Raw genomic sequence first — 288,358 nt, forward strand, 5'->3', positions numbered from 1 at the left:
TTTTACCAAGGCCCATAGATATTTAATTGTTTTTGTCTCTTGTACTCAGGGATCACTCTTGGCCATGCTTGGGTGCCATATATATTGCTGGGGATGGAAATCAGGACTGCCACATTCAGGGCAAGTATCTTTGTTGTTTGTTTTTGTTTTGGGAGTCACACCCAGCGGCTCTCAGGAGCTATTCCTGGGTCTGTGCTCAGGAATTGCTCCTTGCAGGTTCAGGGCATCATATGGGATGCTGGGGATGGAACCTGGGTCTGCCATGTGTAAGACAAATGCCTTAGCTGCTGTGCTACCCACTCCAGCTCCCCAGGGCAAGTGTCTTAATCCTTGTAATATCTCTTTAGTTGTGCCATAAATTTCTTTCACTGTCTGAAAACCTTTTTGTTGATTAAGAACTGTTGCTTTTCTGCCATATGCCAGGACATAGGTGTGGTGTCAAAGAGAAAGTTCTCTATCCTGTGAGCTCCTCTTTAAATGTTTTTATTTTGAATCCTTACCCATTTTCATTATTTACTTGACTGGTTCTCCTTCATATTGTGAGATTTAAAATGACCAGTTGGAATGATAAATTTTAACCTGACATCATTTCTCACTCCACTCTATATAGTTAATTACATAGACATAGAATTGACATTGACATTGCCCTCGCAAAATGTTAGGGAAGATAATTTTTCTTATTGTACCTGTTCTCAAGATATATTACCACTTCAGTCACAAGAGCATTGGTTTCTTTTTATTTTATTCATATATAAATACATATGCTAATTTAGTTTTTAAAATTGGTTTGTACATATGACCTTTTCTTTATGCTCAGGCATTATTTATTTTGCGGCTGATTTTTATTTTTATCTTCACTCAGACTGTTTACTCTCAGTTGTGTAGCATTCCCAATTTTGCTGTGATTAGTTGCACTATTGAAATTAAGCTTGTTTTCTTTCGCTCATCAGAAATTAATCTAAACTTGTTTGAGAAAATTTTGGTTTGTTTGTTTGACAGAAGTGGGGATTGAACTCAGGTCTCATTCATGCAAAGCATTCACTTAACCATTGAGTAACATCACTTACATTATTTGAATTTAGTTTTTTGTTTGTTTGTTTTTGGGCTATAATGGCTATGTTCAGGGGTTATTCCTGGCTGCACTCAGGAATTACTTCTGGAACTCAGAGGACTTTGTGGGATGTTGGGGATCAAATCCAGGTTGATCGCATGCAAGGCTAGCACCCTACTCCCTGAGTATAATTTCTGTAGAATTGAATTGTTTGAGAATTATACCTGTTTTAGGTGAAGATTCTAGATTTTATAATATATCAAATTGTGATATGCAGTATTTGAGAATATAACTTTATAAATGTACAAATCTCAAAAATAAAAAGTATTTTTTACTGATAAAAAAGAAATCCTTAAGTAGTGTGTTTCTTTCTATTTGACAGCAAACTTTTGAGAAATACCTTTAGATACAAAGCAAATATGAAAGGTGGTTTACACGATGCATGGGATGATTATACATTTGTAGTTTGGGTAGCTTTGAACAGTTTTGATGGGATAGAATACATGGCCACACGTAAGTATTTTCCATTATTAATCCCAGTGCATTTGACACTGCAGATAACAAAATTTTGACCTATAGAACATATCTCGCAGAATCCAACAAGTGTATTATGACTCCTGACTTATTCTTTTTTTTTTTTTTTTGGTTTTTGGGCCACACCCATTTGACACTCAGGGGTTGCTCCTGGCTATGCACTCAGAAATTGCTCCTGGCTTGGGGGGACCATATGGGATGCAGGGGGATCGAACCATGGTCTGTCCTACGCTAACACTAGCAAGGCTGAGACACCTTACCTCTAGCGCCACCTCACCGGCCCCCTGACTTATTCTTGATTCTAGTTCAGGAATCACTCTAACAGCCTCCATGGATTATTTGGTATGCTAGGGAACAAACTCTGAACCATCCATATGCAAGGCAGACATCGTAGATATCTACTGTACTATTACTATATTCCTGCTTGTACTATATTTCTTTATTGACTGAGATAATTGGAAAAAGCTCTTCAAATAAACCTTCAAATTATAATGAATTTCTGAAAATGTTGGAAAATGAATTATATAATGTATTATGGCAGAAAAAGTGAAAGTGTCCCATTAGGTGATACTCTTACTTGAGATTTGTTCCATAAGCCTGGGGTGTTTTTAAGCTGTAGGAATGAAAGATGTATACAGAGTAAAATATTAATGCAGAGAGGAGAGAGAAAAGGAGAGGAGAAAAAGAAGAGAGAGAGGAGAGAAGAAAGGAGAGGGGGGGGGAAAGAGAGCTGCTCACTGGAAGAATAGCTTTTATTAAGCACCAAGACCACTCCCAGGTAGGGAAGGGAAACCAGGTATGCTTTTGACATGTAGAACAAGAGATTACATAGGGAAAAGCTCTGTTTCGAGTAAAAACAAATTGTAAGCCAGCAACTACAAAGAAGCAAGGGAAGATCTTTGTTTTGGGTGAAACAAGTTGTAAACCAACAAATTATCCATTTTCTGTTTACTGAAAAGCAGAAATATGAAAAGAAAAACCCACAAACAAACCAATACATTGAATTCTAAAGTTCTCCTTTAGAGGTAGGAAATCCCAAGTAGGAGCATATAAAAGTGTTATTTTGGGGCCGGAGAGATAGCATGGAGGTAAGGCGTTTGCCTTTCATGCAGGAGGTCATCGGTTCGAATCCCGGTGCCCCATATGGTCCCCTGTGCCTGCCAGAAGCAATTTCTGAGCCTGGAGCCAGAAATAACCCCTGAGCACTGCCGGGTGTGACCCAAAAACCACACACACAAAAAAAAGTGTTATTTTGCGAAGGTACAGTAAAAGCTGAGGAAATGGAACAACCTTTATTCTAAATAGGAGCAGGGTGGCCTTTCCCAGGAATTACTTGGTCATACATGCCAACTACAGACTTCAGATCAGTCTATAGATCAGCCTGACCCTTGAGAGTCTCTTCTACATGTTTCCCCAAAAATAAGACATCCTTCGAAAATAAGAACTTCTTACAGGTTTCCTTCCTGGTAAAATAATAAGGCATCCCCCCAAATAAGGCCCCAAGTCCCCTTAAGCTCTGTCTCAGAATGAAAATTAATTTACCGCAAACTGATTGCTAGGGCTTCCCTGACTGGTGTCTATAGGATTCACAGTTTGCCTGGTTTGTGTTAACAACTACCATACTACTGTACCATATAAGGTAATAAATTTTCCTTATTTTATTTAACAATAAATGTGTACCATATTATTCTTCATGGAAAAATAAGATCCCTTGAAAATAAGACTCAGCACATCATTGGGAGCAAAAGTTAATATAAGACACTTTCTTATTTTTGAGAAAACAAAGTAGGTCCTGGGAAAAGTAAAAGGTTTCCTTCCATCATCTTCTCTTTGGTGGCTGTCATTATAAGACATTGCACTAGAGTCCTTGGGCTCACATAAGCCTTATGTCATTTTCCACATGTCATGAAGTCTGCCCCAGTTTGCACGTCATTACCTGGCATCATGAAACTTGCCCCTGGCTCCCTCATTATTAGGGTGGCTCAAAACCTGTCCCTGGTTCCATCGATGGGACTCAAAGTTTGGGTGTATACAGTAGAACTCAGCAACTGAAGCTTAAGTCAGTATGACAAATATTCAGGGTCAGGGCCCACCTGCAATATAGACATTTTGGAGTTTCTATCCCTAATAAAAACTACTCTCTTTATAAGATTTTCCCCCAAATTACTGGGTCTGTGCAAAAAAAGGATTGTGCCACAAGGTAATATTGGGGCATCAAGGGGATATGGTTAAGTAGTAGTATTTACCCCTTAGAAAATGTCATACTCCCATGGTTCGATCCCCCGGCGTCCCATATGGTCCCCCCAAGCCAGGGGCGATTTCTGAGCGCATAGCCAGGAGTAACCCCTGAGCATCAAATGGGTGTGGCCCAAAAACCAAAAAAAAAAAAAAAGAAAATGTCATACTCTATAATCCCTGATACATAGGCATATAGGCATATTAATAACACTCCCCTAGGAAATACATATAAAGAAATACACATATCTCCTTTTTTCTTTTCTTTTTTTTTTTTTTTTGGTTTTTGGGCCATACCCGGCGGTGCTCAGGAGTTACTCCTGGCTGTCTGCTTAGAAACAGCTCCTGGCAGACACGGGGGACCATATGGGACACCGGTATTCGAACCAACCACCTTTGGTCCTGGATCGGCTGCTTGCAAGGCAAACGCCACTGTGCTATCTCTCCGGGCCCATATCTCCTTTTTTCTGCCAAACAAGTCAAAAGCAACAACAGTGTTCTCCAATAAAAACACACAGATTCTGTTATGATTAAGTCTAAGGTGGGTATAGTGTTTCAGCTAATGATGTGATCTGCTGGTTAAGACCAGTCAAGGAGGCAGTGAATGTGTCCTGAAGTTGCTGGGTGGGGTGATAGGCTAAGATCAGTCCCTGAGCCATGCCCACTTGAAAATTTGATTCTGGGGGCCGGGTAGGTGGCGCTGGAGGTAAGGTGTCTGCCTTGCAAGCGCTAGCCAAGGAAGGACCGCGGTTCGATCCCCCGGCGTCCCATATGGTCCCCCCAAGCCAGGGGCGATTTCTGAGCACATAGCCAGGAGTAACCCCTGAGCATCAAACGGGTGTGGCCCAAAAACCAAAAAAAAAAAAAAAAAAAAGAAAATTTTTTTTTTTTTTTTTTTTTTTTTGGTTTTTGGGCCACACCCTGTGACGCTCAGGGGTTACTCCTGGCTATGCGCTCAGAAGTTGCTCCTGGCTTCTTGGGGGACCATATGGGACACCGGGGGATCGAACCGCGGTCCGTCCTAGGCTAGCGCAGGCAAGGCAGGCACCTTACCTCCAGCGCCACCGCCCGGCCCAAAAAAAGAAAATTTGATTCTGGTCACAAGCAACAGTCCACAATAATGAGAGGTTGAAAGGATGTGGTGGTGGTGGTAATGAGCAGGCATGTGGGAGTAGGATGGTGTTTTAGAGTAGGAGGAGTATTGAGCTGTAAGGATAATGGGGTTTAATAGGGAAAGCAATAAATCTGGGATAGGCGAGCATAGGGAAACAAAGAAAAAGGTTTTGCTGAGTGCAGGTAGGGAGGGGGAAGGTAAATGGGCTATGTACTACACAGACATTATGTACAACATAGATTGACATTAGACTAATTAGATAAAGGTGGCCAGCACACAAACATAGTTGATCAATATGTTGCAGCTCTAAAACTGAACCATCTAGGGTGATAAATGGGAATGGCTCAAACTGCTTTATAAGTATAAAGCTGGTAAGTTAGGTGGTGAGGAGATTTTATTTTATTTTATTTTATTTTTTTTTTGGTTTTTGGGCCACACCCAGTGTTGCTCAGGGGTTACACCTGGCTGTCTGCTCAGAAATAGCTCCTGGCAGGCACGGGGGACCATGTGGGACACCAGGATTCGAACCAACCACCTTTGGTCTAGGATCGGCTGCTTGCAAGGCAAACGCCGCTGTGCTATCTGTCCAGGCCCGGTGAGGAGATTTTAAGTTGTTGTAGTAGCTAATACTTTGGAATCATTACTTTTAAGGGTAGATTTGGTTGTAAAAGCATTAGAGGTTAGATTGTACATACATTACTCTCAAATGGCTTTTCCATATCCTGTCTTTTTGCTTTCCAATCCCCATCCTGCTAGCCCCATCTCTCAGACACCTTCTATTAACACACAGGGAAGTGCAAAGTTTATGACAAGCTGACTGTAGCAGGGCAACAATCCTGGTGAAGGCGCCTTTCTTGCAGGGGGCTGAGGACATGGAACTTTGACAGAGCCAGCACCAGGACCAACGGTGCATTTTTGCAGCCCTCTATGTTGAAAATAAACTTGCTTCACTCAGGGTGATATGAAACTGAATGAAAACTTGCCACACCCATGCCACGTCTAGGGCTTTCAAACTCTCCTGGGCAAGTGCTGAGCAAGTGTCAAAGGGTTTCCCCAGTTCTGAACATATGTGGTGTATCACACCAGAATTCTCCCATGACTTCTAAAGTTTGCTGAGCAAAGGCTTCTCTACATTCCTTACCTGCTTATTAAGGTTTATGTCCCATATGCATTTTGAAATTTATTTTAGAAACAAAACCTGTCAATGCTCAGGAGTTACACGTGGCTCTGCACTCAGGAATCACTCCTGGCACTGTATGAGATATTGAGGATCAAAACAGGGTGTATTAGGTCAAGTGTGCTGCTTCCTGGAGTATGTATTATAAAGCACTGAGGATTAAATTCAAGTTTTCTTTTCTCTTTTGGTTTTTGGGGCACACCCGGCGCTGCGTTCAGGGGTTACTCCTGACTCTACGCTCAGAATTCTCTCCTGGCAGGCTCAGGGGCCCATATGGAATGCCAGGATTCAAATCACCGTCCTTCTGCATACAAGGCAAATACCCTACCTCCATGCTATCTCTCCGGCCCTGAATTCAAGTTTTTTTTTTAAATCCCTTACATTTAGAAGGGTTTTCTACAGTATGAACCATCCTAATTAAAGCAAGGTTTGAAGGTCAACAAAGACGTTCCCACATATATTTTACATAAAGATTTCTCTCCAGCATACAGATTCTTCTGCTGAGAAAACACTCACAATTAAATAAAAGCTTGCAACTATTCCCTAAATATGTAAAGATTATCTCCAGTTTAAATTCTTTTCTTTTTTGAGCCACCCCTTTTGGTACTACAGGTTCAGTACTCAGGAATTTCTCTTGGCAAGCTTGAGGGAAACCTAAAATTGCCAGTGATTTAAATGGTGCAGGGCTGTGTAAGGCAAACATCCCTATTTTATTTTGCTCTGACCCACCGATATAATTTTTATATATGTGAAAATATCTGAGGAGGAATTAACAATATTTTCACCTCAGGTATCTTTTCAGAATAAATTCTGCTGTCATTCCTAAGGTATGAGGGAGGTGCAAAGACCTTTCCACACGCCTTACATGCACAAGATAATTCTTTAGTATGAACAATTCAATGCTCAGTGTTAGGGTCTAGAGATTAATCCTCCATCCTTCAGCGTCCCTGGGAGTCCCAAGAAGAAGACACACATGACCATGCAAGAACAAAGGTGAGGATTTTATTCTGATGCATCAGGTTCAACGCTCCTGGTACTCCTCAGAGCTAGCCAGTGAACAAAGACCCTGAGCAAGGATCAAGCAGGGTTTTTATAGGGTACATTTTAGGGAGGCATAAAGAACAAGCATTATTTCACAAAGAACAAGCATTATTTCAAAAAGGCAACATCATTTCATCTTATCTTGCAGTCGCAGCTGCACATTCTGTAAGTTTTACAGGGTTTGAAAAACATCATGACCTAGAAAATATTGTCCCCCACAAGGAGGAGAAAGAAAGAAGATCCTTCAAACTCATGGTTATGGCAGGATGTGGGTGGTTACTGGCACTTTGCAGACAGCAGTATGGGGGCTATGTACAGTGCTGCACGTACGCACGCCGGGGGAAGGGCAGAGGCCTACTGAAACCTGGAATGGCAGAGGCCTGCTGAAACCTGGAATGGCAAAGGCCTGCTGAAACCTTGTTTTCTTTTCTATTTATCCAGTACGTCTTGAAGATCAAGTGAAGCCCTTCTGACATACCTTACATGCATAAGTTTTCTCACCAGGATGGATATAAAAATGGCTAGTAAATCTTGATGAAGGCTTTCACATAATCCATACATATAGAGAGAGGGTTTCTGTCCAGTATGAGTTTTCCTATTTGATAAGGTTTGTGGAATAAGTGAAGGCCTTCCGACACACATAACGTATAAAATTTTACTGTTTGAATATTCCAGTGCCTAATGTCTTGAAGATAGTGAAGGCCTTACCACATTTTTTATATGCAAAAGGTTACTGTATTTTTTTGGGGGGGCACACCCGTTGACGCTCAGGGGTTACTCCTGGCTATGCACTCAGAAATCACTTCTGGTTTGGGGGGGCCATATAGGATGCCGGGGGATTGAACCATGGTCTATCCTAGGCTAGCGCTTGCAAAGCAGACACCTTACTTCTAGCACCACTACTCTGGCCCCAGGTTACTGTCTTATATGAAGTCTCATGTGCTCAATAAGGTTCAAGAATTGAGTGAAGGTCTTCCCACAATTGACATCTATAAGTCTTTGCTCCAGTATAAATTCTTTTATGCTTGGAGAAATCTGAGGATGAACAGAAGGCCTTCCCACACTGACATGTTCAAGGTGTCTCTCCAGTATGAATTTTCATGTGGGAAGAAAGGATTGAGGACCAAGAAAAGGCCTTCCTGCACTCCTGACATGTATAAGGCTTCTCTCCGGTATGAATCCTTTTGTGTCTAGAGAGGTGTGAGGACTGAGAGAAGGCTTTCCCACACTGACATGTACAAGGCTTCTCTCCAGTATGAATTCTCTTATGAATATAAAGATCTGAGGATTGATCGAAGGATTTCCCACACTCCTGACATATATAAGCCTTCTCCCCAGTATGAATTTTCTTGTCAGAATAAAGAATTGATGATTGAGTGAAGGCCTTCCCACATTCCTGACAGGTATAAGGTTTTTCTCCGGTAGGAATTCTTTTGTGCTTGGAGTGAGCTGAAGATACACTGAAGGCCATCCCACTCTGACATGTAAAAGGCTTCACTCCAGTATGAATTTTCTATGAGAATAAAGGCTTGAGAATTAAGCAAAGACCTGACCACACTCCTGACATGTATAGGGCTTCTCTCCTGTCTGACATTTGCTGTGATCAGAAAGGCTTGAATATCAAGTGAAGGCCTTCCCACACTGCAGATATGTATAAGGTTTGTCTCCAGTATGAATTGCTTTGTGCCTATTAAGGTATGAAGAGTAAGTAAAGAGCATCCCACACTCCTCACATATATATTGTTTCTTTTCTTTCTGAACTTTAGGGTTACTTGGGTGTGATGGTTGGTTCAGAGCATGTTTACCTCATAGACAGCCAGAAAAATCCTGTGCAATGAATGCATTGAAGGGTCCATCATGGTGCCAAACACATAGGAAGGCTCTCCAACATTACTTAGACAAAGGTGACTCTACTCTATGGGGCATGTGCTTCAGAGCCTGTGTCTGTGAAAGGCTCAGGAAAAACAAATTCTTGTAACTTGGTCCAAACTGATCCCACCATAGGGTTTGTGTCCTAGTACTTGGTGGAGCAGATTCAAGGTGTGTGTGTGTGTGTGTGTGTGTGTGTGTGTGTGTGTGTGTGTGTGTGTGTGTGTGTGTGTGTGGCACTCCATCCCCTGAAACCTAGATGCACACTCTTTTCAATGCATATAGGTCATTCTCCAGGATAGACCACATGCTGGCCCATAAAATATATCTCCATAAAATCAAAAGGATAGAAATTGTACAAACTACTTTCTCATATCACAAGGCACTAAATTTCAAAGTGAACTACAAAGGGTCACAGAAGAAAAACTTTAACACTTGGAAATTAAACAGCACACTGCTGAATAACCAGTAGGTCAGAGATGAAATCAAAGAGGAAATCAAAACATTCCTGGAAACAAATGACAATGAAGACACAAACTATCAGAATTTATGGGATACAGCAAAAGCAGTACTAAGAGGAAAAGTCATAGCTTTACAAGTTCAGGAGTTACTCCTGGCTATGTGCTCAAAAATCGCTCTGGGTTTGGGGGGCCATATGGGACGTTGGGGGATCAAATCACAGTCTAGCCTAGGTTAGTGCAAGCAAGGCAAATGCCCAACTGCTTGTGCCACCGCTCTGGCCCCACTCATTGTATTTTAAATTGGGTTTTGCTACTCCTCAGCTTTTTGTCACTGACCAGCAGGGGAGAACAGCTGGAAGCCCATCCAGAGATAGAGATCATATTGTTACCACCCATTCAGCTTAACAAATTTCCCTCTCTCCTTTTTACCTTTCCTCCTTTCATGCTTTCCTCCCTTCTGCATCCATAGGCTTTTCTACTGTGTGAATTTTCTGATGTACAGTCAGAGTTGACTTTTTGGGAAAAGTTTTCCCACATTCTTTATACTCATAGAACTTCTCAATATTAATTTTCTCATGTATTCTGAGGCTTGTCTAATGAAAGTAACTTTTCCTACATGCTTTATATTCATAGAGATTCTTCTTCTTCTTCTTCTTCTTCTTCTTCTTCTTCTTCTTCTTCTTCTTCTTCTTCTTCTTCTTCTTCTTCTTCTTCTTCTTTTTGTTTTTGGGTCACATCCAGGAGCATCCAGGGGTTATTCCTGGCTCTATGCTCAGAAATCGCTCCTGGCAGGCCCGGGGGACCATATGATATGCCAGGATTCAAACCACTGTCCTTCTGCATGCAAGGCAAATGCCTTACCTCCATGCTATCGCTCTGGCCCCATTTTTTTTTTGGTTTTTTGAGAGTTTCAATACTGTGTGAATTCTCTAATGCTCAGTGAGGCTTGACTTTCGTGAGAATGTTTTCTACATAATTCACATTCATAGCGTTTTAATCCTGTATGAATTCTCCTATGCTTGGTGAATTTTGAGGGTTTTTTTGGGTTTTTGGATGGTGCCCAGGGGTTACTTCTGGCTCTGGCTCAGAAATCGTCCCTAGCAGGCACAGGGGACCATATGGGATGCCGGTATTTGAATCACCATCCATCCTGGAACAACTGCTTGCAAGACAAGCACCTACTTGCACCCTACTTCTGTTCTATCTCTTCGGCCTGAATTTTGACTTTTGTAAGAATGTTTTCCTACATACTTTGCATTCAAAACATTTTTCTCCTGTGAGAATTTTTTGGTTTTTAATGAGTCTTTGTTTTAGGAATAAAGTTTTTCGTATTCCTTCAATTCATATATTTTATTTATACAGTGTGTCTTCCGATGCATATTGAGGACTGAAAACTTGCTTGGGTTTCTGAGATTCATGAGGTTTTTTTTCACCAACATCTATATCTAGATGTTTAGTGACATTACATATTTTCTAGAATGTTTTGTGGTCAAGTTCCTATAGGGTAGATTTCATCAGCCAAAAGTTAGGAAACTGTTCTTATATGTATATTATACTTCTCAAGCATCATGACAGGATAGTTTCCATTATTTGTAATGGAAACATGGGAGGAGCTCAAATTAATAATAGTGTTGAAATAATTTCTCTCATTTCTTTCTTTCCTCTTGATAATTTTATCATGAAAAAGATAGACATACCCTGATTTCTCTGGTTATGTTCAATAATGTCATGCTTCAACTTAATTTCTAAAATGAGACAGATATCCAAGTATTAGGAAACATATCTGTATATTGTAGGATACAGTACAAATATAGTTTATTTTAATTAGAGGAACAAATATTTTATGATTGGTGTATTTATTTTAAAATTATCTTATCCTAAAATTAAAATTTAAAAAATTATCTTATCTTACAGGACCAGAGAGATAGCATGGAGGTAAGAAGCTTGCCTTGCATGCAAGGTGGTCGAATCCTGGCATTCCATATGGTCCCCTGAGCTTTCCAGGAGCGATTTCTGAGCATAGAGCCGGGAGTAACCCCTGAGCGCTGCCAGGTGTGACCCCCCCCCAAAAATTTAAAAAAATGAAAATTATCTTACCACTTACAAATTAGAATATTAAGAGTATACTGAGAAACTGTTTGTATTGCTTTTCAATCAATATACATGGTCATATTATCCATATAATTTCTTGTGATTTTAGCAGAGAGGTTTTAACTTACATTTGGTTCCCTATGGTCAGTATTTTATTCGATAATAAATAAGGTATACTGGGGCTGGAGCGATAACACAGCGGTAGGACGTTTGCCTAGCATGCGGTTGATCCAGGACAGACCGTGGTATGATCCCTTGGCATTCCATGTAGTCCCCCAAGCCAGGAGCAATTTTTGAGTGCATAGCCAGGAGTAACCCCTGAGCATCACTGGGTGTGGCCCAAAAACCAAGAACACAAAGACAAACAAAAAATAAAAGAATTAAGGAGAGTTAGAGAAGTGGGGCATAAGCGAAAAAGAACAGCGAGATTCAACAGAGAAATTCAGCATTAGATTCAGTATCAGCAATTCAACATCAAATTCAGCAGCAGCAAAGAAGCATCAGCAAGGTAAGTCAGTCAGCAACTAAATCTGAAGAGCAGTTGAAGCAGAGAAAGCCAGAAGGAATAGAGAAGTGGCTGCTTGAAAGAGGCAGGCATAGAAGCCATGTGAGGAAATGTAGATGGTGATTAGGACAGGACTGTGAAATAAAGCTGGCTGACTCCTGGAACTTCATCTGACTGCTTTGTGAATCTCTCTGCTGTTTGCAACCTTCAGACCTACTAGGCCATAGGGGCTGTGGGAGCCAGGCTGAGCCGAAAAAGGCCTTACCATTCCCCTACCAACTCTAGGACTTTAATTTGTATAATAAAACAACACCTATACATCTCTTAAAAAGTTCTGTCCTCTGGGGGCTAGAGTGATAGCACAGAGGTAGGCTGTTTGCCTTGCACACAGCTCACCCAGGATGGACCTGAGTTCTATCCCTGGCATCCCAAATGGTCCTTCAAGCCAGGACTGATTTCTGATTGCTTAGCCAGGAGTATGAGTATAACCCCTGAGCATCAACGGTGTGCCCCCTACCCCCAAAAAAAGTCTGTCCTCTATAGACATGGAGCCAAGCTACCTTAGTTTTTCTGATGAGGTCCCGTGAGCCAGGAGAAACCCCTGAGTATTGCTGGGTGTGCTTCCCCCCAAAAACCAAAATAACAGAGAGCGAGAGTATAACGGAGTCATTAACAAATCAATGACAATTTGTAACACTAACATAATCAGAAAACAAAGGAACAGAATACAAAATTCTGTATAACTTTCTCTCAGAGAGCCAAAGTAGATTTTACTATTAGATTCTGTCTGATTAGATGCTTAGATGTTGGCATATGAATGAGATCATTCCTCTGACTGACCACACTTAGCAGGGGTGGCAAACAAGTTCGACACAAAGAGCCAAAATTTTAAACTGTGAGAGTCAGAGAGCCACACCACGCAGTGACCTGCCAAAACAGACAAACACTCACACAAAAGCATATAATTTTAACAATAATATATTAAACACATATTGCATTTTGCCATTTTGAGTGAGGATAAAAATCCTGTTTCCACCCTGACACTTAGTAGATCTTCCAGTTTCGTCCATGTCAAGGCAAATTGCGTGGTTTTGTTCTTTCTTACAGCTACATGGTATTTTGTTATGTATATGTACCATAACTTCTTGACCCATTCCTCTGTAGGTAGGAATTTGGATTGCTTCCATAGATCGGCTATTGTGCTAAGTGCCTCGATGAACACAGGTTATGCATATGTTTTTTTGAATTGATATTTTTGTGTTTTGGGGATAGATGCCAAGAAGTGGTATATATTGCTGGATTATTGAGGAGTTCTATTCCTATTTTTGGGAGAGTTTATCATAATGCTTTCCACAGAGGTCAACCAGATAACATTTTCACCCAATGTGGATGAGGATTTCTTTATACCATAATCCTGCCAATACTGGCTATTTCATATGTGCCACTCACATTGGCATGAGATGAAATCTCAATGTTGTTTTAATTTTCACTGTCCTAAACATGAAAGAAGATGAGTACTTTTTTATACATCTATTGGCCATTCTATGTCTTCCTCCTCCTCTCCTCCACTCCTCCTCCTCCTCCTCCCTTATCTTCTGTTTTAGGGTCACATCCAGTGTGCTGGCTCTACACTCAGAAATCACTCCTGGCAGGTACAGTGGGATGCCGGGATTCGAACTACCATCCATTCTGGATCAGCTGCTTGCAAGGCAAACGCCTTACCGCTGTGCTATGTCTCCTTTGTCTTCTTTGGAAAGTATTTCTTTTATCTCCATGCCCCATTTATGAATGGGCTTGTTAGGACTTTCTGTTGAATTCTAAGTATTTTATACACCTTGGGTAGTAGCTTTTAATCTGATGCAGTATGTTCATTTTTCCCTCTCATTTAGTAGGTATATGTCTTGAGCTGTGCCTTTTAATTAGATGTAGTTTATTTTTACTGTCTTTATATCTGTGGTCCTGTCATTGAAGATAACTTTACTCAGTTTACTGGAGAGTTCCATTGATTCTTTTTTTTTTTTTTTTTTTTTGGTTTTTGGGCCACACCCAGCAGTGCTCAGGGGTCACTCCTGGCTGTCTGCTCAGAAATAGCTCCTGGCAGGCATGGGGGACCATATGGGACACCGGGATTTGAACCAACCACCTTTGGTCCTGGATTGGCTGCTTGCAAGGCAAACGCCGCTGTGCTATCTCTCCGGGCCCCATTGATTCTTTTCAACATATAAAAGAATTCTGATATAATCTCAGTCTTTAATCAACTTTCAATTTACTTTTGTGAATAATGTGAAGTATGGTTTTAATTTCTTTTTTACATGTGACTATCCAATTAAGGAAAGATTAATATACTATTCTATATGCAATTAAAAAAGCAAAGATAAAGACATTTGATATGCTAAGAGATACTCTTCAGACTGAAAGAAAATGACACCAGATGCTAACTTAGATTCTCAGGAAATAATGCAGATCACTAGTAAAAGTAAGTATAGGTAAGAATATGCAACTTAGGGGCCAGAGAAGTAGCACAGCGGTAGGGTGTTTGCCTTGCACACAACCAACCCAGGACAGACGGTGGTTTGAATTTGATAATGAAAGCAAAAAACAAAAAACAGATATTAAGGGAACAGGTCTGAAAAAGGAGTACAGTGAGGATTAAGAAAATACTGGGGGGGGGGAGATAGCATGGAGGTAAAGCGTTTGCTTTGCATGCAGAAGGACGGTGGTTCGAATCCCGGCATCCTATATGGTTCCCTGAGCCTGCCAGGAGTGATTTCTGAGCGTAGAGCCAGGAGTAACCCCTGAGCGCCACTGGGTGTGACCTAAAAACCAGAAAAAGAAAAAAAAACAGAAGAAGCTGGAGAGATATCCCATGCTTGCCAGGGGCAATTTCTGAGCACAAATGCAGGAGTAAATTGATTGCCGCCTGGTGTGACCCAAAAGCCACCCCCCAAAAAAAAGAATATGCAACTTAAACTTTATCATATATATTTTCAAAAAATATGAGTAAAGAGAAAACAGTAATATTTTGAGAATTTTTAATATATTGACTCAATATTTAAACACAAATGCATAAAAGTACAAATGATTGGGTTATATATGGAAGTTATACCTTTAAAATGTGAAAATATAAATATATATAATATATATTATATATAAATATAAATATACTTCCAAGTAAGTGGAAGCAAAGATAACAAATGGAACTACATCAATCTAAGAAGCTTATATGACTAGGATACACACAAAGACTGCCCATAGATTGGATAAATGATTCACCCAAAACCCATCTGATAAAGGGATAGTATCTAAGTTAGCACTGGTTTGAGCTTAACAGGAAAAAAAAACAACTAATCCCTCAAACAACGGGGAGAAAAGAGAGAAATTTCCTCAAAGAATAAATACAGATGACCAGAAGCACATGAAAAAATACTATGCATTGGGACCGAAGAGATAGCATGGAGATAGGGCATTTGCCTTGCATGCAGAAGAACAGTGGTTTGAACCCCGGCATCACATATGGTCCCCTGAGCCTACCAGGAGCGATTTCTGAGCGTTGAATCAGGAGTAACCCCTGAAAGCGGCGCCGGGTGTGACCCAAAAACCAAAAAAAAAAAAAAAAAAAGCACTCTGCATAATTAATCATCAGGGAGATGCAATAAAAATAACAATGAGATATTAACTCACACCATACAGACTGGCACACATCAACAGAAACAAGCATAACCAGTGCTGACACAGATGTGGGGGGAAAGTGACTCTCACTGACTGCTAATAGGAACGAATGTCAAGTGGCCCAGCCTTTTTGGAAAACAATATGGACATTCCTTAAAAAACTAGAAATTAAGCTTCCATATGACCCAGCAATACCACTCTCGAAAATATGCCTTAGGAGCCCCAAAACATCAGGTAGAAAATAAATCAGAAGTCCTATGTTTACTGAATCCAGGTCAACTGCCTGCAAGGTAAAAGTGCTATTGCTCTGGCTCCAGATTAATGGTGTTTTTTGTTATTGTTGTTACTTTTACAAACAATCTACTTTGCTTTATTTCCACTCTGAGAAATTTGCCAGGTGACATCATGGTACTATAGGAAATCTAATTTTCCTATCTTATGAGCCACCTTCAAGAAAACAAGTTTCTATTAAGAGGAAACTATTCAAGAAAAAACAAGTTTCTATTAAGAGGAAACTATTCAAGGGGCTGAAGTTATAGCACAGCATATACAGCATTTGCTTTGCAATGGCTGACCCACATTTAATCCCCAGTACTCCTTATGGACTCTGAGCCTGCCAGGAATGATTTCTGAGCACAGAGTAAAGAGTAACAGCAGAGCACCACAGGTATGGCCCAAAACCAAAGAGGAAAACACTTGCTCTCTTCATTAACTACTGAACACTCATGATTTATAGAAAACAAGAAAAACCATGGGCATGCTGCAGGTACAACATCCTAGAAATGTCTGTTCTAACCTGTATGCATTTTATGAAATGTGGTCAAGAACAAGTGTGGTTTGTTTAACTGTGGCAAAAGGCATATTGCTCTTCCAAATTTAGAATGTCCGATATACATACAAATCATGACCCTAGCAAATGATCTCGGTTCTGAAATACTTTTTTTCACCTTTTTTGTGAGGCAGAAATGCCTATGAAGTCCTTGGGAACAACTAGAAAAGACATTCAAGTGGAAAAGATCATCAGCTTATATTCACATATCAAATTTAGTGATGTATTAGTTTCTTTATACTTGTTTGGGGCCACACCCAGCTGTGCTCAGGTCTTCTCCTGGCTCTGACTAAGGAATCACTTGGGCTGCCAGAGATCAAACCCAGGTGGTTGCATGAAAGACAAAAGCCCTATGCACTGTACTGTCACTCTATGTCCCTAGACAACTTTCTTAACAGGTAGGGTTAGGTTAGGCAATGTTAGGCAGGGTTGGGTTCACTTCCAGTAATGCTCAGAGGGCAAAAGAAGACTACAATCTCAAGTGTTCTTTGGCCCAGGCAATGCCTGGGATCAGAGTGAGAGCCCTGTACACACGACTATTGAGAGACCTCCTGAGCTCAATAGAAAATAAACCAGGAAAATCTGAACGGAATCCACTCACTACTGACTTTTAGTTTCCTTCAAATATTAATGCTTCTGACCAAGGTGATAGGGTTCTTGAATAGGTAGGTATTGATTTTCACTTCTGAGATCAACTGGACCTCAATGCAATTGGATGATTACTTTGTGGGGTTCATAGCAGATTTAGACCAGTTGTTTTTTGGAGGGATGTTGCATCCTCTATCCATTGTCCTGTTCCCAGCACGTATTTTGCAGAAGGTCAGCAAAGCAGCTCAGTAATAGGATGTGGGTTGTCAGAACAGCTGTCACAGAAAGATGTGGCCTGTCAATTTCTGAAGGTAGAACACACATGTGGCCCTGGACCTGCTGTGTGTTAGCTGATTGACTGTTAGACCACAGAAAAACATGTTTGTTATTTCCATATTGGGCAATTTAACTAGTTGCCATTGTGTGTGGGAATCTTGCTTTGTGTGCCAAGCCCCTTCCCCCTCTTGTTCATTTCCTTCATAAGATTGCTTAAATAAAGTTGGACTTGATTCGACAGAACCCCCAGTGTCTGAGTGGTTGTTGACACAATGGCACATTTTCTCTCCTCCCCTCAACCCTTCCAGAACTCTCACCTGTGAAGGTAGTTTGCCGAGGAGGGACCCTAGGAAGAACCCAATTGGGGGAGGGTCATACCTGGTGTTGCTCAGGGATTATGTATGGCTCTGCACTCAAGGATCACTCTTGGCCATGTTCAGGAGACCATATGGAAAGCCACGGCTCAAACCTAGGTTAGCCATGTGCAAGTGCCCTACTGGCTGTACTACTGTTCCAACCCTGACTTTGGCCAGTTCTAAGTTATCACCCTTGTCAGTTCTCCAGGACACAATGCGAGTCAAGCAGGAGGGTGTCAGGGCTCTTTATGGCAGTTACGACCTCCCTAGCTCCCCTTTCACTCAAGCATCAGCTCTGTTCACCTGCTTTTTTGCTTTCTCCCATTCTACCCTTCATCTTCACATCTGTCCTCAAGATTAAGAACAAGAACTTGTCTTTATCTGACAGTCACACAGAATTCTGGTTCATTATGAGATTCTCATTGAATTAAGAAATGTGTGCGGGGTCCTGTAAGCCCCCCGGGGGGCCCCGGCCAGCGGGAATCGGCTGGGAGGCTCTCGGACGTCTGCACCTTTATTTGGCTGGGTTAGAAGAATAACCACACCTGTAAAAATCTGAGAGAGGTTAGTAATAATGGCCTCAGGCGATATAACCGGTCTAAGGCAATCTTTATTGGGGTCCAGCATCTCATATAGAGGAGGAGAAATGGGCAGGTAAAAAGACGGTGTCAATCATACATTTTGGCGCGAAAGCCATGAGACAAAGGCAGTAAATCGTCTTCCAGAGGGGAGGGAGAAGGAGCGACAATTTTACAATCATTCCCAAGTCAGCAACTTTCAAGGGATTGCCCTATGACCCTAAAGTAGGGTCTGCAGCTCACTATGCGGAACTATCAGCAGTTTGTGATGGGGCAAGTTTTGTTGCATAGTCATTAACTCCGGAATGAAGTTAAAGGGAGTAGCCTAAATCTGGGAATGGTATCGGGGTGTTTACTTTCTCTCCGGGGCTTCAAAGAGAATATCCTGCAGCTGCAAAATACCTTTCCTGTTAGCTCAAGGACGCACAGCAGAAACTGCACGTAGGCAGCTTTTAGATGAAAAAGGCTGCATAAAGACAGAAGACAGAAAAATTGATCTCTGACAGGACACTGTCTCCAACAAATGTGAATGACTTGAATCCAAATGTGTGAGGAAAAGTTCATCATGTTAAAAGTTAGCCACTGGGGTCACAGAGTTTACGTTTTTTCCTGGTTGCACACTAAAGTATGAAAAATGAAATATCACTGTTCTCATTTTATTAAACTACTTAACCAATATTCTGTGTGACTCTATACAACTGGAATTTTTCAGTAGACAAGTGAGAGAGCCATGGTTCAACAGGTTCAAGAGGAAGGGGAAATAGGACCTTCTTCAGCCACAATTCCAAAGGAGGCACGGGCACTGAAGGGGTTTTGGTAGGGTGCAGGGAGACCTGATGTGGAAGGAATTGTAGTGAAGCTTTTGTTAGAATCCCTCATTGGGTGAGAATCCTGATCAGAAGTTCCCAGACAGTTCAAATGGTCACATCTAAAAATGAAAAAAAATATCCAACAGGAAGTCTTATTTGTGGGAACTTGAACTTAAAGCAGAGCCAGGGAAACAGACATTCAAGAAAGTACATTTCCCTTCAAATGACTTTACCCTAGACAAAGGGCTAACTATATAATGTACATGGCAAGGAAACACATTGACCAGTGTCGTGGGAGAACCAGTCAGTCCTGCTCTCCCTGGTCATACTCACATATCTGGGTCTGTACCTACCTGTGCAGCAGCTTCCTCATCTATACATTAAATCACTTTTTTGAAAGGCTTTTTTTTTTTTTTTTGGTTTGTTTTCAGGCCACATACAGCAGTGTTCAGGGTTTTCTCCTGCCCCAGGAATCATTATTATGACTTGGTAAATCACATTAATTTTTAAAATTAATAAAATTTTTTTGGGGGGGTCACACCTGGCTGTGCTCAGGGGTTCCTCCTGGCTCTACGCTCAGAAATCGCTCCTGGAAAGCTCAGGGGACCATATGGGATGCTGGGATTCGAACCATCGACCTTCTGCATGAAAGGCAAATGCCCTACCGCCATGCTATCTCTCCGACCCCAAATTAATAAAATATTTTTAGAGTAAATAAAAATAAATGAGGCTGGAGTGATAATACAGTGAGCGGGTAGGGCGTTTGCCTTGCACACAGCAGACCCAGGTTTAAAACCAGGCATTCCATATCATTCCCCTGAGCCTTCCAGGAATGATTCTGAGGCAAGAGAAAGCCATGAACACTGTGGAGACATTTCTTTCTTTTCTTTCTTTTTTTTTTTTTTTGTTTTGTTTTGTTTTTGGGTCACACCCGGTAATGCTCAGGGGTTACTCCTGGCTATGAGCTCAGAAATCGCGCCTGGTTTGGGGGACCATATGGGACGCCGGGGGATCGAACCGCGCTCAGTCCAAGGCAGGGGTCTTCAAACTTTTTAAAGTGGGGGCCGGATTACGGTCCCTTAGAGAGCTGGAGGGCCGGACTATATGAGCTACTAATTCCTACTCACACTGCACATATCTTATATAAATAAAATGAAAACCATTTATAAATAAACAGATCACGCACCAGTATTTCAGTGGGAACTGTGGGCCTGTTTTTGGCTAATGAGATGGTCAATGTCCGGTTCCATATTTGTCACTGCCAGCCGTAACAAGTGATGCAAGTGGGCATCAGTTAATCTTGATCTGGTTGGAGATTTCAGATGTTTCATTCTTGAAAAAGTTTGTTCACAGGCATAAGTGCTACCAAAGATGGTTACCATTTTGAGTGCATGGTTCCTGATATCTGGATATACACTGAGTGTATATGCTGGCAGGTATCTTGGCAACCAAACAGTGCTCACTGCTAGTGGGCCGGATCAGACTCCTCTGCGGGCTGCATGTGGCCTGCGGGCCGTAGTTTGAAGACCCCTGGTCCAAGGCTAGCACTGGCAAGGCAGACACCTTACCTCTAGCGCCACCAGGCCGGCCCCGGGAAATTTCTTTTTAACAAGAAAACCAAAGGAACCAATTGAGAGGCATCTAATTAGAAGGTAATATCAGGACCAATCCAAAGGATTCTACCAACACCTTTCCTGAGGCCAATCCAGATCTAATTAATCCCCAGCATCCCAAATGGTTCCCAAGTCCTCTAAGACAGACTTCTGAATACAAGTCAAGAGCAAGCCCTGAAAACTGCCAGGCATAGCCCTAAGGAACAACAAGTTGGGGTGTGTGAATTTTTCTACAAAAGATGAGTCTGACCAAGCTAAATGCTGGTATTTGTCAATCATTTTTTCAAACCAAATAAAGACCACATAACAGGGTGGTCTGTTATGTGAACTCAATAGATTGAACATGCACTTTGCAGGAAGTCCATCTCATCCCCCAAATCACATAGTTCCTGAGTACTATTAGGAGTAGCACCTAAGCTCAAAGCTAGGAATAGACCCTGAATATATTCAGCTATGCTTAAAGATAATATGAAAGAGAGGGCTGAAGATATAGTACATTAGATAGAATGGTTGCCTTGCATGCATTTGACCTGAGCTCGAAATGTGGCATAATGTCCTCCTGAGCATTGCCGGAATTAATTCCTGAGTGCTGTCAGGAGTAATCCCTGAACATAGATGGATGTGGTTCTTCCTCACAAAACAAAAAGTATTAAAAAGAAATGAAAAGAGAAAGTTCAGATACCAATGTACCAAGATGATTCTAAGATGATACTACCTGCTGGCAAACTATAAATCATCATTCTTTGCTCACGCATATGTACATGAAATGGAAACTACTAGTTTCTATCTTTATAATAAAGGTAATTTATAATAAATTACAAAATATTTATAATAAATTACAAAATTTATTAATTAATAAAGCTCTTAAGTTATAATGAAAACAAATAAATAAAAACTAAAGTTACTCACTAGAAATGTATGAATTTCTTTGTACTTAGTAACACAGAGGACTCTGGAAATGAAGCTGGGAAAGGAGAATTTAGGAGCCAGGAGACTGGCCTGGCCTGCTCCTAAGCCTTTGTGTCTCATGTGCAGGACTCGATATTCATTAGTAGGAAATGAGAGATTTGTGTGACAGATGACATTTTGTATATTAAGAAGAAAATACCTGAACAAAGGACCTGAGTGTACCAATTGTTAGAATGACATACCTGTGGCCAGAGAGATAGTACAGCAGTAGGGCGTTTGCCTAGCAAGCAGCCGATTCAGGATGGACTGTGGTTTGAATCCGGCATCCCCATATGGTCCCTCCATGTCTGCCAGGAGCAATTTCTGAGCACAGAGCCAGGAGTAACCCTGAGCCCCACCAAATGTAACCCCCAGAACCAAAACCAAACCAACAAACAAAAAAAATTGACATACCTTACATTGCTAACATTGAAAGAAAATAGATAACAGATATTGTTGAAATTGATTATGCATGCCACACTCAGTGGTGCTTAGGGGCCTTATTCTTAAAAAGTTAGATGGTGTGATTAAAGGACCAGCAGTACTTGGGGCCTCCTAGGGCCACCTTCTGGTAGAGACACAGTACAAGGAAATCAGACAGTACCAAGGATGAAATTCAATGAACCACTTGTGCTTGACTTTTCTACTTGACCAATAACCCATGATCTAAAAATAAGTGTTTAAGATTCTTATATAATGTTTAATTATATCATATTAACAGGGCTATATGACATGACAATCTGTATTATGTAGATTCTTGCACTTTTTATTTCACAGAGGATGCATTTTGTAAAAATATTTTTAGCCCATGATTTCACAGAAAGAAATGCACTTATTGTATTTTTTGAGTAGCATAGTATTTCAGAAATGTTCTTGATTTCGGGACCACAGCCAGCAGTGCTCAGGAAAACTTACTTCTTCTGTGCACAGGAATCATTCCTGGTAAGGTTAAAGCATAAAATGTGATGCCTGGAATCCAATGAGGATCACTTGTGTAAGAACCATAATCCCTGTACTATCTCTCCAGTCCTCCACTATGGTTTTGAAGCCTTTCCAACAACAATATTTACTTTGCCATTTTATGGGAAATGGGAAACATACACAGATATACACCGGATAAACAGTATAGCTTCCTTATTGAAGATTGCCATCTTGTTAAAAAGAAAACTCACCTTAGTCTAATGGGAGATAGACATTTTTGCAAAACAAATCTAGTGGATTTAAATGTAGGGGAAGATCTGACCATTATACTTGGGTTCTGGTTCTATGCAAAACCCAAATCTCATATTAGCTTTCCCCAGCCATGATTCCAGAATGAGGTTTAAAAGAATTATCCACATAGTATATGTACCAAAACTTCTGTGTATGATCGTCTAAGACCTATGTTTTAGAACCTTAGTGAGTATGATCGCTGACTATGGTATGGAAGATTTTTTTTAATAATTAATATAATATAATAATACATGTAAGTCAAAGAACATTTCTGATTAAAACACAATTTTTTTATCGTAATGGCTTACATTATTAGAGGCACTTTTCATTTATTTTTTTTTTTCACAAAGAAGATTTTTTTTTAAGACTACAACTGGGAGGCCCAGAGAGATAGCACAGCGGTGTTTGCCTTGCAAGCAGCTGATCCAGGACCTAAGGTGGTTGGTTCAAATCCCGGTGTCCCATATGGTCCCCCATGCCTGCCAGGAGCTATTTCTGAGCAGATAGCCAGGAGTAACCCCTGAGCAACGCCAGGTGTGGCCCAAAAACCAAAGAATACAACTGGGGACATGGGAGGGAGTGGCGGAGCAGTGGCAGGAATAAGCCATGTAGCATAATTTCCTGCTTTACGGGGTAAGAGAAGGTTGAATATTTGGTTTAAATATTTGAAGAACTTAATTATTTGAACCTAAATATTTGAAGAACCTAATTAGAATGCCTGTCTCGAGGCCGGTGAGGTCGCGCTAGAGGTAAGGTGTCTGCCTTGCAAGTGCTAGCCAAGGAAGGACCGCAGTTCAATCCCCCGGCGTCCCATATGGTCCCCCCAAGCCAGGAGCAATTTCTGAGCGCTTAGCCAGGAGTAACCCTTGAGCATCAAATGGGTGTGGCCAAAAAAAAATAGAATGCCTGTCTCAAATACAGGCAGGGATTGGGGAAGAGGATGATGGGGGCATTGACGGTGAGAATGTTGCACTGGTGAAGGGGGTGCTCTTTTCTATAATTGAAACTCAACTACAAACATATTTGTAATCATGGTGCTTAAAGATGTTATTATGAAATAAAGAAGAACCTATTAAATATTTGAAGAATCTAACTTTTGGTCACAATTGTCATATCAGTACTTATTTCCTACATTTAGGCTTATAATTTATTTTACTTGTCAGTGATTGTTATTCTCTTTTATCTCTCCCACTATTCTCTCTTAATTATGTTTGTAATTTGAATTATCCTAACATTCAACTATGATAAACTTCATGTGTTGAAGAGAAATAATGTATCTTTTATATGGGAGAATCCTCTTTTTTATTTTTTTATTAAATTTTTTTATTTTTAATTATGAGAACAAAGATGCAAAGAAAGAGGACAAGGTAAAGTTACAGTGGAAGGACAATCACCGATAAACAAAATTCTCAGAAGTCCCCTTGCTGATATCTTAACTTTGAACTTTCAGCCAAAGAACATTAAGAAAAATAAAACAGAGCCCATGTACAATTACTTTTTCCCTCAAGTCCCCAGATTGTAATACATAATATTTCTTAGCAGCACATCAAGCAATCTAAAGACATAAAACTTATGTAACTCCTTAAACATTGAAGGCATAGTATTTTTTTTACATTTCCATATACATGCATATTAGTTTAAGTTAACCTCAAAAGTGGGTTTTTCTTTTTAAGGATAAGAGTCAAAGGAGCACAGTCAAAACAGTGTTAGAGTGGCAATAATTGTTTGCATAGGCCCACCAAAATATGGGGGACATGGAAAGGAAAAGTCTTGGCCTAAATACAAGGAGATCCTACCCCTGAAGTTTCCTGGCATAATACTAACTCTAGGCTCCAGGCAAACTAGTTTGCCCAATCCAAGTCATTGTCTATAGTGCCAACACACTTTTATTTTTCACACAGTCTCTGTTTTTGGTATCATGTTTCTGTATTAAAGATCCTGGAATCTGGGGGCGGGGGAGGGAAAAAAAAGATCCTGGAATCTGCATATCCTACATTGAAGTCAGGATGTGGAGCATCCTCTAGTTTCACCTCACAATTAAAGGGCAATCCAGAAAGCCCTGTCCAGCACGCAAGTCGTTGATGTTCTTGTCTTCTCAGTGTTAAGGGAAGTCTCTTTTGAGTAGATAGATGTCAGAGCAGCGGTAGGGTCTTCCCTGGTAGAGGATTGCTTCTAGGTGTTGTTATAAAAAACCTTGGGAGTTTCGTAGATAGCTTCCCTGTTTCAGGGGTGAATGGAGAATGCCCATTCTTCTGAAGCCTGTGCCAGGTCATTATGTCAATGTTCAGGGTGTAAGGTCCCATTGCACTACAAGATTTGTGTGTTCCAATCTCTATTAGATAAGAACTTATTTGTGTGTATAGTATTTTCCCATTTTAATGTGCCTACGCAAACAAGGAACAATGCCACATGGTGTTATAGGCCCATATAGGGGCTGCAAGAACAAGTCCAAAACTTCCCATGACATGGTTAAACATAAGCATTAAACTGAGGGACTCTTTCACCGAATATTTCTTATTGAACAGCTCACAGAGAGAAGAAAAGATAAAAAAGTGGGTAAAATCTTCACTGTATAAGAGAATATTTAGTAAGAGTTAGCTGTCAAAGAAAATAGATATAAAATATTCAAAGCCATACGTGTCCATTTTATGTCTTTTGAAATAATTGGGGGTTGTTAAATCCAGTGCACCACGTTGGTGTGTGATTAGGACTGTGCAGTACTGAAGTTAAAAAGGGTAAATGGGGGGTACTGATGGTTGGGGGTGATAGAGTTAAAAAGTGAAAATGAGCTTTACAGGGGTGTGCAGAATACCAGTTGGACATTCTACGTACACAAAACATAACTTAAGGATAGGATACATTATTAATATATATTGTGCGTGCGCGGTTTTGAACATGTAGACTGGTAAGAAATTGCCAGAGACTGCCTTAGTAAAAATGAGCAGCTCTCAGCACCCCCAAATTTGGACCCACCATTTCTGGCAGCCTGGGCTGGGTCCCAGGGAAGGCCTGGAGGCCGGGGGGGGGGTGGTGGGGTGGGTGGGTGCAGGAGAGGGGACGGCTGGAGGCCTACCAAGGCTCCAAGCATGCCCAAGCTAGGGAGAAAGCCTTCGACATTGGGGTCTCCCCAGACCCCATGCCGGCTAGAGCTAGCCTCCAGATCAAGAAAGGATTCGGTAGAGAACCGGAAGCCAGGATCTACCTGCCCTCCTCCCTGTGTCCTCCCCCCTTCACTGGGGGAAGGGCGGGGAAAGCTTGGGATCCCCTCCAGGAGGGACCACCCGACACCCACATTTTCTGGTCGCCTGGGCTCAGTCCCAGGGAAGGCCTGGAGGCCAGGGGGCAGAAGAGGGAGAATCCTCTATCTTTATAAAAATTCAAGACTGCTTTTTTCAATAGTTGTGTGATTTGTTATTTCCTTATTGACTTAAAAGTACTTTATATGGGGGCCGGAGCGGTGGTGCAGTGGTAAGGTGTCTACCTTGCCCGTGCAAGCCTAGGATGGACTGCGGTTCGATCCCTTGGCGTCTCATATGGTCCCCCCCAAGCCAGGAGCGATTTCTGAGCACATAGCCAGGAGTAACCCCTGAGCGTCACCGGGTGTGGCCCCAAAACAAACAATATAGAGTGGAAATTGTCTAAATTTCTCCACTCTAAAGGATAAGGTGCCTGTCTTGGCTGCGGTGGGGGCCAGAGGAAGCAAGAGTACAGCAGAAAGGGCACTTGCCTTGCACGCAACCACCCAGGTTTGACCTCCAGAGTGCCATGTGGCCTCCTAAGTACTGCCAAGCGTGATGCCTTAGCTCAGAGACAGAAGTAGCCCTTGGCTATTCCTGTTTGGGTACAGCCAAAACACACACACAAACACACACACACACACACACACACACACACACATAAACCAATAAATAAAAAAGTACTTTATCTGGGGCCAGAGATAGCACAATAGGTTAGGGTCTTACCTTGTACCTTGCTGACCTGGCTTGATCCCAGCATCCCATATGTTCCCTGTGCCCCACCAGAAATGATTCCTGAGTGAAGATCCCTGAGCATATCCAGATGTCACCTAAAATATACCAAAATAAAGTACTTCATATATCCTGGACCAGAGAAATAGCTCAAAGAGCTGGAGCAAATTTTTATTTGGGAGACTAATTCAATCCCTAAAACCAGAAAGTCCTTGGAGCAATGCCAGGAATCTCCTCCAAGCTCTGAGTCAGTAGTAACCCTGAGCAACAGTGGATGCAGTTTTAAAACAAACAATAATCAAGCAAAATAATAAATAAATAAACAAAAACAAAGGTCAGCAGGTAGGTAGCCTTGCATGAAGCCAACCTGGGTTCAATTCCTGGCATCCCATATGGTCCCCGGCGCCTGCCAGGAGTAATTTCCGAGCACAGTCAGGAATAACCCCTGAGCATGGCCAGGTGTGGCCTAAAAACCAAACCAAACCAAAAAAAAAAAAAAAAAACACAAAACCATTAAAATACTCGTCTGGTACTTATGAAACAGAAAAATGATATAACTCATAATTACTTCTGAGACTAATATAAGGAAGGATATTTGGTGAAGGAGATAAAGTCACAGATTATTTTAAGTGCTAAATTCTAGGTAAAACCACAAGGATTGGTAGGTTAGTCCAGAGTTTTTTCCTTTGTCTGCAATCACCTTGTGCCTGTGTTAGGCTCCATAGGGGTGGAGGAAACTGCCCCTTCTACTTGATGGAAGCAGAAGATGGAGCAGAGAACGTGTCCTTTATCTCTGAGAGTCCCAACAGTCCTGGGAACACTGGACTTCTCAGAGGAAGGTGGATCTTAATCCTTATTTATTCTTTTATTATTATTATTATTATTCTAATAATTATTCTAATATTATTATTCTAATCCTTATTTATTCTTTTTGTTTGTTTGTTTTTTGGGTGATGCTCAGAGGTTATTCCTGGTTATGAGTTCAGAAATCTCTCCTGGCTTGGGGGACCATATGGAACTCGGGGGATTGAATGAGATCCGTCCTGGGTCAGCCCTAGCAAGGCAAACACCCTACCCTACCTACCGTTCCTGCCCCCTTATTTATTCTTTCCTTCCCTTTCTTTCTTCTCTTTTCAAAATTATTTGGTTTTATTTAGGGGCAAAACAGAAGGTGTAATGGTCCCAGTTTTGTGTTCAGTTTATTCTTTGTTGCTAGGGGTTGAACTAAGAATGCACAGAGCCCCGGGAACTCTTTCAACACTCCTATTGTGCAGATAGATGCCAGGAGTGATTTCTTAGTGTAAAAGTAGTCCCTGAGCATGCCAGGTGTGTCCCGCACACTTATGGGGACTTATTTATAAAGTGGAAGGCAATTTATTTGTGTGGACAGAAAGTAGAATGGAACTCGCTGTATCTCTGCTTAATTGTGCAGAGAACCTAAAATACAGACATTGCTTCAAGATTCTTGATAGCAAAATTTGTTTTTTTGTTTTTGTTTTTGGGTCACACCCGGCAGCACTCAGGGGTTCCTCCTGGCTCTACGCTCAGAAATATCTCCTGGCAGGCTCAGTGGACCACATGGGATGCTGGGATTCGAACCAATGACCTTCTGCATGAAAGGCAAATGCCTTACCTCCATGCTATCTCTCTGGCTCCTTGATAACAAAATTTAATTTCCCCCGAGACTGTACTATGCTTGCCTCCAAGTAATTTGTTACTGTTCTAGTAACAAATCTGTCATTTTTACCATGGTTTTGTTGTTGTTTTTGTTTTGTTTTTTGGGCTACACCGGGTGACGCTCAGGGGTTACTCCTGGCTATGGCTAATTGCTCCTGGCTTGGGGGAACCATATGGGACGCTGGGGGATCGAACCACAGTCCGTCTAGGCTAACGATGGCAAGGCAGATGCCTTACCTCTCCGTGTCACTGCTCCGGCCCCTTATCATGGCTTCTTGAAAGACCACATAACTGGGTCAGAGGTATAGCTCAAAAGTATGAGCACATGATTTACATTCATGACTAGGTTCTACCCCTGCTCGTTATTGGCCATGCATATTTTTATGAAGTGGAAATTTATTCATTTCAACCTTTCCATTCTAATTTAGGAACTCTCAGAAATATCAGAGAGTGTAAAATAAATGACCAAAAAAACTAAAGTTTCTTACAAGCAATGTATATTTTCAGAAACTCAGAAGAATCTGGAAGAGAAGCTGGAAGAGGTGATGGGGATTTGGAAAGGATAGTTATAACTGACTCCTGGGTCTCAGAATCTCATATCTAGGGTTTTTACTCTAGCTGGAAAGGATGAGAAGAAGACTTCTGTGGACAGAGGCATTTTATATCTTAAGAAGGAAGGACTGGGGCCGGAGAGATAGGATAGAGGTAAGGTGTTTGCCTTTCATGCAGAAGGATGGTGGTTCAAATTCTGGCATCCCATATGGTCCCCTGTGCCTGCCAGGGGATTTCTGAGCATAGAGCCAGGAGTAACCCCTGAGCACTGCCAGGTGTGACCCAAAAACAAAAAACCAACAACAACAAAAAAAAGAAGGAAGGACTAATCAGAGGCAATAAAGTCTATTAACTGGCATAATTCAAATATAATATATATTAAGTTCATAAAACACACATCACCTACTGATTGAGCAGTTAGCACATACTGCTTATTACTGACTGAGGCTGGGTGTGACCCAAAAGCCAAAAGCCAAAAAAAAAAAGTAATTTTGGATGGTGTACTTCTCCAGCACTTGTTTGGTTATTTTGTTTTAGGCTAGACTTGCAGTGCTCAGAGCTTATTTCTGGCACTACTTGATGAAATATATGTGGTACCATGATTGAACCTGGGTCAGTCATGTGTAAGATATCCAACTACTATCTCTATGGCTGCAAGCACTGGTTTTGAAAGACTTCCTTCCTTTTCTGTACTGAAGAACCTCCAAAAAAGGAACTTGCACATATAAACACAGGACAAAAGTATTTTTCTACTGAAACTTCCTTACTAGAAGATTATCAGTTATAAATAACCTGGGGCTAGCCTGTTAGAGTGCTTGACTTAGACAACAGTCAGAAGAAATCCCCATAAATACAAGTAATGATCTTAAACCCATCAGTCTTAGACAAAGCATCAGATGACTACTACCTCCTATGTCATGCAGGCAAAGAACTTAAAAGAGTTGGAGCTAGAGAGATAGTAGAAGAGGTAAGGTAATTGCTTTGAATGCAGCTGATATTGGTTCAATCCAAGCACCCTCCATGGTCCTCAGGCCCAGCCATGAGTAATCTCTGAGCACAGAACCATGAGTGGCCCTGAGTAGAATTAGGCATGGCGCAAAAATTTTAAAATGAGAGACCAAGCAATAGCACATCAGGCAGGGCATTTGTCTTGTACACGATCAATGCAGATTCATCCCCAGCATCCCATATGATCCCCTAAGCCTGCCAGAAGTGATTTTGGAGTGCAGAACCAAGAGTGAATCCTGAACGCCACCAGGTGTGCCCACCCAATAAAACCAGTTTTTATTTGGAGGTATTGAGGAAGGGGAGCAAAGATATGAAAGAAAGAGACAGTAATGCATTCAATAGAGTCCTCATACAAAACCCAGCATGAAATTATGAAAGTCCATGTCCCAAAAGAAGAGATGTGATAGGTATGTGTTGGGACACCATGAACCTAGACAACATGTGTTCCAATATCATATATTTGTAAAGTATTTTTTATTTGACAAGCTGTGATTTACAAAGTTATTGACATAATATATTTTAATAATAATTTCTTCGTGGAGGTCTTGAATCATGTTTAATTCAACGAGAACTTCATAGATATAGTGTTCAAAAGTGTTAAAAGGGAATACATTAGAATAAGTTTGGGATTAACTGCTGCTTTGCTTCTGTAACCCTGGTTTTGATTAATATTAGAATGTTTGGACTTAATTGCTGTTTTGCATCTGTAAACCTGGCTTTGCTTAATGTTAGAAGGTTTGGACTTAACTGCTGTTTTGCTCTGTAACCCTAGTTTTGCTTAGACACCTAAACACAAGTACAGCCATGACAGGATCAAGTTTTTTTTTTTTTTTTTTTTTGGTTTTTGGGCCACACCCTGTGATGCTCAGGGGTTACTCCTGGCTATGCGCTCAGAAGTTGCTCCTGGCTTCTTGGGGGACCATATGGGACACCGGGGGATCGAACCGCGGTCCGTCCTAGGCTAGCGCAGGCAAGGCAGGCACCTTACCTCCAGCGCCACCGCCCGGCCCCCAAGAATCAAGTTTTAAGGAACAAAGACCAGGCTCACAAGAACAATCAGTTCCTGGAACCAGACCATATGGATACAGACCAGAAAATACAGCAATGGACAGATGGACAGATGACAACCACACCCTGGGTCTGAAGGCGATTATTGAAACAGGCCACTGCACCTTGAATCTGAAGGTGCATGATTTCCCCTTACTGAGCCTACAACCCACCCTAGCCATTTGTCTGATGCAATATAGAATAAGGACCTATAGTTGTAAAAAATCAACTACCCAGAGGCGGAAATTCTCTAAATTCCCTATAAAAATTCCCCACTAGAGGTCTCCATTTTCTTAAGAAGTGGTTGACCCCAGCATGGTGGAATAAAACTTCCTCGCTCTCTTTTAGTACTGATTCATGTCTCCTCTGTTCTCTGGGACAGATCTTGAATCCAGAGCTAACAAAAGCAAAATAAAAGGTCAACTGAAAGGAATTCAGTGTGGGGATCAGAGCGATAGTATACCAGATAGAGTATTTGGGGAGCAGGGGTACCCAGGCATTCCATATGGTTTTCCAGGCACTGCTAGGAAAAAACAATAAGCATTTCTGGGTGTGAGTCAAAAACAACAACAACAACAAAAGAATTCAGTGTGGTTACTGGAACTAAGAGACTGATTTATACAGAGCAATATTCCAAAAGATGGTCTGTGAGCTTTCTACATGAGACTTGTGCATTTGTAGATCTTTTACTTTGCTATATCTGTTCGCTTTATTTGCACCTTGAGAAGTTTGTCAGAAGGAGCTCTGTAATCTAATCTCACTATTTGATGTTTGATGTTTAGGGAAACAATTATTCACTGGGGTCGAGAGATAGTACTGAAGGTCGGGAGGGTGATTACCTGGCACATGGTCTAGGCCTACCTGGATTTGATCCCCAGCATCCTATATGGATCCTAGTACCACCAGGAGTAATTCTTGAGTGCAGAGGAAGGAGTATTTCTGACTCCAGTTGGATGTGGGCCAACATACAACTCCTCTATGAGTTTTCAGCACCTCCACAGCTGGAAAGCTGCAATAGCACTTCAGGCTCTTCCTTCAAAGGAGGAACAAAGCTTCCCTCAGGACTGTATCTCCACACACTGGCCTTTGTTTCCTCTTACTTGAAGTCCCTAGAGTTCTGACTCCACCTTCAACTCATACCTATACTCAGCTTCCTCAGCCACTATTTTGTTCCCTTCCTAGATGTGACCTTACTAACAGGGTTTGTCCTTCATAACTAACCCTTGTCTCAGCTCCCCTTTACCTTCTATCTGCTTCTTGAGACCCCAGGTCCACCAGTGTTGAGGATCCTCCATCAATCTCATACCCCCACCAAACTTTCTACTCATAAGACTTTGTATCCTTAGTGCTCAGGGCTAAATTGTGTGTGTGTGTGTGTGTGTGTGTGTGTGTGTGTGTGTGTGCGCGCGTGCGTGCATGTGCCATGTGTGCCACACCAGCGGTGATCAGGAGTTATTCCTGGCAGGCTCGAGGGACCATATGGGATGCCAGGGATTGAACCTGGGTTAACTGCAGGCGTTCAACTGCGTGCACAGCAAATGCCCTACCTGCTGTTCTATGGCTCCAACCCCTCAGACTAAAGTAGACAGAGGAGATGGGGACCCATGGCAATGAATTTTAGGAAAAGGCTAAGACATGATCTAAGGATATTAGACTGTCACCAATTCAGGAGTAGGTTGCAAAAGCAGACCATCCTGCAGATCATCATGCTGAACTGACCTTCTTATCTCTACATTGACCAAGCCTGGGTAACCCTGATGTGACAGGTAAAGTACTGATGCCTTTATTGGTGAAACACCTGCTCTGTCCTTGACCAATCCCCAGAAATTCTCTGTCAATAATGGGGTGTCCCAGATGAAGATATTTTCAGAATTAGAACTGCTGTATTTATGCAAAGGAACAAGCCAAGATTATTCAGCTATATGGCAAGGTTCAAGGTGAAGGTATAGAATAAAACTATTTTTCTGTAGCTGATTGAATTAGCTGTGGGCTTAACTTAAGGCCTACTTCTCTTGGATAATCTATGTGGAAGTGTGCTTAGTAGTTGTAACAGACCAGGTCAGAAAGAACTGATAGCTGTAAATGCAATCACTTGTCTGGCTAGACGTTTGCCAGGAAAACTTAACTTGAATAGGAGAAGTAATGTGTTTATTGCTGTACTGAACCGAGTGTGACTCCTGGGTCTCCTCCAGGAAACATCTGTAATACTAGGGAGCAAATGCTAAGGAAGTTTGATAGTGTGATTTCACAGTTGCAATAAATAAATAAATAAATAAATAAATAAATAAAAAGCTCAGGGAACAGGTATAATGCTATGATACTTTGGTTGTCATTGTTTAACGTCTGTGTTATTGTTACAGAAGGAGCTCTGTCCTCATAAGGAATAAAGAGGACCATTAATGATCCAGGGCCTTATTGGTTTAAGTAATCTTCTCCTGTCTAATTGATCTGATACTTTTCAGGTGTTGAAGCTTCAAATTTGAACCAGTTAATTGCTCATTTGGAGCTAAGGTAGCATGATATTTCACCCCTTCTTAGGTAGGACCACAGTCCTTTGCCAGCCTGAAGAAGTTATAGAAGATGGACCTTCGGCCACATTTCCTTTTAATGACTTCTAAGGTAGTAAAATCTCTAAGGAAAATATGGAACAGGAAGCTCATTAGGAAAGCTTCCAGGGGAATGAGGACAAAGAAGGGCCATAGAAATTCAATGAGCTAAGGTCATTGACATCAATTGGAAATTACATTATGCCTTTCTATCCTAGAGGTTGGGGCAAGTAGCAAGAATTAATCAGATACCTACATTTAAAGAGGATTGGTGGTATTAGGAAAAAAGAAGCTAAAGTTATAACTTCACCTGGTTATATTAAGGTAAAAATTAGCACCAGTTGTGGGAAGAGTAAAGGCACCTGGATGATGAGTAGAGACACTGTACACAGAACAAGATTTTAGAAACCTACAGAACTCTGGAGTCACTCTGCTCTCAATGTCTTCCTACTACTACTATTTTTTTTTTTTTTGGTTTATGAGCCACACCCAGTGACTCCTGGTTATGCATTCAGAAATCGCTCCTGGCTTGGGGGACCATATGAGACACCGGGGGATCGAACTGCAGTCTGACCTAGGTTAGCGCATGCAAGGCAGAAGCCCTACAACTTGCACCACTGCTCTGGCCTCAGCCTACTACTATCCTTATTTATTAATATGTATCTGTTTTAAAAATTAAATGCTTTTGGGCCCGGAGATATAGCACAGTGGCGTTTGCCTTGCAAGCAGCCGATCCAGGACCAAAGGTGGTTGGTTCAAATCCCTGTGTCCCATATGGTCCCCCGTGCCTGCCAGGAGCTATTGCTGAACAGACAGCCAGCAGTAACCCCTGAGCACCGCCGGGTGTGGCCCAAAAACAAACAAACACAAAATTAAATGCTTTTATTATTTATGGCAAAAAATAAAAGAATGTGTGTGCACCACATACATTTAATCAGAGTCAAACTTGTCTCACATTGTTCAAGTCTAAAAATTTGTAGTTTCTAAAATTTCTAAAACTTTCTAAAATTTGTGTTGAGTAGCTGAAGAGGTAGGACAGTGGGTAGGGCATTTGCCTTGGATTCATCTGACCTAGATTTGATCTCTGACAACTAATATGGTCTCCTGAGTATCACCAGGTGTAATCTTTAAGAATAAATCCAGGAGTTAGGCCTAAGTACTACTAGGTGTATACAAAACATCTAAAACGTGTGCTGCTTTCTTTCTACAAAGATGTTGAACCTTAGACAGTTTGGTAAAATGTCTGTATTGATTTTTTTTCAGCAGGGACTTTAATCACCATACCTGAAATGACCATTAATTTGGAGCAAAGAGTAGAAACCTGGATGTAGTAACCACCAAAGCAGAGCCTCCAGTTCAAACACTCTTTAGGGAAACCCTATTGGTGGGGGTCCTCTCCAGAAGATGTCCCAGAAACTTTTGTATTAGCTGTTCCAGGCCCCTTTGATGTGTAAAAAGTCTAATTAGGTTATATTAGCAACTGTCTGCTAAAGTTGGTTCTTCTTTCTGTGTTTACTGGTTCTAAACTATAAATACTGTACTTGAAGGACAGTCAGGGCTCAGTCTATGAGAATGTTAATCCCAGACCCCAAGCTTTTCTTTCTTATGTGTGTCTTGTTTTTTTCTTTCTTAATTTTTTTTTTTGTGCTACAATTGGTGGTGCATTACTCCTGGCTCTGTGCTCAAAAATCACTCCTGGTAGGCTTGGGGGGCATATGTGACATTGAGAATTGACACCAGGTCAATGCATGCAAAATAGCCCTATTTGCTGTGTTATTGCTCTGACCCCAATGTGTCTTTTTATTTTTTTTAATCCTCATGGTGCTCCTACTGTAACCAGGCCCAGCACAAACTATAGTTGTAGAATAACAAGGGGAAGACCAAACTGACCAAACTGCCCAGAGTCGAGGGTACAGGGTGTCATGACAGATAAACAGAATATCTGACTAATGGGAAAAACAAGTGTGTCACAATCTGGCCAAGAATGTCCTAATCGCTATATCTGCTTCTGTACTTTTGCTTTGCTTTAGATAATGACTGAAATTGAGGGTATGGGTCTGGAAAATGCCACACAAATTGTGTATAAATGAACTTCTCTCCCTTTGCTCCAAGTCTCTCTGATTTGCAGGCTCTCAGCACTGAGTTTTAATAAATCTATGTCTCTATTCTTTATTCTGTGTCTTGTTCTGTGTGGCAGATGGCCACCTAACCTACTTCAGGCCCATTCACTAGGGGGAAGTCCCCAATAATACTTGAGGAATATAATATATGTAACAATATTTTCTGAATACTGACTCTGATCAAATGCATTCTGTACAAAAATGTAACCTACTAAAAAGATTGAAAATGGTAGTCAAGCTATCCCTATTCTCAGATTATTATATATTGCATTAAAAAAAACCCCAATGACTCCAGTAAACAAATCTAAGTATTTACCATAATCAATGTACATAAATCACTTGAATTCTCTTTCTCTCTCTTTAATTTGGGTGACACCTGGTGGTGTTAGGGCTTACTCTTGGCTCTCCACTCAGGAGTCACTCATGGCTATGCTCAGGGGGCTTTAAGGGGTGCTAGGAATTGAATCTATCCAAGGCAAATGGCCTACCTGCTATACTATTATTCTTAGAAAAAATAAAATAACTCAAGAATATAGGAATTGACAAAGGTAAGATTTATTTAGTGAAAAATTTAAAACTATTTAAAAATAAAATAGTAGGGGGCCGGAGAGATAGCATGGAGGAAAGGCGTTTGCCTTGTATGCAGAAGGTTGGTGGTTCGAATACGGCATCCCATATGATCCCCTGAGCCTGCCAGGAGCGATTTCTGAGCATAGAGCCAGGAATAACCCCGAGTGCTGCCGGGTGTGACCCAAAAACCAAAATAAATAAATAAATAAATAAATAAATAAAATAAAATAGTAGGATGAGGCTGGACTGATAGCATGTTGGGTAGGGTGTTGTCTTGCATATGACTGACCCAGGTTTGATCCCTGGATGCTGCCGGGTGTCCCCCACCCAGAAAAAAAAATACAGTAGGAAATGGAACCATATCCCTTATTTTTTTAATTTGATGAATCAATATCATTATTGAATTTAATTTTTACTTTTAATCTACACTTTATGGCTCTCAGGACTTATTACTGGGCCTAAACTCATGAATCACTTCTAGCAGGGCTCAGGGAACCATAAAGGGTTCCAGGGATAAAATTTGAGTTGGGGCAGCTGGAGTGATAGCAAAAGGGAGAGTATTTGCCTTGCACACAGCTGGCCCTAGTTCTATTCCAGGCATCCCATATAGTCCCTCAAGCACAGCCAAGAATAACCCTGAATGTAGAGCCAGGAGTAACTCCTGAGCACTGCCAAGTGTGCCTCCTCCCCAAAATTAAACAAATTTGAGTTAGATTTTTGCAAGACTATTGACGTCCACTGTACTTTCTGACCCTCAGAATTATAAATTTTATCATAAGCATTCTAAGGACTGTAGAAGTGTTACAGCAGGTAAGGCACTTGCCTTGTATATGCTGACCAGGGTTTTATCCTTGGTATCCTATATGGGAATGCTCTGTGGGACAGAGTCCTAGATACAGTCTCTTATCCAAACCACCCTTCCCTGGAAGAAGTCAACTTTCAGAGATTATACTTTAACTCCCTCATTCCTCACATTCTGTTAAGAAATGTAAAGACCCCTTTAGGCTTAGTTAGCATTAATTGAGAATTCATTTGTAATCTGCCATTCTTTCTATGGCCGATTATTGCTGAATAATAAAAGTCTTATGTGAAGCATAGTTGGGGCTCCCTGTCCATGCTATATCTCTAATGCTTGTCTCTTTTTTTTTTTTTTTTTTTTTGTCAGGAGTAAATTCTGAGCGTAAAGCCAGGAGTAACCACTGAGCACCACCGGGGTAGCCCCAAACCAAACCAAACCAAACCAAACCTAAACAAAACATAAACTAGTTTCTGAGACAAAAAGAGACATCCACTGCTGACTATTGAGGGGTTCTTCTGTGATGTCAGTGGGTTTTCTCAGAATATTTTTATACTTGTAATGTATCTATATATTTTTAACCTAAGATGCCAGAGATCAAATCTGGGTTGGCAGTGCAAGTCAAATGTCCTGTCCACTGTACTATTGCTCTGGCCCCCTCAGATTATTTTTATTTTGAATTTTTTTATTTTATGAATATAAACATAAACTTAATTTTTCTGAATTACTAAAATGACTTACTTTTCTTTCATCAGGAATCACCACACATTGCATGTAGCAACTATTTACGTTTATTGGTCAAAAGATAGTTGTGTGTGAAGAGACTAGTGTTACAGGATTAATAGGAAGGAATATTCTTCAGTGTTCTGATGTCCCGTTTTAAGTTTTCTTTTTTTCTTTTTGGTTTTTGGGCCACACCTGGAGGTGCTCAGGGTTTACTTCTGGTTCTTCATTCAGAAACTGCTCTTGGTAGGGTTGGAGGATCATATGGGATGCCAGGAATTGAACCCAGGTCTGTCCTGGGTCGGTTGTGTGCAAGACAAAAGTCCTTTCACTGTGCTATTGCTCTGGCCTGTGTTTTGAGTTTTCAATAGCCACACATCAAAATTTCTTTTTTTTTGTTTTTTTTTTTTTGTTTGTTTGTTTTTGGGCCACACCTGGCAACGCTCAGGGGTTACTCCTGGCTGCATGCTCAGAAATCGCTCCTGGCAGGCTCCGGGGATCATATGGGATGCCGGGATTCAAACCACAGACCTTCTGCATGAAAGGCAAACGCCTTACCTCCATGCTATTTCTCCAGCCCCACACATCAAAATTTACCTATATGCTTGACACTCAAATTATGTGGCATTTTTCTTTTTTTATATCTCTGCCACAATTTTTCTTCATGTATTTCAATTTTATTAGATACCAGTCCTAAAATTATAATCTGGGGGACTATTATATGTGTGTGTGTATGTTTTAGGTAATGGTATTACCCCTTTACTGTGACTCTATGTTGTCTTATTTGAACAGTTAGGACTTCATAGAGACTAGGGTGACTTATGAGGCTTTGAAGAAGGTGAAAACTAACCAAGAGAGGTTCAGAGCTATAGTAGAGTGGGGAAGGCTGAGTGCATAGGCAGGTGGAAAACCTAGACTGCTGTATGTGGCCTCACAAAATAAAAAATATATATTAAAATAGAACAGGGGTCACAGTGAGAGTACAGTGGTACATAGCGATAGTATGCGCTAGCCTTGCACTGTGCAGACCTTGGTTAGATCTCTGGCATAACATTGTCCTTTGAGTGCAGAGTGAGGAGTAAGTCCTGAGCACCTCTGAGTATGACCCAAACCCACAAAAAGTAAAAACAAAACCAAAAATAAACGAATAAAATTTGAGTAAGATACTGGGAGTGACCCAATGAGGCTAGTAGGTTTTCCCACTCCCACCTTCTATTCAATCCACCTCATCTGTACCCTGTGCTTTTGATCATATTTCTCTAGATCCTTCCAAGAGAGATCAGTGGTCCTGTTCTAGGTCCTACCATAGGTTGTTTCCAGCCCTGTCCCCCACAACTAATTTTAGGCTAAGCAAAAGAAAGAGTAAGACAGAGTCACACTCCTATCTTTCTCCTCCAGGACCATCTTTATTCTCTCACTCACGGAATTTTCCTCTCAGAGATCAGCTGAACCATCCATTCAAATGACATTCTCAGTGGCAATAACAGGACCCACACAGTTGAGGTTGGATGAAGACACTTATACAAAGCATATCCAGTGAATCTTGTGAGAGTTTGCCTCCCAAGACCTGGAAGTGACCCTCTGAAATAAGGACTTGGATTTGTCATTGCATTGCATGTCATTGCATTTATCATACAACTGACAAATCTTCATTAGAAAGCAAGCTTCTCATACTGGTAAGAATAAAGGCTATGCATAGCAGAGCAGGGAATGAGTTCATTCTTAGGTTAAACATTACTTAGGTTAAAGAAAGCACCTTAAACTAAATAGCCTCAATAGAACAAAGCGTGGGGGGGGGGCATGTGGTACAATATATGTCTTGTAAATCAGATAAAGTAGAAAGCAGAAAAACAGGCTTGGAGGATTGAAGTTACACAGGCTCCAGCAGGAATATATTGAAGTAGCCTTTCATTCTGTCTCTTGGAGAACTTTCTCCTCCTTCCCACTATTGCTATTCCTCTACAGCCCCCTCTTATGGCTGTGTTCCCACAGATCTGAATGCCAAGGGAAGACCTAAAGGTCAGGCCAGGTTGTGGATTTGTATACAGTCCAAAAACCACAATCAAGTTTCTCCAGCCATGGTTCCATGCTGAGGTTTACTATGAACAATTCTTTTTTTTTTAATTTTAGTCTGTTTATTATTCAGTAAGTGTGTCTTTCAGATTTTAAAACAGCTAGACACATTCTTTGTGAATAATGCAGATAGCCATTTATACAAAACAATTTCACTGTATTTTGTGAACACTACTAGTAAATAGTTTTCCTAAACTGTAAACAATGGAGAACTGACATTAAAGAAAACACATTACAGATCTTCTAAGCAAAAACCCTTAGTTTCTTATTGCCTTTATACAACCAGTTCACACTAGTTAAACAAAAGTATTACTTGTTAAACAAACATTTTTGCATATGCTGCTTTCTCTTTATCTTTTTGTGCCTTTAACTTTTGTTTGACTTTCAGCAACTCAGCCCAGATAGCTTTATCTTCTGGTGCTATCTCCTGAGCTTTCTTAAGATCAGCCAGTGCTTGGTCATATTCTTTTAGTCCTTGCCATCCTTGAGTTCTATGGTACAGTGCTTTAGTGTTTGAAGGGTCTATTTCAAGAGCCTCCAAACAACTGTCTACTGCCCCCTGCCAATTTGCCATCTTCAGTCTACAAGCCCCAATATTCAGCACACAGCTTAAAGCAACAGAATGCATTTTGTTTCCATCTGCTTTCTCAATGACAGCCATTGAACATTCCACATATCTTAAAACCTTTGTATATTTTTTAATGGCCATCTCCCAGTTCTGAGATTTGAAAAAAGTATTTCCAATATTTTTTAAGTCTTCTGCTATAAGTAAAATTTTATCTACATCCTTTTAATCTACATCTGCATCCTCAGGGAAATCTGGATGACAGTCACCAGAACCGTCTTTCGGAATTATTCCCCAATCATTCCCTTCCTTTAATGTTGCAAGTTCCTTTATGTTGCCAAGTCAGCCCCTGAAGAGGTTGACTGATGGAGGGATGGAGGATGAGGTCTCTCCCCTCCTGCTCGGAGCACGCATCTGCCACCCCGTTCAGTTGACGGTTCTGAGGTGAAACGGCAGGTAAACAGCTTGCAGACAGTCAGGCTTGTGGAAATATTGGCTTGATTTGGTGGTTAAGACTGAAGTCCAAGGTCTCAGCCTTAGTTCCAGCAAAAAGCCTCTCGCCTTCCACAGACCCTTGTTTTTATCCCCCAGAATCAGGTACCACCCAATGGTGGGATCAGATACCAACCAATGGTGGAAGCCGAATTCTGCAATAACGCACATTTTCGCAGGCTTTTCATCTTTAAATTCTACATTTTCCAGAATCTTTGCCACACCCATTCCCTTAAGTACTTGGCCAAAAACTACGTTTTCCATCCAAATGAGGAGTTGGAACTGTTGTAATAAAGAACTGTGAGCCATTGGTATTGGCACCTGCATTTGCCATGCTCAATAAACCTTCCTGATCATGCTTGTAATGGAAATTTTCATCTTCAAATTTTTCACCATAAATACTTTCTCCACCTGTCCCATTCTGATTCGAGAAGTCTCCACCCTAAATCATAAATTTCTTAATAATTCGATGGAAAGGGCATCCTTTGAAATGGAGCGGTTTCCTAATGGTAGCACCAATGTCTTTTTCTCCAGTACACAAAGCATGAAAAATTTCCGCAGTTTGGGGTACAATGTCTGCAAATAATTCTAAAACAATTCGGCCAACTCGCTCGCCCCCAATGTCCACGTCCAGGAAGACTCGGGGATTCCTGGGGTTGGAAGGCTTCGCCTCAGGGGAAGGGTGCGACATTTCGGCCGCAAACGTAGCAGGACTTCATGGCGACTCTTCGCGGGGACTCTTAGCGGCCTCCCTCCACGGAGAGCTCAGGCTGTACACTATGAACAATTCTTATACATTCATAACTTTCTGATATCGGACTGTGCGCATCCAATTTTTATGCCTTTATCTGTTATAGACATTGGTATTGTTTTTATCTTTCAGCTCTAGTGAATAGAGTTGATATGATTTTATGGTCTACAGGTTTTTGCTAAGATAGTTTACAGTTTGGGGTGGTATGTGTCGGGAAATTTATGTTTACTTTTTTTCTTTTTGGGTTTGTTTTTTGGGTCACACTCAGTGAAACTCAGGAGTTACTCCTGCTTTGCATTCAGGAGTCAGTCTTGGAAATGCTCAGAGAACCATATGAGTTTCTGGGATCGAACCTGGGTTGGCTGCATGCAAGGCAAGTGATTTAACCACTACTATCACTCCAGTCCCTCTGATTAAATAGGGATGATTATGTATTCCTGTTTTTCTTTTCCCTTCCTTTATTTACTGAATAAACTTACTCTACTTCAAAAATATTTTAGGTAACATCAAACTTGTTTTCCATGCCTGTTACAATATTATAACCCCATATTGAGGTTTACAAACTTGCCATTTCTTTGTCAGTAGTTGCTATTCTCCCCCCTCCCCACTTTATCTCTCCTCTCTTAATTTTCTCATTATAGTTGGTATTTTAATTTTTCTAACATCTAATAATTTTGGTCATCCCTTCATATATTCTTCATTTATATATTTGTAGATTCTTTTGACTATGCATGGTGGTGCTTAGGGATTATTCCTGGCTTTGATCTCAGGAATCACTTCTGCTGATTTTGGGCACCAAATGGGATGTCAGCACTAAAATCCATGTCAACCACAATCAAAGCAAGCACTTTCCCTGCAGTGCTATTGCTCTGGCTCTATAGAAAATTTTTCAAGTGCTTTTTTTTTTTTTAAATAATTTTATGGTATGTGATTTCATAATTGACTTAAAAAGTATTTAGTTTTTTCTGAGAATATAGAAATAGCCTGAAGGGCTTTTTATATGGGAGGCCTAGTTTAATACCCAGAACAAAGTGATTCCTGGAGCAATGTAGTAGTGGCCTCCCAGCACTGAGCTGATAGTAGTCCTGAGAAACATCGGATGTGTCCTCAAATCCTCCACTTTACCTAAAAAAATAAAACCCTTCTGCTGTTTCAAGAAATAGAAACGCTGATGAAAATTATCACCAATTCTTAGACTGGCACATAGTTATTTGGGGGGAGGAGATAAGAACCAGATTACTTTGGGGTTGGGTTCTAGACTAAAAGATCAGACACTTGTGGAGTACTCCATTCTTCTGTGACTCTAATCTAGGGTGTGGGGTTTTCCCTAGTCTTCCCTTGTCTGAATTCACCCTGCACCTTTGCTAGACTTGGTTGACAGTAAAGGCACTTGCTCCTCTTCTCTCATTTTCTCTGGGGGGCGCCAAAAGGTGTTTAGAGGAGCTCTCCTCCCAACTCTGTTTTCACTCCCTGTCGCTTTCAGATGCATTGCCAAGGATTGAATTTAGGCCTCTTGCACTGCACCATAGATTTTTATAGTGGTTGATTTTTGGGGGCATGGGGGTGGGAAACACCCAGCAATGCTTAGGTATTACTCCTTGTTCTGTACTCAGAAATCAGTCTTGGTGTGCTTGGGGACCAAACCTGTGTTGGCTGTTTGCAAGGAAAATGATCTACCTGCTTTACTATCACTTTGGCCCCTACTTTATTTATGCCTGACATAGATTCTGCCAAACGTTAGCTTCCTGTTTGAAACTTTATTTAAACACTGTGATCTCTAATAATCTCTCCAAGATCTCACTGTGATAACCATGATCTCTCTAAGATCAGTTGTAAACATGGGTCATTTCTATCAACCCTTGTCAGCTTAGGAGATGCAAGTGAGGGCATACCAAGAGAGAGAGAGAGATGAGTAGTTATTTGTCATTATTTTATATTCATTGGGAGTAGCAGCATAGACAGGACTATTCAGAAGTGAACAAGCGAAAGGAGAGGGAGTAGAGAAGAATTAGTCCTGTGGATTGAACAGAAAGTGTTGAGCCAGAGTAAGTAGGCTTCAGATTGACTAATAGGAAAAATTTATGTGATCTCTATGATCTCTGGGATACACAAGCTCTCCCTGGCTGGTCAGATAACTGACTCTGGGAGTTGAAGTTGAATGTACATAAGTAAATAGGGTAAATGCAGGTCTCAGGAGTTTGAGTGGAAATCATTGTAAACACAAAAGGAATCTCACGTAAATTGGAATACAAAGTTTTGTCAAGGAGTCAACATATTTATTTAGAGTATTGGTATGGCCTCAATAATATAAGAGAACTTTTAGAGAAAGGCATAAGTTACCCTAAGTGACATTAAAAACATTTAAGAGAGAAAGAGTTTAATTTAAACAGAAACATGAAGATTTATTCTAGGCCTCTCTATAAATATTCACACACATACACACACGTATAGATAATCCTGTTATATAGAATATCAAAGAAAACTGAGCCAAAAGTTTCATTTATGTTGACGAATAATATATCACTCTATAATATCAATATAAAGACTAGGTCTCTTATGTGAAATTATTAAAAAAGATAGTTATAGAAGTTATAGAGGAAGAGTCCATGTGAGACCAGAGTACATTTAGATGTGGCCAAAAACTCGAAAGAAAAAAAGAAATCAACCCGATAACTCTCCCAGTTTTTAGTATCTTACTAGGAAAATCTTGTGTATTCCTGTCATGAAGATTTTGGTGTTTTCTCCAATTTTTTCTTTTCTTTTTTGTTTTTGGGCCACACCCAGTGAGGCTCAGGGGTTACTCCTGACTCAACACTCTGGAATTTTTCCTGGAAGGCTCAGGGGACCATATCAATTGCAAGAGATTGAACCCAGGTCAGCCACGAGCAAGGCAAGCACACTACCCACTGTGCTATTGCTCTGGCCCCTTCTCCAATATCTTCTTCAGCACAGGAATTGAGTTTGAGATAGAGTCAGGACTTTCAAATAGACCACTGTCTGACTGACAAAATTTTCTTTAGAGTGCTAATCACCTCTAAAGGTAAAACCAAACTTTACTTCTTGAGCAGTAACTTTTATAAGAATTCGCATAAAGCCTTTCTTAGTTACCCAACGAGGGATCCATACGGTGTTGTTCTCAATTCCCGGTGTAACTTAAAGGGAAATTTCACAATGTCCGGCGCCCTCAATGTCCTGCAAATGAAAGAGGAGGACGTCCTTAAATTCCTTGCCGCGGGCACCCATTTAGGTGGCACTAATCTGGACTTCCGTACAGCTACAAAAGTAAAAGTGATGGTATCTACATCATAAATTTGAAGAGAACCTGGGAGAAGCTTCTGCTGGCAACTCTTGCCATTGCTGCCATTGAAAACCCAGCTGATGGCAGTGTGATCTCTTCCAAGAATACTGGCCAGGCAGAGAGCTGTGCTGAAGTTTGCTGCTGCCATTGGAGCCACTCTGATCGCTTTCAGCTTCATGCCTGGAACTTTCACTACCCAAATCCAGGCAGCTTTCTGGGAGACGAGACTTTTGGTGGTTACTGATCCCAGGGCCGACCACCAGCCCCTCATAGAGACATCTTACATTAATTTGCCTATGATTGCTCTATGTAGCACAGACTCTCCTCTGCGATATGTGGACATTGCCATCCCTTGAAACAAGAGAGCTCACTCAGTGGGTCTCATGTGGTGGATGCTGGCCCAGGAGTTCTGTGAATGCGAGGCGCCATCTCCGGAGAACACCCATGGGAGGTCATGCCTGATCTAATCTACAGAGATCCCGAGGAGATCGACAAGAAATAGCAGGCTGCTCCTGAGAAGGCTGTGACCAAGGAGGAATTTCAGTGCGAATGGACTGCTCCAACTCCTGAATTCACTTCTACTCAGCCTGAGGTTGCAGACTGGTCTGAAGGGGGTTCAAGTGCCCTCCTTACCTATTCAGCAGTTCTCTACCGAAGATTGGAGCGCTCAGCCTGCCAATCTGCATGTCTGCAGCTGGTCTGCAGCTCCCACTGCTCAGGCCATTGAATGGGTAGGAACCACCACTGAATGGTCTTAAGCTGTTCTTTCTAGACTGAAATAGGAATGGAAATCAGTTTGATGGAAAAATAAATGAGTTTCTAAAAGTGAAAAAAATACAAATAAAAAAGTTCAACAACAACAACAACAACAACAACAACAATAAAGTCAAGTTGAACTAGTTGTGAGAAAATATACCCAGTGCTGACTCTTCAACTATTTTGACTCTTCTCATTTTAATGCTAAAAGTTAAAAACTAGGGCCCGGAGAGATAGCACAGCGGCATTTGCCTTGCAAGCAGCCGATCCAGGACCAAAGGTGGTTGGTTCAAATCCCGGTGTCCCATATGGTCCCCTGTGCCTGCCAGGAGCTATTTCTGAGCAGACAGCCAGGAGTAACCCCTGAGCACCGCCGGGTGTGACCCAAAAACCAAAAAAAAAAAAAAAAAGTTAAAAACTAGGGTGGAGATTAAGACATGCCACAAATAAAAGCATAGGGTGAGCATTATACAGATGTCTTGTGGCAGGTGCATCTTTGCATCTATACAGGCTTAGGTGTCAGATTTTTTTCTCTTTCCTCTCAAAACTTTCCCTAACCTGTGCTTGGTGAACCAGTGAAGACATATCATCCCTTGCATTTACCTTGTGCTCAGACTATAAATGTACCCATTTGTCTCCTTACACTGGTGTTAACTTTCTATTTATATTGAAAGGCAAATAACCTTGGACTCCATAATATATTTAGTGATTGAGGCAGGTACTAGTGATAGGATTCTTGAGTCTTTGAGAGACTGAAGCCTATGGAAAACACACAAGGTTCCTTCCTCTTATATTACCAAACTGCTATCTTTAATTTTAGTTTTAGTTTTTCTGGATTGGGAAATTCTCTCTCTTACTGCTACAACTATACCCATCATCTCAGATGAGCTTATTTTTTCCCATTAAATCTCTTTTTTCTATTTCCCCCTTTTCTTTAACATTGTGTGTGTGTGTGTGTGTGTGTGTGTGTGTGTGTGTGTGTGTGTGATCACATCCATGGGTATTGTGTCTTTATTTTTAGTGCTTAGGGGTTGCTCTTGGTAGTGTTCAAAGGGACAGACTCAGGAATAAAACTCAGATCTTCATATATACAACCCAGAACCATAATAATCTTCATATATACAACCCAGAACCATAATCCCAGGAATTCTATTTGTCACTCGATCTGAATTTCTTAGGGAAGGATAGAGGCCAGAGCCATAGCATAGCTGGAAGGGTGTTTGTCTTGCATGTTGTCAAAACAGGTTTGATCCACAGCATTCCATTTGGTTTCCTGATGCTGCCAGTAGTAATTTCTGAGTGCAGAGTCAAGAGTTAACCACACTGCCACTGGGTGTAGCCTAAAAACAAAACAACAAAAATTGTTCTTGCTTTTTGTGATGTGTGCTAGTCTTTGTGGTGTGAGATAGTATCTCATTGTTGTTTTGATTTGCATCTCCCTGATGTTTAGTGATATGGAGCAATTTTTTTCAAGTGCCTTTTGGACAACTGTATTTCTTCTTTGAGGAAATGTTTCTTCAGTTCTTCTCCCCATTTTTGGATGGGGTCATATTTTTTTTTCTTGTAAAGGTCCATCAGTGCCTTATATTCTTTAATAGTAAACCTTTATCTGATGGGTATTGGGTGAATAGTTTTTCCCATTCTGTAGGTAACCTTTGCACACATCTCTCTCTCTCTCTCTCTCTCTCTCTCTCTCTCTCTCTCTCTCACACACACACACACACACACCAGTGCTTGCATGAATGGAAGAAAGGGACTCATATTCACTGCTGGTGGGAATGCAGACTGGTCTAGCCTTTTTAGAAAACAATATGAACATTCAGCTAAAAGCTAGAAATTGAGCTTTCATATGGTTCAGCATTACTACTCCTAAGGATACACCCCAGAAACAAAAAACACAATATAAAAATGCCCTCTGCACTCCTATGCTCAGTGTAGTACTATTTATAATAGCCAGAATCTGAAACAATGCAGGTGTCTGACAACAGATGTGTGGCTAAAGCAACTGTGGTACATCTACACAATGGAATACTATGCAGCCATTAGGAAAATGAAGTCATGAAATTTGCTTATACATAGATGGACATAGAGATTATTATGCTGAGTGAAATGCACCAGAGGTAAAGGTATAGACATAGAATAATCTCACTCATTTGTAGGATATAAGAAAAACAAGAGATAGTTATAATATCCAGAGACAATAGAGATAAGGGTCAGGAGATCCAGCCTAGGGTAGAAAGCTCAGCGCAAAAAGCAGTTAGTGCAGATAGAGTAGAGAAGGGTCTACTAGGACTATGATCGTTGGAACTGATCACTCTGGACAAGAACTTAGTGTGGAAATAGAAGAAAGCGACAAGCAAGGCACCCCTTCATTAACAATAATGTAAACCATAGTGTCAAAAGGAGAGAGGGAGAGAGATAGATAGAGAGAGAGAGAGAGAGAGAGAGAGAGAGAGAGAGAGAGAGAGAGAGAGAGAGAGAGAGAGAGAGAGAGAGAGAGAAGAAAATCGCCTGCCCTAGAGACAGGAAAAAAGGGGAAGGGGATGTGGCATGGGAGAAAATGCGAAACATTGATGGTGGGAAGGGTGCATTGTAAAGGATAACGTAATGAAACCTAACAATGAACAAGTTTGTAATTACAGTGCTTAAAAAAGCAATAAAAAGAAAAACAACAAAAATTGGTTTTATTTTGTTTGGATATTGGGCCACACTCAGAAAGCACTCCTGGCAGTGCTCATTTGGCTATCTGTGACTCTGGGTCTGGAGCCCAGGTTAGCTGCATGCAAGGCAAGTGCCTACCCACTATACTGTCTTTTCAGCCACTGAAAGTTTTTGCTATAATGACCAAGGGAAAGATATTTAAACTCCTCTGTACTTGTATCCTGCTTGAATATTGGAAAATAGCTCCTGTGAATTAGGTTTATCACAGTGTTCTCTATCATATTTTGGGTTCTCTTTCTGGTCTTTCACTATGATTGCTCTTTTCAAAAAAACTACCATTTTCTTTCCTTTTTTTTTTTTTTTTTTTTTTTGGTTTTTGGGTCACACCCAGTAGCACTCAGGGGTTCCTCCTGGCTCTACACTCAGAAATCGCTCCTGGCAGGCTTAGGGGACCATATGGGATGCCGGGATTTGAACCTCCGTCCTTCTGCATGAAAGGCAAACGCCTTACCTCCATGCTATCTCTCCAGCCCCATAAGCGAATACCATTTTCAAATAAAATTATTTCCAAATTTATTTGCTTCGTGTTACAAATAGATATTAAATATTCTTCTGACTCTCTGATCTTAACTGTCACCCTGATTATGTGTACGACAGATGGCATAATGTTAGTCCTGACAAAGCACACACAAAAAATTCTTATTTAAAAAGGACTTCAGGGGCACAGCGGTAGGGCATTTGCCTTACATGTGACTAACACAGGCATAGGCCCAGTTCGATTCCTGGCATCCCATATGGTCCCTTAAGCCTAAGGAGCGACTTCTGAGCCCAAAGCCAAGAGTAACCTCTGAGCATCGCTGGGTGTGACCCCCCCCCAAAAAAAAACTCCCTATATACTTGATTGTCCTGTGACAACTCTAGAAGTTTGTAAACAAATAAAATGTCTCAACTAAAAAATTTTTCAGTTGAGAAAATTTCAGGTGAATTCTGTGCAAAGACACTATCCCATTTATAAGTATGAGAAAAACATGACTAAAATATTTATGGAAATCTAAGTGTTTTATTTTAAATCCATTTGTATAATTATCTCTTCCCAACTGGCATTTAATTTTACTTCCAAAGTGTATTAAGACTTGCTAAAATGTACTTAATTATCAAAGTATTCAAGTATAATTTTAATAATTTTTTTTGTTTTTTTGGGGTCACATCTGGCAGTGCTCAGGGGTTACTCTTGGCTCTGCACTCAGAAATCTCCCCTGACAGACTCAGGGGACCTATGGCATGCTGGGGATTGAACCACCGTCTCCTGGGTTGGCCATGTGCAAGGCAAAAGCCCTACCACTAGTCTCAATGTCATGGAGACTATCTCTTTGGCCCATAATTTTAATAATATTTTAATTGAATCACAATGATATACAGTTGCTCATAATTGTTGAGTTTCAGTCATACAACATATAACACCCTTCACCAGTGAACATTTCCCGCCAATAATGTTCCCAGCTTCCTAAATTAGTATCTTTATTTAAACACCATGATTACAAACATGTTTGTAGTTGGATTTCAGTTATAGAAAAAAAAACCTCCCCTTACCAGTGCAACCTTCCCACCACCAATGCTCCCCATCTCTCTCCTCCCCCACTCCTTTCCTGTATTCGAGACAAGCAATTTATTTCTCTCACTCACTACCATTGTCATGATAGTTGTTAATGTAGTTATTTTTCTAACAGCACTCACCTCTCTTTGTGGTAAGCTTCATATTATGGGCGGGCTCTTCCAGCCCTCATCTCTGTTGTCTTCTATGTATTAGTACAATGATGTCTTTTATTTTTTCTTCAATCACACAGATGAGTGAAACTGTTTGTGTCTATCTCTCTCCTTCTGACTTATTTCACTCAGAATAATAGTTTCCATGTCTATCCATGTCTAGAAAAATATCATGACTTCATTTTTCCTGATGGCTCCATTGTATTCCATTGTGTATATGTATAACAGTTTCTTTAGCTACTCTTCTGTTGTCAGACATATGGTTGTTTCCAGATTCTGCTATTGTAAATAGTGCTACAATGAATATGTGTGAAGAAGGTATTTTTGTATTGTGTTTTTGTGTTCCTAGAGTATATCCGTTGGAGTGGTATAGCTTGATCATATGGAGTTCAATTTCCAGTTTTTTGAGAAATCTCCATATTGTTTTCCATAAAAGCTGGACTAGATAACACTCCCACCAGCAGTGAAAGAGAGTTTCTTTCTCCCTGCATCTTCTCCAGCACTAATTGTACAGATTTAATGCAATCCCTCTAAGGATACCCATGACATTATTCAAAGAAGTGGATCAAACACTCCTGAAATTTATTTGGAACAATAAACATCTACTAATAGCTATAGAAACCCTTAGGAAAAAGAAAACGGGAGGCATCATTTTCCCCAACTTTAAATTGTACTACAAAGCAACAGTCATTAAAACAGCATGGTATTAGAATAAAGACAGACCCTCAGATCAATGTAATAGACTTGAGTATTCAGAGAATGTTCTCCACACATACAATCAATTAATCTTTGATAAAGGGCTAAGAAATGCAAAATGGAGCAACAAGTGGTGTTGGGACAACTGGTCAGCTCCATGCAAAACAGTGGACTCAGACCTCCATCTAACACCATGCACAAAGGTCAAATCAAAAAGAAGTAAAGACCTTGATATCAGACCTGGAACCATAATGTATATAGAACACGTAGGTAAAACACTCCATGACATTGAGACTAAAGGCATCTTCCTTTGTTTCTAGCAGTTTGATGCCTGGAGCTTGCACAGTTTCTGGAAAAACTATTCCAAGAAGAAGTGGGGAGGTAAGGGCATAGGTTCCTGCACAGTTGCAAAATGACCCCTAGTTCCTGGTAACTGAAAGGAAAATCTAGAGGTAATATGAAACTAAATGAATATGAAATGTAATATGAAAAAAAACAGATTTTTCCCTTAGGAATCTGCATGCCTACAAGATGAACTTCCAAACTTTTCTTTAACTTTATTTAAACACCACGATTTATGAAGTTATTAATAATATAGTTGTTTTTATGGCATTCAGTGTTTAGACACCATTTCCATCACCAGTGTGACCTTTCCTTCACCATTGTCACCAGTTAATCATTCCCCCAAGTCTGATTCCTTAGCAGACTCAAAATTACTTATAGTTATTTTATATTACAACAAAATAGCAAATAGAATTATTGAAAAATGCTTCAGTAAAATAAAGTTTATAAAAATTGTTATATCACAATGGGGTCATAACTCATTGTCTGAGGGTTTACTGAGCTGTCTATTGCTAGTTGATCCTTCTGTGTTATTGTTTTCACTTACTTTCCTATCTAAATTTTTTTGGCTTTTTAAAACTTTATTTCAACATAACTATGCTTACAGAAATACACTCATATTGGTTAATAGAATGCAATTTAAGTTTAACTTATCCTAAATAATTTGGACCAAAAACTTGGTACATGGTTTAAGCTTTTTAAAAACAAGAATTCACAATCTGATTTTTCATCTATTACAAATGTATATAAAAGATCCTCCATCATATGCTGCTAAAGCTGGCAGCAATAACCTTGAGAAATTAACCTTTGGTTTGTTTCTGAAAAGTAACATGTATTGCACCGTAAAAGTTTATAAAATTGGTGCAACAAAACATTGCTGTAATGTTTCAATGCCAATTTACAAAGTTCATTAGCTAATGGATGTTGAAAGGGTGAGGAGAGCCTATGTACACTTATGAAACTGTAAAAGCTATCTCATCAGTTAATATTGCATGTAGATCATAAGTCTACACAAACCAGATTAAGATAATTCCTTGAATCTGAATTAATACTATCAGCTCAGTTCATCTGCTGAGGTCTCTTAACTATCTTTTGAACCTATAGTCACATTGGTTTTCAAGATATTTTAAGTTATAGTTTTCCTCTTTCAGAGCTGCTTTTGGGGGGCTACTTTTTTTTTAATTGTGTCATTTACAAGTGGTTACATCTTTTTGATAAGGTTTCTCTATAACTTGCTGGATGTTTTGATGTAGTCTTCCAAGAAAGGACCTTTCTAGTTTTTACAATTCTTAAAAGTCATGTGGTCTTTACCTTTGGGCACTACTATGCATATGTGTGCTAATACAAATATAAACCCAAGTAGACCTCATTACATGTCACCCCATGAATGTTGACAATGGAGGACCTTGTCTGTAGTATATCAGTTCTGGACTGAAAAGCTGGAGAAGAAAATTTTTTTGTGTAAATGAGGAAATATCTAATTTTTTTTAGGTTTTTGGGCCACACCCTATGATGCTCAGGGGTTACTCCAGGCTATGCACTCAGAAATCGCTCCTGGCTTGGGAAACTATCTGGGATGCTGGGGAATCGAACCACCTTCCATCATAGGTTAACACGTGCAAGGCAAATGCCCTACCACTTGTGCCCTCTGGCCCCCATCTAATTTTCTATACTCCTACTGGACTGTCAATACTGTGGAATTTGGAGGTGTTGTGTGGCTACAAATGAGGCCTCATACTTCAGGACCTTGCCTTGCATCTCTTGCAAGATTAGTCATGAAACTGTGAAGCTATATTGTTGTTTACATGACTGAAGCTGTTGGTTGTGGGTGTATCTGCTAGGACTTCTGGCAGTACAGTGAGGGTGAGGGGAGAGGAAGGAGGCTGCCTGCTCCCACTTTGGAAAGACCAAGTTTTCAGCCCCCAAAATTGGTGTACCTGGAATTTTTGTCAGCTTGGCATCTTTGTAGAGATTAGTCATGAAGCAGTGAAGTTGGGCCTTTATTTATTTATTTGGTTTTTGGGTCACAGCCAGCAGTGCTCAGGGCTTTCTTCTGGCTCTACACTCAGAAATCGCTCCTGGCAGGCTCAGGGGACCATATGGGATGCCGGGATTCAAACCATCGTCCTTCTGCATGCAAGAAGGACATGCCTTACCTCCATGCTATCTCTCCAGCCCCAAAGTTGGACCTTTAGCATGGAGACTTCTGTGGGATGTTGGTGCAGCTGCTGGGACTTCAGCAAGGTGGAATCTTGGCCTGATCCCCTCCCAAGATTGCTCCAAGTTTTATATTTGAAGATCAGTGTACCTGTGAGTTTCAGCTGTTTGGCTTGCATCTCTCCCAAGATTAGTTGTCCCAATTTTCTTCTTTATCCTTTTGTACTACTGCTCCTCTAGGTCAGGGTTAAATACTCTTTTGGTATAGCTGATGACTTTCTCTTTTGCTTTGCTTTTGTTTTTGGTGCTCAGAGCTGACTACTGGCTTTGCACTTAGGGATTATCCCTAGTGGTGCTCAGGGGACCATATGGTTGCTGGGGATTGAAACACCCTCCTTGCTGTCTTATTGCTTCAGTTCCTGTCTGATGACTTTGTATAAACAAAACCCTGAAGTAAGAGCTGGGGACATAGTATTGAGGTCAAGGGCTCAGACCTGTGTGTACCCCAGCCTGATCCCCAACACCACCCTGTCCCAGAGCATCACAAGGCACATCCCTGGAGAGTCCTAGGCTCCACCAACTATAGATCTAGTGACCTCTGAGTGCTGCTGAAGTGATCCCATTAGTTTTTTTGTTTGTTTGTTTTTTGTTTGTTTTTGGGCCACACCCGGTGGTGCTCAGGGGTTACTCCTGGCTGTCTGCTCAGAAATAGCTCCTGGCAGGCACGGGGGACCATATGGGACACCGGGATTCGAACCAACCACCTTTTGGTCCTGGATCGGCTGCTTGCAAGGCAAACACCTCTGTGCTATCTCTCTGGGCCCCCATTAGTTCTTAACACTGTAGGACCAAGTACTACCATATTCTTGAACTCCATAATGAAAGTGGCTCAGAATTGCGAGGAGACACCTGTCATCCCATAGAAAGTTCACTTACTTATTCTTGTTTTTGTTTTTGGTGTTTTTGGGCCATACCTAGTGGTGCTCAGTACTTACTCCTGGCTCTGAACTCAAGAATTACTCCTGGTGGAGCTGGAACTGTGGTGCGAGCTGTAGGGCATCTGCCTTGCAGGCACTAACCTAGGACAGACCGCAGTTCAATTCCCCGACATCCCATATGGTCCCCCAAGCCAGGAGTGATTTCTGAGTGCATAGCCAGGAGTTACCCCTGAGCGACACCAGGTGTAGCCCAAAAAACAAACAAACAAAAAAAGAATTACTCCTGGTGGTGATCAGGGGATCATATAAGATGCTGGAATTTGATCCCGGGTTGGCCAGGTATAAGGTAAATGCCCTGCCTACTGCCTACTGTACTATCTCTCTGGTCCCTTAGTGCTTATTCTTTATTGTTTCTGCCTCCCGCTGCTGGGCCCCTAGACCAAGTAAAGAACTCTTGAACTTTTGGGTCAGCAAGGGGGCACTGCTCAGGTGCATGACCTGGACAGATCCTGACCTTTTTGCCCTGCCCCAAGAGCATTTCAAAGCCTGCATCTAAGGTGCTGGTCACTGTTCTTAGAGCTAAGGCTGCAGTCTAGAGGGAATGTGAGGGTTAGGGACAAGATCAGCTAAGCATGATACAGTGGGGTGGAGATGACCAAAAGGCCCTCCAGCCTCTGCCCCAGAGGGAAACTAGTCTGTGTGTGTGTGTGGGGGGGGTAGAGTTCCAGGAGCCTTGAAATTGTCTCAGCATGAGGGACTGGTAATGGAATTCTCCCAGTACACTCCAGGAGCAACAGAAGGAAAAAAGCCACGAAATACAGATGCTATTGATGGGAGAAAAGGGCTGGGGCCTTGTAACTGGGGCAGCACAGAACAAGGGTAAAAACACATATGGGGTGGGCAGCCTTTAAGGGAGAAGAGGGGCACTAAATGGGTGTACCCAGTAGCCTTTTACTTAATCTATTACAGTTTTTGTTTGTTGGTTTGGTTTGGTTTTGAGTTATACCTGGCAGTGCTCAGGGGTTACTCCTGACTTTGCACTCAAGATTTACCCTTGGTGGTGCTCAGGAGAATATAGAGGATGCCAGGTTGGCTGTGTTCAAGGCAAACCTCTTACCTGGTGTACTATTGTTCTAACCTTTTTGCAGTTTTTAAAAGATTTGACATAGGGGCCGGGTGGTGGCGCTGGAGGTAAGGTGCCTGCCTTGCCTGCGCTAGCCTAGGACGGACCGCGGTTCGATCCCCCGGCGTCCCATATGGTCCCCCAAGAAGCCAGGAGCAACTTCTGAGCGCATAGCCAGGAGTAACCCCTGAGCGTCACAGGGTGTGGCCCAAAAACCAAAAAAAAAAAAAAAAAAAGATTTGACATAAGAGTTGGAGAGACAGCACAGTGGGCAGGGCACTTGCCTTGCACATAACTAACCCAGGTTCAATTTCAGAACCTCCTATGATCCCCCAAGTACTGTTCAGGATACCCTGAACACAGAGCCAGGAGCAAGCCAGGAGCACAGCCAGGTATGGCCCAATCCCATCCCACCCCCACCCCCCAAAAATCTGAACTATCTTTGGGTCAAATGTGAAGATTTGATCAGGCTGGGATTAGGCTGTGGGTCTTTGTCTATGATGCTCTCTGTCTCTAGATCTCCCTTCTCTTGTTGTATTTGAAAGATTCCAATCTGCCAAATAGGGATCCTCAGAAAAGCTTCCTTCCAATTCTGATTCTTTGATCCCTGACTCACTGTGCGTTTATTTTGTAGGTAGCCCACCAGAGGGAGATATAGAACAATTCAGCCAAATCAACTCTAACAGAAGGTATCTCCGCCCACTCCTTGTCCAGATTTCAACAAGCCTGGGGTGGAGGTTGGGGGGATCTGGTGAGAATTGAAGCTTCAGACCCAACATCATAATGTCCACATGACCGAGTTCCCTGATGGCATAAACAGTGGCCTAGAGGCCTTCCAGGCCCATGACCAATGTTGGGCTTCCTAGAACATAATGAAATTCAGGGACTCCCATGTTCCAAGGGATCTCCTGCTATTCTCTCCATGAAGTAATTGCATGGTCTGATCACAACAGCCCAACTGGCAGATTGCTGTTACATGGCTTGGGACTCATGCCGAGTTATGAGAACCCCAAGAGAACCGTTCCATGTGCCAGACCCTTCCACGGGTATCGCTACAAACTGCTTAATGGTTGTTCTGTGTGAGATGGTGGCATCATGAAGATGCGACTCTTCCTGTGTGGATGTTACTTGTGAGCCAAGAAAGAATTGCTTTGGCTCAGTGACTTCCTCCTGGAGATAGCAGCTCTCTGACTGTCCCTCAAATGCTACCTGTCCCTCCTGGCCTAACTGTACCAGAGTGGTCACCAGTGTCCTATGGCACATGATGGGTGGAGCAGAGTGGCAGCTCCAAAGCAGGGATGGACAGACATGACCATGAATATTCCCCAGATACCCTCAGGCCCATCCATAGGAGCTCAGAGCTGATCTCTACCCCATCCTAAAGTCCCAGAGGGAGACTGATGGGGTTCAGAAGGGACAGAGTTCAATATGGAGAGATGGAAAGTTCTACAATAGACAGTGGGACTGTGTATGTCTTCAGTGTGACTGTGAGAGGTGCTGAACATGACTAAAAGTGGAGACTCTTGTCTACATCCATCTCTAAACAACTAGAAGCAATGATGAAACCAGTGGAGAAAATTGGTGATTTGTGCTGTGGAGTAGAAAGTTCTGGATGGTTCTGAGTCTTTGATGGGCCCTCCTGGCTGCACTGGGGAATTTCCCAATGGAGCTTGAGGGGGGCCTTAAAGTATTCTAGAGGGACCCTCCAAGCCCCTACTCATACTGGGGTCATTAACAACCAGCCTGGACTTCCCCAATATAGACCCTCAAAGATAGTCTGGGGAGTGGGCACTATGGTGTCCCCTTATAGGCCCTATAAGGGTCCCTTATAGGAGCCAGGAAGGCTTGGGCTGCCTTGGGTGTGGAGAAGATTGTGGAAAGTGCTTCACCCTACCCCCAGCTCACCTGGGCAGGCTTGAAACACTGCTTCATCTTTCAGTTCAGAGTGGGTGCTGCTACCCAATGGCTTGGGTGTATGTTAGATTATACCATGTTTTACCCAAAACAAAGATCATCCCTGGTTTCTTTGTATCTATTTGTTTTCAACTTGATTTCACCCAAAATAAAGATTGTCTAATATGTAAACCTGGGCAGGACAGGCTCAGAATAGCCTGAGCTATCTACCTTACTATGTTCTTACTACCCCACCTGGAGATGGTCTCTGTACTCAATAAAAACCATAGTTCTGGCAGGCAGCTTGCTCTCCAATATGAGATAGAAGATTGCCAGACTCTACATGTTTCATCCTCAGCCTGGTCTGGATTATTTCATGCAGCGATCTGCTTTAGACTCATTCATGTGAGGTTGGAGAAATGGCATGTGGGATGATTTTACAGGTGTGGACCTCAGGCTGAGCCTTGGGTCTGAGTGCAGGTAGAACAAGAACCTCACAGGAGACTTCACTGTGAAGAAATTGGGCCTTCTGGATTCTCAGAAATGCCCCTGGGCTCTTGCTGGCTAAGGGCCCTTCTTGCACAATGTACAACTGGCCAGGAGTCTCCTGACCTCAGGGTGATGTTGGGTCCCTTCTGCCTGCCCATATCATGAACCCATGACCCTTGACCCTTAGTCCTTGGTCCATGTTCCTTTCAGTGGGCAAGACAAAAGGGCACCCTACCACCTTGAGTAGATATTTATCCTGGCCTTTCTGCACACACACCCTGCACCCTCCAGGGTTCTGGCAGTACACTGCCTTGTCTTCTGTTCAACGAGGAGTGCTAGGAGGGTTCAATCTAGAGGAGGGCAGGGAGCTTGACTCCCTACACTGACACCAGGGCCTCTTACCAGGAAAAACTGTCCCCCAGGCCTGGGAAACCCCTGTCACTTCTTGAGTGATGGGAGCATCTTTTGGCAACTTTGCAAAGTCCAGCCCAGAGCAGGTCTCCAAAGGCTGTGGACATGCCCCACCTTGTGAGCAGCACAGGTGCCAGTATGGGTGTCATTCCTATGTGGGCATCTCCTGGGGGTCAGCATCTGAGCAGTGTATCAGCCATTCCCCATGGTCAGACACCTGAGCAGAGGTGCAGGAGAAAGAGCTTCTAGAACATTCCCAAAAAAGGAGAGCCATGGTGTCCATAGGCCTTGGGGTCTCAGAAAGTTTGAGCTGGAAAACAGCCAGAGCCCCCTCCCCAGTTAGACAAGGTAGGGACTATGAGGGCAAAAAAACAGGGCTATTGTCTCCTTCCTTTCTCCATCTCTCTTTCTCTCCTCTCTCCCCACCATTGTCCCTTCTGACCTCTCTATCTCTTTCTCTCTCCTCCTCCTCTTCTCTTTCTCTTTCCTTTTCCCTCTTTCTCTCATCTTCTCCCCTTTCTCCCTTCCTTATTTTCAGGCAGGACAGGCAATAAGGATGAATAGTCTGGTTCTACTACATATTAATGACAGAGTAGGCTCTGGAAATATTAGTTAACCTTACGAAGCTTCATATCTTTCCTTTGTAAAATTGAGATATTACTTATTTAACTGGCTGGTTGCTTTAAGAATAAAATACATCATAAAAAATAATGAAATACATCCAAACAGAATGTCTCACTCATTTGCTTTGTCTTTAAGAATTCTATCTATACAGGCCAACAATTCACTTCTTCTTCTTTTCTTTTTTTTTTTTTTTTTTTTTTAGTTTTTTGGGCCACACCCGTTTGATGCTCAGGGTTACTCCTGGCTAAGCGCTCAGAGACACCGGGGAATCGAACCGCGGTCCTTCCTTGGCTAGTACTTGCAAGGAAGACACCTTACCTCTAGCGCCACCTCACCGGCCCCAACAATTCACTTCTTAAATGGAAGAAAAATGGAATTCTACCATTATGCTCTGTTGAAGGGGTGAAAAGAGGCCTTTGTATTTATATTAATTCTAGATCATTAAAATTCGCTGGGAAAGGATATTTATATGTGTATCTGTGTCTCTACCCATCATATATCTGTGTCTACACATTTGTATTTTCACGGAATATGAGGGGTCCAACCTCATATTTCCATCCTTTTTGAGAGGGGGGAGCACACCCTGTGGTGCTCAGGGGTTACCCCTGGCTCTGCACTCAGAAATTGCCCCTGGCAGGGATCATATGGGAGGCTGGAATTTGAAGCACTGTCCATCCTGAATTTTCTGCATGCAACACAAACGCCCTACTGCTGTGCTATTTCTCTGGCATCCTTGATTTCTATCCTTTTAAGGAGAAGAAAAAAAAAGGGCAAGAGATCAGTTAAAAACCACTGTCATTTAAATACTACTGACTCAGCAGGTAAGAGCAGCAATTAAGACATTTCTGAAATGCATTTTATGATCTTGAGGCTTAAAATCTTTAAATATTTTTATAACTTCCAGAAACCTATGCTTAAGAACATATTAAAACTTAAATTGTTTTGAAGAGTTGATGACAACCTTTTTTTTTTTTTTTATAAGCACGAACTTGAGAAACTGCCCACATGCCTAACTATAAAGAGAGAAGGTGAGGAAATCCTTGGAAAGACTGTCAGAGGAAGTAAAAAATCAGGAGCAAATCGTGCTTGTGAGGGCAGGAGAGACTGAGAAACAACTATCAGAGCAAAGAGAAGATCAGCTGTGAATGCAACCATGTAGCTGAAATTGTAGGTGATGCTTTTCTTCACTAGTCTGGCATTTTAAAATTTCAGTGTTTACTTTTGTTAAAGAAAATAAAAACATAATGTCAAAGGAGCAAAAATTGCCAGAAAAGTTAAGAAAGTAGGAGCAGGTCCTCTGTGAGTACTGTTTACTCTCCTCTGGTTCCTGCAGCTCTGGGCAGAGCACAAAGGTATCAGTGATTGATTAGAAATGCCTGCTTCAGGCACAGAGAAGGGTGTAAGTATGCTTGCTCGCCCTTCTCTCCCCTGGACCTCATCACATTGCCCCCTACATTTCTGTACTAGTGTTTCAAGTCTTCACATGTCCTCCCCTTCCAGATCCAGTTTGACATTAGATATTCCCCAGTCCTTGGGGCTATCTTTGTGGGGTGCAGGTGAACTCTGCGCTTTTCATGAGCCACTGACACTTAGAAAGGAGATCCCAAGGCAGACTGTACCTTGGCAGAATCTCAAGGTCATTGCTCCTGGGGCAAACATCCAGCTTAAAGGTGACCCACTGGCGTTCCCTGGGACAGTGCAGGAAGAAAGCTGAGCTTTCTAAGAGTGTCCTATTATGGGCTGTAAGGAGGGTGTTCAAGGTTGGAGGGGTGTAGGAAAGGGGATAGGGGGTTGTGGAAAGGTTGAGGGCATCTTTCTGTTGAGAGTTTGGTTCTAGATCTTGGTCTCCGTGGAAGGAAATGGCAAATGTCTCTGGAAATGAGGTGGTGTAAGATCCGTGTGCATGCACACCAGCATGTTCACCTTGAGCATGGCACGTGTAGGCATACATATGTGTATATGTGGACACATACTCCTCAAGCATGTACAATACATGCATACACTCAAACATGCACACACAAATGCAGGCATATGCATATACACAAAGGCATAAAAGACACACAGGCACACAGAAGTATATTCAGTCATAAATATACAGGCTTACATAGGCACACAGAGACATAAAATGGCACAAAACCTCATGTCAACCTCACACACAAGATCTGAGTGTGCTCCCGGTGTGGTCAGGCACTGACACTTCCAGTGCCTATATCACACAGGATCCGGGGTGTGTGTGTGCTGAGTCCATACCCTCTGTGCTATGTTAATTCTTCCTGTGAGTCTATTATCACTTCCAGAGGAAAGTTTAGAAGGCATCTTTTCCATTTTATTCATAATTTTGAAAGTAATACATGATTGCAATAGTCAAAAGTGACTTGACTGTAGCAAGAAAAACAAACTCAAATGGACAGTAAAAGGCCTGGGAATTCAGGGACCCAGAACCATCATGGGCCAGGTCTGAGGAAGGGCTAAGAACTGGGATCTACAAGGACAAAAGCCTGGGCAGGCTCAGGCCTGACTTTCTTCGAATCCTTAGCACCTGTCTGTGGGACGGTATGGACTCTGTTAGGGCCAGTCTTGGCTTCCAGGACGGGGGACAGGCAGACAGGGCAATCTCAGGGCCCCTCTCCAGCCCCTTTGCTCCTGGGCCACCCTGGATGCTACTTACACAAGATGAAGTCAGGAGCTGACCACATGCCAACCAAAAGTCACTGCTACCAAAAAGTGGCAAAACACAAGAAGAGCAGGAAGGGGAGCTCCCAGATCCAAGAAGATCACTTGAAGTGTGATTGGCAGGTGTGGCAGTGGGTGCAACTGGCAGATGGGTTAAAAGGTCTGGTGCTGGTATGCAAGAGCCTCAGAGCTGATGGCTGCACTGGGGCCTAGTCAGGAGGCCCATCCAGGGCTGGAGAGAGCTAGCTGGGCACACCCATCTTCATTGCCCTCCCACCATCTACTTATCCACTGGTATAGGGTTGCCCGTAGCTCAGCCTTAAGCTGGGGACTCTGTTTCTGAGAATCTTATAAAACATGTCACAGTATCAGAGTGGGAGTTCAGCTCTACGCCTGCTTTTTTACTGACCATTCCCACTGAGCACTTTCCCAGACCCCTAAGATGGTTAGAAATTTTTCTGTTTGGTCACACCTTGGTGGTGCTCAGAGGCTGCTGCAAGCTCAGCTGCTTGGAGGACTCTGCAGTGCTGAGGATTAAACTGAGCAAAACATTTGCATCAGCCCTTTGGGTTTGCTCCCCGCCTATTAATTTATTTTTAATTATAACTTCCTCAGTTCACCATTGGTTTCCAAGACGACAAGCTTGGACCTTAATATGAATATTGGCCTCACCAGCCCACACCCCAGATCTTGAGTTATTCTGGGGTCAGATCATTCTCCCATATTTTTCCTCCTATTCTTGCCCTCCCTTCTGGTGACCCCCATATTTCCCACAGAGCTGTAGACTTATTTTTGTTGCTTTTCCAGTCATTTGCTTTGGTTATTTATACGCTACATATGAGGGAAACCATCTGGAAGTTGTCTTTCACTTCCTAACTTATTTCACATTGCATAATATGCCTCTCACTCGGCCCAGGGTTTGCAGCAGGCACCCATGGTTGAGGGAGCTGAGTGTGTGAGTCTCCTACTCCTCATCCTTACACTCCCTCCATCCCCATAGTGGGTGGGACATAGCTCTGGGTCTCCACTCTTGTATTCAGAGCTGCGGTATACAGAGCAATGTCTGTCTGGCTTTCTCTTTTCTTCTGAATTTGGAGCTACACCCACTGGTGTTCAGAGACTACTCCTGGCTTTGTGCTCAAGGATCACTCTTGGTCATGTTCAGACCCATGCAGTGCTGGGTCCATCCCCTGCTTGCTTTGAGCCAGCATCTCCATGACCCTAACAGATTGTTCTTTTGAGGGGTGTGGGGTGTGGGCCACATCTGGCAGTGCTCACTGATGAGGACTTACTGATGGCTCTGTGTTCAGGAGTCAGCCCTACTAGTACCCAGGAGACCCTATGCGATGCCAGAGATTGAACCCAGGTCAGCTGTGTGCTAGACAAGTACCCTTGCCTGCTGTGCTATCTCTCTGGCCCGGATATCTCTTTGGATTAGTTTTCAACTTCTTCGATTAAATGCCTCCAGTGCTGATGCAGGGCAATGTTACTTCTAGGACACTCTGTGCTATTTTCCATAGCAGCTATGCCTATGTACACCCCATGCTCTGGACTCAGATTCCTTTTCTCCTCATCCTGCCAACATTTGTTGCAGGAACAGAACTGAGAAGGGTAGTACCATAAAATGAGGTGTGACAATGAACTGTCCTCAGTCTTTGATCAGTAGCAACTTTTCACCCTGTGCTACAAAGCCTCATCTCCCAGCACAGCATTTGCTGCCAAAGTCCTCAGGATTGTTTGCTGAAGTTCCATGCTCTTTTCTTTTTTTTTTTTTTTTTTTTTGGTTTTTGGGCCACACCCGGCGATGCTCAGGGGTTACTCCTGGCTGTCTGCTCAGAAACAGCTCCTGGCAGGCACAGGGGACCATATGGGACACCGGATTCGAACCAACCACCTTTGGTCCTGGATCGGCTGCTTGCAAGGCAAACACCGCTGTGCTATCTCTCCGGGCCCCCATGCTCTTTTCTTGCTGGAGAATGTGCTACAACAGTCCTACCAAGGCAGTGACAGTCTGAGAAGGACCCAGCTTAGAGCTCTTAGGTAGCCACATCCCCCATTCAGGGCAAGTCACTCATCATGTCTAAGTTTACTCTTTCTTTTTATTTTATTTTACTATTTTTTTAAGTTTACTCTTTCAAAATGGGAACATTCAGGGCTACCCCATGGTTTCTCATCCCTTCAACTCCGTACATTTCTCCTTGCTACTTCCAAGAGCCAGGATTTGTTAGGCAATGGCATAAATGTAGAAAAAAAAAGAAAGAAATTAATAGAAATGTCCCTTACCAGACAAGTGGAGGGTCACCATGGAAGGAGTCCAAGGACAGAATCTCCTTTCCACAGGAGAAGAAACCGTGACCCTGGACTGCCCTTGGCCAAGACAAACACGTGTGTCACCCTCACCTCTGCCTTCTACAAACACTTGATTGTTCAATATTTAACAAATCCACCTCTTGAAAAAGCTTTAATTCACACAAGGAAACTTATCCAGCGAAATAGTTTTTAATGGTCAGTTTGGTGAACTTAATGGAAAAAATAAGAAGTTGCCCCCAGCTTGAGGTGAGGTGGGAGTGGGGCCAGAAGTTTCACTGGTTTGGGTGACTGTTATGGATTATTTGACCTGCCCTTTCTGCTAATCATTTTCTACCATAATTCCTCATATCCCAGATCATCCCTATTTCCAGTGGGCGTCGAGCTTGGGGTGAAGGGTCTGTTTCCATTGGTTCTACCCAAGGATCCTCCTCTTAGCAGGCACATAACCTTATGCTCAGAGCCCTAAAGCTGTGAGTGCCCTGCAAACTGGGGTGTCTGTTGGGACTGCTGTCAGCTTAGCACCTCTCAGACTAGGTCCCTCTTGAAGTCATTTGTCACCATGGGGCTGTCATCTACCTCCTAAACCATGGATTCTCTTCTATATGGTCACTACCACTCAGGCCATCACCCCTCAAGTAGAGAGCATCATCCCCCACATGGACCATCACACTCATCTGGACCATCACCCTAAAAGGAGATGTCACCCTCTACTTGGACCATCGACCTTACCTGGATCATAGTTCCTCTCTGTGACTGACACCCTTGCTGGACCATTCCTGTGTCTGAGTCCCTCGTATATAGGATACTGCCCACAGCAACAGGAGGGATTATCCATAGAGACCACCTTGTGTGGTCACTCATAATATTCCTGCTGTCAAAGGTCCCCCTGGGCAGGTTCCAGCTCTGCTGCCCAGTTCCAGATGCTCAGGGCTGGGATCTTTACCTCAAGAGTGTCTTGGCCACTGCTGGCTTCATGTCCCCTGCAGTCAGATGCCCAGAGAGCACCCCCCAATATGTCAGCCATTACATTCTCTCAGCCTGTGTTATCATCTTCATGGTCCTCTTAGGTGGGAAGCAACTTGGTGCTTGATTCTCTTGTCCTCTCCTGGATCTCTGCTCTGTGCCCCTGGCACTCTGGAGACCAGGGGTATATGAAATTTCCTGCTCACTTGTGTTTACTGATGGGCTGGATGCCTTCATTCAGGAGCATATTTCACACATGGTATGAAGAACATGAACATGGATATTTGTGAGCAGGCAGAGCGGAACATACCACCTAGAGCCTGGGCAGGGACTTCTGAGTTTGTTTGTCCCAGAACCAGGAACCGTATTTCCTGACAGCTTGGGAAATGGTTAGTGCCTGGGGCCTCATCCCATATTTCAGGGCATTGCCGCCAGCCCTGGCACCAGATCCAGGGCTGTTACAGACACCTCAGTGAGGATGACCCCCCAACCCCCAGGTCATGCCTGACTGGCTCAGGTTCTCTTCTCTCCCATGGGTTGGCAGCATGGAAAGAAGCAAACACAGTTGCTGGCTGCAGGCACTGTGGCCATTACTGGCCTCCATCCCAGGTTGGTTTTCTGTTCACAGATTTCAAGAAAGGACATTTGATTTCTCTGAGCACATAGAGGAATCTTACCCTGGGCTCCTTCCCAGTGCAGTTACATAGCCAAAGGAGATGGGGAAATGGCTCAGAAAATAACATTCAGGGCATGCTTCAACCATTACCCAGATTGCTGACAACAATTCCCAGCACCCGGCTCTGGGTTCAGCCTGTCATACCTTCTGGCCAGCGTCAGAACATTGTATTACAGGGAGTGAAGCTTATGAGACTGACTGGATGGGGAGTATACAACACTGGAGGACTTGACACTGGTTGGTTTAGGAAATGGGAAACTAGCTAGAAATTTCTAGACTCCAAGAAACTTAAAAAATGGTAAGGGGGACTGGAGTGATAGCACACCAGGGGAGGGCATTGTCTTGCCCTGACAACCCGGATTTAATCCCCAACATCCCATATGGTCCCCTGAGCCTGCCAGGAGTGACTTCTGAGGACTGCCAGATGTGGCCCAAAAACAAACAAACAAAAAAGTAAGGGGTGTAGAGATAGTACAAAGGTCAAAATTGACCTTGGTTTGATCCCTAGTACAGAGCATAGTGTCCCAAGCCCCACCAGGTGTGATCCAAGAGCACAGAGTGAGGAGTAAGCCCTGAGCATTGCCAAGTGTGACCCAAAATGCATCAGAACCTCCATGTTGTGATTTTGGGCTGGAGAGAAAGCTTAAAGGACTGGGCTGGAGAGGACCACTGCATGCAGGACACCAAGGGTTAATCCCCAGCACTGCATTGTCTCCCAAACAGTGCCAGGTGAATCCCCAAAACAAAGAAAATAAAGTTGAAATTTCTAAAATGTAGTGGGAGAAAAATCAAGGCTCAGAGGTCAGAAGTAGGTTCATGGCTGGCCACCTGCTCCCTAGCTGTGTAAAAGTGAATGAATGTATTGGTGTCTCGATCACAGGGAAGTGCTGAGACAAAATTCCTGTGGGTGAATAGAGTCTTTGGATCTTCTCAGATTCCAGATGAAAATATCAACAGTAATGCATGTTTACAAAAGAGAAAGGTGCCAAGGCATCTCCAGAAACCCTGCAACACAGGCAAAACAAACTCAAAAAACAAAAACACAACTGACATCTGCATCGTGCGGAGGCATGGGAAGTGTGTGAGGCACTGAGGGAACAGGAGAAATCAGAGAGGTGATGGGCAGATGACAGGGTGGAACTGGGAAAGGAACCTTCTCTCAGAAAATGTTATATGGTGGTGAGCCTCTCCTGGGATGCTCAGTTCAGACTCTGGACTCCTGGCCCCACAGAGCTGCCGTCCTGTAGGAGGCTCACATGGAGAAGAGGCATGGAGCAAACTCCAGGTGGAGGCAAGCTGGTCTTAAGGAGTAAAGGAAGAGAGCAATGGGGCTGGAGAGAGCACAGCGGTAGGGCATTTGCCTTGCAAGCTGCCGACCCAGGACCAATGGTGTGATTCGAATCCCCGTATCTTATATGGTTCTCCGAGCCTGGCAGGAATAATTTCTGAGCAGAGAGCCAGGACTAACCCCTGAGCGCTGTCAGGTGTTGCCCAAAAACATAACATAACATAAAGTAAAAGAGAGTAAGCCACTAACTGTCACCCAGAGAGCTGTTCCATGAAACAACAAAATTATCTGAACCTTTAAAAAGAGACTCTCAGAGATGGTGAGAATCTCTCAGAGCTTAGGTGGTGGCCTCTCACCTGGGATGGACTTGGCAGGCTCAAAGGACATAGTCCACATGTACCAGATTTATTTCCTCTTATGATAAAACAACCTACAAATTAGCACTTGGAAGTTGCTATACTTTCTTTCCATTTTTGTAGCCCAGAGTTCATTCAATAAGCCTGCCATCAGCTTAGGGCCTGAAAGCAAAATGCTAGCTCATCTGCACTCTTCTATGTGCCTCAGTCCAAGCTTGCTGACTGGAGCAAGTGTCAGTTGCTCCTGATTAAGGACCAGGCTCCATCTCCTACCCTCTCCACAGTACAACAGGGGATTTCCTCTAAGTCCAGTCGGAGAGTCTCTGATGCTCTGAATTCCTCTGACTTATTTTCTGTCACTGATTGCCAACTCTCTTTTAAACCGACTCTCCTGGTTAGGTATGGCCCACTTGCACTCTCTCCCTTCTAATTAATGTAAAGCCAATATTTTAGGAGACCATCTGAAAAATACTGTCCTCTTTGCCAGATCATGTAACCTTCCCCAGATTTTTCTCTTTTTTATAAAGCAGCGTTATAATAAAACAACCTTAAATTACCTGTGCACATGAAGATATATTATCTAACTATGTAAGTATAGTATAATCTTAACAAATTGGGGGAGAATTGGATGCTACACTTCATGTAGCCAACTTTCTTTTTTTTTTTTTTTTTGGTTTTTGGGCCACACCCGGCAGTGCTCAGGGGTTACTCCTGGCTGTCTGCTCAGAAATAGCTCCTGGCAGGCACGGGGGACCATATGGGACACTGGGATTCGAACAAACCACCTTTGGTTCTGCACCGGCTGCTTGCAAGGCAAACACCGCTGTGCTATCTCTCCGGCCCATGGTTTTCTTTTAATTCTATCATTCCTATAAAACTTAGAATCAGAATTCTTAGAACTAGCATAAAAGAAAGAATATAGATCAAGGAAGTAGATAAAAAATTTGTATAAGGGGCCAGTGCAATAGCACAGTGGTAGGGCGCTTGCCTGGCACATGGCTGACCTGGGATGAACCCAGGTTCGATTCCCAGCACACATTTGGTCCCCCAAGCCTGACAGGAGGGATTTCTAAATGCAGAGCCAGGAGTAAACCCTGAGCACTACTGGGTGTGGCCTAAAAGAAAATAAATAAATAAAAATAAGCTAGATAGAAAGATAGATATCTTCATAAAGATACATATTTATGAAAATATCTAGATAGAAAAATATCTTCATAAAGATACATATTTATGAAAATATATATGGTCCTCCAAGCCAGAAGCAATTTCTGAGCACATAGCCAAGAGTAACCCCTGAATGTCACCGGGTATGGCCCAAAAACCAAAAATAAAATAAAATAAAATTTCATATACATACATTTGTATTTATTAATAGGTAATAAATAAATTGCTTATCAATATAGCAATGCAACTACAATATAACACCTGGAATACAATAGGTATCTTCTACTTCTAGGCTGTAGGGTTCCCATTCATCATGGAAAGAACCGGAAGTAACTCCAGAAGTGCTGCTGGGTGTGACCCAAAAACCGAAAGAAAGAAAGAAAAGAAAGAAAAGAAAGAAAGAAAGAAAGAAAGAAAGAAAGAAAGAAAGAAAGAAAGAAAGAAAAAAGAAAGGAAGGAAGAAGGAAGGAAGGAAGGAAGAAGAAGAAAGAAAGAAAGAAAGAAGAAAGAAAAAAAAAGAAAGAAGAAAGAAAGAAAGAAAGAAAGAAAGAAAGAAAAAAGAAAGAAAGAAAGAAAGAAAGAAAGAAAGAAGAAAGAAAGAAAGAAAGAAAGAAAAGAAAAAAGAAAGAAAGAAAGAAAGAAAGAAAGAAAGAAGAAAGGAAAAAGTAAAGAACCAGAGGTGAGAAATGTACTAGAAGATTCCTGGAACATCTTGAGAAACCAAATAGAAGAATTACCAAGTTAATGTCAAAATGACTCAGGAGTTACCATGGGCCCAAAACAGGACATATTAAGACTCAATAAAGATGGAAATTGAGGTGACTAAAAGACATATGAAAGACATCTATGAATTCACAATGATTTTAAGTAAATACTAATTGATTATCTTCTGAGATGACAGACTAATAATCATTCATCTTAAAAACAGAGTGAATGAAAGATAGTGCATTTGCTCTGACTTTTTTTTTTTTTAAATCTGGACAGTGGCCCTGGATAGTCAAGCGAGCAGACAGAAGGGATAGTAATTACAAATGACGATGGCTGTATTATTATTACAGCTGATTAGGAGTTTGGTGGTGGCATTATCTGGCATTAGTTGGAAGCCATCAGGGCTTCTCCCAGTGGTAATATGGTGCAATGTGGTACCCAAAACCAACCTCAGTGTTTTTCCTTTGACATACATGTGCTTTACTGCCCTGGTCCCAGTTCAAACCACTTAAAAACTACAGCAGTAACTCAAAATGAATATTGGCTCTGAGCCCTGGGCAATTCAACAGTTGTGAGAGCTATTTAGAGTAGAAACTATGTCTCTCACTGAACAAAACATATATGATTGACAGATTTTTGCCAATGGAAGGGAAGCTGCGTTTCTCCAGGCTGCTCAGTAGAGCTACCACTTCTCAGGACTCATAGAAGTTGAAGAATATAGGGGAGGGAAAAAAAAAGAAGTTGAAGATATAAAACACCTGACAGCTGCATGCTCTGCCTCTCCCACCTTTCTCTCACAGCTGCATTCTTCGTTCTCCCATCTTTTCATACACCTGTATTCCTCCCTTTCTCACCTTCTCCCATATACACATGCTCCTCCCTCTCCTCATACAGTTGTGCTCTTTGGTTCATGGCCCCTTCTTCTTCCATTGCTTCCAACAGTTAATCACCTCCTCACTCACATCCTACTGCCTTATAAGTCTCATAAGATTCTCCTCATGTCACTGCCCCTAATCCCCCCAATCCAGGGCAACCTCCTAGCTGGAGAGGCAAGGACTTCCACAAAGGCAAAGCTGCATTTGCAATGCAGGCAATAAAGTGAGATTCTGGAGGTCAGGACAAGGATGTTTGGGGAGGGGCAAGACTGCATTTGAACAGAATTTGGGAGACAGATGAAGGTGGTGGTGTGTCTTGATTGTGTCAGACCCCACATGTGAGGACCAACCACAAGGAACTCAACTGTAAACTGTGATTACAGCAAGAGCAGGGCACTGGTAGGTATTCGGGAAGACTCCAGGATGTGCAAAGCAGAAGCAACTAACACCATCTCAGAAGTCCCACTTAAATTATTTTTACTTTTTACATTGGAAATATTGTTTATTTGATGTGGGGGCCACACATGGCAGTGCTCAGGGATTACTCCTGGTTCTGTGCTCAGGGATCACTCCTGGTGGGTCTCAGGAGACCATATGATCTTAAGAAAAATGTTAAAAGAAAGCACAAAAACAAAAACCAGAAACCTACTAGTCTTGAACTAACTGCCTTTATGTATGGGGCATACACTTAACTATCTCTGCTTTCACTCTAGCTTTCTGTACCTACTTTCTAAGATATAATGCAAATTTTAAAAACAGTAGCAATAGCAACAAATATTTATTCTGTTCTACTGTAACTGATACCAAAATAACAAAACAATTAAAAATGGAGCCTTAGATTGGCCTGCTTTTACTATTAAAAATGGGGTGCTAGAAATTGAACTTGCAAGCAAGACAAGTGCCTTCCCTACTTTCGCCTCTAGCCCCTGAAGTGATATCCATTTCTACTCAGAAGGACCTTTGGGTGACCCTGGGGGGGCTTCATTTCTGGGTTTTGTTTTTGTTTTTTGTTTGTTTGTTTTGTTGGTTTTTTTTTGTCACAACCAGCCAGTGCTTGAATATTACTCCTGGCTCTGTGCTCAGAAGTCGCTCCTGGCAGGTTCAGAGGGTCCATATAAGATGTTGGGGATTCGAACTGGGTTCGGTCCTGTGTTGGGCAGCATGCAAGACAAATGTCTTAACCTCTGATGCTATTGCTCTGGCTCCACTACTCTCCATTTCAACCCACTTCTTTGCTCTCAAGATTCTGAGTAGAAGGCAAGCAGAATTCATGGATTCTGGGGCTTTGTGTAAAAAGAACAGACATTTGAGCATAAGACAATTTGCACTGATCCACTAGGAAAATTCAGGCTGCACTGTGCCCTGCTGCGAACTGTCCTATGAGTGAACCTCTGGGATTATAGGAGCTGATTCTCTCCAATGTCCAAACCAGCTTTTACCCATGACCACTAAAAGATTCAACAAGTTAAAGATAAGATACAAACGTACAAGATTTCTACCATAAGATCAAGTAAGGGTCTCTGAGGGTTTATACAAGAAATATTTATGCTATGGTTAATAACTGCTGAAAGAGCTAATGTTCTCTTGAGGGTTAGAGACAGGAAAGATGAAGGAGTATTAATCAATCACCTAGAGGGCTCTTTCTTGAAGTATATCAAATCACAGCACACACTTGAAATATCTTACACCTTTATTTGCCTGGTAAATGCAGTTAAAATTTCACCTAAGAACCACATGTCCTTTGTGGAGTGTCTAACTCATGGCATAGGGGCCTCTAAGATCCTGGGCCTCTCACCAAGGAGAGTGACTTTGAAGGTAAATGAATTGACCAGTGGGGAAGGGGTCACCCAACTGTTTAGGAAACAGCAAGAAGCCAAAGGACAACCAGAGATTGATGGTTCAGCCTGTTTCTTCACAGTTGACCTCTAGATAGGACCAGGGAGGGGGTCCAATGGTCAATGTTGTCATTGATGGTGGCTGCAAATGAGACCTCCATGGAGTTCAGGAAAACAGAGTCAGAGAAAAAGCTCAGGGACTAAGGACTGCGCATGTGGTAGGGGCCAGTTCATTGTCTGGCTTCACACATGAGCCCCAATATTGCCTCTTTCACCTATTCACCTCCTCCTCCCTTCCTTCTCTCACCTCCCTCTGTCTCATTCACATCTTGTTATGACCTGGCACTAATAATCACAGCTTACATGTTGGGGTGCTTGTGCTGCCCTAGCTTTGTGGTGAGGTTTGTGATGAATGCACTCCTCTATTCCCTGCCAAGCCACACTGTAATTATCTCTGCTTCATAAATGATTTGCCAGGAACCCACCCTGGAGAAGAGGGTCAGCTAAGTGTCCAGTGAGGATTGAAACCAGGCACTGAGCTCTTAATTACTCCCTTCAGCCTGCAACCAATGTGGGACGAAGTCAAGGCTAGGCCAGGCCATGAAGTCCCTTTCAGATCACAGTCAGCCTAGAAGAAGAAAATGAAAGTTTTTTTTTCAAGCCTAGGGTGGGGACTCACCTGGGGTCATGGGTGGGTCTACCAGGTGCTGCTGGGCACGATGAGGGACCCAGGGGCCATTTTCATCTTCTCTTCCCCATCTTCCCTCACCTCATCTTTCCAGGAAGATGTCTCTGTTCCCCCAAACATTTCTGGGGCATAGAAGTGGGTAGAGGTGCCAGTGGGCACTGTGGGCAGGGCAAGCCTGAGCCTGCAGGGGACAAAGACTCAACTGTGACCTCAGTGACGGCTCAACCCTAGGATCCCATGTCTGGCCCTGGAGCTAGTCATATGCTGGGGCCCACAAGCAGTCAAGCCTGCCTTTCGGGGAATCTCATGCCCAGAGTGGGATCAATGCCCTGGTGCCCTTCATGGAGGCCTTCTATCTCTGGGTCTCCTTGATGTTGTCAGAGGCCACAGGGTTGGGTCAGTCTCAGACCCTACAGGGGATCCAGTACCCAAAGCATGCCTCCTACTCTGGGACCCCCACCTTCCTAGATCTGCCTCTTCCTGGTGGAGAGTCTGGGGATAGAGGGAGGGCCTAGATGTCAGGGAGTCATTTGATGGTAGAGGACCCCTCAGGGTTGGTGGCAGTGTCCCCTCACTTCTAGCCAGAATGTGTGGTATATGCAAGAGGGGTCCCAGCAGGTTCTTGGAGATGGTACTGGGATGGCAGTTCAAATGCTGGCAGTGGGAAATCAGATATTATATGGCAAAGTGAGAAGTCTCAGTCACACACCCCTGTCTGCAGTTCATGCAACCCTGCCTGTATGCTGGGTGCAGCTTTGGAGGCCCCCAGAGCCATAAGGTTGGCCCTAGCATAAGGACTCTAAGCAACACTGCTTCCTTGGGTTCTTGCCCTGAACAGATGGTCCAGTTGACCAAGAGACATCAGTGGGTTCCAAAGCCTCCTGAGCACCACTTAGAAACCCTCATAAAATTATTTCCAAATACATTAAACACCTCAAGATCAGATCAGTATTTGGCAGCTGCATGTATAGACAGAGCTCTCTGGGATGTGGGCCTCAGATGATCCTGATAATTGAATCTGGTGGCAAAGATAACCAAAAAAAAAAAAAAACAAACAAAAAACAAAAAACCACCAAACATAAAGAAATGGTTGGAGCCTGAGCAGTGGTGCAGTGGTAGGGCATTTGCCTTGCATGCGGCTGACTTAGGATGAACCACGGTTTGATCCCCCAGCATCCCATATGATCCCCCAAGCCAGAAGCAATTTCTGAGTGCTTAGCCAGGAGTGATCCCTGAGCATCACCAGGTGTTCCCTCCCCCCAAAAAAAGAAATAAAAATAAAGAAATGAGACTAAAGCAAATTATAAAGGGTTTGCAGACTAAAATAATAAGACACCACTGAATAAGGGAAATAGTTATACAACATATATCAGATAAAAGGCAAATATCCAAGATATTAAAAGCACTCACAAAGTTCAACAACAACCAAATAAAGAAACAATAAATCCATCAAAAATGAGGAGAAGTTGGGGCAGGAGAGATAGCATGGAGGTCTTGCCATACATGCAGAAGTTTGGTGGTTCAAATCCCCGGCATCCAATATGGTCCACTGAGCCTGCCAGGAGCGATTTCTGAGTATAGGGCCAGGAGTAACTCCTGAGCACTGCCAGATGTGACCCCCCCCCAAAAAAATGAGGAGAAGTAAACTTACAATGGCCAATTCTCATATGAAAACCTGTTGATGGCCACTTGTTATCCTGGAACAAATGATACACTGCGATATTATCTTACACCGGTGAGAATGGCAACAAGCAGAGCTGGTGGGATGCAGTGAGGAAACAACCCTCTTTCATTGCTGGTAGGAATGTCCCCTGGTTTTGTCTATATGGCATATGGCACGGTGATTTCTGATTTCAAAAAGAAAGACCAGAGCTCTCATAGGACTGAGCAATTCCACTTCTTGGCATTTACCTCCCAAATTCCAAAACATTCATTTGAAAAGATAAATGCACGTCTATAGTCAATGCAAGTTGTAAGTAAATGACCCATATATGGAAAGAAACTGTGTCCAGTAAATGGATAAAGAAATTATGGTCCATGATAATGGAATACTCTGAAAGCACAAGAAAAGATGAAACCATGATGGAGCTGGAGAATATCTGGTTAAGCAAAGTAAGTCAGTGGGGGAAAGTCCAGCCCCCCAGGTTGGGCATTCTTAAGATGGTAGAGAGAGAGAGGGATCGGATACTAAGTATGGATCAATGACTATCTCCTCTTGAAATATGAAGCCTCAGATCATGACAGTTCCAGACTCAGTCTTTCCTGTAAATCCCCTGGAGTCGATAGGAAATTGTAGGGTCCATTTCTGGGAAACAATATTTCAGATTCTTTTCGAATACATTGCACTTCTGCAGATTTCAAATATGACAGCAGGGGTGGCTGTCTCTGGCTGAGAACAATGTGAGAGCCAGTCTAGAGTGTGACTGAGCTGAGGTTAATAGCAAACAAACAGCTCATCAAGCAGGGTGTGTCCATGGCCCCCCCAAGGAATCCCACCAGACCCACTGAAATGCAAGAACTTCCCAGAGGAAGGCTATGAGTGTGGGGCAGGAATATCTCTGCATAGAGGCTCCTAATGGCAGAGATGGGCCTGAGTTCCCAGAGGGATGCTTTTTAGCTCATCTTCCCGGCTCCTTCCTTCCTGACTTCTCGCGCTTCCCCCACATGAGGGCTTAGAGAAATGGGGTCAGCCTGGAGAGCAGTTTAAGGCCTGCTGCCTTTTCCTCCGCAAATGAAATCAATTGTGTTTATAATGTCCATTAAAGTGCCTACTCTTGCTAGCTGTGGCTCATGTTCCTGCTGCCTTATGTAAAGTCCTTACCATCCTACGCTGCCCTTTTGAACAGTCTTCTGCTAAGAAAAGCCCCCACACACACATTACACAGACTTCCCCACCCTGCCCCATAGTATCCTTATTATTGCTTTTCTTCCATGTTTATTCTCAAAGGAATTTTTGGGGTCTGTTCCAACATGTTGCTGGGGGCTATTTGAATCTGAGGTGCCCTATGTAAAACACCCCATTTCTAGAAGAACCTGCATTGGATCCTTGAAAATAAATCCTGTCCCATCACACAGGGTTCTAGTGTGATCTCCTTTTCTTTTCTTTTCTTTTTTTTTTTTTTTGGTTTTTTGGGCCACACCCGGCAGTGCTCAGGGCTTACTCCTGGCTGTCTGCTCAGAAATAGCTCCTGGCAGGCACGGGGGACCATATGGGACACCGGGATTCGAACCAACCACCTTTGGTCCTAGATCGGCTGCTTGCAAGGCAAACGCCACTGTGCTATCTCTCCGGGCCCTGATCTCCTTTTCTAACACTCTTCCTTCCAACACTTTCCAGCTTGGGGTCTGCTCATTGCCCTCCATCTGCCCCCACAGGAGCTGAGGCTGTTCCCTCATGAAGAAGCTGCAGTTTGCTCACTCATAGCTCGTCATCATGGAGCACAGCTTTCTTGCCTCAAATTTTCTAGCTGGTTGTTATTAATGCATAAGGAAAAACATGTATAAGAGAGGTGGGAGTGCAGTAAGGACAGAGAAGGGACCATTATGATAATGATAGTTGGAAACAATCACTCTGGACAAGAATTGGATGTTGAAAGGAACTAAAGTGATATGCAGGACCATAGAGATAGCACAGCGATAGGGTGTTTGCCTTGCATGCAGCCAACCCAGGATGGTCCCTGGTTCGATTCCCAGCATCCCATATGGTCCCCCAGCCTGCCAGCGATGATTTCTGAGTGTAGAGCTAGGAATGACCACTGAGCGCCACTGGGTGTGGTCCAAAAAACAATATAGTTTAAAAAAAATAAAGTGATATGCATGATACTCCTTTAGTAACAATATATATATATATATTTTTTTTTTGGTTTTTGGGCCACACCCAGTAACGCTCAGGGGTTACTCCTGGCTATGCGCTCAGAAGTCGCTCCTGGCTTGGGGGACCATATGGGACGCCGGGGGATCGAACCGAGGTCCGTCCTAGGCTAGTGCAGGCAAGGCAGGCACCTTACCTCTAGCGCCACCGCCTGGCCCCATAGTAACAATATTTTAAACCATAGTTCCTAAAAGGAAAAAGAGGGGATAGAGAGAGTGAGAGAGAGGAGGAGAAGAGGAGGGAAAGGGAGAGAGGCAGGGAGGAAGGTAGGAGGGAAAATGGGAACATTGGTGGTGGTGGTGCACTGGTGAAGGGTGTGGAACATTGTATGACTGAAACTCCATCCTGAACAACTTTGTAACTGTATCACATGATTCAATTAAAATTTTATTAAAATATATTAGAAGGTTAAAAAAAAAAGAGAAAAGTCTGTGTTTGGAGGATTTACTCTTTGGAGTCTGTCTGTCTGTTTCTCTCTGGGGCATCCTGGATACCCAGAGCCCAACAACCCTCATCCTGACCCCTCCTCATGCCCTGGGGATCCTCCCAGCTGCTCAGATGCCTAGATACTGGTGTTCCAGGCACCGAATCTTGTTCTTCCATGGGTTCTGGAGACCTGTCTGTCAGCAGGGACTTTACACCACCCTGCCTGCCCTCCTGGCCCTGCTGCCCAGAGACCAGTTCCTGCTGTCCTTATGGCTCCTCTTTTTTTTTCAGCCATTGGGAAATCTCTATCAATTGCCCAGGCTGCCCCTGGGGCTTATTTGAAATGTATATTCCCAGACATCCTCCCAGCTCTCCAGATGAGGCCTCTATGTCCCTCCAACTTCCCAGGGAATGTCCTTATAGCCATCCACACTTCTCATTCTAGGGAGCTTCCTCCCAACATCTAAGGATTCTGGAGGCATTGTGCCAGCAGTCCACAGGAGAAGGGACCTACCAAGGGAGGGTCAGGCTAGGGTGCTACAGATGATCAGGGAGGAAAGGAAAGGGGTGTTCTGGTCTCCCTCTGCCCCCACCCTCAGTCTCCCCCATCTGCCTTTGACATAGCTTGGGCCAACATAGTCAGGTGTAGATTTCAGATATGTGCCAGTTCTGGACATCAAGATCAAGGCAACCCTGTACCCATGAAGCCCTACCAAAGAGCACAGCTCCACAAAGCAGCTCAGCTCTTCCCAACAGGACATTTAGCACCTATGAGTCCCTCTTGGGTGCACTGTGCCCTAACATATTTCTCCTTGGTACATGTGTGGTCTCAACTTCCAGAATCTGCCAGTCTTCTGGTTTTCAGAGTCTTGACCCTGTGCTGCCCTCAGGACTGCTAGCATGAGTACTGGGGTCATTGTGTGGCTGAATCCCACTTCACACTGGAATGCCTGCATACAGCCCTCTAAAATCAATTTCTTCTTCCTTCCTTCCTTCCTTCCTTCCTTCCTTCCTTCCTTCCTTCCTTCCTTCCTTCCTTCCTTCCTTCCTTCCTTCCTTCCTTCCTTCCTTCCTTTCTTTCTTTTTTTTTGGTTTTTGGGTCACACCCAGCGGTGCTCAGAGGTTACTCCTGGCTGTCTGCTCAGAAATAGCTCCTGGCAGGCACAGGGGACCATATGGGACACCGGGATTCGAACCAACCACCTTTGGTCCTGGATTGGCTGCTTGCAAGGCAAACGCCACAGTGCTATCTCTCCGGGCCCTCTTTCTTTTTCTTTCTTTCTTTCTTTCTTTCTTTCTTTCTTTCTTTCTTTCTTTCTTTCTTTCTTTCTTTCTTTCTTTCTTTCTTTCTTTCTTTCTTTCTTTCTTTCTTTCTTTCTTTCTTTCTTTCTTTCTTTCTTTCTTTCTTTCTTTCCTTTCTTTCTTTTTTTTTTTTCCAGATTGTAGCACATTATATTTCTTAACAGCACACAAGGCAATCTAAAGCCATCAAACTTACGTAACTCCTTAAACATTAGAGGCATAGTATTTTTTACATTTCCATGTACATGCATATTAGCTTAAGTTAACCTCAAATTTTAAGTGGGTGTGTTTTAAGGATTAGAGTCAAAGGAGCACAGTAAAAACGGTGTTAGAGTGGCAATTGTTGTTTGCATAGGCCCACCAAAATATGAGAGGCATGGAAAGGAATAGCCTTGGCCTAAATACAAAGAGATCCTACCCCTGAAGTTTCCTGGCATAAGACCAGCTCTAGGCCTCAGGAAAGTTATCGTTCGCTCCAAGACATTGTCCGTAGCGCCAATACACTTATCACACAGTCTCTGTTGTCAGTCTCATGTTTCTGTATTAAAGATTCTGGAATCTGCATGTCCTATATTGAAGTCATGATGTGGAGTGCCTTCTCGTTTCACCTCACCATGAAAGGGGAATGCAGGAAGCCCTGTCCTGTAAGCAGGTTGTTGTTGTTAAGTCTTCTCAGTGTTAAGGGAAGTCTCTTTTGAGCAGGACGATGTCTGAGCAGTGGTAGGGTCTTCCGTGGTAGAGGATTGCTTCCAGGTGATGTTATAGACAAACCTCACCATAAAGGGGCAATACAGCAAGCCCTGTCCAGTAAGCAGGTCATTGTTCTTGTTGTCTTCTCAGTGTTAAGGGATGTCTCTTTTGAGTAGATCAATGTCAGAGCAGCTGTAGGGTCGTCCCTGGTACAGGAATGCCTCCGGGTGATGTTATATACAACCTTGGATGTTTTGTAAATGTCTTCTGTAGATCAAGGGGTAAATGGAGAATGCCCATTCTTCTGAGGCCTGTGCCAGGTCTTTATGTCAATGTTCAGGGTGTAAGGTCTCATTGCAGTACAAGATTTGTGTGTTCCCATTTCTATTAGATAAGAACTTATTGGTATGTATAGTATTTTCCCATGTTAGTGTGCCTACGCAAACAAGTAATAAAGCCACGTGGTGCTATCAGATATATGGGGGCATAAGAACATTTCCAACAAGACCCATGACTTGGTTCAAACATAAGTATTAAACTGAGGGATTCTTTCACACCAAATTCCATATTGAGCAGTTCACAAAGAGAAGATAAAAAACATGGGGGGGGGATCATCAGTGTATAAGAAAGTATTTAGCAAATGTTATAGCCGTCAAAGAAAACACCCATAAAATATTGAAAAGATATGTGTCATTTTTATGCCTTTTAAAATAATTGGGTGGGTGTTAACTCTAGGGCACCACTTTGGTCTGTGAATTAGGACTCAACAGTACTTAAGTTAGAAAGGGTAAAAAAGGAGTAATGATGATAGGAGATAAAGAAGTTAAAGAGAAATATGAACTTATGAAGGGTATGCAAAAGGGCAGAGTACAAAATGGACATTCTGCATACATAAAAACATAATTCAATGATAGTGAGTACTATTAATGTTTCTTGTGAGAGTACTATTAATGTTTCTGATTTTGAGAATGTAGACTGGACAGAGATTACCAGTGCCAGCCAAACCTCCTACTGCTAGACTCCCGGCTTCCAGGAAGGAGAGATCCTTCAAGAAGCTGGGAGACCAGAGGTTCAGAGCCCCACCCAGACCCTCCCTAAGGAGCCGCATGGATAGTGGGGGAAGGCCTAGGGTACCTTCAAGCTCCACCAAGGGACCCAACTCACCGGCTTGCCCAGGCGTGTGGCCAGGGGAAGCCCTAAAGATCTGGAGCAAGGCGGCAGAGGGGTGCTGGGGTTACCCAAGTCCCGCACCCCCCCCCCTAGGCCTGGCCAAGCAGGCCTCCGGCATGGCATGGGCTTGCCAAACCTCCTCCTGCTAGACTCCCGGCTCCCAGGAAGGAGAGATCCTTCAAGAAGCTGGGAGACCAGAGGTTCAGAGCCCCACCCAGACCCTCCCTAAGGAGCCGCATGGATAGTGGGGGAAGGCCTAGGGTACCTTCAAGCTCCACCAAGGGACCCAACTCACCGGCTTGCCCAGGCGTGTGGCCAGGGGAAGCCCTAAAGATCTGGAGCAAGGCGGCAGAGGGGTGCTGGGGTTACCCAAGTCCCGCACCCCCACCCTAGGCCTGGCCAAGCAGGCCTCCGGCATGGCGTGGGCTTGCCAAACCTCCTCCTGCTAGACTCCCTTCTTTCTTTCTTTCTTTCTTTCTTTCTTTCTTTCTTTCTTTCTTTCTTTCTTTCTTTCTTTCTTTCTTTCTTTCTTTCTTTCTTTCTTTCTTTCTTTCTTTCTTTCTTTCTTTCTTTCTTTCCTTTCTTTCTTTCTTTCTTTCTTTCTTTTCTTTCTTTCTTTCTTTCTTCTTTCTTTCTTTCTCTTTCTTTCTTTCTTTCTTTTTCTTTCCTTCTTTCTTTCTTTCTTTCTTTCTTTCTTTCTTTCTTTCTTTCTTTCTTTCTTTCTTTCTTTCTTTTTCTTTCTCTCTTTCTTTCCTTCCTTCTTCCTCTTCCCTTTTCCTCTTTTGCCCCTCCTCCTCTTCTTCCTCCTCCTCCTCTGCTTCTTCCTCCTCCTCCTCCATTTTTTTGATGCTCAGGACTTATTCCATGCTTTTCTCAGGGATCATTTCTAGCAGGGTTTGGGAGATCCTACTGAATGCTGGGGTTGAATTCAGGTTGAACATGTGCAAAGTTCTCTACCTGCTGTCCTATCTCTTAAGACCCTAGAACTGGTATTTTGGTTTTGAGGTCCAGCAGGATTCAAGAGTTACTCCCAGCTCTGTGCTTAGAGCTCTCTCCCTGCAGTGCTGGGGACCACCATGTGGTGGAATAAACCCTGGTTCTCCCATTCCAGACACACAGACTGGGCTCAGTTCTTTGAGCTTCTCTCTAATCCCAGTTACTTTTTGTTCTTTGTTTATTTTATTTTATTTTTGTGCCAGAGGGTGCAAAATGCTGCTTTGGACACAGAGGAAAACATGCCAGCTGTGCGCAGGGTGGCCTGGTGTGGCCTGGTGTGTGGCAATGCTCCACATGACCTTGTCCATGCTGCAGAGTTTGCCTTGGAAAATCTCTCTTCCCCTTCGCTCCAATGGCCTTGTGAAGCTCAAACAGTTATATTTAGGCACATTTATACAAAATACTGTTTTGCCCCACCTGGCAGGGGGAGGCAGTTAGAACCAGGATGACCTCGCAGAACCCTCCAGTGGAATCTCAAGGGCCCTGCTGGGTCTCCTGCAGCACTGAGCAACTTGGGGACCAAGTCTAAGATGCCTGTGCATGGACTCTGGTGGGGTGTGTGTGAGCGCATGCGTGTGTGCGTGTGCAGTCGCAGAATGGGCAGCTGTGTGTGCTCATGGCTCTTGAAGGCCAAGATGGTGGACTCTATAGACCTAGCACAATCATGCTCCATTCCCCAAAGACCATCCCCAAAGACAGGGTGCACACCTCCGTATCTGCAGCCAGGACTGGTCTGCAAGGCCAGCCAGCACTGGCCATGCCAGACCCAACCAGAATTCACATCAGCGATCATATATTAGGTTAGGCTGTATATCAGACCACCAACATAAGAACCAACTTTTTTGATGTGATAAAATGTTATCATCCGGGGCCGGGCGGTGGCGCAAGAGGTAAGGTGCCTGCCTTGCCTGCACTAGCATTGGACGGACCGCGGTTCGATCCCCCGGTGTCCCATATGGTCCCCCAAGCCAGGAGCGACTTCTGAGCGCTTAGCCAGGAGTAACCCCTGAGCGTTACTGGGTGTGGCCCAAAAACCAAAAAAAAAAAAATGTTATCATCCATTGACGTTATTTAGCCCTGTACCTCATAGATGTGTCCAATGGGTCAGAGAATAACAGGATTCCAAATCTCTGCGGGTGAGGTTATGGGTTTAGATAATGCTCAAATTTTAAGTGAGAGAGCACCATTTTCCCAAGATCACACAGGGAGTCCAGAGCCTATCCTGGGGAGTTGGTCACTAGGTCAGAGGTTACAGGTCATAGGGCATCTGTTAACACCACAAGGCAGGGAAGAATCTTAATTCCCAATCCATGCTGTGTCCTCATTGCCCCTACACTTGCCAAGGAGCCCATTTTACAGTCAGTAAAGACAATTTCCATGTATGGTTGTCTCCAAAATACTGTGTGTGCACTGAGGGGGGTATGCCACCAAGGAAAGGTGACAATACTCCGCACTCCCCATGAGAAAAAACCATGGTCTACCTTTCCTGTTTTGCAGGGTTCTGGTAAGTCACAAGCTGTTTAGGAAGCAGGAAATCCACAATGCAGTTTTCATACCCCCCACAAATCAAATAGGACCAGAAGGAGAGACAAAGGGAAGGTGTTTGGAGGGTTTAGTTTCTGGACTCTATACATGTAGCTTGTCTCCAGTTGCCTTGCACACAGCCAACCCAGGTTCGATCCTCAGCATCCAATATGGTCCCCTGTGTCCCATCAGGAGTCATTCCTGAGCTCAGAGCCAGGAAGAAGTCCTGAGCACTGCAGTGGGTGTCTCCCTTCACACGACCAATTCAAAAGGGATCCAGAGACAGCCAAGAGAAGATGTGTGGGCCGGCGGTGGCGCTAAAGGTAAGGTGCCTGCCTTGCCTGCACTAGCCTCGGACGGACCTTGGTTCGATCCCCCGGCGTCCCATATGGTCCCCCAAGCCAGGAGCAACTTCTGAGCGCATAGCCAGGAGTAACCCCTGAGCGTCACCGGGTGTGGCCCAAAAAACCAAAAAAAAAAAAAAAAAAAAAAAAAAAAAGAGAAGATGTGTTCTTCCAGACTGTCTGCGTGTCACCCCTGGACACTGTTTCTGCCTTTACTTCCTTCTCTCCCTGCTGTCAGGATTAAGGGCCCCTCTGTACCAGGCAACTGAAACCATCCCAAGGTTATGCAAGCCATGCCCAGGCCGAAGGGAAATAAAAGTCTGGAATGCAACTCTTGGCCCTGGTTTCACAATATGATAACACCCCCTTAGCCAGGCAGTGATAAGAAATTCCATTGCTCAGTGCAGACGGAGGTTCATGGGGTTCCTATGGGGGTTCATTCGGTCCAGATGGAGGTTCATAGAGTCCAGGCAGGGGTTCATAGGGTCCAGAGAAGAGGTTCATGGAATCCAATAGGGATTCATGGAGTTCCTTTAGAAAGTTCATGGAATCCAGGTGGAGTTTTATGGGACCACTTTGGGAGGTTTTTGGGGATCCTGTTTGGAGGTTTCCTGTTTGGAGTCTGGAGGGGGTTCTAGGTTCCTAAAGACAGAACCAAGTTGCTGGTTTCCTGAGTTAACCTTTATTGATTTTCATTTTTAAAAATGACTTTTGCTATTGTGGATCATCTTGGGGGTCACTCTCCGTGGTGCTGGGGGCCTCTGTAGTAAAGAGAGAAGAAGGAACTCAGGGATCCCCAGGCAGCCTCTGCTGCAGCCCTGTTGGCCTTTCAGTGCCTAGTTTCTGGATCTGGAGACTGTTGCTTTATCCTCTCTTTAAATACTGGACAAGCTGACATGCGGCAGCCAGGAGACTGGGCATTTTCAGGCCTGGCCATAGATTTCCTGCCCAGCACCAGGGCCTGGTGTGACTTTGATGGAGGACTTGTTTGGCATCACAGATGAAGCTCAGTGGAAGAAATTTTCCGTGACTGACTAAGCTCAGTGTCTTCTCTCCTCTGTGGATAGAGTGACAGCTCTTTTAGGGCATGGTAGAGAAATTAGGTAAAGTCATTCAAAACACTTCCTGATGCTAGGCATGTTGCTATAGGTGATCAGAAAGTTCATTCAGTCCTTCCTGATAATAGAACACATGACCACTATTGGTGGTATTTCTCAGATATAGAGTCTATACACACGTCCTGAACTAGCACAGTCACAAACTGCCTCCCACCTCACTGTGATGGGGCTGTGATGGACACCATAATGGGATCTTTTTTTTTTTTTTTTTTTGGGCCACACCCGGCGATGCTCAGGGGTGACTACTGGCTGTCTGCTCAGAAATAGCTCCTGGCAGGCACGGGGGACCATATGGGACACCAGGATTCGAACCAACCACCTTTGGTCCTGGATCGGCTGCTTGCAAGGCAAACACCGCTGTGCTATCTCTCCGGGCCCCATAATGGGATCTTAAGTGGACAGGGCCACCCCATAGGTGGTCTAGTCCTTGGATTCCTGTCAGTGGGCTTCATAGAGATGATTCACAGTAGAAAGGTGGAGAATGGACAAAATGGGGGATATAATGGGGGGAGCGGTGCAGTACATTTAGGAACTGGCTTATAGAGGATATGTGGATCAGCATCTGGGACTCCCAAAACCTAGTGACAAGGGGTCTTTCATAGGACCCTGTACTCTGTGCAGATCCCTTCTCTAGGCCTCAAGGCAGCATACTAAATTTTCTTCTGTGGATGAAATGTGGTTGGGACTCAGTGGTACCTCCATGGCCAGTCAATGGCACCTTTGGTGACAGCTGAAATGTTTGGGTGAAGGCACTCTGGGATGTTGTGGGGATGTAGCCTGGTGACCAGCAAACATTCACACTAAGAACCCTTATACATTTTGAGGTTTAAAAACCTGAATGGGGGGGCCAGAGCAATAGCACAGTGGGGAGAGTATGTGTCTTGCACACGGCTTACCTGGGTTTAATCCCCGGCATCCAATATGGTCCCCCAAGCCTTCCAGGAGTAATTTCTGAGTGCAGAGTCATGAAAAATCCCTGAGTGTCACCACATGTGGTTCCCAAACAAACACACAAACAAACAAAACCCTGAATATAGACCCCTCCATGGGCCTGTTGTAGACCATCAGGCTGAGAGTCTTTTGCTTTCTTTATGTATTTTATTTATTTTGGTTTTTGGTTTATCATTCTGGCACTGCTTGCTTTATTTTTTAATTTAAAAAATGTGTTGGGTTTGGGGGTCATGCCTGGCAGTATTGAGTGTTACTTCTGGTGAAGGGAACTGCAGCCAACAGCAATGTGGGGGGTGGGGTGGGGGCCAGGGGTGTCAGGAGTCAAAACCAGGGTTTTGAATGATGTCTTTGGCACTGTTTGCAGTTTAACAGTGGCTACACCTGGTGGTGACAGAGAAGGTGGTGGGGGCCAATCTTGGCACTGTTCATGTGGGCCTACGTCAGTGCCCAGTATGGGTCAATTTACGTGAGGTTCTGCAGGGATCAGGGGAAATAAGCATCAGGAATCTAATAATGGGTCTGTACCCCTCCTTCTGCGTCATACCCCTAAACCCTGTTTGTTTGTTTAAATTTCCACTTTACTTGCAACCATCTTTTTGTAAAGTTCAATCAAAAAAGAGATGACTAGAGCAATAAAAGGCACAACGATATGGCTGCAATGAGGACAAAGTACAAAACCCACAAACGAGGCTTCAGCCAGCTTCCAAAGGCCGTGCTTTATGGCAGGAATGCAAATCCCACATGCAGATCCCACTTACAGGCCCCACACGCATAGGGTCTGTGATTGAGCACTGTGAGTCCTGCCCACCACAGGGGAACTGAAAATCACGACATGGTCCCCTTGGCTGCCATATTTCAATTCATTAGGAGAGGCTATGCTGAAGAGAGGAGATACTTAAGGGTTAAAAGTCCCAGGATTTTGGGGGCCCTGGAAAAAGCATTCATTGTGTAGGGTGCTTATCAGCAAGTATCTGGATGTGGCTTCAAACTCTGGTGCCTCTTGCAAACACTACTGTCATCAGGAGTGTCTTCTGTTGGCATGTGCTACCAGTGGTTCACACTTGAATGTAGGTTAGTTATCACAAATTGCTCCTTTAACACATTAAAGTTCTTGACCTGGATCTCAGGTGTCATACCTGTGAGGAGATGATCCTGAGCTCCCCCACAGTCTAGATTGTAGAGTAAGGGAAGGATATTTCCTAGATATCCAAATCTAGTACTCAGTAGATAATATTCCAATACAACTTTTTCTGCAAATAATTCTGCAAATCTCAGTGGTTTACCCCAAATCAAATATGACTTGAATTGCCACCTGGATGGAACACGTGGGGTATGTGGATGGGGTGCTGGGTGAGCTGTGAGACTGGAGAGAGGGAAACACACCAATTCCTCATTGCTTGACCCAGAAATGCATCATATGAATTTTGTGAAGCCTGCACTGGCCAGAGTTAATGACCGTTTCTACACAGCCCTGCACTGAGAGAACCAGAGTTATTAAGTCCTTAGAGCACAACTGCAGGCAGTATTTTTTTTAACTGGGGAAAAATATTTGCTTGTTTTGGTTTGAGGGCTACACTTGGGGGTGCTCGGAATCACTCCTGGTAGGGCTCTGGGGACCATGTAGAGTGCTGGTATCCATGGGGTGCTGTGGGACCATGTGAAGAGCTGGTCCCGGGATCAACTGCATGCAAGTCAGGTGCCTTACCTGCTGCACTCAGGCACTGCAAAATGCTTTAACTAAGGGCGCACAGCACAACAACAAAGTGACCCTAGGAAACAAACAGAGAACAAATACACTTTATGTGTGCCTGGAGAGCCAGGACAACGTCTATTCTAACGTGGCTAAGTGCCCTTTAGGTCCAGGACCACCACAGCCAAATGATTTTGGAGCTAGCACTTCAGCTAACTGCAAATGGGAGCTAGGGGAGGGAGTCTTTGCTCCCCCTCCTACCCCTCTACCCCCCTTCCTTTCAGCAGTGGTTCGTCCTCCCTGGCAGATGGTGAGGCTAACCGGATGCGCAGTCCTGCTCAAGAGAGGAACCAAGTGGTTGCTGAGTGGGGTGGACACGGTAGGGAAGGGTACCCCATCATCAGGACCAGTTCTGGGTAAGAGAGGACCGAGTCTGGGCATGTCCCACATGTTCTATCAAGTGAGGTCAGAGATTGAATCCCATACTTGAAGCCACTATGGTCATCTGATTTGTGGGTTTGGGGGCCACTGCGGTGATTTCAGGGGTGTCCCGGGTCGTGGTCAGGTGACAGAGGTGTGAGGGCAAAACCTAGGCCTTCTGCATATAAAGCTGGGGCTCTGTCTCCCCAGCCCCCACCCCGAGGGCTTCTGAGAACACAGGACCTTCCCTTCAGTCAAGGAAGCTGTATGATGGCCAAAATGTTCCAGTCAGGCCTCACTGTGAACTGGGGTGCTGGTGTGACACAGCACCGCATCCCCCTCCGTCAGAATTGAGAATCACGCACAGACCAGTCCGAATGATTTTTGAGGATGGAACTAGAGAGAAAGGAAGAAATCTGGTGGGGGATACAGTGCAAGGAGGAAGGGGCGACCCCTCCTCTCCAGGCATGCATGTATGCACGGGAACCTTTAGACTCATTGAGGGACTTGGCCCCCCACGCAATGCTGAAAACCACCCATCTCACACCTGGGGGAGCCCGAGTGACCTTTGGGGCTACCTCTGCCTCAGTGCCAAGTCAAGGAGGGGGACGCGCGCTGAAGCCTCGAGTTTCAGGGCGCACCAGGCTGGAGGAAAAGCAAACCGTCGCCTCTGCACCGCACCCCCCAAAAGCCTCCCGGCTGCTGCTGAGAGGAAGATGGGGTCTGCCCTTCCTTCTCCCCACTCCGCTCTCTGCAGGACACCTCCTGCCCCTCCGGCGCCCTGCGTCACCCCAGGGGGAAGCGGGGTGCTTGCTCTGGGGCGGAGCGCACGCACGCGGGAGACGCAGGCCGCGCGGCTTTCCCGGGCCCGCACCATGTGCGGGGTGGCCGCGGGGCGCGTCCCATCTCCCCGGCCCGGCGCTCCGGGCGCGCGCGCGCGCACGCTCCAAAGTGGGGTGTGCGCGGGTCCCCCCCGCGAACCCCGCTGCCGTCGCGGGAGGCACGCCCGTACTTCCTGCTCGATGCGCCGCCCCGGCCTCTCCCCCACCCGCCAGCGCTCGGAGCGGCCGCCAGAACTTGCGCCGGCAGCCGGGCAGGAGCCCAATTGCGAGGCGCACAGTCGCCTTTTGCACCTCCTCTTCCCTCCTCTCGCTCAGCCCCGCCGCGCAGAAGGAAGGCCGGACCTGCCCAGGGGCCCGCGGCCGCTGCATCTCTCCGACTGTCCCCCGAGCACCCACTGTCCTCCATCCATCCATCCATCCATCCATCCATCCACCCACCCACCGACTGACTGACTGTCCAAGGTGCGGGCCCAAGAGGGGCCGTTTTCCCAAACGCACCGCCTGTCATTGCACCTGCCCGGGCGAGCTTGCACCTCCACTGGGAACTGCGGAGGAGGAGCCGAGGGCGGAGAAGGTCGCTACTGCGCTTTTGCAAAAGGAAGAAAAACTTTGTCACCCGGCTAGACAGAGAGAGAGAGACAGACCTCGGCCCCGGGCGCGCCGCCCAGCGCAGGACACGCCACGCGGGACATCCCCGGGCTCGCCCACGGATTTCGGGGCGCGCAGAAGAGCCCCGCGACCCTCCGCTCAGCCCCGCGCGGGACACCGCGCGCTGTCGCCGGGGGGCCTAGGCGCGCCAATTCCAGCCACGAGGAGCCCGGGATCCACTTGGGGTGCGAGTTATGGGCAGCGCGGCCATGGACACCAAGAAGAAGAAGGACGGTGCCAGCCCCGGCGGGTGCGGTGCCAAGAAGACCCCGGGACCCAAGAGGCGATCGCTGCGCGTGCACATTCCGGTGAGCGCCCCCCAAGACCCCATCGCGCGGCGCGTCAGCGGTTAATGCGGAGCACCCCGCGCCTGCTGGTTCGGGGGTTGCGGGCCGAGGCGGAGAGGTCTGTGCGGGGCACCCGCTGTGCCCGGCCCTGGCCCCCTGCCTCGCCCGGTGCGGTGCGGAGCAGCTGCAGGGGGGAAGGGCGGCGCATCGTGTTGTTTTGTTGAGGGAGGTGTGGACGGCGCGGGGAGGTGGAGCCCGGACCGTGGGGCGGGGCAGGGGGGGCTGTGTTGTCTCACGCCCCCCAATCTTTCCTAGGGGTGTCTCTTGAGTCCGGGTGGGAGTCTCTGCCGCTCTCCGGGGATCCTGGTGATGTTTTTTGGGGGGGTCTCCTGGACCTGCCTAAAACTTCAGCCCGTGCGCAATGTGTCTGCACTTTGAAGACCTTGTCGGTGGGGTCGAGGTTTCCCTACCCCTCCGATGGGGTGTCAGATCTGGTCCCTGCGGGGAGGGAACGCCCCCCGGCCACACCCCCTGTGTCCACCAACCAAGTGAGTGTTTGTCCAAATGCTGGAGCCGGAGGTGAACCCTCCCCACCCCCCAACCCCTACACTCACCCGGCACCTATGACATTGTTTTCTGGGGATGTTGGTTCTGGGGTGCGAGGTGAGGCGTACCTTGGGGTGTCCTGGCATGGCTGGGATAGGGGGAGTTGGATTGGCCACAGGGACTGAGCTGGGTAGGGCTGCCCTGAGCGCTCCCTGATGGTCGGGTGGCAGGGGGACTAGCCTGTGTGGAGAGAATTGCTGCCAGGCTGGTGGCCCCCATATTCCTAAATTCCTCACTAGATTGATGACCCAGGTGTTCCCGAGGCCACCTTATGTTTGGAAAGGAAACATCCCCTGTGCTGGGTCAGCGTGAGCATGCAATACCTGTTTGTAGATTGGACAAAGGCACCGACCTCCCCATAGCAGCCAGAACTTGAGGAGTCAGGCTTCCAATGGTGGTATCAGAGCCCCTGAGCTGCCCTCCTTCTGAGAATCCTCCTGTCGGGAACACGGTAGAGCTAGAGGTACCATTAGTTAGCACTGCAGGGCAGAGCTGTGCCGAGTCTAGAAGGACAGTGGGCACTTGCCTGAACCACATATGGCTCTTTTTCCTCTGCTCAGTAGTAATCCCTGAGCACGCGGGGTACGTGCCCCAAGCTCATACACATAAATAAAAAACGGAAAGGTGTGTCACCAGGCTCATAAATATAAATAAAAACAAAAGTCAAAGGTAGGGTAGTGTATTTAAAACCGTTTGTTTTGAGGGTGATTTGGCTCTCCCTGGCATGATGAACTAGAAGTTTGTTGTGGTTTCTGCAGAAATTCAAGGTTAGCTGGGGCCTAGAAGTCAGGGCCCAGAGCTGTTTGGTTCCCCAGGGCCACGCCCCCGTCCCAAGGCAACTTGTGGCTCATTTCTGCTCCCCCTGGTCTCTGTGTGTGTGCAGGGTGGGAAGGACTCACTTACAGAGCAAGCACCCTTCCCAGCAGCCCTTGTCTCCTCACTAGAATTTTTCTCCTGCGAGAACTCCAGGGTCTAAGGAACATGCTTTTGGAGGGCTTTGTCTCTCGGTAGGGGAAAGAGAGGGGAATCAGATGCATTCTTGGGATTCTCTGGTTTTGTTGTTTGGAGCCTGTTGCTCAAGCATCACACCTGGCTATAAAGTGTTGAGGATGAAACCAGGCTCAGCTGTGTGCCTTCCACATGCCTTCCACCACTGTTTCTTCAGCCCAGTCGGTTTGGAAGAAGCGAGGTGGGTGGGGATGGAATCAAGTTGGTAGCATGAGTTGGAAGAACAAGGAAGATGCTGGAAGGCTTTGGAAGATTCTGCCAGCAGGAGGCCCAATGGGCTGCTCTTCCAGGGCAGGGACCTCACCAGGGCAAGGGTGCTGGAGTGAGCTTAGCTGTTTCCATCAAAAGGCCTGGAATATCCTCCTCAGATATGTTCATGCCATGAGCTAGCTCCAGGACCCATGAAACTCTTGAGTATCTGAGCAGGGGCCCTAGTGAGGGAGGGCTACAGAGGGGACCAGGCAGTGCCTAGGGACAATGAGGCAGCCCAGGGGAGTGTACTGGACAGCTCAGGGGCGCACATGGCCCCTTCTTGAAGAGATGATTCAGAAACCCTCCCACTCCCTGGAGAGAGCAACTAAAAATAGAGTCAAGGGCAGCAGAGGATTAAGGATGGCTATGGACAGACAGCTTGGCGTGTGTGGGCTGTCACAGTGAAGCCTTCGCTGCATATTTCCAGGGACCTTTACCACTGAGACCTAGGGCCTTGGGCCAACCCCATGCCCTTTGTCCAGTTTCTCCCAAAAGGAAGGGCATCATGTGGCGTGGAAGGAGCAGGGATGACCCCTGTCCCTGGGAATCCAGCGACCACAGCTCACTGTCCAGCACTCTCCAAGAAACCATCAGGGTTGAAGTATTGTGGCAGGGCAAAGGTCAGGGGTCAGTGTCATGGGGTGCTCTTGCCTTGTCCTTGCTCAGCTTGTACCACCCTATGCACATCTTGTTGTCTCACCTTTGGTGTTTTTTTTTTTTTTTTTTTTTTTTTTTGGTTTTTGGTTTTTGGGCCACACCCAGTAATGCTCAGGGGTTACTCCTGGCTATGTGCTCAGAAGTGGCTCCTGGCTTGGGGGACCATATGGGACGCCGGGGGATCGAACCGCGGTCCATCCAAGGCTAGCACAGGCAAGGCAGGCACCTTACCTTTAGCGCCACCGCCCGGCCCCTAGGTTTGTTTTTTAAAGTGGGCGGGGGGGGGGGGGAGGGGGATACTATATAAGCCTCAGCAGAACCACCCAATGTTAGTTTAAATATAAAATGCAGGTCCCATTTCTGTGCTGCTGGGTCAGAGCAGGTCTCATTATTTTTGAGATGCTTCTCTTCCAACTGTAGTGCAACAGTTGGTATCCTTCCTCCGTCTCTCCCTCCCTTCCTTCTTTCCTTTTCTTTCTTCCTCCCTCCCTCTCTTTCAGTTACCCATGTCCTATCATACCATCCACCAGTTCAACCAACCAGTTAACCATTTATCCAATTCTCTGTCCATCCATTTATTTGTCTGTTTGTCTCTTGTGCCCATCCACCCATTCATCCCTGAAACTATTTACTTACCTATCCACTTGTCCATCAGTTTGTCTGTTCATTTGTCTACCTGTTTGCCCATCCTTCTTCCATCTATCCACCCACCCACCCACCACCCATATATTCTCCCATCCATTTATCCATCCACCCACTTATCCATCCGCCCATTTGTCTGTGAATTTATCCATTTACCCACACACACACCCATCCATCCTTCCATCCACACATCATCCATCCATCCTTCCTTCCATCCATCACCCACCCATTCTTCTTCACTCCTCCATCCATGTATCTGTCATCTACACTTTGTCAGCTGCCACTGGGAAGAGCTGTCCATGGCTCCTGCCTGTTGAACAAACTTCTGGCTCTGCGTCTAGCCAGGGTACCCAGCATGAGTCACACTGCACTACCTTTTTTTTTTTTTGGTTTTTGGGTCATACCTGGCAGTACTCAGGGATTACTCCTGGCTCAGAAATCGCTCCTGGTAGGCTCAGGGGACCGTATGGGATGCCAGGATTCGAACCACCGACCTTCTGCATGCTAGGCAAATGCCTTACCTCCATGCTATCTCTCCGGCCCCTGCACTACCTCTTGACTCTGTCCTCCAGAGGTTCGGGTACCCTGAGCATTGGGTTTCAGGCATAGAGTTTCAGACTTTTAGGAGCCAGGCTAATGTTTGATGGCCCTAGAATTATCCTAGACTCATGGGTTTTCACTGAGGCTTAAGGGCCTGTCCCACAGGCTTTCTAGAGTAAGTGTGACAGGGACCCTGGTAGGTGGTTACTGAATGACTTCACACTGGTGGCCAAGTGACTGTCCCCAGTCCCCATGTGGACCTAGAGTGACTGGAGCTGTGGAAGCCACCACCAGACTTAGCAGAGCACACAAAAAAAGTGTGCAGTTACAGAATCAAACATTCAGCGACTTGGGGGTTATCTTTGGGGATAGATCCCTTGTCTTTTGGGGACATCCCAAGTGGTACTCAAGGAGACTTAGGGACAACCATTGTAATTCTAAACCATGACTTTTCCTGTCTTCCCATTGTGGCTCTTTTTGTTCACTACTGTGCTCTTGAATGTGACTTTCCCTTTCTCCTGTCTTCCCATTATGGTTTTCCACTCATTGTTGCCACCTTCCTTTTCTGGGGCCTTTTTCTCTGAGGGGGTGGGGGTGTCAGGCAGCAGGCCAAGCCTGTGGACACTGGGTTAGCTCCACCCTCCATTTATAGTTGGTGATCCAATAACCACTCACAGCCTGAGAATGATCACATGGGGCAGGAGGGTCCCCACCATTCTCAGAGGGACTATCCCAACTCTGTAACTCCAGGGACCCACATTTTGCCAAAATAGTAACAAAAGGTCAAAGTAACACACAGAAAATTGATTCCAGAACTGAATTTATGGGGGCTGAAAGAGAGAGATGATAGAGACCATGGGGGCAGGAAAGTGGGTATATGGGGTGATGTTTCCATACTACAGAAAAGTGCACAAAATAATTCTCATTATGTACATGAGAAACCAACATTGACAGTACTGCAAATCACAGTTTCTCAATCAATAAAGGTAAAAAATGATAAACCAAAATAACCAAACATTTTGCCAATGACTTTAGGTGACAACAGTGGACAGCTGAGGGGCCTCTTGGAGCAAGCCCTTTCTCTGCTTGGTTCATCGGTGGTGGTCTGGTTCCAAGGTGGGCATGGGACATCCCAACAGGGTGTTCCCAGACCTCAGCCACCCTCAGGGGAACCCACTGTGGAGAGTGGGGAGCAGTAGTGGCGCCTATTAATCTGATTCTCTTTCTTCACTGTCTCCCTCTACCTACTCTGAAATAATTTGATCTCCATCCTTTCTTCCTGTTGACAGGAAGCCCTTGTCTGCCAGCTCGTGGCTTGTCACAGACCAATCAGAGATCATTCAGGCTTTGGTCTCCTGCCAGGGGCTCTGCTTTGATCTGCTCTGACCTGGCAGCTAAGCGGCTGCTGGTTGGACAACAAAGGCCGATTGGTGCTGGGGAACCCCAGGGGTGTGGTCTTCTCCACAGGAGTGGGGGAGGCTTGTGGGGGGTGGTGCTTCTCTGGGGAACACTGGTGTGACCTCCCAGTATGCAGGAGGACTGGCAGGCCAGGATTGTGAGGTGCCCAGAAAGGAAGGCCTACCCAGCTCCTGGGGGCCTGACTGTGATAAAGACAGGCCAGCCCTGTCACTTATGTCTGATGTGGTGCGCTCATATGGGTAAGAAAATGGGGGTTAATTGTTTCTCCCAAAGATACCCTGAGGTTTTCACCTCTGACCCCCTGAACTGACTGGTCTGAAATAGGTGATTTGCCCACATTGCAAGCAGGGCTGAGAGGACCTACCCCAGTACTGTTTCTGAATCTTTCACCTTTCCCCCACTAATGTGATTTTCCCTGTGGCCTCCTGAAATATCCTTGGGGCAACTGATGAGAAATGCAGCCTGGATCAGCACCTGGAGGCTGCAGGGCTGGAAGCCCTGAAGAAGGAGATAGTGGAGACCCATCCAGAAGGGAGGCATGTGCCAAGGGGCAGAGATGGGCCTGCCTGTGAATGAGGGTGCACCCCTGCTGGCACTAGCCTGGTTTCTGGGCCTGAGAGGGCCCCCCCCCTCGCATAGTTCCTCCTAGCCCATTTCCAGTTCTGGAGTGGAACACACACCAGGGCCCTGCTAGAAAGCACATTGGGTTCATTTAGAAGGGCCAAATAGTCTGTGAGCCAAGATAGAGTGGAGGGGCTGGGACACCCCACAGTCTGAGGGCAGGTCAGGGACTGATCACCACTTTCCACAGTAGGATCACTATACTTCCTCAGGGTTTCAGGCCCCCACCTTTGAGTCTCCCAGGAGTTTTGGAGTGGGTGTAGAACAGCATCTGAACTTGCCCTTGAGGCTTCTGGAATGTTCCTGGGCCAGCCCATTCTGCTCATCCTTTGGGTTTTATGCCGGGTGGCCAGAGATAAGGGTGGGGAGGGGCACCACAGCCCAGCACCCTGCTTTGATTCCATGGATCCTAGCAGGAAACTTCTAGGGGCCATTCTCCAGCTGGGCTAACGGAAACACTGACCAGGTGGTCATGGCCCCAGGCATAGTCCTGGCAAACTGGGGCCAGTCTAGGTGGTGAAGCTGCCCCATAGTGTGTCCAGTGTACTGGACAGAGACGCCTCTAAAGCCTTAACCCCCTCCATGTGAATGAACACTGCCCCAGTGCGGGGATCATTGTTGTCAGCCACTGTGGGTTACACAGCAGATTTTGACAGCATCTCCACTTTCTGCCTCCCTGCCTCCTGAATCAAGGGAGTGGGCATCATGTACAGGCAGCTGGGCTAACTGGAGCCAATGCTGAGACAGTCACCAAGGACTCCTGGTCTGTGTGCTCAGCCCATTGCCCCTCATGCACATTCAGATGAGAGTCTCCGAAGGGCAGGTGCCCCTGTCTCTGTCCTGTTCTGTTTACCTTGGACTCACTAGATGACAGAAGAAGCATGAATCATGACAGAGGAATGCTGGGCCTGCCCCATGCCATCTTATAACTGTGGATTTGGGGCTTAGTTCTGCACAGCAGTGGTGTGGCCCAGTGTTGGATGGCTCAGGGAGGGCCGTGTTGCCCAGACTTGGGTTTTTGGAGCAACCCTGGCATTGAACAGCTCATCTCAGCTGCTATCATAGCACCCCAACATTTAATGACCTAATAGCAGACCCATTTTCTTTCTCCACAGCCATAACAACAAAATAACAAGTGTGTGAGCTAAGGTGCTATACAATGTTAGTACATGATTATACATGAGCCATAATTCTATGGTAATTTGGGTTTTTTTGTTTGGAGGCCCCACCCTGCAGTATTCAGGACTTATTTCTGGCTCTGCACTCAGGGATCACTCATGGTGGAGGTTAGGGGACCATATAGGGTACTTGGAATTGAACCTGGGTCAGCCAAATGCTAGAAAGCATCCTCACTACTGTACCATCACTATAGACCTTGTATTTTGGGGTTGTTTGGTGGTGCTTAGGGGATACTTCCTGCCCATTCCTCAGGGGTCATTCATTCAGTGGTGTAGGGACCACGCAGTGTTTGAACTCCAATCCTTAGAGCTGTCTCCCTAGTTCAGTTCTTCAAGTACTAAGGTATAAAGTCATTAATTTATTAAGCTCTCAAAATAGTTCAGATAGAATTATGTAATTTATAGTCATCATAATTTTATTTCCTACATCAGAATTGCTGCCCGGACAGGGGCATGGGAATCCCTCTCCCCTTCTGGGGATTGTGGAACGCACAATCCATCATTTCACACAAAGAGATGAAGATTTGGGTCCAAGTTCTGGTGATATCGTAGGTGTTTATGTAAGTCTGTGATATATAAATGAACGAGGAATGGGGTCCAAATTTTGGCTATATCCTGGGGTGTGAGTGTATATGTCTGTGATAAACAAAGGAGGAGTGGGTTCCATAAACAGCCATGCCTGCAGTCCTGGGTGCTTGTTTCAGGTGGGGGCTGCTGAAAGTGGAATCTGGAGTTGAGTCAGTCCCCATTTCCTCAGTATCAGGTGGATCTGAGCTGCTAGTTAGGTGGGTTGGCCTTGAAGCAAAGGAGAGAGAATGTTCTAGGCTCTAGAATTGAGGCCCACAGGCTGTAGGCCAGGGCTGGTCTCAGCCAGGTGGATCCTGCAGGGTTTGCTGGTGTGTGTGTGTGCTGGTGTGTGTGTGTGTGTGTGTGTGTGTGTGTGTGTGTGTGTGTATGTGTGTGTGTGTGTGTGTGTGTGTGTGTGTGTGTAGGCCAGGGCTGGTCTCAGCCAGGTGGATCCTGCAGGGTTTGCTGGTGTGTGTGTGTGTGTGTGTAGGCCAGGGCTGGTCTCAGCCAGGTGGATCCTGCAGGGTTTGCTGGTGTGTGTGTGTGTGTGTGTGTGTGTGTGTCCAGTGCCCCAGCATAGCTTCCTGGTGAGGCCATGGCCAAAGGGCAAATGATGAGCAAGTAGCACAGCAGTGGCACAGTAGGAATGTTGAGAAGATGAGTCCTTTACTGGCAGGCAGCCATCCCTGGCTGCATGTGAGGGAAGGTACTAGAGACCACAAACCCACCAGCTTGGCTCTCTGACAGAGAAAGCTGGCCTTGGGGTTAGGGGGTCAGGTACTACTACAAAGCAGCTGCTTCCTGTTGTTGATGGTCAAGGATGGTGGGCAGTGAGGAGAGTCCTGTAGCCCCAGGTTCAGGGCTTGAACTGCCCTTCTATTCTCCACCCATGTCCCTTCTCCAGATATGGCCTCATTATCTTCGGGGAGGCTTAACACTGAGGTTGTGCAGGTAGCAGAGGATCTATAAGTGCCAGCAGATTCAGCAGAAGGGCATCTGGGCTTACTTGGTCTATTTCCTGGTCAGTGATCATTCCTCACATGATCCTTGTCACCTCCACCTAACAGTGATTGTCAGCTAGTCAAATTCCTACCTTTTGCTTTGATTCTTCAGGGCAGGTGGAGGAACAAATATTGCATGAAGAAAGTTGGATTGGGAAGCAGTTACACGAAGGAAGGCTGTGGTGGCCCTCTGGAACTTTCCAGATGGGGATGACTCTTAAGAATTGTTCCAGATTTGGACAAAGTTTTTTTTTTCTTGGGGTATAAAGTGTTTCTGCCTTTTTTATGACCTGACTCCAAGAACCATCTCCCACAAGGTCAATCAGCTGAATGCTGGTATTGGTGCTGACATTTGTGTTGATGATGGTGTTATGTTGCTGCTGATGGTGTTGGTGGTAGCAATACACTTGTGGTGATATCACTGTTGATGATGAGGCTGATGATTGTGATGTTGTTGGTGTTAACATTGATGTTGATGGTGTGGTGATGTTCTTGGTGTTGATGACATTGATGAGAAATATTAATGATGGCAGAGGTGCTAAAGATGGCATTGGTTGTAACGTTGAGGTAAATGTTGGTGATCACAATTGTGTGGACAATGATGTTGGTGTCTGTGTTGACACTGGTGATGAGATGTGTAGGCAATGATGGTATAGATTATGAGGTTGGTGTTCAGTAATAACATTTGTGTTTTCTGTTTTTTTTTTTTTTTTTTTGTGGCCACTCCTTATGATACTCAGGGATTACTTCTAGTTCTGCACTCAGGAATCACTTAATCCTGGTGCGCTCAGGGGACCATATGGGATGCTAGAGATTGGACCTAGCTCTGCTGCATACAAGACAAGCGTCTTACCTGCTTCTATACTGTTGTTTTATTCCCTACATCTGTGTTGTTGATCTGGTGTTGGGATGATATTGAAGTTGTGGTTGTAGATGGCTTCTCTAATGACATGTTGGTAATAACATTGGTGCTGTTGATGTTTTGTTGAAGGTGAAGCTGTTGTTAATAACATTGTTTTTGATGATAAGGGAGGCATGACTGACCAAACTCACTAGGATGAGATTATGATGCAAACAGTCATTGGAAATCCCAATGCTTAGTTAAATTCTAGTCTAAGTTAACTTCCCCAAATCTGAGTGAATTAATTATTTACAAAATTTACAAGATCCAGATATTGCAAAGCAAGCATTTCAGGCAAAAATATCTTGTTCCATGAAAGAACCTTTTTGTTTGTTTTTTCTTTTTTTTTTGTTTTGTGGCCACACTCGACCACATTTAGGGGTTACTTTTTGCTCTGTACTCAGAAATCACTTCTGGTAGGTGGGGATGGAACCGGACTTCTTAGGTTGGCTGCCTGCAAGGCAAACGCCCTACCACTGAGCTATCACCCTAGCTTCAAAGAAGCCATTTTATAAGAACATTATAGGGCTGGTTGCTTTTTCCTTCAGGTCCCTGGGACAATTATTGGTGCCTTTTGTTAAGGTGATTGACTAGTGCTGGTATCATTAATATGCCTGGAGGTGTTTTTGGTGGCAGAGAAATCCTAGGAACAGAAGTCAGTGAGGCCTTAGACTGGCAAGAGATGGGGAGCATGAGTAAGGTGACAGCCTCTATCTCGTCACCATAGACCATAGGAGGTGGGGTGATGTACCCACGATGACATCTTTTTTTTTTTTTTTTTTTTTGGTTTTTGGGCCACACCCGATAATGCTCAGGGGTTACTCCTGGCTATGTGCTCAGAAGTTGCTCCTGGCTTGGGGGACCATATGGGACACTGGGGGATCGAACCGCGGTCCGTCCAAGGTTAGCGCAGGCAAGGCAGGCACCTTACCTTTAGCGCCACCGCCCGGCCCCCACGATGACATCTTGGGCCCAGCTACCATCTGTGTAGGCTCTGAGGAAAAAGGAAAGTTGTGGTCTTTCTCTGCTCTGTGATGGGTGACAAGGTAGGGATCCAGTTTGGGCCCAGCCTGAAAGTTGTGGGTGGCCTTTGCTTCCCTGTCTTTATGGGAATTTGACAGATATATTCGGCGGCTGCCACTTCCTGCCTGACCACTGATAACTTAGGGGTTGGTGAAGTCTGGCAGAGTCATATGGCACTGGGGTCTCTAGAAGCATGGCTGTTGGCTTGGCCACAGATACTTGTGCTGACTTATGAGTTGACCTTACAGAAGAAGGAGCTGGTGAGGACTTGGTTTCACTTCTCTGATGATGAAACTGGCAATCAGCTCTGTGTATGCCAAGGCCTCGTTTTCCACTCTGTCCTGTGCCAGCTGGCTCAGCTCTTTGATTTCACCACCCCCCCCCAAAAAAAAAAACTCCCCAAATATGTCCTGCCAGGAACATGATGAGGCTGGGGAGTTAGGCTTTAGAGTTCCCACAAAAAGGAGAGAGAGCAGGCCAGAATGGTAGCACAGTGGTAGGTCATTTGCCTTGAACGCAGTTGACCCAGGATAAATGTGGGTTTAAATCTTGGCATTTCATATGTTCCTCCAAGCCAGGAGCGATTTCTGAGAGTAACCCCTGAGCACTGCTGGTTGTGGCCTAAAAAATCAAAGGAAAAAAAAGGAAGAGAAAGCATGGAGCTCTGACAGTTGCGTTGTAAAATGTACTTGAACATTTTGTGTTTTCAACCAGATGGTTGTGTTCAAACATTTTTTGTCAGTTTAATTTGATTATTAATTTTTAATTTTTCATGATGTCCTTTGTGTTTCTCATTTATTTTTCGGGACCCTTCCTAGCCCTCTGAGGAGAGCTTCGGGGGATCAGAGAAGGGAAATACGCAAAGTCAACAGGTCCCCTCAACTTCTCCCAGTCAGCAATCACACAGCAGGGCCGACTTCTCCATAGACAAAGGAGTTCACTCTCTGCCTGTGTACCTGATCGCTGGTTTTCACTCTGTCTTTCTTGGCCTTTCGGCCTGAGTGGCTCTAGGAGACAGTTTTATTTGGGCTGTTCTAGCCCTCTGAGGAGAGCTTCAGGAGATCAGAGAAGAGAAACACACAAAGCCAACAGGTTCCCCTCAGCTTCTCCTAGTCAGCAATCACACAGCAGGGTAGACTCTCTCATTTATTTTTCATTATGCTTTCCTTTATGGCAAAAATGGCCCTAATAATTAGTTTTATGGTGAAAGGTGAAAGGTTCGTGGATTTAACTTTAAACCCTCTAGAAATGTTAGTTTCTTCTGTCCTAGGTCAGGGGAATGGCTCCAAGACCAAATTAGCTTGTTTTCTCTGTGGCCTTTTTTAGGGTTGCCCTCCATGCAAGTATGTAGGCAAGCATGCATGCAAACACACATTCAGGCATGCATATAGGAATGCAGACATGTAAGCACACATACACGGGGCATCTAGGCATACAGGTCTGAACAGATGCAGGAACACATGTACTCACACTCACCTGCAGGCATATGCACACACAAATACACACGTATGATCACATGCATGTCAGACATCAGTCTGCTCTCTGTGGTGTAGACCACTTGTAGACTTCGTGACTCACAGAACTCCTCTTGTGCCATCTCCAGCTCCCTCTAGCTCATGTTATGTGCAAACTTGCCCAAGCACATCTTTAGCCCAAATTGCTATATGTGTGTGTGGGAGGGGGTATAGATGCACCTCTGTCCCCACAGCAGGAGGATGCATGTTCCCGAGCTCAGAACATAGCTGGAGAAGGTGGTGCACCCATGAGCTGGGTGGTAGGGACATGTGTCCACTTAAGTGGACTTGTGTGGATTTTGTATCTGGATGTGAGTATCCCTTGGCAGCCTCCAAGTGCTGCCCCTTACCAGGCTCCATTTCTGAGCGAGCTTGTGGGGGTTGTAGAGTCACATTCACCTGACACAGGATCCCAGGGTCCCCAAGGTCTGCTCCTGCTGGAAGCCTTAGTGACCAAAGGTCTCCATCCATTCTGGGACATGCCCCAATTCTCCCCACATGTAAAAATGGAGAGTTTCCTGACCCTCTGCTAAGACAGGTGAGGGGAGGCTGGACCTTGTGAGGAAGGGAGCATCTGGGAGCAGGGCTGTGTCTCTCCCCAGCACTACCGATCCCTGGGCACTTGTACCCAATTGCCTCTTCATGCCCTCTTAGAGCCCTGCACACCCTTCATGAGCGGCTCTCAGAGCACAGTTCTACTCTATCGCATTTTATTGGTTTGGTTGATATAGCTTATAAACAAGACTTTGTAGTCCAAAACTGTTGGCGACAGCAAAGAATCAGAAAACAGGGGAGGGAGGGATAGCATGGAGGTAAGGTGTTTGCCTTTCGTGCAGAAGGACGGTGGTTCGAGTCCCAGCGTCCCATATGGTCCCCTGAGCCTTCCAGGAGCAATTTCTGATCATAGAGCCAGGAGTCATACCTGAGTGCTGCTGGATGTGACACCCTCCCCCCAAAAAAGAATCAGAAAACAGTCACCTGTCCATGATATTCATCAGTTAGTGGGTGTCTCAGCACAGTCTCCATGGTGGGACAGCCCCAGATGGCCTGGTAACAGGGAATAAGGCTCTGACCTTTGCAATCCTTGGCCCTGCTCTTTCTATCCTCAGATCTGAGTCTTGAGTCTGAAACTTTTATAGTGATTGTTTAAAATTAAGGTAACGGGTTTGCTAGCATAAATATTTTACTTTTAGGGGAGTGTCTATTGCCACACAATGTCCACCAGCAGAGCCACTGCCCTCCCTTGCCTTGGCCAGTCTTGGTGGTGTTTTGGTTTGGTTTTCAACCTCCCCTGCTCTGTCTGCACAAAGGGGACAGGAGCGAGTCCTCCTGCCCACCACTGGATATGTATGCGACTGTCCCCTGCCACCAAGTGTGCGTACTGTCTCTAACCATTGACTGTACATAACTGTCTCCAACCACTGAGTTTGTGTCACTAACCCCAACCAAGTGTATGTTATTTTCCCCAACCACCAAGTGTGTGTGACTGTCTCCCACCACTAAGTAACTGTTCCCAACTACTAAGTGTGGTGGCTGTCCCCAACAACCACTGAGGGTATATGTCTGTCTCCAAATATGAATGACTGTTCCCAACCACTGAATATGCATGGCTGTCCCTAACTACCGAGTGTGTGACTAGTAACTGTCCCAGTTTAGTGTGTGTGTCCATCCCCAACCAAGCACTCAGTGACTGTCCCAACCACTGCGCAATGCTCTGACTATCCACCTCCTAGAAACCTATACTACAGAGCCCTCATAGCCTGATGCCTGAACCCCACCCTGACTGGCTAAGGCTGGAAGGCATTATGCCCCCGGGACACTTGTGGTGCAGACACATACACCCACAGTTTAGGCTAGAGGTGTGGATTCCAGTTGTCCCACAGTCCTCTAGATGCCTGTCTGCATCTGTTTTGTTTCTCCAACCATAGAGGAGTTCTTGGAGGTAGGGCTGCAGGTCCCCTGCAGAGACAACCCCAGCCCTTATGCCTCTGGACTTAACAGAGGTGATGAAAGGGGAAACTCCATGGTATGGCCCAGAGGGACTATCCTCCTGGCTCGGGACCCTTTGGCCTGCAAAACTGTCCCTTCTCCCCTTGCCTGACAGGTCTGCCTAACCCCCTAACTTTCCTGCTCAGTGGCCAGTCAAGGAAAATCCTTTGATCTTGGGGTTTCTTCCCCAAATGACTCACTTTCTGAAAAGGAAATTGGTTGGTGTCCCAAGAGGATTCTGTGTGGCCTAGGATTGGACCTGGGGTCTCCCAGTGGTGCTGCCGTGCTGTACTCCTACCCCATTACATCTCCTCTTTACTCCTGTCTCCTGTCTACAATCCCTTCTTCTTGGCTGTGTAGCTTCAGAGCTAGGTGTTACTGGGCTTGTAAAACCTGCCTTCTGACCCAATTCTCAGCCCGGGAGGTTGTGCCAGTTGTGCCCAGGCCTGGCATCACCCTTCCTAGACCTGCGGGGCCTGCAGTGACACTAGATCCACTTTTCTGGGCACTGAGCTGTGCACGCTGCACCTGTCTACTCCGGGCTCTTATCAGCTCTGCCCAGCAGCTTTCTCTATTTCTGTTTTGGGGAGGGGATGGGTGACTGAGGCTCAAGGAGACCCAGCAATTTGCCCCAGGGATACAACAGCCAGGGCAAGAGCTAGGTGTAGAAGTGGTTTGTCTGGAATAGTGGTGCCTTCGATGGCAGGGTGGGCTACTCCCCATGACCAGCAGGGCCATGGAAACCCCTCCTACCTCACTGTGACGCTACCTCCTGGGTTGCTACATGAAAGGGCCTGCAGAAGCCCAGTAGCAGATTCTGGTACTTGTGAGCAACTGCTCGTCCAGTCCCGGGTTTGTTCTGAGCTGCCCCATCCTGGGGTTTGGGAACCACTTATCCCCCAGGTTGGTTGCAAAGTGGGAGAAGCCTCTGCACAGGTTGTGGCCTGGCTACTCTGTGGTCCAGCTGCCCCATGGCACAGCTGTCCAGTGGCACAACTGTCCTTTACCCAGTTCTCGTGTGGCCCAGTTGCCTTGTACCTAACTGTTCCATGACCTGGTTATCCTCCATGGTCTGGCTATCTTGTGGCCCCACTGTCCCTTCCCTGGTCGTCCTGTGCCTGACTGCCCTGTGGCCTGTCTCTCTTGTGGCCCAGCTCTCCAGAGCATGGCTCTCAACTGGAGGTGGGAGGCACAGCTAGGGAACTTGGTTTCCCAGGCACTGTTCCCCTGCCCAGGTCACCTCTTTATCTCCCTGCCTGACAGTGCCCATATGGCACAATGTGGGGCACAGATGAATCTCATCACTCCAAGGGGCTGCCTGGGAAGCTACAGGGCCTGTTGCTCCTAGAAGTGGGCAGTTGGGCTCCTTCCAGTCCTTTCCACTCCTATATCCCACATCTGCCTCCCCTTGCTCTTGCCACCCTTCTCTGCTGACACATCCTCCAGACAGCTAATGCCCCTGCCATGTCCTACCTGGGGGAATAGTGGGGTCAGGCTGGGAAATGCACAGAAGGACTAGCCCAAGGAGGCTCCTCCAGGCGTCAAGTTAATCGATTGACAATGGTTAATAGATGTTCAGAGACGAGGAACCATAGTCCTGGACATGGGTTTTTCTTTTTTGCAGAAACGTCACCCTGGCATGGATGGCTAGGGGGTGGCAGGACAGCTGACAGCTAGTGTGTGCTGGGAGTGAGTGAGTGGGTTTTTCCAGGAAAGGGGAAGCTTGCAGAAGCAGAAACAAAAGCAGAAGTGTCTTAGCTCAGCGAGTTCACCCGGTTCTGGTTCTGACTCCAACCCAGCACCCTCCCTGGCTGCACTTAGAAGAAGGTAGCACCAGGCCCTTTGTATACCAAGTGGCCATGGACCCTGGGCCTTTGCTCTGCTGTGGCAGGGTTTGGGGGACAGTCATTCCCAGGCCACTGAAGAGCCTGACCTGTACCCTCTTTTGTCTCAGATCAAGATGCCCAGTTTCTGGGATTCCCCAGGTGGGACATTTGGGGTGACCTGCTGCCCCTCATTTCTGGGGGGGTCTAGGTAACACTGGATCCATCTGGTGTTGATACTCTGGGGCTCCAGGTGACAGTGAGGAAACTGCAGCTGGCTTCTGGTTCCCCTCTGTGCTCCCTTTCCCATTCTGTAATTGTGCTTAGAAGCTCGGCAAAGGACAGGTGGGAATGGGCAGAAGAGTGAGTCACAGGCTGGGGCCTCCTTTCTGGAGACAGGCTAGGATCAAGAGGGTGAGTGGCAGAGTCTAGGAAGCAAGGGTTCTCTGGCATCTAGCTCTAGTTCAAGTTCCCCAGCAGTGTGGTGGTGTTGTGGGGTGGGGATGGATCCTTTCCTGGTAGGGGGTCCCCTTACTCCCATTTCTCTGAGCTGTTCTGGTGTCAGGAGGCAGGGACAGAGCATGCTGCTACTGCCAGGCCCCTCTCTTCCTCCCAGGGTAGATTTACGCTAGCAACCAGCCACTTTGCACCTTCCATGGCTGCTGGCAAGAGGAAGCTTCCAGAAAGCACCTTGGGAGACCTCATACCTGGGGAGCAGTGGTGCCTGGTCCTCGCCTGCTTCTCCGCTGCTGGCTCCTTTTCAGTTTCCCCGGTGCATATTCTGTAGCTGTTCCTACACCCTTCCTTATCCCTGCTGCTGACTGAGCTGTGCTCAGACACAGGACACTGAGGCTGGAAGGAAGGTGAGGCTTATTCATTCTCCCAGGGACTCATGGGGGCCAGTTTCTCAGCCTTTCTGAGAGCCCCTGCCAGCAGTAGCTTCGTCACTCCATTGTGGGCCCCTCATAGATCCTGGCTGGGCATAGGACATAGAATTCCATACACATGAATTAAGTGTGTTAAATCCCCTATCACTATGGCCTATACTAGAAACCACAGCCATAAATTAGGAGGTGGGCAGCAGGCGACAGGCAGTAGGTGGCAGGGAGTGGGCATCAGGCAGCAGGCATGGGCATCAGGCAGGTGGCAGTGGTTAATGGACAGAAGGCAACAGGTGGAGGGGCATATCTCCTGAGTTCTGGGTGATGGTTCTGCTGAGTTTCCATCCTTATTAGAATATCTGCTGAGTGTGGCTGTACCCAACAAGGCCTGACCCTCAAAGGAGAAGGGCCAAGAGCTGGACTGAATTTCCTCTTACCTCCTGCTGCCTTCTCCAAGGCCAGGATCTCACTCCAGTCCAAGGCTGACTCCATGCAGGCAGTCAGTGGGAGAGAGCTAGGCAGATACTGTCCACTCTTCAGGAGAAGAAGCTTACACCCTCCTCTCTCTGCTCTCTCTTTGCCCCTCTCCTGCGCCCTTGGGAAGAGCAGAGACTAGAAGGGAATGGATTTCTGAGCCCGTGGCTGCCCTGACCCACTCTGCCTATGTGCCACCACAGACACCAGAGCTGGACATCAGAATTGCTGGAGTCATTACATCTCCTGTGGTGCTGTCAGTGAGGGCCATAGCTTTGGGCTGACACCTGCCCAGCAGATGCTGAGACTCAATACCTCACAGCTTTCTGCTCCACAGCCCCTGAGGAAGGAACCAGGATCTGGAGGTGCTGCATCACTTGGCCCCAGTGCTCTGCACCGTTGGCCCTGAACAATGAGGTTGAGACCCTATGAGATTTGCAGATGCAATAGGCTCACACCTTTTCTAGGTGGGGAAACTGAGGTTCAGAAACATTGGGATGGGGTGTGGAGCTGCTTTCCTGTACTCAGAGTGAGAGTTTCATGCCACCTGGCCCATCAGGCTTTCTTCCTCCCCATGACTCCAGGCTTGCCCTGGCCAGTGAGCATGGCCAGGGAGACTCCAGGAGCACAGCATGTTCTGCTTCCAGATTAGGAAATGTGGATCAGGTCCATAGACTTGGAAAGGAAACCTGCTCCTTCCCCAGTAACCTTGTCTCCCAGAGAACAAGATGCATCAGGAAACCTGTTTGCCCCATTGGGGTGACATCCTTAGGCTGCTGGGGTTTAGGGCTAGTCAAGCTAAAGTAGGGTGTTGTAAGTCAGGGAACCACTAGATGCCCTAGGAAGCAGTGCCTGTTGCTTACGTAATGCTAGCCTGGGACCATGCCCTTTGTGTCCTGGCAAAGGGAGGGTCTCGGCCCGCGAACTTACACTGCGTCTTCATAGATGTTTCTAGAATTAGAGATTCCTATGGGAGTGCCAGGAGGGGCAGGAGGTCAAGGAGGTCACAGTTTTGCCTCCTCCGGCCACACCCACCTCTTCCTCTGAGGCCTGCAATTGGCTCCTTCCCTTCCTTTTCTTTCTCCATCACTTCCTCTTCCCTACTCACCCTTCTTACCCCTCTCTCTCTTCCTCCCTCTGAAACTCCCCCGCTCCCTTCCCAATGGGTAAATGAATGGATAAATAGATGTTTGGACAGATGTGAAAATATGAATGAATGGATGAGTAATTTGGATGGGTAGTTTGGTACATGGTTGGATATATGGATGTTCCCAATAGGCAGATGGATAAATGGACGAATAGATAGATGGGTGAATAGATGAGTGAATGAATAGATAGACGGGTGGATAGATGAGTGGATGAATGGATGAATGGGTGGATCACTGGATGGATAGATGAATGGATGAATGGGCAGATGGGTGGATGAGTGGATGAATAGAAAGATAGTGGATAGATGAGTGGGTGAATGGATGGGTGATGGATGAGTGATGGATGAGTGGATGAGTGGATGGATGGAATGGTAGATGGATGGATAGATGCCTATAGACCTGGGAGGCAGCAACCTGGAATTAATGAGTAAGTTTGCTTTCAAGTGGTTGTTCTTACTACTGCTAATTAGTTTCTCAATAAACATAAGTCCCTGGCATTCTTCTTACCCAGTAATCAAGGGGAATTTTTACATCAAGGGAATAGAAAGGAAGGGCAAGTAGGGATTGGTTTCCTCCATCACTAAAGGTGGAAAATGGAAAAAGGAAGTGGATGAAGTTAATGGAACAGGAGGTTGGAGGGAGTGCCAAGTGGAGGCTGTAGGGGTGGGGCACATGCCCAGAGGTGCACAGAGGTCCTGGGACAGGGAATCATGACAGATCCACTCTCTGTTAGGATGATCATTTGCAAATTCATTTGCAGGCAGGAGGCCACATTGGACATAGGACTTCCTGCTTGAAAAGTGAATAACAGGCCAGCGAGATGACTTAGAGGGCTGGAGTGCAAACCTGGAATGGATGGAGCCCAGGGTTTAAGCCCTGGCAGTGCTTGGCTTTTGAGTTTTCCTGGGTATAGTCCTGATGCCCCCCAGTACTGCTGAGTAGGAGTACTGAGCTGTCTGTCCTCATTGACCACTTATTGCTGAGAGTCACCCCAGAGCATTGTCTGGGGCAATCTTGGGGAAACTGAGACTAGTTGGTCATCTTAACTTCTGGGCAATAACCAGCTGCTTGGGTTTTTGTTTGAGGTGTTGTATGTTTCCTGGAACGGAACAAGTTGTCCAGCTTTCAAGTGATGTAAGATCGAGCCCAGTGTCCAAAACTTTGGACCTTGTTCAGTGTCTGATTCTCTGGGCTTCAGCCACATGTTCCAGTGGGGAGAGGGAGGGAGTGTGTGGGATGATGAGAAGCCCCAAGACATGGGAGAATCTTTCTGGCCTAGGGACTCAAATGAGGACTAATTGGAGTCAGAGGCTCTGCCATCCCTTGTGTCCTGGTGACCTGTAACCAACCTGACAGTATAGAGATGTGGATGCTCCGGAGGTGTCCAGGTCCCCGGGCCATCTGCATGAAGCACTGGCTTAGAGCTGACATTCTACAGAGACACACACATGGATATACATTGCAAGCAGTGACAAGTAGGGGTTCATAAACACTGTGTCTGTAGCAGAGACCCAGTGTTATGTTAGAACTAAAGTTCAGGCCTTCTCACCTGCATTTGACTCAAAGGCTGAGCTTTGGGGGAACCTTCCAGCACAGGGGTAATTTGATGGGGAGATGGTGGGATATCATTTAACAACAAGTGATGGAGCTTAGAGAGGTGGGAATAGGGTGAAGGAGGAAGAGGCAGAAACCTGAGGCCACTCAGCTGTGCTGGGATGTGTGGGGGGAGGTCAAACCCCTTGTTGATGGTCTGCAAGTCTAAGAATAACTCCCAAAAAGATAAATTGAATCCCATTCTTCCGTCCCCCCTTTTGGAGGAGACTTGATAATAATATCCGGAGTAAATAATCAACGAATGCAAAAGATTAGGGGACCAAAGGTTTAGCAAAAGGAGTCTTTTGTCAGTTGCAGCCAGCTCCAAAAAGCAAACCGAACAAGCCGCCAGTTCTGGCAAAAGAGCCTCCTATGCCTCCCCAACAAGCTATTTATTTCTTTCCTTAATCACCCCCACCTGGAAGGTCCAGGTGGGATGACAGGCAAAAACAATATTACAACAATTACTCAACAATTCCCCCTTTTTTGTAAACAAACAATAATAGTATATAATACAATAATAATAATAATATACAATACAATATAACACTACATAATTGCAAATACAAAACTTTAATGAAATATTCAATACTATAAAATTAAAAACATTAATTCCTTTAAGATGTTTTATCTGCCATTCATTACAAAAAAAATTCAAAAGTTTTACTTATATAAGAGGGTCCATTATCAGTCTTAATAGAATATGGAATACCCATAACAATTACTCAACAGGGATGGTCGTGGTGAACTCTGTCCTGGTTAACTTTCTAAGTCAGTCTGGTTTTTTGTTTTTTTGTTTTTGGACCCATCTCCAGAGATGCTCAAGGTTACTTCTGGCTCTGCACTCAGAAATCATTATTTCTGGTGGTGCTCAGGGGACTATATGGGATGCTGGGGATCAAACCCAGCAAGACAAACGCCCTCCCTATGGTACTATCACACTAACCCTCCCCAAGTCAGTTTGTGTCAATGGCAATGCCACCTCCATGCCCTGGTGGTTTGGGGACTCAGGCAGAGACCATCAACCCCATCTTGCTGTCACGCATCTGTGGGGGAGTTACAACCCCAATTGCCCCTAAGTCACCAGTGAGGTGTCCAGGCCTCTGGTTTGGTCTGGCCAGAAACATAGAGACTGATTTCCTCTCCTAAGTCTCTACCATGTCCTGTAGGTGCCATCCATAAATTTAGGAATTCTAGAATTTGGATACAAGGAGGCAACAGGGTGATGCACAGAGAGGACAGCCTAGTGGCACTCGGGATCCTGCTCTGGCCATGCAAAATGAAACTCTGGTGACTGGGCAGGTCCTTCAATTATATTTAGCCCTGTCCTGCAGGGAACTCTATGCCAGGCCTGTCTTGCAGTGGCTTCTTTGCTGGCCCCTAAAGAGGCACTTAACTGTGTATCCCTACTCTGCTCAGTGTTCCTGAGAGGAGTCCAACCATCATGACTTGCTTGTCTCCCATGTTCAGGCAGGAGCCACGCTGTAATGGTGCCTCTGGTCCAGGTGAGCCTCTGAGCTATGAAGGGCCCCCAGGATGACCCTCCTATTCCCATTCAAGTTTCTGTCCTGGCTAAGACGAACCAGAAGAGCTGGGTACTGATTGGCAACTGCCTGAGTTTGACCCCTGAACACTGCTGGGTATATCCCAGTACATGAAGAAATAAACTACAGAGACATGCTTGTGGGATGAAGGTCCCTGGAACAAGCCAGAACCACCCCCTGGGCTGGCACTGATTCCTGGAGAGACAGCTGGCAGCTTCTCCCTCCTCTGCTCTGAGCTCTGGCAAATGGAGCTGGTGTGATTGATTCCTTTGTCCGGATCAGGAGCAGCATCAGAGCCAAGGGTAAGGGCCCCAATGCACCTGTCCTGGGGTCAGCCATGAAGCTACTCAAGGGATAGCTGATGGGCAGGGGACACATGATAGCAGACGCAACTGTGCATGTGCTGGACCTGGTGGGCACTGTTGTGTGTGTTCTCAAGCTTCACGCTCCTCCCAGTGGGGTGAGGGGCCTGGGATGATTCTGATCACACTCTGAGAGTCCCCATGACCACCTGATGGGAATCTGGAGCCAGCGTAAGTGGTGAGCAGGTGTGAGTGGGGTCTTTGAGGTTCCACTTTGCATATTCCAAGTACTTGTGGTGAGGTAGCCCTTTCTCCCTACCGAGTTAGCCTCAGTTTTCCAGACTGTGTCACAGGGCAGGGCGTGTAGGTGGGACGGGGCATGGAGGTGCTTCCTTCTGGGGTGTTTGGCTCTTTGCATTTGCTAATGCTCCATAGGCACATTCTGGAACATTCTCTAGTGACTCGGGGATTCCTGCAGTCAGGAATCGTGACGTGTAGGTTGAGCCAGGTAGTCTTTCCACCCCTACCCTCTGAGCATCTGGAGAGAGCCCTGAACCCTAATTAGCACACGTGCTTCAGAGTGTGGAGCAGAGCAAAGGCAGAGTAGCAGGGCAGAGGTGAGGCCACGTGAATGATCTGGCTCCCCCAAATACAGGGCTGTGAGTGGGAGCCTCAGCCTCGCTGCACCTCAAAGTGCCCTTTGTTCCCAGGGGGTGGTCATTCAGAGGTACAGACCTTTGAGCTCTGTGAGGTGGGGTGCCCATTCCCCTGGCATTTCCAGATTCCAAGCAAAACGAATCTGCTTTCCCTGAGGCTGTTTATGTGCTTTGGGGTGCAGCCAGCCCGTGTCTGGGGAGACCCGTCCAGAAGCCGCAGGGGATGCTGTTGTGCCTGGCTGGATCTACGTGGACACCTCTGACCCATGCCTGGGAGGAGGTGGACAAGCTCTGCCACACAATGAAGGTGCATTTACTCAGTTCCCCATGCCCCCTTATTCTTGTCCGCTGCATTGCTGTCCAGACAGCAGGGAAAGAGCCAATAATCCAGGTGGGCACTTTCCAGGGGAGAACTGAAGATCAGGCTGGAGCTCAGGGCATGGAGCACCTAGGGAAACTTGTTCACTGGCAGGAAGATACCCCGGGTATGGGGCTATTACGGGGAGCAAAGACTATTGCCCAGAGACAGATGAACAGATGGATAGTGGCTGTCCAATCCTCTAGCAGGACCATGACCCACCCATCCATCCCAGACTTCCCAAAGCCCCAGCCCAGCTTAGTTGCACTTTCCTCCCACCATGACAGGGCCTTCTCCTTCTGTGGTGTGTGGCTGCCCTTGTCTGTGGCTGCTTATACCCATCAGAGACCCAGACTTAGATCTTTAGGAGTCCCCTTTGGCTCGAATGCCTGCAGCTCTGGGCTATTCATTGCCTTTCAAAGGACCATCCCACCCATTCTCACACCCCCATCACATAAATCTGAGAACATGATTAATAGCAATCCACTATTATGCCATGGTGGATATAGCAGGGGACAGAAGCAGGGACCCCCCCATTTCCTCCTAGCGCTTCAAATCTCCAAATCAGTTCTTCCCAATCTGGTCAGAATATTCAAGATTTCTGAATCAGAGGTGTGAGGCATGTACCCCACAGAGAAAGGGAAGTTTTGGGTGACTCAGCTGGCATTTTTGGGCTCAGGCCTGCAGGTGGCAGAAGGAATGCGGGTGGGGTGGGTGGTGTACTTCTATGGGTTGAGAAGACCTGCTAGGCTGGCAGGTCTTTAGCCTAGTGTTTGTATGGGGAGAAAGTGAGAGACTTATCTGGGGTGATTTGCAGATGAGAGATGAGTCCCCAGAACTTGCTTTCCCTCCTGGAGGCACAGGATGAGGACCACCAGGTCCTTACTGTCAGAGTAACAGAATCCTGGAAAATGTAGCTCTTTCTCATGGAGGCCACTGGGACCCTCTCTCTGTATTCCAGGGGCCACCACCGGCACCTTTATGAGAGGCCAAGGGACCCTTCTGTCACAAATGCCCCCTCTTCCTTAGCAGTGGCACAGACTCCCAGAACTGCACCCCAGAAGCCAGGGTGGAGCCCATGGCCCCCAATTGTCACCTACATCATGTGGGCCCTGCTCATGCTCTCTCTGTGCTGATCTGGGGACTGGCCCGCACCCAGCTCCATCTGTTATAGTGGAGCAGCCCGGGGAGCAGCAAAGCTAAAGCTTGCTTGAGCTGAGGGGCCGGGAACCTCCTTTTCCTGTGGATATCCTCAGTTGGCACAACCTTGCACTACCCCCCAGCAAGAGGAGACCCTGGGATCCTGTGGGCTGAGTAAGCAATGGGGCTCAGGTGATGTGCTTCTTTCCCTTGGGGTGCATGGCCCTGGGGGTTAGCTCGTGCTGTGCAAAAGCCTCATATTCAGCAGATGTTCCTCCCGGGATGCTCTCTTCTTACATAACTTCCCAACTCCTGAAGGTGGTGTGTGGGGACTCCTCCCATCATCCCGGTCCTCCCCCTATCAAGGGGCTGTTAAGCCCACACCGCACATTCCACCCCTAAACCTCAGTGGATCCTACAGCCTTTGCCCATCCCTCTCTCCCCAACTCTTCATCAGGTGGGTTCCAGTGTAAGGTGGGAAAGATGGGGGTTCAGGGCACAGGCTCCCCAGTGCCATGGGCCAGGCATGGAACCACTTACAGGCACTCAAGTCCTGCTGCAGGAAGGTGAGCTCTGGGGGCACTTGTGGTTGGAATAGGGATGGAATGGAAGAAGCAGGTGTCAGAGAAAGAGAAGAGAGAGTGCTTCAGTCCTGATGAGCCCCCGGGGTCTCCCTGCCTTGGGATGATTCTCGAAGGATGAGGCTTCTCAGTGGGGAGATAATGTTTGACCTGCTGTGGGAGAGATCCAGGAGGGCAAGGGCTGATGGTGAGTCATGGGTCTGCACAGTAGGGGGATCAGGGTACCCTCTCGTATCAGGGTTATCTGTGATATCAGGGTGCTCTTGATATTGGGATGTTCCGTGATAGTTGAAGGTCTCTGCAATATTTGGAATGCTTGGCAATAATTGAGGTGCCCTGGGGTACTCTGAAGAGGTTGGGTGTTCTGTGGAATCCAGTGTCAAGATGTGGTCAGGATGTCCCTTGGTATTCGGGGTTCTCTGTGGTAATTGGGATGCTCTGTGGTATCTAGGCTTCTCTATGGTATCTGGGGTTCTCCGTGGCAATCGGGGTACTCTTTGGTAGACACAATATTCTGTGGTAGTTAGAGTGTTCCATGGTAGTTGGGTGCTCTATGATAATCAGGTGATTTGTGGTAACCAGGTTGTTCTGCGGCAGTCAGCGCTCTGTGATATTTGGGATGTTCTGTGGTAGTTGGATCACTGTAGTAGGGTGCTCTATGGTACTCTAGGTATTGGGGTGCTCTATAGTGGTCAGGATGTTCTGTGCTATTTGGAGTACTTTGTGGTAATCGAAGTGTCTGTGGTAGTTGGGCAGCTCTGTGGTACTTAGGATGTCCTGTGGTAGTCAGGATTTCTGTGGTATTTGGGGTGCTCTCTAATAATCAAGGTATCTATGGTTTGGGGGTCTGTGGCAACTGGGATACTCTGTGGTATCTGGGGTGCTCTATGGCAAGCAACATGCTCTATGGTAGTTGGGTGTTCTGTAGTAGCTGGGTTTTCTGTGGTAATTAGGGTGTTCTGTAGTTAGGATGCTCTATGGTGGCTGAATGTTCTGTGGTATCTAAAGTGTTCTGTGGTAATTGGGTGTTCTATGGTACTTGGGGTGCTCTACAATATAGCTAACTGCTGAGTGCCTGGTCACAAAGGCTACTGCCATTTTGTCACCCACAGGGCAAGAACCTCATGAATTTTCTAGATGGGGTAAGAGCCTGCCCCATCATCTAGGACACACACTGCCCACTGCTGCATTGGGGGGGGCACACAGTTTTGAGGGGTCTATAGAGTCAGGAGTTCATGTTCTGTCTGGCACTGTCAGAGCCCATTTCTCAGACACATAGAATGAGAGATGGAAGTGGCAGTATCAGGAGCAAAAACTTGAGCACCAGAACACCTTTTCTCATCCCCCAGAAAATCTTTCTTTCTAGCCCTGAGTGCACACAGTCCTGGACTGCAGGCTTCGACTTATCCCATCACCATCTGCTCTAGTTTTGGTTTTGGTGTTTGGGTCATATTTGGCAGTTCAGGGACTCCCCTTAGTTCTGTGCTTGGTCCCTCCTGGCATAGTATTCCAGGGAGCACATGGTACCAGGGCTGAAACCTGGGTATCCTGCATGCAGCCAGGTTAGCCATTGGAACCACTGCCTTGGCCTGAGCCCTGGTCTTTGGAGACAGAAGTGACTTGTAATCACTTGTAATCACAGGGGTGTCTGGAGATTCCACAGTGGGATGACCAGCTAGGCCCAGGCAAAGTCTCAGGGAACCACCAAGGGTGGTATAGATACTGAGCAGATTCTTCCAGAATTGGCCTGGGCTGTCTCTCCCACACTGAAAAGCACAAGGCAGAAAGGATGGGGGGGGGGTCCTGCCTGCAGGGTGGATGGAAGCTTTAGTTCATGCCCTCCCTTGGGCATCTGTTTATCCCAATGTTAAGGTGCCATCCTGGGGGGGGCATCTAGTACCTCCTGCTCCCTCCCAAGCCAGCCCCTCTACTCCAAATGCCAACTGCCGGAGAGAGTTTGTGGCTCAAAAGTGGGGACTGTGCTGGCTGGGAACCCAGTGTGAATTGGAGGGGCATCAGCATGAGCGACCCCCAAGAAAGATATACAGGGATAGTGGTGATGGAAGGCACCTACAAGACCCAGAAGTCAGGGTATTTCTTTACACCCAGGCATCTTCCTCTTTTTCTTGAGGAGAAACTGTTTTCAGTTACCCACCTGTCCAAGGGAGAACAGGGCTCCTCTCTGTCATCTTTTATTCTTTTATTATTATTAAATATTATGATTTTACAAGACCAGTTTTGATGGAGTTTCATGCATGAGATGTTCCAGTGCCTCACACCTGTGTCTGCATACCCTCAGTCTCTCTCCCACTCCCTGAGTAAACTTCCCAGTTCTGTTGCTTGGGACCCTTGCTCCTCCCACCTATGAGAGGTTATTATGGATCATTATCTCTCCTTCTGACTTCATTCAACATGATACCCTCCAGTTCCAGTCATATGGCAGAAAAAAAACACATTTCTTTTTTTCCTTATTAATTGAGTAGTAGTCCACCTTGCACATTTACCATAGTTTCTTTATATGGTCATCTCTTTGGGACATTTTGGTTGTTTCGGGATTATGGCTATTGTGAATAATACTGCAACACATATAGGAAAACTTTTGTTGTTGTTGTTTCTGGGCCATATCTGATGGTGCATACTCCTGGCTCTACATTCAGGAATCACTCCTGGTGAGCTCAGAGGACCATATGGGATGCCAGAGATCCAACCCAGGTAAGCTGCAGGCAAAGCAAATGCTTACCTGCTGTGCTATCGCTCCAGCCCCCAAAATATCTTTTTCAAATAGAGCATTGGGGTTCTTGAGATACCATGATGTGGAATTAAGATGTCATATGGAAACTCAATTCTTAGTTTTTAAAAACATCTCTATACTGTCTTCTATAGAGGTCGACAACATTCCCATCTACAGTGGGAAAGGGTCACTTCTCACATTGGTGCTGTGCTTCAATTCTTTTCCATGTTTGCTACTCTCACTGTCATGAGGTGGTCTTTCTTTTTTTTAAAATATATTTTTATTTAAGTAACATGATCATAGTTGGGTTACAGTCATAACCAGAACATCCCCCTTCACCAGTGTAACATTACCCCCTCCCGCTCCCCATCCCCTGCCTGTATTCAAGACAGTCATTCTACTACAGTTATTTGTTTTTAAGTTCAGTAAGTTGTATTTTTTTTTCCTTAAAGGATAGGAGTAAAAAAATATATAGTAAAGGTGTGATAGTGGCAATCGCTGTTGTTTGCATAGGTCCAGAAAAATGGAGAAAATGGAAAAAAATCCTTGGCTTGATTACAAAAAGACCTCACCCCAGAAGTTTATTGGCATAAGACCGACTCTGGGTTCCAGGCATACCAGTCCATCAACCCAAGTCATTCTCCGTGGTCCCGGTGAAACTTTTTCACACTTTAGCTATTGTTGGTATCAGATTCTTATATTTAAAGACTCTGGATTCTGTGCATTTCTTTCATCGATGTCAGGCTGATGTGGAGCATCCTCTAGTTTCAGCATACCATTAAAGGAGAGATCTGCCCTGCATGCAGACTGTTGCTGAGTAGTCTGGGTGTTGGGAGCACTCTTTGGAGTAAGTCAATGCCAACGCAGTGGTAGGTCTTCTCTGGTAGAGGCTTGGATCCTGGTAATGTTGTAGACAATTGTGGTTGTTTTCATAGATGGTATCCATTGTTCAGGTGTGTGTGGGCGATGCCCATTCTTCTGAGGCCTAAGCCAAATCATTATGCCAATGTTCAGGGTAAAAGGCCTAATTACATTACCAAATTTGTGTTCCCATCTCTATTAGATAAGAACTTGTTTGCATATGTATTGTTTTCCCATTTTAATGCGCCTATGCAAAAGAGAAGCAATGCCATAAGATATTGTTGGTGCATCTGGGGGCCAACGAATAAAGGACAACATTCCCTGTAACTTGGTTCAAACTTAAAATCTATAGAGATACTCTTCTACCAATATTGCTTATATAACAGATCTCAAAGGGGGAAAAATCAAACAATCAAATAACAAGTCCAGTGGGCAAAATTGTCGCTATATGAGGATGTTCGAAAAGAGATATAGATGTTAAGGGAATACATCTGAGATATACAAAGGAGATACACGTGTCCCTTTTATATTTTAGAAATAGTCAAAAGGGAGGGGGGTGTTTCTGAGACACCACTTCGGTCTGTGATTTGGACAAGCGAAGAGCAAATGGAGCCATGTCCTTCCCTTGTTGCTTGCTGAAGCTTCCGACTCCCCTAGAGGCATTTGCTTCCTAATTGCTGGAAATTGAAAGTTCAGCAGTCCCTTCCCAACCCCTTGCAGGAACAAGGAAGCCTGGGGTCTCTTTTAAGTTGCATCTCGCCAGAACCCACTTGCTGGGACCCTGAGCAGGTGTCCAGGAATAACCCTGGGGACGGGGAGGAAGGAGAGAGAAGGCTGTGGAAGGCAGCTGAGGCTGCAACTTCACCTTATCTTGGCCAAAAAGCCTACAGCATGGAACCTTGCCATGACGTGTTGCCTGCTGAAGCTTCAGACTACACCAAAAAAATTACTGTGAAAGATATGTAATCCAATGAGGTGGTCTTTCATTGTTGTTTTTGATTTGTATTTCCTTGGTGATAAATGAAGAACAATTTTTTTTCTATATTCATTGGCCATCTGTCTTCTTTGAGGAAATGTCTGTTCAGCTCTTCTTCCCAATTTATTTTTTGGCTTTTTGGTCACATCCAGCGGTGCTCAAAGATTATGCCTTGCTCTGCTCTCAGAAATAGCTCCTGGCAGACTCAGGGAACCATATGGGATGCCAGGAATCAAACCACCATTTGTCCTGGGTTGGCCACGTACAAAGCAAACATCCTACTGCTCCACTATCTCTCTGGCCCCTCTTCTCCACATTTTGTGGATAGAGATTTTTGGAGGGGTTCATACCCAGCGATGCTCAGGGGTTGCTCCTGGCTCTGCACTTAGGAATCACTCCTGGTATTGCTTTGGGGCCCATTTGGGATGCCAAGGAATGTAACCCAGGTCAACCTTGCCTGCTGAACTATCACTCCCCTTAAGTTTTGCAAGTGCTTTCTAGATCTTGGAGAGTAATTCTTAGCAAATGAGTGATGAGAAAATATTCTTTCCCCATCAGTAGGGTGACCTTTTACTCTGATTGTTGTTTCATTTGTGGTACAGCAACTTCTTAGTTTTGCTTGGCCAATGGCAGTGAGTAGTTGACATGACTTGAGATTCAGTGTCTTGAAAGGTTGATTTCCTCTGCTTTCATTTTCCTCAAGACAAATTAGGGATTTGGGTCTAATATTGAGATCCTTGTTCATTCTGCATTGACTTTTGTGCATGGTTTGAGATGGGTTTGAGTTTATCTGTTTACATGTGACTGGCCCTTTTTGGAGGTTTTCATGTTTTGCTCCTCCGTCCAAGACGAAGTGTCGGTGCATCTGAGACTTTGCCTGGCTGCTCGATTTTCTTCCATCTGCAGGAGAGTCTCTATTCCAATACCACACAGTTTTGACTACTATACATTTATCATCTTTTAAACACTTCTTGAGCCAAGTTGAGGTTCCCGGGAAAGGACATTTCAGCTTTCCTCTAGATCTGGGACTTGGGCCCGATTCCCCTGTTGATGACGAGTGTGAAGCAGTTGCTTCTAGCCTGGGCTCTGAAGGGGTACACTAGCTTCTGAAGTCAGAAAGGGAGCTGGGATACCTGTCCAATAACTGTCATAGGTGTTGGGTTCCCAGAGGGCATTGCAACCAGACTTATGTACCTGGATCAATTGTCACCCTCACTGGATGAATTGTCACTCCCATGCTGGAGGAGAGAGATAGACTGGGGCCTCCTCTGCGTCCCCTTCACCCCAGCTGCTCTGACTGTGGTCTCCATGCACCCACACCCACTAGGTTTAATTACTCTATGAGAGGAGCTAGTCATGAGAGGAGCAGCTGTAGTCATGAAACAGCATGTTTCCCTGAGTGTCAAGCCCCCACTTATATTCCCTGTCCTCATACAGCTCTGGTAGTGGGTGGTATCTGTGACGAACCCAGAATTCTCATCCCTCCAAGATCTCAGTGGCTACTTAGTAGATGTTCTGATAAAAAAAATACATCTGTGACTCTCACAGATCCTCCAGATCCCCCAAGACGCCTCCTGGTTCCTTCCTTTCATCCTGTTTTGAAAGATTATCTAACAAGCATTTGTTAATAGCTGATGGCTGTGTGCCTCACTCTCGATCAGCTGGAGAATCAGCGGGGCCCACACTGGTGAAATTCCAGCAAAGACATGCTGTCCTGCCTGCTGGTGCCCTCCTGGGCCAGTATGCAGTGTACAGCCCCTTGTTCAAGTGCTAGAGTCATGTCACAGCATTCTTGTTTTTCCCCCAGAACCCTGATCAGAGTCTCCAGCCCACAGCATGCTGCTTTTTGTCTTTTTTTAACAAAGGATAAGTCAGCACCTGGGCAATCTTCAAATGCCTTTGGGCCCAGGGGTCTTTTCTGCTGGGACTCTTCTGTGTCACAGGATTTATTGTGTCTCTTGTCTTTCCCATTGTCCATTTGTATGTGAGCTCGGCTGGACCCATCATGCATTTATGTTTGGAGTGGACCATGGGATGGGTCTGAGACTGGCTGGATGCAGGGAGCTCTGTAGCGAAGCCCCTAAAACTTTGGGTGTGGACTTGCTCTACCTCAAAGCTACAGTAATACATGTGACTCTAGTTTCTTTGCAACTCTTGTCAGGGAAGGGTCAGGCACTGGAACCCTAGTTGGGAAGGGTCAGGGCTGCAGGACAGGTGCCATGTGAGTGGACACTGGAATGTATGTGGGGGTGGGGTGGGAGGAAGGCTTGCCTGCCTTTTGCATGTTAATTCATGCTGCTCTCTGTCAGAGTCTCAGCTCAGGAATCTCTGCTGAGCCCTGCTCCACCTCTGCCAGGCCCTGCCATCCTGCCAGGACAGACCCCACCCACCCCTACTAGGTCCTACCTATACTGCCAGGCCGTGCTTCATCTTACTAGATCCCTGCTTCGTCACACACACACACACACACACACACACACACACACACACACACACACACACACACACACACACACACACACACACACCCCACCCAGAAAGTCACCTGCAATGCAGTCTGGAGGGATTGTCCAGGCTAACCAGGACATGTTTTATTGCTGCCCCGCCCCAGGGCTGGCCATGGCTTCCATTCAGGAGAATGTCAAACCCACATCCAACAGTTCAGAGACAGACACCGTGAAATTATTGGATCATAGGCCACATTAGCATGGAGGAGATGGGCCAACTTAGTTCCAAGAGACCTTCATCCTTGTGATTCCAAGTACCTCACTACCACTTCTCTGGAGGCACACAAGACATCCACAAGGCCACATCTCATGCTGGTGCCCTCGTCCTAAAGTTTGAGAATGGATGTGATGGAGCAACCCAGGTTGACCTCAGCTCATCAGGGCACTGGATAGAAGCCACAGAGGACCCCCTCCTCTGTGTAGCAGCACAGGGACAATGTGTCCGTATGCCCATGTGCCTGTGCACCTCTGTGCCCATCTCGTGCTTGTGAGCATGGACGCTTAGCCCTGGCCCATTCTGGGGAGGCTGTGGTTGCCTAGAGGTGGCAGAAGCGGTGGGTCTTCTGAGCTGACAACATCCGGGGGTGTTCTGTCTCCCATGAGCAGTTCTTCCCGTGGCCTGATCCTGCTTGCTGTTTATGTCCATAGAGACTGTAGCCAAGAGCATATTTCAAGAATATTTTGGAGCTTTCCAGAGATCAGCCATCCATGTCCCTTAGTGGCCACCAGACTGAGCAGAGACTGCAGTCTGGCCTCTGACATCATTGTGCCTTGGTTCTCCATGCCTAAAGACTGGGGGTGGGGCACCCAGGGATGCTCCAGAGTCCATATCCTATGGCCTGGGGTGCCTGGAGCCATCTGGCCAGGTATGTGTTCAGCTGCTTGGCAGAAGTGAGTAGCCCCTGCCCCAGGAATGTTTGGCTACAATCCGACCATCCTTCTTCACCTCTGGCCCCATGCGTTCTTCTGGGGCCTCTGCCAGCTCATGTTATGGGTGTCCCAGCTGCATCAACAAGGAGCCCTGAGGACAGAGCAGAAGTGCTGGGTGTTCAGCCCTAGAGCTGCTGTCCCCAGGCCCAGGGGCTGCATCCAGGTCAGAGCCCCATGGGGAGCAGTCTCAAAAGGTTAGTGGAGACGGTTATAAAGTGCCTGATCTCATGAGGGGGCAGGTGTGATGAAGATCCGAACCCCACTCAGCCTCCAGCATAGAGAGACACATTCAACTTGGGGACCATGTTAGTGCAAGTTCCTGATTGGATGCCAAAAGTGTGTGAAGCAGACCCTGGGGAGACATGGACTTGAACTAGTGTTGGTCCCCATTCTCCTATCCCACTCCAAGTACAGGTTCCCCACATGTGGGTTCATGTGCGGACCCACAGCCTCCCACCATTGACTCTGAGGGACTGTGGTGAGCAGAGCAGAAGAGGGAGTAGAGAGCAATGTAGGCTGTGAATGGAGCAGAACCAGGAGGATTCTGAGTAGAACAAAGCTGGTTTGGGAATCTTAGCCATTTCTCAGGGCTAAGGGTAGTTTGGCCTGGCCTCAGGAGCCTTTGTGCTGCTGCCTGTGGAGTCTGGTCACTGCTTGGCCTCCCTGACCTTCAGCACCTTCCTTGGGGTCTGATAATGGCATTTGGCCTTCCACTGTGCATGCTTGGCTCTGGAGACACCAGGTAGTAACACTGAGAGATTTGAGGACATTCATGGACCCCAGAGTAGTGGCTCAAATGGTTGATGAGTGCAAGCTCTGCATAGGGCTGTTTCAGCTTCCATCTCTATCACACCTTCCCAAAAACACTGCCAGGAGCTACTTGAGCAGTGATCCAGGAGTAGCCCTGGTGGTGCCAAAAATAAGAAATAACCAGAAGAGGACAGAGGATGAAAGAACAACAGGTCTATCTACACTATATATTTGGGGTTGTGCTTAGATCTTTACGTTGGGAGAGACAGTAGGGACAGGAGTGCCTCTCAGACCTGGACCTGGTCTCCCTCTTGTCCTGTCCCAGAATATCTGCCTCTCTGATATCTGGCCTCCTAACATATGGATGAGACTAGAGATGCATGATTGGCCATTTCCTCCCACCCCCCCAGTGCCCTAAAGGCTCCTTCCAAACCCCATTCCCTCCCCCCTTGACCCTGGCTTTTCTCTAAGTATGCAGGAACTCAAGATGTTTCCATCCCAGCTAAAAGGAGAGTAGGGGGTCTTTCTTGGGACAAGCATGGTCGAATTTCCCAGTGCACTGCCCTAGCCAGGCTGCAACTGGCTACAGAGTCTGAAGTACATGGCATAGAGCTGGTTATCACTGGCCATATGAAGCACCAGGAAATACAGAGGAGATTCTGTGTTGTGTGGCCAATGTTTGAACTGGGCTTTGCACGGTGCTTCCAAGTTCACCTCATGAATCGGGACTTGGGTGGGAGGGATGGAAAGCTGGTAGAGTAAAAAGCCCACTGGCCCATAAGGTCCAGAACAGCTGGGTCTGGGACCTCATTAGGCTCTGATCCCTCAGCTCTCTACCCATGAACAGGGCAGCCAGCAACAATGGCAGAGCAGCAATGACAATCCACAGAGCAGGTCATAGACACAGCCAGGTTGGGACAGGTGCAGATATCTGCCTGGATAGTAGCTGGAAGGGCACAAGCAATGAGAGAAGAATCTGGGCTCAGCAGATCAACTGACTCCTGCCCTGGCTCATTCCAACCTTCCAACTCTCCCCGACGCATCAATCCCATGTTGGCAGACCTAACTCTTCCAGGCAGTTCTAATCTCCCAAAGCCTGGGCTTGTGAAAGAAACTAGCCCAGACGGCTGAGTCAGAGTCTGCACAGCCGGGGCCACCTGCTTATTCGGGCACCTGCCAGGGCCAGGGTCATGGCACGTTCCAGTGGCCCAGAGGGTTGGGTAAAGGAGCCAGTGTCGAGGTTGTGGAGGAAATTCTGAGACTCTGAGAACCAAAGAACAGGTCTCTCATTTTCAGGGGTCACTTTCCAAGTAGAGATTTGGAGATGTCTGGAACCAAGCCAGACCAGAAAGCTATAAAAGATTGGAGAACAAGGAGGCAGCCCAAGAGGGGGCATAGGAGACTCCCACACATTCTGTACCCAATAGCATTAGCAGCTGAGGAGAAGGAAAAGGATGGTGGAGCTGATGGGTTCAGAATCTGTGTATCATGCAGAGGGATCAAAAAACTAAGATACGGGCCCGGAGAGATAGCATAGCAGTGTTTGCCTTGCAAGCAGCCAATCCAGGACCTAAGGTGGTTGGTTCGAATCCCGGTGTCCCATATGGTCCCCCGTGCCTGCCAGGAGCTATTTCTGAGCAGACAGCCAGGAGTCACCCCTGAGCACCGCCGGGTGTGGCCCAAAAACCAAAAAAAAAAAAAAAAAAGAAACTAAGAGACAGTCATTATCCAAATGTCAGTAGTGGTTTATTGGTGTTATTTGGTGCCAAAATAGAAAATTAATTCTAAGATTTGTATGGAATCTTGAAGTGGAAGCCTCATGCCCCAAGTCCAGAACATTGGAGAAACACAGGTCTGGAAGCAAATACTGATACAGTAAATTATCTATACATAGTTAAAGGGATAATACCAGTTCAGAAACACCACATACAAGTCTTCCACTCCTATGATGCAGTGGTGGAAAACTGAAGCCACAAAAGAGGCTTTCTCCTGAGACCCGGGGTCTTTATTAGGAAACACAAGAACACACTCTCTGGTGGAGCACCGGTGTTCTAAGGCACTGATCCAAAGGATGCTTCATCCAAAGGTACTTCCGACCAATAGGTAAGGAGCTTCTATTGAATTGAATGGAACTTGGTTAATCTAACAGAATCCCGAAGATTTCCCCCTTGCTCACCAGGAGTCAGAACAATCTTCAAATAAAACAGATTAAAGGTCTCTCGGTCTCTGATTTCAAAACTCCTGACAAAGCTTCATAATCAGAAATGACTTTTATGTCAATGGAATCTTGACAAGAGTCAAATCAACAGGATGGTACTGTTTTTGACACAGGGTTTTAGGAAAGCAGGGTCTCCGTGTCTAGAGCAAAATGGCACACACACAACCACGTGCTGGAGTCAGTTCAGAATAGATCAAAGAACAAAGAGCTAATATGATTAACTTTCAGAGACAAATGAGAGGAAAAGCTTCCTGGCTTTTCAAATGAGTCCTCGAATAGGTCATGGATTGTGCAGGTGTTTGCGGAACAGAGCAGCAGTACCACATGAGCACTGGCTCAGCAGACAGGGGCCTCCAGGCATAAGGGTTTCTGCTATTCCCAGTCTGTAAAAGGCTCACCCGAAATCTATCCAAAAGACCCCTCAGCTCAGCATCACCTGCCTAGTTAAGAATTTGTCATGGTGGGCATTTTCTTCATAGTTCCAAGGCTAGCAGACTGTGAAATGGTTCTCAGACCCTCCAGTCCTGAGGGTCATGCATTCAAATCCCACCACAGTTTTAGGCCTATCAGGATGACAAAACCAGTCCAAAGCCCAAGAGACATTGCAGGGCGTTAAGTCTCATGCATGCATGAGTCCTTGCATGCAGCTGACCAAGGTTTGATTCGTAGTTGCACATGTGGTCCCCCAAGTCCTGTAGAAGTAGTGTTACTGATTGGAAAGCAGCCTCAATTGGGGGTTGGAGGGAACCTGGAGATACTAAAGTTGACTCTCTTGGTAGAACTGGCGTTGAAATATTGCGTGCCTGGAGCTCAAACTTATAAACCATGGTACCTTAATAAGCAGTTAATTGTTTTTTAATGCTAGCAATAGGATTACTAGATGGCCCAAGCCTTTTCAGGTTGGGTGTTTGCACCAAAGAATCCAGAACCAGTGTCTGAACTGCAGGCTCACAAACCATATATATTTATTAGCCACAAAATAACATTCATTGGCCAATGGCTAGGACAACAGAAATGAGCTCTTTCCCTCTCCTGGATGTTGGCAGTTCTTTCCCGTGTTTCTCTGTCGGCTGTCCACACCTGTTCATACCTGTCCTCCTCCATCTCAGGTCCTCATCTCCATCTGGGTTCAGGCAATCCCAATGACTTGTCTAATGTCCCCTCTCCAAATCCAACCATGTGTGAGCCACCAGAAGTTAGAACTTAAACCTTCCAAAATTTGTAGAGAAGACAACTCCACCCTGCTTGTAGTAGTTGAGAGAGCTGGGAGAAGCCTGAGTGCCCAGTAATGGAGGTGGACAAGCAGTGACTCTGCATTTTGTGGAATAGTACATAGTCCTAAAAAGAAGGCAATGGAGTTCTAGCTCATGAGCTCATGGTTATGATATAAGCTCATCCCCCAAACTTGAAGAAATGGAGGCATCAGACTTCAAGTTTGTAGGGGAGAGAAGTGGGAATGAGCAGAGTTCTAGCTTTGTAGGGTGGAATGTGGGAGCTGGTGCCCACACCTAGAGCATACTCAGCCCACACACTTCTGTTCAGGGTGGCTAGTTGAGTTTTGCCTGTGGATTTTTTTCTCAGTAAAATGGGAGACAGTTGGTGGCTGGTTGGATTTTGTCACAGAATGGGAGACAGTTGGGATCCACATGGTGCTCTTTTGGTAAGAGGCCATGAAAGGTGCTGATGTCCAGATGGTGATCTTGTTTTAGAGATGATGAGTCTGAGGTTCACCGTCCTTTTTCCTGGCCACTGCATTTCTGACCTTGCTGGTCACTGATACAGCACCCAGCCCAGCTCTCACCACATGACAAGCAGGTCCCTACTTCCTTGGGCTGTGCCCTGAGGTCCTATTTTTCTGCCAAAGTGAGGGTCCTGTCACCAGTCCCTCTCTCTGCCCTGAGATGTCCTCACACCCCTGCTTGCCTTTTTGGGATCTTGTCTGTCCTGGCATTGTGGGTCATTGCTTCATATCCCAGCAGGACACCTGAGAGTTTGGGCATCAGAATCTCTGAAGGAACCACTGTGGTGTTCCCTTCTCCCCTGTGTGCCCCCACCCCAAGGGGCTGGCATTTGAATAGGACTCAGAAGGGCATGGTCATGGCCAGGGTACCCCTGATGGCATAAGACTAACTAGGTGTCTCTGTCCCTCCCAGGACCTGAGTGCCTTTGCCATGCCACTCCTGGATGGAGACCTGGAGAGTTCTGAAAAGCCTCCTCGGAAGGTAAGGCTCCTGGTTACATCTGCTGGCTCAACTGAATCAAGCTGAACCTAGGCGGGACTTGCTCAGCGAGACCAAAATCAGTGTCCACCTGGGCTCCCAGATGCATGCACATATGTGCTCCACTTATGCACCTGTGCTTCTCTCACACCTGCACACATACCTGTGTTCCACCTGTACTCAATCTGTGCTCCTCTCATGTCTCTGCTCCACCTGAATATGCACCTGTACTCCTCCTGTGCTCTACCTGCATGCACGTATGTACTTCTTTCTTCAGCTTTCTTCTTTTCTTTTTTTTTCCTTTTCTTTTCTCTCTTTTTTCTTCCTTCCTTTCCTTTTCTTTCTTTCTCTTTCTTTCTTCCTTTCTCTTTCTTTCTCTCTCTCTCTTTCTTTCTTTCTTTCTCTCTCTCTCTTTCTTTCTTTCTTTCTTTCTTTCTTTCTTTCTTTCTTTCTTTCTTTCTTTCTTTCTTTCTTTCTTTCTTTCTTTCTTTCTTTCTTTCTTTTTCTCTTCAGTTTTCACCTATACTCATACCTGTGTCCCCATCATACCTTCGCTCCACCTGTTCGTGCACCTGTGCTCCTCCAAACTTATACCTGCGTTCCACCTGCATGCACATCTGTACTCCTCTACCTGAATCACACCTGTGCTCCCACTTGTACATGGACTTACGCTTCCACTGCAGTTTTCCCACTCCCACCTGTGCTCCCACCTGCACACCCACCTACACCTCCCTCTCATTCTTTCCTTTGTGCCTTGAGCCCTGCGATGAGGCTGAGCCCCCCTCAGGATGTTCCACCAGCCCTCGGTCCTGTCAAGGGTGCTAGTGGAGAACCAGCTTCTCCTTGCTCCTCTCCACCCTGCTTGGCTCCCCTGCATGGGTTGTGACACTGCAGGAAGCAGCAGCCTCAGAAGACAGGGACCCTAAGGGCAGGGAGTCCCACTTCACCCCCCTGCCTTCATAGCCCCTACATCAGGTCCTCAACCAGGCTGAGGGGAAGAAACCCTATACAGGGGGAGCCACGACAAAGGGGGGGGGGTGAGGCCTGCACCCAAGAACTGAAGCCTCTATGAGCCACATAGGATGGAGGACTGGGCCAAACCTGGACAGGATGGACATTAAACTTGGATGTGATGACATAGGGACCTGCCTTGACCTCCCCAATGCAAAGAAGATCCTTCTTTAAAGTGTCCAGCACAGACTTCTGCTTTTGCCTGTGAGACTTAGTGCACTGCACTGAAGCAGGGTCAGTTCAGTACCCAGTGTTCTGGACACAGGCAGCCTCCTGGCACCTCCCTGCTGAGGGGGAAGCCAGGACCCCACCTCTTAGCCTACATGAATGTGCCAGCACCTCCAGCCCTCCCAAGCCAAGTCCTGCCCATTTGCAGTCAGTGCTCAGATCTCAGCTTCTTAGGGAATCTGCCTCCATAGGGACCTCTTGCAGGGCTGGGGAGAAAACCCTTAGCCAAGTTGCTGCTCTCGACAGGAAATTTTGAGCCTTGCAGAGCCCATAGCGCCCTCTGGTGGAAAGCTCTCAAAGGTATGGAGGGGTCCCCACATGGGCAGATTAGAACAGTCCCTGGTGCCTGCTGACCCCGCCCTTTCCAGCTGGGCCATGATCCCAGCCCTGTGGGGGAAGTCTAGGTCTCAGCCAGCTGTATACATCTCCCTAGGCCCATTCTTGTCCCTTAACACTCAGCCCAAAAGTCCCTCTATCTCGGCCTGTAGTTCAGGGGAGATACAAGCATATGTGCCCCTGTGCAAGTAGAGAGATCATGTCCATTGGCACCGAGGACAGCCACGGTGCCCTGTGCAGAGGGGACAGCAGGGGACAACTGTCTCTCCAGGCTCTCAGGTCAGCTCCTAAAGTACCAGCAGGGGGCACCAGCGTTCCTCAGAGCCTCAGGTCTCCTGTCAACATGATGATGGTTTACAGCTCTTTCAGCTACAAGTAAAGGTGGGAGCATAGGAAACCCCTTTATCCAGCCCCTGAGCCTAGTTAGCTGGTCACAGACCTGGGCTGAGTCTCAGGTCTGGTTCAGCAGCATCAGATCACCAACATGACACAGCTTTGCTAGGGAAGAGGGTCGAGGGCTGGATAAATGGCTCACAGCTAAGTCAGGCTCTACACGCTGATGTTTTGGGTTCCTTCCCATCACCACTTGCTCCCCAGAAATCTGCCAGGACCAATTCTAGAGCACAGAGCCAAGAATAACTTTGAGTGTTGTCATGTAGCCCCATAAAGGGGGAGTGAGAGGCCAAGTGGCAGTTCAACAATTAGGGTACACACTGAGTTCACGCCCAATCCAACACCACATAGACCCCCCAAGAATCGCCAGTGCAACCCTCACACGAAACTAGGCTGAGCTTTGCTCATAAGGTCCCAGAGGTCTGAGTATTGCTTGGGATGCTTTCCAAAAGGGAGAGGCAAGAGCATTAAGGGCACCAGGAAACACCAAAATCAACCAGAGTCGAGGGCCAAATTCTGGAGCTTCCCAGAGAAAATGTTTAACCCAGTGCTTCCTGGTGGGCAAAAGCTACAGAGCTCAACACAACCCTTGGCATCCACCACTTGCACAGAGAAGGTCCTTTGTCCCTGCTGCTGGTTGGATGTGTCTCTCAGGGTCCCTAGAAGTGGCTCTAGTGTGGTGGTGCAGGGCGGTGTCAGTGTGGAACTTACTGGAAGATCCCTGATTCTCTGCTTGTCAGCTCTGAGTTCTTCCCACATTTCGTGGTGGCTAGCAAGGTATGGTGAGGTCTTGAGAAGGACAAGGCCAGAGAAGGGCTGCCCAGACAGGCTATTCCCTAAGCCCCTTCTACAAACTTCATAGGTGGGCCCCTGCTTGCAACTCCCACTGGAAGATCCCATTTCTGATATCACTAAGGCTTTATCTGTGTTGGGTACTTAGATGGGACATTGAGCAGGGGAGGATATGGCTTGGAATGACCCTCCCACACACATCTGTCTCTCGTCTCTCTCTGCAGGGGGACAGTCTCTTCAGCTCAGGCAGCCCCTCCAAAGGCTTCTTCTCCCGAGGCCCCCAGCACCGGCCCTCCAGCCCTGTGTCTGCTCCTGTGAGGCCCAAGACCAGCCCTGGTTCCCCCAAAACCATCTTCCCCTTTAGTCAAGAGTCACCGCCACGTTCCCCACGCCGCATGAGCTTCAGCGGGATCTTCCGCTCTGCGTCCAAAGAGTCTTCGCCTACCTCCAATCCATCCACCTCTCCTGGGGGTCTCCGCTTCTTCTCACGCTCCAGAAAAAGTAAGGCCTGAACCCAGCCAGGTGGGTGTTCTGGGGCAGGTGTGGGTGGGTGCCTGTTTTTCTAGGACAAAGCACTCTCCGACTGTCTTCCTGACTCGTTCTGCTTTATGTCCACCCAGCCTGAAGGGTCCTGGACAGCCCAGACCTGAGGAACAGATGAGGGCAACGTTGGTCTGAGCTGCATCCCCTAGCTTGGCTCCCCTACAGCATGTCCGGAGGCTCCACCTTGGGGGTTTGGACGCTTATTGGGGCACTGATCTTGGCTGGGTTAAGGCAGGGACCCCACATGTTTCAGCTTCCCAGTGTCCATCATCCTGAGTGTTTGGCTCAGTATCTTGGTCTCGTGGTCTCAGTCTCACCATAGGACAGATTCCCCCTCCACCATCCAGTCTGTGGGTGCTACCCCACTCTCTGCCTACCAGATCCGTTATACCTTTGAATCATAGTGGGGTGATCTGCCCCTCGCGCTAGGTGGGTGGTTAGAGCCACTTGGAGAGCTGCTGGGTCTATGTGCCCATCAGGAAGTGGGGCGTCCTCTTCCTGATGGCAGAGGTGGTATGAAGCTGACTGTAAGGGCACAGATGTTATGAAGCCATCATCACATGGACATGAAGGGGTCACACATTGGGGACACTATGGGCAGCTGGGACACTTGTATCAGAGCTGGCATTCTTGGGCTCTGGGATCCCCATTTTCCTAACAATGTCCTGCCTCTCCTCAGGGATCTCCTCTCCCCTTAGGATCTTCATCTCCTGACACCCTTCAGGGCCTTCCTCTCCCCAAGGTCTTCTTCTCTGATACCCCAGACACTGCTGCTTCAGGCTGCACTGTCTCAGATACTGGGGGTTTGCCTCCTGCTACTGCCTGAAGTCCCCCTTACTGACTTTATGGGGAGCCTGGAAGTCAGTGTTTCCACAGTTCAGGGCTTTTGCCTGAATCAGGTGTGGAGGAGGAGACTGCAGGGAGCCCAGAGACGGGTCGACCTTTGTCTCTGCTCTCTGGATCAGTTGTGCACCTCCAGATTCTGCAGATGTGGGGAGGGTTCCTTGTAGGGGACACTTGCGTCTTCAGAGTAGCCTCTGGTAGGATGTTTGCCTCCAGCAGCTCTGAGGGGTATCCTGAAAGAACTCTGCTGTGAGATGTGAGGGTCCTTTAGGTTCCACACCCCCTTCCCAGAAACCATCTCCTATGTCCAGGCACCTGGTCTAGGTGTATACTGTTGCAAGTCAGCCCCTGAAGAGGTTGACTGATGGAGGGATGGAGGATGAGGTCTTTCCCCTCCAGCTCGAGCATGCGTCTGCCACTCTGTTCAGCCAGTGGTTCTGAGGTGAAGCAGCGGGTAAACAGCTCGCAGACAGTCAGGCTTGTGGAAATATTAGCTTTATTCGGTGGACATGACTGAAGTCCAAAGCCTCAGCATCAGTTCCAGCAAAAAGCCTCTCGCCTTCCACAGACCCTTGTTTTTATCCCCCAGAATCAGGTACCACCCAATGGTGGGATCAGATACCACCCAATGGTGGAAGCAGAATCAGGTACCACCCTAGGGTGGGGGCAGAATGCCAGGTCACAACCCTAGGGTAGGGCACAATCACCGATCAGGGTAGGGTCAGTAACATAATAATCCCATAAAATGTTTACATACACAACAGTATACTGTGAAGTTCGCTTGGGGGTCCTCCCATATCTCATAGTGGATATGGGTTTCACACTCTCCCCCACATCCAACAAGACTTCTCCAGAGAATAGAGTTTGGGGAGATGCTTGCAAACCTGAGGGGTCTAGCTTTGCGTGCCCACTAGGGGGCGAGTCAGCTCTTGTGCTGGGAGTCAACTTTTGCCCTGCCCAGGAAAGGCAGAAGGAGCATCCAGCAGAGTTGGTTCATTGCTTGGGGGGGAGGGGGGTCACGACATCTCCACCTGGTGACCTGTGCAGGGCTCAGCTAGCCCTCAGTGTTGGGTGCCCGCCTGGGGCAGGGCTGTCAGGAGATCCTTGGAAGGGAAATTAGCTTGAGTGGCTGAGGGCACAGACCAGTGAGAACCCCCTTCCCAACAGCCTTCCTGGACACCCCATCTTTAGTAGCAGCCAGAGCTAAGCTCCCAGTGCTGCCTTCAGTCCTCTGTGTGCTCTGTCTCCCCCTGCTATGTTTCTGGAATTGTTGGTGTATCTGCCTCTCAGCCCCCCATTATAGGACCTTGGTGGCCATAAGAGCCCTGGACTGAATCTGGGGGCTGAGTTGGGGGGCTTTACCCTTGGCAGAACCTTCACTGTGAATGGGGACTGTGAACTTTCCCATTCTGCTCCCCCCATCGCCCTAGTGGAGGCCGTGGCTCTGCTCAGACCAATTCTTAAAGAAGGTTCTAGAAAAGATGCATCTGTGATGGGCATCACTGCCCCAAGGTGGCAAAATAGGACACAGCCAACACACAACAGTGGAGGACTTCCTGACATCCGGGTCACAGTTAACTCACCAGCCCTTTTTTTGGAAGCAGCGAAAAAGGTGGCCTGGCCAGGAAGGCACAAGAGCATCAAGGCACTACGGGAAGAATCTGACTCTGCTAGCACCAGCTCCCCTTTGTCCCATAAAAGGGGAGGCCTTGAAACTGCTGACTCCAAGGCACGTCTCTGATGACATCTGATGACACCAGGCCTCTTGGGGCTGAGCCTGCAGTGTTAGACAGACATGCAGACAGCTGGGACTCAGCGCCAGCTCAGGAAGCACACCCGCACACACACCCTTACATGCACATCCATGTACTCACATGTGCAAGCACACAGAGATATACATGCAGGCTATGCATCTAGGTTACATGCATGCAAACAGGCACTCGTGTACTCACAGCATACATACAGAGAGGCATAGAAACACATGCAGACACAGGTATACTTGTGCATACACATTTGCACACCAGGCACTTACGTGCACAATATGCCTAACTCAGATCACGTTATCAGAAAACAGTCTGGCTCTGGCCACACAGCCTCTCCCGTCCCCTTGCCCATTTGTTGTCTGGCTCTGGCCACCGTAGCTCACGTTCAGGCTGGGACAGTGAAATGCTGCTGTGGGTGGGCAGTCACGGGCTGTGTGAGATGCCTGGGCCAGAGTCCGGTGTGGCTCAGAAGGCCGGAGTGGGAGTGGGTGATGCTGCGAGTGTCTGCCCCTCCAGTGCTCACTCACCTTGCTGAGTTCGGCCATGTGTAGCCTGCACATCTCCCCTCACTGCCAAGTCTTGCTGGTCCCAATATCTCAGAGACCCCCAGGGGCCATGCTGGCCTCTCTTGCTTTCTTTTTGCTGTTTCTTTTGCATGTATGTCTGAGTATTCTTGTTTTTTGGTTTTTGGTTTGTTTGGTTTTTTTTTTTTTTTGTTGTTTGTTTGTTGGTTTGGTTTGGTTTTTGTGTCACATCCGGCAGTGCTCAGGGGTTACTCCTAGCTCTGCGCTCAGAAATTGCTCCTGGCAGGGTTGGTTGGACCATATGGGATGCCGGGATTCAAACCACTGTCCTTCTGCATGCAAGGCAAACACCCTACCTCCATGCTATCTCTCCGGCTCCATGTCTGAGTATTCTTGATGGTTAGACTCCACGTTCCTGCAAGCAGCCACCATTGCCAGCCCTCCCAAGTGGCTGGTTAGATGAAGCTGTTTGCCCAAATGCTGCTGAAGGCTTCATGCTGCATATGCAGAATGAGTTTGGGCTTTTTCCTCACAGTTCCATCTCAGCTCACTTGTAGAGAGATCCTTCCTTGGAGATCCTTGCTGTTCCCCAGAATGGGCATGCCCAGAGCTGGGCAGTCTGGTAGACTGGGTAGTCTGTTAGAACCTTACTTAGGGAGGACAGCACCCTAGCACTGGGATTGGAACCTTCATAAACACAACCCAGCTTTGTTTTCTCAAAGGAGGTCTCCACAGGAGCCTCCTGTGGGCATCAGCAAGTGAGAAGGGCAGTGCCTACCAGGATGGGGGTATGGGAGAAAAGGTGGGGTCAAGGAGGGAGAGAGGAGACAAGATGTATGGAAAGGAAGGGAGGGCGGGAGGGATGAGGAAGAAAGGAAAGAGAATGAAGGGAAGAGGAACAAAGGAAGGGCGGTAGGAGAAAGGAAGGGAAGAAAGAGTGAATGAAAAGAGAAAGGAAGGAAGGAATAAAGGAAGGAGGGAAGGAAGGGTTGGACGAAGGAAGGAAGGAAGGAAGGAAGGAAGGAAGGAAGGAAGGAAGGAAGGAAGGAAGAAAAAAAACGAGACATTCACTAGAGTAAACCTGGTATAGGTGGACATGGACCCTGGCCCAGGGGAGGGGAGAGCGCCCCCTGGAGGCAGGTGTATGACAATGTGGCTGTCCTCTGACCTTCACTGCACCATGGACCACAGGCCTATCTGTCCCTAGGTGTCAGGACCCAGAATTCCAATCCTGAGCCTGTGCCCAGATGGTGCCCAGCTTCCCAGGTGTCTGCACTCAGTGGCATGGCTGAAGCTTTTTGGATGAGAGTGGTGGTGAGCTCTGAGCCCAGTTGAGCCAGCTCCAGAAAACAGTGACTCATGGTGCCTGTCCACAGGCAGGGCAAGTATGTGCGGCATCCTAGTTTCCTGGAGAGTCCAGGCAGTGCATAGCCCAGTTATGTGGTCTGTTTCCCTGCGATGCCAGAACTGCCCTATGGTGACTATTACCACTGTTCACCTCTCCCCACTCCACCCTCCACCTCAGAGGCACCCCGACCACCAGCCATGGCAAGTTCCCCTCTGTGATTTGATGTTTGCTCTGTCAAGAAAAGAGACGATGGTACGTGCAGAATTCTTGCCCCAGCACTTTTTAAAATCTTTTCAGAAATAACATGCAATTTTGATGCTTCAAACTTAGGTGATAGAAAAGTTGCAGTTTTTCAGGGCCCAGGGAGATAGCACAGCGGCGTTTGCCTTGCAAGCAGCCGATCCAGGACCAAAGGTGGTTGGTTCGAATCCCAGTGTCCCATATGGTCCCCCATGCCTGCCAGGAGCTATTTCTGAGCAGACAGCAGGAGTAACCCCTGAGCACCGCTGGGTGTGACCCAAAAACAAAAACAAAAACAAAAAAAGAAAAGTTGCAGTTTTTCAAAGGGTTACAAAGGGGTTTCCTAGTCTTCCCATCTCCTTTGGGGACACTTGTGCTAATTTTGCTCTCTGATTGAGCTCTGATGGCATCTGAGCCATGGAGAAGTGGCAAACACATCCCAGAAATATTCCTCTGTCTAAATGCTTTGGCCTCTTATTTCCTGAGAACCAGATACTTCCCCTAACTGCAGACTTCATTGTCACTGTAGGGTTACTAGATGAGTGCTTGGTCCATATCCCTGTTGACATACCTTCCCCATAGTTCCTGATGATGTAGCTCAGGAATAAGTCTATATATCTGCCTATAACTTCACAGTGGGGACCACAACATGAATGCTGACCCTAATAGGTCATTTGCTCGAAAGGTCCCCCAATTCTTCACTAAGTAGTCTGCCAGGGTATTACCATGGGGTGGTCGTCAATGCCTGACTCCTCTGCTTCTCCACTGCCCTGCATCTCACTGTTCCTGCCTGACTGCTTTCCCTATGGGGTGAGCTCTTCCTGGCCTTCTGGTGGCACCAGTTCCAGGTGAATCATGGTCTTTCTCTGTCAGGGGGGGTTATTGCCTTTGGCCACACTTAGTTGACCCTGGAAACTGTCTTTCAGAGGAGGAGCGGCTGGGTTATGTACTTGTAATAATATGTCAAGATGTTATCTTGGGCCCAGTTTGGCAAAAGAAGCACATTGGTGTTTCTTTGGAGCTGTCTCTACTCTTGGGTGAGCAAGTCTGTCCTTACATGTCTGTCCCCACCACAGAAAGCAAAACTGCTGCCCTGTATTCTCAGCTGGCATCTATATGTAGTGCCACCTGCATGTGGCAAGGCATGCACAGCACTCGCCGTCTGGACTGTTGCGAAATGAGCAGAGTGAGACATACATTTGTTCACAGTGCCGTACGACTGTCACCTCCTTCCAGGCGAGATTTGTGGCCTGGGTCCTGTGGCAACCTGTCCCTTCCCTAGCTCTGGGCCAACATCGATATGCCCTGTCTCTGCCTCTTCTGGATCTGTCGTGTTCATACAAGAAGGTGCATGGACACCTTTTGTGTCTGGCCCCTTTCTTATTCTTTGGAAGATCCGTCTGTTCAGTCACCAGCAGGTGGTGCTGGTCACTATTCGAAGGTCAGAATGTGGTTCTTTGCTTGGAGGGGGCCCACCTGTCCTCAGTAGATGGGTTTTTGGGATGTCCATACCTTTGGCTATTGTAAATAATGTCACAGTAAGCACAAGTATTTGTTTCTTTGAGAACTATATCTAGGAGTGGAATTTGAGTCACTTGGTCAGTATATTTTCACTGATTGAAAATTCCCCCCCAATATCTATACTAATTCTACAAGGAATCTGAATATTTCAGTTTGATGCTTTTTGTTTGTTTATGGACCATACTTGGCTTTATTCTCAGGAACTACTCCTGTTTAAGCTTGAGGTCCAGAGCGGGTACTGGGGATCAACCCAGGTTGGCCAATATAAGGCAAGTGCCTTTCCTGTGGTACTTTCTCTCCAGCTCATGTGTTGACATTCCTATTAGCCCTTGTTGGTTTCTACCACCAGAATCATCATTATCATCTCTAGCAACATCATCATCCCCACCACCATCACTAGTACAACATTCCCTCAACATCACTTTCATCACCAGCATCATTACCATAACCACCATTACCAATACCATCACCACTCCCGATCATCAACTTCACTATCAGCGTTACCATCATCACACATTAATAATAATCTGACCATTCTGGTGAGTGTGCCATGGTCTCCCCTTGCAGTTTTGATTTGCTTTTTAGTGATGTTGGGCTTCCTTCCATGCCCATCCTTGTCGTTTGTATATCCTGAGACAAATGGTCTCTATCTTCTGATTGACTTCATGCTTTCTCAATACTAGACCTGAGATCAGCAGCCTGACTTACAGATATGATCTTTTCTGCTATGGGCTTAGCTTTCCCCTCTCAGTTCTATCCTTGAGTATTTTCCTCTTGGTAATTAAAACTATCAAGCTCCTTGCTTCTTAGTCCCTTGACCTGTAAGGACAATTACACTTGTTGGAATGAAGGATGGGAACTGTGGCTGTCTTTTAGCTTCTCGGTGCTTGAAAGAAATGATTGAAGTGGGTAGCTTTTGGTGTGGTGCAGAGTATCGGGGGTCCCCTGAGGAAAAAAGCAGGCCCCAGAGTCTGCAGCACTGCAGCTCCCTTGTCTGGCACACCCTGACTTCCTTGCAGACATAACTTAAGAGCAGAGGTTGAGCCACTAGAACCACTGAGGTCTGCTTTCAGTGCTTTGGCTTTAGAGCCAAAGGATATGCCCATCACTCTGCCCAGGAAGGAACCTCTGAACTTCTGGGGTGGGCCCAGCAGGCCATCACGGAACACAGGGGTCTCACTCTGTACTACACATCTCAACAGCTTCCCTGAGCCTAGGACCACAGGCTTGGGGGATAGTTGGGAAGATCACCACTGAGCCAGAAATGGCCTCATCCCTGTGTGCCTCATGAGGACCTGGTCACTTTGGCCTAATGCCCCACATTTTAGGGGTTTTGAGTTCCCTTCTGTGCCTCATTGACCCTTCTTGGGTCCTGGATTGCACTCTGAGGTTGGTGCAATCAAACTCCGGATGTTTCTGAGCTCCTCAACTCTGCCATGGCTGCCCTTCTGGGCTCCTGGGCAAACACGTTGCCCTCTGTGTACTTGATTCTCTTTATTTCTTCCTGTTTCTGTTTTGGGGCTGCACTGAGCTGGGTGCCTGGGGGTCATTCCTGGTGATGCTTGGGAGACAGTGTAGGGTTGGGTGTGGCTTGCACTTGGCCTCTTTCCTGATGTGGTTGCCCCACAACTGAGAGTGGGGAACACGGTGCGGATGAGCTTCATGTACTTCCGGTGCCTAAAGAGTCCTGGGTTAGCCCTGAGTATGGGACACAACAGAGTCATAGCCCCAGCCTGTTTTCCCTCTCTCTCTAAGAGCTCCTCATGCTCCAGCCCCAAACCTTAGCAAGTCCAAAGCACCAGCTCGGCCCTCTGGGACAGGACCCCTGTAAACAGTTGATCTGGCTGCTCTAGTAGGAGTAGGGTGAGCTGATGAAGACCCCGCCCCCAGTTCTAGCTAGACCTGTCTCCTCCCCCCCCCCCCCCTTGCTGGATCTGCAGCAGCTGGAACTCAGGCTCAGAACGGTTGATGTGACATCATAATAGAGCCAGTAGGTGCTGAGCACATCTCCAGGATATGGATCCCATATCTCTTTCACTGGAATGAGGAAGGCTTCCCCCTGACTGAGGCCTGGCTGGCCTTAGCTATGCAGATAGAATGCTGAGATTCTGTTAACTTAGTGGCCTCTGCAGAGTAGGTCAGTGGCTCTCCAGCTGCCTGGCCAGTGCTGGACCGTCGCTGGAACCCCACTGGGAGATAATTACGGACTCTCCACGTGGCCTATGACTCCAGGAGGGACTCTTCCCACCCCCGGTCAATGCTACCTTCAGCTGACACTCATCTTGCTGGGCCTGGCATGTGTGCCCGCAGCTGCCCATGAAGCGCTTTGGCACTTTCCGGGGCATTAAGAAGCACAAAGATCCAAATTGTGGCAGTGGGCGACGTCAGTCAGAACCTCGTGGCCTCTATGGTAAGAAGGACTCCCAGTTGCTCCCCACCTACTATTGGGACTCGCCAGGGAGGATATGTTTAGTGGGAACCTGCCTAGCATGTTCCTATGTGTGTTCGCTCATTGGCTCACCCATGTATGCTTGTGTGAGTGTATGCATAGGAGTGTGTGTGGACACGTAGACCCTGGGAGCCAACTGTGACTGCGTGCTCTGAATGGATGTCCCTGTGAGTACTGTCATTATAAGCGCTGTTCCTGTGGTCATAATGGTAAGAAGAGGCCTGTAGTTGTGTCCAGTGGGTAGGAACTGACTGTCAGCTCTTGAAGCTTTTCCTGGGCTCTGCTGAGCATGTCTCATTTAGAACATCTCCTTAGAAAGAAGTCAGAATGGGGTGTCTTCCTTTGTAAATTTGGTGGGGGGGGGGGGCCACACTTGGCAATGCTCAGGAGTGATTCCTAGTGGGGGCTGGTGGGCCATGTAGGATGCTGGGAGCAAGTCTGAATTCTCCATGTGCAAGGCAAGTGTCCTTCCCACTGTACCATCGCTCCAGCACCATTTGTCTTTTTTGTTGGGATGAAATGTTTGCATCCAAGAAATTCGTGTGGGTCCAGCATCCAAAGGTGTGAGGAGGAAGAGAGGCAAGGTCCCCTCTGCATAGCCAGGCTCTGTGCCCCATAGTTCTCAACTGTCCACTGCCAAAAAGTGGGGAGACAGAGGAGGGAGTGAGAGAAAGGAAAAGAGGGAGGGAGAGAGGGAAGGAGAGGAGAAGGGAGAGTGTGAGAGAAAGGGACAGAGAGAAGATGAGAGGCAGAGTGGGGAGTGGGATAGAGTAAGAGAGAGGGAGGGAAAGGAGAGAAAATTAGGGAAAGGAAGAATAAGTAAGAAAGAAGATGAGGGCCGGGCGGTGGCGCTAAAGGTAAGGTGCCTGCCTTGCCTGCGCTAGCCTTGGACGGACCGCGGTTCGATCCCCCGGTGTCCCATATGGTCCCCCAAGCCAGGAGCAACTTCTGAGCACATAGCCAGGAGTAACCCCTGAGCGTTACTGGGTGTGGCCCAAAAACCAAAAAAAAAAAGAAAGAAGATGAGGGACTGAGACAGAGTGAGAGAGGAGAGACTGAAGAGTAAGGGAGAGAGACAGGAGGCAGCAGAGCGGGACTGAGCTCTGGTTCTGCTGGTGGGGGAGAGGCCTCTCTGCTCCAGGACTGTTAGACTGGTGGGGGCAAGGTGTGTGTAACTGGGTGTGAGACAGGTAGTGGAGGCTGTGGGGTGGGTGTAGGAGGATGGAGGGGTGGCCCATTTGACAGACTGAGAAACAGCCTACCCCAAGGAACCTATTCCCCACACTCACTTAAAGGGCGAATTGGTCCTCCCTCAACTGTGAGTCATGGGGAACACTGAATCAGAGTCCCTGAGTCCCCTTGTCCTCCTCTTCACTTTCCTGAGTCATCTGGTGACTCAGCAGATTGGGAGTGGGCACGAGCACAGCTGTGGCCATGACCCTGAGCAGGTGCCAGAGGTCACCTCAGACAGCCCAGGACTGTATCCGGTGGGCCAGGCCTCCAACCAACCTCCCCTCCCTGACCCTCCCAGGCTCTGCCTCTGGGGGTCCCCTGCCCTACCAACTTACCTTCACCATTAGCTGACAAAGGATTAGGGTTCACCATCCTGCTAACCTGTGCTGGGTGCTTCTGCCTATGCCCTGCTTGCAGTTTCAGGCCCACGCCAGGCCCATTTGAATTCAAAAGGCATGGCCAGATGCTCTTGCAGACCACAACTATTTCTCCCCAGCTTCGAAGCTCCACCAAGACTTGTAGGGTTTGAACACTCCCAATTTGTGTATTGGGCAGCAGAGACCTATAGAATTTGAACACACTCATGTCAGGCAGCAGATGCTACTAGCACGCAGCAGGCACTGGGCAGGGCAGCTGTGCTGGTGGTATATGTCTGGCAGTCCCTACGGTCTACGAGGCCCACTGCTTCCACTCAGGCATTGGGAGAAGTGACGCCAATGAGGTTACAGGTCCAATTGCTGCAATAACTGAGACCCTGGAATCTTCTGTTTTGGCTGGCATGGTTGACAGCCATGTCCTTTGCATATCTGCTTGTTTCCGTGTGGACGTCTGAAAGCTTGGAGCTAGACTGTGCAGCCTTAGCTGTGTGTGCTCATCTCTATGCACATACATACATGTGTGTCAGTGGAAGCCTTATGCTTGTATGTGCCCCCTATGTACAGGTGTGCCTCAGATGCCTTTGCACATGTCTATTTGCCTGTGAATACATGTATGCTCATGTGGTACATGCATATGCTGACTCATGCCTGCTTTCAGGTGCACTGTGTTCTTAGATGTATGTGCCTTAGACATTCCTCTGTTGTATGATCTTGTATGTACATGACTTCTCTCCTGTTTATGTGTGCACACAGCTTCTCTATGCTCATGTGTATTCTGGTGTGTACACGTGTGTGCATAATGGCTCTGAGTGCATGTGTGTGCATATTTACTCTGATGTGCATACTTTTGTGTGCCTCAGTGCTGATATTTGTATATGCCCAATACATGTGTACATCTGTGTTTATATGTGTTTATGCTGTATTTTCGTGCATGCTCTGTACGTGTGTGCTTGTATGTGTGCATGTGTGAGCACACTCACTCTGTGTTCTTGCCTGTGTGCTTGTGCCCTTGTGTGTGCCTGCTCTGTTTCTTGCATGCGTGTCTTGCACACTTTTGCATTCTGCACGTGGGCGTGTTCTTTTCGGCAATGCCTGCTTTCATTGAGTTGTGGCTTCCTCTAGTCTAGCACTTAGCTTGCTGGTTCCACCTCCCCTCCAAGCCTCTAGAAGATCTACATAGATGTAGGTGCTTCCCCCATCAATGGGGTGTATTATCTCCAGCCCCACCTCTATATCTGCTCCCCACTAACCAGGACTGAGGTCCAGCCTGTGGGGGAGAAGCGCCCCCTCTCTGGCTGTGTGGATTGATTTATGGCTGGGAAAGGCAGCAGGGCCTGGCGGGAACCACCAGCTGTCGCTATAGCAATGCCTCCTCACACCAGCCTCTGCGCTAAAAATAGATCCCTGGCAGGGAGGGGAGGGCTGTGTAGCTGGGTCCCTCCGAAGCACTGCTGGTGGTGCTGCCTTAAAGCTACGGGGGGCTTGCAAGGACTCAGGGACAGCCGGGCACCCAAGTCCCTGCCCCACACTTTGCACCAAACATGTCTGTTCCTCTGGAGCCCAGACCACAGAAGTTAATGCTGAATTATGAACTGCCTGTCATTTGGGCTAGGCTTGCTTCTTCAACCCGACTAGGCTCTTCTACTCGACTGTAAATATTTTGCAAGGTCAAGAGCTTCATTAGCAGGGCTCCACCAGCCGTGGTTCCTGCAAGTGAAAAAGAGCTGAAACATGAGGGCAAGCAGATCTGGACAAGAGGAATAAGGCTGGGAAGCAGAAGGGACAGTCTCAAACACTCGGCAGTCTGCCAGCTTCAGTGCTCTGGATCACCCCGAGAAGACAGACTGAGACGCCCAGGAGTCTGGTGTCCCCACTTGGACTGATTTAGTGTGTTTTCAATGTCAGGAGAGCTAGACAACATTCCAGAAGATTTGAAAGTTCTCCCCACCCCCCATCATGGGCACCCTGAGCACCCCAGTGTCTGGTGGACACCCAAGAGGGCATTAGTAAGGGGCAGGGGTCTGCCAGCTCCTGCCCTGAAGTATCCTCTTGTCAGCAGAGTGGGGTGCTTAGCAACCACTAGTAGCCTTGTACTCAGTGAAGGGCTCCCCAGGCCGCCTTCCCACCGGTGGGGAAAAGGAAACAAGTGTTACATCCATCTCTGTGCTGTGGAAACTGAGCATCAGGCAGATGGTTAAGGCTCTCCCAGTTTTTGTTTTTTGTTTTGGTTTTTGTTTTGGTTTGGTTTTGGCATCACCCCTGGCAGTGCTCAGGGATTACTCCTGGCTCTATACTCAGAAATCGCTCCTGGCATGCTCGGGGGACCATGTGGGATGTTGGGATTCGAACCAACGTCCTTCTGCATGCAAGGCAAAGGCCATACCTTCATGATATCTTTCCAGCCCCAGGCCCTCCCAGTTTTAATTGCACTGTGTAGGGGGTCTGGTCATAAATAATACCCCTTGGCCCCCCAGAAGCTTCCCATTCTGCTGAGTGAAAACTGGTCCCTATCACCCTGTCATCCCTATCCCTTTTGGGCCCTAGTGCCCACTCTCCATGTCCTTTCTGGGACTTGGGGACTCTAGGTCACTTTCCACAGGGATCTCCAACTGGCTCCATGCCTGAGTTCAGCACCCTGTACCAGGCTTGTCCCAAGTGGTGGTAGTGCCCCTTCCTGTCTTGAGTATCTGCCCTGCTGCTGGCCTTGAGTCAGGGAGGGTCTGGGCCTCAACCAAGAGACACATGACTGTTGTCCATCCATCTGTCCACCCTCCTGGCTCCGGGAGTGGTCTCATGACAATGGGGACTCTGGGGTGTGAGTGTGCCCGCTAGCTGACTGGCTTCAGCCCCACTGACTGTGTAGTGAAAAAAACGCCAGGCCCAGATCTACCCCAGGTCTCACCATGGGGCTCCGAGTTCTGAGATAGATGCAGGGGCTGCCAATAAGGCCTCATTGGGGCCCTCCTTGTGGGGGCCTCTATGAATGACACTGATGAAGACCCTCCATTTAGGATACGGTTGCTGCTAAGTGAGCCTACCCCCTGCCTGCCTAGTACCCCAGAGGAGGGTAGAGTGTGGGGTGGCCTTTATGTGGTGGAGGCCACAGAGGGTCCACTCTGGAGCTCCCCCTATGTGGGCATCCATGCTATACATGGAGGAGTCCAGGACTCCCCAGGGCAGCTGCTGATCCCCGCCCCACTATTAGGGACAACTCTTCTGTGGCCACTAAGTGAGGGGCTTTAGGACCTGAATACAGGAAGAACTGCAGACCACATGGGAAGTCAAGAATTCGGGCCATGTGTGGAGGTATGAGCAGAGATATGACCCCCATGACTTCCTGAGGGCATCCCTGAGAATCCTGCCATCCCTTCTCAGCCCAGACACCCCTGCATGCTGGCCCAAGCTGGCCCTCACCCCACGATACCCTAAAGACCAATGTACCCCCCACCTATGTCCCGTGGAAGAAGAAAATACACAGAATCTCTCATCTTTATTTAAAAAAATTTTTATTTTTGGTTTGAAGTCACTCCCGGCCATGCTCAGGTTAATCCCGTGTCTGTACTTAGGGATCACTCCTAGAGGTGCTCAGGGACCATATGGGATGCTGAGGATCAAGTCCAGATCAGCTGCATGCAAAGTGAGGGGAGTCTTGCCCACCATATTGTCTCTCTAGCCCCAGAATCTCTCTGTCTTAGGTTTCCCTTTTGAGAGCAGAGACCCCTGAGGTCTAGAGGAAGGAGGTTTAGCTGAGCTCTGTGAAAGCAGGAACCAGATTGAAGAATGTCCTTCTGCCAGCCGCCGCTGGGCCAAGCCTGTCTATCTAATCAGTTTGGGGGCGTTGGCAGCACACCCAGAAAAAGCAAGTGCTGCTGAGGTGTTAGTGGGGCCAGAGGTGCTGAGCTGTTGGCTGAGGGTGGAGGTGGGGTGTTGGCCCCATGTGGGTGCAGACCCGGGAGCAGGAATTCAACATTCTCCCATCTCTTTCCTTCCCCTGGAAATAAAGCCCTACATGGACTTCTGGAAACCTGAGTTTTTTGGGGGGGAACCCGGGGCACTGTGTCCTTCTGTTCTGGGAAAAAATGGGATCAGTGGGAGGAGGCAGGGGGGGTCACAGCTCTGCCACCTGGCACAGTGTCCAGCTTTGGAGCTGCAGACAGGATGAACAAGAGCTTCGCTGGCGAGATAGTATAGTCAGCCTTTCTCCAAGACACGCGCCCTGGATGGTGCATCTCTGCAGGAAGGGGGTCATGAAGGTTCATACCAGCCACCTGTGCAGGGCGGGAGGGAGGAGGAACACATGATCTCTACACCTAAGTTTGGTACCCTCACTTCACCTCACCCCCCCAGAGCCACAGCTCCACCAGAGCACACCCACCACAGCACCTTCCTGAGAGCTGAGATTTGTTTAAATGCAGATGGAGCAGGAAATGTGTGAGTGAGTCCTTGATTCAGAGCAGTAGGAGGGACCGGAGGAATTCACCCTACAACAGAGTCCACAGGTCACACCCAGGGCTGGTATGAAGGGTCCTTCATGATGGGGCCTCTGATTCCCCTTGCATCCCAGGATTTAGAGATCAAGCCATTCTCAGTCTTTGGCTGCTTAAAAAAATAAATAAATAAAGGCAAGGGACCGGAAAGATAGCATGGAGGTAGTGTGTTTGCCTTGCATGCAGAAGGATGGTGGTTCAAATCCTGGCATCCCATATGGTCCCCCGAGCCTGTCAGGAGCGATTTCTGAGCGTAGAGCCGGGTATGACCCAAAAACCAAAAAATTAAATTAAGGCAAAAAAGCTGGGCCTGAGAAGATAGATAGTACAGTGGGAAGGGTGCTTTCCTTGAATGAGGCTGACCCAGTTTCAATCCCCTGCATCCCATAAGTTCCCCCAAGTCCCCCACTACAGAGCCAGGAGGAAACTCTGAGCATTGCTGAGAATAGCTCCTCCTCTCAATAAAAAAAAGTCAAAAGTATTTGCATGCACCCAGCCTCCCCATGAACCCCCGCTTAGAAGACAGCTCTCCTTAATACAGCTTCTCCAAGCTGCAGACCCTGACATTCAAGGGCAGATGAAGGAGACAACTTTCTCTCTCCCACACACCTGCACTCCACTTCTGCCTTTCAAGTTTCAGCTTCGCAGCTGTCTATGCAGCCATGGCAGCCTTGGGGACAACTGCCCTCTCAGCCATGGGCCTCACCCAGTCCTCATCTTAGAGTCTCTGAAGTTCCCCAGGCTCCTTCCTGCTCTGAGGTACCCTTCTGACCATGCACTCAAGACTCCCAGCAAGACCCTTTGGTCCTTTACACCCTGCTGGGGTGTAAAGACCAGAAGGCAGGTCCCTGCTTGAACTCAGGCACCAGGAGAGGAACTCCAGAAGGGCTTTGGGGGCTTCTGTATCAGCTCCATTCCAGGTCATAAGAAGTGACCACCTGCACCTGTGACTTTTGACCAATAGGTGGGTGGTATTTGCAATTGCAAAGAGCAAAATCAGGAGCCACCGGGGTCCTGGGTTCCAAGTTTGACCCCTGTGGCAACCTCCATTAGTGACTCACCATCTCAAGGTGATCAGTGCATGCATCATCTCGCCCCACACCTTCTCTCCAGTGCCCCCAAAGCCAACCTGGCGTAACAGGCACACTTGCTAGATTTGGGCTGGGCTACTGGTGTGCACAGCTCACATCTAGAGTTTCTGCCTCGTGGATCTCTGGTTTGATTCTAGGTGTGTGTGTGTGTGTGTGTGTGTGTGTGTGTGTGTGTGTGTGTGTGTGTGTGTACATGTGTACATGAAGTGAATGTGTTTGAGAATTGAGTACAGACCCCAACAGCCCTATGTTTTCATCTTGCTCCAAAAGCATTGGCAGTGAGGGGAGAGGGCCCTAACTATCACCATGAGTGTACGGGGTCCCCAGCCCTGGGCTCATGAATTTCTACACCAGTTCCTCTCTCTCGTAGTCCATCTGCCTTGTAATTGGAGCCTGGAGATATTCTCCCTCTGCTGCTGGCATCATAAGTGCTGTGCATTTGTCAGTTGATTCAGGGGTGCAGTTTCCAGCAGCGTGTCTGGGGCTCCAGCAAATCCTCATCCTTAAAAGTTTCCATATCTCCAAGTCACTGCTGGTTAGGGCTGTGGGCAAGCACAATGGTCACAGCATCTGTGAGACTCAAGGGGACCAGTCCAGTGTGGGTCTGCCCTGACCTGCTGCATCCAACCACTTCTCCACTTCCCTGAGTGTCCTCTCACCCTCCATCTCCAGTCTCCAGATCCCCCACTTAGATCCTCTCACGAGAATGGGGTGCAACTTGCATTAGCTGAGGTTCCTGCCCCCCTCTCCCAGCAGAGTTTTGTGCTCAATCATACACCCATGGAAGCAGGCAGCCCCCGGCATATGCATCACTCACAGTCCTCCCAGAAGACTGTGCGGTGGGCAGCAGTGATGAATGCACTGGGGTGATTCACCTCGGGGTGCGCGCCACCACACAGCGGGCAAGCAGCCCTGGGCACGCGCAGACACATCCACTCGGGAGTGGCATGAGGGATTGATGTTCCTTCGTGCTGAAGACAAAGCAAAGCTCATGTGCGTGAGGCATCCTGGGAGGTGGGATGCCAAGGATTCCTGGGCAGAGGGACATCCACATATGCTGTCAGTGCAAATGTGTGGGCTGTGAGAGGCTTGTGCACATATATTGAGCTGTGCAAATGTATACGTCCTTAATGCATGTTTCCAGCCTGATCTGAGAGTGCATTTTCAAGCCTGTGGGTAGGAGGAGGAACCCAAGGTCATTTCTTCATTTATAGAAATGAGGGGGCAGGGCTGAGAGCAGGGGTGTTGTTCAGCAGGAGAGGTGTGGAAAGAATCCTGGGTTATTTGCACCCCTCTCAAAGTGGGAATATTGGAAAATAGCCCAGGCCTTCTACAAACAGGGGGCCCTCTATAGTTGCGGAGCCTTGTTTATGATGCTATTGCTTGGGTCTGGACTTCTGCAACCACAGATACCACCAGGACCCCAGCAGGAGTAGTTGTGCCAACTCCAGGATGAAAGTAGAGCCACTTTCTGCCAGGCTTCCTCTGCTCCTGGGCTGGCATATGTTCCAGAGTGAGAGAGAAGGGGGTGCAGAGATGGATGAGAAAGGACAGAAGAAGGGGTTACAGGCTGTGTGAGAGGGGGGTAGGAGAGAGGGGATGAAAAGAGAGGATAGGAGAGGGGTATATGTGAGAGAGGACAGGAAAGGAGAGCAGAGTCTACCTGAGAGGGCCAGGAGAAGGGGCTACAGGGATGTGTGAGAGGAGCAGGAGAAGAGGGGACAGGAGTAAAAGGGGCAAGAGACAGGAGATGGGAGAGGAATGTAGGGGTATGTGAGAGGGACAGGAGGGATGCAGGGGTGAAGAAAAGGGGCAGGAGAGGGTGGTACTGAAGAGCAGAATATAAGATGTGGGGGCTGCTACAAAAATAGTCTATGGAGTTGTTCCCAGCTTTTTACAGTCCCCAAACCACTGTCACTCTGGCAGACTTCTCTAGACCTTTGCTCATGGTGCTGTTACTATCACTTATGTTCTTGGGACTGAAGTGACAGGAGCCAAGGGTAGGGAAGTGAAGACAGGCTTCACTGCAGCTCTGTGCCTTTAAAAGTCTAGCTTTTCTCTTCCCTTATGAAGATGTTCTTATAAGGATATTATTATAACCTTCTGGAAGGATAGAAGTGCATTTCCCTCTGCATCACTCTGGTCCCCATACCATCTCTTGAGCACAGGAGGTAGGACTGAGCAACTCTGAGAAATCCTAAGGGTGCTCGAGCAAGTCCCCCAGCTGGGCCTTCATGCCCCAGAAATCTTGTTTTTGGGGGTCAGTCTGAGGGTGTTAGGGTTGTTAGGAAGACTGCCCTCCCCTGTCTCCTGTTCCAACTGCTGCTGTCTGCCAACTGCTAGTGGCTTCTCTCATGTGTATGTGTGTGCGGGGGTCTCATGTGGGGTATGTGATTTATGTGTTTATGTGTGGTTTGTGGATGAGCATATGTGTGAAGTGGAGGATATGGTGCATATATGTGAGGTGTGTAGTGTCTGTCGGGATGGTATGTGTTATATCTGTGTGTGTGCGTGTGTGTGTGTGTGTGTGTGTGTGTGTGTGTGTGTGTGTGTGTGTGGCCTATGCCCAGACTCCTCCTTAGAAGGACACGCTGGTGAGAATGGGGCACCCTAGTGAGCTCATCTTCACTGGGCTTCCTCTGCCCAGAACCTCCTTCCAAATAAGGCCAAATTTTGGGGCCTGGAGTGCCTTTCCCTCCACAAAGAGCCATAAGGAGCTGGGAATCTTGTTTACCTTTATCCTGCCAGGGCATAGACAGACCTTGAACAGCAGGGACAGGTGATCTGCAAGTGTGACCCGAGATCTATGGAGCTGGTGGGGCCCACTCTGGCAGGCAATCTGGCACTGCCTGACACAGCAAAGCCGCCCAGCACTTCTTTGCCACCTCCTGGGCCAGCTCTGGCACTGGGTACTGGGGACCTGCTGAGCTGTGCACTATGTCTGGCTAGACTCTTGGAGGTACAGGCGTGGGAGTGGGCACAGCAGCCCTGTGGATGCTTCGCCTGTCTGAGAGCTGCAGGACAAGGGTCTCTGCCACATTGGGGGCTGTGAGTGTTGTCACCCTTGGGAACAGACCCACAGCAGCTTCTTTCTTCTAGACTCCACATAAGGGTGGCTGCAGAAAGAATCTATAGTCACCCCATGTCCCTCTATGGGGGACAGAGACTTCGAAGCAATATAAAGGCCCTATGTCACTGGGGAAGAGGGCCAGGGATGGGTGTCCAGAATGGTGGCTTTATCTTTGTGGGACCCCAATACTGGTGGTGGGGACCCTGTGGGGACTGAGCAGTTAGATTGGGGTACAGCCACATACTGGCCTATTGCTCCTTATCCCTTCTTCTGGCTCCAGCCCTTTCCTCTTTGTCTGTCTATTCTGGGGACCCCTTCAATTAGCCAGGAGTTCCTTCCTGTGGCTGCAGCCATATTAGGGGTGCCGTCATCTTACACCCCTAGGAAGATCAGAGATGGTGAGTCCTGGAGAGACCAAGGCCACTTCCTGGCATGTTCCCCAGCAAGGGTGCTAGAAGACTGGGTTTTGACTGTGGAACCAGCCCTAGTTGGGTGAGGACCAATTGGGAAGGTAGGCAAGTCCTCTGTGAGTCTGACAGAAATGGGTGCAAGAGGCTGCTGGTGTGAAACTGACAGTAACTGGGGTGCAGAAAGCTTCTGGTGTGAAGCTGAGATGAACTGGGGTTCAGGCAGCTGCTGACAACACTTTGATCTTTCTTTGCTGCACCCCTGCCCTCCCCCCCAACTGCCCTTGTACTCCCTACAGACCACCTCAAAGGACCCTTTTTTATTTAAACAAATTTATTACATACATGATTGTGTTTGGGTTTCAGTCATGTAAAGAACACCACCCATCACCAGTGCAACATTCCCATCACCAATGTCCCAAATCTCCCTCCTCCCCACCCAACCCCCGCCTGTACTCTAGACAAGCTTTCTATTTCCCTCCTACATTCTCATTATTAGGATAGTTCGAAACTTAGTTATTTCTCTAACTAAACTCATCCCTGTTTGTGGTGAGCTTCATGAGGTGAGCTGGAACTTCCAGCTCTTTTCTCTTTTGTGTCTGAAAATTATTATTGCAAGAATGTCTTTCATTTTTCTTAAAACCCATAGATGAGTGAGACCATTCTGCGTCTCTCTCTCTCTCTCTCTCTCTCTCTCTCTCTCTCTCTCTCACTCTCTCTCTGACTTATTTCACTCAGCATAATAGATTCCATGTACATCCATATGTAGGAAAATTTTATGATTTCATCTCTCCTGACAGCTGCATAATATTCCATTGTGTATATGTACCTCAGTTTCTTTAGCCATTCATCTGTTGAAGGGTATCTTGGCTGTTTCCAGAGTCTTGCTATTGTAAATAGTGCTGCAATGAATATAGGTGTAAGGAAGGGATTTTTGTATTGTATTTTTGTGTTCCTAGGGTATATTCCTAGGAGTGGTGTAGCTGGGTCGTATGGGAGCTCGATTTCCAGTTTTTGGAGGAATCTCCATATTGCTTTCCATAAAGGTTGAACTAGATGGCATTCCCACCAGCAGTGGATAAGAGTTCCTTTCTCTCCACATCCCCGCCAACACTGCTTGTTCTCATTCTTTGTGATGTGTGCCAATCTCTGGGGTGTGAGGTGGTACCTCATAGTTGTTTTGATTTGCATCTCCCTGATGATTAGTGATGTCGAACATTTTTTCATGTGTCTTTTGGCCATTTGTATTTCTTCTTTGTCAAAGTGTCTGTCCATTTCTTCTCCCCATTTTTTGATGGGATTAGATGTTTTTTTTTCTTGTAAATTTCTGTCAGTGCCTTGTATATTTTGGAGATTAGCCTCTTGTCTGATGGGTATTGGTTGAATAGTTTCTCCCACTCAGTGGGGGCTCTTGTATCCTGGGCGCTGTTTCTTTTGAGGTGCAGAAGCTTCTCCGTTTAATATATTCCCATATGTTAATCTCTGCTTTCACTTGCTTGGAGAGTACAGTTTCCTCTTTGAAGATGCCTTTAGTCTCAATGTCCTGGAGTGTTTTACCTACGTGTTGTTCTATATATCTTATGGTTTCGGGTCTGATATCAAGGTCTTTCATCCATTTGGATTTAACCTTCATACATGATGTTAGCTGGGGGTCTAAGTTCAATTATTTGCACGTGGCTAGCCAGTTGTGCCAACACCACTTGTTGAAGAGGCTTTCTTTGCTCCATTTAGGATTTCTTGCTCCTTTATCAAAAATTAGGTGATTGTATGTCTGGGGAACATTCTCTGAGTATTCAAGCCTATTCCATTGATCTGAGGGCCTGTCTTTATTTCAATACCATGCTGTTTTGATAACTATTGCTTTGTAGTACAGTTTAAAGTTGGGGAAAGTAATTCCTCCCATATTCTTTTTTCCCAGTGATTACTTTAGCTATTCTAGGGTGTTTATTGTTCCAAATGAATTTCAAAAGTGCCTGATCCACTTCTTTGAAGAATGTCATGGGTATCTTTAGAGGGATCGCATTAAATCTGTACAATGCTTTGGGGAGTATTGCCATTCTAATGATGTTAATCCTGCCAATCCATGAGCAGGGTATGTGTTTCCGTTTCCACATATCCTCTCTTATTTCTTGGAGCAGAGTTTTATAGTTTTCTTTGTATAGGTCCTTTACATTTTTAGTCAAGTTGATTCCAAGATATTTGAGTTTGTGTGGCACTATTGTGAATGGGGTTGTTTTCTTAATGTCCATTTCTTCCTTATTACTATTGGTGTATAGAAAAGCCATTGATTTTTGTGTGTTAATTTTGTAGCTTGCCACCTTGCTATATGAGTCTATTGTTTCTAGAAGCTTTTTCGTAGAGACTTTAGGGTTTTCTAGGTAGAGTATCATGTCATCTGCAAACAGCGAGAGCTTGACTTCTTCCTTTCCTATCTGGATTCCCTTGATATCTTTTTCTTGCCTAATTGCTATAGCAAGTACTTCCATTGAATATTGAATAGGAGTGGTGAGAGAGGACAGCCTTCTCTTGTGCCAGAATTTAGAGGAAAGGCTTTCAGTTTTTCTCCATTGAGGACAATATTTGCCTCTGGCTTGTGGTAGATGGCCTTAACTATATTGAGAAAAGTTCCTTCCATTCCCATCTTGCTGAGAGTTTTGATCAAGAATGGGTGTTGGACCTTATCAAATGCTTTGTGTCTATTGATATGATCATGTGATTTTTATTTTTCATCTTGTTGATGTTGTGTATTATGTTGATAGATTTATGGATGTTAAACCAGCCTTGCATTCCTGGGATGAAACCTACTTGATTATAGTGGATGATCTTCTTAATGAGGCATTGAATCCTATTTGCCAGTATTTTGTTGAGAATCTTTGCATCTGTATTCATCAGCGATATTGGTCTGTAATTTTCTTTTTTGGTAGCATCTCTGTCTGGTTTAGGTATCAAGGTGATGTTGGCTTCATAAAAGCTATTTGGAAGTGTTCCTGTTTTTTCTATTTCATGAAAGAGTTTTGCCAGGATTGGTAGAAGTTCCTCTTGAAAGGTTTGAAAGAGGGCCCGGAGAGATAGCACTGTGGCGTTTGCCTTGCAAGCAGCCAATCCAGGACCAAAGGTGGTTGGTTCGAATCCCGGTGTCCCATATGGTCCCCCGTGCCTGCCAGGAGCTATTTCTGAGCAGACAGCCAGGAGTAATCCCTGAGCACCGCCAGGTGTGGCCCAAAAACCAAAAAAAAAAAAAAAAAAAAAAGGTTTGAAAGAATTCATTAGTAAATCCATCTGGACCTGGACTTTTGTTTTTGGGCAGACATTTGATTACTGTCTTAATTTCCTCAATAGTGATGGGTGTGTTTAGTTATGCTACATCCTCTTCATTCAACCATGGAAGATTATAAGAGTCCAAAAATTTATCCATTTCTTCCAGGTTTTCATTTTTAGTGGCATAGAGTTTCTCAAAGTAGTTTCTGATTACCCTTTGGATCTCTACCATATCAGTAGTGATCTCTCCTTTTTCATTCCTAATACAAGTTATCAAGTTTATCTCTCTCTCTCTTTCTTTGTTAATTTTGCCAGTGGTCTATCAATCTTGTTTATTTTTTCAAAGAACCAACTTCTGCTTTTGTTGATCTTTTGGATTGTTTTTCGAGTTTCCACTTCATTGATTTCTGCTCTCAGCTTTGTTATTTCCTTCTGTCTCCCTATTTTTGGGTCCTTTTGTTGAGTACTTTCTAATTCTATGAGCTGCATCATTAAGCTATTCAGGTATGCCCCTTCTTCTTTCCTGATGTGTGCTTGCAAAGCTATAAATTTTCCTCTCAGTACCGCTTTTACTGTGTCCCATAGGTTCTGATAGTTTGTGTCTCCATTGTCATTTGTTTCTAGGAAGGTTTTGATTTCCTCTTTGATTTCATCTCGGACCCACTAGTTATTCAGTATTAGGCTGTTTAACTTCCAGGTATTAAAGTTTTTCTTCTATGTCCCTTTGTGGGTCACATATAATTTCAGGGCCTTGTTGTCAGCGAAAGTAGCCTGCAAAATTTCTATCCTCTTGATATTATGGAGGAATGTTTTATGTGCTAACATGTAGTCTATCCTGGAGAATGTCCCATGTACATTAGAGAAGAATGTGTATCCGGGCTTCTGGGGGTGGAGTGTCCTGTATATATCTACTAGGCCTCTTTCTTCCATTTCTCTTTTCAGGTCTAGTATATTCTTGTTGGGTTTCAGTCTGGTTGACATGTCAAGTGTTGACAATGCCGTGTTGAGATCTCCCACAATTATTGTGTTATTGATATTATTTTTCAGATTTGTCAACAATTTTATTAAATATTTTGCTGGCCCCTCATTCGGTACATATATGTTTAGGAGAGTGATTTCTTCCTGCTGTATGTATCCCTTGATTAATACAAAATGTCCATCTTTGTCCCTTACAACTTTCCTAAGTATAAAGTTTGCATCATCTTATATTAGTATGGCCACTCCATCTTTTTTATGGGTGTTGTTTGCTTGGATGATTTTCCTCCAGCCTTTTATTTTGAGTCTATGTTTGTTCTGACTATTCAGGTGCGTTTCTTGTAGGCAGCAGAAGGTTGGATTGAGTTTTTTGATCCATTTAGCCACTCTGTGTCTCTTAACTGGTGCATTTAGTCCATTGACATTGAGAGAAAGAATTGTCCTAGGAGTTAGTGCCATCTTTATATCGAAGTTTGGTGTGTCTGTTGGTCAGTCTTGTCTTAAAGTAGGCCGTTCAGTTTTTCTTTTAAGAATGGTTTTGAGTCTGTAAAGTTTTTGAGCTGTTGTTTGTCTGTGAAACCATGTATTTCTCCTAAAAACCTGAAAGTGAGTTTTGCTGGGTGCAGTATTCTAGGCGAAGCATTTATTTCATTGAGTTTTGTCACTATGTCCCACCACTGCCTTCTTTTTTTTTTTTTTTTTTTTTTTTTTGGTTTTTGGGCCACACCCTGTGATGCTCAGGGGTTACTCCTGGCTATGCGCTCAGAAGTTGCTCCTGGCTTCTTGGGGGACCATATGGGACGCCGGGGGATCGAACCGCGGTCCGTCCTAGGCTAGCGCAGGCAAGGCAGGCACCTTACCTCCAGCGCCACCGCCCGGCCCCTACCACCACTGCCTTCTGCCTTGAGTGTTTCCGGTGACAGGTCTGCAGTAAATCTCAAGGATGTTCCCTTGAATGTAATTTCTCTTTTTGATCTTGCTGCTTTCAGAATTCTTCTCTATCTGTGGGATTTCTCTTTTCGATCTTGCTGCTTTCAGAATTCTTCTCTTTCTGTGGGATTCGTAATTGTGACTAGGATGTGTCTTGTGTTTTTTCTGGGGTCTCTTTTAGTTGGTACTCTTCGGGCATGCAGGATTTGATCACATGTATTCATTAGCTCTGGTAGTTTCTCTTTAATGATGTTCTTGACCGTTGATTCTTCCTGGAGATTTTCTTCCTGGGTCTCTGGGACTCCAATAAGTTTTAAGTTGTTTCTGTTGAGCTTATCATAGACTTCTATTTTCATCTGTTCCCATTCTTGGAGTAATTTTTCCATTGTTTGATCGTTTGCTTTAAGGCTTTTTTCCAATTTCTTCTGCTGTATGGAATTGTTATTCATCTCATCTTCCATCTCATATATCCTCAGCTGCTGTTAACCCATGGGAAAGCTCAACCATGTTTTTCTTCAATACATCTACTGAGTTTTTCAGACCTGTTATTTGACCTGAAATTTCAGTTTGGAGTTTTCTGATTTCTATCTTCATATTCTTTTGATTCTTATTAGTGATCTCTTCTATACTTTCTTTGAGTTCTTTGAACATCTTCTATATTGCGACTCTAAACTCCTTATCTGAGAGACTGACTAGTTAGTTGGTCATGTTTCAAGTCATCAGAGTTGCCATCGTCATTCTCTATGTCTGGCGCTGGCCTGCATTGTTTCCCCATTGTCACACTTGTATTGTGGGCTTTTCTACGTGTTGTGGTTGTATTCATTGGCTAAATGATGTGCACGGCTGGGAAGCAAAGTGAAGCAGCCATGCTCCTCTGACTCTACCCTTTCTGGGCTTGTAAACTCACCTCCAGGGAAGGCTCCAGGGAAGGCGAGCCGTCCGCAGATGAACCATACACAGTATGAAATCAGGCCAAAAATGGAGCACAGCACAGAAGACAGGCAGAAAGGGGTGCTGATATCTGAGTTCCAGCAGAGTTCAGTGGTTTCCCCTTTCTGGGCATGTAAGCTCACCTTCAGGGAAGGCTCCAGGGAAGGCGAGCCGTCCGCAGATTGGCCACACAGAGGATGAAATCAGGCCGAAGATGGAGCACAGCACAGAAGACAGGCAGATAGGGGTGCTGGCATCTGAGTTCCAGCAGAGTTCAGCGGCTTCCCCTTTCTGGGCTTGTAAAGTCAGCCATTTCTTACTCACTCACTCGCTCACTGGGTAGCTTCAGAATGCAGTTTTTGGGGGGTTCGCTTCCCAGGGCTCTGAGAAGAGCTTCTAGGATTCAGAAAAGACAGAGAACACAGGTTAGGGCTCCCTTGAGGTCCTCAGTTTCCTCAGAAGAAGCACAGCAGGGCAGAGACTCTGCAGGTGAAGCAATCAGCACTTCACCTGGCAGTCCCCACAGTCAGCCATTTCTTACTCGGAGCAGGTCTTTCTAAAATGACTCCAGGGGATGCCCCAAAATGAAACATGGGAGTGGCCACATGCTTCTGTGGTCTGGCACTGGGGCAGGGCTGTAGGGGGAGAACAGGTGACCAGCACATTAATTTACAAAACACAAATCATTAGACTGTACCAGCTGTGGGCTTGGCCCAGGGGCACCCTCCCTGGGTGCCAGGGAAATGTCACACTGCCCTCTCTGGCTTCCCAGAGAGCATGTCAGAAACTGGGGAGCAGGGAGAGTCTGCATGGGACTGCTCGATCATGGCCCCATCGTCACTCATAAGGCAGACAGAGATGAGTCTAAGATGGAGAGCAAGTGTCCTCGGACATTCTTGGTTGGAGCAGAGAATTAGACCAAGGTGGGGACCTGAAATTGGGATGTGGAATTCAGAATGACTTTCCTCACTGAAAGACTACCCTCGTGCTGCACAAGTACATGGGAGACTGTGTTGTCAGACGCCTTCCCTGTCCCCACAGGGGGAAAATGGACACAGTGCAGAAGTGTATCTTGTGGCCATCAGAAACCATCCCCACTAAGTGTTCATCCTGAGGAGGCATCTCTGGAGCCAGAGTAGGGAGCTCTAGAAGATTCTCTCACTGTCTTGGGAGCTGCATGCTTCACTACACTGCCTCACCATTGGTATTCTCTTGTTCTTCCCCCAAAAGAGAAGGGCCTGCTGTGGGGATTATATTGTGGGGAAGAAGAATAGCTCCCACATGTGGAGGTCAGCAAATGGGAGAGTTCCTCTTGGGAGCTGCTGGGGTGCGGGTCCTCAGTTATTTCTCCCTTCTCAGACGTGTTGGATGAGATGCACATATGAGTCACCTCCCCATGGACAGATGTGCTTTTAGCTCACCTAGCCCTGCAGTCCCTGAGCCATGTCTCTGTGTCTCCCTTGTGCTGAGTCAGGCAGTATGACCATTGCAGTACTCAGGTGAGATGTGTTAGGACTGTCACAGTACTCAGGTGGAGTGTGTTTGGACTGTTGTAATCCTAATGCAGTGTGTTCAGACCCCTATGGGGGTAACATGGTTTGGCTAGACATCTGGAGGAACCTTCAAGATGCAGGAGCCACCTCTGTGCTCTCAAGATTTCTCTTGTTCTAACCACGTTGTCAGGAACTTCTTAACTGTTTACCCTTGAGAATAAGACAGACATTCCACCCCCAAGGAACCTGTTTGCTTTCCCTTATCACAACCCTGGAGAATGTTTAGGGGTGGTGTTGCTTCTAGGAAAGCAGCATCAGACTATCCTGCCTTGGCCATAGGGAGACAGCCAAGTACTCTGCAAACCACATCAGGAAGGCTCTGCCATGCCAGCTCGGCTGCTGTCTGGCTAGATTCAGACCTCCAGCTTGTGAGAGCAGCAGAACAGGATGCCAGAGGCAAAGAATGACTGTCGATAGATCTTATGGCTGACCAGAAGCAGGACAGTGGCCAGAGAGAGCCATTCCCTGAGTAGTTGCTGCATTTACCAGTCAAGAAACCAGAGAAAAAGGGAGAGCGCATGTCTTTCTGTGTCCTAGAGATTAGCTAGGGCTGGGGCCGGCGAGGTGGCGCTAGAGGTAAGGTGTCTGCCTTGCAAGCGCTAGCCAAGGAAAGGACCACGGTTCAATCCCCCGGCGTCCCATATGGTCCCCCAAGCCAGGGGCAATTTCTGAGCACGTAGCCAGGAGTAACCCCTGAGCATCCAACGGGTGTGGCCCGAAAAACCAAAAAAAAAAAGGAAATTGAAAAAAAAAAAAAAGAGATTAGCTAGGGCTATTGGAACCTTCTGGAGATGCCGTTGGCCTTGCAACCAGGCAGTGTGCATCAGAGTGTGTGTGTGTGTGTGTGTGTGTGTGTATGTGTGTGTGTGGTGCATGCATGCACATAAATGTGTGTGAAAGTGAGCATGCATGATTGTGCTTGTGTGTGAGGTCTTGAGTATGATTTGTGTGCATGTGTATGAACATGTAAGAATGTATGCTTTTTGTATATGAGGGCTTGAGTGTATCTACTTGTATGTGCGTATGTGTGAGGGCTTGAGTTTATGCATATATGAGTGTTAGCGAGTATGTGGGGGGGTGGTGGACACTGCTCGTCCCTTTCCCCTGTGAGACCATAAAAGGTACTGTGATTTCCACATAGCTCTGCCGTTGCTTCACTCCCCTGTCCCCACTGTCTTGCAGATGAAGAAAATGTCAGGATTTGTCACGCACGGGGGCAGTGAGACAGGGCTGTAAGATGAACTTCCCTCTCCAGTCTCTTTTACAGGGACCCTGGGAATGAGCCAGCCCAGACACTGATGCTTAGCAATTACACAAAAGAGTTTGCTCACTATGACGGGCATGGGTGGAGAAAGGAGCAGGAACTGGCAGGTAGAGCCAGGCCTGCCCAGGCTCTGAAAGTGCCCCGGAATGGGAAGGCACAGTGTAGCTGGGCTCAAGAATAGTGGGTTTCTTTTACCAGATATAAAGCTGCCAGTCCTTGGCACACCCCTACCTTCTATGGCACTGAGATCCCACCTTCCCTTGCAGAAGAATATCAGGCTTCAGGCCTTACCTGAAGCTCGCCTGAGGGTGGAAGATTGGCTTGGGAAACAAAATAAACTTTCTAGCCTTGAAAGTGCTCTTGCGGGCCCGGAGAGATAGCACAGCGGCATTTGCCTTGCAAGCAGCCAATCCAGGACCAAAGGTGGTTGGTTCGAATCCCGGTGTCCCATATGGTCCCCTGTGCCTGTCAAGAGCTATTTCTGAGCAGACAGCCAGGAGTAACCCCCGAGCACCGCCGGGTGTGGCCCAAAAATCAAAAAAAAAAAAAAAAAAAGAAAGTGCTCTTGCATTCCAAACAGCAGACCCTAGGAAAGTAGGTGTAGCCCTGTGAAAGCAGGTATACCCCTAGGAATGTAAATATACCCCAGGGAAAGCAGGTGCACCCCTGAAAAGCAGGTGCACCCCAGGAAAGCAGGCACACCCTGGGAAAGGTATACTCCAGGAAAGAAGGTGTACCCTGGAAAAACTCACAGGCCCAGAGAATGTCAGGATTCAGGGAGCACCAGGAGCCTTTAAGTGTCCCCCCTATCCCCACCCCACTTGCTGCTGAAAGGTCAGTGGGAGATGGGATGGGGGTCTGCTGGGTTGATCCCCCCCTGCAGATCTTTGAATCTTAACTTTAAACAAAGCTAGGAGAGGCTCCTAGCCCCCTGCTGTGCCAAGGTGGCCTGGACATGCCCGCTCTGGCTTTGGCTGGTGGCCTCATTCCCCGCCAGCCTGTACACATCCCCGGGCAGCCCTGGAGCCACCACGCTGGAGGCCAGCCTGAAGTAGGGGCGGGACCTGAGGATTTGCTGGCCCAGCCTCACTCTCCTGCAGCTACTGCTCCTGGCCTTAGCAAACTCATGTCCAGCGCGGGGCTCACAGGTCTGGGACTTATTCCTACTTCCCAAGCCCCAAGAGGTCGGCCTGGGATACCAACCAGTACCCTGGGACCAGACTTCCTGACAAGGACGCCCCTCAATCACTGGCTATCGAATCTCCCCCTTACCATGCAAGCATAAGCTGGGTCCACTTTCTTTATTTTTTTGTTTTTTGTTTTTGTTTTTGTTTTGGGGCCACACCCGGCAGTGCTCAGGGGTTACTCCTGGCTGTCTGCTCAGAAATATTTCCTGGCAGGCACAGGGGACCATATGGGACACCGGGATTCGAACCAAACACCTTTTTTGGATTCTGGATCGGCTGCTTGCAAGGCAAACACCGCTGTGCTATCTCTCTGGGTCCACTTTCTGGGCTCCACCGGGGAGTGCAGGTTGAGCATGATCCCAGCTTTCCTGGAGTACTGACATCTGGCACTGGATAGAAGGCCCAGAGCAGCCAAGGCTGTGAGGAAGCAGACAGCAGGCGCTGCTCCAAGGTAGATGGATATCAGGGGCCTAGAATCAGGCTTCTATAGCATGCTAGCTAGGGGTGTCTAAGCATGAAGAGAAGGACACGTGAGGATGAGGAGAAGGCCCCCATGTAGATACTGATAGTAGTAGAGGTGACATGGGTGACCTCATCTTTGCCCTGTCCATGCAGGCACCTGTGAGGGCACCAGAGTTTGCTGTGACTCTGCTGTGTGTCATCTCCTCATTAAATCTAGGAGCTGAACTCCTGGAGGGCCAAGCAAACTAGGATCTGTGCTATTGCACCCTGTCCCAGAGCCTAGAGGCCTCACAGGGTGGCCTGAGCACTCATATTTCACATTTGCACGCACACACACACACACACACACACACACACACACACACACACTGCTCCCTCCAAGCCAGGGTCCCCTGGCTCTGCTAGAGCTGGGGGGGGGGGGGCAAGCAGTACCCGTGATTCATGGGTACAGAGCTACTGTCTCCACCTGTCATCTCTCAGTCTGTTTATGTGTGTCTGTACATATAAATCTGTGTGCCTGTATCTATGTTACTTTGTGTGTGCCTTTGTATCTCTGTATCTCTCGCCTAGTCCATCCATCCAGTTGGGTGGGTCCCCTAGCTACCCTCAATTTGACTAGATGACTACAGACATCCCCTTTGTATTCTTTGGGTGGACTCCCCTGTATACTTTGGGGTCATGACCTATTCCCTTGACCTCAGGTCATGGGGGGGCTGTTCCAACTACCACCTCCTTTTCCTCTCCAAATCTTCATGGGCACCCCTCAGCAGTGGCTCCCATCAAGTTGTGTGTGTGTGTGTGTGTGTGTGTGTGTGTGTGTGTGTGTTTGGTTCCTTCCTATCTGTGCCTCCACAGTCCTTGAATTCCATGTTGCTGAGATGGTAACCAGCATCTGGTTCTTGGGGAACAGGGGAACAGTCATGACTTAGGCACTGTAGAACTCCTTGGTTGGGTCTCCTCAAAGTGAGCACAATCTTCTTGGGTCTTGGGCGCAATGCTGTGAGGAGAGGTGAGGATCAGTGGACCAACCAAATGAATGGAGAGAGGATTTGGGATGCAAGTGGGATTTTTCTGCCAGCTCCTACATGGGGATCCCCACAACCCATGGTATTTCCCGGACCCCAAGGCCATTGAGGAGGGATTGTCCCTGTGTCCATCATGCTCTTCTTCCCCATAGGCCTCTCATCCTCGCCGTCCACGCCCACACCCACACCAGTCACCAAGCAGCTCACCTTTCCCCTGGAGTCCTACAAGCATGAGCCTGAGCGGCTGGAGAACCGCATCTACGCCTCCTGCTCCCCGCCTGACTCAGCGCAGAGGTTCTGCACAGCCTTCCCGAGTCCCTCCAGGTCCCTACCCATGTCCTCGGCACCCCACTCTCCCTTCAGAACTGTAAGTGTGGGCCCCTCCTGAGGTATTTGGGGTTTGCTGAGCCGGCTGGGGTCTTCTGGTTTGTCTGAGCAGCCAGACATCACTGGGACATGAGGGAGTACCACAGACACATGGCATCCTGGAGGGTCCCACCATCCTCTGAGACTTTGTACAACTCCCTCTGGAAAAGCTCAGTCTGGTGGTATCTAAAGAAGGTTCAGACCCACATGAGCCATTCCCAGGATGCTTTTGCCTGAGGACCATGTTCACATCCCAGGAGACTACCCCTGACCTGGAAGTTATTTGTAGGGTAAAGCTGGTTTACTGTGGCATGATGGGGCAGACTCTTGCAGTGCTGTCACTGAACCCCGCACTACTGCTCAGGCTATGGCGCATGCTCACTACCACTAGAGCATATCAGACCCTGGTTCTGTTCCCCCAGGATCAAGTTCCCCATGGAGCCAATAGTTGAAACCAAAATGAGGTCAGGGTCACCCATTCTGAGGGCCAGAGCATTGGCAGCCATGTTCCCTCCAAAAGGGGCCGTGGGTGGCTCTGTCTGTACATGGATTCTCCTCTTCCTGCAGGGACCACATAACTAGTGCAGGGCCCCCAGTTCCACCCCTGCTTATTGTTCAGGTAGGGGCAGGGCTGTCTCTGGGGGGAGACAATTCCTTGCCCTATCATTGTGTTTTGTGGGCATAGAGGGGTTTTTCTGGCACCATTGTTCTTGTTTCATGATTCATTTACTGAAAGTTAGTGACCAATTAAAGAAATCTTTAATTTCTTATATATATATATTTGGTTTTTTTGGGGGGGTCACACCCGGCTACACTCAGGAGTTACTCCTGGCTCTATGCTCAGAAATTGCTCCTGACAGGCTTGGGGGATCATATGGGATGCCGGGATTCGAACCACCATCCTTCTACATGCAAGGCAAATGCATTACTTCCATGCTATCTCTCCAGCCCCTAATTTCTTATTTTATTTCGTTCATTCTTGGGTTTGGGGCCATATTCTGTGGTGCTCAGGGGATACAACCAGTACAGAAGTATAACCCCCACTAGTGCTTGGGAGACCATGAAGTGATGGAAATAAGACGAGAGGTTTCCACTTGTTAAGCACAAACCTAGCTTGAAGAGCAATTAGGGGTTGCCTGGAACTTGGGCCCATCTGGCCATGGAACAGGTTGGGCTAAGGCAGTTGGGTAGTGTGAACAGTGAGGAAAGACTACAGCATTGGTAGCAGGAGAGGGGACAGTCTGTATGTCTGTCAGATGAAATAGGTGAACCCGGCTCATCTGTGTTGAGTAACTGTAGAGTTCAAAGAAAGGGAGAGGTTAAGGAGAACCTTCTAGAAAAAGAAATTGACCATGACTTGGCAAGCAGATGAGAGTGACATGGTGTAGGGAGGCAGAGTGGGACTGGTGCTGAGCTTTCAGAGGCTGTGCAGTCTTCAGTGGGCACTGCCCAGGGCACAGCCACCTGCAACTGCAGGCCATGGGGGGGCATTCCCCATGATCTCAAGAAAAGCTCATTTCCTGTCTAGCTAATTCCGTTTTTTTGTTTTGTTTTGTTTTTTGTTTTTTTGTTTTTGGGCCACACCCGGCGGTGCTCAGAGGTTACGCCTGGCTGTCTGCTCAGAAATAGCTCCTGGCAGGCACAGGGGACCATATGGGACACCGGGATTCGAACCAACCACCTTTGGTTCTGGATCGGCTGCTTGCAAGGCAAATGCCGCTGTGCTATCTCTCCGGGCCCTAATTCCGGTTTTTAAGTTCAGGCCAAGGGTCAAAATGGTCTATAGCACTCAGATCTGCAACCCAAATAAGGAGTCAGAAAGTCTATACCCATCCAGCTCTGCAGCCTGGCTTAGAGGTCAGGATGGTCTGTCTACACCTACCCAACTCTGCATATCCCAGGTCAGGGATCAGGATGGTCTATACTCACCCATCTCTGCCGCCAGGGTCAAGGGTCAGAATGGTCTCTACCCACTCAGCTCTGCAGCCAGGGTCAAGGGTAGTCTATACCCATCCAACTATGCAGTCCTGGTCAGGGGTCAAGATAGTCTACACCCACCCAACTGCAGTCAGGGTCAGGGAACAGAATGGTCAACACTCAACCAAGTCTGCAGCAAGGGTCCGGAGTCAGATGGTCTACACCCACCCAGCTCTGCAGCCAGGGTCAAGGGTCAGGATGGTCTATACATACCCAGGTCTGGTGATGTTTCTTTTACAAGCTACATACCCAGTGGATGCCAGGCTATAAGGGTCCAGCAGTGGAGTAAGGTTCCCTTGCAAGGGAGGACAGAGTGAGTACATTATGCCAGTCCCCATATATACCACAGGAGACCTCCAAGGTCCTGAAGCCATGAGACCAGAGACAGGAAGTGGGAATAATGCAAGGTCTGGCAGGGGCCTACAGGTTCTGTGGGGGCTGGGTGTCCATGTAGAAAGAGGGAGATGCTCTGGAGATATGGGGAATGGATTCAGTGCCCCTGAGTTGTACACTGACAAATGGTGGAAAAAGGTAAACTTGATGTGGCTATTTCACAGTTTTTTAAAGGTCGAATAAAGGCTACAGCATTTAGAGTTTGAGGTTCAGAAAATCAGAATGATCACCTAGGGCTCCCAGCAGAGCAGAACACCTCAATCTCTGTGTAATGAAAAATATCTCAGTCCATCGGAGTATCACAACAGACTAGAATATTCCAGGGTCAGAGGAGAGGGTAGGGCCTTGCCTTGTATGCAGCCCACTCGGGTTCAATCTTCAGCCCATCATATGGTCTCCAGCACAATCATTCCAAAGCAGAGCCAGGAGGAGGGTCTGAGTACTGCTGAGTGTGGCCCCCAAACAAAACAAAACAAAACAAAACAAACAGCCAGCCAGAATATTCTAGCAGATCTGATATTGGATTATCCCTGAAGATCAGAATATCTCAGTGTGCTGGATTATCCCCACATATCAAATACATGCTCTGGAATTAGTATTTCAGTCCAACTCCGACTCTAACCCTTCTCACCCAGGACCATTTCAGGCACCAACGATTCATTACTTAGAAAGTGCTTTATGAGTCTTTGGTTGACACTGAATGCCTTTCAGTGAGGCCTGCGTTCCTTAAGTACATGCAGGTTTCATGAAATCGGTTGCTACCTGATCTCCATTGGGACTGTATGACTCGGATCCAATCGGCCTGTAGATACAGAGATAACTACCTGCACACCTACCTTCTGCAGACACCCCTGTGGGGTGATCTTATGAGGCTTGTTCCCTGGAGTTTATTTTTTATTCTAAAACTGAGAGAAGATGAGGCTCCTTTGTCCTTCATGGACAGCACAATTTGATGGTTTATTCAGTGAACACCTATGGGGCAGGAATGGACCAAGGGTGTCAGCGTGGGGCACAAGTCTGTCTCTTTATGGGATGCAAACAGGAAATCACCTCCGTGGGATTCATAGAACCTGTTGATGGCTCTGGAGAAGATGCTTAGTTCATTCCTGTGGGGGAAGGGGGTGGACAGGGTAGAGGATATAGAGCCCAGTGTGGTTTGCATTTTAGGGGGACCCTCTGGTGGTGTGAGGGGACAGTAATGTGGTCCTAGGACTCACACAGTGGCAGCTGAAGGTGGGATAATGTAAATCAGGGGAAAGAACCTGTAAGTGGTGAGATAGGAAGTAAGTGAGTGGGGAATGGGTTGGTTGTATGGAAAGAGAAGAAACCCATTAGTCTCTAGTCTGGGGCCTGAAGAAATGGTGGGGGCAGAGTGCCCAGCCTGGGTGCTTCAAACATCAGGATACTTTACCCTTTCCTGGGTTAGCTCCACAATGACCTCCCTCTAGGCATACACTTCTGGGCACACGGCCCTCTCTTAAAAACACAGCCCTCCTACTTCAGAACTCATATTTATAGACTATACTCAATCCTAGTGATTTCTAGTCACCAAATGCAGTCACAATGGGGTGAGAGTTTTGATATTTGAGTGGCTGGGGGGCTTCCAAACAATGATCAGGAAATTACCACTCTCAGAGATTATTTTCCTGGTTTGGGGGCTATACTCAGTCTGGCTCAGGGCTGACTCCTGGCTTTGTGCTCTGGGCTATCAGGGATTAAAACCAAGTTAACCATGTGTAAGACTTGCCTTCCCCTGTGCTTCCTTGTCACCCAGCCCCTCTCCTCGTGACTCAGCCATCCAAACCAGCAATTCTGTGCTGGGGTCTAGGATTTGATGCAGTTCAGTCCTGCATGGTTGGGAACCATGAGCCTATGGTAATTGGGGACCCCCAAGGCTATACCTTGTGGTGCAGGGTTCAAGCACAGACATGACATGAGTCCTCCCCCCTTGAAGTTTCTTTCCATGTTACTCTTGAAAGAAAGATAGAGGGGCCAGAAAACAGTACAGCAGGTATGATGCATGCAGCTGACCCAAGTTTGATTCACAGCATGCTAATAGCACCCCCATGCCCGTTAGGAGTGATCCCTGAGTGCAGAGCCAATAGTAATGCCTTAGCATCACCAGGTATAATCCCAAAACAAACAAACAAACACAAGATAGTAAAGCTCGCAAAGACTTGTTCTTAGGCCACCTGACCTACAGGAGTGGCAAAGATGCTGTCTACACAACTTTGTTATTACATCTCCAGGTTTAAGCATCAAGTTACAGCCTAATGCAGTATTGATGCGCAGAAGCACTGCCTAGGAAGAATAAGCACCAGCCTCCAGTCTGCTTCTCACAGAGATGGGCTGATTTTCAAATACCTGGAGTCAATTCTCTGGTCTGGAGGGCACTTAGAGGGCTAAGAGGGTTTCTGTAGTGTGGACAAAGGTGTTGGGCCCATATGGGTGGGCAGAGCTCATCTATAGTGGTCAGATGTGTCACCAGTCAGGCTCTGGACAGGCAGAAGGCAGAGCCCAGATAAGAGGCTCATGGAGCTGGGGGCTGGGCAGACTGGCTCTTGGCAGTGGCCTGAGTATTTGGGATTATTGATTCTTGGCCTATGGTAGCTAAATTCCAAGAAAAGGTGTTGAATCTTGGCGTATATGTATACTTACATGCACATATATGCATATCATATCTGTGTAATAGTGGGGTCTCACAAATGCAAGGTATATGCTCTAACAACAAGCTCTATGTGCAGCCCAGCATTCATTGCTCCAGCAGTTATCTCTCCTGCATTCATTATACACTGACTGTGTGCTTTTCCAGGGAACTGAGAAGCTGTAAGAAAGCCTTTGTATCTGGCCTTTCCTCAACATCACTTCTCTTGTTTGTTTATTTGTTTGTTTGCCATCCTGCCATTCACACCAACACTCTGCTCTCCTGTCTGGTTAACCAAGCTGGTGGCCTTGCCAAAGCAGCTGTGTGAACCTCTTCCCCAACCAGGCATGAGATGGGTAGAAGGGAAAGAACAGTTGTCCCATGTTAAAGAGACCTGGCAAGAGCTGGCTGAGTACTGGGGGATAGGACTGGTCCTTTAGGGTCCAGATGGAGGAATTGTTTCTGTTTTTGTTTGAGGGATTGAAATGGTGTGGCCATGAGGCAAATAGCCTCTCTGCTGTCCTATTTCTCTGGCCCTGAAAGGGTATAGAGGAATTTAAGTTGCAGAGCCCTCAAGTTGCTTCTGCCCCCTTATCCAGGAAAGGCTCCTCCAGAGCCAACACTACTAAGTAGTGCACTCCTCACTTTCACGCCCAGTTCCCCATGAGGAGAAAATGGGCTTGGGAATATGGTGACTCCTGTGTGTGCCACTGATGGCTCACACTTGGCTGTGCCCGAATGAACATGCATTGAGAGCCAAGGTCAACATATTTAATCACAGAGGTGGGTGGGGATAGGGCTCACTGGGGCCAGTGAGTCGTGGGTGGTAGGCAGTGGGCAGTAGGTTGAAGGCAGTGAACTGTGGGAAGTGGTTGATGACTGGTCAGTAGTGAGCAGTGAGTGGTGGGCAACTAGGCATCAGGGTGACAGGAGCAGAAGCAGGAAAGGGGCTTCTCTGACCTTTTCATGGGGTACAGGGGGAGTGAAACTCATGCAGATTCTGACCTGCGTGTCCTGTGTCCCCCATCTAAGCAGAGTCAGCAGCTTTTCCTGGAGCTCTGATGTGAAGCTACCCACTGAGACACAGAGCAGAACTGGGACCTCCATCTTCCCTCTTTCCCCTCTTCGGGCCCCAATATGCATTTAGATGAAAATTCCTGGAGTATGTCAACTTCCTGGTACTTGGAAAAGTACTAACTTCAGTTGTGGGAGTCCCCCAGGTCCCCAATGAGTCAAACTCTGTCCAAGATAGTGTTGGGAATTATCGGGCTGGTGGAGTTTTAAGAGGTCCCTTTGGCATCTATAAAGAGAGCACACGTTGATGAATAGGTGAGTCCTCAGAGGGCTGACTTCAGTGAGGGGAGCACCTGTTCTTTCTTTATTGGGAGGCTGCATGCAGAGCCATAGGCATTGTGGTCTAGGCCCCCAGAATGGCATCTGTCCTGAAGAAAAGTTGGTTTAGTCACAAGACGGGTTTCCCTGAGTGCAGGGCAATTAAAGATGACCATCACCTTTGCATAGCACACTGGGCATGCCTCACCCAGAGTCCATGAAAAGCCCACATTTTGACTTATTCTTCCAGCATTTGAAAAGACCATTCCATTATCCATTAACCTGCTTTAATGTGATGAGGTAATTGCACTTAATTTTTTAAATTAGATCCATCTGGAGAAGAATTTGAAGAATTAGTTCAAATTACTTGGATTAGTTCTGTTAAAAATAGCATTCCTGGGGCTTGAGATATAGTCCAACAGGTAGGGCACTTGCCTTGCATGTGGCTGATCTGGGTTTCATTCCCAGCACCACAAATGTTCCCTCAAATACTCCCAGAAGTGATTCCTGAGCACTGCTAGGACTGATCCCTGGGCACAAAGCCAGAAGTGATCCCTGAGCACTGCCACGTGTGATCCCTGAATATTTCCATGTCCATAGAGCAGGAGTGATCCCTGAGCACCACCAGGAATGATTGGAGTACTACCGGGTATGGCCCAAGAGGAAAACATCCTAGTGCTCTGCATTCCAATGCTTCCATACTCAGTGCTTCCAAACCATGTACTTGGAAAAGGGGACCCTGGTTTCATCCACTGTAAAATAAGACCCCATGGTTTGTGAGATCACCCGAGGCACAGCGTAATCTGAAGAAGCAGGGTACTGACGAAAGATTCACAAACCAAGCCAGTTCTGAGAGAGTAATTGGAGTCTGCTTTTTTCCGCTCTTTCTTTATTAAACCAATTCTCATCACCAGAAGTGGGAAGGTCAAGAGTAATCCAGGTAGGCTTTTACAAATTGAAAGAGAGATTTATGGGAAAGAGAAAGATGAGGGAACACCTTTGTTTTGGGTTAATAGCTGGGTGTCATCTTACAATCCATAGCACTGATGTCCCCCAAGGAAAATCAGGTTGTTGTTATAACAAATAAAACCAGTTAAGAAGGTGAATAGTGCATTCTGTGCCTTTTACCCAGTTATCACTAGGAGTGGCCCTGAGTACTGTTTGAAAAGCAAAAGGGAAAATTAAGGGGCTGGAGAGATATTACAGCGGCATTTGCCTTGCAAGTAGCCGACCCAGGACCTAAACTGGTTGATTCGAATCCCGGTGTCCCATATGGTCCCCTGAGCCTGCCAGGAGCTATTTCTGAACAGATAGCCAGGAGTAACCCCTGAGCGCTGCTGGGTGTGGCTCCAAAACAAACAAACAAACAAAAAATTAATGGTCTGATCTTTGGGACTTTAGAGCCAGTGTTGTGACATGATATATGTCTGCTTTGGGCACTGACTTTGCTCCTATGCCAGTTTAAGGTGAGACCAGGCAGCAGGAGATGCTGAAGAGCAGGGCTGGGTAGCCAGGGCAAGCACAAAGTATAAATTATTTTGTGAATCCAAAGTAAGTTAGAGTGAAGAGGCAGCTTGTTACTAACTCTGGGGCACCACCCTCACAGAACCCAGGGACACCTCCTAGTCATTCCTGGCCCCAGAGAGACCTCCTAATCCCAAATGGCCAAGTGGGGGCAATGCTAGTGTTACTTTGACCCGGCAATGTTGAGACCCGCAGGGCCATACTCGATGGGCCAACACTCCGGCATGGCTCTCCTCAGATTAACAGCCCAATCCTAGGAGATGTGGTTGAAGACTTAGAGGTGTCGCTGGAGTGCAGCTTGCAGCTGGTGGACTTTCTCACCGCCATCTTGTGAACTCTCAGTGGCCCAGGGCTCCTGACTGGATGAGAACCCCAGGGGTTTCCAAGGACACCAAGAGATCTCTCAGGTTTGTGAATCATGTGGACAAAGTGAGGTTTGTCCACTGCAGCCACTCCCAACATAGGAGGCCGGTGGACAGTTTAGCTTGATAAGGGCATTAAGGTTCTGACATCCTCCTGGCCACTTCCTTGTGAAAATGCCCGAGGTCTTCAGTTTGGTGTCTCTCCAAGCTGCAGGCAGGAGGTTTCATTGTCCTGTCCTTCTTAATGGAGCAGAGTAGATGTCAGGTCTGCAGCCCCCACTGAACTGATAGAAGGTATCTAAGGTAGGAGGTGGGATGAGGGCAGCGGGGAGGAGCCAAATTCTGTGGGACCAGCCTGGGGCAGATTCAGCTTCCCCTGAGTGACTAGATATGTGGCCTTAATTTTAGCTGAGGAATATTGATCACCAACTCTCAGAAACCAGGTGAGTGGTATTCTCCCAACAGGGACTCTGGGCTTGAGAGAGCCTCACATGAATGAGGTATAGGCCACGGGGTCCAGTTCCTTCAGTTTTTTTCAAATGCTCTGGCAAGTGATGTTGCCTATTCCTTCCACACCGGTGATGCCAGAACTATCCTGATAGATTGGGGAAACTAAGACATGCAGTTTCCCAGAGGCAAGATAGTCGCAAGACACTGGTCTGTGCCCAGTAAAAGCCTTTTTCATTTCCCTGATCTCTTGCAGACATCTTGAAATCCTTTTCTTCCATAAGGGACCCCTGTTCCTTCTGCTTGAACTGGTTACTAAGCAGCTAGTATGGATGTTTAATATTGCTCAGGGAGAAAGCCCAGTCCACTGCCTTAGAACCACACCCCTTAGCTGTGATCCTGACCCACAGAAAGTTCTAGAACAAGAGCCACAGCTGACCAATAGTTACCATAGGTTTCTATTTACCTAATGCAGCTTCAGACCAGGCACTTCTGGGGTACATGTCTGGGGAGCCAGGCAGCCTCTATGAAGGAATGGGAGCTATCATGGACAGCAGTGACCTGGGCTCCCCCTCACATGGCCATGGACAGAGAAACCTGTGGTGAAGTTTTCTGGAACTTGCCTCAGGAAGTAGAACAGCCAAAAAAATAACCCGGGGCCAGAGAGATAGCATGGAGGTAGGGCATTTGCCTTGCATGCAGAAGGACAGTGGTTTGAATCCTGGCATTTCATATGGTCCCCCGAGCCTGCCAGGAGCAATTTCTGAGTGTAGAGCCAGGAGTAACACCCTGAGCGATGCTGGGTGTGACCCAAAAACAAAACAAAACAAAATAAAAATAACCCAACCTAGCTGCCTCATTCTGGGGGACAGTAGTCTGTGTCCCCTTCTACAGGGTAAATTTGGGGCTGCTCTCACCAACAGCAGCACACCCAGTGCTCTCCATTGTGTCACGATACTGGCCTGTGCCCAACGACCCTGAGGAAGGGTCCAGATGGCCACTGAGTGGGGTGCCAGCCCCCAGAAAAGACAAACCTCACAGGAGACTTGCATTGTGTCAGATTCAAGTCAAGACTTGGGGGGCATTTCCACTTGGCATCTTGGGAATGTCGTCATGAGAGAGGATTTCATTCCATTCATTTTACCCCCTCCAAAAAAAAAAAAAAAGCACATAGCCACATTGCTGGGGAGGGATGGGTGTGTGGTTTGTGTACAACCCTCTTGGGTGTGAAGAATGGCATTACCATTGCATCAGGCTTTGAATACTGACATTGTCACAAGGAACAACTGCCCCATGTGAGCCTCACATTTTCAGAGGTAAACAGAAATGATCTTTGATAGATTTATGATAAAGTACAAGGTCATTTCCCAACAGGCATTAAAGAGACACTCTGCTCAAGCCTAAGTAGGTGCATCTGGGGGCAAGGACATTCCAGAAGGGATGATAGGACTGGCTCGCTGAGAGCTTATGGTGCACATGAAACACATGTGTTGTTAACAGGGAGGAAAGACCATCATCCCTGTAGAGCTGTAGCCTGAGCTGGTGCACTGTTTCTTATGATTGCTTTATTTGGCTCAAAACAGTTTAAGAAAGCCTCAATGCAGGGTCTGGAGTGATAGCATAGTAGATCATTTGCCTTACATGCTGCCGACCTGGAACAGACCCAGATTTGATCCCCAATATCCCATATGGTCCCCCGTGCCTGCCAGAGGCAATTTTTGAGCATAGAGTCAGGAGTAACTCCTGAGCGCTGCCGGGTGTGACCTAAAAATAAAAAAGTTTCATTTGGAAACACTTTGGTTTAATATATATAAATGATGCTAATAGTTATAACATAAAATGACTTTAAAATTGTTTTAATTTTGTTTTTGTTTTAGGGCCACACCTGACAGTTCTCAGGGGTTACTCCTGCCTCTTCACTCAGGAATCACTCCTGGAAGTTGTCAGGGTGGGTGGGAAGGAGCCATATGGGATGCTGGGGATCGAATGGGTCAGTCATGAGCAAGGCAATTTATGAGCAAGTACAGCCCTACTATTGCCCCAGCCTGGGCTTAAACTTGTTTCTAAAAAAATTTTGAGCCACACCTAGCAGTGCTTGGGGTCACTCCTGGGTCCATGCTAAGGGGACCATGTCATGCCAGGGATGGCACTCAGAGCCTCCTACATGAAACACACATGCTCAGTCCTTTGAACTCACTCTCTGGCCCTAGAACAAGTAAAATGTATATCCTCTATAAATTAAATTCTATATACCCCTTTAAACAAAATTCAGTCACTTTCTAAGAACAAAAATGACAGATTTCTATTATAAATATTTTGTGTATATTTACAAATATGATATAAGTAACAATATAAGTAATCTATATATTAAATACTTGTATACATGTAAGTATAGGAAATAATCGGATGGAGTTTATCTTGAGGGGTAAGTTCTCCTAAATATAAAGCACATGAGATTAAGAATTTCCAAGTTTGGTGCTGGAGAGATATTCCTGCAGAGAAGGCTCTTGCCTTGCATAGGGCCAACTTATATCTGGTTCTCAGCATCAAATAGGAATCCTCCAAGCACTACAAGGAGTGCTCATTGAGCACAGAGCCAGAAGTAAACTCTGAACACTGCCGGGTGTGGCCCAAAAACAAACAAAATAATTATTTCCAAATCTCCTCTCCTGGCCCATTGAATGCCATTTGCTAAGTACAGTGAGGACCGTGGGATTTGAGGTTGCACAGTTTGGATGGTGATGGGTGGGTTTATGTAAACCGGACTTGTTCTCTGTATCATCAGGAACACACTCACAGTTGTTACTGAAGTGATTCCAGCTAAGAGCTCAGCACTAAGATAGCATAAATACCTTAAAAACTATGCTGAGGGGTTGGAGAGCAACTCAAGAAACAGACCATATGACAAGAAGTGTGGCACCCATACAAATAAATATTAAAATGCCAGGACTGAAGAGATAGCATAGCGGTGGGGGGTTTGCCTTACACGCAACCAATTCAGGACTGATGCACAATGGCAGTTCGAATCCTGGCATCCCATATGGTCCCTAGGTGCCTGCCAGGAACCATTTCTGAGCACAGAGCCTGGAGTAATGCTGAGTGCTGCTGGGTGTGGCCCAAAAAATTTTAAATGTCTATGCTGAAAACAATTTAGAAAAAAAAAAAACTCCCATAAAAATACCAAAACTTGGGCCCGGAGAGATAGCACAGCGGTGTTTGCCTTGCAAGCAGCCGATCCAGGACCAAAGGTGGTTGGTTCAAATCCCGGTGTCCCATATGGTCCCCCGTGCCTGCCAGGAGCTATTTCTGAGCAGACAGCCAGGAGTAACCCCTGAGCACTGCCGGGTGTGGCCCAAAAACCAAAAAAAAAAAAAAAAAAATACCAAAACTTTTGTTTCAACCCACTAAATTCCTGGTTACCCTTTGACAATGAAAAGGTGGTGCATGCTCTTGGATGAGATAAAGAAAACAAGGTTTCAAAAAGATCATACACTTTCAGACCAGCCATTCTGGGCTCTGCTGTCATTCTGGGCTCTGCTGTTGTGATGGATTTTCTCTCTGGAGAAGGAAAGGAATGTTATGTGCAGGCAAGCAGCCGGAGCCTCCATTAGCTCAACTTCCTGGTCTCTGCTATGTCATTCAGACTCTAATGTGTTGCTCCTTCCTTTTGTGCTCTTAAATCCTTGAGCCCCAAGGGGACTTGTATGCATCTATTTCCACCAGGGTGGAAAGCACAACTGAGAAATTTAATAATATTTGCTTATCTAACATGATGGGACAGTAAAATAAAAATCCACAAGTTGGGTCTGGAGCAAAAATAAAAACAAAAACAAAAGAAAACAAAACATGAGTTGTGAGCTCACCCCCACATGCTGTGTTTCTTACCCCTTTGGGTAGTCGGGTCTGAAGAAGCAGGGTATTAGCAAAAAAAAAATAATAAACTAAGCCAGTCAGGAAAGAATTGCTCTAGGCCTGAGCCAAAAGCCAGAGCTCCTCTTTCTTTATTAAACTAAATCCCAATCCCAGGAGGGGGAAGATTGAGAGAGGCACAAAAGTTCCTATCCATGGGCTTTTACATATCAAAGGAAGAGGTTGAAGGAAGGAGGAAGGCCTTTCTTTGTCTTGGGCTGATAGATGGATGTTATCCTACAGAGACAGTGCGCCATTGTCTATTAGGGTAATTCTGGCTGTCCTGAGAAGAGGTATCGAGGACTCTTTGCCTTATGGTCTAAAGGTCTGGTTTCACAGCCCAAAGTTGCTGCCACCAAGACACTTAGGCCAGGTGTTGCCTGGACAGAGACCATGAAATCCAGCCAAATGTACACTTGGGAAAGGGAAGGCATTCCTGTCACAACTGCAGAAAAATCCCCAGATCCCTTTGTTGTGTTGTTGCCTGAATTGTTGCTTGGTTGCTTTGAATGAGGGATATGACATCCTGCTCATGAACATTTCATTGATTGGTTGGTTTGGGGTCCATGTCCAGCTCAGTGTTCAGGGATTGTTCCAGGTTTTGCCCTTCGAAGACTGTGCTCCAACCCTTTAGCTATCTACCAGGCCCCCAATTTGGGAACTAGTCCATTTAACAGTCAATCCTGTGGCCAGAGAGAGAGTACTGCAGCTAGGGTGTTAGCCTTGAAAAACAACAACCCAGATTCGATCTTGGAACACACACACACACACACACACACACACACACACACACACTGCAGTGCTCTGATTCTAAGTGCTTTTGATCACTCTGCATAGGGCAGAACGACACAGAAACGGCACTCAGGTATTCTGGCCATCTATATCCCTTCATGGATTATGGCCAAGGGAAAGTCATACATGAAGGAACAGGGTGTTGGGAGGGCTAAAACTGTTCATAGTGGACTGTTCTGGAAGGGGTTAATGAATAAGCCAGAAGGATGAGGTGTAGAGAACAGGGACAGAGCACTTCCTTGTGATTTTACATCATTTTTATACTGTTTTATAATAGAACTGCAAACCCAGTGAATTGGTGTATGCAGAATGAGAAGACTCACCAGGCAATGCTTATTTCTTACATGCAAAGTGTTACAGAACCAGAAGGATTGTTGATATACTAGAATATGGTTTAGCTTCCAAGTCCTGTTGAATACAGATCTTGTAAGAATATATTTGTAGAGGCCTGAGAGATATCAAGCAGTGAGAGTGCCTTGCATGTGACTGCCCTGTTTCAATCCAACATCCTATATGAAGTCCTGGGAGTGATCTCTGAGCACAGAACCAGGAGTAAACTCTTGAACACTACTGGATGTAGCCCAAAGTTGAAAACTAACAAACAAAAACATTTGATCAGCCCCAATTCACAGATTTGAACTAATTTGTGGATGGTAAGAGAAAGCATCTTTTGGGCCCTGACAATTCTTGAATTTCAGAGAAGTGGTATTTAAGAGTCTTCCTTCCCCTGAGCTCCAAGGCCACACATTTTCACCTTTATGCCTCTCATGCCCGTTTCTAATCACTGCAGATATTTCGTGGACACACCTAAATGTGTCCCTGGCATGGAGCAAATGTTAAATATTTGCTGAATGCCTGTCTTCAAAATCTTCACATTGTCTACTTTGGGGAAGCTTTAGAATTAGAAGAGAGAATCTAGGTTTAAAAAAAAGGGGGGGGGGGTGGTTAGGCTTAGTGCATTTTCTTGGTTAGGCTTAGTGCATTTTCTTCATGGCTTTTTGAATAACAATCCCTTTAAAGGAGGTTTTCTGCTGATTTGAGTTATAGAAATTGGCCGTCTATGGGGTAAATGCTCTTCAAATGAAATCCTAAATAAATGTTAGGAAGGACTAGACTTTAGAGCATCCAGATTAATTATGTGGAAAAATGTCTGTCAAATCTTTTACCTGAATATAGTGATTCAAATTAGGCTGAAGAATGAAGAGCTCTGGTTTGAAATGTTCCATTTTCAGTTTTAATCAAACTTCAAAGCCATCCAATTGTCTGCAGCCAAGCTCCTGCCCACTTGCAAACCAGAAGGACTGGCTGGAGCAGCCTCTACACAAGCCTCAGGGTCTGCTTCAACCCTAATGTTTGCAGCTCTTCTTCCTGGAGTCTTTTCTGACATTCAAGGGAATGTGGGTAAAGTCATTTCTAAGTTGAAGTAAGTCTCAGAGAAGCAAAAGCAAATGACCTGAAAGAATCTTTCAGCCCATTTAAGTTGTAAAAGGTGACTTTTTGCCCACCTCACTTTTCATTGATTCACTAATAATGAACAATACATTTTACCTCAGTATTGTTTGAATGTACTCTCTGTGCAAAGGCAGAGGCCATGCACCAATGGTCAAAGTCCTCCATTCCTTTCCAAGAGTTGATGGGATTTAGAAGAGACGTAGAGAAGTTGCGTGTGCTGAGTGCCCAATCCAAGTATGTGGGTTAACAGGAGATGACTTAGAGGGAAAAGGGGGGTGAGTGCTTGTAGTACAGGACCCTGTGGTCACCCCACACACCTTGGCCAAAGAAAGAGAAGTTTCTGGCAGAGACAAACCATGTTCTACACACCCAATTTCGAATGGATAACAGCTGCTGAGAGGAGGGGAAGGGAGAGAGATCAGAGCAGGGCCAGTGCCTGTTGCCTAGTATCGGGTGGCACCAGCTAGAGAGAAGAGCAGCTAAGCCCTGCTTGTGGCAGAGGTGGCGCATGCAGGAAATTCCTGCATTTCCTCAGAGGCCGAACAAGAATTTCTCTGTTCACCAAAGGTCGGGGCAGCTCCAGGCGGGCAAGTGGACAAGGAAAGACTGGCAGAAGAGAGTGACCATCCAGCAAGCCTGAAGAGGCCGTGGGCTCCAGACTTGGGCCTTGGGCTGGAGAAGAGGCAAGGGTTGAAGCCAGAGGACACACTCAGTGTGCCAGGAGAGTTAGCGTTGTCTTTCTTTTTTCTTTCTTTCTTTTTTTAAGTTTGACACATTTTACTTGCAACTTAAAAACTTGTTTATCAGTACAATGAGGTGCAAAAACATTCCAGGGGCCCTACCTGGGTTAGGGCAAGTTTAGACCCCCCACTTAGGTCATCTTAGCCCCCACTACTTTGCGTAGAAGCAACATCTAGGGGGTTCCATCCACCACTCAGCCTCATGCCAGATTTCTTTTTTTTCTTTTCTTTTCCTCCTTTCTTTTCTTCTTTCTTTCCTTCCTTTCTTTTTCTTTCTTTCCTTCTCTCTTTCTCTTTTTTTCTCTCCCTCCCTCCCTTCCTTCCTCCCTCCCTCCCTCCCTCCCTCCCTCCCTCCCTCCCTCCCTTCCTTCCTTCCTTCCTTCCTTCCTTCCTTCCTTCCTCCTTCCTTCCTTCCTTCCTTCCTTCCTTCCTTCCTTCCTTCCTTCCTTCCTTCCTTCCTTCCTTCCTTCCTTCCTTTTCTCTTTTGGGCCACATCTGGCATGCTTGGGGCTTTTTCCTGACTCTGAGCTCAAGGGTCAGGTCAGCCACATGCAAATTCCTTATCCACCCACTGTACTATCAGACCCTTATTTCTTTTTAAGATATTGGGCAATTTACACAGGTTATTTACCTTTTCCATTTCAGTTTGATTAAACGTCTGGTTTGCTGTTAATGATGGTTTCTCATGCACATAATTCTAACACCCACCCATAACCAGTGCGCCCCTTCCCTCCTCAAGCACCTCAGTATCCCACTTCAAACCACCAACCACCAATAACTCAGTTGTGTGGATCAGTTCTCCCATTGTGTTGCCTTTGGCCTTTCACTGCTCCTTTGCTGTGTATCTTTAAGTCCTCATATGAGAGATGATTCTGGATCTATCCCTTTCTTTCTGACTGACTTCACTCACCATGAGAGCCTCTGCTTCCATCTGTGTTGCTGCAAATTGCATGATTTTGTTCCTTCTTAGAGTTACATAATATGCTGTTGTATAGACCATGCCTTCTTGATCCATTCATCTATAGTTGGGCATTTCCATATTTTGGCTATTGTTCTAAGTGTGGTGATAAACACAGGTGTCCACACATCCTTTCAAACTAATGTCTTTGTTTAAGGTGGTGGTCCTCAAACTTTTTAAACGGGACCAGTTCACTGTCCCTCAGACCATTAGAGGGCCAGACTATAGCAAAAACAAAAACTGTGAACAAATTCCAATGCACACTGCATATATCTTATTTTGAAGTGAAGAAACAAAATGGGAACAATTACAATATGTGGCCCGTGGGCAGTAGTTTGAGGACCACTGGTTTAAGGGATAGATGGCAAACAAATAGTATTTCTGGGTTATTTGGAAGGCTCTATTCCAATTTTTTTTTTTTTTAGAGATTTCCATAGTTAATGACTAGTTTTGATGGACTGATTTAATTTTCTTTTTTTTCCCTTTGGTTTTTGGGCCACATCCGTTGACACTCAGGGGTTACTCCTGGCTATGCGCTCAGAAATCGCTCCTGGCTTGGGGACCGTATGGGATACCGGGGGATCGAACTGCTGTCCGTCCTAGGTTAGGCAAGGCAAACACCCTGTCACTTGCGCCACCGCTCCGGCCCTTTTTTTTTTTCTGTAGAAAAATTCTAATAAAAGTGTCAGGAGGCAGTCTGTTGTTGGGGAGGTGGTAATCTGATGGAGACTGCTGCTGGGGTACCAGCATGCCCGACTTTGGAAGATATAAGCAAAACACATTTGTCACTGCATTGGCCCTCCATCCTACATTCAACACATGAAAAACATGCTTTGACTGAGTACACACAGGAACTTGAGATGCTCACTCTCTCAGGAGCCACTTAACCCGGTATCTGAGGCCCATTTATTTTTCACAATATTTGTCTGTATTTTTAAGGGCCAGAAAAAGCACAGTGGGTATGTACAGTTGCCTTGTATGCTGCTGACCAGGTTCAATCCCTATATAGTTCCCCAAGCATTGCCAGGAGTGATTACTGAGCACAGAGTCAGGAGTAACCTCTGAGTGCAGAGCCAAGAGTAAGCCCTGAGCACTGCCCAGGTATGGCACATAAACAAACAAAAAAGACTTTTTATTTTTTGCGGGGGGGGGGGGTGGTGGTGGAGGTGGGTGACACCAGGCAGTGCTCAGGGGTTACCCCTGGTTCTGCTCTCAGAAATATCTCCTGGCAGGCTCCAGGGACTATATGAGGTGCCAGGATTCGAACCACCATCCGTCCTGGATCAGCTGCTTACAAGGCAAATGCCCTACCCTGTGCTATCTGTCTGACCCAAAAAATGACTGTTTTTAAAAGGCAAGGTGAACCTTTTTTCAACCTCAGTGCAAAAAGGAAACACCAATGAGATATCTCTCTTTAAAATTACACCAAAATTACTGCAAGAAATTACAATGTAGTCTTTAAAATTAGGATGGGGGCTAGAATGATAGTACTGTGGGTAAGGTGTTTGCCTTGCATGCAGCTGATCAGAGTTCTTTTTTTTTTTTTTTTTTTTTTTTTTGGTTTTTGGGCCACACCCGTTTGACGCTCAGGGGTTACTCCTGGCTATGTGCTCAGAAATCGCCCCTGGCTTGGGGGGACCATATGGGACGCCGGGGGATCGAACCGCAGTCCGTTCCTTGGCTAGCACTTGTAAGGCAGACACCTTACCTCTGGCGCCACCTTCCCGGCCCCTCTGATCAGAGTTCTATCTCCGACATCCCATATGATCCCCTGAGTACCACCAGGGGTAATTCCTGAGTGTAGATCCAGGAGTAACCCTTGAGTACCACCAGGTGTAGCACAAAAACTAAAAACTAAAAAACAATAAAATAAAATAAGGGGGATTAGCACACCTTCTAGTTACCAGCCTACTTCTGTTTTGGAGACATATCCAACAGTGCTCAAAGATTACTCTTGAGTTCTATGCTCAAGGACCACCCCTACAGTTACTTAGGGAACCCTATGTGGTGCCAAAGATGGAATTGGGGGTTCAGATGTATGCAAGACTAAATCCCTGTACTATCTCTCTAGACCAATACCTAACTTTTTTAAATTCCTCTTTGCATTTAGTGTTGACGGTAGAATCAGAGTCTCTCAGGGAATCACACAGAGCTCTCCTGTTCATCTTTCTCATTATCAGTGGTAATGACTTTGCTGGGGGGGAATGTAAAAAAGAAGCAACCAAGGTGAAAATTGGGCAGTTTTCCAGAAACTTTCAAGAGAACTACCATATGAACAGCTCTCTATCCCCAATTCTCAACTTGGGAGAATGAGACCATGTGTCTATCCGAGCCCGAATCCATGAAAGTAGTGGTCAGTGACGCTCACAAGAGCAAAAAAAGCAGATGGTCAGAATGTCTGTCTTGGGATGATCACGGCCATGATGGGACTGAACAAAGCACTGACATGTGGACAAACCTTGGGAATGGTACTCTGAGTGAAAGAAGCATCATTTCATTTTATATGATTCTATCTCTAAGAACAGGACATTTTAAGAGAGAGACCAGAGGTTGCTGAGGGCTGTAAGGGTTCTTGAAGAAGTGACAGTATATGGCTTTGAGATGATGAAAATGAAAAATCAACCCCACTAATGGTCACATCCCCAAGAAAATACTAAAAACCTTAAATGTTCTCCATGGTATGTGAGTCATGGATCGAGAAAGATTTTATGAACCCACATTCTTGTTTCTGCCACACCACATTAGTGTGGCTTGACCTGTGGGAGAAATACAGCAAGAGATAGGCCCTGAGATAGGCCCCAGTCTTGCAAATTCATCCTTGACCTGGTATTCACTTAGCTCCATTTCAAACATTACAGAGATGGAATTAGGCAGGTCACCTCTGAGGTCAGCTCTGTGACATAACCAAATTATTGGACATTTTATTCCTATGGTTTTAGGCCTCAACAGGAAGTTTATGCCTCTATATCTTGCATGAGATGAGTCCTGTTTGCCTGCCCCCCCCCAAAAAAAAAAAAACAAAAAACATTTGCTGATTCTGGTTTGGGCTCACAGATGAGGCTGTGATGGCTAATGCCTGGTTTCTATGTAAACCAGGGAAGAATGCAAGTGGATGCAGGGAAGAATAAGGTGGATGGGTATGGATGTGGTGTCAGTGTGCAGGGAAGGTTTGTTATGATTTTTCTGGGTTCATTCCCCATGGAGCTGATGGTGTTGAACACCTGCATAGTGTTTTTTTTAATTAGTGGTGGTGAGGTGGGTTTGGGGGACATCCCCAACAGTGCTTGAGTGATCACTTCCTGCTGGGATCAAGCCTGGGACTTGACTTGGGCCAGGCTCCAGTCTTGACCTGTCTATTTTGTGTTCCCATCTCTATAATATTTTTGTTTGTTTGTTTGTTTGTTTCTGTTTTTGGCTCACACCCGGCAGTGCTCAGGGGTTAGTCCTGCCTCTACGCTCAGAAATCGCTCCTGGCAGACTTGGGACCATATGGGATGCCGGATTCGAACCACAGTCCTTCTACATGCAAGGCAAACACCCAACCTCCATGCTATCTCTCCAGCCCCCCCCCCCCAATCTCTTTAATTTTTATGGTTAATGTCTCCTCGTGTCAGTTACCCTTGTTCTAACTGCACTTTTCTTTTAAATAATTTTTATAGAGGGGCTGGAAAGATTATATAGTAGTAGGATCTTGCCTTGCATGTGGATGACCTGAGTTTGATCCCTGGTAACCCATATGCCCCTCAAGAACTGCCAAGAGAAATTCTGAGCACAGAGCCAGGAGTAACCGAGTATAGTTAGGTATGACAAAACAAACCAAAAAATAATCTTTATAGATCCCAGATTTATTATTTGCTGGCTCAATGACTTGCAAGTCACAGCAGCTCATATAAGTCTGTTAAGTGATTGACTTATTAATTTTTCCTTTGGAAATCGTCTCTTTGCTTAAGAATAAATGCAGTTTTATCTCCTTTTATCTCCCCTAAGCATGTTACTGTTTTACTATTGGGGGGGGTTCAGGTAAAATAATTTAGAGAAATTTGCTTAGAGAAATAGGAGGGGAGAGAAAAGAAAGACTAGTGTTTAGAAGAAAACACGGGCTTCTCCTGAAGGAAAAGCAGAGTGTTCACATTCTCAGGGTGAAATGCAGGTCAATCTCCAAGGTAGAGAGTGAGTCATTGTTTCACGTTTTACACATTTATTGGTTTGGGGGAAATCATAGCTGGCAGTGTGCAGGGCTGACTCCCAATTTGGTGCAGGGCCCTGTGTTGTTTTCTGTCTGTATTCAGGGGATTGAATCTGTCTCCTCTATGCAAAACATGTGCTTAGCCCATTGAGCCCTCTCTCTCTCTCTCTCTCTCTCTCTCTCTCTCTCTCTCTCTCTCTCTCTCTCTCTCTCTCTCTCTCTCTCTCTCTATCTCTATCTCTATCTCTCTGTCTCTCTCTCCCCTCTCTCTCTGTCTCTATCTCTCTCTGTCTTTGTCTCTCTCTCTCTGTCTGTCTGTCTGTCTCTCTCTTTCTCTCTCTCTCTCTCTCTCTCTCTCTCTCTCTCTCTCTCTCTCTCTCTCTCTCTCTCTCTCTCTCTCTCTCTCTCTCTCATCCATGATCCTACATGAGCCCAGATTCATAGAAGGAATATCTTACATCAGGGTTTTTTTGTCCACCAAATGCCTTACTCAAACCTTTTTATCTTCGTTTTTCTATCCATCATGCCGTTATCCGCCCACTCCCACCCCTTTTGGATTTTGTTGTTGTTGTTGTTGTTTAGCTTTTGGGGCCACACCTGACCACAGAGGTCACTTCTAGTGGGCTCCCTGGATTGCCCGGATTGCAGGGGACTGAACCCTTAGGTCGGCAGCATGCAAGGCAGATTTTCTCTCTCAGCTGCACGATGGCTCAGACTCCACCCTTATTGCGTTTTGAAGGCGAAGCTTAAGACCCAAGAGATTCTTGGTTCACTGCAATGATGGAGCAAAAAAGGAAAAGCAAACAGCATGTCAGTACTTCCCCCTCCAGGCCAGCCCAGAGTGAGTGAGGGAACCAAATTCTTCTCTGCATTGGGACCCTTCTCCTCGGGTCTGGCAGGGAGCTGCTCTCCTTCCTTATCAGCGCCCCAGCACTCTGCTGTGAGCCTGGGGCCCCAGGTGATTGTCTGGGGCCTCTCCCCCACTTCCCTTCCCTGCACCCTGCGGGGTGGAGCACCTGTCCCTGGGCCTGTCCTTCTCCTTCCCTGAAACCCCGGCCCAGACAGGGGCTTCTTGCGCCCTGGTGACCATGGTGGCCAGGGCCAGCCAGACTTGGACACGATGGAGCTTTGGGCAAGACATGCCCAAAAAGAAAATGCCAAGTGCCGAGTTCCGTGGCTGGTAGATCTGTGAGCAGAACTCACGATCCACCCGTTGGGGTGGAGTGGGCGAGTGGGCGGGGAGGGGCCCCAAGCTCCCATCTTCTCCGGGAAACGCAAGGTCTCCCCGTGGGGGTCCCTCCAACCAGCCACACGGGTCCCCCCTTGCCCGGGAGCCCACACCTGCGCAGGTCCGGGGTGCTGGGCGCTGCATGCAATGGGGTTCGACGATCGGGGGCTGAGATCGGGGCAGGACAGGGGGGGGACCACGGCTCGAGGGGTGTCCCGAGCCGACCCTGCACCCAGCTCGCCGCCAGGCCCGGTTCCTGGGGAGCCCCCTTGATAGGCCCCGGCCGGCCAGGCTCCTCCTCTCGCGGTGCCGCGCCCGCCTGCTTGCGCTCTGGGCTCCCCAGTCCCGCTCAGGGGGGCCCCCACGCCGGCGCCCCGAGTCCCCGCCCCGGGCTCCCCCACTCCCGATCCTAGTCGTGGGGAGGGGGACCCCGCCGGCTCCCCAAGTCCCCGCCCCGCGCGGGCGCATGCTGACCCCTGTCCTCCTGTTCTTCAGGCGGCGCTGGCGGCCCCGGGACCCGCAGAAGCCGGCATGCTGGAGAAACTGGACCCCGAGGAAGGTGAGTGCTGCACGGACACGGGCACCCGACACCCGCCTGCAGCCCTTTTGTCCTCCCGAGCCCGACTCCACTCGACCCGACTCGGAGCAGCCCTGCCGATCTCGGTGGCCAGTGCCATCCCCAGAGGTTCCCCCTCTCCGGCTGGCCGGCCTGGAGAGCTAGAGGCCCGCAGGGGCGATGCAAAGCCGGGCAGGGTGTGTCTAGCCCCAAAGGGAAAAGTTCCCAGGAAAAGCCACCGCCCTGTGAATTCAAACAACCGGGGGGCCCCCCAACACCTTGCTGCTCCCCGCCTGCTCTGGCTGCGTCCCTTTTCTTGGGGAGCCCTCCCTCTGCGCTCACTCACCTGCGGCCTGGTCCGAGCTGTGTGCCTTGCATGCCAGGAGGAATGAAGGTGCAGCCTGATCCGAGATGCTTTCACCCAGATCCTGCTGGGCGATGTGGATCGATGTCTGAGGCTGGAGTGCTTGTCGCCTGCAGGGTGCTTGCTCGGAGAGGAATCCAGGGGGGTGAGGCCGAGGCAACTTTGAGGTGTTTGGCAGCTGGAGGCAAGGTAAAGGTACCACCGGCACTGTCGCTGCCCCTCCATGATTTAGTTAAAGATTTCTCAGACCCAGAGGATCCATGGAATAAAGCCACAGGGCATACATGTGCTAGCTCTATTCCCTTAGAGGTACGCCCACGTAAGGGTACCGGGCCAGTCTGACTGAGGATGGGCCAGAGAGTGTCTATGCGCCCACGCGCGAGTGTGTCTTGTGTGTCTGTGTGTGCTGAATGTGCAGCATTGCTGGAAGCTAATGTTTGTGTTAACTACCCCCCTAGCCTAAAAGTCTGGGTCCCTCTTTATTATTCACACGCCTTTACTTGGTAACGTTCAGGTTTTTATTTTTTGCTGGGGCTTAATTTGCAATTGATGTTGCTGAAAAAGAATCCAGTGTCTTAAATGGGATCCGTGCCACTACTCCTGGGCTTTGCGATAGAACAAGCCACGTTTTACTTACCTCTGTTCATACAGCCGTGTAGTGTGGTGTGGTGTGGTGGCCCTTTCCTTTACGATTTTGCATATCCCCACAGCAGTGTGCTGAAGCAGGGGGTGTCTCCACTGTTCCTTCATATCCCGAGCCTATTGCATTTAAACTCTGCAGAGTCACTGGGAAGAGATGCCAAAGAGATCAGGCCCAGACTTAAATCTACTCTGCTCTCAGTTAGCTGTGCAACCCTGACCAATTACTTGCTCCCTCTGTGTCTCGCTTCCCCGATATTTGAGCTGACACTCGAATCGGCATTTGAAGGATTAGACTAGATGATCCCTTTGATGGTGTTTAGTGCAGAGAATCCCACGGGAAACTGCCCATACACCCTGGGACCTGTTATTATCTGAGCCACTGACCATTGTAGTGAAATCTTGGTCCTTACAAGGCTTTGATTTGAATGTTAACATTGAGCCTGTTTTGAACGTAGCTTTGAGGAGGGTTGATTTTCTTACTGGAGGTTTATTAAGTTCATGACGTTGCATTTCTCAAAGCAGACACAAGTGGTTTGGGGGTTGTTTGGCTTTTTTTTTTTCAACTTTGGCATTGTTTCTGCCATTGGGATGAATGTCAGATATTGAATGTAGACATCTAAAAAAGGGAATTTCCTGTTTCACTCATCTATTTTTATCGGTATTGCTGCCCTGGCTTTCAAGCTTACCGATTCCACAAATAACCCTGTCAAACTCTTTTTTTTTTTTTTTTTTTTTTTTTTTTTTTTTTTTTTTTTTTTGTGGTTTTTGGGTCACACCCAGCAGTGCTCAGGGGTTTTTCCTGGCTCCGTGCTCAGAAATTGCTCCTGGCAGGCACGGGGGACCATATGGGACGCTGGGATTTGAACCGATGACCTTCTGCATGAAAGGTAAACGCCTTACCTCCATGCTATCTCTCCAGCCCCAACCCTGTCAAACTCTTGAAGGAGCAGAATGTTCATCAATTCCTGGGAAGCTGCTAACTGAGCTGGAAGGAGGAAGTGTGGGCATTTCACACAAGGGGTTGTCTGAGCGCCCCTTGTTGGTCTCGAACTTTCTATTACTTATTCATCCCAAATGGTAAGAAACTGGGTGGTCCAGGCCAGAGCGATAGCACAGCAGTAAGGCGTTGCATGTGGCCAACACAGGACAGACCCAGTTCAAGTCCCGGAATTCTATATGGTTTCCTGACCCTGCCAGGAGTGACTTCTGAGTGCAGAGCCAGGAGTAACCCCTGAGCACCGCAGGGTGTGAACCTCCCCAAAAATGAAATTGGGTAAGCCAATGTAATCCTGAATGAATGGGGGACATGAAGGGCATCACCCCTCCCAGCCTTGAGAGCCATCTCTGCTGTCTATCCAAGCCCACAGCACACTTCATTTCCTTTACTGCTCCTATGTATGTATTTGGGGGTTTCTATTCTGCTGGTGCCCAGTTTCATTGCCCAGATATCTTTAGGACACAAGGCAGCACTGGAGCACTCACAATTGCTTTGCTTGTTTTGTTTAGTTTAGTTTTCGGACTACACCTGACACTGCTCAGAAATATTCCTGCCTTGCACTCAGTAATCACTCCTGGCAGTGCTCAGGAGATCATATGGGATGTCAGAGATCAAATTTGGGTTGGCAGCATGCAAAGCAAGCACCCTTCCCTCTGTACTATATTGTTCTGAACCATGCTCACATTTCTGTTATGAAGTGGTTTCTTTTCTAATTTTTTTTTTTTTTTTGGTTTTTGGGTCACACCCGGCAGTGCTCAGGGGTTACTCCTGGCTCTATGCTCAGAAATTGCCCCTGGCAGGCACAGGGGACCATATGGGATGCCAGGATTCGAACCGATGACCTTCTGCATGAAAGACAAATGCCATACCTCCATGCTATCTCTCCGGCCCTGTTTCATTTTTTTCTTTTTTTTTTTTTTTGGTGTTTGGGCCACACTCAGTGATGCTCAGGGGTTACTCCTGGCTATGCGCTCAGAAATCGCTCCTGGCTTGGGGGACCATATGGGACGCCAGGGGTTGAACTGCGGTTCATCCTAGGTTAGCCGCGTGCAAGGCAAACGTCCTACTGCTGCACTACTGCTCCAGCCCCTGAAGTGGTTTCTTTTTTTTCTGAATATGTCTGACCCTGTCTGTGCCTATTAGAAGCACCTGGAGTGGGAACCTCAAAGCGTGCTTAGGAAATAGCTCTGCTCAAATGGGCAAAGAGCAAACAGAGGAGCAAAGGGGATTGGGGGGGGGGGGAACAGGCAGCAGCAAGCAGAATGTGTATGTAGCAAGGGGACAGAGTGAGCGGGGCAGATGTCTGCTATCATGATGCCATTGCCACTGTTCACCCCCTGCCTGTCCACAGTGGTGGCAAGTCTGTAGTCTCTGCCCCCCAAATGTCTCCCAGGATGTCTATGTGACCCCCCATGGGCTTATCTGGCAAAATCCATGTCTTCATAGTATTGTGAGATAACCCAAGTCTCCAGGTAAACCCTGAATCCCCCTCCACTTTAGGGTGTTGGAAGTCTCTCCCAGAGCCCACAGATGTCTCCATCTCAGCCTAGCCTTGTCCGGGTGCCCCCACCACTTGGTCCAGTTTTCCTGATGGATGCCGCTGCTTCATGGGGGACATGCTGGAATTTATGAGGGCCACAGGGGTGAGAACTAACTGCACGAGGTTGTTTGCTGCCTTAGGTCAGGCCAGGTCAATTCTCAAGCAGGGGCTACTGGGTCACTGCCACCAAGCACTCAGCTCCAGCACCTTACGGCCAGGGTGCTGTGTGCTAGGTAACAAAGGAGGCAACCCAGCCCTGTTGCATTGTGCACAGGGACTGGAGGGCTAGGAAGGGTACCTTGCCCATGCTGGGTCTATACCTGGCTATCTCCTCACCCCAGATATTGGTCTACACTGGGCCCCATCTCCTGACCCCAGGTACTGAGTCTCCTGACCCCAGATTCTGGGTCTACACTGGACCCTGGCACCTGATCTCGGTAGCTGGGCCTGCCTCTGCCATGTTCCCCTCTCTGAGACTGGCCCTGAGCAGGGAGATTCTTCTGAGGCCTCTGAGCTGTGGGTCCTGGTGCTATGACCCAGCTTTTAATGGCATGCCCTGTCTGCTAGCCTGTCCTCCCTAACCCTAAATCATGCTGTCTGTCCCCCACCTTTGCCATGAGACATTTTCTGAAGGGTCTTCTCAACTGTTTCTCATGGCTGTGAAGCAAGAACTAGCAGCTAGTCTATGCTGGGGCCATCCTGGGAAAATGCTTCTCCTGATCCCAAGTTCTGTAATTGGGGGTTATCTGGTCTAGGGTTTGGGTTGTTTGTTGTTGGGTGTACTGTATTTGGGGGTTCTGTGATTTGGGGTATCTGTGGTTGGGCTAGGAGTATCTGTGATTCAGCACTATAGTTTGAGGTATAGTTTGGTTGGGATGTACTTATTTTGGGGTGTCTGTGGTTGAGGGTACTATGGTTGGGGATGTATGTATGTGTGGTTGGGGGTATCTTTGGTTGGAGTCTGTGGTTTAGAGTTTAGGATAGTAGGGTATCTTTGGTTGGGGGTTTCTGTGATTAAAATGTGGTTGGGTTGTACTGTATTTTGGGATGTCTTGGTTGGGCATATCTTTGGTCAGGGGTGTGCTTGAGCATGCTGTAGTTGGGGGTAAGGGATATCAGAGGTCTGTTCGGGTATGTCTGATCAAGAGTACTGTGGTTGGGCCCGAGAGATAGCACAGCGGTGTTTGCCTTGCAAGCAGCCGATCCAGGACCAAAAGGTGGTTGGTTCGAATCCCGGTGTCCCATATGGTCCCCCGTGCCTGCCAGGAGCTATTTCTGAGCAGACAGCCAGGAGTAACCCCTGAGCACCACTGGGTGTGACCCAAAAACCAAAAAAAAAAAAAAAAAGAGTACTGTGGTTGGGGGTGTATTTTGTTTAGGGTATCTGATCAAGGTTGCTGTGGTTGGATGTTCTGTAGTTTGGGGTGTCTTTGGTCAGGGGGATAGATAGGGGTGCTGTTATTGGGGATGTCTGTGGTCAGGAGTATCTGTGGTCAGGGGTACTGTGGTAGGGATGTCTGTGATCCAGGGTGCTGTGGTCTGGGGTGCTGTGGTCGGGGGTGTTTCTGATCTGGGGTGCTGTGGTTGTGGGTGTCTGTGATCATGGGGTGCTGTGGTGGTAGGGTCTCAGTAATGGCTGCAAACTGCCCCCACCCCACTCTCTTACTAAGGACAAAAATCAAACCTGATGTCCACAACACCTCCACTCTCCCTGGGCAACTGTCCTCAGTAAGTAGCCCAGTGCTTGTAGGGGTTCATATCCAATATGTAACCTGTTGGTGGCCAGTGAGATGGGAGACTATGGGAGTGGACAGTAAATTGGGACAGGTGCATGGTCAGTAGGGGCAGGGCAGGCTGTGTTATGCATGAGGGACACTGCCCTCTGGTGGTGCCTCCCTAAATTACAGCTGAGCCCAGTAGGGGTAGGGGAGCCTAGACTAAAGTGCCCCCAAGATGGTCCAGCACCCGCCCCAACATTCCCTTGTCTTCTCAAATAGGAAATGAAGTGTGTGTTGGGGGGACTCCCTGGCAGTTCTTTGGGAACCATATAGTGCTGAGATTATGAAATGTGTGTGTGGGAACTCCCTGAGATTGAGTCTGGGGTCCTGGCCCACCTGCCTTGATGACAAAAGCATCTGGGCCCCAGATCTAGGCCGAAACTCCAGATTTGGGGTATGTTGAGAGTATTGAGGGTGTCAGGATTAGGGGATCAGCCGAGAGGGTGCTTTCCTTCCTGCCATCTTTATTTAACTTGGAGTGTCGGAGTTAGTTTGCAGGTTGTTCTGTTGCCCTGCACCATGAGAGCCCCTGATTCTGCCTTCTGCCTGCAGCCCATCCCCTTACCTGTTCCCTCAAGGTAGACTTGCCCGTTTCAGAGGGGTTGAGACCATGAGCAGAGTCCTCCCTGGAACTTTGTGCCTTTTCAAGAATGTTAACAACACATCCCCAAAACCTGCCACTGACTTCATTTTTGTTTTGTTTGGGATGGGGAAGGAGCTCCTGATTCATTTCCTTCCCATGTGTCTCTTGGAGCAAAGTTTGGCGAGTTCTGGTAATGTCAGTCATGAAGCAATGCCCCATCCTGCCCTAGTCTGAGGCACTTTGCATGAGCTGACATTAGACACCGAGCAGCTGTCTTTCCCCACCCAACACATGCACCCTTGTCACTCACCTCCTATCACACCATATCTCCTTATTACAAACCAAAATGTATGGCTCCCTTACCCTCAAGTTTCTCACCTGTACCCTAGAAACTCAAGAGGATGCTATGGGCAACCTTCCGCTTGCCCTGCTGAGCTCCCTGCATGGTAGACAGTGTTCAGGGCCAAGCTGGAGTGTAGGTTAATATTCATGCATTTGTGAGGCCCCATGTTTGATCCCTAACACTTCTCACACCTCTAAAGTCAATCCTTGGTACAACACCAGCAGCAGCCACCAGCCAAGGTGAGGTGAGGTCCAAAGCCGATCCAAGCAGTTCCCAGAGAGGGGAGCAGATACGCCCCCACCAGGGTAGTATCTGTTTGGAGGGTGATTGGAAGGAGAAATTGGAGTGATGACATGGGAGGTGCAGACGCAAGGGCTGAAACTGGGTCCCACGCTGTGGACTGGTTCTAGTTACATGCACTGAGGCTGTTTTTCTTTTCTCTAATTATGAATTTCAGTCTTTTGTGTTTTCCGTATAAGGACCTCCCTCTATTGTGTGGGGAGATAGACCTGTATGGCGCTAGGGGGCAGCTCTTTGCCTCTGCCTCCAACAAGGGCTTAGCACTGCCCCTTGAGCCTCCTACAGAGCCCCAATTTCCATCTTTCCTCACCTGCAGACCAGACTTGCCCTTGGGATCTAATATTGCTCTATGTCCAGGAAGGGCTTTGCTTGACTTGAAAGTCTTGGAAAGTAGAGGGTGTGGGAAGGGACAGGGCTGCAGTCAGCAGCCAAGACATGCCCCCTGCTTGGCAAGAGTTGAGACACACTATCCAGAGCCACCGTGTGCAGTGCCCAGAACATAGTGCCTGACTTTGTCTCTCTTCTCCAGCAGAAGACTCAGAAAGTGGCGTTTACATGCGATTCATGAAGTCCCACAGGTGCTATGACATCGTCCCCACCAGCTCCAAGCTCGTCGTTTTTGATACGACCTTACAGGTGGGTGTGCCCCGCTTTATGCTTTAGGGTGACTGACTACTGAACCTGGAGACCATGGGAAGGAAGCTGCCATCACAGACCTTGCTCTCAGGGAATTGGGGTAACATTCAGGATATCCACAGGATGGGGAGTGGCTGGGGGCGGGACAAAGGTCCTTAGAACCCTTGGTTTGTCCTGGATTCTTTGTTTCAGAGTCTCTCGTGAACAGGGTAGATTCATACTGGGGAAAAGGAGTAACATTCCTGAGGCAGAGAATCTTCAAAAGGCAAATCTTCTACTGCTCTTATTGAGCAGAAAATATGAGTGAATCATTTTGATATTTAAATTGCATTTAATGATGGAGCAGGGGCCAGATAGTGCAATGAATACAGTGCTTATCTTGCATACCGCCAACCCAGTTTGATTCCCAACATTCCATATGGTCCCCCAAGCTTGCCAAAGATAATTCTTGATTGCAGAGTCAGGAGTAACCCCTGAGCATTGCTGGGTATAACCCCCCCAAGAAAAAGTATTTACAGAAGTAGTAATAAGCCTGAAGAAATATGCTCATAGAAACACAATAGCGATTGATTTTGACATGCCTCTGTTGGAAAGCTCAAAGAAAATAGTATTTAAAACACAGAACTTGAGCCAGAGCAGCAATAGGGTGTTTACACTGATTCAGCTGATTCAGGATGGACGGTGGTTCGAATCTCGGAATCCTATATGGTCCCCCATGCCTGCCAGGAGTAACCGCTGAGCGCTGCTGGGTATGACCCAAGAAAATCAAAACCAAACAAACAAGCAAACAAAACACAACTGTAATCCAAAAAAATTAATTAGAAATAAATGATACCCCTCTGTCTCTTCTTGATCAATCTCTTTGGAAAATCATCAGCAAAGAAACACTGACCTTGGCAGGAGAAATGAAGAAATGAGCCCTGAAGATATATCTTCACGCCCAAAGAGCTGAGTCTTCATTCCTCTCCAAAGTGCCCGGACATTTTCCAAGATAGATCACAAAATGTATCCTCATAAAACCCAGAAGACAGGGCCCGGAGAGATAGCACAGCGGCGTTTGTCTTGCAAGCAGCTGATCCAGGACCAAAGGTGTTTGGTTCAAATCCCAGTGTCCCATATGGTCCCCTGTGCCTGCCAGGAGCTATTTCTGAGCAGACAGCCAGGAGTAACCCCTGAGCACTGCCGGGTGTGGCCCAAAAACCAAAAAAAAAAAAAAAACAACAACAACAAAAAAAAAACCAGAAGACAAATATTCTATCTCAGACTCTTAGGCTTTGAAAATGAGACTTAATTACAAACAGAAATGGGGGAAAATGCTTGGAAATTAAATTTAAAAATACATATTTTTCTGAGCTTTCAAAATGAGAGAGGCTGGAGTGGTAGCACAGGCAGGCATTTGCCTCAAATGCGGCTGACCAGCATCCCATACAGTCCCCTGAGCCTGCCACCAGGAGTAATCTCTGAGCATAGTAAGCCTGTGTGTGTGTGTGTGTGTGTGTGTGTGTGTGTGTGTGTGTGTGTGTGTGTGTGTGTGTGTGTGTGTGTGTAAAGAGAGAGAGGGAGGAGAGAGAAAAGAGTGAGAAAGAGGAGAAAGGGAGAGAGAAGAGGAAATAAGAAAGAAACAAGTAAAAAGGAAAGAAAAGGTCAAAGGAAACAGAACTAGAAACCTGGTCTGCAAAACTGAGCTTCTTTGAGGATCTGAGGGGGTGGACAGGGGCCCTTGAAACAGTGATAGGGGAAAGTAGGGATTCTGATGGTGGACATGATGCTGGAACACTTTGAGTAAAATTGCCATTAACAGTTTTATAACTCATGTCAGCTCAATAAATGAGGAGGCACACTACTGCCATCTGTGCACCCACAAAACAAAAGAATAGGTCTTCGTGTCACCCATTAACCAGTACCACATATGAAAAAAAATCCAAGTGTCATTTTCCACATAGCTGATGGCATAGTGGCCTGTGTCTGCTGTGGGTGCTTGCTGTCAGCCAGGCAACTCTTCGGATTGTCCTTAGTTATGTTCCCATTAGTGACCACTGGCCAAGAATTTTGGGGCAAACAAGGTTTCATTAGCACATGTTCCCCCTGAGGACCCCAGTACTCCAGAACCACATTCAAAGCCTGCTTTTCCATGTAGAAAGGTTTTTTGTTTTTTGGGGTTTTTTGTCTTTGTTCGATGCTTTTTGTCAGCTTAGAGGATTGCAGCTGCCATAATAAGAGGGATCTTGTTCACCAGCCTTTGGATACACCAGCCTTTGGGGTCTCTCAAAGAAACTCTTGGGGTGCATCTCTGATTATCTGACCCAGAGAGGACAGGGACATGTTCAGATATGCCCCTCACAGGGAAAAGTGCAGAAATCAGAGAAATTCCAGGAGCGGGAATGGAGCTCAGTAGCAGAGCACCTACCTGGCAAGGGTGGAACCTGGGTTTAATCCTAGCACTAAAAAAAAAGTTAAAATGCAGTCATGACTCATCCAATTAATCCTCAGAGGAAAAGACCTAAGAACTCTAAAATCCTGAAATAAACTGCTACTCGAGGACCTATGCACCTCCATTGCCACTCTCAGACCCTCTTTGTCCAGCAAGACAGGAAGTGGCCTGTGTTGTGTTGTGGCCTGCAGCTCCCTGGCCTGGAAATGGACTTTCTTTTGGATCTAGGGTTTAGCCAAAGTGAGCAGCCAGTGAAGCCTGATGCTTCATAGAGAATTGGGGTCACTAATTGCCGGTTTCTTGCTGGGGTGGGAGCTCTCTGCAGGTGCCATTCTAAAGGCAGGGGTCCATGTCAGCTCCACACTTGAAGTCAATTCTTCCAAAATCATGGGAGAGAAGTGTTGGTTGCAGCCTAGTCGAAGATGTATGTGGTGGGGTCCATGTCTTATTTTGCTTTTTGCTTTGTGATGGCTGAGGAGACACTTGAATGTAGGGCCTCGAAGAGGCAATGCTTATGAATCTCAGTGATCCCTGGGGCACTGGGGTTTTTCCCAGGCCATCCCAACAATGTTTTGGAGGCATCCATGGTTGCACCCCAGAGATGCTCAGGTACCATAAGCAGTGCCAGGGATCAAAGCGGGGCTGGCCACATGCAAAGCATTTGTCTTACCCTGTTCTTTCTCTCTGCCCCATATTTTCTTCTTGAAAAAAAAATTGTAATAATTATTCTAGTTTAGGTAAGTGATTTCAATAGTGTGAACATGAATGATTCTGATATATGATCACTGTATCTTCCCATCAAAGCACCCAGACCAATGTCCTTTCCTTATATCACTTTCTGTCCACTTTATCCTTCCCTCCTTTTCTCTTTCAGATTTCTAATAAAAAGCCTAGGCTTTGTTGGCTCCTGTCATTCCCATCATTTTTTCTATCACTCAAATGAGTGAGATCTTCCAGTCCTGGTCTTTTCTCCCTCTGACTGATTTCACCTAACATGATCCCTTTATCCATGTTACAACAAAGGGTAAAGGGCAAGATTCTGTCTTTCCTTGCAGATGTGTCTACCCTGGCTTCCTCATTTACAAGAATGAGTCTTTTGTTGTTGTTGTTATTTATGTTTTTGTTTTAAGGCCACACCTGGAGCTACTCAGGACTTACTCCAGGCTCTGCTCAGAGATCACACCTGGCAGGGTTTAGGGACCCATATGGAATGCCAGATTAAACTGGATAGGCCCTATGTAAGGCAAATCCCCTACCTACTGTACTATTGCTCTGTCTACAGAGCTGAGTATTTTTTAGACAGACCACTAACCATGGTCACTGCAGCAGCATCTTGTTAACACAGAAAGCCATCAAGGAAGAGGCCAGGGGAAGGGGCAGTGAAGTTTTGGACACCAGCCTGAGCACTGTACGAGATTAAGTGACCAAGCCGAATCACTGAGACACTGACAGACCTCTGACCAGGTCCCTGTATGCCAATGACTTGAGAACCACACATCCATCAAGCTGCTTGACATCATGATGATGGATGGTCTCCAGTCCTTCCCAGAGAAGCAGAATGATGTAGTGAGTGCAACGCCCACTGCTCACAAGATTGGGGACCCCACAGGCCAGAGCTACTGCACTTTCCCCATCAGAATGTCAGCCATATTCATACCTAGAATAAGTCCAGCTTCACCTGTTTTATCATCATCAAAGTCAGTGATGATAGGGCAGCTTGCAGGGAGCCCCGAGGGAAAAACTGATTCAGATTTAGATTATGATGATTCTGGGCCAGAGCTGTAGGACTGAGGGGAGGACCTTTGCTTTGCTTGCTGCCAACTTGGGTTAGATTCCTGGCACCACATTTGCTCCCTCCCAGCACTATTGGGAGTGAGCTCTGAAACTCAGAGCAGGAGTAAATCCTGAGCAGTGCTAGTAGGGAGCCTCCCCCCAGAATTTTTTTGCTGGTTCTGGGGAGCTCAGGAGCTACCTCTAGCAACATCTCACCTTGCTGTGTGGGCCTGACAGTTTGGAACTTGGGCCAAGGGCTCAAAGATGTGGTGAGGCTTGGAGAGCCTTGATGACCACACCCCTACAATGCTGCAAGTACCAGTCCTTGAGCTGTTTCCTCAACCCCTAATACTGTGATTATTTAAGAAAGTCTGGGCCCGGAGAGATAGCACAGCGGTGTTTGCCTTGCAAGCAGCCCATCCAGGACCAAAGGTGGTTGGTTCGAATCCCGGTGTCCCATATGGTCCCCCGTGCCTGCCAGGAGCTATTTCTGAGCAGACAGCCAGAAGTTACCCCTGAGCACTGCCGGGTGTAGCCCAACAACCAAAAAGAAAAAAGAAAAAAAAAAAAAAAGAAAGAAGGAAGGAAGGAAGGAAGGAAGGAAGGAAGGAAGGAAGGAAGGAAGGAAGGAAGGAAGGAAGGAAGGAAGGAAGGAAGGAAGGAAAGAAAGAAAGGCTAACTGTATCTTCTTTCATTATTATTTTTAGGCATTATCCAGTCATGCCCAGTTGTGTTCAGTAAGCCCAGAGCTTACTCTTTATTTTTTTGAGGATTTTTTAAATTATAATGCTGTGATTTATCAAATTGTTCATAATACAGTTGTTTTAGACATTCAGTGCTCCAATCCCAATCCCACCATGATTGTGACCTTCCCTTCACCAGTTTTCCTCAGTTTTCCACCCATCACCCCATCCCGCCTTCTTTCAGGTACAAATTTATCTCGTATTGTTTGGTACAATACAAAGGCAAATGGAACTATCAAAATTTTGATCAATATGTAGTGATTGTTCTATCTCTGCATACAAAAGTGTTACAAGAGGATTTACTGAGGATTTACTGGGCTATGATTTGTTTTTTGTTTTGTTTTTGGGCCACACCCGGTGATGCTCAGGGGTTACTCCTGGCTATGCGCTCAGAAGTCGCTCCTGGCTTGGGGGACCATATGGGACACCGGGGGATCGAACCAAACCGTGGTCTGTCCAAGGCTAGCGCAGGCAAGGCAGGCACCTTACCTCTAGCGCCACTGCCCGGCCCCTGGGCTATGATTTGTGCTAGTTTACACTTCTATGTATGTTACTTTTAGGCTCACTGATTCTGATGCATCTTTCCCATCAGATGTCCTGTGATCCTACTAGATTGAATATAGCAACATAGTCCAAGGTCTATAGATCTAGAACAATTTGATGGCTTGGCATTTTGATAAAGTTAAGTGTGGGAGTGAAGCCATTACTGTTGGAGGGTGTTGAGTGTGGGTGTGGGCACTGTCCCTTCAGAAACAAAGGGGAATCTGCCCCCAGCCTTTCTGAGAACGCCCCAGAATTCTCAGCCTGGATCAGTCTACCTGGGGAGATAAAGCTGCATCTTGTTCTTTTGAAATTTAGTTGAAGAGCTGGGATGTTGTCCTGCCAGAAAATGGCGGTGTAGACAGGGCTGCTAGATTTTCCAGGAGTGGGGGAATGACTCGACCCACCCCCATTCCAAGAATAAGGGTTTATTGTGCTCTGTGCTCAGGGATCAATCCTGAGGAGCTTGAGGGATCATATAGGATACTGGAGATCAAACCTAGGCCATTTGCATGCAAGGCAAAAGCCCTACCCCCTCTACTTTCTTTCCAGGCTTGGGATTCTTTTTCTTTTGCTTTTTTGGGCTCTACCCAAACCACACCTGGCCATCAGGGATCACTCCTGGCAGAGCCTGAGATTCTGGGGATGGAACTCATGTCAGCTGCATGCAAGGAAGTGTCCAGCCCATCAGTACAGAGCAGAGTGTAGCCACTGCCAGACACCTAAAGGGTGTGATGAAGCTGGTGCCCAGATGGGCAGCTTTGACTCACCAAGAGATGCCCAGGAAGCCCCTGAAAACCGTAGGGTGTGTCCCACTTCCTCTCACACTATACCCTCAATTTCCCATCATGAGAATCACCTGATTCAGCCCCTCATGCTTTGGGGAACTTGGAGAGTCTCTGCTCCCCTGGAACCATCTTCTTCCCACCCTGATTAGATCTGTTTTCCATCTGCTCCCCATTCATCTTATTTCAGCCCATTGCCCCAGAAACATATGCTCATTGGATGCCCCCTTTATGGTGGGATCCACCCTCCTTTTTCTGCAGCGTCCTATCAGGACTCTTTGGGCCCACAGGTGTGAGTCTGGGGTCCCAAAAGCTCCTTAGTGGTCACCCCCTCATTATGAGTTCACAGTGGGGGACACAGAGTCTGTCTCTTCACATAAGAACACATGCAATTTAGGGGACCCTTGATCACCTCCTACTCAAAATCAACAACATAAATATTTCAAGGGGTGCAGTAAAGCTCTAGTGCTCCCTTCTGCAGTGTCATCTCTAGGAAATTCTGCAGAAATGCCTGTTGAAAGAAAGGCTAGTGAGCACATGTTCCTTGACTAGAAGATTATGGTGTGCTTGTTGGGATGGGGTCATGGTTTAGGGTGAGGCCATGGGTGGGGTACCTTCCTGTAAAGTCAGAGATCTCCGTCTCTTCTCAGGCTGTTGGTACATGCAGCCGGGGGGTTCACCCTGGTCTGTCCATCTCACCGTACATCTGTGGGTGCTACCTGTTCACAGCTGCAACAGGTCTCTAGCCTTGTCTTCCTGCTGGCTTCTTTTCCCTTGAACTCTCAAAAATAGGAGATCCCAAATGTTCCTGTATTGTTCACTCTCTGACACTTTGCTCCATGTCTTAGCCTCTGATTCCCCTTCCAGCTCAGCAGTCTGTGCAGCTATAGCTCTTGGGACCCAGAGGCTTGCAAGAGCCAAGAAACTGGGGGACCTCATGGTGTAGAGAAAACAGCAACTTGCATGCCCTTGAAGTGTTGGGATGCCCTGGAGAGCAGCAAGGAAGCTGGTACCACGAGAACCTTTGGGGACCTTTTCACAAGCTCTAGTCATTCACTAGACCAGCACTAAACCTGAGAGTCCTTTTGTCAGCTCAGAGACTGGAAATTTCTGGGTGAAATCACCCAGAAATGTGAGCAGGCATTGGAGGACCCAGAATCCCAGTTCCAAACCCCAACTGTGCTGCAGACTTGACATTGGCACATGTTCTGCCCTTGTAGTGTACTTCTTACCTGCTGGCTATTTTGAAAATTCTATGTTTTTCTATATTGAATATTCTATATTCAAACTTTATTTTCCATTTTCATTTCACTAAATCACTGCTTTTAGAGGTTTGGAAAATCCACTCAAAGTAGAGTTTACACTTGCTCCCTGTTTGGCTAATTGCAAAAATATAACTGTTGGAAGAACTACCATGGCTGCCCTCAGCAGCTGGGGGGGGGGGATTGTGTTTGTCCATCAGCCTATATATCTCTCCTTCCATCCAGTTGTTCATCTATCTGTCAATCCATCCCTCTCTGCCTGCCCATTTGTCCATCCATTTATCTATTCATACATTCATTCATGGTCCATTCATCCATACTTCTATTCATCTGTCTATCTGTTCATCCCCCTGTCCTTCCATCCACTCATCCATCTGTCTATACATCTCTGTATCTGTCGTCCATCTATCCATCTATGTTCTTTCATCTACCTGTCCTTTCATACATTCATCCATCTGTCTTCTATCCATCAGTCCATCCATTCGTGTCTATTTTTTCATCCATTGGTTCATCTGTTCATCCATCTGTTCCTCATCCATTCATCTGTCTATATATCCAACAATTTGTCCCTCTGTCCATCTGTCTATGCATGCATCCAGCCATGACTACAGGGCCACACAGACCTCAGGGGTCCTTCCCACACTGCCTAGATGACAGTAAATGATGCCTTTTATTTCTGAGAAAACCTATCATCTATGCTTGTGAAGGGTCCTTGGACCCAACACCATGGGCACTGCCTGTGGCTCCCATGGAAAGTGCCTGTCACCCCCACCATCTCAGAGAGTTGAACAGAGCAGACACTCAGTGTGAGGCCACTGTCTGGCTGCCTCCATTTTTCACTGGGCCACATACATCGAGGACAGCAGACTGTTCACACATGCCAGAGCCGGTGCTCCTGCTGCCTTTTCTTGCTTGTTGTTAGAGAGGCCAAGGAATTTAAGAGTCACTTTCTTAGTTAAAAATGCCCCTCAAGGGCCTGGAGAGATAGCACAGCAGCGTTTGCCTTGCAAGCAGCCGATCCAGGACCAAAGGTGGTTGGTTCGAATCCCGGTGTCCCATATGGTCCCCCGTGCCTGCCAGGAGCTATTTCTGAGCAGACAGCCAGGAGTAACCCCTGAGCACTGCCGGGTGTGGCCCAAAAACCAAAAAAAGAAAAAAAATGCCCCTCAATCTGGAGCATAGTATAGCAGGGAGGGCACTTACCTTGCACACAGCCAACCCGGGTTCAGTCCCCAGCATCTCATATAGTCCCCTGAGAATCACCAGGAATGATTCCTGAGCTCAGAGCCAGGAAAAACTCAGCACTGCTGGACGTAACTCAAAAAACTAGGGGAGGGCCAAAGCACAACAGGTAGGGTGTTTGCCTTGCACATAGCTGACCTCATATTCCATATGGTCCCTCGAGCCTGCCAGGAGTGATTTCTGAGTGTAGAGCCAGGAGTAACCCCTGAGCATCACTGGGTGTGACCCCAAATAATACCCAGAGACAACAGAGATGAGGGCCACAAGGGCCAGCCCATGCTATGAAGCTTACCACAAAGAGTAGTAAGTGCAGCTAGAGAAAGAACTATACTAACAACTACAATGACAATGATAGAGAGAAAAATACAACTCCTGTCTGGAAGACAGGCAGGGAATGGGGGAGGAGGGAAATGGGGGACAATGGTGGCTGGAAAGTTGCACTGGTGAAGGGGGTGTGCATCTTATGGCTGAAGCTCAATAACGAACATATTTGGTTAGTAACCATGGTGCTTTAATAAAGAAATTACAGGAAGAAATGGTCTGTGGTCTACAGATCACAAAACAAAGCTACCAGGCTCACACTTGGTGCACGTGGTGGCACCAGAGCTCAAACTCGAGATCTCACACTTGCCAGGCAGGTGCTGTCAGCCCCAACAACGCCCCCACACACCCCCTGATTACAATGAGTTAATTACTGGATCCCTTTGTCTCCTCAATGTGCTGGGAGTTCACAAGTTTTCTTTTGTTGTGGGTGGATACTTTTCCAGTTTTAGATATTGGGAAGAATGCCAGAGTGTCGATTGAGGCAGCTGCTCCTAAAAACTTAGTGTGGGGAAATAGTTCAGCCGAGAAAAGGCTATTGCTCTAGACGGCAGGGATATTTCTGTGATTCACTGTAGGCTGTGACTGGAAAATCATGAACTGTTTTTGGTGTCCCCAATGGTTTGATGATAGTGCATGAAACGCATTGCTGAGGTCTTGCTTTGTTAAACCTACCAGGCTAAAAAGAATTTTTTTTTTTTTTGCTCCATTTTTGTTGATGGTGTTTGGCCTTTGTTTGGGGACTGCCCGGCTTAGTGTTCAGGAGAACTGTGGTTTGGGGACTTGGATCCAGTACTCTCCCATGCAGTGCCAACACTTCAGCCCCCTGAGCTTGTCTCAGTCACCATGAACATGATTTCCTTGCTTATTCTTTCATATATATTCTTTATATATATACATATATATATTCTTTATAATTTCCTCTCCCCTGTTCTGTCCTCAGATGCAGTTTGGATATTTTACTGCCCCCTGTTCTGGTGCCCTCAGAGCCTGCCAGGGGGCAGTACTTGCCACTGGCAAGTATCCCGAGCAGGCCTCCCATGCAGAACTCAGGACCGGTTTCTGCAGGTGGAAAGTTACACCTGTCCCCCTGGACAATGATAGCTGGCATGTCCCCAGATGGAGCTAAGGGAAACCAAAGTTCCACACAAGCCCAGGCCTCCAGGTTTCAGCTGAGTTCAGAGCCACACACAGTTGAAATTACTCTCCTCCTCTCACACTTTTCTGTGGAGTTACTGTCAGTCAAGCTCTTAGAGAAGCATCTTCTGAAACCATAAGAACAATCAAAAGAAAAATATTTGAAGGATTTGTGCTGAAAAGTAATACCCGGGCCCAGTACAGCTTTCCACCTGATGATACAAAAGATTCTGCCCATGTGAATGAATTTGTCCATTTTCAGTTTATCAGACTTGGAAAAGATGATCCTCAGAGGTTTGGCTGAGCATGGGGCCAGAGCAATAGCACAGCGGTAAGGTGTTTACCTTGCATGTGGCCATCCCGGGGCAGACCCGGGTTCGATTCCTGGCATCCCATATTGTCCCCTGAGCCTTTCAGGAGCAATTTCTAAGCTCAGAGCCAGGAGTAACCTCTGAGCACCTCCAGGTGTGGCCCAAAAACCAAAAATAAATAAAATATTTTTAAAAAAAATATTCGGATGAGCCTCCTTCTGTGTGCCATTCTAAGTATGCCAATCTCTCCTCTGTCCCCAGGTTAAAAAGGCCTTCTTTGCCCTGGTAGCCAATGGCGTCCGAGCTGCACCTCTCTGGGAGAGTAAAAAACAAAGCTTTGTAGGTAAGCCATGTGAGGTCTATAAAAAAATCTGCAACAGGGTCATAAAAGGAAAACATCCCAAATGTCTTAGCCAGTGCACATTTGGGGATTCAGCCTCATAAGTGCATTAAGGAACATTTTGGCTTGCACTTCCTGTACAAGGGGCCTTGGTCTCTTCCAAATACCCTCATCTTCATCTTTTGTTTTTTTGTTTGTTTGTTTGTTTTATTTTGTTTTGAGGCCACACCTGGTGGTGCTCAGGAATTCTTCCTGACTCCACTCAGGGATCACTCCAGATGGGCTTAGGATCATATGGGGTGCTGGCAATTGAACCCAGGTCAGTCACATGCAAGGCAAGCACTTTACTCATTGTACTATCCCCTCCCTGCTGTTCTGTCAGTCCAATCCCAACACCCTCAACTTTGTGCAGCCAGTATACAGAAGGATGGGCAATGCTTTGGCCAGGTCCTTCGATACTATCTCTCTTTCCAGGTCTTTACCATATTATTTTATTTTATTTTATTGGTTTTTGGATCACACCTGGCAGTGCTCAGGAGTTACTCCTGGCTCTATGCTCAGAAATCACTATCTCTCTGGCCCCTGCACCCTATTATTTTAAAATTTCCCATTTCTCTTTACACACCAACTTTGGGAGTGGGAGAGGCAGCATCTTTGCATCTTGGTTACATTGAGGGTCTGAGTGGCTAGAAGTGGGCTCAGAAATGGTGACTACTAAAAGTCTCGTTTGTAGGCCCTTTGCTGAGGAAACAGCTCTTGTGCCTAGAACTTCTGGAATTTACTAGGGAAAAAGGAGTGCCCAGAAGCTATCACAGAGGGACTTCAGTTCCATAGAGTCCCCCTTATCTCACTGGGAATACCCATGAGCAACAAGCTGGGAGTAAATCCATACATCACTATGTGTGACCTCAACTTTGTTCTCTTGAAACAAAGGAAAAATCTGGGCCAGAGCAATCGGAGCGTGCTTACCTTGCACATAGCCAACCCAAGTTCAATCCCCAGCATTCCATATGGTCCCCGATCCCACAAGGAGAAATTCCTAAATGCAGAGTAAACCCTCAGCATCACCGGATGTGACCCAAAAACAAAAAAGAAATATGACTGCAGGGGCCGAAATGAATAGCACAGCGGTAGGCCATTTGCCTTGCATGTGACTGACCTGGGATAACCCAGGTTCTACCACTGGCATCCCATATGGTCCCCCGAGTCTGCCAGGAGTGGTTTCTGAGCACAGAGCCAGGAGTAACCCAAGCACCACCGGGTATGACCCAAAAATCAAAAACCAAAAAAAAAAAAATTATGACTGGAGTGATGGAACAGCAGAGAGGGCATTTGCCTTGCCAGCAGCTGATCTGACTTCAATTCCTGGCAACCCATATGGTCCCCTGAGCCCCTTCAAGAGAGGTTCCTGATCACAAGCCAGGAGTAAGTCCTGAGCACCCCTGGGTGTGGCCAACCACATCCCCCTGAAAATAAGGAATAAAGTATTGGCAGTTGCTTATTGTTGCCTCAAGACTTCCATGGTATTTTATTATTCTCGCTGTATTCTTTCTCTTGGAGTTGCCAAATGCTATGATTTTCCATTGTACTTAGAATCAGGTTTGACTTCAGCTAAAATCATGCAGGTGCAAGGCTGGGGTGTGATTCAATGATAGAGCATTTACCTTGCACTTGTGAGGCCCAGGGTTAAGTCCCCAATAAACCCCCCCAAAGAAGAAAAAAAGTTTATAGGTGGAAATGATGAACATGCTGATATTTTAGATAATGTACTAAGCTGTGCTTGCTATCTATAAGCCTGTCATAGGTATCTTAAGCTTTTTTGTCTCAAGTAAATTATTTCTCTCAAATAAAGTATTTATCTCAAAATAAAGTATTTATATCAAGTACATAAGTTTGCTTGTCACTAAAAATTTTGCATTTATGTTCTGTAGTTTTACACTTAATGTATAAAATTCTTTGTTGCAGGAATGCTAACGATTACAGATTTCATAAATATACTTCATAGATATTATAAATCTCCCATGGTAAGTGTGGGTAGTGGTGCTGTGTGTGTCATTGATGGGGTACAGTAGGGGCATTTCTGGGTGTATTTGCCTTTTTCTCTTCTGTCTGGATAGTTTTGACAGTGAATGATATTCCCACTTAAAGAATGTGCTAGAAACCTCAGCACAGAGCAGGTCCCTGTACATCAGAACCCCATCATAGTTCTCCCAGGGAGACCTAGGGGACAAGTGTGAAGACAGTGATGCCTGAGGGTTGGCCTGTCATGGGCTCCAGAGACCCAGTCCTGATTCCATGGTGAATATTATTGGTGGAAGAAAAGTGAGCTGGATGGATAACATAATAGGTAGGATGTTTGCCTTGCACGCAGCCAACCCAGGTTCGATCCCTGGCATCCCATATAGTTTCCCAAGCCTGCCAGGAGTGATTTCTGAGCACAAACCCAGGAGTAATGCTGGAGCACTGTGAAGTATGGCCCAATAAAGGAGTGACACATTACCATCCTCCCATTATGTGGTGTGGCATATCTGTACTTGACTATGTAATGTGACACATCCATGTCCTACAGCCACATGGTGTAGCATGTTCCCATGCCTGATCACAGCGTGTTATGTCCCCACTCCTCTCAGCCATGTAACATGGCATGGGACTTGCTGCCATGGACTTAGTATGATTTGGAACCACATGGTCCTTTCTCCTGCAGATTTGATTTTATTGTTTTAGAAGTGAAGTTTTCTTTGTTTGGTTTTTCTAAGGTAAAGAAGAGGGCAGAAACAAGTAGTTTGTCTCTTTAACTCCTACTGTTTTAAAAAGTCTAAAAAGAAAAAAGGGTAGTCCTCAGTTCTTTTTTTTTTTTTTTTTTGGTTTTTGGTTTTTGGGTCACACTTGGCAGCACTCAGGGGTTACTCCTGGCTCTATGCTCAGAAATCGCTCCTGGCAGGCTCGGGGGACCATATGGGATGCCAGAATTCAAACCAATGACTACCTACATCAAAGGCAAATGCCCTACCTCCATGCTTTCTCTCCGGCCCAGTCCTCAGTTCTTAAATATAAAGATTAATGTTACTCAATAATTAAATTCCTCTACAGGGGCCTGAGAAAATACAGTGGGTAGGGCATTGCCTTGCATGCGACCAAGAATGGATTATTTCCTGGTACTGTATATGGTCCTCCATACTCTACCTGAGCACAGATCCAGAAACAAACCATGAGCACAGCCAGATGTGGCCCAAATCTTCCCTTCCCCAAAAGAAAGTCCTTGTATTAATGGGAAAAACAAGTTTTTTTTTCATAAAACATAATCTTGCAGGCAACTTTACTAAAGGCTTTATGAATGTCCCCATTGATTCAGCATGACAGACATATTTCTTTAGTTCTACCAGTGCAAGTGAATTGGTTTGCCTCATGCTTACTCTGATCATAGCTCTGCTTTTGGACAAGCAAAATTAGCACAAGAGTGGTTATTAAGTGGACAGATTATGTTAAAACCTTGCTGAATTTTATATAGTGTTAATCTTATAGTTTAAAATATTACAATTATTAAAAAGCAATTACTGTCCAAATGTATATACAAAGTCTGTCTTCATTCTTTTTTTTTTTTGGTTTGGTTTTTGGGTCACATCCGACAGCGCTCAGGGGTTACTCCTGGCTCTATGCTCAGAAATCACTCCTGGCCGGCTCGGGGGACCATATGGGATGCCGGGATTCGAACCACAGACCTTCTGCACACAAGGCAAACGCCTTACCTCCAAGCTATCTCTCCAGTCTCCTCTCTTCATTCTTTTTTTTTTTTTTTTTTTTTTTTTTTTTTGGTTTTTGGGCCACACCCGTTTGACGCTCAGGGGTTACTCCTGGCTATGTGCTCAGAAATCGCCCCTGGCTTGGGGGGACCATATGGGACGCCGGGGGATCGAACCGCGGTCCGTTCCTTGGCTAGCGCTTGTAAGGCAGACACCTTACCTCTAGCGCCACCTTCCCGGCCCCTCCTCTCTTCATTCTTAAGGATACATTTTTCTTCTCAACTTTCACCTCATTCTCTTGACTGTGAACCGGAAAATGCTATTGTGAAACTTCAGATTTATTTCCTTTTCTACATATTTATCCTTAGCTGTGAGTGTATATGCACAAGTACAAAAATTGAGCCCAGTGCCTCACATATATAGGGTGTGTTCTACCCCAAGGCACATCCTCACCTATTATTAGCATTTAAAAACTTAACTGAATGAACTGAAGTGATAGTATCACAGGTAGGGCACTTGCCTTGTATGTGCCCAACCCAGGTTCAATACCAGCATCCCAGATGGTCTCCAAACCTGCCAGAAGTGATTCCTGAGTGCAGAACCAGGAGTAATAACCCCTGATCATTGCTGGGTGTGGCCCCAAAAGAAATATAAATAAACAAAAAAGACAACTAAAGGCTGTGAGAGTCCTCATAGGTCTGAAAGTCATGCTTTGCAGGCCTGGTCCCCCAAAGCATCACCTGAGTTACCCCAAGCACTGCACCAGCTGTGATCACTCCCTAAAAGTAAAACTTGGTGGATTTTTATAGGTCAGTCTTTTTTTAAAAAAAATTAATATCTTTATTTAAACACCATGATTACAAATATGATTGTAGTTGGGTTTCTTTTTTTTGTTTGTTTTTTGTTTTTGTTTTTGTTTTTGTTTTTCAGGCCACACCCATTTGATGCTCAGGGGTTACTCCTGGCTAAGGGCTCAGAAATTGCCCCTGGCATGGGGGGACCATATGGGACACTGGGGGATCGAACCGCGGTCGCAATCTTTCCTTGGCTAGCACTTGCAAGGCAGACACCTTACCTCTAGCGCCACCTCGCTGGCCCCAGTAGTTGGGTTTCAGTCTTGTAAAGAACACCCCCCTTCACCAGTGCAACGTTCCCATCACCAATGTCCCAATTCTCCCTCCTCTGCACCCCACCCCCACCTGTACTCAAGACAGGCTTTTCACTTCTCATTCATTCACATTGTTATGATAGTTCTCAATGTAGTTATTTCTCAAACTGCACTCATCGCTCTTTGTGGTGAGCTTCATGTCGTGAGCTGGACCTTCCAGTCTTCCTCTCTTTTGTCTCTGGGAATTATTGTAAAAATGTTTTTTATTTTTCTTAAAACCCATAGATGGCCGGGAAGGTGGCGCTAGAGGTAAGGTGTCTGCCTTGCAAGCGCTAGCGTAGGACGAACCGTGGTTCGATCCCCCAGCGTCCTAAACGAGTATAGCCCAAAAACCAAAAAAAAAAAAAAACATAGATGAGTTGAGACTATTCTGCGTCTATCTCTCTCCCTCTGACTTATTTTACTCAGCATAATAGATTCCATGTACATCCATGTATAGGAAAATTTCATGACTTCATCTCTCCTGACAGCCACATAATATTCCATTGTATCTATGTACCATAGTTTCTTTAGCCATTCATCTTTTGAAGGGCATCTTGGTTGTTTCCAGAGTCTGGCTATTGTACTGTATTTTCTGGCATATAAGACAATCCCCTAATTTTAGACTTCCTCTCTGACTCTGGCCAATCTGAGCAGGCTTTTTACAGTGTAGATTCGGGTACAGAACACTGTATAATTTGCATGAATAAAAAGCCTGCTTGGATTGGCTGAGTTAGAGAGTTAGAGAGGCGGTCCGAGCAGCCTTGCAGTAATTGATGCAGGATTGAATTGGAAAATTCGTTTCCTGGCAATATACAGACGATTTTCGATTTTCAATAGACTTTTTTCATTTCAAAAGTCGTCTTTTATGCTGGAAAATACGGTAAATAATACTGCAATGAATATAGGTGTGAGGAAGGATTTTTGTATTGTATTTTTGTGTTCTTAGGGTATATCCCTAAGAGTGGTATAGCTGGATCATATGGGAGCTCAATTTCCAGTTTTTGGAGGAATCTCCATATCGCTTTCCATAAAGGTTGGACTAGACGGCATTCCCATTCCATCTCCAGTACCATATAGGGTTCCCCCAAGCCCTGCCAGAAGAAAGGCCTGAGTATGGGGGAGGAAACCAGGTGTGGCCCCAAAAATGAGAAATAAAGGCCAGAGCAATAGTAAACACAATGGGTAGGTTTCTTGCCTTGCACACAGCTGACATGGATTTAATCCCTGAGCACTGTCAGGAGTGGTTCCTGAGCACTGCTAGGTATTAGCTCAAAACAAAAGTAAAAAGGAAATGAAGGGTTCCAAGAAAAAGCTGGTCAGAGGTGCCACTCCTGCTCTTGGCACTGAAAGAGACTGACAGACAGACAGACTGACAGACAAAGACAGAGACACACACACACAGAGAAAACAACTAGTGTTTTGCTGTTCTCTCAAGACCCTTGCTCTGTCCTTGGGTGTCTTGCTTCTTTGGGTGCATCATCAGAATCTTTTCACAGGGGGTGCTGCACCCTCACTATTGAAGGGAAGCTCTGTTACATGGTTTAGTTTGGTTTGGTTTGGGATCAATGTCCCCAGCCTGAGCTCTGCTGTTTTGTTGAAATAGTATCTTCCCCCGCGCCCTTTATTATTTTTTTGTTTTTGTTTTTTGTTTTGTTTTGTTTTGGGCCACACCCGTTTGGTGCTCAGGGGTTACTCCTGGCTAAGCACTCAGAAATTGCCCCTGGCTTGGGGGAACCATATGGGACGCCGGGGGATCGAACCATGGTCCTTCCTTGGCTAGCACTTGCAAGGCAGACACCTTACCTCTAGCGCCACCTCACTGGCCTCGCCCTTTATTTTTTTAATTCAAGGATGTCACTTGTCTTTGGGCCACAGAGGCGTCTGTGGAATGATGAAAACCTAAGCTGTGACTCCTCCAGACAGGGACATTCCTGGGGTGTCTCCCTGCCTTGGGACTCTAGTGTGATGTGCAAAACCGAACCCATTTCTGGGCTCGATTGCTCCATCCTTTCCCTGTGCACCAGATTCACATACCCCCCGTCCTGTGTTCCAGGCTTGATCTCCCTCCCCCACCACTGTTTTGTGCTCCAGGCTTTGTTTGCCCCAGTCTTGCCCAGCCCTGCTCCCAACATCTCTCCGTTGGATTTTACGACACTTCAGAAGTTTTCTGCTCCCGACTACATCTGTTTACTATTAGTGTTATCACATCCCAGGGTACTCTCAGCTACAGTCCTGACAGTGTGTAGTGTACATGGGGCATCTCCATCAGGGTCATTGCCCATCCTCTACCCCCACCAACACACATGGGATGTGGAGGGACAGGGCTTGCTTTCCTTTTTCTCCTGGATATTGTCACTCATCTGCATCTGCAGCCCAGGTCCTTTACCCATATGCGTTTCATCATAACACTATTTCTGCCTGGTTCATCCCTTTCTGTCCTAGCCTAGCCCCTGAGGGTAATTTCCCTCTAGTTCTGGGGAATCAGCTTTTGGAAATATTTGGCTTTTTCTTTTTTTTTTTTTTTTTATTTTTTTTTGGTTTTTGGGCCATACCCTGTGACGCTCAGGGGTTACTCCTGGCTATGCGCTCAGAAGTTGCTCCTGGCTTCTTGGGGGACCATATGGGACGCCGGGGGATCGAACCGAGGTCCGTCCTAGGCTAGCGCAGGCAAGGCAGGCACCTTACCTCCAGCGCCACCGCCCAGCCCTGGCTTTTTCTTCCTCCTTGCAAAACCTCATGGAACCCCTAGGGGCTCTGCGCCCAGGAATCAATCCTGGTGGTTCTCTGGAGACCATAATTGGTACTAAGGATCAAACTTGGGATCTCCAACATGGAAAGCTTATACTCCAGCCTATTGATTTTTCTCTCCAGGCCCCGGCAAAAAAAGATATAAAACAAAGCTAAAATTGAAAAGGACCCCAGAGTGCCCCTTGAATCCCTTCATCTTCTTACCTCTTCTTTCTCCTCCTTTTATCATGAGCAGTTAACTTTGACTCAGAATATGTCCTTTGAAACGAGAAGTGTTCAAATCTTTGGTCTCCCAGAGGAAGGAATTCGTTTGTGTGTGTGTGTGTGTGTGTGTGTGTGTGTGTGTGTGTGTGTGTGTGTGTAAATGCATCAGAAGTTTCCTGTAAATTAATATAGACAATGCAGCTATGGTTCATTGGTTTGAGATGTATAAAACATTCATCTTTGTATTACCAATTACCTTGTTTGCTCTCTTCTCCACGCTTTGGAACTCAGCAGTTAGATTTGTTCTTTCGGCTCTGTTAAACTTGAAACGAGTCATTTCTTATTTCAGGTGCAGATTTATGAATTAGAGGAACATAAGATTGAAACGTGGAGAGGTAAGTGTTCTGGGCCTGGAGAGGTAAGGGCTCAGGTCCCTTTCTGCTTTGGAAACTCCATTCAAACATTCTGTGTCTTTCTTCTGGGGTGGGTGGAGCTATGAGCTGCTGGGAGGAAGCATCATGCTTCATAGTTGTTTCTGGGAGGTCCCAGAGCAAGTAAGACCCTGTGTTAAGGCTGGGGTGTCAAAATACAAAACTCTGTCCTGCGGCCTTCCCTGCAGCACAACAGCATCCCACACTCACCTTTAGATACAAAGCCCTTCAGAGAAGTATGTTCCTGGGCCCGGAGAGGTAGCACAGCGGTGTTTGCCTTGCAAGCAGTTGATCCAGAACCTAAGGTGGTTGGTTCGAATCCCGGTGTCCCATATGGTCCCCCGTGCCTACCAGGAGCTATTTCTGAGCAGACAGCCAGGAGTAACCCCTGAGCACCACCGGGTGTGACCCAAAAACTAAAAAAAAAAAAGAAGCATGTTCTTAGTTTCAGTTTAAAGATCAACCTGTAAGTGGTGGTGAGGCATAGAACTCCAAGACTGGACCCAAGTAATATGAAAATGACGTCAAAATTATCTGCAGCTAGAGTAGTAGTACAGGGGTGAAGGCACTTGTCTTGTACACAGCAGGTCCTGGTCGGATTAAGCCAGAAAGTTCCCTGAGCACAGAGTCCTGAGCACATAGGGTATGGCATAAAAACAAAGACAATAGACCGCTGCTACGTTTACTCAGAACATTGTAGGTGATACTATCATGAAATCATAGCACTCATTTTTGAAATAGCAAATCAAAAATGTGTCCAATGCGAATATTCAAGATTGTAAATTGTCCTGAATGTGAAAGTTTTTACATAGGGATAGAGGTAGGGAGGGGACACAAAGGGCGAGTCAGGAGGGATTATGGACAGAGGTCCTCGGTGTACTCCATAAATCTGGAGTGGCCTCTGTAGGGGTTCTGGGAGCACCTGTTTCTCTGGGAGAGAAACAGAGTCTCTGATGGAAGGAGACTTGAAAATTTCAAATAAAAATGTAGCTCTATACTGTTAGAAAAAAAACCTGCCTCTCTGCCTATGAACTGTGACCCTCTGAAGGACCAGGACACTTTCAACAGTCTCAGATTGAATGCTTCACATGGTTGGTTTGATAGAGTCCATGTTGGTCGAGTCACACCGCAAAGGACTATAATGTGGCTGAGTGTCACAATTCTGACACTTAGGAAGAAACATGGTACTTCAGTCTCGTGCCCGTCAGGTTCCATGTGTCCCCTCAGACCCTGTGTTCCCTACTTGTTATTCTCTCAACACATTCCTTCAGGCCTTGGGGAAAAAACTCAGGAAAGCAAATGAGTTTCAGTGGCTCTTTCCAAGGATGAGTCCTGTATCCCAGGAATTACCTGGTGTGCAATTCATGAAATTGAACTAGAAGACTGTCGCAGGCAAATTTGGCTCTGACTTTGGTTTTCTGACCTGTCGGGATCCTCCGAAAAGATGAGGAAACAGGCGAACTTAATATCATTCTCGTGACCTGCTGACTTTGCACTGTCTTCATATTTCTTCTGGTTTTTACAACAGCCGCTATAACAATTTTTAAATATTTCTCTTTTCCACAAAACCAACCTTTTAAAAATCATCATGGAAAGACAGAGATAAGAAATTTCTGCCACAGAGGATGACTTGGGACCAAAAGGGGACAGATATTAGTGGCAGGAAGTGAGCACTGGTAAAGTGATGTCTGTTGGGACATTGTATGCCTGAAATTCAATCATCAATAAGTTTGGTGGGTTTTTTTGGTTTGGTTTGGATTTTGGGTCACACCCAGAGGTGCTCAGGGGTTACTCCTGGCTCTGTGCTCAGAAATCGCTTCTAGCAGGCTTGGGGGACCATATAGAATTCTGGGATTTGAATCACTGTCCTTCCTGAATTGACTGCATGCAAGGCAAATGCCCTACTGCTGTGCTATCTTTCCGACCCCAAACTTTGTAATTTTACATCTCATTTTCATTCCATTTAAAAATAATTATAAAAGTTCAGAAGAGGTGCTGGAGTGATAATACAGCGTGAAGAGAATTTGCCTTGCAAATTTGCCTTGTAGCTGATCTGGATTCAACTCCCTACACTCCATATGGTCCCATATGGTCTCCTAAATCCTTCAAGAGTGATCCCTGAGATCAGAGTCAGAAGTAACACCTGAACACTACAAGGTGTGGCCCCTAAAATAAAAAACAAAACACTGTGGAAGTTATTTAAAATCACCATGATAGTTTTCTTCTTCTTTTTTTTTTTTTGTTGTTGTTGTTGTTTTGGGCCACACCCGTTTGATGCTCAGGAGTTACTCCTGGCTAAGCACTCAAAAATTGCCCCTGGCTTGGGGGGACCATATGGGACGCCGGGGGATTGAACCGCGGTCCTTCCTTGGCTAGCACTTACAAGGCAGACACCTTACCTCTAGCGCCACCTCATCTGCCCCTTACAATTTTCAATATATGTCAGTACATTGAGAATATTCAATTTGGATTTTTAATAGGTTTAAGTCTCTCCTCACTCACATGTTTCTCATTTTTGTGACAAATGCAAGCAGCCACACTGGGACTAACTGAATGTTTTCTTTTCATGAACACAGAGCTTTATTTACAAGAAACATTTAAGCCTTTAGTGAACATTTCTCCAGATGCCAGGTAAGTGGAGAAATGATTTCTCTGAAAAATGAAGATTTTCCTTGGGGTTCTTTGTCTTGGGAGATCTTTGATCTTGCAAGGTGTCAGCCTCCTCCATTCCCTGAATTAAATTAAGTAAATCTAAACTGTCCCAAGGATGGACTGTGGACTGGGCCATGTCTAGACCATTAATGACAAGAGGCATATGAGTACTGGTACTCCATAAACTCCCACCCTTGAAGCAGGACTCAGAAAGTGCATTCAGCCCTTCTCTGTGATTTGGGGATATTCATCTCATAGTCTACAAGGGTCAATCTGCAGTTTCACTCAGGCTGAAGCCTTTAGAACAGGGGTCTCAAACTCAATTTACCTGAGGGCCGCAGGAGGCAAAGTCGGGGTGATCCTGGAGTGCAAAGTCAGTAGTAAGCCTTGAACATTGGGGGGTGTGACCCAAACAACTAAAACAAAACAAAACAAAAAAAAGATTCCTCTAGGGCAGGGCCACAAAATGTTGTACGGAGGGCCACAAACGGCCCACAGGCCTCGAGTTTGAGACCCCTGCTTTAGAACATTCTAAAGCTCTTATGAGCTAAAGTGTAGGGTTGCTCTGAATTTAGTATTATCTTCTCTGATGAAGTTGTTCAGCATGCTGCTTTTTTGTTTTTTGTTTGTTTGTTTGTTTTGTCTTGTTTCATTTTGGGGTCACACCTAGTGGTATGCAGGGGTTACTCCTGGCTCTCTGCTCAGAAGTCTTTCCTGGCAGGCTCAGGAGACCAAATGGGATGCGAGAATTTGCTGTTCTATCTTTCCGGCCTCCTGTATGCTGCTTTTAATAATTGTAGCTCACTGGCATATTGGAGTTTCTTCACAGAGGGTGAAAACTCACAGAATTTGCTGAGCTCCCGGGTTAGAACTTTTCCCGCACACTGACATAAGTCTCTGAGCCTTTCACCTTGCAGTTGAAAACTCTGGGAGTGGTGGAGACAGAGGCAACAGGCAAGGTGCCTTCTTCAAGCCTCCTTCCTGATCCCTTTCCTGACTTTTTCTACAGCCTCTTCGATGCTGTATATTCGTTGATCAAAAATAAGATCCACCGATTGCCCGTTATTGACCCCACCAGTGGAAATGCACTTTATATTCTCACCCACAAAAGAATCCTCAAGTTTCTCCAGCTCTTTGTAAGTAGTTTTCAGTGTTTCTAAAGACAGGGCTGCCACATCTTTCAGTGGCTTCAAGAAATTTGGCTTCTGGGCCTGGAGAGATAGCACAGCGGCTGCATTTGCCTTGCAAGCAGCCGATCCAGGACCAAAGGTGGTTGGTTCGAATCCCGGTGTCCCATATGGTCCCCCGTGCCTGCCAGGAGCTATTTCTGAACAGACAGCCAGGAGTAACCCCTGAGCACCGCCGGGTGTGGCCCAAAAACCAAAAAAAAAAAAAGAAAGAAAGAAATTTGGCTTCTGTGAACCAACCACAGAGAAGGAATGGATTATCTTAAGGTCTCTGTTCCTAAACTTGAGTTCCTCACTGCTAATGGAATTGTACTTTTTGTTTTTGTTTTTTGTTTTTGGGTCACACCCGGCAGTGCTCAGGGGTTCCTCCTGGCTCCACGCTCAGAAATCGCTCCTGGCAGGCTCGGGGAATCATATGGGATGCCGGATTCGAACCAACGACCTTCTTGCATGAAGGGCAAATGCCTTACCTTCATGCTATCTCTCCGGTACCTGGAACTGTACATTTTTAATATCCCTGCTAGTTAAAAAGTCACAATCTTACTTTTGTTTGTTGGTTTGGTTTTGGTTTTGGTTTTTTGGGTCATACCCGGTAGCGTTTGGGGGTTCCTCCTGGCACTACGCTCAGAAATCGCTCCTGACAGGCTCAGGGAACTCTATGGGATGCTGGGATTCGAACCAATGACCTTCTGCATGCAAGGCAAATGCCCTACCTCCATGCTATCTCTCCAGCCCAAAAAAGTCGCAATCTTTCAAAACGAATATCAAAAGTTCAAAACACAGGCCAGAGAAATAGTACAGCAGGAAATGCACTGGCTTTGCACTCAGATGACCTGGTTTGATCTCTGAGCACTAAGCCAGAAGTGAACCCTAAGCACAATGACTGGAGTAATCCCTGAGCACAGTGTCAGGAGTAAGCTCAAAAGCACTGCTGGGTGTGCCCCTCCCCTCCCCCAAAACGTCAAAAAGGTAATAAAACAAAACTTAGGGAATTTTATGGAGTTTTTTGTTTTGGAGTCACACTTAGGCTATCACACAGTACTCCTTGCTCTGTGCTCAGGGTTCACTTTTGGCAGGACTCAGGCGCTGTATGGAGTCCCTGGGATCAAACCCAGGTCAACCGTGTGCAAGACAAGTGCCTTACTACTGTACTATCTTCAGCCCCAAACACTTGAAACTCTTAATACAAGTTTGAATTTTTCTTTTTGTTGTTTTTGTTTTTGGGTCACACCGGGCAGTGCTCAGGGGTTACTCCTGGCTGTATGCTCACAAATCGCTCCTGGCAGGCTCAGGGGACCATATGGGATGCCGGGATTCGAACCACCGACCTTCTGCATGAAAGGCAAACGCCTTACTTCCATGCTATCTCTCCGGCCCCAAGTTTGAAAATCTTATCACATGGGGGAATAAAGCAATTTGTGATCCATATTATTAGAAGAGAGCATAAATAAGAGAAATCAAGCCAGTATTTCCAGTAAAGTTCCTGATGATGCTTCAAATGGGTATCCTGGGTTTAGAATCATCTTTGGAAGGTCGCAGTGCCCTTAAAATAATCTTCTTACTAACTGTAGCAGTGACAGAAAGACCCCAAAGTTTTGGCAAGAGTGCCTTGTTAGTTTAGATCAGGACAATGGGACAAGTCTGGTCTCTGAGGAGGCCACAGGCTCAGCAATGTCATTGGAAATAATGAGGAGGGAAGGTTCTTGGACCCTAAGGGCTTCATGAAGAACCACTCTCTTCAATAAAACCAACACTTATTTTTGTTTTGCCTTTTTTTGTACTTTGTTTTGGCCCATACCCAGTGCTGCTCAGGGTTTGTTCCTGACTCTGCATTCAGGGCACCTAGCAGTGCTCAGGGGACTCTATGATATTGCCAGGAATTGAACCTAGGCTGGTGACATACAAGGAAAGTGGCCTATTCACTGTACTATCAGGGATCCTCAAACTTTTTAAACAGGGGGCCAGTTCACTGTCCCTTAGACCATTGGAGGGTCTGACTATAGTAAAAACAAAACTTATGAACGAATTCTTATGCACACTGCATATATCTTATTTTGCAATGAAGAAACAAAACAGATACAAATACAATATGTGGCCCGCGGGCCATAGTTTGAGGACCACTGCATCCTCGTACAATTTTTTTTGGGGGGTCACACCTGGCAGTGCTTAGGGGTTACTCCTGGCTCTATGCTCAGAAATCGCCCTTGGCAAGCACAGGGGACCATATGGGATGCAGGGATTCGAACCACCGTCCTTTTGCATGAAAGGCAAACACCTTACTTCCATGCTATCTCTCCGGGCCCCACCATACAATTTTTTTAACTTACATTTTTTTTTCACATAGGTTAAGACCCTGGAGAGATAGTATTGGAATTAAGGTGTTTGCCTTACATATTGCCAACCCTGATTTGTTCCTCAGCACCACTTAGAGTCCCTCTTATCCCAAGCACTGCCATGAGTGATTCCTTAGCACTTCTATTTATGACCCAAATAGCCCCTTGAAACAGAGAGAACACACAGGTTAAGATACAAGCCTCGGGCCCGGAGAGATAGCACAGCGGTGTTTGCCTTGCAAGCAGCCGATCCAGGACCAAAGGTGGTTGGTTCGAATCCCGGTGTCCCATATGGTCCCCCGTGCCTGCCAGGAGCTATTTCTGAGCAGACAGCCAGGAGTAACCCCTGAGCAACACCAGGTGTGGCTCAAAAACCAAAAACCAAAAAAAAAAAAAAAGATACAAGCCTCATTTCGTGGACAGCCCTAGATCAATCCCTGATGTCACATAGTCCTGGGACTCCAGAGCACTGCTTGGGAATATCTCCAAAAATATCTCTACATATGGGTGCACTCTACTTTTAGTGCAAAAAAATGACCCAAAATCTGCTATCTTTTTTTGGTTTTTGAGTTACACCCAGCGGTGTTCAGGGGTTACTCCTGGCTTTATCTCAGAAGTCGCTCCTGGCAGGCTCGGGAAACCATATGGGATGCCAAGAATCGGAGTCCAACTGGTTTTGGCTGCATGCGAGGCAAATGCCCTACCACTATGATATCGTTCTATCCCCCAAAATCTACTATCTTTTATATGGTGAAATGCGGTAGACCTGTTGACAAGTGAGCAGGGAAATGTGCAAATGTATATGTCCACTAATCATGCAGTGAAGTGTGTGTGTGTGGTGGGAAGCCTGGATGATGGGAAGTGTGTAAAAGGCAGCATGTATGGAGAGAATGGGGGGGCACTTAGGGCAGCATATGCATGTCTACTCATTGAGTTACTGTACTGGCCCCAGAGTCACAGGCTATGCACGTGACCAGCTGGACAGTTCCTGGGTACCACGGGCAATTTGGTGCAGGTCATGGGGAAAGGGTGGGCTTGGGAAGTCAGACTTGAGTCATTCACAGGTGTCTTCCTGCCACCCCTGTCCAGCAGGGGTGATGGCAGGAGGGCCTGCACCCCTAAGGAGTGCTTTTCCTTCCACAGATGTGCGACATGCCTAAGCCCGCCTTCATGAGACAGAACCTGGAGGCACTGGGAATCGGCACCTACCGCAACATTGCCTTCATCCACCCCGACACGCCCATCATCAAGGCCCTCAGCATCTTCGTGGACAGGCGGGTTTCGGCCTTGCCAGTTGTTGACGAGGCAGGTGTGTGCGTGCATGTATGCCCATTTTTCATGTCCCTGATGGTGGGGGCAGCACTAGAATGCTGAGATCCAGCCCATACCCTCAGCCCTGGGTGCTTCAAGACAAGAAGACATTTTAAGCTGGCTGGTTTTGGGGGAAGGTGGAGGGAGTGCTCAAGGATCTCTTCTGACAGTGCTCATTGGACTTTTTGTAGTGCCAGAGATTAAACCAAGGTCTGCTGAGTGCAGGGCCAGCCTTGCTGTACTCTCTCTTCTGCCTCAATTGACTTGTTTGTCTGTGTTCCGTGCTGATATTATTTCATGTGGAGCTAAGAATGGGGGTCACCTGGCTTTATCCAGGGTTTCAGGACCCCCACACAGTAAAATAAAAGAGGGAGGGAAGTTAGCTCAAGGTATTGTACTGTAGTGTTTACCTGATATGTTGAGGCTTGAGGTTGAATCTCCAGTTTCACATGATCCCCTGAGCACTTGACTGTGGCCCTATCCATCACCTGACCAAGCACTAAACTGTGGGACCCACAGAACCAACCCACATGTCACCAGGAACTATTCTGAGAGAAGCCCTGGACACTGCTTGGGAGACCTCAAAAAAAAACAAAAAAAAAAAAAAAAAAAAAAACTTCTATATCTGCGTCATGGTGTGCCAGTCAGGGCTGTGATTCAGCTCAGTGCTCAAGTTCTCTGACGCATAATACAGGATGACCCATTCATTTAACAATGACTGTACCTATGAATGATCAACTTAAGATTTAAGGGGTGGAATGAGACTGCTTCAGGGTCATGGCTCATTCCTCACATGCAGTCGACCCTGCTTTGACCCCCAACCAATACTGTAGGTAGGGCTCTGTGCCTTAACACTGCAGAGCTGAGTGTTGGACTTTGGGGGGTGTTGGGTTTTTGGGTAACACCCGGCATTGTTCAGGGGTTACTCCTGGCTTTATGCTCAGAAATTGCTCCTGGTAGGCTCCGGGGACCATATGGGATGCCAGTATTCGAACCATTGTCCTTCTGCATGTAAGCAAATGCTTTACCTCCATGGTATCTCTCCGGCCCCAGAGCTGAGTGTTGGGGCCAGAGCGGTGGTGCAACTGGTAGGGCATTTGCCTTGCACGCACTAACAAAGGACAGACCGTGGTTCAATCCCCTGATGTCCTGGAGTGATTTCTGAGCACATGGCCAGGAGTAACCCCTGAGTGTCTCCGGGTGTGGCCCCCAAAGAAAGCAAAAAAAAAAAAAAAATAGAATGTTGAACCACCATTCTAGATGGCAAGGAATCGCCAGGAGGGGCTCCAGATGCCCTGAGCACTGTTTGTGGGTAGTTCCTTTACCCCCAAAAGATTGATCTTTGATTATGTTTGTTTGTTTCTAGCATCATTTTCTAACACTTTTTTTTTCACTTTTAGGAAAAGTTGTCGATATTTATTCCAAATTCGATGTCATTGTAAGTATTGTTGCTTTGTTAAACTTATCATCTAAGGAGTCAGAAAGCTAGTGCAGGGTTTAAAGTTCCTACCTTACACACAGTCAACATTGGTTCAGTCCTCAGTACCTCACAGAGTTCCCTCGAAGCCCACCAGGCATGATCTCTGAGCTCAGGGAAAATTGGGGTGTTCCTAAGGACCAAGTTGGAGCTGGACTGTGCCCTGTCCTTCCTGACTTGGAAAGAAGCAACAGAGGTTGGCATGGGGTTGGGAGAACACACAGCCAGCATTAACAGGACTAGGCCCTCTGCCAGGGGTCCCATGACACTCAGGTGTACCCCAGGTTATGGTGGAAGTGTGCCGCAGGGCTGCAGGGAAAATGAGGTAGCTATAAACAGTGTATTGGTGGGCTCTGGGTAACCGTATCTAATTGTTGCCTGATTACAGAATCTTGCTGCTGAGAAAACATACAATAACCTCGACATCACGGTGACACAGGCACTCCGGCACCGCTCACAGTATTTTGAAGGGGTGGTGAAGTGTAGCAAGCTGGAGACATTAGAAACCATCGTGGACCGCATAGTGCGAGCTGAGGTGAGTGGCTGAGCTGGTTCCCTTTTCCGTGTGCTGCCAGCTAACCCTTGGGTACATGAAATTTCAGCTCCTGGGCTAGAATCTGGCTTGTGCTTGGATATAGCAGGTCTCTAGAAAATGTGGATTGGCTATGAGGGTCTGCAAACACAATTAAATGGGCTGCTAAGATATTCTGATGAATTTCTTACTTAGTTGAGTTTGGTTTGGGGCCACATTCGGCAGTGCTCAGTGCTGACTCCTGATGGGACCCAGGGATGCCAGGGATCGAAACTGGTTCAGCCATATGTAAGGCAAGCGCCCTGCCTACTCTCAGGCTCCCTATCAGCATTTTTTGATGCTAGATGTAACCATAGTGTTAGCTTATAATTAATAATCATGTTAATCACAATATTTTTGGGGGGCACACCTGATGGTTCTCAGGAGCTACTGATCCTAAGTGCAAAGATCAAACCCTGGCCTGCTGCTTGCAAAGACTATGCTCCAGCCCTTTGAATTCTCACCAGGTCCATCATAGGATTATTGAAGATTCTAAATACTTCTGTTTTGTTTTGTTTTGTTTTGGGGCAACGCACTCAAAAATCACTCCTGGCTTGGGGGATCATATGGGACGTCAGAGATCAAACCGAGGTCCGTCCTGGATCAGCCGCGTGCAAGGCAAACGCCCTACTGCTGCACTATCGCTCTGGCCCCAGATTCTAAATACTTTTAGAGAAATTCACACAGAAATGTATTAAGTGGCATGGAAAAGATGACTTTTTTGAGCCTAATACAAGCTATGATATCGGAACTATCCCCAAAATTGTCATTAGAGATAAAATATGGAAGTGAAGTTGCCCCTCTTTCGATCTCTTTCCTATTTCATAAGGGGGTGGCAGAGGTGGGACTAGTGGGTGTGAAAAAGAGAATCTGGTCTTTGGCTGCCTCTCACTCATTCATTATAAAAAGGCTTAGACAAGATCCAGGAGCATTGGTCCATGGTAGGATACTTGACACAAAGAGTAGCGGAGTGCAGTTAGGGCAAATAAGGGACCACTGTGACGATGGACACACTGGACCACTGGACAAGAACTGGATGCTGAAAGGAGCTAAAGTGATAATCATGATATTGCAAACCGCAGTGTCAAAAAGGAAAAAAGGGAAAGGGGATGAGGAGAAGGAAAATGTCTGCCATGGAGGCACGGGGGAGGCCAAGAAGGAAATGGAACATTGGTAGCAGGAAGTATGCACTGGTGAAGGGATGAGTGTTGGACACTGTATAACTGAAACTCAATCATGAACAACTTTGTAACTGCATCTCATAGTGATTCAATTTAAAAAATCATTTAAAAAATTCCATGTTCAAAGACCCAAAAAAGGCCTCAGGAACTTACTATAATGACCTGTGAACTGGGCACTTTCCCCAGAAACCTTTCAAGAAAACAGAGTCTAGCTGCTCCTAGAAACAGCTACAGAGTTGGGAACGATAGCATATTGGGAAGGGCTATTGCCTTGCACGGGGCCAACCAGGTTCGATCCCCAGAATCCCATGTGGTCCCCTGAGCCCCACCCAGAATGATTCATGAGTGCAAAGACAGGAGTAACCTAATAAAAAACAAAACAAAACAAAACAAAAACAGCTGGAACTTCACTTGTATTTCAGTGTCTGTAGGGAACTGGTGGCACTTCCACCTCCTCTCCCACATGGGAGATGTGGGGTGTCTACCTTTCAGACCCTAGCCCAGCCATCAAGTCCCCCTCCCCAATCAGAGCTTAGACCCTTAATACCCATAATACAGCCCCTTAGAACCTGAACCTCCTGGCTACATCTATCAAGTACAGAAGTGTGAAAATGTAAATGCTCCCAGCCTGGTGCTGGTACTCTTGTTCCAAACATTCAAATTGCATCATTCCTTAGTGGTTTTTTGTGCCTGTGTGGTCTGAACTCCATAGTCTGTGTGGTCTGAGCACTGTTGCTGTGTTTGTGGTTCTGTTGAAGTGATTTTTCTCTTCTGACTTTCCTGGGGTTTCTCATTTGCAGGTTCATAGGCTGGTGGTAGTGAATGAAACCGATAGTATCGTCGGTATGATCTCCCTGTCGGACATCCTACAGGCCCTGATCCTCACACCCACAGGTATATCCTACTTGCTGACCTTCATCCTGAGAACTAGGAGGAGCTGAATGGTGGTGGTGGGGGGGTCTCTTCCTTCATACACCTACAGGCGCTTGAGGTCAGGCTCTGTGGCCCAGATCCTTTCCTCTGTGGTTTCACCTGATTCTGTTATCCTGGGCTGAGAGAGAAAAGCATGTGTTGAGAGTGGATATGGAGCCCGGGAGGCTGGTTTCTCAGAGCCACTTCCTTACCTGAAGGAAGAACTTGTGCCTTTCCTCACAGAGGTGGTGAGTGTCCCAGAGCCCACCGGACGTAAAAGAATCATGGTAGCATCAGGCCCACAAAGTCACTCAGTATAAGAAAGTCAAGATTCTCTAGTACCAGGAGAGCAGCGGCAGGACTGGAAGCTAAGTGGTATGGGGAAGTTGGGAGAACCAGTGCTCTAGAAAAAGGTTGAAAACTGCCAAGCAAGACTGGAATGCTTGAGCCCAACTGCAGCTCAGAAGGAATGTGGCCCACAAAAAGATGCAGGAAGAGAGTAAAAAGAGAAGGAAGGGGTTCAGTGAGCCAGTTCTGAGCTTTGTCTGTCATCAAGAAGGCTATAAAATCTTGGTCATGTTCAAAGCAAGTCACAGCTGGTGTTTGGGGATGAAAATGAACTGGTATCATGAATAACTTCCCCACATGGGGAACTGTGGTAGTTTTTAAGAAAAAGAGCTCTTCAGTTCTGGAAAACACAGAAAGAAATCGTTTTTGGGGACTTAACTATTAGAGCCATCTGTGCTAAAAAAAAAAAAAAAAAAGTATTTGAGTATGTGAAACTAATATCCAACTGTAGACTTTCTTTTTTGTCTCACGTTATATGGAAATTACATTAGGCACCAAACTGCAGGTGCTGGATTGTCTACACCAGTCTAGAGTCCCAGAGAGCCACATCCATGGCCCAGCCATAGTCACATTCATGGTCACGGGGAGACCAGGAGGTGCTGTGGGGCTTAGAATAGAGAAGGTATTAGACCCATATGGACAGTGACAGTGAATTGTAGTGTCCCAGGCCTTACTTCTTTCTCCTTCTCACTTCTGCTCCTTTCTAGGTCCCATAGACATACTGGGGAACCAGTCACACATGCCTTTTGACCCTTCAGGGGTGAGACATTTGGGCAGGGGGGCAAGCAGTGTTTGTAATGTCCTACAGCAATCAAAGGAACTGAGATGTGGTTTTGGAAAACAACCTCCTGAAGGGATTCCCTGTACCACCCAAATACATGGCACTCATGGGACTCAGGACTGCTCCCCAAAAAATGGGTCCCACCAGCCATGACTAAAGCCAAATCCTAGACCAGGTGGGGGACTTCTCTGACCTTTTTTGTAGTACCGTCAACTGGACATTTCCCCTGTATCTGAGCAAAAGGCTCCATTTCTTGTGGGACATGGCATCGTTGGCCACCAACACAGTCATCCTGTGGGCAGGCAGTGCACCAAGCATGGTGGGCAGCAGAGAGCCATCCTGACCCACTCAGACAGCAACATTTCTGCACATCATTCCAGTTCCTTCCTGCACTTACCCTTTCCTGTCTCCGGTGCTTTCAAAAGGAAGTGGACACTCCCTCCCAGTTTATGGCCTATGGGGCAGAGCCTCTGTCTCTAGGCCTCGAGCACTCAGCAGAAAGGTCACTCCTGCTCTGCTCTGCGTGTTCTCATAAACCGTCAGAACAAGAGAGCAGGTCTGTGTCTGGGGGCAGCCTCATTCCAGGTTTGTTTGCTCTTTGAAAAATGTGCAGTCGGGCCCGGAGAGATAGCACAGCGGCATTTGCCTTGCAAGCAGCCTATTTAGGACCAAAGGTGGTTGGTTCGAATCCCGGTGTCCCATATGGTCCCCCGTGCCTGCCAAGAGCTATTTCTGAGCAGACAGCCAGGAGTAGTCCCTGAGCACTGCCGGGTGTGGCCAAAAAAAAAAAAATGTGCAGTCATCAGGGTCCCTCCCAACTGAGCAGAAAGGAGGTCCAGCTCCTGCCAACATGGGAAATGTCTGTCCCCTAGAAAACATGCTTCAGAGGCTTGAGCAATAGGGAAGAGCACTTGCCTTGCACACAGCCGACAGATTCAACTCCCAGTATCATATGGTCTCCCAAGACCTCTAGGAGTAATCCCTAAGTGCAGAGCTGCAAGTAAGGCCTGAGCACTGCTGGGTGTGGCCCCCAGCGCCCCCAACCCTCCCAAAATATCAGAGATGCCCACTCATTACCAATAGCTCCTCTTCCAGACTAACTGTGTATCGTTCAGATTCAACCAGACAGACCTTCCTGTGCACTTTCCAATATGCCAATGTCTCTCAGCTCCTTATCTTGGTGGATTGTGAGGCTGGTGTCTTCGCACATCTGTGAGAGAAGAGAAACTGGCTGGGAAAGTGTCATCTCCCCACCCCCTCAGGAGGATTTACATGCCCCCCTCCCCAAAACCTGTGAGGCATTGGCAGTCACATCTTCGGCTGTGTGCTTCACTAAAGTCTACAGTCTTAAAACACCATAGATATGAATCAGTGGAGCTCCTGGCCACTTCAGTCAGGAATTTTAGATTTTTTTGGTGCTGTTTTTTGGTTTGTTTTGCTTTATTTAGGAGCCACACCCAGCTGTCCTCAGGGCTGATTTCTGACTGTGCTCACAATCACTTCTGGTGGAACTTGGGGAACTATATAGGTTGCTGGGAACAGAACCTAGTTAGCTACGTGCAAGACAAGCACCCTGCCTGCTGTACTATGACTTTGTTTTATGTTTTTGTTTTTTTTGTTTTGTTTTTTTTGAGCCACACCCAGTGGCACTCAGGGATTACTCCTGACTCTGAGCTCAGAAATCACTCCTGGCAGGCTCAAGGGACCATATGTGATGCCGAGGATCTAACCAGGTCCATCCTGGGTTGGCCTCATGCAGGCAAATGTCCTACGGCGGTGGTATTGCTTTGACCCCCGTCTTTTTTTTTTTTTTTTTTAGAAGGAAATCGTAACCACAAACACCTTTTGCCAATCAGCTCTCATCTCTGGAGGCTAGTAGTGTTATGGTGTGGATCCAGGGGCCTGCTGAGGGGGTTATGGGGGACAGGGACCCCAGTGCAATGCCTGCCTCCTCCCAAGGCCTGCAGCTTCATGGCTAGGACTTTGCCCTCTCATCTCACAGGTGCCAAACAGAAGGAAACAGAAGCTGAATGACGCAGGCATGGGCGGCACCCTTGTGGGCCAAGTTGGACAAGGATTCCAGCTCCGCTTTGCCTCATTCACTCCGACCGTGGCAGGAGAGACGGCGGCTCAGGACAGATATCGGGGTTTGTGGCGGGGTTTTCCTCCAGCGATGCTGGAGATCAGCTGAGAGAAGAACAGACTGTAGGTATTGGAAGATGCGGGCTTGCCTCACAGGACTCTTCTGAGACCTTTGAGACGGTTTTTAGTACACTGTATGTCATTAAAGTGCTCTGTGTCCTCCCGCTGTCACTACTTTTCCTTTCCAAGAGCCACTGGCATGTGACAATGCCAGGGCCTGAGGTGGCGGTGGGGCGCAGACCTAGTGCCTTATGTCAGACCCCACCAGCCTGCTCGACCATGAACCGTTACCAAATCCTTGTGTTCATTCCACTTGTCCCCATTTGTCATTTGGCTCTTCTGTCCATGCTTGGACACTGTTCATGACTGTGTGATGTGACATATGTGGTTCCAAACATGACTATCTCAACAGCTTTATTGATTTTCTTATGCCATTTTCTTACATGACTCCAAGTGAATGATCACCATGGGCCCCAATAATAAACAACCTGCTGTGGGTGACAGCAGGCAGGGGTCCTTGTCGATTTCCGAATGGCACCGGGAAGCTGGGATTTGCAAGTGGCTACTGGTGGGGCTGGAGGCACGCAGGAATCGGAGCAGCAGGAAGATGCTTATTTTTCTTCCCATGTTCAACTGTAAAATTACAGTGTGTGTGCACCATGCACGTGTGTGTTTTTGTGTGTGTGTTTGCGTGAGTACCACCGTGGCTGTATTTGTAAACTTGATGGTGGCATCTCCAGAATTCACTTTGAACAGAAACTATATCCAATGTGTGGATGCAGAAGATGTTGATGCTTGTATATACAGGAACCAAGTTTTGGTTTCTTGTTTGGGGAGGGATTGGATTGGTTTGGTGGTTGTTGTGTTTTTTGTTTTCAGGGGGTTGTTTGTTGGGGGTTTTTCTGGAGAGTTAGTTTTTTGTTTTTTTTTTTTTTTGGTTTTGTTCTTTTTTGCAAGTTGAAAAATTAAAATAAATCTGCCTCTACTGTTTTGTTAAAGAAGTTCTCTAACAGACCACGTACTTAGCACATTTCATGTTCAAGATGATAGCCTAAATTCTCTTTTTAGATAACTCCTTTCCCATCTCACACAAACCACAATGGATTCTTGTGTCCTTTTCATCATCCTACCGGGACAGAAAACCTTCATGATTTAATCCCTCATATCTGAGTCGGAATCTACTCCTGGGTCTCCTCGTTTTAGTTCCTCTGCTCTGAGGGCTTCCCCTGGCAGGTACAAGAACACTTCGAAGACACCCCTCATATTTTTCACTGCTCAGAAACCCTCTCGTAGTCCCTCTGCCTCAGGATCAAAGCTGACCCCTACATGGGCACTGCCTCCTGGTACTCCCTTTGGGCCCCACCATCACCTCCTGCTCACCACTCACACACTCCCTTCTCACCAGCCTTGCTCCCGTTCTCTCTGTCCAGGGCTGGGGCCTGTGAATCAGAAGCTCTGGAGTAGTCACTGGGTCAGCTGTGGTCTGCAAGGGGCCCTGGGTGAGGTGGTTCCTGTCTTGGAAGTTCCAAGAATGCTGGTGTGGAAGGGAGGGTACCATGTGGCCACAGCCCTCATTACTGTCCATTTTCAGAGTCCAAGAAGGAGAAGGTAGTTTGTTCCCACATTGCCAGGCTACAGTATTAATTCAAGGACATTTTCTACACCCAAGGCAGATCCATAGTCATAGTCTGGGCCCTGAGGTAAGGGTAGATCTGAGGTGTTCTGTGGGGGCTGTTGGTCTCCCTGGAACTCCTTCAGAAAACTTTCAAGTCAGCAAGTTCCATCATCTCCCTTCCAGGCCGGAACTCCTGTCTCTGTGTTGAGAGCTGCCTGGTCCACAGTGTGAAGGACAACAAGACACAGGCAGAGAAGTGGGGAGCCCCAGACCCCCATGCCTACCATAATTTCCCCCATGCTCTCTCTTCAGTCTTCCCCAGTCTTCCCCTATCAGTTCTGGAAGGTTCACTTAGCCAAGTTTATTCCATAGACCTGGGCAGAAGTCTTGGACTCATTCTGGAACCTAACCTCTCCTTAGCCTGTGTCTCAGTGTCCAATGAAAGGAACTGCCTGTCCCCCCAAAAGTCCACAAAAGCACATACCACGATGCCTGTGAGTGGATCTGGCATATTTGGAGTAAGGCTCGGCTGCTCCTGGCAAGTGAAGAGGAGATGGTGATGCGGAGGGCAAGCCAGCTGTGGGATATACTTCTGCTTGATGAGGAAAGGAAAGAAGAGACAGGCACTGATAACCCCAGGGAGATGGCCAAGGTGGGTGTGCGGGATGATAGTGCTCAGGACTGTAAACAACCAAATTGTTCCAAACTGAAAAACTTCACACTTTTCAACAACTTTGTTTTGGGGCCACATCTGGCAGTGCTCAGGGTTTACTCCTGGCTCTGTGCTCAGAAATCACTCCTGACAGGCTCTGGGGACCAATGCTATGCTGGGGGTCAAACCCAGTTGTCCACATGCAAGGCAAATGCCCTACTCAATACTTCGCACATACTTTGAACCGAAGCCTGCTGCTTGTTGTCTGACCTGTTCTTACAGAATCAGATTCATACCAAGCTTTGCTGGACCCCAGGGGTGCAGAGCAAGCAGCAGTACCAGGGATCCAGCCCCAGCTCATATGAATAAGTCTGTGCACTACTTATTGAGGCATGTCTTGTCTCCCTTCTTTTCTTTGACGGTCCTTTTATCCCTGTTGCTTGGTTTTGCTTTGGGGCCACACCTGTGGTGTTCAGAGGTGTAATGCATGAATATAATCTGTCGGGACCAATGGTGCTGAGGCTCAAACCCAGGTCTCTTGTTGCTCAAGCATATGTTGGAGCTCTCTCCCCAGACAGATCAGATTGGAAATAGGGGATGGAGCTGTGGCTAGAAAATAAAAGCAGACATGCTCCAGAGCTGCAGATGGTGGACAAGGTCCATTTCCTTGTGGCTGGGAGCTGTCATTAGAAATAGGACATGCTGCTATTATTAGCGCCTCATAGGGAAATGTTCCAAGAACAGGCTTGTGTGTGATTTTGGCCTCCCCTGCCCCCCCCCCTTCACTGGCAAGGAAGTGAATTTACCTGCCTGGGGCAGCTCAGTGCTTTTTGCTGTAGTCACTTGACCTAGATGCTTTATTTTGGAGGAGTGGGGGTACAGGTTGTTTAAAGCTGTGCAAACACTTCTAAAATGAGACAGAGTGTAGGGGCCTGAGCAATAGCACAGTGTAAGGGAGTTTGCCTTGGAAGCACCCCGGCTGGATGGTTCCCTGAGACTGCCAGGAGTGATTTTTGAGCACAGAGCCAGGAGTAACCCCTGAGCGCCACTGGGTTTGGCCTAACTAACCAAAACCAACTAAACTAACTAAAAACTAACTAACTAAATCCTAACTAAAATTTTTAAAAGAGAGAACCCCTGAGCACTGCTGGTGTGACCCCCCCCAAAGAAAAGAACAGGGTATACTTTCTTCTATTCTTTCCAAATTAATGCTCCCCACCCCCACTCTGGGGGATGGAGAAGATGCTCTGAAGAGGGGGAGCTGTCCATATTGAAAGTGAGGGGAGACAGGTCTACCTGCAGCCCCCCAATCCTGCTTCTCTAGGCTCATTTCCAGCAAGGTAAGTAACCAGTAACCCTCTCTGCTAGATTCTGATCCCCACCCTTCCCTCCTGGGGCCCAGCATCCTGAATCCAGATACCCCCTACCTCAGCTGTCCTCAGTCCTGCTTCATCTGCCTTCATTTCTCCACCCACCCAGCTCCAGGCCCAGAGACTCACGTCTGTCTGTCTTATTGATGCTCCCCTCCAGCCTGGCCCTTCTGCTTCAATCTGGACACAGAGACAGTATCCAATGTCTTTTCCTAAGCCCACAATGTTCTGTGTCTGATTTCCTCGCTTTCTTTTCCTCCCTCGGCTTTCATCCTTGTCTTTCTATAGTCACTAGTTTGGCAATGTTGTCATCTCTGTAAAGCCTTTGAAATTGGCCCTTGCCAGTGTCCCATGAGCTCTGATGGGGTAGTTTATTGGGATCTTGCTCCTTTTCTTCTGTTCATTTCCCAGTTTTCTTTATGATTGCTTTCTGGCCCTGAACCAGACAGAAATGTGTTTCCCCTTTCAGTCCTTTCAGTCTGCTTTTTATGTCTGTTTATCACTTCTAAGTCACCGGTGGTGACTCTGTGATCAGAGCAACTCTTGTGGATCTATAGAGAGGTTTCCCACGCATAGCCAGTTTTCCTAAGTGGCTAAGACTTGCCTGAGTTGTGTGTATCCTTCTTGAATGCAGGGAGGTGGGAGAGGGTTGGGTCCTCTGTCCAAAGTGATGAGTGTTTCTCCTCATGTTTAAAAGTGGCACCATGGGCGGGAGAAGCAAAGCAAGAGTTATGGCTCTACCCTTGCCCTTTGCATGCAGTGATCCAGTTGGATTCATGACACCATCTAGGGTCCCCCTGAGACCCTGCCAAGGGATCATTCCTGAACACAGAGTCAAGAAGAGCTCCCAAGGCCCACCAGCTGGGAACCACCTCCCCATAATAAAATAAATAAAACAGCTTATCCCACAGATCCTGCAAAATCACAGTTCCCTGCCTGACCGTTTCTCTATGTTAAGTAAGTTATATCAAGAGAAAGTTAGAGGGACTAGAGCTATGGGCAATGGTAGGGCGTTTGCCCTGCACGTGGCTGATCACAGTTTGATCTCCTTGCGTCCCATCTGGTCCACCAAGCCAGAGCTATTTCAGAGCGCATAGCCAGGAGTAACCCCTGAGTGTCACCGGGTGTGGCCCAAAAACAAAACAAAACAAAAGATAAAGAGGCTTCAGAAAAGTTCAGAATTGTGATCTGCTCCAGGGTAACTAAACTTTTTAGATTTAAATCTATAATACTGGGCCCGGAGAGATAGCACAGCGGCTGTGTTTGCCTTGCAAGCAGCCGATCCAGGACCAAAGGTGGTTGGTTTAAATCCCGGTGTCCCATACGGTCTCCCGTGCCTGCCAGGAGCTATTTCTGAGCAGACAGCCAGGAGTAACCCCTGAGCAACGCTGGGTGTGGTCAAAACAAACAAACAAACAAACAAAAATTCTATAATACTGATTGTGTTTTTTTTTTTTTTTTTTTTTTTTTTTTTTTTTTGGGCCACACCCTGTGATGCTCAGGGGTTACTCCTGGCTATGCGCTCAGAAGTTGCTCCTGGCTTCTTGGGGGACCATATGGGATGCCGGGGGATCGAACCGCGGTCCGTCCTAGGCTAGCGCAGGCAAGGCAGGCACCTTACCTCCAGCGCCACCGCCCGGCCCCTTGATTGTGTTTTAAAATGTATTATTTTCAACTCCAAATCACCTCACAATTTTCCCTTCTGTATTTAGTATAACTATAGAATGTTGTTTTAGATGCATTTCTTGTTATAAAGGTGTTTTTACTTTTTTTTTTTTTTTTTTTTTTTTTTTTTTTGGTTTTTGGGCCACACCCTGTGATGCTCAGGGGTTACTCCTGGCTATGCGCTCAGAAGTTGCTCCTGGCTTCTTGGGGGACCATATGGGACGCCGGGGGATGGAACCGTGGTCCGTCCTAGGCTAGCGCAGGCAAAAGGTGTTTTTTCTAACTTTATGTATTTTTATTTAATTCTTTTTGTTTTATTTAATTTTTTTGTGAGCCACACCCAGCAACACTCAGGTTACTCCTGGCTCTATGCTCAGAAATCATGCCTGGCAAACTTGAGGAACCATATAGGATGCTGCAGATCAACCCTGGTCGGCCGCATGCAAGGCAAAATCCCTACTGCTGTGCTATTGCTATGGCCCCTCTAACTTTATTTAAACACTATGGTTTACAATGTTGTTCATAATAGTGTTGTTTCCTGCATTCAGTATTTCAACATCAAACCCACCACCAGTGTGACCTCCCTTCCTCCATTTTCCCCACATTTTCACACACATCCAACCAAACCACCAAGTCTTCCCCCTTAGCAGGCACAAAGTAACTTATTTTATAGTGCTTGTTACAACAATGGAATTATCAAAGTAAATAGAATTATCAAAAAATAGTTCAGTTTAGAATAGCTTCAGTTAAATGTTAGTCAAGTAAAAGTCATTACAAGTGCAATTGTTTTTTGTTTGTTTGTTTGGTTGGTTTTTGGGTCACACTCAGCAGCGCTCAGAGACCACTCTGGCTCTACGCTCAGAAATCACCCTGGCAGGCTTAGGGGACCATATGGGATGCTGGGATTCAAACCACCATCCTTCTGCATGCAAGGCAAATGACTTACCTCTATGCTATCTCTCTGGCCCCAAATGCAAATGTTTTTTTTTTTTTGGTTTTTGGGCCACACCCGTTTGATGCTCAGGGGTTACTCCTGGCTATGTGCTCAGAAATCGCCCCTGGCTTGGGGGAACCATATGGGACGCCGGGGGATGGAACCGCGGTCCTTCCTTGGCTAGCGCTTGCAAGGCAGACACCTTACCTCCAGCGCCACCTACCCGGCCCCATGCAAATGTTTTACATAAAAAAAAATATTTCAGTTAGGGCCAGAGAGATAGCATGGAAGTAGGGCATTTGCCTTGCATGCAGAAGGATGGTGGTTTGAATCCCAGCATCCCATATGGACTTCGGTGCCTGCCAGGAGCGATTTCTGAGCACAGCACCGCAGGGTGTGGCCCCAAAACCAAAAAAAAAGTTCAGTTAAAAATAATTTCTGAAGAGAAAAAAAATTCTGTAATTGTATATCTCAATTAAGTTATAGTCTGAAGATTTATTAAGCTATTTGCTGCTTATTTGAGCTTCCTTGTTATTGCTGTTGCTTATTGAGCTTATGGCCTTCTATGCTACTTTCCATCTAATTTGCTGTGCTCCTACTGGGCTGTCAATACTGTGGAATTTGGAGGTGCCACAAATCCCTATAAGTGGCCACATGCTCAAGGAGCTGTAGAACAGGGGTGATTCTAATCTAATCGCTTAAGATTAATTGAGGCAGTAAAGCTGGGCCATTTATATGTTGGAGGGTTCAAGACTTCTGGCAGTATGAGGGTTGTGTGTGTGTGATTTTTTTTAAATATCCATTCTTGGGGCCAGAGTGAGATAGCACAGCAGGTAGAGCATTTATATTGCATGTTGCCAACCTGGGTTCCATTCCCAGCATCCCATATGGTCCCCTGAACCTGCCAGGAGTGGTTTCTGAGTGCAGAGCCAGGAATAACTCCTGAGGGCTGCCAGGTGTGGCCCCAAAATATATATCCATTCTGCCGACCACTTCATCTGATAGGACTGCAAATGTGTTTGGGTTTTGCTGTAGCATGGCTTTATTTTATGAATTTTCCACACTTTTCTCCAGATATTTTCATCTCATTCCACTCCCACTTTCTGTTCTATTTTCCCCTTCAACTTTGTCGTTTTTGCCTGTTTCAGAACAATCTCAACTAGACTCAGGTTTGAAAAGATTTAGCTACTGTTATTTTCAAAACAGTTATTTATGAAAATCCCTGCCTGCTGCCAGTCCCTTCTTTTTAAGTTCTTTTTTTTATTTTATTTTATTTTTTTTGGTTTTTGGGTCACACCTGGCACTGCTCAGGGATTACTCCTGGCTCTATGCTCAGAAAATGCCCCTGGCAGGCACAAGGGACCATATGGGATGCCGAGGTTCGAACTACCGTCCTTCTGTATGAAAGTCAAACGCCTTACCTCCATGCTATCTCTCTGGCCCCTCTTTTAAGTTTTATTTTTTGAGGGGGGGGCCAGTCCCTTCTTTTACTTTTGTTATTTTTATCTTTTTGTTGTTGTTGTTGTTGTTTGTTTGTTTCAGGTGCTATTCCTGGCTCTGAGCTTAGAATTTACTCCTGGCATAAGAAGCTGGGAATTGAACCCAGGTCGGTCCTGTGCCAGGCAAACACCCAGTATCATGACATGTCATCCACTGTGCTATCGATCCAACCCCAGCCCCTTCTTTTTCAACCCCAGAGCCAGTGCACAGCTATCACCATCAATTCAGGAAAAATCAGGCTCACAGGTGGGATTTGGTTGCTTCTCTTTTCAAGACACCCCAGAGTCAGGAGCAAGTCTGAATATAACACTGAATAATGCCCCAAAAAGAAACAAAAAAAAAAAAACTTAGTTTCCCATTTGCTTATTTAGTGTTTTTTTTGGGGGGGGGGCGTTGGGGGTACATCTGGCAGTGCTCAGGACTTGCTCTTGGATAAGTATTCAAGGGTTGGGAAACGCTATGACATGCCAGCAATTGGACTCAAGTTGATTGCATAACACAAGTGCCTTTCCCACTGTATAATATTTCTAGCCCCTAGATTGCATTTTTGTTCTCAGCATCAGTCATGATTTCTTGCAAAGAAATTATATGACCAATGAGCATTCTGTGAGATTGAGGTAACTTTAGTTGCCTATAGGGAATGCACTCATTAACTTCCTAAACATATATGTATAAAGCAGTTGGACATTTTAATTTTGGGTCCATACCTACCAGTGCTCAGGGGTCACTTCTGGTAATACTGGAAGACCATCTGAGGTGCCTGGGTAGTACAAGGTCTGCTTTGTACAAAGCAATTGCCTTAACTTGCAGACTCTCTCCAGTGCCACACTGATTTGACAACTTGGGCAATATCATGACTTGTCATCCACTGTCGTCAGGCTGAAAAGGAGCACACCAGGGCCAATCCATCCACTGCCAACTAGCGGTCAGAATGTCTCTCTTGCATACACATGGAAGAAATTCTCCAACATGCTGAAGAAAAGATAACTTTGACACAGGAGCCAATGTCCTGCAAGTGCTTAGTTCAGGGACACTGACCAGATCTCACATTGGAGGCAAACTGGAACCACAGATTGGACACAATTCTCCAGCACGAACTCCTGCTCTAAGATACCCAAAAGGTTTTATGAGGCTCCTAGGAATAAGTCCCATGTGTTATATAGGCCTTTACCTGGCGGAGGGAAACCTGTATCATAGGCAACAGTGGCCTTTCCCACTAAGGCGTGTGTGACTCAGGAACTTGGCCCAGGAAGAAGGCCCAGCTAGCCCCATGAACAGCAGAAACCACATTTGAACTCTGTTCATTCTATCATTGATCATTCCTTGGGGTCAAGCTCACCATGTGCCACCCCACCTGAGCAGCTGCAAAGACAAAATATTTTCTCATAAGCCACTAGGGAAGGACCCCTCTTGTTTTTCCTGTTTCTGAGCACTCTAGGTGTTCTTGGCTTGTGGCATCACCATGCCAGATGCTGCCTCCTCTTCACATTGCTGTTTCTCTTGTCTTCTTGCCCGCCACAAACACAGCATTAGGCATCCACCACAATCTGGCTTCTACATACCTATTTCCAATTCATACCACATTTAAACTATCATTTGGGTGGATACACAGAGACCCTAACAGTGGGGAGCAAGTTATAAGTATATCTACACCTCCATGGGTCCTCCAAGCTCCCAGGATTCAAGAGATAAAGCTACAGGTTTGATTCCCCTCTTCTGGGAAGACTACACACAGCCCCCTGTCCAGGACCCAGCATAATGATCTGTGCTCCTCCCAAGGTGGTGGTTAGAGCCTTACCTTCCCAGGTCCTGCCCGAGAAGCTTCATTCCTAGCTACCATGGACAGGCTGAATCACCTTGAGAAGTGTCTTCAAATCTGCATCTCATTTTCAGTGCCCCACAGAGACATAGTAAATGGATCTGATTTGATATGTGCCACAATTAAGATGAGTCTAGTTTCTTTCCCAGTCTTCCTTCATCAAATATTTAATAAACAAAATCAGAACACAGGCTTCAGGCAGCCTTTTATTTAGGTCACACTTTCCCACATTAAAAAAAATGTTAAAAATAACTCCACAAATGCCCTGTTAAAAATAACGAGTAGTAGTTTTCACATCTGAGGCTAGCCTGATGATAGAAAAAAAAAGTGTATACGATCTCCGGAAATTAAAAATATATATGTTTATGTTGGAAATAAAAACTGAATGTTAATTGGACTTGGAAACACTCCCTGAAACAGTCCGCGGGAAAGCTTAAGGTTGATATAAATGCCATTGAGTGGTTTTATCCATCAGCAGAGGAGGTAAAGGCCAGAGGTTTACTCCACCAGTCAGCAGATTTAGCATGAGCTCCTTATCAAGGGATGCTGGTAATAATTAGGTGTTGGAATGCTTTCCTTGGGAATTTAATTGAAAGCCCAGGGAAACACCCCAGAGGATAGACAAGAGACAGAGCAGCAGAGCTACAAGGAATTAAGATGCAATCCATTCCTCCTAGTAAGGGGAATTCAGACTCAAGACATCCTTCCAGGTCACGTTCCTGTGCATCTAGCTGGTGCTTCTTGCTACCAGTGTCCATTATAGTAACCTGGGTCATTTCTGCAGGTAAACCCATTCTTCCAACTCTGGAATCTTCCACATTCCTGGGTCTACCCAGAAAGGTCTTCACAATAGCTGGAAATGCTGTTAGATGAATGTGTATTCTGTAGCTGGGCATTTCATTTTGGTCTAATACTCATAGTATTAGCAAAGTCACATGGTTCCCTGGGTACCTAAAAAAAAAAAACCCACCTGCATCTCAAGGTAACACACAATAAGAAAATATTTTATAATGGAGTCAGCCCACATGACATGAACATCTATAAATCTAAAGATATACACTCAAATGTCCTGAAACAATGCTTAGCTTTGGTCATTCAGACTTAGATAGTATTCTGACCTCTGCTGTTTAAATATATTATTTCCAAAGGGTAATAACTCCCCTAGGCTGGGGCTGGAGCGATAGCACAGCGGTAAGACATTTGCCTTCATGTGGCCAACACAGGACAGACCCTCGTTCAATTCTCAGCATCCGGTATGGTTCCCCAAGCCTGCCAGGGGCGATTTCTAAGTGCAGAGCCAGAACTAATTCCTAAGCGCTGCCTCCGGGTATGACCTAAAAACAAACAAACAAACAAACAAAATAAACAGCAAAACTTCCTTAGGCTGATTTCACACACCCCATGCCCACCCCCAATCTAGTATCAGCCCTTCAGAACAATGTGTTATCAGTTCAAAACATCTATGCCACAAATTTTAAGAGTTTATAGAATGTTTTAAATCTGTTAGGACAACTTCAGAAGCATTTTCTACTTTCAGCCAGTGCTACCAGCCTCCAGGCCCCAGTTCCTTGGAAAATAGAATGTGTCAGTATGGGATTGTCACCTTGTACTCCTCCAGAGATCAGAGGCCAGCTTCCTGGGGGGGTGGGGGGGAGTCTCTCTTTGTTTATCAGAAAAGGCAAAAGAGGGGACACCAGGACACTTCTAAACTTATAGTGCTTGCAACTGTCCTTTTTCCCCTTTGGCCAGGTTGAATATTTATTTGAAAAAAAAAAATTGAACACATGAATGCGATGTATTGTACAAAAAAATGTCTCAACACCAGAGGTGTGTGTGTGTGTGGTGTCTGCAAGTGGTAGCCCCTTTGAACTTTCACCCAGGCTTCTTGGAACCCCGCGGTTTGTCCCTGTGAAGTCTACTGCTGATGCTTTTAGGGCTGCAAACCAGAGGTAGCTGAGGAGCCACTTGAAGGAAGTGTCTGGAAATGCCCCTCCCAGGGCACCCAAAGGCAGCAGCTAGGCTGCCCTGGCATGTGCTGATGCATCTTGCAAAGTTTCCCCAAGGGGTTCACCACCGGCTTTCAGGTGTGTGCTGTGAAGGCACCAGGTGCCAGCTAGAAGGCAGCTTCTTCCGGGGGAGGCCAAAGCACACTAGTTGGGTGCAGGAGTTCGGGTCCCTGCCTCAAAGTCAGAGTCAGGAGATCAGACGCCTGGTGACTCTGAGCCAGGTTTTGGGGGAGCGTCCACAGGGGCAGGACCCTGGTTCAGGTAGGGGTTCAGAGACCATGCAGGTGGGTGGCAGAACCAGCAGACTGTCTTAAACAGGCCCATTTCTCCAATGTCCAGGTACATGTCTGGCAGCCATAGAGAACTGTGTTCGCAGAAACAAGACAGATCGCCCCAGATCCTTAGCCCTTCCTCCGCCGCCCCCAATCAGTGTGACCCCTTCCCATGGACCCACGATGCTCACTACATCTAAGAGCTTGCAAGGTTCTTGTTTAGCAGGGTTAAGCCTGGCGTTTTCCCCCAAAGGTCGGAGGGGAGACCCTGTTTGCAGGAGAACTGCAAGGAAGGGTATAGACTAGAGACACCTAACTCGGTCTGTGCTTGTGTTGAAGCCAAGTGCCAGAAAAAGTAGGACCCAGGAGACATTCTGGAAGAAGACTCTGGCTTCTTAGAGGGACTGTCACTGAGTGGACCCCCCACTCCCTTCCCCTCCCAATGAGAAGCACCACTTCATGGCATCGCTTTGGAGGGAGCAGGGCCACCCGTGGGGCACAGTGATGGCCCGAATAGATTCAGGAGGTGCTTCCTGGCATGGGGGCGAGAAAGCGCGCTAAGAGCAGCATTGAACAACAAACACTATTGGGCTCAGTAGGCTTGGGGGCCCCCACCTTGGAGAGTGTAGAGTGGATTGGGGTGTCGGCAAGCCAGACCAAGAAAGGATCACAAGGGACAGGCCTGGCAATGCTCATGTCCAACACCTCAGAGCTGCTAGGGACGAAGAAAAGTACACTCTGCATAAGGCCCGGAAATCATTTAACTGCTGGGTGGGGGGGGATCCCTCAGAAGTCGGGAGATTGCAATAGCTTTAGCAACAACAGTCTATGGAAGTCTGCTTGGATGCAGAATCCCACCATCCCCTCGGGCCTATAGCTTGCATCTTCACTGCAAGTCCCAAAGCTGACGTGCTGGCATTTGCTTTTTGCCCACACCCCTGCTTTATATTTAGGGCGCTGTGGGAGGAGTTGGGCAGCCACGCAGCCAGTTGGCAATCCCAACTGCAGACGAAACACTCCGTTTTGCGGCCTCCCCCCCCATGCAGCCGGGTCGATTCTAGAACAATCCTAGCAGTCACCCGGGGGTGGAGGGTGGAGTGGGAATTGAGAGACAAGAGAGGGGCGTGCAGAGAGGAGAGCTCTTTTGAATGAGAATGCATCCTTGCACGTAGATCCCATTCTCTCCCACACGCTCCGTCAGTCTTGGGGGTGAGAGTCAGCGCCCACATCCTCAAACCCATATTTAGGAACGACAATATGGCAAGGGCGTTTTTTAAAAACAAAAACAAGAGCGCAATTAGATTCAGTCCAGTCCAAACGGCCACGCGCCTCGCGCCTTTTAAGGCATCGGCGCTCCACCAATCGCCGTGCGTTTCCCCCGACGAGGCCACGCCCCCGCCTTCCGACTCTTCCCTCACCCCCACCCCCACCCAAACTCCCACAGCCCGCGCGGCGCGATCTCCGCTTCCCCGCTCCCCCTCCCTCTCTCCGGAGGTTTATTTTTAGCTCCTATTTCCGTTTCCTGGTGAGGCGCCCAATGAGAGACGGAGTTTCCAACGCGTCATCGCACGGGCGGAAGAACGCTCGTCCAATCGGCGCTCGGAGATCACGCGCGTCATTAAAAAGCGGCCGGAAAAAAAAAAAACAACAACGGTGGGCGGGCCATGACGCAGCGACTTTCAAGCGTCACTCTTTTCCGGGGCGGGGGGGGGGGGGAAAAGGCGGGAGCTCATTTGCATTCCCCCTCCCCTTCCCCCCTCCCTTCCTCACCCCGCCCCGCCTATTTTTTCTTTCCTTTTCAGTCAAGTCAGTCGCTCGCTTTGACGTCTCCTCGGCTTAGCCCCGCCCCCTTCCGCCGGGCCGAGGTCACGTGGGCGTGGCCGCCTTTTTTTCCTTTCCCTTTTAAGTCCACAGTCCTCGCTCGCCGGGACTTAGCCCCGCCCTCCCCGGCGCGCCGAGGTCACGTGGGCGTGTTTGTGGGCGGGGCCTGCGTTCCGGGCGGTTGGGCGCGCGCGCGCGGAAGGGCGGACGGGCGGGCGAGACGCCGAGGGAGGAAGGGAGGGAGCTGCGCCGCCGCCATAACCCCGCCCCCGGCGCGGCCGCCGCCGATCGCAGACACGAGCCGCCGCCGCTGAGGTGGCTGTGGTGCGCCGGGCCCGGGGAGGCCGCCGACGCCGCCATGCCGCAGTCCAAGTCCCGGAAGATCGCCATCCTGGGCTACCGGTCCGTGGGTGAGTGAGGGCGCGACGCGGCCTCCTGCTCGGCGGGCGGGCGGGCGCGGCCATGTGGCGGCGGCGGCGGCCGTGCGTGGCGTCGCGCCGCGCCGCGTTTCGTAACCGGCCGTCAGCTCCATCTTGAGCGGAGGCCGGCGGCCGGGCGGGCGGGCGGGCGGGCGAGGGGCCTCCAACAAAGGACTCGGCGCCGCTCTCCCGTCTCCGCCTGCGCCCCCGGACGCCCCGGGGAGACGGGAGAGCGTGGCACGGACGGACGGGAAATCAAGGAAATAAACCCCCCCCCCCCGTGTCTTTCCCCAGCGCAGCTCCTTCCTGCCAGGCAACCTGAAGACTCGGCCGGCCGGTCGACCAGGGGGACCTGGACACACACACAGACACACACACACACTCCTCCCTTCCCTACGGGGACGTAGAGACACATACACACATGTGGACACACACACACGCGACCAGGGGGACTGGAGACACACACACTGGATGACATGGGGGGACGTGGAGACATACACACATATGGACACACACCTATACGACCAGGGGGACGTGGACACACACACACACAACCACACACACGACCAGGGGGACTGGAGACACACACACTGGATGACTAGGGGGGACGTGGAGACATAGACACACATATGGACACACATATACAACCAGGGGGACGTGGACACACACACACACAGACACACACTCCTCCCTTTTCTAGGGGGACGTGGAGACACATATACACACATGTGGACACACACATACGACCAGGGGGACGTGGACACACACACACTGGATGACTAGGGGGAACGTGGAGACATAGACACACATAGGGACACACACCTATACGACCAGGGGGACGTGGAAACAAACACACACACATACACACACACAGTTTGTTTTGATTGTCGGGCTCCTGGGTTTGGGGAGACACAGGAGCAATCGCGGCCCCGGATCTCATAGACATGAGGTTCCCTGGTTTACCATGTTATTTGCCCGCCAGCCCCAACCCCCTCACCCCCATTTCCACGGAAATTTCCCTCAAAATCCCCACTTGGCTTCCTGTCCTTGGGCAGCCGGTTAGGCAACGCGGGACCCGTCCTTTGCCAAAGAAGTTTCGAAGTCCAGCTGCGAGGTTTTGGACAGTGTGATCGATCGACCGGCCGGCCGGCGGCGAGGGGATTGGGGGGTTGGTTGGGTGGGGTGGCCAGCTCTGCCGAAATTCGGGGTTTCTGGGGCTCAGGTCCCCGAAGGTGCACGGGGCGAGTCGCCCTCGCCAGCCACTTATCCTGCCTGCTCCCCCCCCCCCTCATTTCTCCACCTTGGTTTTCTTTCCAGCGCGCGCCTATGATTCAAGTCCAAGGTAGCCCCGGGAGGCATTTCAAGGAGGCGTTCGTTCAAAGGGCTCCTGCTTTGCCCTCTCGAGCAGCCAGCACAGCACAGCACAGCACAAGGGGTGGTGTGTGGGGTTTGGGGTGGTGTTGGCTGGGCCAGCAGGGGTTGGAAAAGGGGGTCGTTTGTGCTGAGCTGCGTTGCCCACCTGCGCGCGCCCAGAGAGCCAGCCATGTGTTGGTGGGTGTTTGCAGCTGGTTCTGTCATTGCTTCGTATTGTATTGTCTGGAGACGTGGTTATTTAGGAATGCTTCATCCCTTCATCCTGAACCTCACCTGCCTTAACGTATTCTCAGTGAAATACTTTGTGTCTGGTACATAGGAACTAACTTCCTGTGGCTTTCTCAAAGTTTACAGTCATGGGAAACTGAAATGCTGATTGCTTTTGCTGCTTGGCTTTCCAATGTATTAAAAGGTGATAAAGCAACCTGTGGGGGAAAATAGAATTCATCGGGGTAGCTTATAAGACCACCCCCCCCCCCGTACTTTTCCTGTTATTTACAATGTGAAGGACACGTCACCATCAGAAAGGCTGACGGACTTGCAAGGAGAGCTTTGTATTCATTGTTTCAGTAGAGACCAGCTGGAGCAACTCCCTCGCATTGTTTGGAGGACTAGCCCGTGAGAGTCCCTCGGGAGAGGACAACTAAACTTTAGGTTCTAGTTGATGTACCTGCTGGAGGGAGGCTATTCTACTATGGAGTTTTTTTCTAGTTGGTTTTGGTAATTGAGTTTACCCTTAGACAGTAGTGGAAAGGTACCTTGTAATGAGTGACTGAGGTTAGCGGGAGGGGAGGGATCACAGAGATTTGGTAAAAGGTAATTCAGCAAAAACAACTCAAACCATCACCTTATCCAGCTGTTTAGGTAGTGAGGAAGAGGCGCCCTTTGATTTGGATACTTAATAAGGAAAGTGGGTTTTAATCCAGTTCAAATGGATTCTCATCTACTGTGTATCAATAATCCTGTTAGTTTCAAAAGGGTCTGATTGAAAAATCAAAAAAGACTTGTCAGTTTGAAGGTACTTCGTTTGGTACTAAGTTTGGAGGTACTTAGAAGTGTTTGGATGCTGTATACTGCAGTGGGTCCCTTAGGGGACAGTTTCTGTTGAAACTTTTAGCATTGTTGGGTGCTGGTGTTAAATTCAGATTGATGATGAAGTTTGAATTAATTTTTACATATGGTGAGTGAAAACGGTCTACTTCCTTCTCTTCCGTGTGGATACCAAGTTTTCTCAGCATCCCTTTCCACAAGGTATTCTTCCCTCATTGAATTGACAAATTAAGGAATCTTAAATGAAGAGTTTATTTATTGCTCAGTTCCTTTGATCTCCTTGTTCCTTAGGCCACACTATCTTTATGACTGTATTTTTTAAAACAGGGAAATATGTCTGTGGCTTTTTCAGAATTTTGGTTATTCTGGATCTCTTGCATTTCCCTATAAATTATAGGCCTCGATTATTTATTAAAATGTCCCCCCAAAGCACTAGGGTGTTGATAAGGTGTTAGTTTTGAAGGTATCTGTAAATGTCTAACTTAAGAAATAGCAAGTTTCATATCTCTTGAATTTATATCATTGTGATTTGTCACTTTAATGAAGCGCATCGAGGAAATCCAGTCTTGCATAGACGGATACCTCATTGGGAAATGGGACTGATTTCATCCATTTCCTGGGTTCTTGTAGATACTTTATTCCAACGTTTCGTTGGTGGCAGTTTTGTTATCCGCCGTTTCTTGTAGTACGCTATCTGAGGTGTTGGTGAGTTTGTTTTTACTCTCTTCATTGAACTTCATTGATTTTATACTTTAAATGCATCTACTTATACCTTGTTTTATGTCATCTACAGGTTGCATGGTTGATTCCCTAGTGTGCAGAGGCTTAACGTTTGGTACTTTTAAATATTAGTATTTTTTTTAAATTACCGTGACATAGTTAAAAGTTGATAGTTGTGCTTTAGTTATACAATGTTCTAACACCTATCCCTTGACCAGTGTTCATTTCTCTTATCTTTTCCCTTTTTTCCCTTTAGGCACCGTGGTTATTATTTGCATTCTTTTTTTTTTTTTTTTTTTTTTTGGTTTTTGGGCCACACCCTGTGACGCTCAGGGGTTACTCCTGGCTATGCGCTCAGAAGTTGCTCCTGGTTTCTTGGGGGACCATATGGGACGCCGGGGGATCGAACCGCGGTTCGTCCTAGGCTAGCGCAGGCAAGGCAGGCACCTTACCTCCAGTGCCACCGCCCGGCATTATTTGCATTCTTAAATATTCTTTTTACCACCAGCATTCTCAGGGAGGAAAAAAACCTGTCATGAAGCTGTTGTGCTAACCGTGATGAATGCTGGTTTTCTAAAATTTGGATTTCCTCTTTGAGATTTGGGTTTGATCCTTGGCAAAGTGTTACCAGTTCTGCCTGGAGGAACAGTCTTGCTTTTTTCATTTGCAGAGAATGCGTGCCAAGTGCTCACATTTGAAAAATTGGTCTTTGTCAGTTGTTTGGAGCGGAGTGGGTGTCTGTGGTGAGAGCACTCTCCCATCACTTCCCAGACAGTTGCATCGCCTTGCGCTTGCCTTGGAGATGAGCTGCAGGTTGACTGTGGTTGGGCAGCATTTTCACGAGGCAAGCGTACTTATGGGTCAAGAGGGAATGCCAAGGCTTGTTCTGCTCCCTCAAGGATCCCACCAAGTGCCCATTGCTAGGTTTCCCTGAGTTCCTGATGCTGAAGATACCAACTCAGATTCTTTGTAATAGTCTGTGACTAAGTTACATGGCTTTCAGTCTGAATACAAATGTGGACTCGGAGAAAGAGCAGTGAGCACTGCACTGTTGGTGGGGAAGTAGGTTAAGGCCCCTATGGAAATCTCAAAGCCCTCCAGGTTCTCTGTAGTCCACTGTAGACCCATGGGACGAGGTGGGGGGCATAGACTCTGGACTGGCACACACAGTTAAAAGTATCAGGAGTTTTCAGATGGCAGGCAACCTGTCCAAACCTGCTCACATGGATTACAGGGTTTTTAGAAATAGTGATGGGGCTTGGTGGGATGCATAATGCTCTCACTGCAGCCTTGGCACTACATGTGAACCAACACTCCCACCCCCACTTTATCTGATGAAAGGCCTTGGCACAATGGTGCCCAGAACCATGGCCTGTTCGGGAGGCACTTTGCTGAGGAAAAGGTTCTTGTGTTTTGGTGTTGATGAGGAACAGTTTTCTTGCTTTCCTTCTCTAGTCTCCCCCCCCCTCCCCCTGCAGGACTTTCCTGTTGCTAAGGGTTGGTAGATGGTTTTGGGGGGGTGTGTCTGGGAATACAGCTGAGGATGATTTCAACTCTTCAGTAACCACATGAGAGACCTTCGTTTTCATTTTTGTTTCTTGTGACATCCTAGGAACTTCTAGCAGTTTGAAAGTACTTGCTGTCCAGCTTAAACTGATGACCATCAGAAAGCACAAATGCAACCTAAAACTTTACTCAAAAATTATTGGTAGGTAGAGAAATAAAATTTCATGTTTCAGAAGACCTGAATTGGTTTCCCCAGTGGTGCTCCAGATCAAACTCTGGGCATCATCAAGGTATGCATTCCAGCGCTAAGCAAGGACTTGATTTCTTCTTGTGGTGTCGGGGATCAAACCTAAGGTCTGGCATGTTACAGACAGGTGCTGTATGCTGGTCCACTTGCCAGATTACTCTTTAGTATCTGAGAGCTGGGGCATCCCAGCAATGCTCAGGAGCACCAGTCTAATGCCTGGGCCCAAGGATTCTTGGGTGCCAGGGATCAAATCTGGATCAGCTATATGTACAGTAACCCCTATACTCTGTCTAACCCAGTGTCTGAACATTCTTAGTCTTTGAGTTTCTGAAAAAATATTCCTGAGCTCTTAACTGTCTAACCCAGTGTCTGAACATTCTTAGTCTTTGAGTTTCTGATAAAATATTCCTGAGCTCTTAACTTTGTGTAAACATTGTCTTCACTGACATCCTCTTCCTGGGGTTTGGGAGCATAAACCCTATGCTGATTGCTAGAGATTGGGGGTGCGGAACACTGTGCTCCAGTGGCTCAGCCCACCTGTACTGCTCCCAGTGCTCTCCTCCACTCAAGCCCAAAGACCCCTCAGGGATCTTGAAAATGGAAATTAGCATTTTAAGCATATCCTGCTTTTGGCTGGTAACTGCATGGATATGTTCACTAAATCATGGCCCAGAAAATGCTGGTTTTCATGGGAATCTATTCAAGTAAGAGCTTTTATTATTTTTTGTTTTGTTTTGTTTTTTTGGGTCACACCCGGCAGTGCTCAGGGGTTACTCCTGGCTCTATGCTCAGAAATCGCCTCTGGCAGGCACAGGGGACCATATGGGACGCTGGGATTCGAACCATTGACCTTCTGCATGAAAGACAAATGACTTACCTCCAAGCTATCGCTCAGGCCCCAAGTAAGAGCTTTTCTGTGGCGGCTCAGATGTGCCTCTGCCTGCTTTTTGTTAATTTTTCACATTTAAACCATGAATGATTTTTTTAATAGATGTTTTTAATAGGGACTGGAGTGCATACCTGGAATATAGACAGCCCCAAATTCCATCCCAATGCCACATGCTGTATTCCCCCTCCCCCAGTTGCCAGAGCATGGCAGCACCTAGTGTGCAGCACCATGTGGCTGGCACCAAGCTTGGAATTGCCAGACTAATGCTCCTGGACCAATGCTACTGGTCCCTGGGCCCCCCTGAACACTGCTCTGGGGAACCCATCCCCCATTTTTCTTCAGTAGAGAGGGCCTTGTTTCTTGTGGCTTATTCAGTGACTAAAGAAGTAAATGGAGAATGCAGAGTCCATAGTGTGGAGACCAGACTCCAGAGTACGGAGAGCAGAGACTAGAGTAGAGCTCCTGTTATTGGAATTCGGTTGGTGATAGGTCGGGGAGCTTTCCTACCCTATAACAACTCCCTTACCACTCTCTCATATCCTGGTGTTTCCACTCCCTGTCCAAGGCCTCACAGCCGTGCTCAATTCTCTGTCGCTTTTCATTTCCTCATTTTTGGCATCTACTATACTTTTATCAATTCCAAACTACATTCTGTATTAAAGATCATGTTGTAATTTGAAAGTTTATCTTCCCCTTGCCTTTTTTTTTTTTTTTTTTTTTTGCTCTTACCCTAGCCTCAGTTTTTCCCCCACTTTGGGCCACAAATGGAGGAAGAGCAGTTCTTCATTGTTGCCAAGATATTCCTTTCCTGCATCACCAGCCTGGCCCCTCATTTTCCAGCCAGCTTGGGTCTGAGTCACCCTATTGAGTTCAGTATCTTAGTTTCAGATCTTTAGGGAGGCTGCTTCAGGGCCTTTCTTGGCAGCACTTTTTTCTTTCCTTTTAGTTCTATAAACCTGGGTTTCGTTTCATACCTTGAGTCACTTTGTTTGGAAGCTCTTTTCCCAAACATTGTTTTTTGTTGATAGTGCCCTCATTGGCACATAATGCCTGGTGTGCATATGTGCTCAATAGTGGGTATCTGACTACGCACTGAGGCTCTGATCCATGTGTCCTTGGGGCAACCACTGGGTCACAGCAGTGATTGTGCCTTTGCCTTCTCCTGAGTTTTAAAAATGGGGATAGGGTCTGAGAAAGACTAGGATGATGTCATCCTGCTCACTCCTTGGAACAGGGTGAGAACCAGGGAGGGGTAAGTGACAACAGTCTCACTGCAGTTCTGGGGAGTAGTGGGAATCTGGGAGCCCAGTATCACAGGCCCTCTTTAATGGTCTATGGTGGAGAGGTAGAAGCACGTGATAGAATGGCAGACATGGAGGGGGAGGTTGCTGCTCCAGGACATTCCAGAGTTCACATAGATCCCCTTGGAAAACTGGGTGGAGGGAGGTTTCCAGAGGACCCTCAGTGTCCGTGATACTGATTCTCATTACCGCTCTGAAAAACAGCAAGGTGCCCCCAGAATAACTCAGTGGCAAAAGTACGTGATTCAGCCTGTGGCCGAGAGTTGTACTCCCAGTGCTACATGTAGCAGCGGCCCCAGAAAAGAAGGAAAGGGGGGCCGACGAGGTGGTGCTAGAGGTAAGGTGTCTGCCTTGCAAGCGCTAGCCAAGGACTGTGGTTAGATCCCCCAGTGATCCATATGGTCCCCCAAGCCGGGGGCAATTTCTGAGCGCTTATCATTTTATTTTCTTTCAATACCCATTTCTTTTTTTTTTTTTTTTGGTTTTTGGGCCACACCCGGTAACGCTCAGGGGTTACTCCTGGCTATGCGCTCAGAAGTCACTCCTGGCTTGGGGGACCATATGGGACGCCGGGGGATCGAACCGCGGTCCGTCTCCTAGGCTAGCGCAGGTAAGGCAGGCACCTTACCTCTAGCGCCACCGCCCGGCCCCTCAATACCCATTTCTTGTCCTTTCATTCCTTCTCTGCCCTAACTGCACTCCCAGCTATTTGTAGCACTTTTTTTTTTTTTTTTTTTGGTTTTTGGGCCACACCCGGTGATGCTCAGGGGTGGCTATCTGCTCAGAAATAGCTCCTGGCAGTCATATGGGACACCAGTATTCGAACCAACCACCTTTGGTCCTGGATCGGCTGCTTGCAAGGCAAACACCACTGTGCTATCTCTCCGGGCCCGTAGCACATTTTTTGTGTGTCCAGAGAATCTGCTGATCTGGAAATCATAAATATTTTGTTGCATTTTCTAAGGTTTTGGGTTTTCTATATCTCTTAATTTTAGGTTTTTGATTAATTTTTTTATTTGGGGGAGGGGTAAGCCACATACGGCTAGTGCTAGGGGCTTATTTCTGGCTCTGCACTTAGGGGTCACTCTTTGTAGTCTCTGGGGACTCTACAGGGTGCTTGGGGTCAAACCCGGGCTGACCACATACATAAAAGGCAAGAGCCCTCCCTGCCTGCTCTAGTCCCATTTTTAGTTAATTTTTTTATATGCAAGAAAATGGGATTATTTTTTGAACTTGAAAAAGATTTTTGTTTGTTCGGGGGAGGTCACTCTTGGCAGACTCAGAACCATATGGGATGCTGGGTATTTGAACTCGGGTTCTTCCTGGATCGTCTGCGTGCAAGGCAAATGCCTCTACCACTGTTCTATCACTCTGGCCCCTTGGAAAAGAGTTTAGGTTAGGCTTTTCAGGAAGTGTGACTGAAGAAAGCATGGCTGAAGGAAGGACAACATGCCTTTTCATATCCACACAGTTCACAGGGTCTTCTCTAGAATCTGGGGGTTTGGCTTTTCCCACTTCGGGGGATGGGGGGGGGAGCACCATATCCAACCCATGCTCACTGCTTACTCTTGCTATATGCTCAGTGATCATTTCCTGGTGAGCACGGGGTACCATACAGTATGCCAGAAATCGAACATGGGTAGACCATATGCAAAGGCAAATGCCTTTCTCACGGTACTATCACCCTAATATCTAAGTTTTGCTGTTCTCATGCCTGCCTCTTCACTTGCCTAACACATATGTTTGATACTGACTGTGCTGTCATGTGTGTCCCCTGTTCACTCTTCCTCACCAGGAAGGAGTTCTTGCTAGTGTGGAGTTGAACAGTGTGTTTATTGGGTCAGTCATTAGAGGTCACTTAAGGCCTCAGTGGATAAAATTACAACAAATGTTCCTAGGATGTGCAGCAAGCCTGGCCCACAGCTCCAGAATGATTATAAGGCAGTGTTCCTTAGGTATTGCCACAATACACAAAGGTGGGATGCAATATGTTATTAGACCTTAGGGCTTAGTTTACTTCCCTGGCTATCACCTGTGACCTTTGTCTGGGGGCCCTTTTGCTTCAAATTCACTGCACATTGATTGACATCCTGGTGTTCTTTCTGCCCACATGGAGACAGCTCCTAGTCCCAGAAGTGCTGTGTTGCTGGAGGCTTATACCAGTCAGTGCTGGTAGTGTGACTCAGACTTAGAGAATCCCTAAACTGCTTCAGGTTGGGGCTGCCAGAAGAGACCTGGTTATTTGTTATTTCTCTCCCTGTGTGAAAATATCTGCTCTCCTCTGAGCTTAGATTCATTTTGGTCCCCAGTTTTCAAACTGGTCATTGTTTATATCCTTTTGGTTTTAAGAGAAATACACTTCAGATTTTTTTTTCCTATTATGTTTTTCATTTTTAAATTTTCTCTCTATTAGAATTTACATGTCCAGGGCTGTGCATTAGTACAGTAGTACGACTGTTACTTTTCACATGCAATCAATCTGGATTCTATCTATATGGTTTCCCAAAACCCCTAACCCCAATGATCCCTGAGCACAAAGAGAGAGTAAGTCCTGGAACAGCTAGGTATGCCACCTCAGATGAATTACCACATAGCAAAAAAAGAGTTTTGTAGTCTTCTGATTTATACTAGTGTCTGGGAATCTGCTTGGCATGAAGTAACTGCCTGTTAGATACTTGAGAAAGCAGACTATTCAGCAGCAGGACCTCTGGCTGGACTGTGGCTTTGGCAAGCTTGAAACTTCGACTGCTGCTGTGTGTCAAAGATGGAGCTGGGAGGGCTGAAGGTGGTTGGACAGCTGGGTTCTGTCTGATTCATCTTCAGGGGAGTGGGAGCTCACTGCCTGTCTAGCCCATTTAGCTCCCGGGGATTTGGCATGGGAAAACCATCACTTTCTGTTTATGAACCCAATGCAGGGATGTCCCTACAGACTGCCTTCTCCTTTCCTGGCTGTTAGTCTTTGCCTGCGATCTGTCCTGGAAAATCTATCATTTCCTATTTGCTGTCAGGTGGCATTACTACTCCATACAGATCTGCTGCATGGCCTATGTGTGCCTTAATCTTGGTTTAGTGGCTTGAAAGGGGCATCCCTAATGGGAGGCTTGAAAGGGAGATGGCTGGGAGATCTTTCTCATGATCTGCTTCTAGAGTGTTCATCTGGGCAGCCATGGAGTACCCATGAACTGGAGCAGCAAGCATCCAGCAAAGGAAAGAACCTGAATCAGGGTGGTGATGTCCTCAACCTCAGGGGGATGCCAGCATGTCAGCATAAGCTGTCACCTGGGCTTATGCTCTTCAAGGAATGGGAGCCACAGAGGATCTTGAAGAGCTAAGAAAATATGGAAACTTGTGTCTTCCTTGGCCTATTTGGGAATGGAGGGTGCATAGCCTTCTGCAGCTTTGGGAAGTCAAATGACACTGGAGGATGTCAAGGATCCAACAATAGAAGAGCAGGTGATACTTTTCTCTCTGAAGTAAGCCCTTCCTGCAGTGTTGATGGTTTAATCTTTTGTTTTTGGTTTATTTCCTTTGGGCCACCTCCCGCAGTGCTCAGTGGTTATTTCTGGCTCTATACTTAGGAATTACTCCTGGCAGACTCTGATGGACCATATGAGCATGCTGGAGATTGAACCCAGTTGGCTGTGTACAAAGCAAACACCCTACCCACTGTGTGTCTATCACTCTGAGCCCAATGGTTTAATCTTGGGTTCACCCACCACCAACCGCACACCTACCATCGGATGGTTCACCTTGTAACTGAGGCTGAGCCATATCTCCCCTACCAGTAGTTTGCATCATTGATCACCATTTTCTGGTAAGACCACTTGATGGGCACTGTGCATGTCTGTCCCGGCATTCCTCACCTACCCTGGGTATTTGCCACCACTCAGATATTCCTATAGTTTGAAACACTTGCTTCTAGAGATGGTCTGATGGGAGACTTGGAGTGGAGATGGCTGGGGGAGGGCTCCTCTTCCTCATTGTCTGTGATAGGTGGGGTACTCGGATTGTATGCGGCACATCAAGAGCACAAAGAAGCTCGCTGGTGGTAAGACCAACTTGCTTGGTAGGTAGAATGCTCCTGTAGTAGGATGCTTGTGCTCCTGGACATGCAAGTCCCATGGCAGATTTTGAAGTGAACAAAAACAATGTTAAAGATTGGCTGTGTGGCCTGGATGCATGGATCCTGATGGACCTTTGTGTGGACTGCAGGGTTAGATTCCTAGTATGATAGCATGCAACTGCCTCTTCCCCATTATATATATATATATATATATATATTATATATATATAATATATTATATATATATATATAGGAGAGTAAACATAGGGAAGGAATTCAAACTCCATCAGAGAACTTACTTTTTTGTTTTGTTTTGGTTTTGATTTTGGGGCCACACCTGAGGTGCTTAGGGTTAATTCCTGGCTCTGCACTCATAAAATTGCTCCTAGCAGGCTTAGGGCACCATATTGGTTGCCAGGAACCGAACCCAAGTCTGTCCCAGGTTTGCCAATGAGCAAGGCAAACAACCTACTACTGTGATGGATGTCGCTCTGGCCCATAAGAACTTACTTTTTTATTCAGTATGTGGCCAGTGCCTGCCTGCAGAGGTCAGACCTCAGCCTAGCCCTGTGCCTGTTCTGCACCCTTTTTCATCTGGCAAATGTTTAGAAGAAGGTCAGACCTAACTTGACCACTTTGGATGCTCAGTGGACTTTGTTTGGAGGAAGATTTTGGGTCATTGTCGGGATAGCTACTTTATAAAGCAAGACCATCGAATGAGGGTAGTGAAGGCTTGTTCTGCAGCTGTATGTACACCTAGGGTGTGCAGTTCCATTTGTCTCAGGCCCTGTGGTGGTTTTCATGGCATGTCTCCCAGAAGGCACTTGCACACAGGCAGGAAAACTAGCTCACTGATAAGGTCTCTACTTGGCACTAGCCGGAAGGTTGGGCGGGGGGAAGGCGGTTCATGAAACCAGTCACAAGTTCATATACGGGTTCTAGGTACAGTAAGCAGCATCTCGCTGCAAAACATATGGTTAGTACCTGCCTGTACTCCCCTCTGAAAACATAACAGAGGTTAATCCTCATAGAGTGTCATTGAATAAAGGTCTGATTCTGGTGGGCAAGTAATTCTCTTTTTGGGGGGGGATGTCACTCCCGGGTGGCAGCAGCACTTGGATTACTCTTGGTTCTGGCGCTCAGATTGCTCCTGGCAGGTTCGGGGGACCATATGGGATGCCAGGAATCAAACCCGGGTTTTGTCCTTGGGTCAGCCACTTTGCAAGGCAAACGCTCTACTGCTGTGCTATCTCTCCAGCCCCCTCCTGTTTCCCTCCTTAATGAATTCACCCCCTAAGAGAGAGGCCATTGAGGAGAACCTAGCTTTCTTCTTCCAGGACCACGTGCTTGAGAGGGTCTCTTAAGCTGAGTGCCTGCCAGCTAGTTTGAGTCAGTTTTTCCTATTGAGTGCTGATTCAGCTTTAGGGTATCCAGATACAAAGGATAAATCAGACAAACCATTTTAGATTGGGGAGGTTTTTGATTTTGGGGCCACACCCAGGCGGCTCTCCAATTACTCCTGGCTCCTCACTCAAAATCGCTCCTGGCAGTCTCTCGGGACAATATGTAATGCTGGGGTGATAGATCAGCAGCGTGCAAAACAAACACCCTACTGCTGATTTATCACTCCAGCCTTCTAGGAGACCCATTTCTTTTTCTTTTTTTGTTTTTTTTTTTTTTGTTTTTGGGTCATACAGGGGTAGTGCTCATGGCCCTGGCAGGCTCAGGGGACCATATTGAATACCAGGATTTCGAACCACTGACCTTCTGCATGCAAGGCAAACGCCTTACTTCTATGCTCTCTCTCCAACCCCCGAGGAGACCTTTTCTTTTCTTTTTTTTCTTTTTTGGATTTTGTGTCACACCCGGCAGTGCTCAGGGGTTACTCCTGGCTCCACGTTCAAAAATCATTCCTGGCAGCTCGGGGGACCATTGGGATGCCGGTAATTCGACACCACCGTCCTTTCCTGCATGAAAAGGCAAACGCCTTACCTTCAAGCTATCTCGAGGAGACCCATTTCTTTTTTTTGGGGGGTGGTGGGTTCACACCCGGCAGCGCTCAGGAGTTACTCCTGGCTCCATGCTCAGAAATCACTCCTGGCAGGCTCCGGGGGACCATATGGGATGCCAGGGATTTGAACCACCGTCGTTCTGCGTCTAGGCAAATGCCTTCTGTGCTATCTCTCATCTGGCCCCATGGAGAGACCCATTTCTAATGGGACTTGGGGGACTGAACATATGGAGTGCTGGAAATTGAACTCACCCTAGGCTCCTAGAGCCCACCAAAATGTGGGGGGGGGGGGTGGAAAAGAGGTTTTGGGTATAATTAAAAGATCCTGTTTCCTGGTGAGAAATTCCTAGCAGGGTTTTGCAGGAAACCCTGTTTTAGTCTCCCTAGTAGAACTTTTGGGTAATGAAAGAGATCATGAAGGGGAATGGAACTCAAAGCCAGTCCTCACCTTGTGGGGTCCAAGCAGTGGGCTAGTAAAATACTGTACCAAGGCGAGTTTTAAATAAGTCTTCTTTTGTTTTTGTTTTTTTTTGTTTTTGGGTCACACCTGAGATGCAACAGGGATTACTCCTGGGCTATGTGCTCAGAAATTGCTCTTGGCTTGGGGGATATGGTGGACACTGGGGATCGAACGTGGTCTGTCTGTCCTAGGCTAGTGCGGGCAAAGCGAGACGCCTTAACACTTGCGCCATCACTAAAGCTTACTTTATTAAAGAATAGTTTGCTCTTCTCTTCTCCCCCCTCCCCTACTCTCCCTCCTCCCCCCCACCCCATAGATCCCGAGTTGCCTTTTACTATGTGTCTCTGGCCTGCTTTGACAGGTTTCTGCTTTCTGCAGATTAACCATTTCCGCAAAGTATATGAACAGACGTGCAGCCAGTTCTGGAGAGGGAGGGAGATGTCCCAGAGAATGTTCTGAGACAGTCCTAAGAAGAAAGTGTGATGGGTATGGAATATCTCAGGCCAGTCCCAGGAAGAGCATGACTGGGCCCTTTCTAGGAATGGAGCTACAGATTTGAGTAACAGAGACCACACGGAGTACTCTGGGTAACTAGCTGATTGTGTTAGCAGGAATTTCTCAGCTGGCGGGCATTGAAGGAATGGGGCTAATTTTCAACTACTTCAGGTCAGGATTTTGGGTTCTGGTTCTTGGTTTTGGAGAATGGACAGGCTGGGTTATACTGGTGATTCTAGAGTCCAGAGCATTTTCTTAATGCTTAAAGGCATTACCAGGCTCTTTGTTACATATTTTCAGATGACTTTAAAAGGCCTACCTTCTAACACATCAAATAGCATGTAAAAAAAGGATAGCCTGTTCGTTGTGTTGATTTCTTTTTGGGTCACATCCGCAGCGCTCAGAGCGTCACTCCTGGCTCTATGCTCAGAAATCGCTCCTGGCAGGCTCAGGGGGACCATATGGGATGCCGAGTTTTGAACACAGCACCCTTTTGCATGCGAGGCCTTACCTCATGCTATCAATCTGGCCCCTGTTGATTTCTTATTGAAAGTGAATTACCATATTTTCAAGGCTACCAAAGAAAATACCGATTTTAAGAGAAAGTTCCGAGGACTGGAGCTATAGCTTGGAAGTGTATGGCGCTTGACTTACTTGCATACATACAGTCCACCCATATTCAAATCCCAACATTCCATATGGTCATGGAGCATCACTCAGGAGTGATTCCTGAGTGCAGAGCCAGGAATAGTCCCTTGAGTACCACCTGTGTGTGTGGTCCCTAAACAAAACAAAATGTTAATTTATCTTGGATCTAGAAAGATAGTATAGATGATAGGGTGCTTGCCTTGCACAGGACCAACCCAGGTTTGATCTCCAGCATTCCATATGGTCTTCCAAGGAGAATAGTACTATCAGGATAATCCTGAGTGCAGAGCCAGGAGTAATGCCTGAGCATTACTAGGTGTGGCCCCAAAACACGCTCCCCCATAAATATTCATTTATCTTTAGAAGTTGAAGAGGTAGCTCAGTGATTTAGTCAGTCATTGACACAGCTTGGTCCCCAGCATGGTGCTCGGAGAGAGCCCATGAGTTACCGAGTATGCCCGTCCCCCACCAAAAGAAAAAAGAAAGAAAACAAGACCAAAGAGATTTGGTATCAATTCACAGTGTTTGGCCAGTATCATTTGTTAATTGCCTGGATGCTAATTAAAGGAATTTCTGATCTCAATACTTAGAGTGTGCTTTTAAGAGTAGAATTAAGTGTTTGCTTACTTGATATGCTACTCCATACTGAGTGTCACTCTCTCTTACAGGGAAATCCTCATTGACCATTCAGTTTGTTGAAGGCCAGTTTGTTGACTCCTATGATCCAACCATTGAGAACAGTGAGTATTGTTTGCAGGCATGCCCTTCCCACCCATACTGCTCTTAACATTAGGGTGTCCCAAAGCTTTACTTACCCACTTGATACTGAGTGGTGATGATATTTTTTCTCTTTGGGCTAAAGTCTGCTGTCTAAAACTTGTCATCCTGTTCTATAGACCATGGCCTTTTGTGGGTTCTCCTTCAGGAAAGCAGGGCTGGGGGCCTCACACATTGCCTGCTCTCCACAGCATGAAAATCTGTGAGCTCCTCAGATCCTCTGAGGTTGTTTTTTTTTTTTTTTCCACTACAGTGGAAGCTTGAGTCCCCCACACTTCCTTCCCAGTCCTACAGTCTTGAAAGGAGCCTATGGAGAAAGGAGCTATTCTGGGACAGGGAGAGCAGTTGCTGCATAAAAAAGAAAGAAAAAGTCAGCTCCAAAAGTCATCATTTCAGGCTGTGTGCAAAAAAAGGCACTAGGGACCAGAACCAGCCCTGGCCTTACCTCATTCAATCCTAATTGATGGTTCCCAAGTGTCGTGAATGATTCTAGAATCTTCCTGAAGGGCCAGGAGACCTGTTTTGATCCTTTAGGACCCCAAAGGAGATTTTGAAGCAGCACTTGCACACAGTTCTGGAAGCTGTTAATGGGAAGCCACAAGCTGCTCTTTGTGACAGCAGAAATTCAGTAGGATTTGTCAACTGATGAACAGAATCTGAGGGGCACACTACACAACCAGGTGCCAAGGACCTACATTTTTCTTTTTTTGTTTGTTTTATTTTATTCTATTGGGTTTTTGGGCCACACCCGGTGACGCTCAGGGGTTCCTCCTGGCTCTGCGCTCAGAAGTCGTTCCTGGCTGGGGGGACCTTACGAGACGCCGGGGATTGAACCAGCGGTCCCGTCCTAGGCTAGCGCGCACAGCAGGGCAGACAGACTCCCTACCCGCTTGCGCCACCGCTCCGGACCCCAGGACTACATTTTTCTAACCATTTCTCCACACTTCATCTGCTTGTAGCCTAGTAACAGACAGATTGACCAGGGCGGGCAGGGCGGTTACACTCTTTGACCAAGGGCGCTGAGGCTTTCCTTTGTAGATATGACTTGGATGTGCATTTCTCAGGTCCCAGGGATCAAACCGCTAGCCTCATACTTGTAAAGCACTTTCTACCACGAGCCACATCTCCTGATCCAGATATTTATATTCACTAATATTTACTAGAAGATATAGCTTGGAAGATCACATTATTGGCACATATAAGTGATAGGAAATCCTATTTTTCTACATCCCTGTGACATGTTGTGTGAGCTCTGAGTAGTTACACAGACCACATGGCCCACAAAACTCAGGGGGGACTATTCTTGCCCTTTGCAGGAGAAGTCTGACCCTCTGGCCTTCCGTATCAGCCATTTTGGCCCTCGGTGTATTAGAGGCAAGGAGGGGACTCTGTGGCAACTGAATGAGCTCAAATGATGCCCTGATTTTGAGGGCTACTTCTGCTACATCTAGAGTGACCCTATGCTTGCTGTCCACAGGAGAAAGCTAGTGACCAATGTAGGCCAGGTGCCTCTGGCATTGCCAGCCCGCCAACCCAAAGGCATCTCCACCAGTCCAAGAAAATAGGGATCTTAGCCTTACAGTTTTCTGTCAGCAAAGTAGGATTTTTTGTGTTCTTAAAGAGGAGGGCTGAATTAGTCGTAGAATGACAGAAGGTAGATGCCCCAAAGTGGTTTTTTATATTGTAACTTAGTCTCGTTTAAACTGTATCATGAGTTGTGTTGTCCACATGTACAATTCTTCTGTGTGAGTGATGAAAGTGAGGGTGCAGCTTCCCTTATCAGTATCTTAGAAGCATGTGCCATTCCCCATTTCCAGGGTCTTTAAGCAGTGTTGCATGTTTGCCTGTGTGATGGTTTGTGATCAATGATGAAAACTTTTCTTGTTCAAATCATGAATTCCAGGCACTTGTAGCTCATTGGGCAAGCACTGGGCTTTTTGCATGTGTGGAATGCATGGGTTCAATCTCAGGCACCCACCAACTTCTGTCTATCCCCCAAAAGGAAAGTATTTAGAATAGTTCCTAGGCAAGAAGAGAGGAATGAAAACAAGAGTATAGATCCCCTAAATATTCTTCTTTTTTTTTTTTTTTTTTTTTGGTTTTTGGGCCACACCCGGCGATGCTCAGGGGTTACTCCTGGCTGTCTGCTTAGAAAATAGCTCCTGGCAGGCACGGGGGACACAAATGGGACCACCGGGATTCGAACCAACCACCTTTGGTCCTGGATCGGCTGCTTGCAAGGCAAAAGCCGCTGTGCTATCTCTCGCGGCCCCCTAAAATATTCTTACTATGCTTCAGCAGTTCATACAGGGCAGAATGCTTACTCTGTTATGTCCTCCCATCATATTTCTCACCCATCATATCCCCCACTCACATTAGTAGAGAACATTGTGAAGTGATAAGAGGGGCTAAGGAGGGAATGTGATTGTGTCTGGTTTCGTAGCTGAAAGAATGAATGGTTTTTGGGCCCACACCCGGTAACGCTCAGGGATTACTCCTGGCTATGTGCTCAGAAGTTGCTCCTGGCTTGGGGGACCATATGGGACACCGGGGGATCGAGCTGCCGGTCCGTCCAAGGCTAGCGCAGGCAAGGCAGGGCACCTTACCTTTAGCGCCACACGCCCTCGGCCCCGAATGAATGGTTTAATGATTTAATAATCATAGATTCAGACCTGTAAGCTGAACATACTGCAGTGTGAGCTATGTGTGGCAGCAACCAGGTTTTTTTTCCCCAGCACCACATGCTTCCTTTTGGGCACTACCAAATAAAGCCTAGAAACCAGACAACCCTTGGTGGCTCTAAATCCAAAAATAACCCATCAGTTATTTTTCCCCACCATGTAGATAGGTGGTTTACAGCAGGCCCTTGTATGACAAAAATGTTTTGAGCTGCCACTTCAAGAGCAAAACTTAGATATCTGTGTCATCTTCAGATGAAGATCCTTATTTTCTAGCTTGAGGAAATGTTTCACATTCAAATTACTCCTTGAAATACTCACTTGTGTAAGTCAGTGTCATATAACATCTCAACACAAAATTAATGCCAGCTTTTCAGTAAAAGGGGAGAACAGTGTCCTCTGCTATCCCCTAGACACTGCTACTGGCTGTACATTGCTCATCTGTCCTGTAGAAGAGGGAGTTGTGAAAGGGTGCACTTTGCAGAAGGGTCCAGCAGGTTCTCTACACACTTCAGCAAACACCTTGCTTCTGAGTAGGTTCTGTGATTGGAAAAGGGATGTGCTGAGATCCTCATAGAACAGGTCTCAAACTCGCAGCCCGCGGCCAGCCCTTCAATTATCGCAGTATTCGCGATTATTCGCTTACCGAATAATCACAATAAAAAAGCTTTAGTAAGAAAAAAAGTTGCGGGGCCGGAGAGATAGTACAGTGGTTTTTGCCTTGCAAGCAGCTGATCCAGGACCTAAGGTGGTTGGTTTGAATCCCGGCTTCCCATATGGTCCCCCTGTGCCTGCCAGGAACTTTCTGAGCAGATAGCCAGGAGGTAACCCTGAGTACTGCCGGGTGTGTGGCCCAAAAACCAAAAAAAAAGAGAAAGAAAGAAATCACATTAAACATTTGCATACCCCAAGCAGTTTTGTTTGGGGTATGCAGATGTTTAATGCGATTTTTTTTTTTTATTGCGAATGTTCGGTAAGTGAAATCCCTTATGCGGCCCTACCTCAACCCCGACATTGCCTCCTGCTGCCCCCAGGTAAATTGAGTTTGAGACCCCTGCTCTAGAACTTTCAAATATTGCTTGTTCCCTTTGCATCATCTGGCCCACTTTGGCTGCTCCCCCAACCCTCTGACACCTTGCCGTATTTCCTTATCTCTGACTGGGTCTTCTCCATTTTTCTGACCTGGCCATCAGGATGCCTAAGCTTCAGCCTCAGACCAATCTGCTCTACTCTTGAAAAGAGTTCCGCATTCCTTGAGATCTGTCCTTTCTCTTAAGCTGCCACCAAGGCTTTTCTGCTTACCTGCTTACTTTGCCACACAACTAGGCTTCCTCAAGTACCCCACCAGGCTTTGCTTCCTGGGACATGCTCTTGAACAAGGTGGCTTAGGCAGAATCTTTTATTGTTTTGGATCCACAACTTGTTGTGCTCAGGACTTTGATAGAACTGACTCTATGCTCACTCTGGTAGGGATTTGAAGGGGCCATATGGGGTTCCAGGAATCAAACCTGGGTGGGCGATAAGCACTCTACTAGCTGATTGTTCCCGATCCCTCAGGCACAACCTTCAAGATGTCCTGGCTTTCCCTCACTTGTCATCCAAGTGTCTTTGGGTTTGTACCTGAAACATCTAGAACCCACCCTTCTGTTTATATGCTTTTGGCCAGAGGTCTCCTGCCAGTTCTCCAAAGTCTTGTAAAATAGAGATCAGGCAGAGGTGCCCCATGCTCACGCCTGGGTCCACTCACCCTTCCACTTGTTCCCAGACACCTCATCCTCTCTCCTTGTAGCTCCACTGACTTCTACTCAAAGGACATCCCTGGCAGTGTGTGCCTATCTGCTTGTGTACCCTCTATCCTTGGCTTTCTTTTGCTCTAATCAACACGCCACACTCTCAGAGGCACAGTTGAAGCTTCTAACTGTGAATCCATGGCATGCTCCATACTTTCTGGGAGTCCTGAGCACACTTCTTGACTTGACCTGCCATGCAGTGCAGGTGTTGGTGGCTGGCAGGCATGCCAGAGAGAGCACCTTGGAAAGAATGCAGACTGGTGTCCAAATATCTAGTGCACTTCTTTTTTTTTTTTGGCTTTTGGGCCACACCTGGTGGTGCTCAGGGGTTACTCCTGGCTATTTGCTCAGAAAATAGCTCCTGGCAGGCATAGGGGACCATATGGGACACCCGGGATTTGGAACCAACCACTTAGGTCCTGGGTCAGCTGCTTGCAAGGCAAACATCGCTGTGCTATCTCTCCAGCCACATAGAGCACTTCTTGGTTCTATCTTAAGAGCTATCATTTCCAGAAAGGTAGGATCTTGATATGGGGGTTACAGTGGGGCCTGCTGCCCATCAGAGTTATGTCTGCAATGACACTGGGCTCTGGGTCTCAGCCGCCATTCACCAAACCCTCATTCCCTTCTTTGTACCTGCAGGGTCCCTCCACTTTTGCTTTCTCTTGCTTTCTTGCACTTGGGGGACAGTGGGTAAAGGTGATGGATCTCCGCAATGCACCAGGGAAGATGTTGCCAAGTGGAAACAGCCAGCCTGGACGTGGTGCAACTTGAGAGATCTGTTCTGAGTTACCGTCAGGGGACCAGATGGTTACTCATTCAGATTCTGTTACTAGGAATAGTTCTTTCCTCTTTTGACTATATTTGTTTGAAGTCTGTCTCCGAATTCTGAATTAAGTTTTCCGGAAGTTATTTCCCGGGGTAGGGGAAAGGACTTTTCTGACAAATGGCTTAAAAACGGGAAGCAGATTGGGCAGGGTGCCTCATTCATACAGAGAACATCTGCTCTGAGCAAGTTGATCTGTCAATAGAGCTTGAGCTTGTAGCTTTTTTATGTACTGCAAGTTTTTAGCTCTTCAGTTAGCAATCATTCTTTGTGACAACTGACTTCCTGTCAGCTATGGAAAGCTTTTGATACACTCTAGACCTCCAACTTTATGTCATGTATTCAATTTCTCTGCAAGAGAAAGAATCTCCACAGATGAAGCCATGAACAGCCTATGTCTGAATAATTGTTGTGATTTCCATTTCTCTGGAGAAGGTTCCAGGTTTACTCACTCTTGAGTTTAGTCAGCCAGTGCTGCTTGCGTAGTAAAGCTGGAAGTCATAAGCCATCAGCTCAAATCTGCTCTTTGTTCTGTGAAAAGAGGCTTGACGTGATCATTTCAAGACTTGTTTTGGTTATCATTGTAAAGCTATAAGTGACATTTTTTTAGCTAACATGATTCCCTTTTTTCCTATAGCTTTCAACAAAATTGATCACAATAAATGGACAAGAATATCATCTTCAACTTGTAGATACAGCTGGACAAGTAAGTGTCTTGAGAATCTCAGCTTTTACCTCCTGCACCCTCCTCCTCAGACAGCAGCAAAAGCCAAGAAACCGCTGCGGTGCTGTGAGCAGGCCCCTGCCTGTCTTCTTCAGGACATCTGCAGGAACTTTTTATACGATTCCTTTGTTCTCCCATTTTAAGATTTATTTAAGTTCTGTTTTGCGTCATGAAAGTTCCTATTCTTGATAGGGGTGGCAGTTTCTAATTTCTAAACTTTGATCTATATCTAAGAATCAGTGAGTGCTCTGTGCCCTTTGTTGAGCACCTTCTCTCCAGTCCCCACACACATCTAAGGGTTCAATTGTTCATCATCAGAGTGTATGGCCCTGGTCAGTGTAGCATTTTATCATCAAAAGGGCAGTTCCCCAGGGAAACCTGACTGGAAGCGAGGATGGGCAAGAAGGAGCAAAGAGCTTGATTCATAGGCTCTGTCCCATGGGACTGTGGTGAGTTGCTGTGGTTGGGGTTCTGACCCTTGCATTCTTACCATGAGTAGTTGGAGTGTGGTGTGATCTACCCTTGGGTGCCCTTTGATTTTGGGGAGAGGGGAGATGGGAATGCAGTTTGGTATTAGAGTGAATCAAGAAGCAAAGTTGGGCTGAAGAAGGCTCATGAGCCCTGGACAGCTTTGGGGCTTTGGTGCTGGAAGTTTGGTCAATGCCTTATTACCAAGGGACTATAGTGCCAGCCTGTGGGGAGCAAAACAGTAGCCTTGTAAGAGCAGACTCTCTGCTTTTATGTCTAGGCAGGAGTGGGTATAGATAGTGACTGGTAGTCTCTGGTGTCTGGGCTCATTCTTGGGGTTGTGTGGAGCTGCCTGTGTGGCAACTATCTGAATGAAGGGCTTCTGGCCACTGTTAATGGGCTGGTGCCTTGTCTGGGGCGGTAGGCTTTGCTGCCTGGTTTTGTTGGGAGAGGTGATGCTGTTGTGGGTTCATCCTCTCCATGTCAAAGTACTGCAGCACATGCCTTTACGGCCAGGCAACCAATCCCCAGTGTTGAGACCCTACGACTGATGGGAGACTTCCTGCTCCCAGCATGGAATAGTGACAGCAGCAAGGTTCATGCTTCTTATTCACTAAGAAACATGTTGGTTGAAAGGTGATGCTCTGGTAGTAGACTAATATTACTCCAGGGGCAGGTTGAGCTCAGCTACCCACCCACCACCCTTTCAGCTTGGAAACAGCTTCCACTGAGAGGTTGTTTATGCTACAAGCTGAAAATGTTCACTTGGGCATCTGTTATCTTCAAATACGTCTCCCTTTTTTGCTCTTCGTATTATGATTGGGGGTGGGGTGGGGAAATCTCACATAAAAGTGACCACAAAGACACAAGCAGTAGGACTTTTGCCTTACTTGGTAGCCTAGGACAGACTGCTGTTCGATTCCCCGGTGTCCCATATGGTCCCCTAAGCCAGGATTGATTTCTGAGTGTATAACCAGGAGAAGCCCCTGAGTGTGGCCCCAAAACAAAACAATAGTGACCACAAAGGGGGTTTAAAAGAAAGTAGAGGGTTAGAGCACTTGCATTGCATCCCAGTTTAATCCCCAGCAGCACCTATAAGTCCACCAAGAGTGAGGCTTGACTAAGCATGCCTAGAGAGGCCCCAAAACCCTAAAAAAATTAAATTAAAAATTAAAAGTTAGGCTAGAAAGACATACAGCAGGGGTCTCAAACTCATGGGCCGTTTGTGGCCCTCTGTACAACATTTTGTGGCCTGCGGCCAGCCTTCAAATATCGCAGTATTCACGATTATTTGCTTACCAAATAATCGCAATAAAAATCGCATTAGTAAGAAAAAAATTGCATTAAACATTCGCATACCCCGAGCAATTTCGTTTGGGGTATGCAAATGTTTAATGTGATTTTTTTGCGATTTTTTCTTACTAAAGCGATTTTTTTTTTTTGCAAATATTCGGTAAGCGAATAATCGCGAATACTTTGCGCCTAGACAGACGTCATTTCCGCTGCTCCTGCCCGCTGTCCCTTTCATTATCGAAGGCCAAAGGGAGAGAATTTTATTACAGAATTAGATTTTGTCATACCTTCATCATGACTGCAGTGAAGAGAAAGATTGATGACGAGCACAGACAATTTCAGGAAAAGTGGGAGACGCAGTATTTCTTTGTTGAGCACAGGGCCATCCCCACATATCTTATTTGCTCAGAGAAAGTTGCAGTGCACAAGGAATACAACTGAAACACCATTATTCAACTAAACATGCTGTGGAATGTGCAAAATATCAAGAAATGAGAGAGCCAAGCAGGTTGCCAGTCTTAAAGCATGTCTAATGAGGCAATAAGATTTCTTCAAGAAAGCAACCAAAGAGAATGTTGTATCAGTCAAAGCTAGTTACATGGTTAGTGAGATGATTGCTAAGGCAGGGAAACCATTCACAGAAGGAGAGTTTGTTAAAAAAAAAAAATGCATGTTACAGGCTCCAAGTATTATCTGTCTGGAAAAGAAAGGTCAGTTTAGCAAAGTTAGCCTTTCTGCCAACACTGGCAGAGTGCATTTCTGACATGTCAACTGTGTGAGAAAGCCAAATGTTTGATGCATACTCAGTTGCTCTTGACAAGGGCACAGATATAACAGACACTGCGCAGCTCACAATTTATGTCTGTGATGTTGATTGTAATTTTGAATTGACAGAGGAGCTGCTCACAATGATTCCAATGCATGGCCAGACCACCACTAATGAGATATTTCGGCATCTGTGTGATGCCATTGAGAATGCAGGTTTGCCATGGAAGAGGTTTGTTGGAATAATAATCAAGGGAGCGCCATCGATGACAGGGAGGAAAAATGGACTTGAAGAGGAGGGTTGTAGAGAAGGCCATTGCTCTTCACTGGATTATCCATCAGCAGGCCCTTTGCAGTAAATGCCTGCCGTGTGACAATGTGATGGTCTGTTGCTGTGAAGTGCATCAACTGAATCAGATCCAGGGGCTTAAAGCACAGGAGGTTCCATGCTTTTTTAGAGGAAATGGAGTTAGAATATGGAGATGTGCTCTATTTCACCAAGGTACGTTGGCTCAGCAGGGGAAATGTCCTGAAAAGATTTTTTTGAGTTGAGAGAAGTGAAAGCTTTCATGGAGAAGGATGGGAATGCTGTTTCTGAGTTGAGTGATCACAAATGGCTCATGGACTTAGCTTTTCTTGTTGACATCACACATAAGCTGAATGTACTAAACAAGATGTTACAAGGCCCGGGGCAGCTTATCAGTGCTGCCTATGACAACGTGAGAGCATTCTCCACAAAACTTGTGTCATGGAGATCCCAGTTCTCTCAGACAAACCATTGCCATTTCCCAGCATGCAAGGAACTTGTGGATGCAGGCATACCATTCAGTGGTGAGAAATACGTTGATGCTGTTTTTAAGCTAGAGAAGGAATTTGCCAGACTTCAAAAAGCACAGAGCCACTTTCCAAATTTTTGTGGACCCCTTTTCCTTTGATGTGCAAGATGCCCCTCCTGTGCTTCAAATGGAGCTCATTGACCTACAATGAAACTCTGATCTCAAAGCCAAGTTCAAGGAGATTAGTGGAAAAGCAGACATGCATGGGCAATTTTTGAGAGAATTGACCCCCAGTTTCCCTGAGCTTTCCTGAATGTTCAAGCGCACCATGTGCCTTTTTGGGAGCACATATTTGTGTGAAAAGTTATTCTCCACATTGAACTTCAACAAGTCAAAGTACAGGTCTAGACTTAATGATGATCCTCTTCAAGCCATACTGAGGGTCTCAACTGCTTCCTTTCTAAAGCCAAATGTGGTTCAGATTTGTGAGAAGAAGCGCTGTCAAGTCTGGCAGCAAGGAATAGACAAAAGATGCCATGTTCAGAAGAACTGTTCATGATCTTCACTCAATGTTCTATTCATGTTTAGAAAAAATAATTAGGGGCTGGAGAGATAGCATGGAGGTAAGGCCTTTCATGCGTGAGGTCATCGGTTTGAATCCCGGCATCCCATATGGTCCCCCGTGCCTGCCAGGAGCAATTTCTGAGCCTGGAGCCAGGAATAACCCCTGAGCACTGCCGGGTGTGACCCAAAAACCACAAAAAAAGAAAAAAATAATTAAAACTGTTAATAATGACGTTTGAGGACTTTTTTTTTTTTTTTTTTTTTTTTTGTGAAATCCCTTATGTGAACCTGCCTCACCCCGACTTTGCCTCCTGCAGCCCCCAGGTAAATTGAGTTCGAGACCCCTGACATACGGTACAGGAGTTAAGGCTCACGATGTGGCCATATCCCTGGCACCATATAGGCCCTCTAAGCTTATGATTGTGACCCATAAACAACAAAATGACTCTTAGGGCTGTTTGAATGAATGAGATAACTGTTCTGCTAGTCTTGCTCCTTTGGCTGTGCCAGATATAAAGAGTTCTTCCCCAACCATCTAAATCCAGCTTCTCTTTGTGATTGGGCAGTGGTATTAATAGTCCTTAAAGACTGCAGGACCTGTCAGTGCTCTGGAATTCAAACTCAGCAGGAGAGGAGGCACCTGCCTTATAGATTTGTCCTGAATTTCTTTTCCTACAGGACAAAAATAAAATACAGATAGGATGCTCTAGGGAAGATGTCATCTAGCAGTGGATACAAGCTGGCTTCACTACCCGCCTGGGGTTGCCATGGAGGAACAGTTAAATACAAATGAATTCTTTCTCTTTTTAATTTATTTTGGTTTTGGAGCTACATCCTGCAATGCTCAGGGGGATACTTCTGTCTCCGAACTCATAATCAGGGATCTCAAACTCGCAGGCCGCAAACATACAACATTTTGTGGCCCTGCCCTAGAGGAATCATTTTGTTTTGTTTTAGTTGTTTGGGTCACACCCCCCAATGTTCAAGGCTTACTACTGACTTAGCACTCAAGGATCACCCCGACTTTGCCTCCTGCGGCCCGCAGGTAAATTGAGTTTGAGACCCCTGTGACAAATCATTTCTGGCTTTGCTTGGGGGACCATATGCGATACCAGGGATTGAACTAATGTTGGCCACCTGCTAGGCAAATGCCTGCCCCCTTTGCTATTGCTCTTGCCCTAGCAATTCTTTATAATTGGCCTGAAATACTGTTTGTGCCTGATTGAAGCCTACTTAATGACAAGTGAGTCAGTCATTTTTTTATTGCGTTAGATTCCCTTTTAAACTTAAACTAATATGCATGTGCATGAAAATGTAAAAAATGGGCCGGGCGGTGGCGCTGGAGGTAAGGTGCCTGCCTTTCCTGCGCTAGCCTAGGACGGACTGCGGTTCGATCCCCCGGCGTCCCATATGGTCCCCCAAGCCAGGAGCAACTTCTGAGCGCATAGCCAGGAGTAACCCCTGAGCGTCACAGGGTGTGGCCCAAAAACCAAAAAAAAAAAAAAATGTAAAAAAATACTATGCCTTCAGTGTTTAAGGAGTCACATAAATTTCATGGCTTTAGATTGCTTTATGTACTGCCAAGAAATGTTATAATGTACTACAATCTGGGGACTTGTGGACAAAGTAATTGTACATGGGTTCTGTTTTATTTTTCTTAATGTTCTTTGACTAAGTTCAAAATTTAGGTGTCAGCAAGGGGGTTTCTTCTGAGAACTCTGTTTATGGGTGATTGTCCTTCCACTGTAACTTTACCTTGTCCTCTTTCTTTGCATCATTGTTCTTATAATTAAAATAGAAAAAAATAAAAATAAATAAATAAAATCACAGGGATTTTAAAACAGTAATAAATAGGGGCCGGTGAGGTGGCGCTAGAGGTAAGGTGTCTGCCTTGCAAACTAGCCAAGGAAGGACCGCGGTTCAATCCCCCGGCATCCCATATGGTTCCCCCAAGCTAGGGGCAATTTCTGAGCGCTTAGCCAGGAGTCACCACTGAGCATCAAACAGGTATGGCCCAAAAAAAAAGAAAACAGTAATAAATACACATGTTCTAGAAATAAAATAACACCAAGAAGTAACTAGTAGAACTGATATTGTTCCCATCAGCTAGCTCCTTGGCCCCGAAGCACGAATAACTTGCTTCTGTCTATTTCGGTCTTCCTCAGTGCCCAAGCATGCCCATTTTGTTTACTACCTACAGTGATGTGTCTCTGCTCCACATTGTTCTAGGACAATGTGAGTTCTATGAACTCACTCCCATGTGAGTGCATAATACTCGTTCACTTACCCAGTGGTTCTAAGTATCCATCTTGGCAGTGAAGGAGTTTTCTTTCCTGCCGCAGTCAGATCAGGCACCCATTGGACAGATGCTGCAAAGCAAGCTTCCTCTGTGAGATGCTGGGAGTCCAAATCCCCAAGGACTCCTTTGAGTTCGTTTCTGATTCCTTCTCTCAAGGCAAAGCCAGGCCACTGTGTTAGCACTGCCACCAGACTGCTGTTGTATCCAGGATGTCCTTGGCTGTTGGGATTTGTTTTACCCCTTAAAGGAATTTAAACTTATATGCCTGTTGAGGACTCAAATTAACTCCTCTGTTAACTAATTATCTCTGCATATGGGCTTTGCTAGTTTTCTATTGAGCACTTAGTCTTTGCTTATTATTGACCTGAGTGACCCCTTCCAATGCTAACTAAAGATTTTGTATGTGGAGCCGGAGAGATAGCATGGAGGTAAAGCATTTGCCTTTCATGCAGAAGGGTCGGTGGTTCGAATCCCGGCATCCCATATGGTCCCCCAAGAATGTCAGGAGCGATTTTTGAGTGTAGAGCCAGGAGTAATCCCTGAGTTCTGCTGGGTGTGACCCCTCCCCCTAAAAAAAAGAAGAAAAAGATTTTGTATGTAACCTGAACTGTAGGGTTTGTTTTCAGCTTTGTCTTTTGTTTTATGGTTTTTGTTGGAAAGATGTTTTTTGTTTTTGTTTTGGTTATTGTCATTAGTCTATTTTCTTTTTTGTTTGTTTGTTTTTTGGGCCACACCCGGCAGTGCTCAGGGGTTACTCCTGGCTATCTGCTCAGAAATAGCTCCTGGCAGGCACGGGGACTATGTGGGATGCCGGGATTTGAACCAACCACCTTAGGTCCTGGGTCAGTTGCTTGCAAGGCAAATGCCGCTGTGCTATCTCTCCGGCCAAATGTTGGAAAGATTCTTAACCATGAAGAACTTCATTGCATTTACACGTTGTTGGGGTGATTTTTCTGTTTGGGAGGTTTGTTTTTGTTTTGAGGGTGTATAGGGGAGGTGGAGTTAGTTGTGTGTGTGTAGCAGTTGGGAACTTGGGCATGTTCAAGGGCTACTCTGTGTGTGTGTGTGTGTGTGTGTGTGTGTGTGTGTGTTGTGTGTGTTGTGTGTGAGAACTCGGGATTAACCATGTGCAAAGTAAATACACCTTAAACCTGTACTCTTATCTGACCCTGTTTTTTTTTTTTACTTTTGTTCATGTAAGTGTCCACTTAGAATGATTATCTTTCTTTAAGTCTTTGATTCCTCTGGAATACTTGGTGGGGGCCAGTCTCCCGTGCAGTGATCAAGAGGCCCCAGGACACAAGAACTAATGCTTTGTATCCTTGTGACCATGCATGGCCCTTTGGTGCTGAGACCTCCTTTTGTAGACTTCAGTAATTCATAGAAGCAGCTTTCTAACACTGGATACACGTTATACTGTGGCATAATTGTTCCAAAGTTATTAAATAAATCACTTGTGTGGGCCTCAGTGTCGATGCATTGTGCTGGCCAGGCCTCAGTTCTCCCCATTCCCTCTCATGCTAGAGGCAGCCTCTGGCGAGCAACAGGTACCACTTGGAATCGGGCAGAAAATGGGCCATTTAGTCCTCAAGCTTTTCAGGTATTAAGATGTTTTTCATGAGATGACCCAGCAGCACTTGCCAATGCCCTGAGCTGTCAAGTTCTTGAACATTTTCCCCATGCAGGAAATGTGGGATCTTTCATTGGGAAGATCCTCTTCCCAGAGATTCCAAAAATCCAGGCTTTCAAATCACTTGTTACATCACATGATACAGCTGAGAGGGTTGATCCATACTAAGACTAACCCTGGGCCCCTGGAACACTGCTTGGGGAGAGGGGTGTCCATGCCCCCAATGTAGCCAATCATCACCCATTTTGGCTTAACTCCCAAACCAGTTAAATCTATGCATGTGGACAGTGTATCTACAGTAATCTTTTTGTTTGTTTGTTTGGTTGGTTTTGGTTTTGGGCCACACCCAGCGGCACTCCCAGCGACACTCATGGCTCTGGGCTCAGAAGTCACTCCTGGCAGGCTCAGGGGACCATATGGGATTGAACCAGAGTCTGTCTGGGGTTGGCCACATGCAAGGCAAACGCCCTATTGCTATGCTATCGGTCCAACCCCAATCAAGAGTAATTATAAACAACTCTTTGTTTGATTTCTTTGATTATGTGACCTATGTATGAAGAACAGGGTACAAATTGTCTGTTATGCTATATTCAAATATAATTATTCTTTCTTTACAGGATGAATATTCTATCTTCCCTCAGACATACTCCATAGATATTAATGGTTATATTCTTGTGTATTCTGTAACATCCATTAAAAGGTAAGTAGAACCTCCTCAGCTGAGTAAATCTGCACTGCAAAGAGGATTACTCTCTTAGGAATTTTGCTAGGATTAGGCTTGATTCTTGGGCTGTGTGCTCATTGACTATCTTGTGTAGTTAACTTGTGCTTAGGGGGAAATGATCGAGTCCAGGTCTTCTCTAGGCCCATGGAGTCAGACTTCTGTCCACTTGGACTTCCTCGCTCCTGAGTAAATGACTACATGTTTGTTGTTGCTGGTTGATTTACTTCTGTGTTTTTGCATTCTATTGGTATGACTGGACTTGATAATCCAGACCAGGGCTTTGAGTCTAGAACATATTATCTATCCCCTTTTATTTAGGAAATAAGATTCCTGAGCAGCAGTGCCCCCCACCTGCACAATGGGGCCATCATAGCCTCAGACCCCCTAGAGCTCAAGCTCTTCCTGTGACTTAGAAATGCATGCTGGGCTGCACCTGATCAGGTGGCCCATGAGGCAGTAAAAAAAATAGGTTCTGGGGCCGGGCGGTGGCGCTGGAGGTAAGGTGCCTGCCTTGCCTGCGCTAGCCTAGGACGGACCACGGTTCGATCCCCCGGAGTCCCATATGGTCCCCCAAGCCAGGAGCGACTTCTGAGCACATAGCCAGGAGTAACCCCTGAGCATCACAGGGTGTGGCCCAAAAACCAAAAAAAAAAAAAAAATAGGTTCTGGGTGTTGAAGGTAGAGTTAGCACTGAGCTACCAGAAGTGGGGCTACCTCCTGTCGGGAATACGTAGGGCAGGGGTCTCAAACTCGTGGCCCGCGGGCCGTTTGCGGCCCTCTGTACAACATTTTGTGGCCCACAGCCATCCTTCAAATATCGCAATATTTGCGATTATCGCAATAAAAATCGCATTAGTAAAAAAAATCGCATTAAACATTGGCATACCCCGAGCAGTTCCGTTTGGGTATGCAAATGTTTAATGCGATTTTTTTGCAATTTTTTTCTTACTAATGCGATTTTTTTGTTGCAAATATTCGGTAAGCAAAATCCCTTAGGCCGCCCTGCCTCACCCCGACTTTGCCTCCTGCGGCTCCCAGGTAAATTGAGTTTGAGACCCCTGACGTAGGGCCTTTGCCAGTGGTATAGTCTCCATAGTCCTACTGGCAGCAAGGGCAGGGCCAGACCAGAAAAATATGGAGAACACAGCAAGGAGCATCTCCATGGGTGCCTGTGATGTGGGGGTGTCCTGTGTCCACTCACACCATCTCTTATTATGCATGATGCTTGTGGGTTTGAAATGACCCCTGAGGCTGTGTATGTCGTTTCCCCCCCCCCCCCCCAACTCCACCCAATGGCCCTCATGCTGTCCTTGGTTTCTGCTGTTTTCTAGCTTCGAGGTGGTCAAGGTCATCCATGGGAAACTTTTGGACATGGTGGGCAAAGTGCAGTAAGTGCCTGACCCTCACCCTCCTATGCCCCACTCCCCCCATCCTGCCACTGACCTCTCTCTCCTCTCCAGGATCCCCATCATGCTTGTCGGGAATAAGAAAGACCTGCACATGGAAAGGTGGGGCCATTGGACACAGCATATCCAGTTGGATTTTTCTCTCTGACCAGTGCTCTTGGTGGGCTGAGATAGTAGCACAGGGGTCTGGGCTACAGGCCAGGCTACAAGGTTGTTCTGGATGATGCTGCGGGAGGGTTGGCCAGGGACTTTTTGGCTTCTTGGGGCCATGTTGCTGAGGCACATGGGGACCCAATGCCCCACATCCTGGGCTGCTAACAGCCTCTTCCTACATACATGAGATCCTGGCCAGCAGTATTCATAAGTTCTGGAACAAGGGTTCTCCCACAGATGGATTCACTCAGTGCCCCTCAGTGTCATCAGGTGGGCAGTGGGGCCTAGTGCATGGGTGGCCTGGTGGCTTCCATGTAACAGCTAGAACTTGAAGCTACACGTACTGTCTTTTAGGGTAATCAGTTATGAAGAAGGGAAAGCACTGGCAGAATCCTGGAATGCAGCTTTTTTGGAATCTTCTGCTAAAGAAAACCAGGTACTGAGACCCTCACAACTATTCTGAGCCCTCTTGGGCCTGGCCAAGGGAGGCAGCTACAAGCCAATAAGGTGGTGGGGGAGTCAGTGAGTACTTGTCGATTTTGCATTCTTCTGAGGAGCACAGTTGAACGGTCTCTAAGAGTACTCTCTTGCTTCTGTTCTAATTTGACTCCTCTTCGGAGACCATCTGAGGATCCTAAAGTAGGTGTTTGGTTGAGGCATCATTTAGTTATTGAAGGCTCTGAGTACCTTTTGGGAGCTGCCTGGAGCTGTGGGTAGAAGGGTGCCCTGAGGTTTATTCCACTGAGAGCACCTCTGCTGGCTTTTTGCATTGTCTGGTTCTGTAGTTTCTAGCTCCATAGAAGGCTCTAGACTGCTTTTTGACTGCCACATGAGTCATGTTATAAACTTAAAAAGTTAATATGAAAAAAATCCTGGGGCTGGGGAGGTGGCGCTAGAGGTAAGGTGTCTGCCTTGCAAGCGCTAACCAAGGAAGGACCATGGTTCGATCCCTGGTGTCTCATATGGTCCCCCAAGCCAGGGGCTTAGCCAGGAGTAACCCCTGAGCATCAAACAGGTGTGGGCCCCCCCCCCCAAAACAAAAACAAAAACAAAAAAAATCCTAACTACTAGGGTTCTTCAGGGTTTTGGTAAATTTTGTATATGTGATCCTGAGAGAATCTTAGTGGGCTAAGTGCTGCTAGTGTTCTGAAGGTCTGGTTCCACCCCCGGCACAGGCAGGAGTGACCCAAGAAACAAACAGAAAAATAGCTCATTAGGGGCCAAAACTAAAGTACGTCTGATAGGTGTTTGCTTTGCACATGTAGCCTGATCCAGGTTTGATGACACTGTATGGTTCCCCTGATTCCCCTGAGCGCTCCAGGTGTGACTCCTGAACACTGTTAGGTCTAGCCCAGAAACCAAAAAAAAAAGGTTTTTAAGACAGGAAATGAGTATGTTGCCCAGTTCTGGGGGAGAGCAGCAGCACTCCTGCTTCCTAACAGTGCCCTTTTATGCATGGTTTCCCTGCCCCTCCCTGGGTCTTTGATTATGCCTGGGGTGGTGGTCATTAAAGGTTCCCCTCCCAAGACTGCTGGTAAGTCAGGGTGCCCATGGGCCTGCACAGCTGAGGACAGAGTTGTAGTGGGGCTTACCAGCAGGAGGTTCCAGTTTTGGGGGACTCAGATGAAGGACGGGATCCACCCCAGCTCAGCACAGTGTATGCCATTTTCAGACTGCAGTGGACGTGTTCCGGAGGATCATTCTGGAAGCAGAGAAGATGGACGGGGCCGCTTCCCAAGGCAAGTCATCCTGTTCTGTGATGTAAGCATACTCGGCTGAGGAGCCCCCAACCCCACAAACTGCTTTTCCTCGTTAACCGAGCGTTTTCATTTGAGTCGGAGCATCTCCACCCTGCCCATCACATCATGTTCAGCTCTGACTGTCCCAATGAGTTCACTCACTTTCAAACTTTAAGCAATCATATTTTCAATTTATATATTGTATTTCTTAATATTATGACCAAGAATTTTATTGGCATTAATTTCTCCGTGTAGTTTGTTGTTTAAAATAATGTAATCATCAAAATGATACCTGTTGTCACACTACTATATTAACTAAGCTTCAATTCTGTGTTTCTTTCATTGTGTTAATGTAAACTTGTAAATAAAATAGCTTCAAACCTCCAGTGGCTTTGAAGGGAGTTGTGTCCTGGGGAATGGGGGGAGACCAGAGGAATTCAGAGTGACTCCTGGTGGCTGTGCTGGCCAGGATTTGAGTCAACCACCAGCACTCCCCTCAGAGCCCTGGGATGAAAAGAGGCACTGTCCACAAGGTTCTGGGAAGCACCCCGAACTCTAGAGTAGTGTGTGGAGAGCAAGTGTCCCTTTCGTGGTGGGTCCTTTCAGTGAGCCACACTTGAGCTCGCAGGCTATTGGCTGTAGTGACTGTATAACTGTATAATCCTCAGGTGTAGGACCATGCTTCCCCAGAACTAAATGGAATAATGAAGTCGTGTCTCGGGATAATATTTAGGGAGCTCAGGCAGCAGGAGATGTCTGCAGAGAGTTACTGTTATCTGGGGAGGAGGGAACAGTCTCCAGCTGAGCCAAGTGTCCCTTATCATGATTGTTTGGTCAGGGTCAGTGGCCACGCTCACTGGTTCCTAGCAGCCTCTCCTGGCTTCTGAGGCTACTTCAGTTTTTGAGTTCTGAGTGGAGGATGAAGCCTTGTGATGGGGAGGTAGCATAGGTTCTTAAATTGAGCTGTGCCCACAGGGACAGCACACACAAGGTTTTAGTGACTAAGGTAAGGATGCCTGACTCTCCCACCCTTTTCCCTGGGTCGTCCCCTATTAGATTATACCTTATTTTACCCAAAACAAAGATCAACCCTGGTTCCTTTGTATCTATTGGTCTACAACTTAGTTTTACCTCAAAACAGAGATTTGTCTTACATGTAAACCTGAGTGGGACTGGCTCAGGATAGTCTGGCTATCCTTACTCCCCTACCTGGGTGTGTTCTCTGTACTCAATAAAAACGACAGTTCTGGCAGGCAACTCACTCTTTATACAAGGTAGAAGATGCCAGAAAATCTGTATTTCACCCTCAACCGGGTCTGAATTATTCCATGCAGTGACTCTGCTTTAGTTAGACTTGTTCGCCTAGGGTTGGAGATATAGTCCCCTTCTCACACACTTTCCTTGACCAGCTCTCACATCTTGCCATAGTGGCCATCTCCCCAGCCCTTAGCTCTGTGGCCCCCAAACATTCCTTCCAGTGGATCTGACTCTCAATTCCCAGCCCTGGCTGAGGGAACCACCAAGACTGAGCCAAGTCTCCCACTGAGGGATGAGGAGGGATCATAAACCCCCACCCCCAATCTTAAGGGGGAACATTTACACATGCAGTATCTTTGGAAACAGCCTGCTCAGCCCCTGAAACCAGCGCTTTGCAAAAAATACTTGTTCAGGGGCCAGCGAGGTGGCACTAGAGGTAAGGTGTCTGCCTTGCAAGCGCTAGCCAAGGAAAGATCGCGACCGCGGTTCGATCCCCCGGCGTCCCATATGGTCCCCCCAAGCCAGGGGCAATTTCTGAGTGCTTAGCCAGGAATAACCCTTGAGCATCAAACAGGTGTGGCCCGGAAAAAAAATATGTTCCCTTGCATCGCAAGAGGGAGCCCCAATCTTGCAGCTACAAGGCCTTTATCGTAGATGCCCCCAAACTGCAGGGCTATGAATTAGAGGGTGTGAGGGAAGTTAAGCCGGTGTCCTTGGCATCCCTTTAGCTGCTCCCTTGATCCTGGCACCTTCTACCCATAATGTCCTCTGTAAGAGGACAATTGCAGTTAGTCTGCTGACCCAGGACACACTGCGACCTCTGAAATGGTTGCCTACATGGTTAAGCAAGACCAACCTATTGTCAGGGATACCTAACTCCCTGAAACAAACAGACCACAGGCTCCCTCAGGACCCATTATGGGCCTGTGTCTGACATGGATGCCTAGCTGGTCCTGTCTGCCTGCCTGGGACCAGTTGAAAGAGATAATAATGTCTGAGAACATTCCAGAACATCCTGCCTCCTTCCCCCTCCTTGCCATAGGAAGCTACAAAGACTCCAACCAGCAGAATCCAGAAGTCTCATGTTTCGTGTCTAGGAGTCCCATAAGAAAAGGAAGGTTGGTCATAGAGTCACTGGGCCTGCCTCAGTCTTCCTCTTGGTCTGCTGAGGCCTGTGACTGAGCAGAAGACACCAGACCCAGTCTGCTCTGGGGCATTATACAAACCAAGACAACTGGCACTGCTGGCGTGTCACCATGTGAGGGTGACTCTAGCTGGAATCAATTTCTGACAGCAGGTGGCCATGTTGGGGAATCCCCCCTAGTCTTGACCTAGTCACCTTCACTGCAACTGCTGAGTCAGGAAATGGGTACAAGGCACTGAAAACACCAGAAAGGTCCACCCAGGTCGACCCCAACCAAGGGGACTTGAGCACCAGTCAGGGCTCACCCAGGCAACAGCCTTGGCTCTTCACGCTGGATGTGGCCTTGGCCAAAAACTATTTCTCAAGACAAAACAAAGGTTTCTGGGAAATTGACGGCCTCAGCTCTGAAGACCTTCCACCCAGTTCTGCTTAGCTCTGTCCAGTTCTACCCAGTTTGTTCAGCTCTACCCAGTTCTGTCTACTGCCCAGGAAAGGACCCTGTGCAGGCAGAGCTGGGTGTGGGGCCAGATGAGGATTGAGTGAACCCCCACTCTGGGAAGCCACCCCAGATGTTATTAGGCTATAGGAAGATCCAAAGGGCTCCCCTGCGTTTCCTCGGAATTCTCAAGGGACTCCCAAGGGGACCAAGGTTAGTACAGAGCTGCTTGCGTGATGGTTCCAGGAAGAAACATGCCCCCCCCCCCATTTCTAGCAGGCCCTAGGGCTCATGGTACAGGACTAAAGCAGGTACCCCAGGGTCGCATTAATAGTATGGTCCGAGTGTAGGGGGCCAACAGCACACCCATGACCTGGTACATAGTGTTGGGGCTCGGGATACAGTGTATGGAGATGTGGCCCAGCAATTCTCAGGGAGGAACTAAATAAAGCAAGGGGATATAAAAGTCTGGGAACAGGGGTCATTGCTGAGAGGAAGGGCACAAGCCACATCTCCATGTGAGCCAGCCTGTGCATCTGCCTACCTGGAAAGAATTGTTCTGGTCTTGGTTCTGCCTTGATAACTGCTCTGGGGAGGTGGAACTTGCCTCCCCCAAACCAGTGCAACCCCAGCACTCGGGAACAGCCACACTGAGGATCACAGAGGGTCACCACTTGCTCCCCCAGACCCTACACATGGGCCCACCTCAGAGCCCACACACAAGCCTCACCTCAGACCCTGCAGCTGAGATGGGTTGTGCTTGACAGGACAGGGTTATGCTTTTCAACAAGGGTCCTGGCCCCCATGTCTACTCACCTATGGTATTAGGCATCAACACAGGAAAGTGGTTTCATGTTCCCTCCAGCACAGAAAGTGGGAACACGTTTCATCAGTTCAGCACAGCTAAGTGGGCTCTGAGTGTGCACAGTGGGCCAGCACAGTTCTCGGATCACTGTTGGCATCAAAATGAATCAAAATGAAGGTATCAGACATTGTCCCATTGCACCCATTTCTCCAACTTCATTAAGTCTTAAGACGCAAAAGTTAGAATTCCCACTTTTAGCCAAAACTTTTATTAATTTTTAACAAGTCTTTCACAGTAACAGTGACAGTGAATTAGGGTTATTCTCATCACCATAGTTCTCAGTATGCACCCCTTACCTCCAGCCATAACCCACTAGACTTGCTAGCGTAACAGGTCCCTTTTGTGTATAACACGCTTGTTATAGTTTGGGTCTTTTGATTCTACTGTGGTTGACATTGCTTTGGGTATTTAGGCCTGACCTTTTTTTATTTCTACTCTATGCTCCTGGGACTGTTTGGCCTCTGGGTCCCATCTGGCTTTTTTTTTTTTTTTTTTCTTTCCTTTTCTCAGTTTGTAGGGAGACATAAAAGTGAGGCAGAACCAGATGATTCATGTTCTATGGTTCTGTAAAAAAAAAAAGGTGGGGGGGCCTATCTAGAAGTTATAAATACAAATAAAATTGAAAAGGAGGGCAGATGTGGTAAGTGTTGGTTTATTTTGTTGTTTTTTGTTTTGCATAGGCACAGTAAACTGAGGAAATTAGAAAGATTTCTTTGGCCTAAGACAGTGATGGCTAACCTTTTTGAGCCCGAGGGCCCAAATGGCCGCCAAATGGCTGGCCCTCCCAATGGCTACTCCAGCCTTGTTACCAGGTGAGATGCAAAGCAGATACTGGGACACTCGCCTCCCACCACGCCGCTTATCTTAATTGCGGACCCCTTCCTGCATGCCATCTGCAAGGCCTTCACATGCCACCGCTGGCATGCGTGCTATAGGTTCACCATTGAGGGCCTAAGAGATTCAGGATGTCTTTGCCTTTGAAGCATACTGTCAGGAGAGTCACTATAGGCTCTGGGCATGTGAGTGGTCAAACCCCTGCACATAGGACAGACAGCGGTTCGATCCCTCTGCATCCCATATGGTCCCCCAAGCCAGGAGTGATTTGTGAGCGCATAGCCAGGAGTAACCCGTAAGTGTCACCGGATGTGGCCCAAAAACAAAAAAAATTCTTTATGGTCCCAAGAAAATTCCACTCAGTCGAGCTTATCATAATGATCTTGGTTTTTAATTAATTAGTGATCTTGGCTTTTGCACAGATTCTGTGACTGAGGGTCTTCTGATTTCATCTCACTGGTAAGTGGTGAGATAGGACAACCTGCCCTTAGATCAATTTGTTGCTGCTTCCTTGTTGTCAAGGTGTCATATGAATCTCTCTGGGCTCAAGTTGGTGGCAAGGCAGTAGTAAGGCCTTCCCCGGAGGGAGGCGGGAGGGGAGGGGTTGATTCCTGGTGCTGGTGCCGGGAACCGTGCCAGTTTTAAGGTTGGGATCCAGGGATCAGGGTTGAACAGTTGATGTTCAATCACATGAGGTCTAAGTCAAGTTCCCAAGACAATTGTTCAGGGTGGAAGGTGTGCCTGCATTGTAAATTTCATGAGTTCTTATCCCTATTAGATAAGAACTTCTTTCTATACATAAGATTTCCCCGTTTTAGTATGCCTCTGCAGGGGAAAAAAAATGCCAAATTATATTATTGGTGCATTTGGGGGTAAAAAGAATAAGCTATACAATCTCTGTTGTCTAATTTTGACCTAAATTCCTATCCCAAGCAAGAATTTCTACTAGAATTTCCTGCTAAGCAGAACCAAAACAGGCCCCTAGAAAAAGAAAATGAAAAGGGGTGGAGCTACCTCTACATATAGAAACAAACACTAACATTTGTAACTATTAAGAAAGTAGGGGCCGGAGAGATAGCATGGAGGTAAGGCGTTTGCCTTTCATGCAGGAGGTCATCGGTTCGAATCCCAGCGCCCCATATGGTCCCCCGTGCCTGCCAGGAGCAATGTCTGAGCCTGGAGCCAGGAATAACCCCTGAGCGCTGCCGGGTGTGACCCAAAATCCAAAAAAAAAAAAAAAAAAAAAGAAAGTAAACATACAAAGAAAATATATATCTCTCCATTGAGTCTTTTGAGATTGCCTGCGGGGGTAGATAAGACCCAAGACACATTTTCATCTTACACCGTGATCTTGTGGAGTTTGAAAATGGTTTGCAGCAGTCAGGGTCCTCAAGTAGTGTCCTCAAGCTGGGGATCCCTGTGGAGCTGAATCCAGTAGCAGGCAATAGTCCACATTGAGGGGAGATGGGAGGAGGGCCGCATAGAATAGAATTAATCAGCGGGAGCAGTGGCTGCAGCTTCTTGCTGACGTGAGAGATGGGGGGCTGAGAGGATGTCCTTTTGCTTTGGGAGCTGGGTGACAGCTTCCTGGAGCAGGGGGAAGGTCCTGGCTCCTGAGGAGTGAAAGACTGAGGGTAAAAAAGGGTTAAATAGGGAGAGCTCAGGGTTGAGAGGGTGAGGATAGGAGTTTTGTAGGATGTTGATTAGGGAGGGGAGGAGGGATAATATATAATACAGGCTCTATGCAATATAGGCAGGAATTATGTACAATACAGATTAGACAAACAGGAGTCTACCATATACACATTCATACCCACTTATATACAGATGTTAGAGATCTATTAGTAGGTTGTAGTTGGAGGTCTGACTCTTACGGGGTGAGTCAGAGCACTTTAAAGGGATGGAGTGATAGCACAGTGGTAGGGCATTTGCCTTGCATGCAGCCAACCCGGAACCATATGGTCCCCTGAACCCACCAGGAGCGATTTCTGAGTGCAGAGCCAGGAGTAACCCCTGAGTGCTGCCGGGTGTGTTCCCCCAAAAAAAAAGTAAAAGAAAAAAATTAAGACACAGACATACAGATCGTGAGCACTGCAATAAAATTCCCTGACTTCCAAACATTCTGCACCTGTTTCTGTAGATAAAAACATTAGAACAGTATTATAGGCCTTTGTAGTAAGAAGCTGATTGGACACCTGCTCAATCTAAACAGCTGATTCCATTGTTGCAGGTTTCTTTGTAGTATAAAAGGCTGTGTGTTTCTCCTCTTCCAATTGATTTGTTTTCTTCACGATAGCCTGACAACTACGACGTTCAGAGTATCTACCATTTAGACCATTTTAGACCATTGTGCTTCTTTGTAGAGTTATTCTAAATACCACATATAAGTGATATTCTGTATTAGTCCTTCTTCTGGCTTACTAAATTTAACATATTTTCTAATTCCATCCATGTTGCTGCAAATTGTGTGACTGCATCATTTCTGACTGCTAGGTAGTATTCCACTGTGTGTATGCATCACATCTTCATGATCCACTTATCTGTTGTTGACATCTAGGTTGATTTTGTCTTAGCTATTGTATTGAGTGCTGCGATGAATAGTGGTGTACATACATACTGTCTGATGAATGTCTTTTTGTCCTGGGGATAGATACCCAAGAGAGGGATTGCTGGGTCACGTGGCAGCTCAATTTTGAGTTTATTGAGAACCCTCCATCTGTTTTCCCTAGGGGTTGGACCAGACAGCATTCCCAGCAGCAGAGGATGAGTTTCTTTTTTACCACATCCTTACCAACAGGGATTGTTCCCATTGTTTTTGATATGTGCCATTATCACTGATGTAAGATGGTACCACATTGTTGTCTTGATTTGGATTTCCCTAATTATAAAAATTTTTTGTTTGTTTGTTTGTTTTTGGTTCACACCCAGTAGCACTCAGGTTACTCCTGAACCACAGTCTGTCCTGGATTGGGTGCATGCAAGGCAACCGCCCTACTGCTGTGCTATCTCTCCGGCCCTGATAAGTATTTTTAATCGGGGCCGGAGAGATAGCATGGGTGTAGAACATTTACCTTGCATGCAGAAGGACAGTGCTTTGACTTCTAGTATCCCATATGGTCCCCGAGCCTGCAGAGAGCGATTTCTGAGCGTAGAGCCAGGAGTAAGCCCTGAGCGCTGCCGGGTGTGACCTAAAAACAAACAAAAAGATTTTTAATCTAAGGTGGTCTCTTACTCATCGCAATTTTTCTTGCGCCAGGCCACCCTACCCAGATCTAACCCCAGGTGGCACGTGTGTCCAGAACTACCTGGGTATCTGCGAGTGAGCTGGTGCCTCTGAAGCGCCATCTACAGTCCAATCAAGGCAGAGCGTCTGCTCTTTTTCTCTGATTCATTGATTTATACATTTATTATGGTTTTGGAGGCCATACTCGGCATTGTTCAAGAGCTGCTCTGCACTCTGGACTTGATTTGCTCTGAGCAGTGTCCCCGGGACCTTGTGCTGCTGGGATTCAGCTCCAGGCCTCTAGCATGCAACTTGTCCTTCCATCAAATTATGCTCCCATGGGGGCCGGGCGGTGGCGCTAAAGGTAAGGTGCCTGCCTTGCCTGCGCTAGCCTCGGACGGACCGCGGTTCGATTCCCCCGGTGTCCCATATGGTCCCCCAAGCCAGGAGCGACTTCTGAGCGCATAGCCAGGAGTAACCCCTGAGCATTACCGGGTGTGGCCCAAAAACCAAAAAAAAAAAAAAAAAAAAAAAAAATTATGCTCCCACAAAGGCCGGAGCAGTGGCACAAGTGTGCTAGCTTAGGACAGACCAAGATTCGACCCCCCAGCGTCCCATATGGTCCCCCAAGCCAGCCGTGATTTCTGAGCGCATAGCCAGGAGTAACCCCTGAGCGTCACCGGGTGCAGTCGAAAAACCAAAGCAAAACAAAACAAACAATAACAACAACAACAATATATATACATATATACATATGCTCCCACAAAACCTGGCCTTCTCCAGGTTCACACACATGTTCATGGCCTTGTGATGTCAGACCATGTCACCTCTTTGAAGGTGCAGCAGGCCTGGAGTTAAACCTGTGATTCAGTACTTGCCCTCCTGGCTTCAGTGACTTAATAGGGGTGTTTGCTGAGTTGCCCTGGAGAGGGTCCCATGTAGGGGAAAAGGGAGTTTGTGGGAGGGGAGTCTTCTACTGAGGGAACTTTCTTGGGTCCCAAGCCCAGAATTCACCACAACCTCATGGGCCCTTTCTCCAGGGATTACAGCACTGGTTTTACATGGGGCTAAATTCAGCTCTATCTTGGTCTTATGCCAGTAAACTTCTGGGGTGAGGCCTTCTTGTAATCAGGCCAAGGACTTTTTTCCTGTTTTCCCCATATTTTTCTGGGCCTATGCAAACAACGGTGATTGCCACAGTCACACCTTTACTATTATATTTCTTTTAAAAATTATCCTTTAAGGGCCCGGAGAGATAGCACAACAGCATTTGCCTTGCAAGCAGCCAATCCAGAACCAAAGGTGGTTGGTTCGAATCCCGGTGTCCCATATAGTCCCCCGTGCCTGCCAGGAGCTATTTCTGAGCAGACAGCCAGAAGTAACCCCTGAGCACCGCTGGGTGTGGCCCAAAAACCAAAAAAAAAAAAAAAAAAGCCTTTAAGAAAAAAAAAAACAGTTTACTGAACTTAAAAACAAATAACTGAAGTAGAATGCCTGTCTTGAATACAGGCAGGGGGTGTGAAGGGGGAGGGGGGAATGTTACACTGGTGAAGGGGGATGTTCTGTTTGTGACTGTAACCCACCTATAATCATGTTTGTAATCATGGTGCTTAAAAAAAAAAAAAACACAGGGGCCGGGCAGTGGCGCTGGAGGTAAGGTGCCTGCCTTGCCTGCGCTAGCCTAGGACGGACCGCGGTTCGATCCCCCGGCGTCCCATATGGTCCCCCAAGAAGCCAGGAGCAACTTCTGAGCTCATAGCCAGGAGTAACCCCTGAGCGTCACAGGGTGTGGCCCAAAAACCAAAAAAAAAAACACAAAAAAACCTAGAAGTTAAGTGAAGGTTAGGATCAGGATCAAACTGGAGGAATGTATTAAAATTAGGGGAATGCAAAAAAATTAAAATTAAAAAAATTCAGCTCTATCACCTTTGTCCCGCCAGAAGTGATCCCTGAGCGCTACTGGGTGTGGCCCTCCCCAAAAGAGGATAATTTAGTTTTCTTTTTTTGTTTGTTTTTTTGTTTTTTTGTTTTTGGGTCACACCCGGCAGCGTTCAGGGGTTACTCCTGGCTCTAAGCTCAGAAATCGCTCCTGGCAGGCTCAGGGGGGTGGCGTGGGGGGACATATAGGACGTGGGAATTTGAATTATGGTCCTTCTGTGTCTAAAGCAAACACCCTACCACTGTGCTATCTCTCCAGCCCCTATAATTTGTTTTTCAACTCAATACTTTTTGCTTTGTTTTGTTTTGGGATCACACCCGGCACTGCTCAGGGGTTACTCCTGGCTCTATGCTCAGAAATCACTCCTGAAAAAAAAAAAAAAAAAGAAATCACTCCTGGCAGGCTCGAGGGACCATATAGGATGCCGGGATTTGAACCACCGTCCTTCTGCATGCAAGGCAAACACCCTACCTCCATGCTATCTCTCCAGCCCCTCAACTCAATACTTTTAAGCTATTTCAATGCTTTCTCATTAATTCAAAAATCACTTAAGACATTTTCAGTTCCCCAAAATAGATTTGGGAAACTGTCTTTCTGTTAACTTAACTATTATATTTTTCTGGAACTGGCAGCCTTTTGTTAGGGTAATTTTCATAATTATTTCTTTTTATCAATTGCTTTCTGAAAGAATTTCTCAAGGCGATCTTCACTTTTTTTTTTTTTTGGTGGAGGGTGGTTGGGGTAGTTTTTTAATTTTTTAAATATTTTTAATTGTTTTGGGGTCACACCCAGTAGTGCTCAGAAATTACTTCTGGCAGGCTTGGGAGACAATATGAGATGCCAAGGATCAAACCTGTGTTGGCCACATGCAAGGCAAATACTATCACTGTGCTATCACTCCAGTTCCCAAATTTCTTAATTCTTCAATTGGGTCCAGTCTCAACTTTGCCTGTAGAGTTTTGGAGATATTCAGTCTAACATCAACTCTCTGGTATCAGCCCACTGTCCACCATCCTCATCTCTCAGGCCCTTCACTGCTTTCTGCTCATCCAGACAGCTCAGATAAGGACATCACTCTGGCCCCTTATCTCATGCCCACCTTCAACCCAAGACCACCTCAATTTCCCCCAGAATGCCATGAAGGCTCCTCATCATGCTGGCAAGTCAGATTCAGGCCTTCTGTTCTGTTGTCTATTCTGTTTGTTCCCTTTCTGGGATGTCCTCCAATCTCACTGTCTCTGAATCCTGCTCTGCCTGCATACCACATTTTCCAGGAAACCCTCCCTGACTACCCATTTGCCTCTAAACTCCCTTTTCTGGACAGCAGTGTTACTCTTTATACTACAGGAACCAGATACTTTGTGGAATTTGGCTGTCACACATCCTACAATTCAATTTCAGGAGTGGAATTTTTGAAACAGTTTATAAGCATTTTTTACTTCTTCCTTCTCTTGGACAGTCAAAGTTGTATTTGTGCATAAACTCAAAGCAATAGGGACTTCCTATGTCACTGGGTCATGCTCCTGCTCCCAGCAGGCACACCTTTGGGGGGAGGGGGACCCAGGCAGTGTCCCGGGTTTCAGGAGTCCATTCCTGTGATACTCATACCAGCCGTGTAGGCCTGAAGTTACAATGCTCAGCACAGGTGATATGTTTGGGCTCAGTGGTATTGGGGACCATCAAGGTACCTCCTGGGATCGTGCAGTGCTGGGCATTAAACTCAGGCCATTAGCACTGGCTCCCTGGTACCCGGCAGTCACTTTAAGGCATTTTTCCTTCCAGAAAGATGTCAATGTACAAGCCCCAAGCAGCGAAGGAGAATCATTTTTTTTTATTGACATGTTGACAAATGTTGGCTGATCATTTACATTCTTTCAGTTACTGGAGCTGGAAATAGCAGCTGGGGAAGGGTGCTTGCCTTTTCTACAGCCAACCTTGGTTCAATCTGGGCACCACATGTGGTCCCTGCCTATGCCATCAGCAGTGACCTCTAAGAACAGAGATAAGAGTAAGCCCTAGCAATGCTGGGTGTGCCCGAACAGAACATTAGTTACTGGAATTGAACTTTTTCATGTGTTTTTACTGTAATAAACATTGGGATGAATATGCTTGTCTCTAGTCCTTTCCCATGGTCATATTCATCTTGGAAAATATTTATTTGAAAACGTCTTGCTGTACAAATCTCTTGACATTTGCTTACAAATGTTTCAAATGGTGTGAAATGTTTCTCTTTGCTTATTTGTCTTTCCTTTTTTTTTTAAATATTTCCCTGATCTTTTTTTTTTTGGGGGGGGCACACCCGGTGATGCTCAGGGGTTACTCCTGGCTATGCGCTCAGAAGTCGCTCCTGGCTTGGGGGACCATATGGGACGCTGGGGGATCAAACCGCGGTCCGTCCTAGGCTAGCGCAGGCAAGGCAGGCACCTTACCTCTAGCGCCACTGCCCGGCCCCTATTTCCCTGATTTTTCTGTAGATTCTTCCTGAGCTCTACCGAGGGAATGAAAAGTACATTTTTTTTTTTTTGGTTTTTGGTTTTTGGGTCACACCCAGCAGCACTCAGGGGTTTCTCCTGGCTCTATGCTCAGAAATCGCTCCCAGCAGGCTCTGGGGACATTTGGGATGCCGGGATTTGAACCACCGACCTTCTGCATGCAAGGCAAACAGTTTACCTTTGTGCTATCTCTCCGGCCCAAAAGTACATTTTAAATCTTTAAGAATGAATCTAGGGGCCGGGCGGTGGCGCTAAAGGTAAGGTGCCTGCCTTGCCTGCGCTAGCCTTGGACGGACCGCGGTTCGATCCCCCGGTGTCCCATATGGTCCCCCAAGCCAGGAGCAACTTCTGAGCACATAGCCAGGAGTAACCCCTGAGCGTTACCGGGTATGGCCCAAAAAAAACAAAAACAAACAAAAAAAAAAAACCAAGAATGAATCTAAGAATCCCCAGAATGTCCGGGGCTTGACAGACAGGAAAACATGTCCATGAGAGCATCTGCACTAGGGCTTTCTCCCCTGAGCCCAGGTTCAAGAACACCCAACCCTGGGTCTGCAGTATCCCTCTCTCCTTAACTTAGGGTGTCCTTCTATTATTTGGGTCCTGTCTCCAGGTCAGTACCAGTTTACACCCTTTGCTGCAAGCTCTGCCTCTGGGTCAGAGTTCTGGGGTGTGACTGAGGACCCGGAGAGGCTGACATGGGTGTGGCCCCACATTGTGGCTTCAATTGGGAGACACAGATGTGGGATGTTTGTTCGTACGCTGTCTGCTGCCCTCAGAGTTAGGTCACCTGTCTGGGCTTCCTCTGGGAGCTGAGAAGCCCACAGAAATGCTTTCATTCTGGGAAGACAGACCTCGGCCATAGTGGCGAGCTCTAAGGGCTGAGCCCAGTCTGTGCATGCAAGTACCTGATTCCATCCCTGGATTCACATAATTCCTGAGTACTGAGCCAGGAGTCACTCTGAGCACCTGGGATCAGCCCCCCAAAAACACGAGACTGGCCTAGGAGGGAGACACCGCTGTGAGGGGCCACAGCAGGCCTTGAGGTTGCTGCACGGACAGTCTGGGGAGCAGAGAAGAGGTCACCCGAGAACCAGAGTCCTGAAGATGGCTGGAATGGGACCAAGGCCAGAATGGGACCAATGGCAGGTGCCATTTCTAGGGTCTGGGTTCTTGGATGGGGCTGAGGGCAAGTTTAGAGGAGGAGGACAAGTTTAGTCTTGAGCCCCTTGTTCTTGAAGGGCCCTCAGAATCCAGGAGTTGAATAGAGGTGTCCAAGGGGACAGTTGTGGGCCATGCCTCAAATCAACCATGACTGGAGACCAGGAGAGGTCTAGGAGATGAAAGTTCTGGCTACCCCACCCTACCCTCATCATGAGTCACTCACTAGGATGTAGCCCAGGACAAGGTTGTTCCATGCCTCAGTTTCCCAACTGCATGGCTGAGGGCATCACTTTGGTCTCCATCATGGAGAATTTTCCCAAGTTGTAGTTCTGTTCCCCTAAGCAGGCAGGTGGAAGAGGATGGACCACTGCTTCCAAACATGTTTGAGGTTTCCCCTGACCAACACCCCCCCCCAGGGAGTGGCACCTCTTAAAGGGTGATTTAATGTTCCACCAGCGTGGGCTGGACTGTGATTCCTCCCTACACCCTATCACTTGGTAGATCTCCTGCGAACCAGAGAAACAAGCTTCCCACTGAGGGCTGCAGGCAGGCACTTTCCCTCTGTGGTTTGCACAGTCCTCCTTAAACTCAGGGCTCCTCTGCCCTGTATTCCTGCCCACAGGTGAAAAGTCAGGGACAGATCCCCTCTCTGAAGTGGAAGTGCCTCTCCCACACATAGGGAGACAGTGATGCCAGAACCACACTCACCTATGCTCCACCTAAGAAAATCACAGGTCAGGGGCCAGAGCAATAGCACAGTGATAAGGCATTTGCCTTGCACATAGCCAACACAGGAAGAACCCCAGTTTGAATCTAGATATCCCATATTGTCCCTCAAGCCTGCCAGGAGCAACTTCTTTATTTGGGGGGGGGGGCACACCCAGCAGCACTCAGGGGATACTCCTGGCTCTGCTCTCAAAAATCGCTCCTGGCAGGCTCGGGGGACCATATGGGATGCCGGGATTCAAACCAGGGTTCGTCTTGGGTCAGCCACATAAAAGGCAAACGCCCTGGCGCTGTGTTATCTCTCTGGCACCTCAAGAATGACTTCCTCTGCAGAGCCAGGAGTAACCCCTAAGCACCACCGGGTGTGATCCAAAAACCAAAACAAAACAAAACAAAAAAAGAAAACCACAGGACATTTACCAAAAAGCTGTTGTCAAATTTTAAAACTGGGGGCCAAAAAGTTCCAGCCATGTTGGTGCTGAGGGCTGGGCGCTCCAAGAAACACATCTGTACCCCTGCTTCCTCCTGAGGGTCACCATACATCACACACACAGACCCTGGATCTGGGCAGCTCTGGAAGCCTGCCCTGCCTTTCCCAAAGGGCTGCCCCCTTTCTCAGCTAGACCCTGTCTACAAGACCATCAGAGTCAGGGGGCTCAAAGTCACCCAGATCCCTCTCAGGACCTGGCTTCACCCTGACAAACTTCTGGGTGACGAGCTCTTCAGCCACAGGAATGTGGGGGCAATTGCACCAGGCCTGAAGTGTGTGGGTCTCTGCAGACAGGGACCCTGCTGGGACTCAGCAATGCAGGTACCCAAGAGTCTGGGCCACTCTGCAGGGACACAGAAGGCTGTCAGGGTGGCAGGTTTGAGGACATGCTCATGTCCCCTGACCATGTCTACTCTCCGGGCCAAGAAGAGTCTAGACCAACTCTAGAGCGGGGAAAGCCACCCTGAGCACAATCACATGTACAGACTGTAAGAACAGCAGGAATGTTAGCACCCCAAAATCCTTTTTGAAGGAGAGGCCCTGGAAGCAGTGGGGGTGCCACTGAACACTGGGCTGGGTCCTTGGCCAGATCCTGATCTGTAGTCTCAGTCACAGATAGGACAGAGACCAACGTTCTGGAGTCCTACCTGATCACTGCCTGGTGGCCTGAAACATCCCCAGTGAGCTCAATGGCACGACATTTTTAGGCCCTGTTATTGAACCTCCCACCTAGCTGCCAACAATAACCAGAAATTCATCGTTATTATCATAAAACGATAAGGCAGGACAGGGTGTGGTGGAGACCCTAGAGATGGCTCAAGATAGCTTATGTCTGCTGGGCCGATGTAAAGCTGAAGAGTTTGATTCCCAGCCATTGGGTCTATGCCATCCCCACACCTTCCAGACACTCCAGGGCCCTCAGGAGATTTCCATCCAACTCCAGCTCATGTGTGTGAATCCCACCACTGAAGGGGTAAACCTGCAAGAATCACTACATGTCAAAAAGAGGTGCAGGAGGACTGGAACAATAGCATAGCAGGTAAGGCATTTGCCTTGCATGCGGCCAACCTGGGTTTGATCCTCGGCACCCCATATGATCCTCTGAGCCTGCCAGGAGAGATTTCTGAGTTCAGTAACCCCTAAGTGTGGCCCAAAAACTAAAAAAAAAAAAAATTGAGGTGTAGGCAAGCCAGGAAGATGTCTCAGAAGGCTCGGACGGATGTTTTGCATGGGAGAACCAAATCTGGAGTAGCCCCCAAATAAAAGAGACAAAAATGGGAGCCAGGGGTATGAGTGACCCCTGGCCACTGCAATAAAAAAACAGAAAAAGAAGGGAAATGGGGAATTGTTTTTTTTTAATTATCTTTATTTAAACACTGTGATTAAAAATATGATTATAGTTGTATGATTACAGTCATGTAAAGAACACCCCCCTTCACCAGTGCAACATTCCCACCACCAGTTTCCCAGATCTCCCTCCTCCCCACCCCACCCACCCACACCTGTACTTGAGACAGGCTTTCTATTTCCCTCATTCATTCATGTTGTTATGATAGTTTTCAGTGTAGTTATTTCT

General features: G+C 46.7%; 2 protein-coding genes and 2 pseudogenes across 8 annotated transcripts; 3 read left to right on the forward strand and 1 right to left on the reverse strand.

Moving 5' to 3' along the window:
- Positions 1–40,072: 40,072 nt before the first annotated feature.
- Positions 40,073–41,793, reverse strand: LOC126016157 (peptidyl-prolyl cis-trans isomerase D-like; annotated as a pseudogene).
- A 3,222-nt stretch (positions 41,794–45,015) lies between these two features.
- LOC126015737 (40S ribosomal protein SA-like) lies at positions 45,016–45,900 on the forward strand (annotated as a pseudogene).
- Positions 45,901–88,497: 42,597 nt separating this feature from the next.
- On the forward strand, positions 88,498–224,927 carry PRKAG2 (protein kinase AMP-activated non-catalytic subunit gamma 2). Of its 7 annotated transcripts, none has more exons than XM_049777866.1 (16): positions 88,498–88,832; positions 126,356–126,424; positions 129,406–129,682; positions 160,814–161,028; positions 183,467–183,530; positions 190,604–190,710; positions 201,517–201,598; positions 203,561–203,619; positions 209,787–209,832; positions 212,445–212,499; positions 213,530–213,656; positions 217,184–217,349; positions 218,752–218,789; positions 219,217–219,363; positions 221,381–221,474; positions 224,624–224,927. In XM_049777866.1, exons 1-16 carry the CDS (start codon positions 88,719–88,721, stop codon positions 224,653–224,655), a joined length of 1,692 nt encoding a protein of 563 aa, XP_049633823.1. In that variant the 5' UTR covers positions 88,498–88,718; the 3' UTR covers positions 224,656–224,927. The 7 variants fall into 7 exon arrangements, with proteins under 7 accessions (XP_049633823.1, XP_049633825.1, XP_049633826.1 ...); XM_049777868.1 differs by having other exon boundaries at positions 190,607–190,710; XM_049777869.1 differs by lacking the exons at positions 88,498–88,832; positions 126,356–126,424; positions 129,406–129,682; positions 160,814–161,028 and adding an exon at positions 182,513–182,683.
- A 13,811-nt stretch (positions 224,928–238,738) lies between these two features.
- On the forward strand, positions 238,739–272,596 carry RHEB (Ras homolog, mTORC1 binding). The gene is made up of 9 exons (XM_049778754.1): positions 238,739–238,827; positions 254,269–254,340; positions 260,063–260,067; positions 260,309–260,377; positions 268,808–268,890; positions 270,246–270,302; positions 270,375–270,422; positions 270,828–270,909; positions 272,146–272,596. Exons 1-9 carry the CDS (start codon positions 238,776–238,778, stop codon positions 272,236–272,238), a joined length of 561 nt encoding a protein of 186 aa, XP_049634711.1. The 5' UTR covers positions 238,739–238,775; the 3' UTR covers positions 272,239–272,596.
- The last annotated feature ends 15,762 nt before the right edge of the window (positions 272,597–288,358 follow it).

Source organism: Suncus etruscus, chromosome 1 (genome assembly GCF_024139225.1).
Source record: "Suncus etruscus isolate mSunEtr1 chromosome 1, mSunEtr1.pri.cur, whole genome shotgun sequence".
In the NCBI taxonomy this organism is placed as follows: domain Eukaryota; kingdom Metazoa; phylum Chordata; class Mammalia; order Eulipotyphla; family Soricidae; genus Suncus; species Suncus etruscus.

Excerpts from the sequence above, each read along its gene's own strand:
- PRKAG2 (XM_049777866.1), top strand. The coding sequence starts at position 88,719 with ATGGGCAGCGCGGCCATGGACACCAAGAAGAAGAAGGACGGTGCCAGC. Across the intron at positions 161,029-183,466 it reads CCCACTCTCCCTTCAGAACT|GCGGCGCTGGCGGCCCCGGG; the intron begins GTAAGTGTGGGC and ends CCTGTTCTTCAG. Across the intron at positions 217,350-218,751 it reads GCCAGTTGTTGACGAGGCAG|GAAAAGTTGTCGATATTTAT; the intron begins GTGTGTGCGTGC and ends TTTCACTTTTAG.
- RHEB (XM_049778754.1), top strand. The coding sequence starts at position 238,776 with ATGCCGCAGTCCAAGTCCCGGAAGATCGCCATCCTGGGCTACCGGTCC. Across the intron at positions 238,828-254,268 it reads CCTGGGCTACCGGTCCGTGG|GGAAATCCTCATTGACCATT; the intron begins GTGAGTGAGGGC and ends TCTCTCTTACAG. Across the intron at positions 270,303-270,374 it reads GACATGGTGGGCAAAGTGCA|GATCCCCATCATGCTTGTCG; the intron begins GTAAGTGCCTGA and ends TCTCCTCTCCAG.